This window comes from Stegodyphus dumicola, chromosome 6 (genome assembly GCF_044657685.1).
Source record: "Stegodyphus dumicola isolate Sdum_Otavi_A_Nest chromosome 6, ASM4465768v1".
NCBI classification, from domain to species: Eukaryota; Metazoa; Arthropoda; class Arachnida; order Araneae; family Eresidae; genus Stegodyphus; species Stegodyphus dumicola.
In genome coordinates, this window is record NC_140773.1 from 198,201,273 (window position 1) to 198,489,630 (window position 288,358).

The 288,358-nt window shown below is 32.6% G+C and overlaps 3 protein-coding genes across 4 annotated transcripts; 1 reads left to right on the plus strand and 2 right to left on the minus strand.

Annotated features, from left to right (window-relative positions):
• Positions 1-4,720: 4,720 nt before the first annotated feature.
• On the minus strand, positions 4,721-47,683 carry wkd (TBC1 domain family member whacked). Of its 2 annotated transcripts, none has more exons than XM_035356131.2 (10): positions 47,581-47,683; positions 40,163-40,356; positions 34,280-34,379; positions 33,269-33,376; positions 31,278-31,384; positions 25,603-25,783; positions 17,974-18,048; positions 10,435-10,549; positions 7,018-7,172; positions 4,721-5,297 (listed from the first exon to the last, which is right to left on the minus strand). In XM_035356131.2, exons 2-10 carry the CDS (start codon positions 40,303-40,305, stop codon positions 5,145-5,147), a joined length of 1,137 nt encoding a protein of 378 aa, XP_035212022.1. In that variant the 5' UTR covers positions 40,306-40,356; positions 47,581-47,683; the 3' UTR covers positions 4,721-5,144. The 2 variants fall into 2 exon arrangements, with proteins under 2 accessions (XP_035212022.1, XP_035212023.1); XM_035356132.2 differs by lacking the exon at positions 4,721-5,297 and adding an exon at positions 6,479-6,610.
• A 381-nt stretch (positions 47,684-48,064) lies between these two features.
• On the plus strand, positions 48,065-130,518 carry LOC118186105 (tetratricopeptide repeat protein 28-like). The gene is made up of 22 exons (XM_035356129.2): positions 48,065-48,537; positions 53,226-53,477; positions 63,907-64,054; positions 64,692-64,964; positions 69,999-70,157; positions 72,835-73,277; positions 73,377-73,925; positions 75,701-75,880; positions 78,658-78,861; positions 81,799-82,059; positions 82,182-82,394; positions 84,809-85,247; positions 93,228-93,505; positions 93,814-94,054; positions 95,759-95,997; positions 100,684-101,709; positions 108,554-108,763; positions 119,148-119,379; positions 124,010-124,086; positions 125,645-125,762; positions 125,866-125,973; positions 128,185-130,518. The coding sequence occupies exons 1-22, from the start codon at positions 48,505-48,507 to the stop codon at positions 130,209-130,211; spliced, it is 7,710 nt and encodes a 2,569-aa protein (XP_035212020.1). The 5' UTR covers positions 48,065-48,504; the 3' UTR covers positions 130,212-130,518.
• A 77,154-nt stretch (positions 130,519-207,672) lies between these two features.
• Usp30 (ubiquitin specific protease 30) lies at positions 207,673-259,635 on the minus strand. The gene is made up of 10 exons (XM_035373469.2): positions 259,451-259,635; positions 238,868-239,044; positions 233,685-233,773; positions 233,410-233,508; positions 224,053-224,190; positions 223,874-223,933; positions 223,608-223,754; positions 220,283-220,485; positions 218,403-218,507; positions 207,673-208,241 (listed from the first exon to the last, which is right to left on the minus strand). The coding sequence occupies exons 1-10, from the start codon at positions 259,596-259,598 to the stop codon at positions 208,025-208,027; spliced, it is 1,383 nt and encodes a 460-aa protein (XP_035229360.1). The 5' UTR covers positions 259,599-259,635; the 3' UTR covers positions 207,673-208,024.
• Between the last annotated feature and the right edge of the window lie 28,723 nt (positions 259,636-288,358).

Here is a 288,358-nt window from a genome sequence, read left to right on the forward strand (position 1 = left end):
ATAAAATCTGAATGACAATACAGAAAACAGTTCACACTATTATTAATTAGTTCCTTAAACAACTTCACCAGGATTACAGCAATGAAATTTTCTATCATAAAATATTCTTCACATTCTGACCAATATCAAACATCTACCCAATTTCGTATATGTAGCCTAATGCAGCTCTCACACATTATATTTAAAGGTTTTGCAAGCAAACCACTGAATAACTTAGTTTATAATTAAAAGTGAAAATTTCAACACATGGAACAAAAAATAATGTACAAAAGAGTAAAATATATATATATATGACAGCTCCTTAAAAAGTAAAGTAAAAAAAAAAAAAAAGTAATGAAATATCAACAAACACTTCCTGAGATGAATGGTCATCAGAAAAGTGGTCTGTGTTGTTGATTGACTAATCAATAAATAAAAATCCAGCCATAAATAACCTCTACAATTGACACAAAGACAATTTGTAAATATATTACAAATGCATTATCACATGGAAAAGGGATATACATACAACCTATAAGTTTAACTAAACTAAGAATCCTTCATAACAAAATTAAAGACTAACAATAATTTCAGTATAATCCACGGTATTTCTTTATCAAAATATACAAAACATAGTTTTATCTATTAATTTTTCATGAATGCAAATAACAGATAATATTTTTGTGTACACAGATCAAGGATTTTCATAAGTTTTAATTTACAAAATATTGTTAAAGCTTCTTAAGGTAATTTTTTTTTTTTTTTTTTTTTCAAATTGATTTCTTTACTAATAACAGATACACATAATTTGCTAAACTAATTTTGATCATCTTGTAAAAAATTAAGAGTTATATTAAATATTTTAAAAGGGATTAACCTTAAGAATCAATTAAAATTTAAAGATATTTTTTTACTAAATTCGTTAGCACATTAAATGCAAATCAGCTTCCTCGAAAATAGATTTCTCTTTTTATGGACATACAGAGAGAAAACTCATCTAGTACATTTCTTTAAGTAGATTTTGAATCTAAATTAAAGAAAGAAACATAATTGCTGAATATATTAAATTATGTGATTAAAGTTATTTAAGATTTAATGCTGAAAATGCATTAATACTGCAGGAATCATAAATTTAAACTGCTGAGTTTGTTACTTTTATTATATGATTGTCAGAGTCCAAATGTGTAAACCATACTGTTATCCAACGGTTACAGACAATAAAACATTTTATATTAGTAAAAGAAAACAGAATTTAATCTTACAGGTCACTGTAGTAAACATATTTTGATTAAGCAATTTTGCTGATAAGAAAAATTATAACAAAATATAAAATATATTCTTATTAATAAATAATTAAATTTATACTTGAAATATACTTTGCACACACACACACACACACACACAAAAAAAAAGGGGGGGGGTGAGACAGTTTTATTATCTCCCATTCTACTGGACTGACTGAAGAATTTAACTTGTGTTTTTTATGTCTCGAAAACACAACACGATATATATTACATTTATATATAGCACTGTTCAACAAAGGTATTTGGACAGAGAATTGGACTTTTTCTGAAATCACTTAACTATTTCTTTTCCATATTCTAGACCTCTCAAATTATGCCTAAATATTAAATTTTATAAAATATGAGAAACTTGCAGAGAAATTTTAAAATTTGGCTTGGCACATTTTTTCCCAGTTTGTGCCAAGAATAATTCACTTGCCAAAATTCTTTATTTATGGCAAACAATTTTCATTTCCCTTTCACTGTGTATGAATGGAATAAAAGGTGCATTGTTAATTCTTTCAATTAATTTTAATAAAGTGCATAACTCATATTTGGAATTATTATCGCTTACAAGAAATATGCGAAATTCCAAAACATGCCAATATATAAATTCACGCAATATCTTCAGAAATTTTAAATGAAAATTTCTAATTTTTTGCAGGTATGTCTAGAAATACATTTACTTTAAGATTATGGTAAAAATTTTTATAGTGTATAACTCAAAATTTTTTCGAAAAATTAATAAAAATTAATAAAAAATACAAATTTTAAAAACAAATCAGAAAATAGCTGCAGATTTCATTTCGACTAAACTTAGATTTCAAACTGTGAAAGAAACAATCTGAAAGAAAGAAGATATTAATAAATACATACCATATTCAACTAATATCGAGAAGCTAATTTTTTAAAAACTACTCATGCGATTTTTACAAAACTAAGCATTCTTCCATAATTTGAGTCATAAAATCAAAATATGGAAAAAAATAGGTCTCGTTTTTAAAAAACGTCCGATTTTGTGTCAAAATACGTATTTCAAGACATGAAAAATGCAAGTTAAATTTCATCCATCGGCCCAAAAGAATGGTAGAGACAAAACTTCTCCCCTTTTTTGTGCAAGGGGTACCTTCTTTAGATTTTTTTCTTCAAGTGGATATAAATCAAGAAACTGAATATAAGAAAATGAAAGCCCAATTTATATTCTGTCAGAGTTGGGTACAGTTTACTGGGTTGGTTGAGTTGTTATATTTTATATAATTCTGTTACAGCTGGGTAAATTGCATTACAAGGTTTAACTTTTAATAAGAAAAAATATATTTATAATGAAATGAAAAATCTTTTATTTGCATAGGAACAAGTATTTGATTTATATAATGAAGACTGGTACTTGTCTTGCATAACATCCTTAGTGAAAAAGTAGATTGGGTGTGTAATGCATTGCCAAGAAACAAACAGTTACTGATCTATGTGAAACAAATGGTTACTGATCTAAGGTGCATGTGCGAGAAAAAATAGTTAATTATGTAAATAGTTTTTGTACTGTGCCTTGTCTTTTCATTTTAAAACATTAATTATTTTTACTATTTTCAATCTTCCTTCAATAAAAAAAAAAAAAAAAGAAAATGATGTTTATGGCATTATTTAGCAGCAATTGCTCAACTGAGGCCACCAGAATGAGTCTGTAAAAAATGAATTTTCTGGTATGTTTGCATATGATTGAACTAATAATAAAATTGTATTAAATAAAATAATAAACAGAATTTTATGATATGTTTTAATTTGTATTAAGTATGATAACATATATATTAAATAAGTTCTGTTAATTTATGCTATTATTTTTAATAGATTGCTGACAAAATCGTATTAAAGCCTTCTGGACAAACCTTTATTAAAATTTTCAAGAAATTTGTGCAATATCAAACCTTATAAATGTAGCTAAGACAGCTTGGACAAGTGTTGTCGTTGTTGCCGTTTTAATTGTTACTCGACTGCAAGAATTACTTAACTGGGAGTTTACTCTGCAAGTGATTGTGGCAATTACCAATATTTTTCACATACTAAGAAGGAATTGTTGATATTTGTTTTCTACTTAAGGTGCTTGAAGTTATTTACTCTGCTGTTTGTAATTAATTTTTATATTAAACTATTAATTTCTTCCTTGTAATCCTTCACAGAAATATCAACAAACTGGTAGTCCACAACAATACAAATTAACCTTTCAATGGTCATCAATGAGCTCAGCTCACATTCTCATTATGCACCCGAAAGAGCAGAATGAACACACGGACTCGCATAACGAATTTATAACTGAAATGTATTATGCGTATTAGAAGAAAGAATTGCTTAATCTCACAATCATTCAAGGGTTAAATAACTCGGGTTGTAGAGATATTGAATGAACTGCCAATTTATCATTTATTGTAATCAGTTTTGCTTCCTTGATATTTACAATATCTGGCAATAAGTCACACTAAGCTGGAAAATTTGCATGAACACTGTTTTTTACCACCATGACCCCTACAGAAGACAAGTACCGAAAGAATAGCACATGAAAAAGCTACCATTGGAAGGAAACTTAATAATTAATACTACGCAGTTCAATTTAAACAACTTGCTGCTTTTCGAAGTTAGATAAATTGTGAAAATTGCAAGAAAACTCTGGCATGCTGCATTTTTATTGATATAATTGTGTATATATCATAAAAGTTGAATATCCGATATTCATTCAGACTTCTTAAATCCACTGCAATTTTGCATGCATTTGAGTGTGAAAAATACTGAAAAAATATTTTATCATATGAATATTAATTAGATTTTCCTCTAATCATACAACCAAAAATATATACTGTATTAAAACTTGAAAACCTGAATATAATAGATGTAACTCAAAAATACATAATTTTAGCACAGGATTCAAAACAATTTTTTTCCCTCTTTAAAATGAGACTAGATTCATAAGACAGTATATATGGAAAAGGTAATAGTCATTTGTCTCAATATTTGGTAATGATATAGTTAGTTATATATTTCTTAGATAGCGCTACTAAAACGTTGTTTTTAAATTTGGACATGCAATAAAATGGAAGAAAAAGAAATGATTAAAATAAAAACCAATTTTAGTGCTGTCATCTTAAAAATAAATAACTAGTTAAAAGTGGTAGCTTGCATACAAAATCATCACCCAATATTTAAAGATATTAATTTTCATTACTTTCAACACCTAGTTTGTTAAAAAAATGCCTATCATCATTAATACTAAGTAAATTAACTGAGCATGCATGAATATTGATTAACTATTTATCATTAATCTAATATCATATTGAAAAATAATTCATCAATATTACTTTTTTTTAAATTTAACTGGAAACACACACACACACACACACACACACACAAAAAAAAAAAAAAAAAAAAAAAAAAAAAATTAAAAACAACATTTTATATAAATTTTTGTTGAATATAAGGAAATAAAAATATAAATTTTAATAAGTTTGTATACTTTTACCATAGCAACCTGTAATATTGTGATATATAAAAGCATTTTTATATTTCTCAAAAGTTGTAAAGAAAAATGTTTTCTAGTTAACTCTGACAATATTATTTAGTGATGATAAAATGGAATATTTGACATTAACTTACGCAATCTGATTCCATATTTCTTATTAATTATATGAAACAATTAAGAAATTTCATAGTAACAAGTGTTAATCTATTTTTCTTAAACTTGTTAAGCTCTATTAAACTAAAAAAGGTTTAAATCAATTTCTTATACCATTTCTTCATGTCAAAGATAGTAAAAATAAATTTAAAATATCCAAAGTAGCAGCTTCTGATACTGCTAAATTGATCACTAAACATATCAACAGAAAGTGCCAAAGGATTTCATTCCTTGCGACGAGAGCTTTTAGATGCATTCTTTGAAGTCCCATTAATATTATCCTGCATTATCTGCTGCTCCCTAAGAGTGCGTCTTTTTGCTATTTGCCTTTGATGTTCTTTCTCCATATCATGCTCAGTTATGTTTAGCTTTAAAATCTATGAGATAAAATAAGCATTACAGTATAAAGACCCAATTTCCAATTTTTTAATTGAGAATTTTTCAATTACAGAAAAAACATAATAAAATGCATTTAAAAATACCATAGAGTAATAATGCCAGTTTTTACAAAATGTATTGGAACAGAATTTAAAAAATTTAATTACCTTACTTTTATTATAGTTTTCAAAGGAGGCTGCTCAAGGGAAGACAGGCTTTTTAATTTTTGAAATAAATGCTGCCAATTACAGAAACAGAAGCCATACACATTTATTAAAATTTTTACAAAGCATTTTACTCTAAGCTATGAGCTTATTTGATTACTAAATTGAACCTCTATAAAATGAAAAGCAATAATAATGCATTTTTAAATATTGTTATGCTACAAGCCCACTGAACACTGTAATTAACCTGATTCAGCCTTTCCTGATAACTAAAAATGTGAAATTGAAAGGACTAAAAATTAAACTGTATAGTAATGTATATAATAAAGCCAACTGAAGAGCTTCCACCTACATATGTATTCACAATATTTCATTCCAATTTTTAATTCATCTATCAAATGTAAATGATCGACATTTTTATTTAGTGACTCAAAAAAATTAGCTTTGAAGAATTATCAAATCCAAACTTGTTCCTCCTTCCTCTTTAGTAAACTAAATTTTTGCTACAATATGATTTTTTCTTAAATGATGATTTCTAGTTAACTATAATGCCTAATCTATAATATGTTTTAATATGTTGCCTAAATGTGAATAATACTTCAATAATACACAAAATTTTACTGAAGTGTATTCTTCCAACACAGCTACAGATTTCTATCTCACTAGTATAGCCAATGCTTTTGAAGCTTTTCATCAAGAAATGAGCCATTTTGGTAAAGAAAATACAATATAAACTTATAATAATACACTTAAGAAATTAGGTCTGCATATTTTCCCTGTAAAAATATTATAACTTCTTCCTTTCCCCTACTTAATAAGCAATGTGAATAATGTTACTTTTAAGTATATAAAATTCTAATTACACTCTGTGATTCTAATCAACTGATTTAAATTATTGATGGTTTTCCATTTAATAAGAAATCATATTTGACATTATTGATTCTAATTAATAGAAAGAGATAGTCCAAACATATCAATATGATTTCTGGAATGGAGGGATGCATTAAATAAGAAAAGCTGAATGTGACATTTTGAATAAAGAATATTATGAATTCAAAAAGACATCTTTTATGATATTGAAGTTTTAATTTGAATTACGTGATCAACATTGAGTTTGAAACAACTTAAACAGCATATTCATGTTGAAACTGAAATGTAAAGAAAAGAATGTAACTAGAAAAAATATTTCATTTACAATTTACAAATTCAATAACATTCAATAATAGATAATGTATTTCTAATAATATTTTAAGTTTGGAATAGAAATTAATTTTTCAAGAAAATGCTATAGAAAAAAGTAAAGGAGGAATAATATAAAACTGGTAAGTAGAAGGAATTAAGTAACCTAAGAACTCAAGAAGTTAAATAGGACAGCTCTTTTATGAAACAGTTTTATGTATAATTTTTACTAACTTTTAAAATTTTAAATTATCATCTTTATAATATTTCTGTCAATTATCTTTTTAATACTTTATTCATTTTGCAAAGAGGAATTAAACAAAAAAAAAAAAAAAAAAAAAAAAAAAGAAAAAAAAAAAAGAAAAAAAAGAAATACCTGAGAAATGAGAAAGTCATCTTGTAAATATTCAGAAGGAATATGGCGCAAACATTCTAAAGTTTCATACATTGTAGGACAGTTTCTTAATGTTTCAGGTTTTCCTAAGACATTTTTCAGAATAACAAGAGCAACTTTGAATAATACTTTGATACCTGAAAATAAAAAATGAAAAGAAAATGCAGAAGAATGTAATAAAATATTTGTTTAATTCACGCCTAATACATACTGTATTTACTCAAAAAAATGACATCCTTAAATATGAGACCCTTCTTACATTTTAGAATATATTTTCAGAAATAAAAATGTATGTGGATAGAATTCAGAAATGAATATATTTAGAAATAAAATGTATGATAAAAGCTACCCAATTAAATACAGCATTTTACTATGATATATGTATATAAAAAAAGATCAGGAATAGTTACTGGCATGTCTGAAAGCAAACGGGTATATTATTACACATTTGCTTTTAGGCAACCAAGTGATCAGATAATAGATTCAGGTCCAAACTGAAATCACTTAGTTAGACTGGCTATTACAATAAGCTATAATTATGCAGCTTATGCATGTGGTCATTACTTTTGTGGTTGACTTTTTAGAATTTAAACAGTGCAATTATTTTACATAGTAAGGTAATGAAACCACTTCCCTCTTATGCTGCAATCTTAGTTATCAAAATACCAGTTTATGAGAATCCTCTAAATATTTTAAACAAAATACAGCACAATAAGGGTTCTCATTCTTGAGTAAATATGGCATACACACACATAACGTAGATAAAAATTTCTGTACCAATAATCTCAATCATTCTCCAGTTTTTATTTTAATTTAAGCAATATTAGTCGATAGCACAAATTAGGAATAAATCTGTAGCTGAATTCAAAATGTTTTATGGAAACAAAATATTTTATTATATCATGAAGTTATACAATGGAATGATCACATGCAAATGATATAAAAATTCTCTAAATCTTTTTAATTCACAATCCAATAATCTTAAAATAGTCCAGTTATTTGCTTATTATCTTATATTTTTTTTAATCACAAGCTTTAAACATCACTATTCTGATTTACAATTAATATAAATCTGAAGATATATATCAGATATCAGAAGCTGTCGATGAATCAAAAAAGTTATAATTAAATAATTTAAATGCTTTATATTTTATAAATTTGCTTACTGTTTTTATTCAGACATTCGCCCCTCTTAAAAATATCTTTAGCACAGTCTTTACAAAACTTTTGGTTCACTGTGTAATATTACATTACCAAGTAAATTCATTATTCACACAACTTAGCAGGTGTGGCAATGAAAGAAATATGATATTTATCCCCCCCACAGCATTGTAATGGGTTGATTCTCAGATTCCCATTTGGCAAAGCATACTCAGTCACTTTATTTTGTGATTCAAAAGCATATTTATGACTTGAATGTAATCAGAATATAACTGCTAAACATAATGCAGGATTTAAAAGCATTAAGTATAATTTTCAATCATTGAAATCTTTTTTACAGTATATCTAACTGATATGATTCAAATTACATGTAATTTACGATATGTATTAAACAACAAGTTATATACATGTTTGTAATAGTACTGTAATAAAATAAAATCCTTCTAATGGCATACATCGTATTTATTCTTCAAATATTTCTTCCCAGTTTTTTCCAGCATAAGATTCAAGAACTTCTAGTTTTAGGGTAGCAGTATATAAAATATGGATTAATAAAAAAGATAATATGTAATTTAAAAAATAATATTTGAAGCAATAACTGCAACTGATGTTTTTCAAATAGAGAATGCAGCAGATTTGGATTGGACTTGATTATAATAAAACATTTGAGAGCAACATGTCTAATAAACAGCAATTTTAGCATATCTATTAATATGTCTTTGTAATCTTACATTTTTTCTTCCCTCATAAATAACATACAGCATTTAATTTTTTTCTTTCTTTCTTCCCCCTCTCCCAGATTTTGAAAGTATAATTGGTAAAATGTTGGATGCATAAATAAATACAGTATATGATACACACTAATTTAGAAAGAAGGTATTAACCATTTGAAGGGTAGGTTAATTTATTTGAATATAGAAAAGCACATAAGGACTATCTGCCTAAGGAAAACTGGCTCTTATTCACATTACACATAGAAAAAACCAACCATGCAGCTAGCCTATTTAGCTGGGTTTCTGGGTTTGATCTATCGGTATTCAGTGTTCTTAATCACTAAGTCACTGCTAAGGTTTATCCTTTTGTAGATGATAAAGTAAGTTTCACTTACAGAACTGTATGAATGGTCCATTAATTGTTTTCAAGAGTTAAAGAAAGAAAGAATTTCACAGATTAAAATGCACACATGAAGAGAATTTTCTAATACCAGTGTATTACATATTACATATTTCAAACGATTCAATTACAGTTACAGCCTTCAATACTATTTACTTTTTACTACAACTGTATGTTCAACATTATAAAAAGAAATGCACCAAAGGAACATAACAGGCTGTGCTGCTTGAAATAAAATTTAAGGAGTGGACATTTATTAATGTAATTATTGCAGTGCTTCAATTATATTAGGTTAAAAACATTATGCAACATTAATTCAGTTTACTACAATCAGCACAGGGGCACTGGCACCATTATGCAAAGAGGATATTTGCACAAGAGTTCTAGTACCATTATGCGATAATAGTCCTCCTAGTACCTAGATACTATTTTTATCCATTTTCTGCTTAACGAATTAACTAGGAAAAGATAATAAAACACTACTTTCATATACTTGCCTGCACTAGGTCATGGTACATATATCACCCCTCCCAATGTCTCTCTAAATTCTAAACATTTTGCAATCCCTAAATTCTACTACCCAGTATAGCTGCACTGGCCTTACTTGCATAACAGTATCTCAGCAGGTGATGGGCATGATGATGAAGATCATTAGATTAAGGTCAAATTATTAACTTTAAAGGAACTCACAACATTTTGCCATGGCTATTAATGGAAAAATTTTGACCTGACCAACCTTTACAAAGTTTTCAATATTATTATCAAGACTTCCTACAAATTATAAATTCAGAAAGGGAGTTGAGAGTCACACAACTAAATTTTAAATTTTTTATATTGTATGCTAAATAAGCAGGAAAGAAATATGCAAGGGAGAGAAATATGTCAACAAACAGGATACTTCTCATAATGCAAAGTCTGAAATCAAAAGATTTAATTAAATCAATTAAGTAACTGAATATGCTCCCATTAGTTGGATTACAATGACATTCTGATTCTAATTTTAACCCCAGTTCATCAAACAAATTTTTTAAATGCATCAAAATGGATCTTGCATTTAATCGCAAAAAATAATTACAAAAGAACAACTTTCATTAGATATTATCTAAAAATATTAAGAAAACTAACCTTCACACAGAAACATATCCCAAACTCTTAATACAGATGACCATGGCAAAGTTCTTGAAAAAGCACACATAAACCACTCAGTCATGTACAAAATAGGCTCCACCCTTTGCTTTTTCTACAAATGAATAACAATACAAATTTATCAGTTTTTAAAATAAATATTTGATGAAATGACTTTTCATGAAATTCCTCTTTAAAAATTAATCAAATTTTTATCAATATTCTCAGCTAGTAAGTATTGGATTTACAGATTACTTCTTTTTGAATTTAACCACATAATTTCTACTAAATATAACTGATAAGAACCATATAGCTTTTTCATGATTTAAGTGTGGCTTTCGCAACCGAGAAAATGATTCAAAACCTGAAATTTTTGCAAAGATTAATTCTTAAAAAAAACCCAGTTTATTACCTAAACCAGGGATTGTTCAATGTTTATCAAATGGCAACTTAAATGCATCCAATCTTACAACAGTAATTTAAATTTTAATTATTATTCTTATAATCTTAATAATCACATAATTATGAGACATTTAAGCTAAGTGTCTTTTTTTTAGAATTTATCAAGATATGATCTTATATTGAATAGCAGACAAACATAAGCATATTCAGAATGCATTAAACTGTTTTTTCAGTAACTGTGGGATACTGATGCACAGTCTATTGTTTTCATGGAAACATTTAACAAGTCTAATAACTAATTTTTGCCATTAATGATTAGCTTGTTGCATTTTTATAGTGTTATCACCAAATGTAACAAATACAGATAACAGCCATTCAACAAAATGAAAAAGGAAGGAATTGTGTATGTAGTTACACTATATGAGCACATTAAATTACACATTTAATTAATAGCTTATTAGTTTATATTTTACTTGAGTAACAGCAAACTTAGTGATGATTTAATGAGGTGTTTGAACTAATATAGTGGAATTTTCTGCTAGCATTAAAAAAAAAAAAAAAATACTTCTAGCACTCCTTTGTGTAATATGACAGCAAGTCAAGCGATTGAAAGCAATGTTGTTATCCATCTCCCAAACTCTCACTGTGATTGGGACCTGGAAGCCATGTAAGGATTGCAAATTCATTGGAATATTTTTGCAACCAAACCTGCACTAACTGTGAGTGATAGAGTCTGGTATAACTGTGTTTAAATGTAGCATAATTATGCAAGAAAAAAGTGGTGATAAAAAAGTATAAATAATCATATATGTTCACATTTAACTTTTGTTATAACCAACTGGAGAATAAATTTTATATTGTTACTAAGCCAGATATATTTGAAAGAATGAGAGAATACTATGATGGAATGTAGTATAATTATGCAAGAAAAGGGGAAATGCAATAAAAGAATGTAAATATTCATACAAGTTTATATTTTCAATTCTTTACAAAACTGGAGAACAAATTTTACATCATTACTAAAGCTAACTAACTAACATATTTGAACATCTTCCTACTTGAAGCAATGACAGAAATTTAAATAAATACTTGATTTAACTTACTTGCAAGAAAAATTAAAGGAATAGCTATACAAAAGTGCTGTACATGCAAAAATGAGTGCAAGAGGATGCTTCAAATTCTAGTTTCAAGGGAAATACAAGTAGTTGGATACAATTTTTATGTATGGAATGCGGGATATGTTGTTAAGGCTTTTGACAGATTATGAGAAATGGCATGCAACTGAGAAAATGTGAGCAAAACAGATACTAACAAGTTTATAAAGATTTAAAAGTAGTCAAAAGCATCATGTCAAGAATCTGAGAATGTTTAAAGACACTAGTGATGTACATAGACAATCAGGTCCAAACTGAAAAATGTGCTAAAACAGATTCTCAAGACCTCACCGAGCCAGACAGGAAAGTGCTCTGACTACTGCACTGAAGGATATGGCTTCAAATCCTGTAGTAGGCATGGATGTAAACTGGTTGTCCCCTCACAGAAGGCAATGACTACCCACCTATTAGATGCCTCCATAAAGTTATCACAGCTTCTATCCTCAGCAGAGGCTAGCGACTCTAAAGGCTCATGAAAGATTCTCAAGACCATTATTTGGAAAAAATTGCTAGAAATAGACAAATGATGACAGACGAAATTGTAAGGGAGTTCATTGCAGCTACAGAAACTCAACTATCCATATACACCATGAATGATAAGCTGCATGAAAAGAAACATGTGATTTGTGCCCCACTAACTCAGGTTATGAAATGTGCCCAATTGCAGCAGTGCAGAGATTATTGGGCCTGGAAAGCCATGAACTGCAGCCGAACTCTCATTACTGATAAGTTTAATTTTTGTTTGAGAGTAATTTCAGTTGTATTACAATCTGGAGGAAGTATAACTTATGCAATAAGCCCGAAAACATCCACAACATACATCGGTACAAATGTGGTGGAATCGTAGTAAGGGTAGATATCACTTTAAATGATTGCACTGACCTATATATCTTTACCACAGCAAATATGTATGCTGAAATATACAGAGGTTCTTTATTCTTATGTCAAGTTATTTGAAAGTGCAACTGGCACTAAGTTCCTCTAGTGGATGATAATTTTCCTCTCCATCATACTGCAATAGAAACCAACTATCTTGAGGGCAAAGGAATCCAACAGATGGAACTGCTCGCATATTCTCTTAATTTAAATTCAATAGAACAAGTGTGGAATATACTAAAATGTTGACTTGCATCACTGAAGTCTCTGTCACTGCAGCAAGGAAAATTGCCATAAAGTTTGCTTTTCAGTCGGTGGATCTTGATATTATTTTTTTTTTTTAATCTTTTACACAGTTTTAACTACAACTTTCTACCTCATTTTATATCACAATTCCCATGTTCTTATTCTAACTTATTTTTTGTAGAACAAAAATAAAGATCTTGTACATGTTCCATTCTCTTAGCTGAAAATCTTTCATTTATATGAGTTTTTTAGTAATTCCTTCAACTTTTTCCTACCAGTGTATGCAAAAATCACATGCCCATTACGAATATACCCAAACATATAATGGATCCTACAGACATCCAAACTGATTTATAGATTGTTACACTACTATCACTACTACCTACAGATAAAACAATAGTTTGGTATGAAAGATTCATTGTTTTGTGAATTCTGCCACAGACGCATTTTGCCATTAGTATAATGCAACTAACACCTCAAGTCATCTGAAGTGATATGTTTCCAATCTTTTAAAGTTTAATGGTCGCAAGATTGGGAAAAAAAAAAAAAAAAAAAAAACCATAGCCTAAAAATTCTGAGCTTTGCAATCAAGTGCAAGTATTATTATTAATGTTGGCCATTAAATCCAGCTTTTATCATGTTTTGATGAATAGTCTTTCTACATAAGTGAGCAAAAGCATGAGAAATTAGAGTGATATGCAGCAAAGATGCTGTTTTATTCTGAGATATTATGAGAATATATCTCTGTACACTGTTGTGTATCTATTGTGGACTTCCTGTCATATCCATAATACAGATTTTTGTGGACTTTTGTGGACTGTCCACGCCGAGGCTCGGACTTCTGTTGAAACCGATGATTTGGTACGGAAAGTTGATGAAGCAATTCATGAGAACAGACGCTTCACGACAACTTTTTCAGAGGCAATTCCACAAATTTCACGTACTGTTTTGTTCGAAATTGTGTCTGACCGCTTGAATTATCACAAACTGTGTTCCCGATGGGTTCCAAAAATGCTCACTGATGTTCACAAAACAAAGCGACTTGGTAGTGCTCTGACATTTCTCACGCGGTACAGTGATGAGGGAGAAAACGTTTTAAACCAAATTGTGACAGGTGATGAAACTTGGGTGTGTCATTTCACACCAGAATCAAAACAACAATCAATGGAGTGGAGACACACTCATTCTCCGAAAAAACAAAAGTTCAAAGTGACAATGTCATCACAAAAAATCATGTGCACTGTCTTCTGGGATAGAAAATGCGTTTTGCTTACTGAATTTCTTCCCAGAGGTGAAACCATTAATGCGGCACGATATTGTGAAACTTTAACAAAACTAAGGCGTGCCTCTCAAAACAAATGAAGAGGAATGCTCAGTAAAGGAATCGTGTTGCTCCATGACAATGCTCGGCCCCATACTGCTGGTGTCACTTAATCATTAATTCGACAGTTTCATTGGAAGCAGTTTGATCACCCGCCGTACAGCCCGGACTTGGCGCCGTCCGACTATCACTTGTTCCTGCACATGAAGCGGTTGCTTGGTGGCAAGCGCTTTGGATCTGACGATGACACGAAAAATGCTGTGGAGTCGTGGTTATCAAAACTGGTGGGAAGTTTCTTTGACGATGGTATACAAAAACTTTGGAAACTTTCGTTGGCGGAAACTATGTTGAAAAATAGTTTAAGACATGTATTTTCATGTAAAAATAAAATTGGATTAAAAAAAATTGTTTTACTATTTTTTTTTTCTTTTCAAAATGGTATTTAGTTTCCGAATACGCCTCGTAACTTTCAAAATAAATTCTTGAGGGGAAAATTAAGGGGGAAATAAGAGCATAAATAAAACATTATATTTAATGCACATAATAATAGAAATAAATTATAAAACACAAATACAGATCAAATTGGAACACGGAGCTAAGAAAGTTGCAAACAGGGTGGAAAAAGAGTATGAGATATGAACTCACGACCTGCCTACCCTCAGCTTTACAACTATGCTATTACCACACTGATGTGATTAGCAGTTTTGGCTTATATACATCATTAAGTAAACGATTTCTTAAAGCTAACGTTTTTGGTCCTATTTCAGTGTGCTATCATCTAAAAAATTCCCAAGAGTTTGTTGTTCAGCTTCTAGGACATTTCTTACAAAAATATTATTTTTTAAAGTGGTGTTCTGATTGAAGTTAAATAGACTGCTAAACATATATTCCATGTGCTTACAAATATATGTTAGCCAAAAAGGTATATTTATAAATAGAGAAATACAAATTTAACATACTTTTTAATGCAGTGGACTATTTAAAAGGCTATCAAATTTAATTTATAATTAACGTTATTAGTTTTTACCTGTTTCAAAAGAAAAAAATAACAAATCTTTTAATGCCTTATCTGATTTGATATAGCAGTTTGATATAGTCAGACATTCATTTTCATTAAAGGTAAATGTGTATGCAGAACTAGGAAATAATTGTAAGGACAAATTTTGCTATTTCATGGACTTGAAATTATATTTTTTTGCTCCTGATTTTCTTAACAGTAATCACTGCTCTCTTTGAACTAGCACTGTAGTTATCTTTTTTTTTTTTTTTTTTTTTTTTTGGTCCTTATTTTTTTTTAAACTAAATTCAGCTGATTGTTGCCTTTTTCAGTACACAGATTTCTTGCTATAATGTTAATTCAGAAATAAGTACTTTTTAGCAAAACATTCTTTCCCTGAGCCAGCATTCATCACTACTTTTGCCGCCATTCATTTTTGGTGACAATACATAGATTGCTCCTTTTTTACCACGTGAACCCAATGCATCCGCAAACATATGGATAGAAGTTGAACATAGTTGAACTTTATCTGTCCGTCATCCATCACCGCACATCGACTGGAGTGCAGATGTCAATCAAAGTGAATTCACTCGATTGGAGAAACGCATAATGCACCGCAATGCATGCGCAGTAGTGAAAACGGGCCTTTATACTCTTCTTATAGTATTATACAAAATGCCCAAAAATTTCACAGTCATCATAACCAAAAATACTGGCTTGTGAGAGCCTATTTTTTTATCTTCATCAAATTCACACCTGAAGTTAATCAATTTTTTCACAAAACACTTTGAGTCTGTAGTCAGCTGAAATATTATCTTCGCCTCTGTTGCATGCTTGCATTTAAAGTATACTAAAAAAATCTGATGTGGACACATGACTTCCTTGTATGGCCTATTAAATTATACACCTTTTTTGCTGCATTTCATTTAAACTTATTTCCTTAAATTTCATTAGAGATATATTTCTCATTCAATTAATTAAGTTTTCCCTTCGTGGCACAGCAAAAATACATAAAACCTCAAAGCATCTTTATTACAAATTGTAAAATACAGAAAAAATAAAACAGCAAATAAAGTTAAAAGAGTTACAAAATTTACAATTAAAATTAGAATTTCTGAGCAAAAACAAGTAATTCTGCCAGCAGGCAAGAAGACAGATTCTTTGATGCACAAAGCTTTACAAAGAAAGTTTACTTTTGGCCCCACTCGGCAAAAAGATACTGATGGTGCAGAAATTGACTTAATTCACTATTCTGCAAAGTTTCAAATATAAACAAATAAGACTGCTCATTAGGCTTAGATGCACTTAGACAACTTTCAAATTGTTGGCAATTCTACAACTACTGCATGCAGAGTAATTAAAGGCATAAAAACCTTAAACGGAACATACGAACAACATAATTCAACCACCTTTACTACAAAAAATTGACAATTTACCAACATATAAGAATAAAAAAAGGGAGTTCACCTAGCCGAGTAACAGAGTGGGTATATGTACATACATTTATATACTTTCAGTGTGGCTGATTGCAACCAAAAAGGGAGAAGCAGCATTACATATTATAGCAGTCCCATACACAAAATTCCAACATTCAGAGTCTACTTCTTTTTTGAATTATGCAAGATACATACATAAGTACGTACAAATGTCATGAAAAAATTTCATCTGAATACATCTTAAATCCATTTTTTAATGTTTTGTGAAAAAGAGATCTTTATTCTGTTGGTACATACAGATGTCATGCAAAAACATCGTTCAGATGTATTCGAGAGTGGTCAAAATGGATATTTTTTTAAAATATGATATCTGAAGTTTTTCATGATTACAATACTTCATTTACTCATACAAGGAAGTAAAAATACACATAAAAATTTTAAGCAAAGTATGTTTTAATAAAATAAAATGCATTAGTGAAATTGAAAAAAAAATTGGGTCACAACTTGTAAGCATTCAAGACATGCTATCATGCTAGTACATACTGATAGGAAAATACTGCTTTGGACAAATTTGCAACAAAATTTGCCAAATTAATTTGTATGTATCCGTTATTACCATTAAATAACTTTTTGTGTAAAAAAAATTATAGAGAACAAAATTTGTTTGATCTTTAATAAAGTAAGATAAAATTTGTAAATAATATAAAAAGCATCATTTTGAATAACTAAATTCCACTCTCAATTAAAAATTTATTGTTTAAATATTAACATTTGACTAAACTCTAAGAATCTTAAATGCATATTTATCCCAAGTCACTATTATATGATTTCAAAGTTTATTAACAACACAGAAAGGGCTTTGAGCTAAAGAGTTTGTTCTTTCAGTTAAAATTTACATTAGTATGTAAACAGAGGTACAATAACAATGCATATAATATTATTTTACACTAAGCAAACTATCTGAAGAAATAATTATTAAAAAAAAATAAGAATTCTGATTATTCTAGATTTTTACTTTTTAATAAAGCAGAAATATATTTTGCGTTGACTTATTCCTAATTTTTTATGGAATTTCAACATTAAAAACAATAAATAATACTTTCTTACCAAATGTTTATGTACAGAAGGACAAACTTTTTTCAAGAGCCCGAATAAAATTTCACCATCAATTTGAATAGCTTCCTGTAATTTAAAACAAATTACCTTTGGGAAAAGACTATCCACATAAATACTAAACATAGAAAGTAAAAAATAGAAAGCCATTTAATTTATAATAATATTTTTGCATCTGCAACCCATAGGTTTCAGAACATACTTTACAGTTAATGTGAAACTCGGTATGAAAATGAATACAGTACAAAATTCGAAATCTGGATTTGTTGGGGCTTCAGGGATTCTGGATTTGGGATTTTTCCAGATATTAGATCAACAGTTTGACATATAGAAATTATAAAATTAAAAATATGAAATCGTGATTTATGAAATAATGAAGTATTTATGATCTAAAGGATATCAAAATTTGCAAAAAAGAAGCTTAATATTTATTTGTTTTCCTTATTAAACATTTCTTTCAATGTAAAATTTTTAAGTTGCTTCGTCTTTTGTGCTAATACTTTCTCTTTAATTCTGCAGACAGACAATCTCTTGTTTAGTTACAATGTTAAAGTCCTGTAACTGTTGTTTGGAGAATTCCGACTAACTTGCCAATAGAAAATTTCTCATTTTCAGTAACTTCTCTGTCACTTTCTTCACTATCGGTAGAGGTATTTTCTGGATCTAGAACCATACTACAGATTTCGCCATTCATTCATTGATTGATGATTGAGAAGCATTGTCATCATAATGAAAAACTTCTTTTATATCATCTTCATTTATTACCACTTCTCCACATTTCTTTACAAAATCTGTTAATTGGTAAATTTCACCTTTGTTTTGCAATATCAGAAAACCTTTAAAATTAGCGGATATCATCATTAAAATTTAGCTATCCTTCACTATACATATTTGGCTATGCATCATGAGCTTGGCAACTAACGAAAAGTTGTTCCGTTAAATTTTATCTTGCATCACGCATTGAGACAATTAAGCCTGAATTGTATTAGTTTAGTTATTTATTATACTTATGTCTATTTCTTGCACATGCTTAAGGCTTATCGGAGTTCTGAATAAATAAATTTCCACATATACTTCAGCCTTATTGAGGGCTGGCGCTTGATATCTTACAGACTGATCCAGTCTCTGTGAGTTTTAAATTCTGCAACTCGGTGTGGCCATACGAGCCCTGGCGCTGGTTCTGCGTTTATGTGAATAACAAATCAGTTATTCTTAATTCAAATATCCCTAAATGTAACCTTTGGGCTTATGAGCATCATGAACAAAATCTATTTTTAGCTCCGCCATGGGAATTCGTACCTCGTGGCCTGTGGCCACCTATCAGAAGTAGGTTTGGTTTAAGTAATTACGGCAAAGCCAGAGGGCTATCTGCCTAACGAGAGGGTGGTGTATTTAATTATGGCAAAGCACACTAGGGCTATCTGCCTAAGAGGAGGGATGCCTTTCGTGGAGGACTTTCTAAGACCTAACGAGAGGGATACCTTTGTGGAGGACTTTCTAAGGAAAACCACGAAAACACCCATGCGTCCTGTCCGTTCATGGGATTTGAAATTCGGACCGAACTGCCAGTGTTCAGTTACTTTACCACTCAAATGCTGTTGGGCCTAACAGAAATAAAGTGACCGTTTTACTAAATATATAACCAGTCTCTTCCAATGAAAATCGATTTTTTAGGATAGAACTTTATAAATGCATTCAGGAAAATGGGCACCAAAAATTTCCCTATTGCATGTAGCTAAAACAAAAACGAGAAAGAGAAGGAAAGAAAGAGGAAAAAAAATTAAATTAATGAAAGTGAAATGAAAATTTATACATTTTTAACAGATATTGAGAAAGTTACATTTTACAAGAAAAACATGAAACAATATAACATCATATATTGAAAATTACACATTGTGATTAGTCGGAAAACTGAGCACATAATATTATCTAGTTATATGACTAATCTAATTAAATCTAGCATCGATAGATGGCACCACAATACGGTGGCATTTCAGAATATCTCGCTTTGCTCTGCCCTGCTTGGTGCCCCTTCTTCTGCAGATTCCTTCAATTTCTCTACGGAGATTTTCCAACGTCTGGAATTCCATATCAGCAACGTTTTCGATATACGAAGAGAGAAAAATGTAGTTTTTGCAGAAATGTATTTAGTTATGAATTAAATAAAACCTTAAAGAATATTTTACTTGTAAATTAAACATAATGCACCAATTTAGTGCTATAAACATTAACCTAAGTAAATATTTTCAGCGAGAGGCAAGCGAGAGTCAATAAAACAGAATTTTTATCTCAAGTATGGTGGCATCAACAGCCCATTATAGAGGTCAATAATTTATACCTTTGCTTGTCTTAAAAATTCCCTTTTTTTTTAATTGTTTCTAATAACAAAATAATATATATTTTGAAACTAACCCTCCATGACCATATGCTTCTATAAAAAGTATACTTCAAGAATAACAATAATTTTTATTCCATTATTCAGATTTTTCATGACAAAAAAAGGGAATTTCATTAGTAGGAAGAGCGAAATGATTTTGTAAGGGAAAGAATGTAACATGATGTATTGAGTAAAATAGTAATCAAACATAAAGGTATTGAAAATTTGAAAGCATTTGAAAGAGCGAGATTGGAAAATTAATATCATTAAGTAAACAAGAAAAATTATTAATGATGTGAAAGTGTTCAAAGGAACCCAGTTGATTAAACGAAGAAGCTTTACGGATAACTTTTGAAGATCCCAAATGTAATTAAATGACTGCCGTATTTAGCTAAAAAAATTATTTTTTCCTTTCAAAATTTAATTCATATTCCCTGACGAGAAATTGCAGCACTTTTTCAATTTGGCCAATATACACCAGACAGCACGATACATATCAAACAGTGCTAAATTATCCCAATGATTAAAAGCACATATGAGATCTTTAAGAATCGAAAAATGAACTTTACTGAAAGGTGGAAAAAATAACTTAAATATTGAACTTATGGATAAGTCGAGAAATTTTGTAATTCATAGTAAGTTAAATAATTATTGGGTACGTGTCAGCTAAACGTCACTGTCGGCTTAGTGTCCTGTTGACTAAATGTCTTGACAGTTAAGTGTTCCGTAGCTAAATATCCTGACTGCTCTGTGTCGGCTAAATGTCCTGACTGCTCTGTGTTGGCCAAATGTCCTCTCGGCTAAGCGTCCTTGTTGGCTAAATGTCCTGTCGACTAAATGTCCATGTCGGCTAAATGTCCTGTCGGCTAAGTGTCCTTGTTGGCTGAATGTCTTGTCTAAGTGTCCGCGCTGGCTAAGTATCCTGTTGGCTAAATGTCCTGTCAGCTAACTGGTGTTGGTTAAGTGTCCCATCGGCTAAGTGTCACGGACCCTAAAAGGTTGCTATACTCCTTTATTATTTAATTTCTAGCATAAAAAATTGTTTAGGCATCACTACAGGAGTCATTACTCAAGTTGTCATGTTTTGATAAACATGCGGTGATGAAAGGAAAGTATAATAATGATTCGCCAAGTTGGCTTCAGATTAACGAAGTATCTATGTGGAATGTTTCGGTTTGAGATATGTGCCAGCAGATATGCAGCAACGGTGCTAAATTACTGTCGTACAAATTTATGCTAAAATGATTGTTCCTTGAATAACAAGGTATTTTATTTAGTGTTGAAATGAAATTAAGAATCGGGACTCTCCAAATGTTTTATTATGCGAGGAGGGGGAATCAAATGCGCAAGTGTAAAGCCTACAAGAAAAACGTTGGTGGTTTTGAGGTCTGGATTTTAGATCATTCCAGATATTGGACGTTCGGATTTTGGACTTAGTACTGTATTACATACATGAGTAATAGACCATTTATTTATTGGTGGTATCAAGTTATACATGCACTATGAATCAAATTCCTAACATTCAGTATATAGCAATGTTTTATCACTATTAGACTCCATCAGAAGATCATTAGAATGGCTTAAGAATCACAAACTTCAACTAACAGTTAAAACCAACTTTATTTAACATTTTAAAAAAGGAAAGCAATATCTCACAAGGGGCTAAATATTTAAATATTAACACACACACAAGCTGACATCAGATATCAGCCATGAACAGGCAAAAAAAAGTAAGAAGTAAGTAGTAAGTCTCAACAAAAGCTCAAGTAATTATCCTTGCACTATGGCAAGCACATATGCATACTGCACAGCAAAGATGAATGCTGCCACTCACTGCAATGAAGATTTCCGCAACAGTACTCCTCCCTTCTTGTGCTGGAGAAAGAAGGGGCCAGAGATACTTTGGGTTAAACTTGACCCTTCTGCCAAAATGAGTAGTATACACTGCTGGTTTTTGGTTGGCCAGCACATATATTTCAACTGTAATGCCCGATGGATTTACTATAAGAGTTAGCTCAGCAATGGAAATTGATGCTGGAGTGTCTAAAACAATTTTTTTTTTTTTTTTTTTTTACTTTAAATGGGCCATCATACTGGGGAGTCAGTGGTAGTTTCAGGGCATCGTGCCTCATTAACATGTGAGTGCATGACTATAAAGCTGGGTAGACAAAATACTTATTTTTAACACAAGCTGATGTGGGTACTGGTGACATCTCTCTCACTGCCTCACATAATTTCTGTATAAATGAAATCAGGTCAACAGAATTAGAAACCTGGGTGGGTTGCAAAAACTCTTCAGGAAGGTGAATATAAATTCTGTAAACCATCTCCGAGCAGGTTCCACACAGATCTTCTTTGTATGTTGATCAAAGGCCAGGAAGTACAATTGGAAATCTCACTGTGCACTGGATATTATTATGTCAAATGTCTTTTATGGTCTGTTGTACCAAGTGGGGAGGAAATCTCTCAATTAATCCATTCGCTGCAAGGTGGTATGGTGTAGTCTGAGTTTAGTGAACACCAAGAAGTTTACTAACCCCTTAACTGCCGCAGGTGTATATATATGCCTTGCTCAGCTGATGTATTAATTGCCCGGGCGTATATATATATACGCCCTTCCAAACTACTATCATTTGCTTTGCGCTGCTACCTGTAAAATTATTCGCAAAACTTTGGAATGCAACACCACAATGACCTTGACAAAGTATGCGAAGAATGATGCTACTTCAGAGAAGTGTGGGGAGAAATTGGAGAGACGGGTGTGTCTAAAGCGGTGAAAGTAAAGACTGTGCGGTGTTGGCTGGTGTTGGTTGAGTAAAACGTATTTTTTTTTATTCTGTGTCCTCCGTTTTCATTTACTTTTTGTAGTAGGTTCCAGAAATAACACTGAAACCTGATATTACACTTTGCTGGTCTAAAAATGAATTGATCGAAACTCCATTTTAGGGATCTTTTATATTATAAAAACATCCTTTTTATTATATTAAAATCTTTTTATTATACTTTTACTCAAAACATTAAATTTTGTGCATTCATTTTTTCTTTTATTCTTTAATTTGTGAAAGTAAACAGTTTTTAAAAAGTAAAACTTGCACTTATTTTCCCCCAATACATTGCATAACTATGCGTGCCTGTGTGAGAAACCATGGCACTGGGAAATGAATCTTGCACGTTTTCCGCAGCAGTTAAGGGGTTAAGAACATGCATGACTCTAATCATCAGCACTGATCAGTAGTTATGGTGATAGGAACTCTTCTGAAGGTGGCAGGCTGCAACTATATCCAAATGCAATATGTGCAAAATGTTGACTGGTTGACACAAACGGCCAAACAAAACAAGAAAACTCTGTCCAGGTAACACAATTCTTTGGCACAAAAGGCCAAACAAACAAGAAAATTCTATTGCAAGGGCAATCGAATACAAATTTTTGATGCTTTACTTTCAGAACGTATTGCAATCAATCTTTGTTTCAGGATATCCTATTTTTAAGTGTTGGGAGGTTTTAAAATGATGCCGCTATTAGAACTAGTATATCAGAATCCACGGCAGCAACAACATGGTGAAATTTTGTTAAATCTGAAGTTATAACGGAAATTTAAATTTGCAATATTAATCTAACAAACCGCAATGCAGGGGTTTTCCAAAATGGAGGTAATTTCACTGAAACATGTGATACCATCACAGCTGCATTATTTCTGGTAGGAAAATCATCACTAGAATTTTCACTATACCACAATGACTATTAAATTCAGAAAAGATTTATGATTCTAATTTCAAATACTTCAAAACTGAAGCAAGGTATAAAAGGTTAGAAGACCTATTATACATCTATAACCATTAGGGATACACACGAGAATGGAAAATACATGAATATTAACAAAATATTCACCTTGTAAAAGTATACTAATATTCTTGAAAATCATTCATACTGACACAATACTGCTGTTAAATCACAAAATCAATCCAGGTTGCACAAAAACTTCCTCCAGCCACATATAAAACTGCAGCATACTTCATTTGTCATTCCTCCTTCAATAAAATTAGGACTATGTGGAATAAGATGTACGATAAGTTCTGGAACACAAGATTTTATAATTGGAGAAGCATCTTCATAAAAAATACATGTGTGAAATCACAACCAATTTTTAAAGCAGGTATAGCTACAACATATGGTGCACCAGTGCAATTCTTACTTTAAGTCACCAGATATGGTGATGTTTTATTGCCATTAGACTCCATCAGAAGGTGATTAGAAAGGTCTAAGAATCACAAACTTCAGGTAACAGTTAAAACCAAATTTATTTAATATTAAAAAAAAAAGAAAAGCATATCTTGCAAGAGACTAAATATTTAAACATTAACAAAACATGAGCCAATGTCAGACACTGTCCACAAACATACGAAGAAAGGTAAGTATTAAGTCTTGGAGAAAAAAGTTCAAGTTTTTATCCTTGTGCTATAGCAAGCACATACTGATATTGTGCAGCAAAGATGATTGTTGCCACTCACTACAATGAGGATTTCTGCCATAAACACCTTCTAGCACTCTGAGCTAATGACTAGGAATAAACAGAGGTGGAACTTTTTGTCATATTAATAATAAATTATACTGTTGTAATATATATAGTAACTGACATACATGCTGTTTCTCTAATATATAAAATTGCATTTTGTAATAAACATAAATAAAGTTTTTGATAAATTACTCAGAATTATTATGACCATTTCATAAATTAACAAAAAGGGCACTCTGCTACATTTGATTATTTATAGTGCACTTTCTCTTTTATTCTTGCAGACTTGTCAGTAAGTGAGCCATTAAATTTTCAAAATACTTCACTGGTTCAGCTTCGTTGCATACGGAATTAAAGGGATTAGCTGCAGGAGGTTTCGTGATATTTCTATATGTAATGTACACTGTGAAAAAAAAGGGGGGGCAGTTCTATTTGTATGACTATTTTTTATTTGTTATCTTCTTTTTGTAACTGCATTTTTTGCAAATCAAATTATTCACGTAATTTTCCCGTCAATTTTTAGATGATAAAATTAGTAAAAAAGATAGAAAATGCATGAGGAAATACAATACTTAATCATAAAAAATTATGAATTTGGGCAAATTATTAATATTAAATCAAAGGATATGGAAAAAAGACCATACTAGGTTTGCAATTTTGATACATAATTCAAAACACTCTCAGTTAAGAGAAAAAATTGAGAGATTTATATGCTAAAAAATACATACTTACCAAACCAGGACTATAATAACCGGGTAAATACTTTTCACAGATAGCCACAAGGCACCAGAAAGCTTGTTCTGCAGGCATGTGCATCAATAATGCAGCAGCTATTGGTGCTTGAGCTTGGCAGTACCCAACAGATGGATTGAAGAGTGAATACGCTTTTAATATCCTAAACAGATCAGCTTGCCTACAGTACATAAGAGAAAACACTCAACAATAATATTAGATATGTTTCAATATTAGAAGTACCAAAATTTTTTTACACATAACCAATTCTTTAAGTGCTTAAAATAACAGATATTACAATGGGAGATGGCACCAAACACAGTATATTGTAGTATCTGCATAAAATTCAACTCCATTAGTCTTTGTATTTTTAGTACAATTCAGTCTATATTTTAAACTGTTACATTACTACACTGTTTAAAAATTACTACACAGAATATTATTATGTCAACAAATATTACTTTTAGTGGTATGATAATGGACAGAAATTATAAATAAAACTAATACTGACCTAGAGAGCTAAATATTAGTTTTAGTTAGCTATAAAAACTAATACTGAGCTAGAGAGCTAAATATAGTTTTAGTTAGCTATAAAACTAAGCTTTTTTTTTTTTTTTTCCCATATATATAGCCGATGAAACATTAATCCTTAGCTAATAGCTGTAATTCACTGATAATATAGTAAACACATGATGTAGAATGCATTAAAATTTAATGAGAAACAAGTAATGTCTAAAGAACTTTCTGTGCAAAAATTATTATAAAAACAGATATTACAATGGGAGATGGCACCAAATACAGTATATTGTAGTATCTTCATAAAATTCAACCCCATTAGTCTTTGTATTTTTAGTACAATACAGTTTATATTTTAAACTGTTACATTACTACACTGTTTAAAAATTACTACACAGAATATTATTATGTCAACAAATATTACTTTTGGACAGAAATTAAAAATTACAAAATGGACAGAAATTATAAATAAAACTAATACTGAGCTAGAGAGCTAAATATTAGTTTTAGTTAGCTATAAAACTAATATTTAGCTTTTTTTTTTTTTTTTAATATATATAGCCAATGAAACATCAATCCTTAGCTAATAGCTGAAATTTGCTGATAATATAGTAAACACATGATGTAGAATGCATTAAAATTTAATGAGAAACAAGTAATGTCTAAAGAACTTTCTGTGCAAAAATGACTATAAAAAAATCTGATGTGGATACCATATGACTTCCTTGTACTGCATGTTAAATTATACACATTTTTTGCTGCACTTCATTTAAACTTATAGCCTTGAATTATTCTAACTTAATTAACCAATCCCACAAAGCAAGTTGAAAATGACATAAACTGCAAATTTAGAAATTAAATAGTCTGGTCATTTTTTGTTGTGTGGGAGTCAAACTTCCTGTAATTTTATTTTTTCATGACAAGTATCAAACTTTCCCAAACATAAGTATAGAAACTGGAGACCACATTAAAAGTTAGATTTCGTTATCAGCCAAAACATCTGACATTCCCAAAACATGAATATTTTCATCATTTATTATACTTCTGTAACTAAGAGTATATAATTACAGCTGAAAAATAAAGGCTAGGTAAGGGGGTGAGTGTGTTCCATCGACTGTAATAACAAAGGGAGGTGCACAACTAGATATTATAGCAGTCCCACATACAAAATGGCAACTTTCTACAGCAAATCCTTTTTGAATTTTGCCAGATATATACACACATATGTACAGGCAACACAAAAATATTCCTTTTGAATCAACTTAAGTCCATGTTACAATCCATTTTGGAAGAACAGACCTTTATTCTGTCTGTAAGTATAGTCATCATTCTTAAAAAAAAAAAAAAAAAAAAAAAAAAAAAAAAAAAAAAAAAATCAAATGGATTCAGGAACAATTAAAATGGATATTTCTGTTGAAATATGATATCTGGAATTTTTCATCATTACAATACCTCCATCACATTATACAATGAAGTAAAAATGAGGTAAAGTAAATATGCATTTGCTTTAATTCAGGGGTTCCCAACAGGGTTCGTATTTCTATCTTGGAATTATCGAAATTTTAAATGGGGTGAAAGATAGTCAAAGGCTCAATTACAGGTTGATAGCTGAATATGCAAAAGCAACTGATCAGCATAATACAGATCCCACTGATTACAACAGCATTATTAATACTTTAAAAATTGAGAATTGTTATTGATATAAAGCTATGCTATGTACTAAGGAAGAAATCATGTAAAATAAATATACAGGAAAAAAACACACAAAATGTATTCAATATATTTTTTTAAAAATATATAAATTCTTTTTGTGTACAAAGCACAATATAAGAAGCAAAAATGCAGGAACACAAAGAAACACAATGACAAAAATAAGAAGACAGTAAAACTTCCTCAGAAAATATATTGTTATACACAAGCCAGTTGCAAAATTTAAAAGATTTTAATATTCACTTCCAAGACATTGAAAATTTCAATGCGCCATCGTGCCTCAACTGCTGAACGATGATATATTTGATCTTGATATTTTCATGCAAAAAGAGTTGATTGCTTTGAAAAAGGAATAATATACTATAGAAAATGAGAAACAGATTATATAATTTTGAATGATGCAGTTCAAGAATTAACAGCAATTTTACGCCAAATGCTTAAAAAATTGTATCAATACGTCAAGCACAGCCACCACATAATTAAAATTGAACTTTTGTGCAATGATTATGATTATGACTATGATTTTGTTCTGAAAACTTCCTTACATTTGTAAAATTAAAAATAATAAGACAAATTTAATAAACCAAGTTTTTTTTCAAATTTTGTTCACTCTTACTCAAATTGTTATTTCAGAATTATTTATGTGTAATTATTTGTTTTATGATTGTGTTGTAAGGTGTAGAAAAATGTATGAGGGTCGATAAAGAAAACTTTCTTTTAAAACTGGTTGACCCAAGAAAAAAGTTAAGAGGCCTAGCTGTAATTTATCTGAAGTTGATATTCAATTTTTTTTTTTTTTTTTTAAATCATTCCTACTCTTCTTCAGTTTTCCTCCAAAACACAAAGAAAACAAACAAAAAATTACATTCTTCTAGAAGAATTCAGAACAGCTAGAGCTACTAAAATGCTAATAAGAAAACAGAGTTATGGGTGGTGTTATTTACAGTGATAGTACCCAACTACTGAAACAGTTAATCGCACAACTGCGCTGCTTTTAAAACATTGATCACCACAGACTTTTACATAAATTGGTTGAAAAATAGCTATTAGGTTTCAGAATTATTCTGTGAGCATAGATGGACATAGTTAGTATTTTATAGATGCATTTTTTAACAAAGTTTGGCATTTTTTGATGCACTGTCATCAGTGCCCATCACTATGTTAATGGAATAGTTTTACTGTATGTGCCGAATATATGAGTTTGCTAGCCATGAGTATAATCTTAATTTTGGTTTCTTGACACTTATTGTACATTATCAGTTACACGTAAATATGCACTGCACAACATAACCTTGTCTTGCGGTGCATAAACTACTTTCCACAACACAGGTAGAGCTCCCAAAATATAATTTGATAATTAAGTGTCTGATTAAAAGCTTTACTTCCCAATTAAAGAAAATCAAATCGGAATACATGAGAAAATAGAGATTATCTACTGGCAGCAATGACTCAGAGATACATACAGTTACCAGGAAACAAAGTATTTTTCTGAGACTGAAAATGATGAATTTTCACTCTGCTGATGAAATATGAAACTTTACAGTTTGCGACAATCTATGTGTGATTCAAGACCTGAAGACTTTTATGCATTTTTTTTATATAAAATCTTTTGAAAGTATTTCTTGTCAAATAAGTTTATATGCTGAAGAACTTCTTGAAAATAACACATTTAGAAGATATTCTTGGCTACAAGAGTAAAACCTACAAATTAAAAGCAGATAACACAACTTTTTTGGCCTAATTTTATATAAGGGTTATTTAAAATTACCTAAAGTGAGTGATTATCGGGTTAAGAGACCTGATGTTTGGTCAACAATTTGCTAAAAGTAAAATGAGTTAAAATAGATTTGAAGTTTTATGACAAATTTTTCATTTTGCAAATAATAAGGAGGACAATAAATGTGATCACCTAAATAAGACAAGAACAATAATGAATACACTAAATTCAAATTTTGAGAAGTATTATGCTTCCAATAAGTCTGTTTGTATAGATGAGAACAATACCCTTTCGAGAAAGAGTAATATTCAGGCAATTCAACAAACACAAGAGACATAAATATGGCATCAAAATTTTTAAATTATGTACTGTTTCTGGTTGTACTTATAAGTTGGACATACATGCTAGTGAACATTTTGACACCGTAAATACAACATCATACAGCATAGCGGTATTTTCTGAATCTAGAACCATACTACAGATTTCGCCATTTATTAACTGATTGATGATTGAGAAGCATTGTCATCATAATGAAAACCTTCTTTTATATCATCTTCATTTATTACCGCTTCTCCACATTTCTTTACAAAATCCGTGAATTGAAAATTTCATGATTGTTTTGCAATATCAGAAAACCTTTAAAATTAGCGGCTATCATGATTAAAATTTAGCTATCCTTCACTATACATATTTGGCTATGCATCATGAGCTTGGCGACTAATGAAAAGTTGTTTCGTTAAATTTTATCTTGCATCACGCATTGAGACAATTAAGCCTGAATTGTATTAGTTTAGTTATTTATTATACTTATGTCTATTTCTTGCACATGCTTAAGGCTTATCGGAGTTCTGAATAAATAAATTTCCACATATACTTGAGCCTTATTGAGGGCTGGCGCTTGATATCTTACAGACTGATCCAGTCTCTGTGAGTTTTAAATTCTGCGACTCGGTGTGGCCATATGAGCCCTGGCGCTGATTCTGGGTTTATGTGAATAACAAATCAGTTATTCTTAATTCAAATAGCCCTAAATGTAATCTTTGAATCTATGCACATCATCAACAAAAACTATTTTTAGCATATGGGAAAACATTTTTGGTAAATTTTTCCTCGTCAACAATTTTTAGCGCATTTAACTTAAATCTGTAATCTGCACCAAGCATAACGTCAACATAAAAGGTTACCATACTCCTTTATTATTCAATTACTAACATAAAAAAATTGTTTGGGCATTGCTACACGAGTCACTACTCAAGTTGTCATGTGTTGATAAACAAGCGGTAATGAAAAGAAAGTATAATAAATAAATAATGATTTGCCAGACCAAATATGTATCTATGTACAATGTTTCGGCTTGAGATGTTTGCCAAGCAGATATGCAGCAACAGAGCCAAATTACTTATCATGCAAATTTATGTTAAAATGATTATTTCTTCAATAATAAGGTATTTTATTTAGTTTCGAAGAGAAATTAAGAATCGGGACTCTCTAGATGTTTTATTATGCATGGAGGAGGGAATCAAATGTGCATGCATAAAGCCTACGACTAAAACATTGTTGCTGGCTTTGAGGTCTGGATTTTAGATCATTCCACATAATGGAAGTCCGGATTTCAGACTTTATACTGTATTAACTATTATAGAAGGGGGATAATAATTTTCATTATATACATATATTAATTTTGCTATTTAATTCAAAAAACATTAAAATACAGTTTGTAATAATTTCATACCCATGGCCTTGAGATTTCACAAAAATTTCATGAGAAGGAAACTGACGGTGAAGATCTTTCTTTATATCTTCAACACATCTTGGATCACCTGCTGCACCATCAAGTTCCTATCATTGGAAAATGCAAAGAAAAAGGATTTTTGAAAGGAAACACAACATATAAAGAACAAAATTTGCATGGTTTCTTTTTTATAACTCTTAATAACTTTCCAACTAGTTTCCAACTATATATTTCATCAAGTGTATTTCTTTGTGCCTGTTTTTTATTTTGTCAAATTATTGCACACATTTCTTTCACTCCAAAATATACTACAAATAATTTCAGTAATTACACATTAATCTATCAGAAGTTACTTTTCTTTCTGAGCATATTTTGCTTATAAAAGCTAATTAGCAAGAATAATATTTTAATGAGCAAACTTATCCATGAAACACCTATTAGAACATCAGGATATATCCATATGAATATTACCACTTGTACACTGTAGAATTCACACTGGCTTGAGTTTGAAAGTGTTTTCTTTTGTTGAAGCTGCTGAAACATATTTCCTTATGCTTGAAATCATTGCCAGACATCTGGGACAAACATATTAATTATTTTTCAAAGTACAGGAAAATACTTATCCAACTCCAAAAGCATTAAATTTTCTCTGGGAGAGATATTCTGCACTTAATATGGGATACTGGAGTTTCCTCATTGTGTCTATTTTTTTTTTTTTTTTTTTTTTTGAAGAGGGGGCTAATATTACATTAAACAAACAATAAACCTGTTAGAATATACATGCTTCAACTATAACAGTAGCATCACAGTGTGGTACACCAAACAGATTTCAAAATGTTTTCTTTTAAGCTCAACTATATGTCAGCAAAAAGGAAAGCAAGACAAAGAAGTTGAAAGGAAGAATGAATGCAAGATGATGATGAAAGTGAATAAATGATGATGATCCATGTTATGTAGTATTTTTGCACAGCTTATGAATAGTTGACCATAGAAAATTATTTTATATTCATACTTATATTATGTAAGTAATTAACGTTTAAAATAATTTATATTTAAAACAATCAACTTACATTTGAAATCAAAATAATCTCTTACATTCCTACCAACCCCCACTTTTTTCTTCTTTTTAGTTTTATTGTTAAGCATAATTTCCTTTGCACTTACACCATATGCAATTCAACAGCAAAAATTTTAAAAACAGCACAGCAGTACACAATTAGAATTCCTGATGCACCATTAAGTGTTGGCATATATTTTTCTGTTTTTTTGTCTTTTCTCATTTTATCATATCAATGTTCAGTTTTCGTACTAAGATGGCTTTACAAAACTTTATCTTTCTATTATTAACTTATTGCATGTTTTACAAAACTTTATCTTTCTATTATTAACTTATTGCATGTTTCTTTATTAAATATCATGTTCATGGTGCTTTCACCACGTTAACTTTGATTTAATAGCAAAATCACAAAATATTTAAAAGCAGAATATCTTTATAATATCTGATAGAGAGTCTCGCACATTAGAGATAATTTTTTTTTTTTTTTCCCCAATACACTCACTTTGAAATCGTTGAGTTTGTTAATAAAAAATTTGTTAAAGTTTTTTAAAATATCAAATAGATAATAAACAAATTTGAAATTCAAAATTCGGGCTTCCACGTGCTCATGTTCAAATGGAAGACTATGTTATTCAGAATTTGATAGCTCTAGGTACAGTTGCTCCTTCACAGTGTGAGAAACATGCATACATTCATGCAGATTTTTCATTATTGAATGTCTTTAAATATAATACACGGCGATAATATTTGGTGGTAACAATTTGAAAAGTGATACAATGCATTTAAGTCTTTTGATGCAAACTGCTGTTTCAAGACTAATATCCTATTCGGGACTAATGTCCCTTATGGGCTACTAACAATTTAGAAGCTTACAATGTAAGAAATGTTAATAATATATAGATATTAGCATAAAAGTAATATTATATAAACTAACTGTAAACTTGTGCCTGCAACTATCCATATAAAATTTTGCCCCACACAGATACTGCCAAGCTCTGGCTCGTAATGCTGGAGGTATACCTTTCCTACATCTCTCTCTAACCTAGAAAATAGAAGAAAAATGCCATTAGAAAAAAGCATACATTAACTGTTAATTATGCTGTTTGTTCCTTTTGCAAAAGAAGTAATTAACAAAATGGCATGACACATAATTATATTAAAAGGCAATAATCATATCAATTATAAGATGAAATGGAAAGGAAATAATGGCAATTAAAACAGAAATGCATCATGAGCTTATTCAGATAATGTGATTAGATTTTTAGTTAACAAAAGTAAGTAATGTTACCTGCTGTATATATTGCTTGTTTCCTTTTTTCTTTTCTTTTTTTCATTATTTTCTAATGAAACTGTTTCTCAAGTTCATTTTCTATGATTTACAGTAGATTTAGTGACATAATTTTTTATGCATATTGTATATTTCAATTCATGAAGTTTCATGGTATTCCTGTCATTGTGATATTTATTTTTAGTTCTTTTATGTGTAATAATTTCAGAAACTTGATTAGTCAATACAATGACTTGTATAAGTCATTTTGATTATATAATTTATAAGTAGTAAAATTTTTTTCCCAAATTATTCACATGCTTCAGAACTTCCAAAAACATATATACTGGGAATGTAAAATAATCTCAATTTTCCCTCATTTTTGAAAGTCTATGATATTTTGTTAGAAAGAGATATTTTTGATTCACCCATTTTAAAGTCATTTTGAACAAATTTGTTACATTTCAGAGAAGTTTTTCAGTTTATTGAATCATAGAAAGAAAGTAAAACTAATAAGCAAAAAAACTTACTTTTTAAATATATCTAAACAAAATAGAAGGCAAAAAATTTCTTAAGAATTCTTTAATTTAGTAAATTAAAAAAATGTTAGGGACTTTTAAAAGTTTACAAGAAATTTTGGAATTCAAGTATTTTACGGAAATTTAAAAATAAACTTACTTTTTTATACTTTTTGGTCATAAACAGATCCCAGTTTTCTAACATTTCGAGCCATTTTAATTCTCGTTGTCTCAAAACATCTACTGGTATGACAGTGGAACTAAAATAAATAAAAAATATTAAAAAAATATTAAGTTTTAAAAAATTTTCAATACAGAATGTTGAAAACTAACTGGTAAATTCAATAAACCATCCCAAGATAAAACAGATGTATTGTTTATATTAATAGTGAAATTATTAAGATACAATATAAATTTATTACATAATACCAGAACATTCTTTTGATGCATGCATAAGAAAGCTGTTACAAAGGAAAATTAATACTTTTACAAGAAAGCAGAGTCACTTGTCTTAAAAATTTGATTCCCTAATGTTTTAAAGTTTCAATTTCCTTTTTAACAGAATTACTACAAATGCTAAGATAGTATTAATAGACATTTCTTTATAAAATAATATTAAATATCATACTTCTTTGATTCTAAGATGCCATCAACTATAAGAAAATGATTGCAATGCTATCAACAGGAAGGAAGAAAAAAAAAAAAAAAAAAAAAAGACATACTATAAAGTACAATTAAATGAAATAAAATATTATAGCTAAAAAATATAATTTTAAAGGATTTTGATTCAGTAATAATACTAGTGATCATTTTAACAGCTAATTTGATATTCAGAATTTTAGAAGCCATCTCCATTTTCATTATTCTATTACGTACCCCCCTTGAACCACCGACATTACAAATTTTTTTACAGGAAAAAAAATGAGTAAAAACACATTGTTAGGTATCAAGCCAAAATGAGTGAAAATTTGAAAACAAGAGGCCAAAATGAGTGAAAATTTGAAAACTTACATTATTAAGTGAAACCCCTTTTTTGACCTGATATGAAAAAGCACATCTCAGATTCAAAGAAACAGTAAATGATTCTTAGGTTTAGCATTCTATTATTATTAATAAAGGTTCATAATTTGCTTATGAGGTTGCTTTAAAATATGAGGTAAGACTGTATCTAATAAGTAAAAGGCAACAGCAAGCAGCATGTTATGAATGCCTATTTGTATTACTGGGTTCTCTTCAGTTATCAGAACTGGATTTACAAATGTATGGATGAATGGATATACCAGCTGTACAAGTACGAAATGCAATTTTGTTGTGTCATCACCAAGTGTCAGACATGCACAAATGATAGACTAGAAAAGTGTGTGCACAGAGTTGTGTTCAATACATCGAAATTTATACTGAACAAAGAGTATTGGCGGACAGCATTAATTTTTTGTTTTCATTTGAAGAAAACTGCTGCTAAATCATACCAATTACTTCAAGAAACTTATGGTGAATAAGTTCCATTACAAGACACATGTGAACAATGGTTTTGGTTTTTCAAATGTGGTGACTTTGTTGTAGGAAAGGAATGCTGAAAATCGCCAAAAAATACAAAGATGTGGACCTGCAAGCATTATTGGATGAAGAATGATTCGCAAACTCACACAAACACACACACGCAAAAAAAAAAAAAAAAAAAAAAAAAAAAATCTCAACAAGCAATTGGGCATTAGTTAACAAGCTGTTTCCAATTGGTTGCAAGAGATGGGAAAGATTCCAAAGACCAGGAGATGGGTACCACATCAGTTGAATGACAGGCAAACGGAAAAGCACAAAACCATTTTGTGACATTTTGCTCACTCGGTACTAAGTCGTTTTTGCATTGTATATTTACAGGAGATGAAAAGTTAATTTATTTTGAGGATCCCATGTGCAAAAACTCATGAGTAACTCAAGTGCACTATTCCCATTGACCGCAAGATCACACTGCTTTGGCAGAAAGAAGATGCTCTGCATTTGGTGGAACCAGTGGGATATGGTCTACTATGAGCTGTTAAATGGAGAAATGGTTAATATTAAATGTTACCAACAACGATTGAGTGATTTTAACTGTTCACAGCTTGAAAAAAAGGCCATAATACCGAAAGAGGCAACACAATGTCATTTTTCTTCAATGCTCCATCACATACCGCAAAATCGGTTCATGACACATTGGAAGCACTCAGCTGGGAAGTTCTACACCACTGAGCTTACTCATCAGATTTGGCTCTTTTCAATTATCACTTGTTTACATCAATGGGTCATGCAGTTGCTGAGCAACGCTTTCATTCACACAAAAATGGCTTGATAAATGGTTTGTAGCAAAAGTGGGAGATTTTTATTGGCATGGTATTTGCAAATTGCCCGAAAGATGGAAAAAATGCATAACAAGCAATGAAGCATACTTTAAATAAAGCACGTTATCCTTCTTCCAAATCTAACAATTTTTTAGGAAAAATATCCACATTTCATACTTGTATACCTGGTATGTGTTCATGTATGCATATGCATATATGTATGAGTGTGCATGCACATGCATACACAAACGTGCATACATACATACATTTCTGAATCCGGTTCAGATAACAAAGAGTAATGATTATTCTTAGTGTAATAAATCTAGTACTAGACAATGACTATTACTGACTCTAGCTTCAGCAAGATAATTAGCTGAGCGTATGAGCAAGTTTAAACAAGAATTTACTTCATTGCCAGTGGTTCAAACAGTTAAAAGAAAAAAAAAAAAAAAAACTGTCAAGGAAGATGAAATCTGATTGCAACATTTTATGCCCAAAGGAAAAATGTATTGGTACAAAATGAAAATGTTCTTCCCTTAGTCCAGGCACTTTTCTTAGATAATCGTTATGCTACTACATTTTGAAATACACAATAGTATCTTTGACCTGAATCCAAGAAATCAAATAGCAGAGCAGATTAAGCTTCTTAAATTCATTTGGATGAATGAGGAAATTCTTTCAAAGACAATAGCATGCTCAATATGCAACAATCCAGAATATTGTTTACAAATGGTTACAGCCAAATTTGTATGAAAAAGGCATTTTCAAGTTTACGGTCTAATGCAATGGCATTCAAATTCATGGCAGGGCAACCCCATAAAAATATAAACCAAAACACAATTTTGCAGTCTCAATCATATCATCGACCCTTAGTTATGTATACTATGAATTCCAATTTTTTAGTCTTTATCCACCTTGCGACTCCAATATAAATTTTCATGACCCAACAGTTTGAATACCTCTTGTCTAATACATAAATGCTCCAGGTTTTGAAGAAAAGTAGATGCAGACTATAACTCAATGCTGTTTCATTATTTCTTGCAAAATTTATTAGTAAAATTTGCACAAGATGGGAATTATTGGTTCTTCAACTTTAGGAATTTCTCATAGAGTTATGATCACCTCATAATACCTGGAAAATCAATTTAACAAATTATCAAAATCTACTAACTGAAAACGATTGGATAATAATTAAAAAATTTATAAATTTTGTATCAATTTCAGTTAAATAAAATAATGCATAAATTACAACACATATATATACTCAATATGATTCAGTATTAGATCTTTAAAATAAATCTTTCAGAAATGCATATTTATTTTAGTGTCTCTCTATTCTAAAAAGTAAATAATTAATAATACTTTTACACACTAAATATATATTTGTATGCCCAATATATAAATAAGTATGCACATATGCAAGTTTCTCCTGCTTAATAAAATAGTAAAAAATCAGCATATCCATAAAACATTTTGAAAACTGCTATGGTATAAAGTGATATAATCATCATTATTAATTTTAAATGCAAATTGCCTGATTTGAATGTTTTAATGTCAAATAAATAAAGAAAAATAAAGAAAAAGTAAGTCATAACAAATAACACTTAAAACTTTAAATTTATCACAATTACATAATTGAAATAAATGGGAATAACATTGTGATATGGTGGCATAAAGGTTCTTTGTCTAGGATGAGTGATTTCAGAGTGTAAAAATTTTAATCAGTGGTGAAATCCTGTGCCTTTGTTAATGATTCCAGTTGCAGCCTAAAAGGTTACTCCAGGGGACAAAGAGATAAAAGAAGTCTTTTCATCAGGGTCAGAAGATGGACACTTTGTTATGTATGAGTGAAAGAATCTTTCTCCCTGGGAGTTCAGTGCAAGTAAACAGGAGATATATAAGGTGGTTTCCTGAGAAGAGGGGATAATCTTTCCTCTTTAGAGCTATGGGCATGTTGGCCAGCTAAGAACAATCATTGCTCGTGTATAATACATTAGAGCATTTTTCCTGTAACAAAATTCTGAAATTATGGGACAAAATATACTCAAGTCCCATATTGTCAAGATATGCAACTGTTAAGGTTTTCGTATTATTAAAATTCATGTTACTGTTAAAACTTGAGTTAGAAGTTCATTTCAACCCTGTGTCGTAACCCAGGGTTTGCATAGCGGTTTCGACCAATACATCACAAAGTTACCAAAATTCAGATGCCAATGAATATACATGAAGACTTGCAGATTATAGCATCTAGATGAATCAACTGAGATTAGACAGAGAACGATTGAAAGATTAGGATAGAAAAAATGAAAATTACCTTTTACTAGCCCATTATTATCTATATTTTTCAGATCATTGCATCATTAGTTCCTAGGTCTGCCTGACCTATATCAAAAGTTGAGATTTGTCACCGACTCTGACTAAGCTTGAAATACAACTGTATATTCACTTGGTATTTATATACTGATGCAACCATCTTGATGTAGTTTTTCATAGACAAAACTTATAAATTGCAAAAAAAAAAAAATTACATATTTTAATTAGATATTGATTCAAACTAATTTGACAGCAAGTTTTTGCTTCTTTTGTTCTGGTGGAAATTTTGCAAAATTATATTTAAATTTGAGTTTATGGCGATTGCTTTAAAAATAAACTGAAAATAAATATTGCCTTTAGTGATTCTGTGCCAAAATAATGAATTCAAATAGAAAATTTACCATGCTTTCTTCTATTGCAGGAAAATCCCATAAATACATATTTTAAGCCATATGAACTGGAATACAATACAAAGGATGTACTGAAAACGACACTGCTTATTAAAACTTAAGAACTGCTATGCATATGGTTATCAGAGTTTGGTACATTCTTAAAATTCTATAATTCTGCCTACGATGACTTCGCTAATACACTTGAGTAATATTTGTTGTTAGACTGAATGTTTTTTCACTTCCCACCGCCAATCATGCAGTTCTTCACAAGTAGCTGACATATTCTACAAAACTGCCCCCAAAACTTACATACTCTTTCACAATTAAAATATCGCTTCCCATTAATCGATGCATTAAAAAAAAGTTTTTCTTCATTTTTGACCTCATTTTTCATCATATTCTTAATTCAAAAACATGTAAAGGTAGTTTATCATACATATGATGATCTCGCATATATAAACCTTAATATGATAAAGATGCTCTACAAAATAATAATAATAATAATAATAATAATAATAATAATAATAATAAAAATAACCTAATGGTCTAAATAACAGAAAATGTGGTAGACCAAAGTAGATATTTTTTTAATATAAATGTTACAGAATACATAAAACATTTTAATATATTTTGCAAATGATAGTTCATACATAAGATAAGTACAGTTTGAAAACATATATTTTAAAGAGGAGTTATATTTTTATAAATATGATAGATAAAAACATAAAAATAGCCCTTTGATTATTTTCAAGAGAAAGTTGATATGAATTGCACTTTTCAAATAAACAAAAAATTGTTTGTCAAAATAAACATCTAGGCAAACAGAAAGTAATAATATCTTATAATTAAATTTCAGCTCAAAATTTCTATTACGCTGACTTATTACAACTTAATGTATGACACAATCAATACTGATGTCTAATTTTAACACAAAGAAAGAAGAAAAAAGTCATATAGAAAAACATTTTATTCTACATTTGATTATCATAAAAGGTGTTAATATATGAGTAGCAAACTTACTAATTTGCACCTTTGCTACCAATAAATCCATATCTGTCAACAGCAATTTCAGAATTGTTAAAACCATTCTGTTCTGGAACTATGCTACTGTTTGTAGTATCAGCATCACTTTCATCAATGGAAACGTTAGATGAGCTGGCCATACCACATTGTTTGTGTTTTTCATTAATTACAGAAGCATTTCTGTGCTAATTCTGGAAGAATGCCATATAAAATTATGATACTAAGATACAGAAAAGCACAGAACGATGCTAAGCAATTTCTTAATTTATATTCTGAATAATTCTAGTTTTAACTAGTCCATACAAACAATTTCCATACATACTTCAAAGACTGCTGGTCATAAGGCATGCAAGATTATACTATAATTATGCTATTAATCTTATGTCTTCATAAGGCATTAAGACTATATTATAATTATGCTATTAAAAATCTGATGTCTTAATTTCAGTAATTAGCAATCATTTATAAAGATGCAAATTGATTTTTGAGGCACTATGAAGACATTTTAATATGTATATGCAATAAAGTAAGAAAAATTATAAATAACTTAAATAAGTTAATCTTTCAGTCAATCTTTACATACATGTATGTTAAGACCAAGGTCTGAAGTGTGGCCACTCCCTGAACTTAAGAAAGTCCAAAATATACAATTTAAATGTTATTTTGGGCTTTAAAAGGTACTTGTATATCTCGCCAAAATATATTGATCAAAATTGGAAACTGCCCTTACATTTTTAATGATTTTTAGAAAAATTTGCATTCATGGTAAATAAACTTGTGAAGTACAAGATGGGTAAAAAACTTTTTGCACAAAAAAAACAAAAATTATATTAACTTTTTTTGGTTTCTTTTCAAGAAAACTCTTTTTGCTTATTGATTACCGGTCAACGCATGAACTTTTACATTATTTAAGATAAAAATTTGTCTTGCTTTTCACTAGCTAGAAAAAGTTTTGATCTTATGCGACTTTTAGAGCAAAATTTTAATTTTCTCTATTTCAGTTCTCAACTTTCCACGATTTCTTGAACGAATGAGAACTCTGAATTCAAAAATTTCTTATTCTAATTAAATTAAGTTTTTTTTTCACTATCATGATAGTTTTTTGCATATTACCATCAAAATAAAGGCCGAAGCAGATAGCTTTTAAAATCTGATTTTTGAATTAAATTTTAATTTTATGTAACAGTAAAGACTTAGCTTTATCAATTGGTAACTATAAATATTTTTATTGGTACAACTCTGATATACGCCCTATTTTCGCCAAATGTGGCGATATGTGTTCTGTGCTGGTTTTCGGTGCGATTGCGTGCTGTATGGCAACCCTGTTGACGCTGAAAAATCTTTTGCTTGAGTTCATTGGTTCGTGTCATGCTCTGTGTCTGAGAAGCTAGGGGGGAAAGATAAAATGGTGGAAGTTGTTGAATTGAAGTTCGGCAAAAGGAAATATCGTGGCCATCCTGTTGAGGGGCAGTGGGTATTTGGAGGTCTGGGAGATTATTTTTAGTGGCTGTGCATGATAGAAGTAGGAATTTGTGATTTTATTTATTTGCGAACCTTAGTATGAATTTTCTGGATAGTGTGCCTAGCTGTCATATAAATACGATAGTGATTACATGGCGGCATGTTAAAGGCTATGTGAAATTTGTATTTCTGCTGTTCGAAAAAGCATTAATTCATGGTAAGTGCATTTTATTTTATTCTTATTCTTATTTTGTAGAATGTTATGTTCATTGTATTTTGGTATGAATTTATGTTGTTATTGTTGTTTTTGAATTGTTTGAAATTTATTTTAGTTTATTTTGTTGATTAGTGCATAGCGCCTAGATTGCGCAATTCGTAGATGTTTTTTAAAGTTGAAACAGAACACTGTGTACATGGTATTCTTTGAAATTTATTGTTTTTATATTAATTTATTAAAGCGAGTTGTACATAGTTCGTAGATTCGTTTTTTCCCTAGACTGTGCAATTCGTAGATTTTTTTTTAAAGTTTAAACAGGATGCTGTGTACGTATTCTTTGAAATTTATTGTTGTTACATTAATTTATTAAAGCGAGATGTGTGTAGTTCGTAGATTCATTCATTTCCTAGAATGTGCCATTCGTAGATGTTTTTAAAGTTAAAACATATTGCTGTGTACATGGATTCTTGTCAAATATTTTTGATTAGAAACTTTACGTTTTTGCAGTCTACATTTTTTTTGGGGGGGGAGGGAGATTTTTAGCTTAAATTGTGTGTTCAAAACGTGGTTTTTGCACGTGCGAAAACCGCGTTTTTGTAGACATTTTAGGCTTAAAATTCGAAATGTAGACCAAAAATTTAGATAGTAATAGGGCAGCTTGCAAAAAATTGCCAAAAATGTTTGGTGAGAACTTTGGCGACTTGAGAGTACATATCAGAGTAGTTCCTTTTTATTTAATAAAGGATAAAATTTACTTTGAACCATGAACCTTTTAAGACTGTAACCCATAATTTCAAGTTTTATTTAAGGCAAGATTTGTATATTATTAAAATCTTTGTTTACCCAGCATCATTATAATATAAGATTATTAGGTAATCACGTAGTATGCTATTTACTGCTTTTAGCGAGTTATTTATTTTTCAAGTGGCAGTACTAAAATTGGTTGTTTTAAATATTTCTTTTTCTCACCATCCTACTTTTGAATAAAAAAATAGAGTTTTAGTGGCAACACCTACGAAATAACTAACTAAAAGTGGTAGATCACATACTACATGATTACATAGTCCTGTATAAACCCACATATTGCTAACAGTTTCACATATAAGTGTATAATACTGTGTGTCTTACATAATCCTGATAGGATACCTAAAATAATAATAAAGCAAAATAAAATTATACAGTCAAAAGTCTTTAATCCGGACTCATCAGGACTCGGCGATTCCGGATTATCGGTTTTTTCTGATTATAGATCATCAGTTTAAATCTGGTAAGATGACATGCAGAAATTATAAAATTAAAAATATGAAACCGTAATTTATGAAATAAAGAGCAATTATGATCTATTTACAAAAAAAAAGCTTAACCCATTAACCGCTGGTGTTGTGTTGACGCAACGGTCAAAATAAATGGGTATATAAATATTACCTAAGATATTTTATACCAGCATATGATTTTGTGTAGGGAATATTATGAAGATTATTTCTGTAAAAAATATTTGCCTTCAACAATGATTTTGTTTATAATAATTAATCTCATACTTTAAGCAAAATTTTCGACCGGGTATTTTTGCTGAAAATATTTAACGAAAGAATCGCCGTCTTTATGAGTGATCTATTTTTAGTCAAGGTCACCGTTTATCAGAACATTACATCAGTCAGATGTTTATATTTGTGCTGAGAAGGAAGGGAAAACAGGTGTTGCGCTAACGCAACGTCAGCAGGAAACGGGTAGTCAATCTCCTTCTTCACTCATTCCTGGTTATTTAAAAATGCCTAGAACGAGGTATCTTACATTAGAAGAAGCCTTCAAAGATTTTTTGATGAATAAACAGATGATGATAATGTTAATAATGACCGGAATGAAACTGATATTGTTGTTGTTCCACCAGAAATTGCAGAAGCTAGTGACAAAGCAGAAAGGGGTGTCAATGTTTTAAATAATGATGATATTTTACCAAATGATACTGCTGGGAAAGTTGAAATTCACGTAAGAAGTAAGTTTCAACCTTCTAAAAGCAGTTATAGTCATACTAAAAAGTTTAAAAAGCAGAAGACTAAAATCTTGAAGTGGATAAAAAAGGAACTGTTAGTTATGTCTCAGGAAGAACATGAAGAAAGAGATAGAAGAGAAATTGGTTAATCTTTGAATTATGGTAACTTGGAGATTTTTTTGGCGAAACTTTGGCGACCAACCTACTACAGCAACCTGCTAGTTTTGTTTTGGACGCTATAAAGCAGAAGACTGAAATCTTGAAGTGGATAAAAAAGGAACTGTTAGTTATGTCTCAGGAAGAACATGAAGAAAGAGATAGAAGAGAAATTGGTTAATCTTTGGATTATGGTAACTTGGAGATTTTTTTGACGAAACTTTGGCGACCAACCTACTACAGCAACCTGCTAGTTTTGTTTTGGATGCCATTTTGTTATCACGAAGTAAAGGTAATTTTTTTTTTTTTTTTTTTTTTTTTTACTCAACATTTTTTTCAACAATCTGCTATCCGAATTACGCTTATACTAGAACTTTTATGGAACAAAAATGCTTAATCATGACGAAGATTAGGTGCGAAATTGGGAGAAAGTGCAGAATCGCAAACTGCTTGCCGCGTTTTTAAGAATTGCACATATACGGTATCATCCATGTACACGTCGACCTATTTTCACTTAAAAAAAAATCCCAGAATTGCACAAAAATGGCATTGCGCGCACTCTTGAATTTATCCATGTACACTGCTTAAGTCCTAGCTAGTAATCATTATCTCCTTACCAAAATGTCGCCAAACTACCTGTTACCATATTCCAAAGATTAGCCGAGAAATTATAAAGGACAAAATACAAGGTAAAACTAGTGTGCAGATTTTCGATTTTCTTTTTGGTTTAGACATTTACTCTCTTCTTGATGAACAGACAAATATAAACGCTCAGCAAAAAAAAAAAAAAGCCCAGAATTTATTGCATCTGAAGCCTATATGAGAATATTTATTGGAATATTATTGCTTACAGGATATCATTCTTTACCTCAAGAAAAAATGTATTGGTCTTTTGATAAGGACAATTCTGTTCCTGTTGTACGAGAATCGATATCACATTTGCACTACAGGAATAGGAAGCAGAATTTGCATTTGACAATAGTCAAATTGACAATACTGATAAATTACATGAGGTGAGACCGTATCTAAACTTACTAAATATCACCAATTTTTACTATTGGAAATATAAAGTCTCTTTTAGATTTCAGACACGAGAATGCATTATTCCTTTTGCAAACTCCTATTGAGAGTGTAGAATTAGCCAGAAATAGATCAGCAACAGGAAGACCTAGTAAATTCAGCATTCAAAAACCATTGCAGGGAAATGGTAGACATTTTATCGTAAAGTCCGTTGATAACAAAAGACTTTGTTGTAAAGAGTATCATAGCCAGACTGTTTACAGATGCAAAGTATGTAATGTAGCTTTACATCATGATTATAATCAAGCTTATAATTCATGCTTGAATCTTTTAGTTGAAATAATCTGTATTTGTAAAAGAAATACAATGTATATTTGGCTGATCTTTACAATATGGTAACTGGTAGTTTAGCGACATTTTGGAGGCGATAAAGGTTACTACCTGGGACTTTGGTAATAATGCGAGTAGTACTCAGTTCCGATTACGCATTATTTTGTGTGAGGGAAATGAGAGATCATGTGATATGTCGTGATATTAATGGACGAATTACGGTTCTTTAATCGGAAAAAGGGGGAAATCGAGAAAAAATCCGGAAATTTTGTATTTGCCTTTATTCTGTGTTGTGTGAAACAGTGTTTGTTAATTTTTGGATCCCATGGCCCTAACTAAAGTGAATTCGAAATGGATATTTAGTGGGATTGAAAGGCGTAGCAATAAGTGTTTCTTTAAGGTTGTGCGAGATAAAAGTAAAGATGCTGTATTAAGTTATTTATTTTACCTGGTACCTTGGTGTGAACTATAAGTATGATTTTAAAGATCATGAAACAGAAATAAGAAAAGTTTATCGGACACGTAATCAAGATTCTGAAGAAGAATAGGTAAGTTAGTATTTTTAATTATTTGAGGATATTATTTTTATGCATTGTTCTAAATGTAAGGTGGAAGTAAAGTAATTTGCGTAAACGTGCATGGAAATAATTTAAATATTTGACACTAAGTATTTGTAACCATTTGTAATGAAGTAAAGGTATGAATTAGTTAGTGACGTTTGTAATATAATAGATAATGTAGAGGTAAAAGTTTTTGGATATTTTATTTATTTTATACGGGGAAATGTTCATATTTGGAAAGGGTATATACTTTTTCGCGATCAGGTAATTTCATATATGTTCTTTTTACCGGGTTTAAAGATTCAGAAAATTGTTATGCATTTTCGTGAAATTTTTCTAATTTATGAGAAAAAAGCAGTGTACATGGATATAGTGAAGAGTGTGCGCAATGCCATTTTTGTGCAATTCTGGGATGTTTTTTTAAGTAAAAATAAGTCGGCGTGTACATGGTTTATGTGTATGTGTTATTTTGAAAATCGCGTAAGGAGTATGGTATTGTGCACTTTTTCCCAATTTTGCAGTGAATATTTGTCATGATGAAGCAGTTTTGTTAGATAAAATTTCTAGCATAAGTGTAATTCGGCTAGTGGTTGTTGAAAGAAGTGTTCAGTAGATAAAAAGAAAAGAAACATGTGTTTACTTCGTGAAGACAAAATGGCGGCGGGAAAAAAAAAATAGAGGGTTGCTGTAGGAGAGTTGGTTGCCAAATTTTCGCCAAAAAATCGCCAAGTTACCATAATGTAAAGATCAACCGTATATTTTAATATTAAATTAATTACAAGTAAAGTGATTTGTAGATTTATAAAACATTACACAGCTAAAAAGTAATCCTGTGCTCCACTCAAAAGAAACATCACACGAGTACAATCCTACTCACTAAACATCCGTAGTCTTATTCCGCTGACGTTGCATGAACGCAACACTCACTTTTTCCACAAGTAAGAGCATTTTTTTTTATTTTCAATGTAAATTTATTTTATAAATTAAGCATTTATATAATTTAATATTGTTATTATATTCATGAGAAAAGAAACATTCCTTGTAGTTTTGGCGGTTAATGGGTTAATATTTATTTGTTTACTTTATAAACATTTCCTTCAACGCGCGCAAGCGTAAAGCATACATTACGCATAGTCGAAATTAGAAAATTGCAACCAGAAAATTATTTGATGTGTAATCATGATATTTATAATGACGAGGAATTTGATTTAAATTATATCGGAGTACATCGAAATGAAACACTACATTTAGTGAGGAATTATAAGCCGAATAAAATAAAAACATCTGCCCTGAAGATGCTGACAGATCAACTTCCAGTTCATTGCGCGCCACGAAGACTACATTTTTACGACTACAAATTACTACTAAACTATATTTTTATCATTATTCAGAGTTTCAAAGCTATTGAAAACATATATTCGAGTTTTAATTTATATAGCATTTCTCCGGCAAAATAATAATTTGATAAACAATGGAAGTTAAAAACTGTAAATTTTTTGTAGCAATTTTTAAAACATTTCAATGACAAACGGTTAAACAGCATATAAACAAACGGTTATTTTCAAGGCAGACCTTTCAATTACTCTCCAACAAGACACACCTTCTTTTCATACTCAGTTCAAATAATATATATATTTTATGTTTAAAGCAAAGGTTAAATTTTTTTAAATAAAATACTTACTTTCTTCTCATTCAAGCAAAAATACACACACGAAAATAATTAATTTCTTTCACAAACGAGACATCTGATCATTTTTAACACCGACATTACGGTCCGCGGATAAGTGGACAGACGATAGAATGAAAGTATCGTAAAATATATATATATATATTCTTAACGCAACTTTCATTGAAAATCAAGTAATTTTTGTCAGAAATCTTTTAGCATTTTGACTATTGGGAGAAAAAATTTGCTATTTTGTAAAAATACCTTTCTTATGCAACAAAAGGTAGCCGTCTTTGGAATATTTTAACAAAGTAAAACAGAATTAATTAAAAAAAAAAATAAGTATTTACTATATTTTGGTTTTCTTTCAATATTAAATTTGATTGAAAAAGTTAAAACTGAGATTTTATTTTGCATAGCTTCAGGCCCATTTTATTTATTTGTTTATTTATTAGAACAAGGAACGGCAAAAAATGTTAACTTTCACTAACCGTAGCTGACTGATATCAGTAATCATTAGTTAATGTTTTTATATAATAATGTAAATTAATTATGTGTGTATTATTTAACTGTAATATATAAATTTCTTAATATGCATTGTTATTTATTGTTTTTAATGGATCCAATCATGCGTCAGGAATTTAGTTGTTATATGTTTAATGTGTGGTGTCATTCCTCACATTCCTTTCCCGTCTGTGTCTGGTGCAGTTTCTCGTGATTTTTTCATTTGTTGTGTGAAGAATGGGTAAAAAATTGAGTGAAAGTTTACTGTCAGCTTGTGTTCTTTGTGTCGGTGATGCATGTACGTTGTCAAGAATTTCAGGATTCGCTGTTGTCATTATTTTTTTGCCATAAAGTGTGAATTTAAATTCGTAATTGCTGGTATTTATTAAAGTAAAGAAATGAAACGTAAGATAACAATTTTTAATATATCCAGAAATGGAAGCGTCAAATCAAAGAGATACAGAGGACGTAAGTGAATTTTTTATAAATTATGATAAAATATATGGGAATGATTATTGTGATTTATGATGCACAAAATTTTCTTGCCATTCCTTTATTTGGTTTCATTAAAAGAAACATTTTTAGTCCCGGTTTTTTATGTGTAACGATTTTTTGCTAAGGTATGTTGTACTTTTTTTTTTTTATTCCCTTTTTATCTGAGTTTCAAACATGCATGATATATATTTAGCAAAATTTAATTTTTTAAATAAAACTAAAATATGTTGATTTTTAATTACTTTGGTGCAGTAAAATAGGTAAATTAAAGAATGGGTTTTCATCGGCAGAGAACCCGTTGGCTGTTTAGAAGTTCAGGTTTATTTGTTTCAAAAATTCATTTTTATTATTAATATTGTTAAATGTTTGTCATGGGAATTTGCCCTTAAAAACATACCTCATTATTTTGATGCATCTTCAATTTTCAAATCTCATTTCCTTCAAAACGTTTCTTAAATGACAGATTTAAAAGTTCTGAGGGAGAAAACTTTGAGATAATTAACATTAATTGTTACTTAACTAGGCATATCACTTAGCATTATATCACATTTTAAATTATGTCACATGTATTGTGACTATAAGTAGCGCAATAAATATGACATAATTATTTCTATCTTATCTATTTTATATTCATAAAACCTACAGGTACATAAAAATTTTTCACTGTAATAGCGATTTTCTTTAAAAATGGAATATGGTTAGAAGTGAACTGATAATGTCGAACATTAACTCTTTCTGAATAATTTTGAAATTGAAAGGCTATGAACAATAGTTATGAGATTTAAAGCGTTTTGCTATTTTTTAAGAAACATTTCATAATAGGTTCATATGTATGATGGGTGATGTTATTGTGATATGGAATAGTTTTATTCAGAACTTTAAGATAAAAAGAGATGAAATTTCTTTTTGAAAAAGTTTTTAAGATACTGTTCGAATAATACAAAGAATTCATTCCTTTTAATTTCCTCTTCTAGGAGAAAATTATAATCGTAAATCTTTTGCAGAAAGTTCCTTTGGCAGTTTCAAACACAATTTGTAGGTCCTTGTCTTCCACTTTTATGATAGTAAATCAGTTTTTTAATACTCATCTAGGTAGATACATATTCATCAAAAGTTACAATATATATCAATTTGTATTCAGCTAGGTGATTTTGATAGAGTTCATGTCCGTTGTTGAGTTGCATGCCAAAGCAGATGAAATATGTTAGTTTATTTATTTACTCTAGGTATAAAATTATTTAATGCCATTGTTATTCTTTAACATAAGGTGATTTAAATACATTCCTTATTCTGATAAGTTTTGTTTTCAGATTACAGAATTTATATCTGAAATATTTGTAAAAATATGGCTTTGGATATATATATGTTTCTCATCCTCCCAAAGCAATATTTGCTTTATTACAAACAACCTTATATTATTTTAAAATGTTATTCTATTATTTTCATGATGTTTGTAATTACTGAGCGAGAATATTTCTCTCTGGGAAGTAAAAAAAGTGTACATAATTGTTAAAGCAAATGTTGTTTAATTATATTTGATAATCAAAATTCAAAATGTGTTGAGTTGTCAGCTAACCTATTTGGTGTGTTTTACTATGTTTTTCTCTTTTATCAAAATCATTGCAGAAGCATACAAAGAGCATTTGAACACTTGTTGGATACTGTGTCTGTGGCATTATATCCTTATGCCATTTAAATTTAAATTTAAACAAATTTAGAGATATTTTATTGTTAAAATAGTTAAATATTTTACATTGGAAGTTTCAGATGTACATATGCTGGCTGATGTTATTGCCATATTGCGAAGCTATTTGCCATCATGTAACTAGAATTTCAGATGAACACACTTTGATGCTGTACAAAATGTCATGCTACATCTAATGACCATTCTCATAAACGATGGCTGTGACATTAGATATTTGTAGTTATTTTTCAACGTTGCAAGCAGTAAAATCATGAGTGCATTTCTTATCTGTCATTGTATTAAAAAGAGCTGAAATTTAAAATATTCTTAATTTATCCACAAAATATCAGGATAAGAAAAAGGCTGCACTAAACAATCTCGTGAAGTAACAAAGCTCAGAAAATACTACAACGTGAATCGTGAACTTGAACGAAAAGTTGAGTGAATCGTCTGCTTTTTTACCTCGATGCAAAGATTAGAGGGAAAAAACTTTTATCTTATTTTTTAAACGTTTTTATGTCAATAATTTGGTATTTCCGTTATGACTCGTTATTATTCGGTAATTATGATGTCATTATTCGGTAAGTATTTTTTCTTTGATATTTCGTACTCAATATTGCGGTTTCCGGAACCTATAAACTGAATGTTTATATTTTGAGAGGCAAAACGGATTTCAGGAGTTGCCGAATTTCAGGTCGGCGGGTTTTCGGTATTTGACTGTACTACCAGTTGGTGAAAAACGTAATTATTCTGACAAAATGTTTTTATTAAAAAAAGTCCCATGTTATTCTGTGCATTTCTATTCCCACCCAGAGGTGCCTTACTGATGGATCCAGATTTAAGTCTCAGGGAATGCATGGGTATTTGTAAGCATATAGGGTTTGTGGCAAAGGGGGCACACAAAATACATGGTGAGTCGGAACCCTCTCAAGAGATTGGTTATAGGGAGAGCGGGAGACCCTCAGACTGCTTCCTGGGTTTCTCCCTGAAACTTAGGGTGTTAATGAAGTGAAACTATACATGCATGACCACTGGTGAAATTCTGCTGACCCGCCTATTTCTACCTGTACTTGTGTACTTTCTTTTATAGCACTTTACTAACTAGGCTAAAAAGGCATCTGTTTTTGATCAGATTAGCTGTAGCATCAAATTACAGAACCTAAAATCCCCAGGTTCCGAAATCAGCCACCTAGAGCAGCTAAGAAAGCAACCTGTTATTGGCAAACATTTGGGTTGATCTTTACATTATGGTAACTTGGCGATTTTTTGGCGAAAATTTGGCAACCAACTCTCCTACAGCAACCCTCTATTTTTTTTTCCCCGGCGCCATTTTGTCTTCACGAAGTAAAGACATGTTTCTTTTCTCTTTATTTACTGAACACTTCTTCCAACAATCTACTAGCCGAATTACACTTATGCTAGAAATTTTATCAAACAAAACTGCTTAATCATGACAAATATTCACTGCAAAATTGGGAAAAAGTGAAATATACCAACTCCTTACGCGTTTATCAATCATTCGTTTATCAATCTCCTATCACAATACCATACTCCTTACGCATTTTTCAAAATAACACATACACATAAACCATGTACACGTAGACTTATTTTTACTTAAAAAAACATCCCAGAATTGCACAAAAATGGCATTGCGCACACTCTTCACTATATCCATGTACACTGCTTTTTTCTCATAAATTAGAAAAATTTCACGAAAATACATGACAATTTTCTCAATCTTTAAACCCGGTAAAAAGAACATATATGAAATTAGCTGATCGCGAAAAAGTATTTACCTTTTCCAAATATGAACATTTCCACATATAAAATAAATAAAATATCCAAAAACTTTTACCTCTAAATCATCTATTATAAACGTCACCAACGAATTCATACCGCAACCATTACAAATACTTAGTGTCAGATATTTAAATTATTTCCATGCATGTTTACTTCAACTAAAACGTATACCAAATTCCTACAAACATAAAATTCACAAAATAACTATCATTTCATTAAAATATAATTAAATTCAAAAACACTACTTAAAATATGAATGAGCACATACATTAAATTAATAAAAATTACCTTACAATCCTAATTACTTTAAACTAAATCATTGCTAATAACAATTTTCCCAATAATACCAAAATCCTTTCCACCTTACATTTAGAACAATGCATAAAAATAATATCCTCAAATAATTAAAAATACTAACTTACCTAATCTTCTTCAGAATCTTGATTACGTGTCCGATAAACTTTTCTTCTTTCTGTTTCAGGATCTTTAAAATCATACTTATATTTCACAGCAAGGTACCAGGTAAAATAAATAACTTAATAAAACATCTTTATTTCTATCTCGCACAACCTTAAACAAACATTTATTACTACCCTTTTCAATACCACTAAATACCCATTTCGAATTCACTTTAGTTACGGCCATGGTATCAAAAAATTAACCAACACTGTTTCACACAACACAGAATAAAGCCAAATACAAAATTTCCAGATTTTTTCCCGATTTCCCCCCTTTTCCGATTAAAGAACCGTAATTCGTCCATTAATATCACGTGACATATCCCATGATCTCTCATTTCCCTCACACAAAATAATGCGTAATCGGAACTGAGTACTGCTCACATTATTACCAAAGTCCCAGGTAGTAACCTTTATCGCCTCCAAAATGTCGCCAAACTACCAGTTACCATATTGTAAAGATCAACCAACATTTGTCATTTAATTGACAACTCTAGCTGAAGCTATTGACAACTCTGTATTACATAGAATCTTAAACCAGCAGTGACAAGAACTGCCGCACTGTGAAGCTGCATCATGCTATTATACATACTTTTCAAAGTATTAAATCCTTCCTTTATTTTGGATCATCTTGTATTTGCATTCATAAATGTTTGTAGTTAAAAATAATTGTGATCATGATTCTGAATTGCTATTTATGGTGTATTCATGTCTTACAGTTGGAAGTAAATTTTGAATCAGAGCCATCAAATAAGTCACTGTTTCTGGAAAAGGTACGTCAGTCCAATGCTGCCTGTCAGAGTGGAGATTTTTCAGCTGCCATTAGGCTTTATACTGAAGCTATTGTTCTTGATCCTGGAAATCATGTGCTGTACAGTAATCGTTCTGCTGCATACATTAAAGTGGGAAAATTTGGTCGTGCATTGCAAGATGCTATTAAGGCACGAGAACTTCATTCAAAATGGCCTAAGGTACGTTTGTGCTTGTACTTTGTGTCCAAAATATATGTTTAATACAATTATTTTTTGTAAGAGTGAAGAATTTTTGTAAATTTCACGTTTTAAAAAAAATGTAATTTTCAGTAATTCATTTTTTCAGAGCAGAATTCCAGCATAACATAGTTTTTTTTTTTTTTTTTTTTTTTGTGACATAAAAGCATAAAATTGTAAAATAAGGCTTTTGAAAAAAAGAAAATCACCATTAAGAAATGTAACTGTTATATTTGCTTTACCTTAAATCATTTTTAAACCTGAGTAGCTTTGGTATTTTAAGTGCACAAACTTATAATTTGATAAAGATTTTAATCATACTATATAGTAACACTGCATTTTATGTTTGTGTGCGTCGGAGCACAAAAATTTATGGAACTACCCTTGTGTATGCCCTCGGTTGGCAACAAATTTCTTGCCAGATATTTTTTATGAGAAATTCCACACTGCCATATTACTATCTAAATATTTTGTCTACATTTCAAAGTTTAAGCCTAAAATGTCTCCAAAAATGCTGTTTTCGCAGGTGCAAAAACCACGCATTGAACTCACAATTTAAGCTAAAAATCCGAAACAAAAATTTAAAAAATAAAAAACAGAAAGTTTCTAACCAAAAATATTTGACAAGAATCCATGTACACAGAGATCTGTTTTAACTTTAAAAAACATCACAGATTTGCACAATCTATGCAGCTAAGGAATCTATAATCTACGCACGCCTCGCTTAAATAAATTAACAGAACAATACCATGTATACAGCGTTCTGTTTAAACTTTAAAAAACATTTACAAATTGCACAATCTAAGCACTGTGCACTAATAAAAAAATAAATAAATTACAAACAATACAAAAAATAACAATGACTACAGAAATCTGTACTAAAAAAACAATGAACATAACATTCTACAAAATAAGAACAACAATAAAATAAAATGCCCTTACTATGCTTCTTCAAACAGCAGAAATATCAATTTCAAACATCACCAAAACAATTTCACCACAAATTTCTGAAAAGGATCTTCTCCCGTGTCAGAACAGGACGCCTATTCTATGATCACTGGATCTGTGTACAACTTGAGCGAACAATATTGACTCAAAAAAAAAAAAAAAAAAAAACAGTATGGACAACACTTATTGATCACAACTTATCGGAGAAAGCCTTTTGTGGTCCTCAATTGGTGGGCGGGTGAGTCCATTTGACTTTTCTGAAAGGGGACAAGGCTTCAAAGAGACCAATCACAGTAAAGACGAGTAACGAAATTTATAGCGTGTGCTGGTTGAAGTTCTAGGAATATTCTTTCATTATTTTACTAACTCACACGCTGCATTTGTAGTTCGAAAAAATCGCACAAAACAGTATTATGACCAACACGCAGCAGAATATGCTGCTGTGTTATGTGAAGGAAAATCCCGTTTTTTAAGGGCAAAGTTAACTCAGGAATTTAGAGCTAAGAAATAAAGGGTACTATTCGGTTTCGAGGGCTGTAAAAAATTGCCAAACTAGTGTTGATGCCAATGCTGCCAAAAATAATTGCGGCAAGAAAGGAAGTATAATAGTAAATAACTATCTAAGATTGATGTTTTAAATTAGATGAAAGGTTAATATCATATAATACTTTTTTATTATTATAATTTATATGAAAAAGGCTAAACATGAAAACATGACTGAATGGAAGCAAAAGAGTAAATAGCTATTTCAGATCATTATAGTTTATATAAAAATTGCTAAACGTAACTGAATAGATGCCTGCATCGCTATTTCGCTACCGACTTATCGCTAAAGCATAATTTCATCTCATTGGTTGTTCAGACGTAATTTTCTATAATGAATGATGCCTTTTCTTTGAAAATAGGTCGATGTGCACATTGATACCGAGTATATGCAGTTCTTAAAAACGCATCAAGCAGTGGAGGATTCTGCACTCTACCCAAAATTCTATTGCCGATTTTTTGTCATGGGCAGTTCCCAAATTGTTAAATCCATAGGATATCAAAAAAAAATTAAATCAAAAAAGGATTTAAAAATTAAACTAGTATTTCAGTGGCATCTTAAGAAATATAGAATTATATAAACTTACGCAGTCTGAAATCAGCGCGTCCGCTAGATTTGGCGCGCTGTTAAATGGGCGCTTTTGTGCATAAATTTTCGCTGCAATTTTTTTACTGCCCTCAAAACAGAATAGTACCAAATAAAGAGAGATATGGGATACCACGAAAGCAACGGTAAATAGATAAGAGTAAATGAATTAAACTTGCTTCAAATCCTTTTAGAAAGAAACAATTTTAATCATTTAAATTTATAATGTGATCAATTTGCATTACAATCTAATTAGCAAACTAAGTTTTTTTTTTTTTTTTCATGCTTACATTAAAACTTTTTTCACACAATTTATTTTACAGTTAATATTAGAAAAATATTTCTTTAAGTAAGAAATTAGAAAGAAAATATTTCTTTCTTAATATTTCTTCATTTTTTTATTTACTTTTTCTATGAAAATTTTTTCTTTCAGGAAAAGAAATAAAATTCATTCGCTATTAAGTATGGCCGATTGCTGTTGCATTCAGCTATCACACGTGCATCAAAATGCTTTATTTTAAATACTTTGTTCTATAATTAACATGAAAGAAAATATCTTTTCAATATAAAATACATAACCAAATTAAACTAATCTATCCTGTATGTGTGATTAATTTGTTTTGCAATTTTTGTCACCCAATTACTAATACCTTTTTTTTTTTAATATTACATTGCTGTTATTTTAATTTTATATATATATATATATAAGAACTGCTTGTTTTAAATATTCTTCCTTCTCAAAAGATTTTATTCTGTGAAAATAATTAAAAGATAGTAATACTATTTTCACAAAGCAAGTACTAAAGTAAAAATAATCAGTATAGGTCTCCTGCTGTTGAAATCCTTGTCAAACCAGCTTTTCGACCCATTTTAAATAGGGTTGAATTATTTAATTATGGCAAAGCACACTAGGGCTATCTGCCTATTTTTATAGGGCATTTTAAATAGAAAACTAATAATAATCAATATCTCTTTTACAATATAAAAATAAAAACTCTGCTATGAACAGTTTTTTTTTTTTTTTTTTTCAAAGAAGCAATGATTTTTTAATACTAATAGATTACAAAAGTACTATTCCATGAACAACCCCTCAGTCTTATAGCATTGTTACTTTATAGCATAATACAATAATAATGCAGTATAATTCTGCTAATAAGCCCATCAGCGGCCGAGCGGTAGAGTAGCTGAACGCAGGTAGTTTGGTCTGAGGTTCGAATCCCGCGAGCGAGCTGGTCGCATCGCCGTTTTCGTGGCTTTCCCCATGTGTAATGTGTATACAAGCCAGTTTCCCTCAGAAAGTCCTCCCTTAGAAACCAGTTTTAAAACGTTATAAAATTACACACACAAAATAAAAAAATAATAATAATAAAAAAAAAGGGCTATTTTTTGTAAAACGTCATGCGTGTTACCTTTATTTATTAAACATCATGTTCTTCGCACTTAAACCATAAAATTCATTTCAACAGCAATATCATATAATTTTAAAAAAGCATATCTAGAGAATTTCCGATACATAGTCTTGCATGCTAGGGATGGAAATGTTTTTTCTTTCTTCCCCCCCCCTCCCCGTACAATGTTGCCATTGCTTGCTTTGAAATCGTTGTGTTTCTTTATCAAAAACTCATAAATGCTTTACAAAATATGGAATAGATAATAAAACAAATTCTCAGTTCCAAATTTGGGCCTCCGGATGCCAATATTAGGATAGAAGATCATGTTATTCAGAATTTCATGGCTCTACATACCGTTGTTTTATCACAGGGCGAGAAACATTCATACATTTATACAGATTCCTCATTATTTAAATTCATTAAATATAATACAGAGTGATAATACTTGGTGGCAACGATTTAAAAAGCGAAACGCCATTTATCGTGAAACGCCACAAAATGGCAAAACGAAATTAATAGCCCCTCTGGCTAAAACTTATTTTTTAAAAATATCACACTAGTAGTAGTACTGCTACTGAAAAAATATTATAAAGCTATTTTATAGTTTTATTATTATTATTATTATTATTATTATTATTATTATTATTCTTTTACAGTAGTGTACATTTCACGTAATAATGAACGACATTCCTTTTTGTGTTCACAATATTGTTCGTAAGGTATTCAACTGTTAGATTTAAAGTAAATAATTTTAATTCTTGGTGTACATAAATCGAGTAGAAGCTTATCAGATATCTATATTTGTATTAAATGAAGAAGGTTTATGTGCTTGATAAACTTATTATCTTCTACATTTTTGATGCATACAATTTATATCTATCATTTCAAGAATAGTATAAATAACCTTTCATTAGAAATTGCATTTTTGTTTTCTGGATGTGCCTCCAAATACTCTCTCAGTTCATCACAAATTAAAGTAACTAAATTTTGGCAATCTGAAATACGCTGTGGAAACATCTTTTGACAGAGCAAAAGCATCAACATATTTTCTATAAATTCGCCTTCTATTCAGAGATCTACGACCGTATTCTTCGTTTAAATATGAAGAAATCAGCGGCGAAAACACATACAAAGCCATTGTCTACTTAGTACGTCAACTGCACAACCCTGATTAACGACGCGACAACACTTTTTCGCGCGCTTTCAACAACTTCCGTACTCAGAGAATATAGGATGTCGGGCAGACCTGTTTTTCACTAGCAGCGACATCTGGCAGCCCATAACTTGCTGTCGACTCTTGTAGCGTAAAATAACCATCCAGCAATGGAAAAACATAAAAACAACCCAATAGAACTCAAAATCGTTTTTTCCAATTATAAGTAGGACACATAGTTTTAACATACCGCCTCGTAATCTCTATCGTATTTATATGACAGCCAGACTCGTTATCCACAAAATTTATACTATCTTTCACAAATAAATATTCAAAACCTTCTTCTCCTAACTCCTTCTAGAATTTTCAGCCATCCGAAAAAATATTTGTACCAGACACGCGACTAAAATTTTGCCAACACATCTTTCATTGCATCATAAACCATTCCAAACCACCCACCACATGAACCAACCAGCAACTAAAATCACTACAGTAAAATCCAAGTTTCCACGTAAAAAGGGTTGCTATAGAAACCACCATCACAGAACACGCAATCATGCCAAAAACCAGCACAGAACACATATCACCACATTTTGCGACCTGAGGGCATATATAAGAGTAGTACCAAAGTTATATAAAAATGATTTCAAATAGGGAAACTCTTATAAGATGCGTACATCATTTATTTATTTTAGAACAAATTTAGACCAAGAAGGAAACAAATTAAAATTGATATAAAGATACGATTTGATTACAATTCACCACTTTTTAAATATGCATAACTTGAAAAGTTGCTTGTAAAATGCTTCAAAATAATTTTACAGTGAAGTTTTATTTTAACTTATTGATTCAAGCACTGTTTTCAGAAAATCAGCGATTTTTTTTTTATGATATTAAAAGTTTAAAACAAATCTAAGCACAGCTTCCTTTGGATACCGTATTTGTTTCCTCCCCTAATTTTATTGTGTAAAAAGTGGAAGGGGGGAATTACTCAAAGCAGATGAAAATATGAAATTACAGAAAGATGAATGCTTTGTTTAATATTGTTCTGTTAAATTTCATTTCAAAGCAGGGATTTACATACTGTCCTGTCTTGCAATCCTTGCATTCGCAATAACACTTTTCCCTTTTTTGGAATTTTTGCAGGAGTGTGAACAAACAAAGTTTTGCCATCACACTTCCTTAGAACTTTCATTTGAACAAAGCACATCTCTTGTATCTTAGAAAGCAGTAAGATTAGGTTCTTTTTCTGCAAAACCAACATCTCGCCAATTTTCCTTTTGGGCAGCAGAAAATTTTCAGTCATGCCTTTTCTTCTCATTATAGTTCTACAAGTATTTGTCCCAAGTCTAAAGAGTTTATCAGGAATGGAGAAATGGAAAAATAAAGTCAATATATATGTAGTACCCTTGACCAGAAAGTGCTTCAATTAAAGATTTAACATTTCTTTCACCATATAATCCTGAAGTTACTTTTAACTGTGTTTCCTTGATCATATTAATGATAAAATTACAGATATACCTTGATTTAGATTTATATATTTTTTTAAAAAATTTACAACACTGATACTGTAATGCTTAAAACAGAAACATTTCACGTACACAAGGTATGATTCTTGATTAGAAACTGTTCTGCACATGCTAACAACCAATGCTTTAGGGGTGGGGAAGACCTGTAACATTCATGAATAAATAACATGTGCATTTGATCTTATGTTTGTATGATCAAAATCCAACTGCGTACGAGTCAATTTGATTTCATTTTGAGTAGGAGATCAAATCTACATGCATCTCAAATCCTGTGGACTTATAATACTGTCTTGTGCTACAAGTATAGTAATTTTAATTTTGTGCTACTATACTTGTGCTACAAGTATAGTAAAATTAAAATAATTAAACAAGAATATGTTTAATTATTTTAATTTTTCACACCATTTTTTTTAGTATTTACTTACCTGTTAGTGACTTTTACATTTATACATTTGATTACTAAACATTTTACTTAAATTTCATTTCAGAGCAGGGATCTGCATATTGTCCTGTCTTACAATCCTTGCATTCGCAATAACTCATTTGCCTTTTTGGGAATTTTTGCAGGAATGTGAACAAACGAAGCTTTGCCATCACACTTCCTTAGAACTTTCATTTGAAATGAGCACATCTCTTGTATCTTAGAAAGCAGTTAAGATTAGGTTCTTTTTCTGCAAAACCAACATCTCGCCAATTTTCATACTACAAAGTCTCTAATCCGGACGTCCATTATCCGGAATGATCTATAATCCGAAACTCAAAACCACAAACTTATGCGTGCGCGTCCGCTACGCATGCGCGTAAAGCCAGTAAAGCGTTTACCCATGCGTGTTTCCGATAGTGAAGAAAGTAACAGAGAACGTTATTGAAAATGAAAAAATTTCGATTTACATTGATAGAAATGTTTACTAAAGTAATATAATTTTGATACCCGTTAGATCATAATTGCTCTTTATTTCATAAATTATGGTTTCATATTTTTAATTGTATAATTTCTGCATGACATCTTACCAGATTTAAAGTGATGATCTGTAATCCGGAATCGCCGAAGTCCCGATGAGTCCGGATTATGGACTTTGTACTGTAGTAGCTATTGCAGTATAAACTACTAGTAGCTATTGCAGTATTATTTCTTTAAAAGAAACCTACATTCCAGCAAGGTTAGGCTATTTGAACATCACAAAGCCATGAAGGCTATCTGCATAAGAGGAGGGATACCTTTGTAGAGGACTTTCTAAGGGAAACTGGCTCATATTCACACTACATATGGGGAAAACCAACCAAACATCCAGCACATTTGCCAGGGATCGAATTCAAGCCAGGGCGAACTACCAGTATTTTGCGGTCTTAACTACTTAGTCACTGGTCATTCCAATAAGAATGCATAGTAATATTCATTTCACAATATCTAATGATATCTTCATTTCTACTTTTGTATATCTTGAATATGGCCTTTCGTATTGCTTACAACCTCAAGTTTTTTTATCAGTAGTTCCGAAGTTATACAAAAAAGTCAGTTTGTCATTTCTTTGATATGTGATTTGAAACAGATACATTAGTTTATTCTTAATTGATATGTGAGTTATACTCTTTTCATTTACAAAAGCTACGTATGCTGAAGGAGTCATGAAACTCAGAGGTGGAGGTCCAAACTGCTCAATGTCTAAATAGTCTTGTCCCTAACTTTTCTGAACTTAAAACTGCTATTAAATCATTTCATTAAAAAAAAAAAAAAAAAAAGAGGTGGATCACGAGGAAGTCATTATTGTGAAAGTAAAAGGGGTAAATGCGTTGGGCCATTAAAAGAGGATGAATATACAAAAAGTGCTTGAATTTGCCTATATCTTACACAGTATAGTAAAGCATGTTTTTAGGCAATACAATTAAATATGAACTAATGTAAAAAGCATTTTTGAAAGAAAAATAATAAAAAGGAAACGAAAAATCTAATTGATCAGACTGCCAAATATGTTAAATGTCAAAGACCAAATTGAACATTATTTATAGAAACCATAAAATGAACATCTGGGGAGAGTACCATAGAAAACACCAGTGTTAATTGCCTGAACAAAGTAAGAGTAGAATTGCAGACTGTAAGAGATTAAAGTAAGTAACCTTGTCCGGTGAGTCCAGGATGCCTGTTCTATGATCACTGGGTCCGTCTACTACTTGAACAAAAAATATTGACTAAAAAAAAAAATTTAAAAAAAAGTTATGGACAGCTGTCTTCAACTTATCAGAGAAATCCATTCTGTGGTCCTCAGTTTGATGGGTGGGTGGGTTCATTTGACTTTATTGAAATTGGACAAGGCGTCACAGAGCTTTAGGTCAATCAGAGCGCCAACGAGTGACGAAATGTATAGCACGCGCTGGCTAAAGTTCTAGGAATATTCTTCCATTATTTCACTATGCATTTGTAATTCGAAAAAATGGCACAAAACAGTATTATGGCCAAAACAAAGCAAAATATGCTGCTGTATTATGTGGAGGAAAATCCCGTTTTTAAAGAGGAAAGTTAAGGCAGGAATTTAGGGCTAAGAAATAAAGAGAGATGTCGGATACCATGAAGGCAACAGATAAAAGTAAATGAATTAAGTTTATATAAAATCTTTTTATAATTTAATGATTAAGAAATTAATCAAGTTAATCAATTTTAATCATTTAAATTTATAATATGATTAATTTGCATTTCAATCTAATTGTAAACCAAGTTTTTTTTTTTTTTTTTCATTCTTACATTAAAACTGCGTTTTCATGCAATTTATTTTACAGTTAACATTAGAAAAATATTTCTTTAAGAAATTAGAAAGAAAATATTTCTTTCTTGATGTTTCTTCGTTCATTACAATATGGCCGATTACTGCTGCATTCAGGAATCACAAATGCATCAAAATGTTTTATTTTAAATAATTTATCCCATAATTAACATGATAGAAAGTAATTTTTCAGTATAAAATATGTAACCAAAATTATAATAATCTATTCTGTATGTGTGATTAATTCACATTGTAATTTTTGTCATACATTTATTAGTAATACTTTTTTTTAACATTACATTGCTGTTATTTTAATTTCTTACAATATGTATAAAAACTGCTTATTTTAAGTATTCTTCCTTCTCAAAAGATTTTATTCTGTGAAAATAATTAAAAGATAGTAATATTATTTTCACAATAAGTAAAAATAATCAACATAAGTCTCCTGCAGGTGAAGAAGTCCTTGTCAAACCAACGTTTTAACACTTTAATCGACATCTCTTTTACAATAGAAAAATAAGAACTCTGCTATAAACAGTTAATCCTTACTTTTTTTTTTTTAACATTCGCAAAGAAACAATTATTTTTTAATACTAATCGATTACGAAAGTACTATTTCATGAAGATCGCAAATTAATAACTATAAATTTTGGCAATCTGAAATATGCAACGAAAACACCTTCTGGCAGAGCAAAAGCATCAACATATTTTCTATAAATTCACCACCAATTCAGAGATCTGCGACCGTATTCGTTGTTTAAATATGAAAAAATCAGTAGTGAAAACACATATAAAGCCATTGTCTAATTAGAACGTCATCTGTACAAGCCTGATTTAAAAGCCATTGTCTAATTAGAACGTCAACTGTACAAGCCTGATTTACTATGGGGCAACAATTTTCTCCGCACTTCCGACTAGTTCCATACTCCTGGAATATGGGATGTTGAGCAGACCTCTTTTTCACTAGCAGTGACATCTAGCGGCCTACAAACTGCTGCCGACTCTCTGAGTATAGAATAGGCATCTGTTTTTTTTTTTTTTTTTTTTAAATAGAGATTCTAGACTTTGAGTGCATAGCAAATGATATTATGCTTTCACTGAAGTTGTGTGTGTATTTATACCAAGCAGAGCATGAATTATTTATTCATGGAAAGGCTGGGTACATCAAATACTAGTTATCATTCTATATTCTTATTTATCATTTACTTTATTTATTTAATTATTTTATTCATGAATATATTTATTTAATAATACATCCAGTTAATAATTATGAACATACTATATTAGTCTTATTGTAACTAATAAGTAATGCTCTAATGCAGTAGATTATGTGCCTTTACAGAATCATTTGATTTTTATTATTAACATGGTTTGCTTTAAGAATATGCTGAGATTATTATTGATTAACAATTTAGTTTTATGTATGTAAAGGAAGCTTTATATTTTCTGAATAAATGTAGCTTTTTCTTAAAAATTTCAATAAGATATTAATTTTTATAATTTAGGCATATTATCGACAAGGAGTTGCTCTACAATGCCTGGGGCGTCATGCAGATTCCTTGGCAGCTTTTGCCTCCGGGTTAGCCCAGGATTCTAAAAATCTCCACCTACTTGCTGGACTTGTTGAAGCTGCAATGAAATCACCTCTAAGAGGTAAATAATAATCATAATCATAAAATCAGTGTTTAAAAATGATTAATGTGTTCAAACTCCTAGTTGGAGGAAAGGTGAATTTATGGCGAAATTTATGTCATGATTTTTGGTACATATTAAAGGAGACCACCAGATTTTTAGAATATGCCAAATTCTTGCAACCATATACATAATAATTCTTAAATTTCAAAAGCCTTTTTGCATTCATTCATTTTATGAGATTTTATAGACAGATTCATTACCTTTCTTGGGGTATATATTTTGTCTTAAACGTAGTTTTAAAGTATTAGGATTTTAACTGCAGCGGAAGAAACTGTGATAAAATTTTTGCAAGAATACAGTATTTTGTGCAAAATTGCTAAAGATAACTGTTTTGAATCTTAAGTAATTGCTATGAAATTTTTACTAGAATAAAAGAAATAAAACCCTTAACATTTTAAATTATCAATTCCATTTTTTTTTCTGTAAAATCTGGCTGTGCTTAAATACTTACATTATAATGTAAATGTGAGTTTATAAAATTTTTGTTATGAAAAAAGCTGTTGTATATATTATTGTATTTTTAAAAGATTAATAATTATTTATTTATAGTTTGTACTAGCTAGTAATTTTTAAAAAAAATTTTTTTCCCTTTCAGCTACACTTGAACCTACGTACAGACAGCTTCAAGCTATGCGTCTTGATAAATCTCCTTTTGTTATAACATCTGTTGTAGGCCAGGAACTTCTAGCTACAGGCCACCATGCAGCTGCAGTAGTTGTTTTGGAATCTGCACTTCGTATTGGCACTTGCAGCCTTAAGTTGAGAGGATCGGTTTTTTCTGCTTTAAGTTCAGCATACTGGGCATTGAATACTCTTGATCGGGCTATAGCTTATATGCAGCAAGATCTTGCAGTAGCAAAATCTTTAGGTAACTATCTTCTCTAGTATTCTTAAAGTAATTTAATTTTTTTTTCTTTTGTAAATGCACTTATCAATATATATTGAGCATCTGTTCAAACTGCGTATTATTAAACATCAAGAAATTTATAAAAAAATTTTAATTTATTTGTCTGACAGTTTTTGTCTGTTAACATTTTTAAAGTTGAATATTTGAAAAAGATATCAGAATTTTTTTTAAATTTAATTTATAAAATTTTAGAAATATCTTAAGGTGTATTTTAATACTGAAAACACATATCAGTCAAAGGTTATTTAAATGCTTATAAATCTTAGAAAATATATTTTTCTTAAATCAATATGTTTTAAAATTTATATCAGAACTTTGATATTTTTCATATTTATGCACTTTCAAATTAATCAAGCAGATTTAACCTTTTTAAATCTATTATAAAACGTACATACAAAATAATAAAATTTTACATACGGTGCTAAATTCCTGATATATCTATAGAGTATATATATATTGGTGATTATTATTTTTTAAGTTGCTAATTTTTAAGATTAAAAATTTCACGAAGAACTCTTAAATAAATATTATGATCATTAAAAATATTAAAGATTAGTTATTTTGATATTACTAAAATTTACTTTTTCTGGGGGGGGGTGGATGGATTAAAGACCTGTGAGCTTTTGCAGTATTATTACTTGGGTTTAAATATTTGAACAAACACTGTGCAGTACTAAATTATTTTTCTACCACTGTAGTTAATGTAAGTTGATTTGAAAGTTTGAGGAAATTTGATATAATAAATTTATTTTATAATTAACTCACTTTGAGAAATCTGTTTTGAGTGTAGCATTAAAATTATAAGGGGTGATTAAATGAAAAGGTACAAATGTAGACTTCAAAATATACACCATAGGCCTGAGCACAACAATCCCACTGATGAACAAGGCGCAGGATTCCTTGTTCCCAGAATTCCTGTGGCCATGACGATACCCAGTCCTTCACAGCGTCCTTGAGTATGTCGTCCGAGTTGAAGCGCTTCCCTTTCAGGTATTTCTTCAGTGGACCAAACACATGGAAATCGCAGGGCGACATGTCCGGACTGTAGGGCGGATGGTCCAACGTCTTCCACTTGAACTTTGCCATTTCCATGTGTGTGACTCTGGAGACGTGTGAACGCTCGTTATCAGAACCACACCCTATCAGAACCGTTATCAGAACGTGAGCAGCCCCAGTCTTTTGTTCTTGATGGACCTGCGTAGGCGTCAGAGTGTCTCACAGTACACATCGGAGTTAATGGTTTTTCTTTGCTCGAGGAATTCCACAAGTAGCAGACCTTAAACGTCGAAAAAGATGGTGAGCAACACCTTGCCTGCTGACTGCACGGCTTTGAACTTTTTAGGGGAAGGTGACAACGCATGCTTCCACTGCATACTGTCCCGCTTTGTCTCTGGCTTGTAGTGATGGCACCAGGTCTCATCACCTGTGACATTCCGCTCCATGAAAGCGGGTCTTCCTGATACCGAAACAGAAGGTGCAGTGCTAGCCCCATACTCAGTTCCTTTTGCTTGTCGATGAGTTGCTTCGGAACACAAACGGCACATAACTTCTGATATCGCAACCTGTCGTGAACAATTGTCCACATGTCGTGAACAATTGTCTATAGCTGACATCCACCTGCACCGCCAACATTCACAATGTGACGTGCCGATCACTTCTCAGTAGGTCATCCACCTTGTCGATGAGATCGCTCGTGATGACAGTGTTTGCCTGTCCTGGTCTCAGGTCATCCCCCAAACTCTCACGGCCTGCACGAAAACGGACACTCCATTTTCTGACAAACTTGTCAGAGACACATTTCTCCCCATAAACTCTCACCATCCGGCAATGAATAGCTACTGGTTTATCACCTTCTGCTGTCAGAAATCGGATTACACCTCGCTGCTCTGTCGTCGAGAATTTTGCAACGCGAACTCCATCCTGTCCTCGTATGGACTGCCGCTTTTGATAAGAGCTTCTGCTCTCTCCAGCGCATGCAGGCACCAGAGCGTGCTCCGATCCCAATCAGAGACTCCAATCGCACCCCGAGATGTCTCACTACGTTCTCCCATGGCAGAATATGCAAATATTTAACTGTTACGTTTTTATGTCGTTTCGTACCTTTTCATTTGATCACCCCTTGTATTTCATTATATTTTATGTTAAGTTGGTCTTTATCTTTCTTCTTTCTATACATATTGTTGCTTGCATACCAGTTCATAATAGACTGAATGCTCATAGAATCGATGATAGTTTGATAAAATGTATTTTACCAAAAGGAACACTTTACAGTTCTGGAACCATCCGCAAAAATAGTTGTACAGCTCTTCTCAGTATCACAGAGCACAATCAGTAGTGATACTTCAAACTACTAAAAACATTAAGCACAGCTCAAAGCAAAACGCATCTAAAATTATGCTGAACCGAGAAACTGATGCTCTCGCTGGTCTTACATAGTTTTTCTCCTGCTGCTGAGAAATCTCTAGTACCTTCCACTTTTTGAAATTACTGGGAGACATATGAAGGGCAGATAGGGTGAGAGTTACATATAGGAATCAATTACAGTATTAGTTAGTTTATACCAAAATATCGCCAAATGCTTGCCAAGTTTGGCAACTTTTGGCAATTTCTCATTAAATTTAGTGACCAAAAATTAGTCGTCAAAACCATCGCCAGCTTGGAGATATCTGATCAACTAAGCGAGATAACCATTTACTCAGTGTTAAATAGAATTGCCTCTGTATTCTTATGTTAATTTTTCCTGCAGAGCTTCATCTTTTACAAGCATTTTATGTAGCATTTTGCAAAAAATATTACAATTTCTCGGTGGCACGCGACAAAAGCCCATAGAAAAGACCCCACTGTGATAATTGCCCACACGACTAATACCCACACCGATGAAAGCGCACATTGATAAAAGCCCACATAGATATAAGCGCACGCTGATAAAAGCCCACACTGACAAAAACCCACACCGATATATAATGCTACATTAAAATTAATATTTTTACCCCTTTTTCCTCAGCTTCACAAAGCAGATTCATGAATAAATAAAATAAAAAATACATTAAATTAATAACAAATAATTGAACAATAAATTTAAGTAGTGGAACACATTTCATTTTGGGCTCCGGCTGAATTAAAATCCTATATGTATATAGAACAGAGAGCCAGTCAAAATAATTAAATAATTAAAAACATGTACATGTATGTGTAACTTTGTTTTTATATTTACGTGACAAATGGAAGTGCCCTCGTATAAGTCCGACAAAGGGAGGTGAAAGGGAATACTGGCCACACTGCTTCTTTTAATTCTAAAAAGTTATAAGAAGTATAAAATATATGTAAATTTTCATCATATACAGTGAATAATTTAACACAGCAAAATATTTTGCATATAATGAATATAATATGGAGAATTAAAGCCGAACTTTCATTTCAACCAAAAAAATAAAAGTACCGTATTCTGTTATGAATAAGAAAACATTTGTGTGCGCTATCACAAATACTGTTTTCGTAGTGAATTAAAAGCACGGTTTCAAATATTCTAGTTAAATTTTGACAACTAGGATTTTACATAAATTCATTCCCACTTGAAATTTCATTTTTAATCATAATAATTATTAATCGTAAAATTTTTTAGGAAGTCATTTTGGATTTCCTGAAAATGTGTGCTGTTTTTAAGTGGGCTTTTGTCAAGCAGTTTTCTAATTGGCCGCTGGCTATTCAGGTGGGAAACCATTGAGTTCCTTTTCCCCCATAACTATGCATATACTAGTAATGAATGACGAATTTATATAATATGTATACCTAGAATCTAAAAACGATGAACTTTGAATCTGATGACTCTAAATATATATTTATATAGTTACAAAATTTTTATATGAATAGTTTTTTTTTTTTTTTTTTTTTTTGTAGTAATCTTTACAATCTCTAATAAAATGCTACATATTTATTACTATAGTTTGAGGTAATTGTACTTAAATTTGTAGATATGTTGACTTCTAAGAGTTGTTCCATCCCCCTCAAATAAATAAATAAATAAAATGAAAATTAAAAACACTGTTCCAAATTGCTCTAGTTGAAAGATTAAGAGGTTACATTTGGAATCGTCAAATTATAATTGTTACATTCAAAAAAGCTTTCAATGAGAAATATGTTTAAACTTAGTAATAAGCTTAGTGTAAAGTAAAGAATAAAATATATCTTAGTCAAGTTTTCATTGTGCTTAACTGTTTTAATATTCCTAAACTAAAAAGGAACTAAAGGAAAAACTAAAAAGATATAAAATAAAATTCAAGTGTTTTTAATTAAAAAGTAATAGTTTTAATAATGAAACATAGTTATATTTAATCTCAGCCATATTAACTTAAAAATAGCATCTGAGAAACTCCACAATGATATTTTTTCATTTTCACATACACATACCAAAGTTAAATAAGTAAATAAATAATAAAATGCAAATTTATCATCGAAACATTATAGCGAATCACTTAATCAGAGAGTAGAAAGTTTTCTTTCAACCTAATAAATTAAACAAATAAAGTAGTGATAAAATTTACAAACAGACATATATTTGTGATATTAAAATTCAATCTGTGTGGGCTTTTATCAATGTGCGCTTTCATCGCTGTGGGTATTTGTCGTGTGGGCAATTATCATAGTGGGCTTTTGTAGCGTGCATTTTCGTCCAGTGGGCTTTTGTCTGGGAACCCAGTTTCTCATATAGTTTCAATAAAATTATTTACATACATACGAAATTCGTATCAGTATTATAAATGACGCCTATAAGGCCATTGAATCTATTTTTATGATAATAATGTAAAGACATTATAATCTCATAAGAAAGTTGAACTAGTTTCTGTAATATCCTTTTTGATATTTTTTTTTTTTTTTTTTAAATTATGCTGAAAGCAGTTGTTACAGAAAAGGTATAAATAAATTTCTTTTAAAAAATGTTTGATGAATTATGGTCAAGATGTTACTAATTTTATTGAATATTTCTGAAATAATTAGGTGATCAAGCTGGTGAATGTCGTGCTCATGGAAATTTAGGATCAGCTTACTTTTCAAAAGGAAATTATAAAGAAGCACTTACCAGTCACAGATATCAATTAGTACTTGCCATGAAGTGTAAAGATACGTATGCTGCAGCATCTGCTCTTACTAGTCTTGGTAGAGTATTTGAACTGTATTATAAATTGAAAAATTAGATAGTTTTTTCCCTCATTTCTTAAATATATTTTTCTCAGTACCCTAGGAAAATTTTAGGATTTTACTTATATAAAAAGACCTGTTCTGTTTTTTTAAAGGCCTTTTTATGTAATTAAAATAAACTAAAAAACTTATTATAAAATAAAAATGTATGCTATTTCAAGTTAATGACCAAAAAAATTCTATAATTAAGTACATCTGACATTTTTGTGAATTGCTAATCTTTCTGAGTACCTTACTGAAACACATAGTTTAGTTTTAAATACTCTGCAAGAAATGCACTTTGCTTTAGTACGTGGCATTTAAAATGAAATTTGGTTTGCTTAAAAGCAAGAGTTATTCACCAGGCTTTCATTTAGTAATATTCATAAACATATGTATATTCAAATATTTAAATTTGCAAATGAGGATATGTATAAGGATTAAAATTAAGTATAACCACTCTGAAATAACATGGCCTTGAGAAATTGTCAAAATCAGTTCTGGTTTACATGTCATTGTAATCTTTAATTACCTGTGCCCACTAGCGGCCGAGCGGTAAAGTCGCTGAACACTGGTAGTTCGGTCCGAGGTTCAAATCCCGCGAACGGGCTGGCTGCATGGGTGTTTTCGTGGTTTTCCCCATGTGTAACGTGTATACGAGCCAGTTTCCCTTAGAAAGTCCTCCACGAAAGGCATCCCTCCTCTTAGGCAGATAGCCCTAGTGTGCTTTGCCATAATTAAATACACACACACACACACATACACACACTTTAATTACCTGCAAAAATTAACCCCAGTTTCAGAAAATATTAAACTGTTACATGGACCAAAAAAGTGGTAATTGTAATAAAGATGTCAATATTAAATTGTATAATTTAAAAATTGTCATAAAACAAATGCAGTGTTTTTTTTTTTTTTTTAAGGAAAAATGTTTGTTATTCTGAATGTGTTTCACCATTTCCTCTATCACATTTTATGCATAGAAGGTGAAGTGTTATAAAAATAAGGAGTATCAGTAGTACCTACACTAGTGTGCAAAAATTAAGGATGAGTTAAAGAAATTAACATAAAAGCAGAAAGAGCAACAGAATGGATCAAAATACCAGTCGGAGATGGACACTGTAGTGCATGCATATACATGGTAGATAATGTAAAGGGAAGAATGCTGAAAGGGTTGTTGCACACAAGTGGTGTATGCTTTACAATTAGATAAAAGCTATTGCATGGTGTGCAGTGATTTCAACGAATTTGGTTTGCCTATGATATGGCCAACAGGCAATACTAGCGACTTCCTCGTCATGGATAACAATGCTACACCACATCATACATTAGCTGTCACAGAGCTATTGGAGAGGGAAGATATTCTGTGTAGAGATTGATCTGCAAAGTCTGCAGACCTAAACCCCATAGGAGAGATGTGGGACCTTTTCAGGAGAAGTTTGGCGGCACGTGACCAGCTGTAGGCATTGATTCTGCAGCTGAACTTGGCATTACAAGAGCAGTGGTCCACTGTACTTCAACAGCTCCTTGACAACCTGGTCCTAAGAGCAGACATAATTTCTGTAACACAGTCAGGGGTTTGAAGACTTGTTTGCTGGGTGCCTGTCACATGGACATTTCTGTCTTCTGTCTATTTGTGCTCAAAGCTATCTTCACAATAAAGTGCCTTTTTATCTTTTTTATTCCTTGTTTGCATGGATGATTATGTGCATCAGCTGTTTATTTAATAGTGCTTATTGAAGTTAAATGTGAATCTTATAATTAGTAAATACTTTTCTGATTGAAAATTTTCAATCGCAAATCACTCTCATATTGTACTCATAAAAATGTAAGCATAAGTTTTGTCGGTACTGTTCTGTTAATTGAGAGACCAGATTCAGAAATGTATGCATGTGTGTATGTATGTATGTGCATATATGTGTATATGTATATATACATGCATACATTTATACACATACATACATATATTTCTTTATCTGGTCCTGATAGCAGAACAGGGCCGTTTTCTCTGTTAAATATTGAATTTTTATTGTGTAATTTTTCACAGATGTTGTCTTGAATTAGAACTGAATAATTATTTTGAATGATATCATATAGAGGGAATCTGTGATTTTCAAGTTGCATAATATTAGAAATTAAACTTTTAAATGGTGTCTTAATATCTGTTTTCTAAATAATATACTGAGTGCACAAGAAATCTTTTAGCATACCTTGCCAGTTTTAGTGTCTTGCTCAGCATATGATGAAATGGAAAGGTTTGAAGAAAAATTGCTATTCTAAATATTAAAAAAAAATTTGTTGTCAAGTTTAAGGGAAAATGCAAAGGTTTAGTTTTAAAATTGAGCTTCATTCATAATCAAAATATGGCCTTAAAAAACCTTTTTTCTTTTTTATTTATTTTTCAAGTGGGTGTTTAGTTGATAGTATTCAGTAACCAGGAAATTACTTGCATTTATATTTACATTGTTGTATCATACCATAGCTTATGTATTTTAAAAAGGAAGACCTGTATTTGTGTCATGTGATTTCTACAATTCTGAAATTAAAAAAAATACTTCAGATGTTCAGAATTCATCCTTTAGCTAATTCATCATTGTATTTAATTATGTGTTTATTTGAAATATGTGGTTAAATTTATTATTGCATGTTTCTGTAGGTCATGTCTACACAGCAGTAGGTGACTATCCAAATGCTTTAGCCAGCCACAAGCAGTGTGTGCAGTTGGTTCGACAGGTAGGTGACAGACTTCAAGAAGCTCGTGAAATTGGCAATGTTGGGGCTGTGTATTTGGCTATGGGAGATTTTGATCAAGCTGTTGAATGTCATTTAGAACATTTGCGATTAGCAAAGCAATTAGGAAATAAAGTTGAAGAAGCCAGAGCTTACAGTAATTTAGGTTCATCTCATCATTATAGAAGAAATTTTGAACAAGCTATAACATTTCACAATCATGTTTTAAGAATAGCCCAAGAATTAGATGATAAAACAATAGAAGCTCGTGCTTATGCTGGATTAGGTCATGCTGCTAGGTGCATGGGTGACTATCCACAAGCTAAAAAGTGGCATGAGAAACAACTAGATATGGCTTTGAGTACCAAAGTGAGTTTTTATTAAGTTCTCTCTTGCTTAAAATTTTATTAATGTCATTAATATCATTAATTTTTATTCAAATGCTCATACAAATAAATTTTTTAATAGGATAAGGTATCAGAAGGACGAGCATGTTCAAACTTGGGTATTGTATACCAGCTTTTGGGAGATTTTGATGCTGCTCATAAACTTCACCAAGCTCATTTGAATATTGCTCGTGCTTTGGGTGATAAAGCTGGCATGGGCCGAGCATACGGAAACATAGGAAATGCATACAGTGCAATGGGACGGTATGAGCAAGCTATAAAGTTTCACAAGCAAGAACTTACTATATCTAAAGAAGTGAATGATAGGAGTGCTGAAGCATCCACACATGGTAATTTGGCTGTAGCATACCAAGCATTGGGCATGCACGAAATGGCACTTTTGCATTATCATAGCCATTTGAACATAGCTCAAGAATTAAAGGATACTGCAGGAGAAGCTTGTGCTTTATGTAATTTGGGAAACTGCCATAGTTCTAGAGGCGAATTTTCACAAGCTGTGCCATATTATGAAAGCTTTTTACGTTTATGTCAAGAAATAAGTGATGTAGAAGGTGAAGCAAAGGCATGCCATTTTTTAGGATATGCCCATTATTGCCTGGGTAATTACAAGGTAAGTAATCTGTGGTATTTGATATTGCCTTAAATAAATACTGTAAATTGTTCCTTTTTAAAATAATGTGTAAAATTCTATTATGTGAGGCTATTGGTTAAAATCACATTTTATATATCTTACAGTTTACCATGTAGGTTGCAGTATTTTTTCTAGCTTTATCTCACATTCAAAATTGGGTGAAAAATTTAATTCAGATTTAAAATTTAAATTTAATAAATGAAGTAGTTCTTCAGAACCTTATGCTGTATTAAAATAACAAGATTTCTTTGTAATGAGTGCATTTTAAAGTGTAGTATAATCTGATTGCCAAAGGAAAACTATTATTTTTAAATGGTACCATTAACATGTTTATATTCACTCTTATGCAACATTAATATGAAAACATTCATTTGGTAGTCATACTGAGCATGCTATCGTGGCTTCTATTCTGTTGAGGCAGGATTTAAGTGGTGGTTATAATGTGGATACTTGTAGGTTTTAGAATGTATGCAAAGATAACTGTAGTCCTGACATAGCCGGCGTTCTTCAATTTTTACTTTCTTAAGTCGTGAATTTTTGAATTTCTGAAAACTAGTTTCATTATCTTTCTCAACTTTTGTTTTTAATAAATGTTTAATTATAAAATGTTTAATTTTATAACAAATGTTAAGACTATATAAATCAAAATTTTAGAAAATATAATGTGAGATATCAAATTTCTGAATAAATTCATGAAAATCTGGTAATTTTGTGCTGTGACAGCTCCTATGTCACATTTTTGGCTAGTTCATTACGCTTCAGCAGATGTGATCATTTGCTTGGTTGTGAAATGGTAGCACAGACACATAGTAGTAACACAGTGGTGTAAACACAATAGAAACTGTCCTAAAAATTGTAATCAACATTGGGCTGTGAACAGTTTGAGTTCATCTGAGCCAGTCTAGGTTAGCAACTTTCACAGTTCTCGCAGAGCTTACTCACTTAAGAATTTTAATAAATTAATTTAGAAAGATTAAATTATTATTGATTCTAAGACAAGCTAAGCATTCAAATCTATGCTAAGCATTCACTGAAAGACAAAAGCATTGTATGGGTGCATGGCTGCAGCATTCTATTTGGAGATCTCTTAAGATTTTAACTTACTTCAACACAGTCACTATTGAAAGTGCATTTGATTATATGGATGATATTATGACACATTGTAAAACATCCTTAAACACCAGTAACTTGGACCGATGTGCTAACTGTAAAATATTTATTCTTATAAAACAAAAATGCATGGCGAATTTTAGGGTAAGAAAATCCTCCTCAAGATCCTATTAATAAAAACTTTTGAATAACCTATCAAATAACTGGACAGCTAAAAATATTTTTACAGTTTCATTCAACCATACTTATCCAGCTAGCAGTTCTCCATCACCTATTCACATGCATACATCAGGTTCTAATCTAGTATTTTTAAACGCTTAAATGGAAAACTGTTGTCTGCAACATATTGTTAGCAAAATAATAATAAAGTAAGTTCTATAACTTATTTCTTCTCTCAAAATGCAAGCTAAATTTGTTATTTTTTTAATGTTGTTATTATTAATTTTTTAAGCAAAAAATGTGGTGAAAAAATAGAATAAGAGTTTTATATTCCAAAGCAATGACAAAATTAATCAATATATTTATCATTTAATTTTATGTTCCAAAATTAGCAGATATTTAATAATTAATAGTTAATTCAATTTTTTTTTAAATGAGACAGAGAGATTTTGAAATGCTGAATTATAACGTTTAGTTTTTTGCAGGAAGCAATTCATTATTATGAACAAGACCTTGAACTGGCAAAAGATTTACAAGATCGACTGAGTATGGGTAGAGCATATTGTAATCTTGGTTTATCACATCTTGCTCTTGGAAATTTCCAAGCTGCATTGGAATGTCAAAGATATTTTCTGGCTGTTGCTCAGATGATGAAACATCTGCAGGTAAGTATTTTTATTAGTAAATCTGTGTTGGTATTTATATATTATTTCAGAGCTGGAAATACTCGTGCGTTCCCTGTTAAAGGAGCCACTGTGCTTTTTCCAAATTGGCAAACTTAATCAGATTTGTAATGGACCAGTTCATACATTGTTACAGTCAGTCAGTCACTTTTCTGAGTCATTTTAATGAGAAGCATCTATTTTCAGTTATTTATACCAGGTGATGCAAAAATAAAGTACAGTAATTCAAAAAATATAAACTTTTGTGATGCAGTTTACATAGAAATGCACAAAAAGACGTGCAAATATTTTGTAATAATGGAACATTTCATTGCCAGAATAATTACATTTTTATCTAGGTACTGTAGCAGTTCCAGATAATTTGCATTTCATGCAAATCATGTGACAAGCCTAACGAGGCTGTCATTTGTTTATGTTTGAAATTCTTAGCAGAATAGTGAATGAAGTCAGTTGGTGCGCCAACTTCAAAGTCTTTTGCCCAGTGGGACCAAAAGATTACTTACAATTTTGTGCACCAAAAGTTTTGTCCTCCTGTCCGTTGGCCAAGTTGCTTGTTTTTATGGACAAATTCTTAACTTTAATTGTAAAAAAAATTTTTTTTTTTTTTTTTTTTTTTAAATAGTGTGTAGTGGTTTAGGTTTCTCTGTATTTTACAATTTTTAATAAAAATGTTTTGAGTTTTTAAGTGTTTTTGCATTGTCGCAAAGTGAGAACTGAATTCATTGAATGAGGAATACAACCCGAATGAAATTTGAGGAAATAAGTTTAAATGAAGTACAGCAAAAAGTACATATAATTTATTAGGCCATACAAGTCAGTAGTGTCCGCATCATCTTTTTAGAACATCTTTTCAGTTTAAAACATTTACCATTTAAGGGTCAAATTGAAGTGTAAATGCACTTAACTGTTGCATTCTAGGTGAGAAAGGACTTGTATGCAAATGTGGAAACCCATCTGTATTAGCATGGTGTGTGTTCATTGTATTATTTAGAACAGACCCCTTTTTTCTTTGAGAAAGTGAGCAACAGTACTTTTCAAACCATTTCTATCACAGTCAAGTATTATACAGAGTTTTTAAGAGAAAGCATCCTTCCTTCCTTGCAGGAGAGGCAAGTACTCCATGATGTAACATTCATGTAAATTGGAGTGCCTTTGCAGGTTCTGCCCAGCATCTGTTGCCATGTAGATTTGATGATGACCATGTCTTCCCATACAAATAAGCACCAGGCTCTCCAGACTTTACATTTTATTTATTACTTTTGGTCATAGGGCTGCTTGAAGTGATAAGTGTACAGATTATGTAGCATTATTTCCCGTACTGAAAAAAGTTATTTATTATCAAATGACAGGAATTACAGGTCATATCTGATGACCAGTCTCATAAATGAAGGTTATCACATTGAATGTTTGTAACAGTTGTGAATAATACAGATTTCTGGTATGCTGAAATATCCCCTATCAATGAAAAATATTACTTTTCTTGCACAAAAATATTATTTATTGTTAAAATAAAAATACTATGTCTTTCTGAGTCGTGTTATGAAAATTGTGTTGCACGTCTTGCATATTCATTTTGTGTCAATAAATTTTAACTTTTTTTTATTACTTTTGTATCGCCCAATGTATACATAATCATAGCTTTCTGTTTTCCTTTTTATATTTCCATCAAATGGTCATCAAACTTCACTTACAAGTTAATAATTTGCTATGAAGCTATAATTTTTGAAATGGTGGAAATAATTGTGATATTATCTTTCCTGATGCATATGTTTTGAAAATTGAAATGCTTAATCTGGATTATGTAAGCAGTATGCATATTTTTGCCTTCTCGTGCTGTAGCATTTTTCTTCCTTTATAATGTGGCAGTTTACTTGACCAAGAAGCTGTTAGCAGTATATGTTTATGGTATTATATTTTCTAAGTGATGAATGTGTCTACTGCCAGGATGTGTATATTTTTATAAGCCTTATGCTTACAGTTTACATTAAGTAGATAAAGGAAATCTAAATCCGAAACATAACAGAAAAATCCGAAATTAAACATTGTTTAATCATTGATTTTTTTTTTTTTTTTTTTTTTTTTTTAAATTAGAAATGGCCAGTTTCATTTATTCTTCATACTTTGAAGCCCAGTGTACAAAGTATGAAGCAATTGTAGACTAAACAATGATTTGCTTTACTTAAGAATGAAACTCGGGTAGTAAAAATTTTTTCATGCCAAATTAATAGTAAACTTTAACTACATTGCAGTTAAACAGGGCTAAATGTATAAGGAATATATCATTTTAAATATAATTTCCTTAAAATGTGCGTTTTTTAAATTTTAACCCTTATACATAACAAAAATGAATGTTAGTTTTAGAAGTACTCGTAGAGAAACAAATTTCTCAAAATTATTTCTCAGTATGGTTTTTATTTTCAAAAAGTCATGAAAAATGGTTATAAAGTGATTAAAAGTATGAAAATATATACACGCTATGAAGATTACATAAATAATAATAATAATTTTTATGAATTTCAGTCTATAGAAAAGGTCATTAAAAATTGCCATATGGCTTCTTTGTCCTAAATTGTTATATTGTATAAAAAGATATACTTGTTATATATTGTATTTAAAAAAGTGAACTTTTTTTAATGTGTTAACATTACCAAGTGAATAATTTATAATGCTTATTTTTTTTCATTCATGAAAATGACAAACAACTTTATATAACTTATTATATGCATTATTAACAGAAATATTTATCTGTCTTTTCAAAGGGAAAGTTTCGTGCTCTTGGCAACTTGGGTGATGTTTTAATGAAAATGAAAGATCCCAACCAGGCAGTTAAGGTATATCAGAAACAACTTATTCTTGCAAAACAAAGTGGAGATCGAACTTTAGAAGCTGTTGCATATGGTGCGCTTGGACTTTGCCATAGACAGATGCAGTGTTTTGATAAAGCACTGGGATACCATACCCAAGTAAGCCAATCAACTATTTGTATTTTCGTTATTATAGTATAATTCAAAATTTCAGATTCAAGTATCTTTAAGAAAATTATCTAAGAAAATGTTATTAGTTGTTTCACTTCTTTAAAAAATGTGCTAAGTAATGTAGCCGAAAAATATAAAAAATTAATAATAAATAAATAAATGAATAGAAATCTTAGTATTAAAAAATAAAACTTATGAATAAAAACAAATAATGAAATGAATCTCTGAATGATATGTAAATGAGTATGAAATATTTATTTTATTTAAGCTGTACTTTTTTAATATAAAAAATACCTACTTAAAAAAATGTTTTTTTGCTGCTTTATTGGTATCGGATTACAAGAAGGAATGGGGAATTCTTATCAAGTTTTAGGTAATGAGAATGTTCTTCTGCCTTTTATTATAATTGATATTATTGCAATAAATAGCTATTACAGATTTTTATAACTGAAATGTACATTTGAAACAGTATTTCTCTTCCTTTAGCTTAAAAACTTTATTTTAAAAGTACATTTTTTGCCATAAAATAAAAATTTTCACACTTAAAAAGAGTTGTCATAATCAAACAAAATTTTGCATATGTAAGTGCAATACTGTTAAGCTAAAGGATAATTTATTTCAGGAAAAACTGAATAAATTGTGGTTCTGGTATCCTGTTGGGCCACCTTTAGCATATATATGTATAATGCAACACAAATGGACATTGAATTATAAAAGTTCTGTATGGCATCCTGCATTGTCTTATTCCACAATTGCTGTTAACACAGCTTTTTTTCGAACAAAATTGTAGGCTGTGCAACTTATTATACCGAGTGAACCGAGATATGCATGGTTAGAGATAAATCTCAGGCAGGCCAGGAAAGAGTGGTAATAAGGCAAAGGCAATCCTGTGACACCCTTACTATGTATGGCCAAACATTAACCTGTTTAAAAATGCCTCTTGGGAGTCTTGCCATGAGTGGACAACACATTGGCTGAAGGATGTCATAAATGAACTGCTGTGTAGCACCTGATATCATCTTGTACTATCACAATAGCTGTGGGAGCAGTGTGCCACTGTAAAATGAAGGTAGAATTGAGCCATTCACTATTGGTCCTCCACATCCATGCATTGTTATTCTCTGCTGAAACTGAATCATGGTTCATCACTAAAGATGACCGAGTTCCGTTTGATTTTGGTTCAGTCCCATCAAGTACTGCACCACTGTGAACAGAAGTCATGGTGAGTGGATGTTATAAGCTGCACACATAATAGACCCTGCAATACCAAATAATCTTCAGCCAGGTGACTCGCAATGATGCAGACAAACCTCGGGGACGATGATGCAGTTGACACCGTGTGTGCAGAGAGCCTGGCCACTGTGTATGTGACCTTTCTCTCATCCACTGATGGCAGTAAAATCAGAAAAACCCAAGTAGCCAGCTACTTAGCTGAGCTGTGAGCTGACCCTTTCCCCAGTTTCCATCATCCCAAGGATTTTTCTCCGCTTGAACTCTTGAGAACTAATCATATTGTCTTTGATGCAGTGTAATGGCATTCATATAAAAATAAATCCCTCTGCAACAGATTAAACAAAAATACTTCTGCATACCTTTTTTATATGCCAAGGAGAAAGAAGTTCAGCACTGTCTGGTGGCATTACATAATATTCAATTATGCTTATTTCTGATCATTTCCATTTTTTGCCTGTTACACACTTTCATACCAAGTTTCATTAGGATCCAATAGTTACTTCTTGTTAACAAAATTTTGGGTAATGAATATATTGTCCTTATTCTGTTGTTTTAGTACGTTTCTTCTGTTGAACAGTACAGTAATTTTAAAAGCTCATTATTTTAATTTGCTATTTATAGCTCTCTCTTTATAATTCTGTATTCAGAGACCTTAACTTGCCAATTTGTTTCAAATCAAAACATCTTCAGACAACTCTTTGAGCAACAGGCATTTTTTTATCTCCTTATGAACTGTATTTGTTTCTTATTTATTAGCTAGATTTATAAAATTATTTGCTTTGGTCTCATGAATTACCTTTCATTAGTATGAGATTTTAAGTCATTCTCAAGGATATAAATCAAAATATTTTAAAGAACAAGGTAATATATACAAAGTGGCAGCAAATATCACGATCAGGTATGAACAGTTAAGTGGCTCAGAATTCAAAAGGATTAGCACAGTGTGAAAATCTCTTGTGGTCTGTAATATTTTACAGAAGTTAAGATTATTATTCTTGTATTTTTCCCAAAATGAGGATGGATGGATAGGTATTTTATTATGGCAGAATATTCAATACCTATCTGCCCAAGAGCTAAAATCCTTATGAAAGACTTTTCAGGGAAAACTGGCTTTTATTTCCATTTATTTTGAATTTATTTCACACTTATTTAACTAGCTATGATGACTGAAGGAATTACATCAATCACTATATGTATCAAGTAATGATCATCATTTTAAGTCGTAATCACTAAAGATATATTGCATAATAATGAGAACTTTTCCACTTTTTTGCATTTTCAGAGTACTTCATCCAGAACTGAAAAGCAGTTACAGTGAAGTCTTCTAAGATGTCCATATTTCTATAATTTTGGCCTTTGTTGAAGTTTTCCCATTGTCTTGATGTTGCACTATGTTTAAGATTTTCAGATGCTTCAGATAAGAGAAATTATGCCCTGAATCTTTTTTTTTTTTTTTTTTTCCCTAGGTGTGAAATATAATTTCAAAACACACATGTGCTAGAGTTTCAGAATTCGTCATTAAAGCCTTAAAATTCGCTCTGAAGCATATTTTAAATTTCAGTATTCATTTTATGTGTATTGATATCCATTGTTGGTCTGTATTTCTGTATAATCTACTTTCATAAACATTTTATTTCTCATTTACATATAATCAATGCTATTTATTTATTAATTTAAAATTTCATTTTATAGGAATTAACCCTTCGGCAAGAATTGAGCGATGTCCGAGGAGAGTGTAAAGCTCATGGGCATTTAGGAGCTGTACATATTTCTTTAGGAAATTATACAAATGCCATGAAGTGCTATGAAGAGCAATTAGAACGTGCCAAAGAATTGCGTGATTGTGCCTTAGAAACACAGGCTCTTGGGAATTTAGGTATATCCAGATTGAATATGGGACATTTTGAAGATGCAATAGGTTACTTTGAACAACAGCTGGCCCTTTTAGAGCAGGTACATTTAATCATATTAGTTTATATTGAAAAATGTTTTTAAATAACAGATTTTCAGAAATTTTTAAAACCCATATATATTTAGTCTGATGATTTAACAAGTTGAATTCTGTTACTTTTCAGCTTGGAAATAATAATGCCCTTATTGACAAAGGAAGAGCCTATGGAAACCTTGGTGATTGTTATGATGCTCTTGGAGATTTTGAAGAGTCCGTTAAATGTCATGAACAGTATCTAGCAATTGCTTTGAAAGGTCAATCATTGAGAGATCAGGAAAGAGCATATAGAGGCCTTGGTAATTCTCATCGATGTATAGGCAACTTACAGCAAGCTTTGGTATGTGTATTTTGATACATTTATTACTTTCTTGCAATCAATATCATCTATATTTCTTCTTTTAATATAGTTTGTGCTTAATAACTTAGTAAGAATTAAGATCAGTTGATAAGGTAAAATATTTTTTGGAAATTGATGCTTATACTAATTTTTGGTACTTACGTATTATCCCGTCGACTGTGAAACTGTTGCCAATCAGCATGACTTAATGCCAGTTTATGGATAAACTTGATGCAAACCCGATCGATTCTTGATAATCCATATTTTGTTTTTATGAACAAGAATATAAATTAACTGCTTTTACTGCATTTTTTCTTGCATTCTGAAAAAAATTATTAATATTAGGGACCTGCTTTCTACAGAACAGTGAGCATTTTCAAAGTTATGGTATTTTACCACGAAAAAAGTGTGCATTATTGGGCATGTTGCTCAGCTGAATAGGCTGACTAAAAAGATACAGGTAGAAGCTAGGCCGGCACCTCTGTTGTACAACAGATAACTGAGGTATTGCTGAACCTAGCTAACTGTTAGTAATATATACAGTAAGAGATTGGAATTTGGCATGTTTCTAATCATAGCATTCTAAACAAGAGATTCTGGTAAAATTGGAGGGCCTAGCAAAAGAATAGAAATTGGCAAATGTCTTTTTTTGAAGTGCAGAAATGAAGTGCTTTGAATGCTGATTGTTTATTCAGTAAAATGTGCCTCAGTTCCTTCAGAGTTTTTCAGGAACAAGTGTCACAATCATGGCAGGATCTCTGCCAGCTTGACTGCTATGAACTATGAAAGCATGGTTTGATAATAGCCAACTTTCACAGTCCACACTTTCTTCTGAGTAGCAAATTGATTTTAATCATTTAGTTATTTTGTTTCAATAAATTAAAATATTTATGTGGAGGTGTTTTTTAAAGTACCATGTTACATGAAATGTATGAAACTACAACTAATCTATTTTACTTAGTATTGATCTTTCTTTTTGTGTATTATTTTTATACAAATTGTGTACAAGAAATAATACCCAACATTGAAAATGCAACACCAAGAAAAGGAACTGCTATAAAGTGATGAAGCTTGGCAAGCAAAGAAATCTCTTTTTGTTTATAATGAACAATAAGTGATCTTTATTTTGAAATAATATACATAATACAGAGCGAGAACAGCATCGGTTCAGTAGGTTATAGGACCATCTTGGACGGCGATACACGAAACAATACTTCTAGGTGTCGATGAGACTATGGATGGTGTCTTGAGGAATGGCCCTTGATTCCCTGTCAGTCATTAACCACAGTTTGTCTTCTGAATGCAGCAATGGCAGGGTCTGCAAGTGGTACCCAATCACATACCAAATGTGTTCGATTGGTGAGAGATCAGGAGAGAAGGTGGCTTGGGAAGCATCTGTGCACTTTGCAGAATGAGGTAGCTGATGCAAGCGGTGTTATCCTGCCAATAAAGGGCATTGGACACTTCCTGAAGGTAGGGGCTGTGGCATATCATCTACATATCATTGGACCATCATAGTGTTCACTCAATATGAACAATTTGTATTCAGTATGAACTAGAGGTAACCTGGAATCATACACAATTGTGCCCCAAACCATGATGCCGCCACATTGCTTGAGCCTGGTGCCATTGCAGATATTGGTGTCTATGATGTGGGATCAGTGGCAGGCTTCTTAATGTATGACGCAAGTGCAGGCCACTAGCCACAAATCGGTGACAAATGGTTCTAGTCAATATGTGAACATCCAAAAGGGTGTCTTGAATATGCTGCAGAATGGAGCATAAGTGGCTTGCGGATGCGTCACCGCTTGTTGGCAAATGCATCGATTCACACATGCTGTCACTCTAGCTGCACCGACACCCCTCGAACTTGCTATATTTTCGTGCTCTAACCATCATCGCCACTGTACACCCGTCCAGGTGTGTGTCAGCTGTGATTTGCCGTATGAACCAACCTGCCCTTCTAAGTCGAATCACCATGCCTCTCGTAAAAATTGTCTGTCTGCTGGAACTGCCTCTGTTGAAGATGTCCTGACATTCTCTGCTGTTACATGCGGCCTTTGAGACAAGAACAAATTTTCTACAAAGATTTCCCTAGCAGAAATAACAGCACCAAAATTGAACATTCTTTAATTTCCCTCCCTTATATCTTCTTCAACGTGCATTGAAGAGCTGCATATTTCACATAATTCACATAACTCAGTGATGTGTGTCTACCCTGAAATTTGCATAATTTTCGGGCCATTCCTTCTTGGTGTTGCATTTACAATGTCGGGTAGTGTAATAATCCAGAAATTATAATTGCTTATTCTATATTGTTTTCATTCATTTAGTTTTTCAGATTTTTATGCATAGTAGGCTTTTTAAGACACATGGTTGTAAAGCTTTGATTTTTCAAAAATTGAATTTTTCAGGTATGCTTTGAGAAAAGACTTGTTGTATCACATGAACTGGGAAATACAAGTGCAAAAGCAGCTGCATATGGAGAATTAGGTGGTATTCATAGTCAGCTAGGTAATTTTGAACAAGCCATTGCATGTCTTGAGCATCAGCTCAATTTAGCAAGAGAAATGTCTGACAGAAGTGCTGAAGCTGATGCTGCATGTGGTCTTGGTTCTGTTTATCAGCAGATGGGAGATCACCAGAGAGCTCTGAAATACCATCAAATGGATCTTGACATAGCAGAGGAGACTAACAATATGGCTGCCCAAGGACGAGCATATGGAAATTTAGGAGTTGCTCATGAATCTCTTGGAAACTTTGAGCAAGCTATTGTATATCAAGAACAGCATCTGAGTATAGCTGCTCAAATAAATGACAAAGTGGCTAAAACTCTTGCATATAGCAGTTTAGGTAAATATAAAATGAATTAATTCATTATCATCTTTAATGTTCAATTATAACAAAGTTTAATTAACATATTGATGTAGAACATTTTTCATATATTGGTAGTCCGTTTTTAAGTGGTAAATTTTATGAACTTTTAATGGGATGGTAATGATTAAATTTTCACTGCCAGATTGCATAGCAGTGATTTACCTCTTTTAACTGTTATAATAGTTCAAGTATTAGCCATGAGTATGAATGAAGCAAAATGTATTAAAATGTCATTTGCATTAATGGTACCCAGTTCTTGAAATATCAGAAATTTAAGTTTCCCAGGACTAAATAATGCTTATTATTATAAAATAAAGCATCTGTGAGTGAGTGTGAGTTCATCTTACCCTGATTAATGCTACCCAGTTCTTGAAATATATTATATTTATTGATCTGAAATTTAAGTTTCTCAGGACTAAATAATGCTTGTTATTATAAAATAAAGCATCTGTGAGTGAGTTCATCTTACCCTGAAAAGATGGACACACGTATAGCCATCAAATTTTGGAGACGTGTAGTCTAGCACCTAAACACCTAATGAATTTTTCATATTTTTACACTTCCAAAGGTAGTATTTTATCGTAAAGTATCAAATTTTATATCATCATAAACTATAGCATTTCTTTCAAATCAAGTGTATTCTGCCTTAATTTAAAAAAAGGAATTTTAGCAATTTTTTGGAAATAATTTTTAAAATGAGTTTTAAGCTGTCAATTATAAAAAAAAATAATGATTTTCGAATATATTTATTTACGCATGTGGGTGGGTGTCATCTAATACCTAAGACATTTCTACCTGTAGTAAAATTTATTTTGCTTCCCTGTTTTAAAAAAAAAATTTCTTTGGGGGGGGGGGTAACCTCCTGCTTGAAATCTTCTTTTTTTTTTTTTTTTTTTTTTTTTTTTTTAAATTCTTTGTTTTGTAAGAATGCCAATATTGCTTGCTTCTTCATTGGGAGAAATATCTGAATATGACATCATTCAAACTAAGAGGTTAAAATGGTTTCAGATTTGGTAATATTATGCTGCAATTATGTGCAAAATTGCTTCTGAACATTCTACTATATGCTGTGTTCTCTCTCTTTTTTTCTTTTTTGGTCCAATGATTTGTTCTAGCTTAAATTATATTAATTATTAATAATAATTCTGTGTTGCATCTGCCAGACTGAATGCTGGTCTTGAAAGCGGCTAATTTAAAAAAGGTTTTGGTGCAGTTTGTTTATCGAATTTCTCTGGAAGTAGGCTGTTGTATTTTCTAATTTATGTAATTCATTGTATTCTTCAACATGTGAGAAAGGCAAAGGAGACAGTATTTTAAAGAAAATCTGTTTCTAGCCATTGTTTACAAAATTATTGGGGTTTTGTTGAACAATATGGGGAAAATAATTGTGTCGTTTCTTGTATAGCTCCTTGTTACAAATTCAGGGTTCGTACGGTCCTTAAATGTCCTTAGGTTTTCTGGAAATGATTTTGATCGTTAAAAGTCCTTCATTTAGACTGAAACTGGCAAAAGGTCCTTAATTTTACTCATCTAACACATCTGTCCTTTTTTTTTTTTTTTTTTTTTTTTTTTTTTTTTTTGACTGCCATTTTGAATGTGAATTAAGATTTTGAAGGAATGTTGACAAATATGTATTTGATGGGTGAATATTTGATTTCTTGCGTGTTTCTTAATATGAATGGTGGATACTAAAGTTTTAGAAGTGCAATATCTGCTTTGATTGAAACATGAATATTTCAAAGTAATTCTTTTTATGTAAATGAAAAATTCATAAACTATTACATCAAAAACAACTTTTCTCTTTTATTATGCAATGCTAGATTTGGCGACTAATCAACATTTTGTTGATTTTAAAATCAGTTTGCATACAAAATTTTTATTCGGAGATTTATAAAATTTTGATGACTTTTATAACAAACATAATAACAATAAGAAATATCATAAAAATAATAATAAATTACATATTCTAAAAAGTAAACAAGGTAATAAATGAAGCACACTTTCAGAAACACTTGTTAGAAAAAACAAAAATGTTACTTATTTATTTATTTATTTATTTATTTTAAATAATTTTCCCGTGTTTTCCTGGGTAATTCTTTAAGAATTTTTAAATGTGTATTAACTTTCTCTTGAAAATTCACTTTGCCCTTCTCTTTTTTTGCCCCCAAAAAGTCTTTTGACTTTTTGCTCTTACAGAGTTGATAGGGATAGTTTTTCTTTTGGATTTTAGACCTTGCACCTCGGAAGGTTTGAAGGGAAAGATTTATAGATTATTATGTTGAAGGTATAATTTATAGACCTACAATTTCCAGAAAAATGTGATGAAATGGAAAGTATCTTTGTGGTGTTAACACATAATGGATGTATTTTATAGGAAATTTGAAATGAATTGCTTATCTTTTGGGAAATTTTTGGAAGAAAAGTGAAAAGAAAATTATATGAATTTTCTCCCTTTGATCCCAGAAGTCTTGCCCTTTTTATCTTTATCTTTATCTTTTCTTTATTTTCTTATCTTTCTACTTGACACAAGCATCAGAACAGTCAAAAAAAAAAGCAAAGAAATTAAAAAGTGACAGTTAATTAAAAGCTTCATCATATGTGTCTCAGTGCACCATACATACCTCTGTGCTTGCCCTGAATTTTGTTGCTCGGTGCTTCACTAAATTCTAGAAGTTCTGCCACACTGGCTCTGGTGCATGTCTTGACATTACATCATTTCATATTTAATTTAGCACTCATATTACTATTAAAGAAATAAAATTAGCAGTTATTCTAAAGAACTGCTTGTACTTTCTAAGTACTGCTTGTACAAAAATCTTTAATTAAATTTGACAATTCTAAAATCAAAAGGAACTTCATTGAAAAAGATCTTAGTTTTATAAAAAGAGAGAAAATTATTCTTCAAAGAGACTTGTTGAAATATTAACAAATTATGAGATGAAGCAGAGATTAGTGGGAACATTAATTTGTTTATTGAAACAAACTTAGAAAAGATTCGAAAAATAAGAAAATCAATGTGAATTAGCTCAAATATCTGGAATATTTTCAAGAAGATGCATAAACATTTTGTTGTTTGCTACAAAACATAAATTTTTTGTAGCTTTTAATGTTATATCATTTTTTAATCATAATCATTATTTTAGGATCATTATCACGCAGAAAAATGTTTTTAGTACTTTTCTAATGGTTATTTTTTTAAGAAATTAGAAAAAAATTTAACCATGTAAGTCTATTATGACTAAGAATGTCTAACTACATAATTTAATTATCTGTTATAACTAACTGCTCACTCTTAGAACATATCTCTACATGCTAAAGGGAGTTATCTCTTTCTTTAATCATTATTGTGCATGCAAGATACAATACTAAAATGTCGAAAAATATTCCCTAACGGTTAATGAGACTTCATACATATAACCTCTCATGCAGTGGCTTATTGGAACTTTATATTAAATTGGTTACAACTTCAGCAAAGCTACACAAAGCTTTAATACTAACTATGTCAAAGTGCAACTAACTTTTCAACACTTACCAATGTCAAGCTTTAACATCTGTTATGATTAGTGCCTTTGTGGTCTATGTGTGTCTGTTAAGGTGCATTCAGACGTGGGTGTAAAGCGCATAGAGGCATAGTCATAAGGGCATAAAATACGGGAGACCCGTTCACACCTGCGAGAATGAGGTGTATGTCATGGCCAATGAGAGAAGCTAAATTTGCGCATGCGTGGAATGTCTACAACTTTCCCACACTGTTCTCCCACTCGATTGATTTCCCGCGTTCGCTCTGCTTGTTTTTTTCGTTGTGTCATGGCTTTTTCAGCTCGCCACAAAGTTTTACTGGCTCAAAAGAATGATCTTTTATCTGCCCTTCTCATTAGCCAAGAGGCAACGGAAGAAGGTAAAAAAAGAAAAATAACGAAATGGTCTAGAAATATTTTTTTGAAAGACCAATACTTGGTTGGCACATATCTTTCTGTACAAAGCAGTATGGAATATTTCTGCATTGTACTGTAGTATTCTTTATGCTGTAAACATGCACATGCATATTTATATACTATATTAAACCTTCTTCAATTTTTATATGTAATTTCTCTTAGGAGAAATATGATATTCTAAATATGCCTAATTAAAAAAAAATCTTGAGGATAACTAACAGATAGCCTGTATATAATATTTTTCCATTTTGCAGGTGTGGAAGCAGTTAAGCTAAAAACAGTACTTACCATGCATTATTATTATTGTTTTTTTTTTTTTTTTTTTTTTTTTTTTTTTAAATTTTCAATCAAAAGGAACATGTTTCTGTGACAGTGAAACGTGTGCTTAGCACTCTTTATTCACTGTCCCTGTCAATCACTATAGTAGTTTGCTGCACTACCAGTATCAATTATCACTAGTACTAGTATCCCACAACTGTTCACAATGATCAGCAAACACAACTAGTACAATACTAGGATACGTTCACCCAACAATGTATTTTATGCTCAATCATTAAATACATTTTGCTGTTTTGCCAGCTGCTTGTATACATCTATTTTTAATAATTAGCATGTATAAGCCGCACCCCTGAATTTAATTTCAAGATATGCTGTCATTTCTATTTACGACCAAATCTCAAAAGTAATTTCACATTGACAAATTTTAGGTACCCAAGTCTTCAAATACATCAAAATTATAAACATTCATACCTTATCCAGGAATTTCTACCAGAGAAATAGCATGAATTTAATGATCAAAACTCCATTCAAATGATAGTAATAAAGAGTGGATAATAATAACAAATACTATTCATTAAATTATAGTCCATGTTATGAATTATGTGTGCTATTTAGTTTCATTAAAAGTAAATTCCTTTCATGGAGAATAAAATCAGAACAGACAAAACTGGACTTCAACAGGAGACAAAACTGTCTAGACTGTTGTTTTAAGGATATTTCACTACATTTTTTCTTTCTTGGAATTCATAAGAGCATTTTTCTCAAAAGATTAATCTTTTATTACTTATACAAAGCTTACACCATTGAATTGACTATTGTGACTATTCTTAAATAAGTGAAAATAATGTTTTCTTTTTTTTTAAAAGTAATATTATTACTGTTAAAAAAAAACAGCAGATTCTTGATATCGATTTGATGTTTTAGTAAAATTAATTCATGAAGTTTGTTTGGAAAGAAAATCAGCATTTGAAGTAAATACCAATACAATATTTCCAGCTTTTTTAATAAATTTATTCTTAAATACAAAAATAATTAAACAGAAAAAAAATTACAGTAATAATTTTTAAAAAAATATAGACAGAAAGAAAGTAATAATAATAATTTACACAGAAAAAATATAATTTTTGCAAGCATGCATTTTTTAAAGAATTTTCATAATAAAATGAAAAATATTGGATCAGATCAATCATCTACAGGATCATACACAGCGTGCATAATCCTGAGCTTAACTTTCGCTTTATGAGTTTCTTCCATATTTTTCAATATAAATTGAAAAACTCATTAAAAAGTGCATGTCATCTTTGTAGATTTCTCTCTCTTTATTTCATTCGGATACGATTACAACTCATTATTTTGTTCGGATACGATGTGTTCCATATATAAAAAAAAGTCGCCTTCGATGTGACAGCAAAATCGTCTAAAGAAAGCCGCTTCGTTTTAGCTTCGCTCTGATTGGTCGACGCTTATCCCAAACTCGGCGTAAAGTTGAAAATTTGGAACCCTATGCCACGAGCCCCAAACCAGATTCTGTGACGTAGCAGTGACTGGTTGCCTTGGCAACGGACCTCGGCTTTAACCACTTATGCCCTTTGTTTACGCCCTCGTCTGAATGGGGCCTTATGAGTCGTTCTGATTATTATTTTACTTCAGGGTTTAACTTATTCCACTGACATACAATTCGGTTATACCTTTGGACTGGGCGAGTACTTGATGAAATGATTCATAAAAGAAAGAACCAGTATAAGCTAACTGTTAATACAATTTCAATAAAAAGCCACTAATCTTCTCTAAAATATGTGGTACTATTATTTGTCTAAAATATAAATGTTTCACGAAATTTTATAATTGAGTGCTGAAAAAACTTATGAAGGTCTTATTATTCTTGAATTTGTTTTATGATTAAGTTAAATATTAGACTATGTTTAATAATAATGTTAGGTGTAGATAATTGCTTTAGTTTATTCAGTTCCTATTTGCTTAACAAGTATTTTTTTTTTTTTTTTTTTCATTCCTGCTTTTTAAAGTACTTAATTTCCTTGTACAGAAGTGTGTACAAACCTTGAAATTGCGAATTGCGTGAAAAGTCTTTAATTTTTTGTAACAAAATACAGATGTAATGAAAGAACATAAATTACTGAGTGACACATATTTATGTCTTTTATTATTTTTTATTTGCATGTTTTTAGTAATCTTGATTAAAATATATATTAGTTTCCTTTGAAATAATTCAAAATATATCATCATGTATAAATAATGAAGGTAACTGCTGTCTGTGCTAGGATAATTTTCAGAGAAATGTTTCACACAAGATCTTATGCAAAAGTAGCATTAGTTCTTGGAACATTATTTTCTCATCAGTGCGTATTAATATTCCAAGCAACAAGGCTGGCTGCATGGTTTTTCCTTATGTGCAGCATAGGTACGAACCATTTTCCCCGAGAAAGTAATTCATAAAGGCATCCCTCCCATTAAGTATCATACCTAGTGTGCTTTGTCATAATCAAGTAAACCAAACCAGTGCTTATTAATGCTGTGCCTACATCTGAATCTCTATATGATGAAATTTGCCACTTATGCAGCGTTCTTGGTAGACCAAAATCTCTCTCTTCTATGGATATGCCTTCGTGTTTACAACAATATCTTTGTGGCAAATGTGATTCTTTTCATTTATTCTTTCATCTTCAGTCTTTCTGAATATGTGTTTGTTTGAGAGGATAAAATATCATCCTATTAAGTCACTTCATATATTTATTATAAGTATTATAATCTTAATGTTTAAAGTAATATTTTTGTGTTAATTTCCCCCTTTCTTTCTTTCTTTTTTTTCCCCCTTAATTTAAGAAGAATAACACTTTAATGTGTTCTATGTCTATATGTTGTTTGAAAGATTAAATGAAATCTACCCACAAAAAAAAGTAAGAATCTGTATGAAATTAACTAATTCTTATCACTAAATTTCATCCTTTTTTTAAATTAATCTTATTAAATGTTGCATTCTGCGACTTTAAAATTACCTTTCACTTTACAGGAAAAAACATATACTGTCTTGAGATCAGGTGTTAAGCCCCTTAAAAGAAAACAAATTAACTTGAGATTTAGTGTTAAGTGTTAAATGTATTCATAATCGCAACTCTTCATTTATTTTAAGAACTAATTTCCACACTGTGAAAATGGATTTTTGAGCATCAAATTTAATGTTGCATTATTTTAAAAATTAAAAAATTCAGATATCTGTAAAATCCTTCAAAATATTAATATTTTCTAAATATGTCCTATTAATTGAAATTAAAGTAAAATAACTAAACATGTTTATTTATCTGTCTAATAAAAATGGAACGTAATGTAAATTGTCTGTATTGAACAGATTATCTATTAAAATAATCAAAATATGAAGCAGATTAACTGCCTCAAATGGCAAACATAGGAAAGTATTTTTTAAAATGCATTAAGGTTTTTCACCAGAAATTCATGGCAAATTAAGACTAAACTTTGTCAATTTTTAAAATAAAAATGTGGAGGAAAATGAGGCCAGTATGAATTTTTATGTATTAACAAAAGTTTTGCTTCAAGTTAATAGTTTCATAATATCCCAAATTAATCATGTTGAATGTTATTTTTATATATTTTGTGTATTATCTATTATTAAAGAAATAACATTATTGATATTCAAGCAATCTATAAAAATTTGTTTTATTGTAATACTTTCAGTTTTAAATTTGTTCCTTTTTGTTTTAAATTTCAGGAAGAGTTCATCATGCTTTAGGTAATACTCCTCAAGCAGTTGCATACTTGCAACAAGGTTTGTTGATAGCAGAACAACTTGGTAGGAGAGAAGATGAAGCAAGAATTCGTCATAGACTTGGACTGGCTCTGTGGGGCAATGATGATCTGGAAGGTGCTCAGCAGCAGCTTTACAGGGCAACAGACTTATTTGAAAGTATTAGGCGAGAAGCACGAGGAACGAGTGATTACAAATTATCACTCTTTGATCTTCAGACTGCTTCATACCAAGCCTTACAGGTTTGTTTTTAACATTTTTTAAACATTTGATGTCAGAATACCACAGGAAATATTTGTAAATGTGAAAACTCTGAGAATGTTATTCTTAGAGTGAGTGTCAAGGATATTTATTATTTAAATGCTTAAATAATGAATAAATGTATGATACTCTTAGTCATTTTAAACATCATTATAGTATATTTTGGTTGTTAAAGAAACTATTAATAACAATAATTTTAAGGAATTTGTAGTATTTTATTATAATGAATGTAAAACTATGTGAATATCAATAATGCATAAATTATTTTCATAGAAATATTCTTTTATAGAGAGTACTTGTTGGCTTGGGACGCTATCAGGAAGCTTTAGTTGTGGCAGAAAGAGGTAGAACACGAGCATTTGTTGATTTACTTTTAGAAAGGCAAACAAGTACAGCTCAAAGTGTGCTTAATTTTAACCCAGCAAATGTTGAACAAATCTATGATATAGTCAGTCGACAGAAAGCTACTGTGTTGTACTACAGCATAGCGGCTGGATACTTATATACATGGTTGGTTGTGCCAAATAAAGGTATGATATTTTTTAATAATTTGAATATGTATGCAATTCGTTTCACAGACCATTTCCTTATTTTTATATATTTATAGAAAAAGTTATTTAAAATATCATTTTAAAAATTATTTAATTTTCCCTGATCCCTATTTTAAAGTAGGTTGTCCTATGTGATTACATCAAAGGTGTCACATTTGTACTATCAGGTGAATGTAGCAATACTGTACATAAATGAGTATTGTATAGTTTTATTAATGCTCGTAAAATGCAGTTTTGTAATCATTTAAAATTACTACATAGGTGATATGCATGGAATCTTAAGTACATCTGTTTCCATAAAGAAATTTTAGCTCATCTGTGAAACACGACATAGTTAACAGCATCCAGTTTTGGGTTTAGCAAAAATATTTAGCTATATAGATATTTTTATGATTTTAGCTGTAAGCATTTATCTTTCAACCTTCATAAAGGTACTCAAATTCTTTACTATAATGATATCTGTATTTAAAAAATCTTGAAAGTATAATGAATACAGTACAAAGTCCGTAATCCAGACTCGTCGGGACTTCGGCGATTCCGGATTAGGGGTTTTTCCGGATTATAGATCATCAGTTTAAATCTGGTAAGATGGCATGTGGAAACTATACAATTAAGAATATGAAACCGTAATTTCTGAAATAAAGAGCAATTATGATCTAAAGGGTATCAAAATTTACAAAAAAAAAAAAAAAAAAATGCTTAATATTTATTTTTTTACTTTATTAAATATTTCTTTCAATGTAAGTTGTTTAAGTTGCTTCGTTTTTTGTGCTAATACTTTCTCTTTAATTCTCTCTTCTATAAACAAACATGATTTCTTGTTCAGTTACAAAGTTCCACTGTTCAAATCCTGTAATTGCTGTGTCAAGAATACCGACTAACTTGTCAATCAAAATTGTTTCATTTTCAATAACTTCTGTGTCACTTTCTTCACTATCGGAAGTGCTCATGTGTAAACGCTTTACTGGCTTTACGCACATGCGCAAGTTTGTCCGGATAATGGACGTCCAGATTACGGACATTGTACTGTATATGTAATTTACCTGTCACACATATGTACCTCTCCAAATAACATTTTTATCAAAATCGTGGCACATCAAATGTGATTCTAAGAAAAGACTGAAACTAAAAAAAAAACAAACATATATGTAATAAATTGTCAAATGCAGTAAAGAGAAGTAGAAAAGAATATTAAAGGCAAAAGAATTAATGAGTAATTTGAAATAAATGTTGCCTTAACAAATGGGGAGCCTAAGGAAAACTATACTTCTAACATTTATTTAAATTTTTAATATTATTGTTACACTTTTTGCTGTAGTGTCATTATATTGTTTGCTTAGAGTCACTGTTATACATCATAGTTATTTGTTTATTATGTACATTTCCCATTCTTGATCATTTCTTCTGTTAGATTTTATTTAATATCTTTCCATCTTTAGTTTGCATAGTAATTCATTCTTCAATTTAGAATGTATATTTATTTTTTCATATTTGAAACTGTTCTTAAACATATCTGATTATAATGAAATCTATTGCACTTTATGAAAGAGTGTGCACTGCATTATTTAGTATACCGTGTAACTGATTCTGCATTTGCTGCAATTTTTTAACTATCTATTAATTTGGGGGAAAAAAATAGGATTTCCAAGTATTTATTGTTATTTTTAATTTTTTTGCTTGAAGGTATAGTGAAATTTCATGAAAGCAACATCAGTGATGTTGAAAATGATAATGTTGACGAAACCAATGGAGCAGTACCCTCTGCCAGCTCTTTATTAGAACAGTATATTGCCCATGTCAGAGAAGCATTGGGTGTGGATATACCATCAACACAGAATAATGGAACCCTTAGTGAAACCGAAAGTGAAGCTGGTGACTTATGGAATCAGCAGCTAGAAGAATTAGGTGATCGTTTAAATCAAGTAAGTATACCACATTTCCTTCTTTTATGAGACAAAGTTTTAAATTGTATTTTTATATTATTCGATAAAAAGGGGAAAAAATTGGATATTCATAAAATATTCATTCAGATTTTACACAATTAATTAAAAACCTTTTTAAATAAATGCAATAAAATACTTCATGAAAAATAAAATAGTGAATTATTATGAATTCAAAAATTTAATAGAAAATGGTTCCATAATATTTTTTGGTATTGAATAGTGTTGCTAGTCTCTATAAGAATTTTAATTTACAAGAGTCCATGTTATGTTGCTCACATAGTAGGTATTAACTGATCTACTCACCAGTAACTGAATAAGATCATGAAATATTAGTATTTTATTCCAGTTCCATTTCTGGCAATTAGGATTTTGAATATTTGATTATGGCTATTTTTCTATGTGGAGTGAGTGCAGTTGTCAAAGCCTTTTTGTGGTATATTGTTTTGAACTTAAGGTAACTTACAGGTTTAAAAAAATGCCTGTTCAATCAGTCTTTTTACAGTTTTTGAGCTAAGTGCCAGTATACAACAGTCTTATCCATTCAAGCACTGGATGTCACTGGCAATGGATTTTATCTTGTATGTCATGAATATGATCCAATTTCCTTCAAATGCCATTCATGGATATATCATTGTTTACACAGACAGCTCTCAAGCTCAACAAATTATCTATATGTTAACAAAGATCTACATCTCAATTTATTTTGGACACAAATCATGTTAAAACCATCATTGATGTTTTGACTGGTACCTCCAACTGATCATTTTGATGTTAATTGCTCTGTTAATTCATCTCTTCCCAGTCATTATTCAGCCATCTTAAAGTAATCAAAAATATGTTTATCTGTAATATACCAAATATAAGAGTATTTTTTACTCATGAAATCCTTTTTTTGGAAATCATGGTCATCTTAAATGCACAGCTTAACATTAAAAATACTATAAATTTTATAAAAATGCTTTATTGGAAATCATGGTCATCTTAAATGCACAGCTTAACATTAAAAATATTATAAATTTTCAATTTCTCTTCAATTTTATGTTGAAAAAAACACTTACTTATACCTGAACGTATAATATACAGTCAACTCCTGATTAAACTGAAGGTGGATAATAAAACAGTATACAAATATAATGCAAAATTTCTGTAGGTAATATAAGATGGAGAAGAAAGTGTATTGAATAGCCATGGTAGCAGATAAAGGTTCCCGTCTCCCACAACAGTAAATGATTTAACTGTGCATTAACATTATTGGAATTCATTAACATTGTTAAATCATCATTTAAAAATAAATTCTTAAATCATGAAAGTTGATCAAACCCTTAATTAATTCTTTCCATAAAAATGCAAGATTAATATAACTTTTCATTTTGTTTTGAAGTGTGTTTTTTCTTGTTTTGATTGCTGATTAAATGTATGTACGAGGGCAATCCCAAAAAAAGGTCTCCTATATTTTTAGATATACAAAGAACCGTTTATTTTCTATAATTGCTACATCACTTTAAAGATTGAAGAATGCTTTATTTTTCAACATAATCGCCATTTCGGTCGGTGCATTTTTGTAGACGCTGTGGCAATTTTACTATGCCCATGTCATACCAGCTTTCTGCCATGCCCTTCAGGAAGCATTGAATCAGCAGTTCAATCTTCAGAAGAATCAACCCGTTGCTGTTTGTGGTCTTCTGTCAGCATACGTGGCACCCATCTTGCACACACCTTCCGATATTGCAACTTTCCCGTTAAAATCCTGTGGATGGTGCTTCTGGAAACCTGAGGAACCAAAATGCAGAGAGCATCCAGAGTGATCCTCCAATCTTTACGCATGAGTTCCTCAACTTTCGCAATTGTCTCGTCGGCAATTGATGGCCTCCCGCTCCTTTCTTCATCATGAATTTCAGTACGACCGGCTGTAAACTCTTTACACCACTTGCGAACGTTTTTGACATCCATGCACGACTGTCCATACACTTCCGTCAATAGGCGGTGAATTTCAACCGGTTTAACGCCTGTTGCGTTCAAAAATCGAATAATTCGCACTTGGCGGTAACGTTTATCGGGAGCTCCATTTCGAATGGCTGCCAAGCCAAGACTGAGCATCCGAGCGAAGCGCCTGCGTGCTTATGTGGTAGCGAAGAAGGCACTACTCACAACAGTGTTGCCAACAACCGTATTCTACATCCCCAAAAAATTGGAGACCTTTTTTTTTTTGGGATTGCCCTCGTACTAAATGAACTTATTCTTCAAGTTGCTTTAAAATGCAAGTAAATTATTACCCCAAAGGGGCAATTTGTCCAGAAGGGCTATGAATTTTGTTTAGGCATTTTGCATTGGTTTTCTATAAACAGCATTTCTCTTTTCAAATTGTTGCCACCAAATATTAGAGCCCTGTATAATATTTAAAGAAATCAAATAATGAAGAATCTGCATAGACCTGCATAATGAAGACCTAGAGACATCAAATTGTGAATAACATAGTCCTCCAGTCGAATATGGGTCTTTGGAAACCCAAATTTGGAATTTGTTTTATTATCTATTTCATATTTTTTCAGACATTAAAAAAATTTTGATTAAGGAACTGAACTATTTTAAAGTGATGAATGGCAACACTGTACAGGGGAGGGGACACTTTTATCTTCAGCATGCGAGACTTTGTATCATGCTGTTTTTTAAATATTTTGTGATATTGCTGTTGAATTGAATTTATGGTTTAAGTGGGAAGAACATGATATTTCATAAATAAATGCAGCAAAAAAAAAAAAAAAAAAAAAAATGTTAAAAAACACCCCTTTGTGCATTATATAAAATCTAGGTTTTTAAAAGTGTTTATTTGGAATTCTGAAAATAAGTGCACACGTACTAGTTTTGACATTTTAGCAAACCCTTGTTATAAAACTCCTTAATAAAACTTGTTTTATTTAATTTCCTTTATTTGTTTAAAATAATCCTTATAAGATTTTATTTCATGATAAAAAATAGTCATTACAGAAACTGAAATAAATAAACTCTATCAATATTTATACAAATCGTGAGATTTTTTTCAGATTTCATACGTATGTTTTTATGAGCCATTGTTAGTATTATTATTTGGGAAGAAAAAAAAAATGTTGCTTTCTTTTGTGATAATCTTGTAACTCTACCATGTGCTGCAGAATTATGCTAGTTTTTGCCAACCAAAATCCCATATAAGTATCAGGACTTGGTTTTTTATAAACAGGAAGAACTTTACTTAAGACTTCAGTGTAGCTAATTTTCACATCATCTATTTCCTTTTCATCATAATTTTCATCACTGTAATATTCATTCTTTTTCAGAACCACAGTGGGTATGATTTGTTTTGTGACTTTAAGCTTAAAAGTTTAACTTAAAAGTTAACACTACTGTGTTTACATCCAACACATGTAAAACATATCTTTTATCATGATGCGATATAAAAAGGTCATTCATTAAATAGCCCAACACTGATATGAAAGATCAAGAGATATTCTTTTTGAGAAGATAATTTATGAATGTTGCTGTTTTCGTTGTACTCTTTCTAATATTACTACATTTTTTAAATGATTTTGTTTCCGAATGTAGATAATCCATGAATGTTGCTGGTTTTTTTTTTTTTTTTTTTTTTCATACTCTTTCTAATGTTATTACATTTTCCAAATGATTTGTTTAAATTGAATGTTGACTTGTTTAGTAGACGTTCTACTCTAATTAATATTTACATTCAGAAACCTCAATCATACTAAGCTGACATGTGGTAAAGGCATTTTACATGCAAGCTTTTTCTTTCTTGTAAAAAACTTTAAAAATGATATTTAGTTTCCTTAAATAAGTGTTTTTCTTAATTGGGAATTTTTCTAAAAATCTGCCTTTGCAAAAATGACTTAAAATATCAATTTAAAATGTTCAATATAAAAATATATATGTTTATTGATTTAAAAGAATTCAGTTTAAACAAATCAGTAAAAATTAAGTCCATATTATTATTTCAAATATAATTTTTACTGATTATTAAATTGATTCTGCATTCATGAGTGTTACAGAATTCCCTTCAGAACTTTCGGTAAGTAAAATGTTTGATAGTCTTCACGAAGACTAGAAAATTTAGTTTCATGTTGCAATATATTCATAAACAGAATATTCACATAAGAACCACATACATATTATTGTTTTATAATCATGTAGTTAATTAAAAGCAAAAAAAAAAAATGTTTTATTAAAAGGTCTCATTTTTACACTATCTAATAGAACTGTGCTATTGAACATGAATGTGTATTAATATGTATGCATGAATGGATGTTATTTACTATGATTACTATTGGCATTTGAATTGTTTGAAATTCCAGTCTGTAGTAAGATGGCAATTTGCCTTGCTGCTCTGCTATTTTTTTTTTTTTTTTTTTTTGTTTGTTTGGAAGAGGGGATAAAGCTTTTATTTAAAGAGAATACAAATATGTACATGAAATTAATGAAGAGTGGTTGTTATCTTATTTCCTCCCCCCCCCAAATATATATTCTATATGTTTTACAGTTATTCTTAGTAATAGGTGAATATATTCGTGAAACTTTTTTTTCTGTTAAAGTTAAGCTAATACAAAATCAGAATTTTGGAAGTATATTTTAATGATTATGCTTATATAGCTTAATAAACATTTTTTTTCTTTTTCTATACAGGAAAATGATCGTACTGGATTTTTAAGAATGGTGAACAGGAATCACCTCTTCAATAGTAGTAACTATAGCTTGAGCAGCCTTTTCAGTGTTGGAAGTCTTGGTGGAAGCATTGCAAGCGGCCTTACAAGCAGACCAGGAAGTATTAGGTCACGTAGATCTCAGTGGCAGGGCCCTGCTCCCCTTCATGCTTTATATGATCTCCTGATAGCTCCCGTTGAAGAGCATTTACCTCGGGATCCAGATTTACAAGAATTGTTGCTCGTTCTTGATGGTGATCTTTATTTAGTTCCTTTTGCAATTTTGAAAAATAGCAACTGTGATGAATATCTTTGTGAAAGGTTTAGCTTGACTGTTCTACCTTCAATAAGTGCCTTAAAAGCGAGCCAGCGATCAAAAATTATAAGACAAAATAACAGCAAAGATATATCTTCTGCTTTGGTTGTAGGAAATCCCAAAATTCCAGCCATTGTATCTGAACAGTGGGGTTGGAATGATATACCTCAGGCTGAACAGGAAGCATCTTTAGTTGCTGAGATCTTATCAACTAAAGCTATCACAGGTAGTTGTGCCACAAAAGAAAACATTTTAAACCAGTTATCTCAAGCTGAATGCATTCATTTTGCAACACACATTTCATGGAAACTATCAGCTGTTGTTTTGTCACCAGGAGAATTTATGGAATCATCTCGCCATTTTTCACATGGTTCTCAGTCAGAAACTAGCCATGAAAATAATGACTACTCTGAAGAACCCACTTCTGAACTTTCATCCACAGATTTACCACCACTTTCTGAATTTTTACTCACAGCTGCAGACATTTTAAACCTCCGATTATCAGCTCGTTTAGTAGTAATAAGTTCGTGCCATACAAGGAACCACCATGGTCGTGCTCACTCTGATGGTGTGGTTGGCTTTACAAGGGCACTTTTGGCAGCTGGTGCACAATGCGTATTAGTGTCATTGTGGCCTGTTCCTGATGCAGCTGTAAAAATTCTTTTGCGAACTTTTTACTCAGCTTTACTGCAGGTATTTGCAAATTTTCTGTCATAAATTATTATGTAAAATATTTTTCATGTCTTTCATTTCTTATGAACCTTATCTTCTCAAATATTTTTAGTCCCAAAAAACATCTTTGCTATTCTTTCCCCCCCTTTTTAAGTGATAGAAAATTAAAATGCTTTTTTTTTTTTAATCCTTGGGGAAAAAAATGTTTAAATGACTTTTTTAAAAAAAAATTAAGAGAAAGTTATAAACATATATTAGTGTTGTTATTATTTTGTAAAAACCATTTATTATAAACTAAAAAAATTTTAATAACATATTGTTATTATAATTAATACTAGCCGTTACGCGGCCAGCCTTTGTCTGGCTTTTAAATGTACCGGAAAAATGTTAAAGGGAACACCAAACATTAAATTTTAAAACTGAACAGAATTTTACTGTGCAGAACAACTTTATCAAAAAAAAAAAAAAAAAAAGAAAAGAAAAAAAAGAAGATACAAATTTCAATAAAAAATGTATTACATATAAAAAAATTCCAATGAAATAAACATTATCCCTTAATACTTTGCCAAAAACGCATTCTAAAAGAATGAAACTATTCAAAATGATGCAATTTCATCAAAAAAGATAAAATTAAAAAAAAAAAAATCTGATTCAAATTTTGAAAAAAATTGCTTTGAGGTGCACTGGCTCTTGTCTAGATGCAACTATATACCAAATTTCGTAGCCCTGGGTCTATTAGCTTACGTGCAGCATGAACGAAAGACACACACACCGACACTCTTTTATTATATGTAGAGATTATGGGCTTCGTATTTATCCCTTTTAAATCTGTATAATTATTTTATCATAATTCCTTCATTTGATGCAAAAATCTGTGTTTTAAACTCGTTGTATAAAGCTAAGCACAGTTGAATCCATCTTTTTCATCAGATGGTGGATATGATGCATATCCAAAGTATGCATCATACATTTTGAATCCACCATATGCAAACTCATATCATATATGTGAATTTTAAGTACTCTTTTGTTAATTTTTTTTTTTTTTTTTTTTTTTTTCTGAATGAGTATTTAAAACGTTCTGCTTTTGCTTTTGTTGTGATGAATGTCACATAGTGTGCATTATTGTTTGTTTATAAATTGTGTTCATGTATTTGCAGTTAACTATGCTTGTCTGTGTCTAGTGCTTAGGAAGAATTTTTGTTTTTCATTTGTAATTAGTTTTATATATGTATAATAAATTTTATCTTCACATTTAAGAAAATTCATGCATTAATTGAAATTTTCTTTGTAATTAAACAAAGATGAATAGAATTTATACCTAAGTAAATTAGTGTAGAAATGCATTTTGGTAGAATTTAATTTCAGCTTTTATTTAATTTGTTTGTTTATTATTAAAAAAAAAACAGCTAAACCCTCAAAATCATTTTTACAAAGTATTTCGTATTTATCAGTCCATTACTCGCAGATTATCATACTATTATTTTTAGTTCTGCTTATACCTCAGGAAAATTTCATTTCACATTCTTGATATATAGTATCTGTAATGTCTGAAATAAGGATTGAAAGTTAAATAAAATAGATGATAAAAAATCCATCAACAACTGAAATCCAAGCAATAGATGTTGACAATGAAATAGTGGATAGTTTAGTGAATTTTGGTAACATTTAGAAATTATTGGTGACAGATTTTTCTCATACAGTGTTAAAACAAGCTACCTTATTATACTGATTATTGCTTTTGTAATTGTAGGTAAATAGATATTTTGTCAAAAGCTATTAAACTTACATGTGTAATTGAATACTGACACAGTATTGTTTTTTAATAAACTTTTTGAGACCGGGGCTTTGGTAGGAGTAAAAGCTACCAAAGGACGGGGAATCTTGAACCGAATGCTTTCCCCTCTTTAAGAAATCACCTCCTATTTGCAACAAAGATTCTTGTATGTAGTTTAATGGATTCAGAGAGGGGTGCATATGTGTCGCAAAAGGAAGACCTTTGAAAGAGATAAGTGGTTAAAACCCTAGGGACGTCAAATTTGACATTTCACCCCACTTTTCAGCCTGGAAAATGGGGGAAAAAGACATGGCCACTAAAGTGGACAACCCCGTCTTTTCAAAGAGAGGACTCTATGGCCACTATAATGGCCATCCTGTCTTCAAAAGGTTAAATTAATTCATTGGAAATATAATAAACTTTCTGTAATAGGCTGCAGCCAAAATGTGTGCAACTGTAATTATATACTGGTCATCAAAATTAAAGGATAATGAGAAAAAGTATGCACATAATGTTGCAACTAGTGCCCATTGCTGTAATTTTTTATGTTATTTAAGTACAATTGAACACAAAATTGCTGTTCTGTGCATATGTTAGCACTGGAAATATGCTAATTCAGTGAATGACAATGTGATGTGCAATACACAGATGTTTACTTTCGGTCTGTAGTGTTGTTTGTGAATGTGGTATCTCACAGTGATCAGTATTCAGTAGTTATGGTTCAAAAGCATCATTTAAGTGAAGGTCAAAAGTAGCGAATAATTGTTAGAATCAAGGGAGGTCAAACACAAATGGAGGTTGCCCATGATATGAATCGCTCAAAGTGTCATATCAAGAATTTGAAGCCACTTCTTAAGCACTTGATCATCAACTGCATCAGAAAAATGTTTTGTGTCATTATCGGCTCAAAGAAACCACAAAGCGACTACAGAAGATTTGGTTTTAGACCTTCAGGCTGCCACAAGAACTTAAATAAGCCATTCCACTGCTGCATGAAGACTTCAGAGGTTGGACTGTATGCAAGAAAACCATTGGTTTATGTCCCACTCAATTCAGCTTTCAGATGGGCCCATTTAAACTGGTGTCATCTTCATGTTCAATGGCGCCAAGACAACTGGGCCCGACTATTGTTTACTGATGAGTTTAGGTGTAGTATGAACAATAATTCTAGATGTATTTTGATCTGGAGAGAGGAATTAACACGCAACTTGCCTTGTCCATGAAATACTCTGTTTCTGCGACTATGGTTGAATGGTTTGGGGAGGAATCATGACAGATGGCCACACTGAGCTGCATATCTTTCAAGAAGGTTCTGTAACCACTAGGAGTTATATGGACTGTATGTGCCAGAATGCTTGAAAACAGAAGATATGACTTAAATGCATTGCCTACCTTACTCAGCCGACTTGAACTCTATTGAGCATGTATGGGATGCCTTAGGATACCGAATTTCAGGGCACCAAATTCCTCCCCAGACCCTCCTGGAGTTGAAAAATGCAGTTTTAGATGAGTGGCATGAATTTCCACAAGACTTGATCAACACTTTGGTAAAATCTGTGAAATCACTATGTGTAGTCTGCATATCTGGCCAAGGTGATGATACACCATATTAAGAAAATTTTTTTCCACAAAAGGTGACTTATTTTCCAATCCCCATAAATTTGGTTTTAATTTCAATATTTTTCAAATAATCAACTGCCAAACATAACAATTTATGTTAACTAATGCTAATGGGAGAGACGTGTATTTTAAGAACATGATAGCATAATATCAAAGGAACCTGATACACTCCTTCAACCTGTAACCCTTGGTTCTCAGTACATGTGTAAAGTCTTTGCACCATACAGGCCATAACTCTTTCGCACATTTCCATAGATATAGAGTGCACAGTTGTCGTTATGTGTTCCTGAAGGTCATTAATGTCAGTTGATCTTGTAGCTTACATGCATTCTTTCACCTATCCCCGTAGCCAAAAAAATCACTAGAGAGATCTAGTGACTGTGCTGGCTGCACTAAGGGTCTGCATCATCGAATCCAGTGCCTATGAAATGTTTCATATAGGTATTCTCTAACAGGTAAGGAATAATTTGGTGGTGCACCATCGTGAGGAAAGTAACCGGATTTTCTGGTATGGAGAGAAAGGTTGTCTACAACAAAATTCTGCAATATGTTGACGTATGAATCTCTTCGTCCAGTTTGCCCATGAAACAAATATGAACTCAGTACCTCAAACCGCAAAATGCCATACCATATATTAACTGTTGGAGAGGATCGAATGTGCTGTCTTAGTTCATGGGGATTTTCTGTATTCGACAGAATTGTGCCTGTTCACGGTGCTGCTGATATGAAATACATCTTCATCTGACATAAAGAACACAACATTAGGGTCTGTGTGCATCATTCATAATAACACTTCTGCAGCTTGTACACGAGCAAGTTTATCTGCATCAGAAAGGGACTGTATCATTAGGCTGCATTCCCATATCAATGTGGAGAATTCTTAAAACACAGTCTACAGAATTCCCGTTTCCAATGATAATCTCATGCTTGACTTTCCTGGACTCCTGATCATTGTGCCTTGAACATTTAGGATGTTTTCGTCCGTTGGAATGCTTTTGCAGTGTGCGCAGAAATTTCTCATATACTCAAAACCATACCTGAAACTTCCTTACTATTGTGGTGACCCTAACACTTCCGTCCAAGCTGTTACCTTTCTTCTCTCTGCAACGATAAAAAATAAAAGATTATGTACTACCATGTAAGTGGTAGCAGCGTTTTGGATAGTACTGTATTTCAGTCAGCATTTTATGCCAATATTAACATTTGGTGGTTGACTGCTGCTCCTTTATGTGAAAAGTTTTTGTTATGACTAAAGCTGAAAAATATTACCATTTTGCTATGTCAGAATGACAAATTCTAAATAAACTCATTTTCTTGTAAATAATACAAAAAAAAAAAAAAAAAAAAAAACTTTGACCAATAGAATCAGGTGAATGATCTGTGTAACGTAAGGAAACTTGTACTAGTATATGTTTAAGTTTTAAAACAATCAGCTGTCAACTTTTCTTTTGAAAATTTAAAATAAAAATCGTACATGTAATGAAAATGAGCAGCATAGTTAGTGGTGGTGGAATGAACCTTTTGACATTTCTGCAGTCGTTGAGATAAAATTTAGAAAAGCACATATTTGGCTAATGACTGGGTAGCGATAGCATAACTGCAAAGTAGAAGGATGTATGATTTGCAGACACTACATAGCACATAATTTATTTTTGAACATTTTTAAAAGATTTTTTTCACAACACTACTTTATGGTGGCGAATAAGCATCCCAGGATTTATCTGTGATGTATTGCATTTCTGAAACAATAGAGGAATCCAAGCAGCAACCAGATGATGGTAGTTTTACAAGCGAGAAGGCGCTAGAATTGAGGAAGAAGGAACGAAAAAGTGAGCAAGATTGCACACTGAAGACCTTGCCAAGGTATCATTACATTAAACAGATTACATTTCAGGTCACGTTACAAGAATGTTTACATTAAGCAAATTAAATTTCAGATATATAACAGATTAATATTCATATGCAGGATTAAGATTTCATTCCATTGAGCATAATTGCACAATGGAAATCAAATGATGGATCACTTTTCAGAATTGCAGGAAATAAAGATTATATTTGCGAAATAATTGCTTTGCTGTTTTTAGAATGGAGAGGGGAGTATGCTCAAATTTAAGAGGAGTTAAAGGGCTATTGTTGATTATCATTAGAAAGGTAGATATTTTATATTTTACACACACATATATATAAAAGTATAATATATTTAACACATTCCTGTTTTTATTCCTCTATGAAAAAGTATTATATTTAAGTTATTAAAAGTACTAGATATTTCATATTTTATATATATACAGTACAAAGTCCTGAATCCGGACTCATCGGCACTTCCGCGATTCCGTATTGGGGGTTTTTCCGTATTATAGATCATCAATTTAAATCTGGTAAGATGGCATTCAGAAATTATAAAATTAAAAATATGAAACCATAATTTATGAAATAAAGAGCAATCATGATATAAAAAGTATCAAAATTTAAAAAAAAAAAAAAAAAAAAAAAAAACTTAATATTTATTTGTTTATTTTATTAAACATTTCTTTCAATGTAAGTTGTTTAAGTTGCTTCGTTTTTTGTGCTAATACTTTCTCTTTAATTCTATAAACAGACATAATTTCTTGTTCAGTTCCACTGTTTAAGTCCTGTAATTGCTGTGTCGAGAATACTGACTAATTTGTCAATCGAAATTTTTTCATTTTCAATAACCTCTCTGTCACTTTCTTCACTATCAGAAGTGGTGCATCGAAACATGCTTTCGCTTTGTAGATCCTTTGGCAGCTCCAGAATTGGAAATAAAATTGTTCTAACAGTCTGCAAAAAATAATAAGCCGAATCTAATTAGAAGATTAAGGAACAACGTATTCTGCAACATTAACTGAAATAGATAATTAGGTAATTTTACCTTAGCTTATATCGTCCGTTAAACATTAAACATGCATGGGTAAACATATTATGCGCATGTGTAAGCGCATATGCACATGCGTAAAGGTATTATGCGCATGCGTAAATGCATAGCTTTGAGGTCCGGATTAAATACTTATATTAAGTTATTATGATAAAGATTATATGTACTCTATATACATATAATCTTTTAATCTTTAGTTTTCGTTTTGTGTAAGAGTATAATATATTTAACACATTCCTGCTTTTATTCCTGTATTAAAAAGTTAAAAGGAGTTAATAAAGAGCTTTTATGTGCTTTTTTTAATATATATCGGGTTTTAACAAACGTTTCCCGCCACAACAAATATCGTCTGTGCAAGCAGTTCACGTTCCCGTGTTTAATCATATTTTGTCAAATAGTTTTTGTTATTTGAAAGAAAAAGACTAACATTATATGTGCATAAAAATGTGGTAAATGCAGATTTTTAAGTTATTTGTTTGGAAGTAATAATGTATAACATGTAAGTAACATTAATATGTAATAATAGATGCATAATGAAGTAATAATGTAAGTAACATTTTAAATTTTCTTTATAGGGTAGTAAAGTAAGTTTAGCTTTGGCTGAAGCTATGAGAACTATACAAACAACAAAACACTTTGCTCATCCTGCTAATTGGGCCAGCTTTGTTCTTGTTGGGAGTGATGTACATCTCAGTAATCAAGTTGCTTTAATGGGACAGGCTTTGTCGGATCTGTTAAAGACACCTGATAAATGTAGTGCTGCTTTGCGTGTTGTTTTACATTTGGTATGTATACGATTAATGCATTAGTATAAATTTATATATTATTCTTATAAATTTCATATGATACTGAATTTGAGAGATTGATGTGATTTAGAATTTAAGCATTTTTTATTACACCAATACACTTCAAAATTAAAATCTAAACATTTTATGTCAGACATCATAAGCAAGAGTCTGGGTACATGTGTAAAAGTAGAAGGGAGAATGTTTTAAAGTTATTTATATTGTTATGAATTTGGTATATAAAAAGCTAATGTTAGTTCAATTATAAATTAAATGGTTTTATTTCTTGCGCGGTGCAGCGCGTGACGAATATTAAAAGAAAGCTAAGCCGGAAAATTGAAAATACAAGAGTGCGTGCATTATATAAATAAATATCTCTTTTTGATTTCGAGAAAGTACTGGAAAATTCTAGCGCATGATTTTAAAATCTTATAAAAGGAGGAAAACATCAGTTTGTAGTAGTTGCTTAGTTTGTTGTTGTTTAGAAAACTGCTCTTGTTGATTGTAGCGAATTCGCGGATTAGTGTTCTTTAGCTGTTTTGAATTACGTTCTATTAGACATTTGAGTAGTTAAAAGAAAACTACTGTGAGATATTGTAATACTGTGTGATAATTTGAGAAAATTTAAGCATTTTTGTTGTGATAATAATAAATTTTTGTTCATTTTTCATCGGACTTGTGCATTCATTTCATAATGAACCGTACGCACGCAACAATATTTGGTGTCAGAAGTGGGATTTGAATGCCAATAACAAGAGCGATGGAAGAGCAGTTAAGGCAGTTGATATCAGCCTTTGCCTCGTTTAAAGAAGAAATGAAAGAAGAGATGAAATCTAGCCAAGGAAAGATGGAAGGGGCCGTCAACTCCGTTAAGGAAGAAATGAAATTGGGCCAGGAATCCGTTAAGGACGAAATGAAAGCTGTTCAAGCTGGTCAAGAAGAAATGAAAAGAGAAATTACTTGCATAATGGAAAATAAATTTGAAGCTATGGAAGGCAGAATTGACACAGTTGAAAACAAAGTTGGACAAATTGAAGAAAAAGTTTCTTCCGTAAAAGATCAAATTGAAGAAAGAGTTTCTTCTGTAAAAGAACATATAGAAGGGAGAGTTTCTGCTGTGGAGGAACGAATTGAAAGAAGAGTTTGTGCCGTCCAACACCAAATCGAACAACAAATTGATGAGACAGTTTCTGCAGTTGCCAAAGAAATGGATACTTTAAAGAAATTCGTAGCATCGGCAGGGAGCAGGAGTGATGATTTTAAATTCTTACCAATGCCTGCTCGTCCACCTCTGTAGCTGACATATGATGGGAAGACCTCCTGGCAGGTGTATAAGACACAATTATCTATCGTGGCGAATGCGAATGGATGGGATTCCCAAGCTAAGGCCTGTCATCTTGCCGCTTCTTTAAGAGCCGACGCAGCGGATATCCTTCAGACTCTTCCCAAAAACAAAAGGTTAGATTTCGAAGCTCTGTCCGGCGCCTTGGAGTTGCGCTTTGGGGAGAAGTGTTTAAAAGACTACAGCAGGCTCCAATTAAAATCTCGTCAACAGAAGCCTACCGAAACACTTCAGGAGCTCGCCACAGATGTTGAAAGGCTGTCCCATCTCGCCTTTTCGGAATGCCCGATAGAAACAAGGAAAATCCTGTCCTTGCAATACTTTATCGACGGCATCCGAGATACTGAAATACAGAAAGCTCTACAAATGGCGGATGTAAAAGATTTAAAAAGTGCTCTAGTGTACGCCATGAAATTTGAGCAGCCCAGCAAGCCACTTGTCGAGACCGCCACCCAGTCAGAGCTGTTCAAGTCCAGGAGCCAGGGGATCAAGTCACCGCTCATCTAGACGATTTAACTGGAAAACTGAACGCCTTGAGACGGAATATTTGTGAGAAGAAACCGACCGTTAAGTGCTGGAACTGCGGTGCTGAAGGGCACATACGACGAAACTGCAAAACACCCCAGGGTACGGATGTTAAGACCGCTTCTAACAAGCAGCAGGGAAACTAATTAGTGGCCATCTCGCGGGAAGGAGGTTGCCAGATAATGAAAAGCCCCCATTTAAAGCGCTTCAGATTTCTGCAGTGAGAGGCGGCAGTAATGGACTTTTCATAATAGGACATATTAATGGAGTTTCGTGCAATATGACTATAGATACAGGAGCCAACGTCACCATCATCTGAAAAGATTTGGCTCAACAACTAGGAAACAAACTTATCTGGACGCCACCCTGCGTTACCCTCCAGACTGTGTCCGGTGAGAAGATCGACATCGACGGAAAAGTAAATGTTAACATCACGTTTGGAAGTGCCGCTTACCATCACATGGCATATATAGCAGAGATCACTGATTCTTGCATACTCGGATTGGACTTTCTAAGGAAATACAATTTTTCCTTGGATTTTAAAAATAACGAATTGCATTCTACATCTGAGGACATAGCGTTATTTCTAGTTAATGATGAAGAAGTTAAATGTGTCCATAAAATCATAGCACAAGACAATATCACAATACCGGCAAGAACAGAAATTTTACTTCCTGGATCCATAGCCGAAAACAGAAATTTCCGCTACGGCATCATAGAATATCCCAATAACTGTAATAGCCCAAAAGGAGTACTAGTAGCCTCAACACTCGTCGACCTATCCAGAACGGTTATCCCGGTGAGAGTCGCCAATATAACTGAAAAGTTGAGAGTTATTAAGAAAGGTGAAGTGGTTGCAACATGTACTCCAGTAACCAGCGTTGAAAGAAAGAGTAACATCTCAGAATCCGTGTCCTCAGAGAGCATTACATTGGAGTTATTGCAGAATGCACAATTAAATGATAAAGAGAAAAGTGGTGCCGATCTTGCGATGCCTGTGCAGGTCGGAAAGGACCGAGGAAACGCAGCCAAGGCAAGCTGCAACGTTACAATGTAGGTGCGCCGTTTGAATGTATCGCCTTTGATATCCTGGGACCTCTGCCACAAACTGCTGATGGCAACAAATACATACTCGTTGTCATTGATTACTTCACCAAGTGGCCTGAAGCTTATCCTATTCCTGATCAAGAGGCTGTCACAGTAGCTGAGGTAATGATACAGCACTGGATTTCCAGGTTTGGAGTGCCTCTTCAGTTACATTCCGATCAGGGAAGGAATTTTGCCTCGGCAGTAATCAAAGAACTATGCAAAGTACTCGGCATTGACAAAACTCAAACGACGCTATTGCATCCCCAGTCGAACGGCATGGTAGAGAGGTTCAATCGAACCATCCTTAATAACCTCTCATTAGTGGTTTCCAGAAACCAACAGGACTGGGACAAGAAATTACCACTCTTTTTACTGGCTTACCGCAGTGCTGTCCACGAGACTACCGGCTATTCTCCATCACAGATGCTCTTCGGTCGTGATCTTCGTCTGCCTTGTGATCTACTGTTTGGCCGCCCTCTGGATGCTCCTTCTTCATCTGAGGAATATATTCAAGATCTCCAGGCCCAGTTTGAAGTGATGCACAACTTTGCACGAGAGCGAGTCAACTTGGCGACGGAGAAGATGAAGATCCGATACGACACAAGAGCTACTGAACATCAGTTCCACAAAGGAGACAAGGTGTGGTTGTGGAATCCGACTCGACGGAAGGGACTCTGTCCGAAATTACAGTCACCTTGGGATGGCCCATACACAGTCCTAAACAGGCTGAATGACATCGTGGTTTGGATCCATAAGTCTTCGAACTCTAAACCTAAAGTCGTTCATTACGACAGGTTAGCTCATTACTATGGCCATAGTACATAATGTAAATAATTGTAAATAGTATAAGACCATGTTCCATTTTGTTTTTAAATGTGTATTTGATTTGATTTGTATTTTGCATTTGATTTTTATTTTGTATTTGATAGCATTTGTTTTGTTTTATTTATTGCATTTATTGTTCATGTTGTTTATTATTGTAATGTTACGCTTATTAATGCATTTTTGCCTCAGTTGTAAGTTTGGCTTCCTGTCCAGGGATTGTACTGCCCAGGACGTGCAGTCCTTGGGAAGGGGGCAGTGTTACGAATTTGGTATTTAAAAAGCTAATGTTAGTTCAATTATAAATTAAATGGTTTTATTTCTCGCACAGTGCAGCGCTTGACGAATATTAAAAGAAAGCTAAGCCAGAAAATTGAAAATACAAGAGTGCGTGCATTAAATAAATAAATATCTCTTTTTGATTTCGAGAAAGTACTGGAAAATTCTAGCGCGTGATTTTAAAATCTTATAAAAGGAGGAAAACATCTCAGTTTGTAGTAGTTGCTTAGTTTGTTGTTGTTTAGAAAACTGCTCTTTTTGATTGTAGCGAATTCGCGGATTAGCGTTCTTTAGCTGTTTTGAATTATGTTCTATTGGACATTTGAGTAGTTAAAAGAAAACTACTGTGAGATATTGTAATACTGCATGATAATTTGAGAAAATTTAAGCATTTTTGTTGTGATAATAATAAATTTTTGTTCATTTTTCATCGGACTTGTGCATTCATTTCATAACGAACCCGTACGCACGCAACAATAGTCTTTCAGTGGTCTATAATCTTTTTTTTGTACTTTTTTAGTATCTGTACCTCCAACAAAAATCATGAAAAAGTATTCAGGAGGCAAAGCCATTAAGTCACCAAAATAGTTATGTGGTAGCTTATGATGTCACCCAAAAATATATATATGGCAGTATATGTATATTTGTAGCACAGGTTCATTTAATTATGCATGAATTTGTACTTTCGAAACTGAACTCTTATTTTCCAATTAGTGTTTCTTTTTCCATTAAATATATGTTTTTTCCTTAATACATCGTAATGAGACTGTGGAGTTTGGTAGTTGCTGAAAAAGAAATTGCTGGATTTCTATAGAAATATGGTGTTTTACCTAGAGTGACTATTTTTTCTACAAGGCAATCTGAGGCATTGTCCTCCCCCAACAACCCAAATTTTTTTAAAATAAATAAATGAAAACAAAACTATAAATATGGTAAAAAATTATTTAAAACATTAATAATTCCTACAAATGATCAATTGCATTTTGAACCTTTTTAAGTAGTTTAACACAGTTTTGAATTTGTTCTTTGAACTTTTTGCTAATGTTCCACTCGAAATTGTGCACACTGCCTTCACACACAGTTATACACACTGCCTTCACAGTATCATTGTTACAACTATGATTTTTATGCTGTCCACAAATTATTTACAACAGAAAACAGCCTTTCAGTAGTTACAGTGATATCATGTAAACAAAGTTTTGTGAGATGCACATAAAGAATATGATTTTCATCGAAGTAATTTAAAATTTGAATCCAATGTTTATTGGTGGGTATTTCTTCATTATTCCATTGTTGAAGTTTTTTGAAGTTTACATATCTTTTCAAATATATTTCATTTTCTAGTGCTAAATATTTGTCTTTAAGCAAAAATTTTTTGATGAAAACTATTGTTTTAATTGCTTTGACATTTTAAATGTCATTCCTTTGACATTCCTCAAGCATTTTGTAAAACTGGGGTGGACAAATCCATCTAGTTTTTCCTTTTAATTTTTTTAGCAAAGAAAAATTGGTGTTTAGATGGGAAGAATAATAGTATAAAAAATATTATTAAAAGGTTTCTCAAAAATGGTAATCGATTGGATTCTTCAAAGTCGGAATGAGTTTGCGACATTTCGGTGGGTGTGCAGTCAGAAAGTGTCCCTTTTTCTGTAAATGGTGTCTTCTGATTCATAATTGATTTCAGTGACTAGTAATAGCAATTAGAAAGGGATTTATTTTACTTTTTTTATCGAGATTGGTCAATATTAGTGGCTATGAGACTTGTGGTAAAACCCAAGATGCAAAAATATTTGACTCTCAAGTGTTTACCATTGCTATTTTGCATGCATATAATTAGCAATTTTCAGAAATGTAATGCGCATTTTATTTGTCGAATACAGCTAATTAAATGCATGTAAATTATTTGTATGTAATCTATTTGGCTGATATGGTATACAATTTTCATTATCAGCTTCTCATTAACAGAGGAAGATTATATCTCATTTACAAGCTTTAATTTATAATAAGACATAATAGTTAAAGCTAGACTCTATAAAATAAATCGCCTAATTTTCGAAGAGCAGGGTAAAAAGAATTAGATATCTAAATAAGCGTGTATGCCTACTGATTATGATACTGAATCCAAATACTCTTACAATTCTGACAGTGTAATTTGAGAATTACCCTGTAAATTACAGCATTCTAACCATTAGAAGCATGTTAAAATACGTCTGCAATCCCCCGATGTATTTTGTGCATGGTGCCTTCAGCAGTTATGTGTTGTTCGCAACTGAGAACCTTTATCGTAGTTGAATACACTGTATTATGTTATTAATCTTTAATAATGTCATTTTGAAATTTCAAGTTTCTTACGACTTCCTGGTACTTTTTACCTTTAATTATGGCATTCAATAAATTTATTATTTCATGTCTTGTTACAGAAAATGATGCATATTTTAACCTTGCATGATATTTTTATGAATTTTCCAAATTTTAATATATTATATATATAACTTTTTTAAGATACTCATTTATAAAAATACGTCATATTTAAACCTTCATCTATCTTGTCAATTTTGTTTTAAAACTATATTATTAATATATTTTATTTGTAATATTTGTGTCTTAAATTTGCAAACACAAGTTTTTCAAATGTCATTAAACAGTAATGAGAATTATTAGCGATGTTTATGTATATATACATATATATATATATATTGATTTCAAATGCGTAGATGAAAGCAGTGGACCTCCCAACAGCTTACGACCACTGCGTAGATGACCGAGAAGACCGTAATGGCTTGATTGGGAATTCAGATGTATAGTTACCTTTTTTTATTTTATCCATTCGTTAAACGATGTGAGATTAGTTGAAATAAACTGCACTGAAATTCCACGCCTGTAGGGTCGAAAATCATCTGCGCCATATTATTGAAATGAAACCATGGTTTGAAGGTGGCAGAGTGGAAAGCATGATGACGCAATTTAGCACAACATATCTTGAAAAATCACAATCTTTATTTTTTTCCATGCATATCAAATAATCCTTTTCAGACAAGATATTTCTTAATAATATTTGAATAGAATAACTCCCATTTTGAAGTACGACGTCATCTTAAGCAAGTAAGCGGCAGCAGCATGGATTAAAAGCATCTTACCAGCGGGAGAGCTAACGCAGGAAAAGGGAAAGGTTATAGCACTTTCATAGCAAGAAGGCTGAACTTTCAGTTCACAGTTTTGGTTTAGAATTAATTTGATTAGACGAGAGGCATCTGCATTAAAACGTTACATAAGATAGGAAAGTCTGGAACCTGTGAGAAGGGATGAATTTAGGGGCAGATTACCAAATTTAGAATGTTAATTTTGAGGTCGTCAATTATTTTTTTGAAACAGCTATCATATTTTGTTGTATCTTACATATCCCCCACTTCAAAAGAAATGTTGGGTGAGCAGGGTGGAAGAACAAGCATTAGAGCAGCAAAATGTGAAAAGTTATAACTGTGAAAATACAAAACATATTTACTGTTTTTTAAAAAAACAAAAAATTATTGCCATAAAACTTTGAACGATATTTTGACATTTCATTGAAAGTCATAAAATTTTGAATTGAATTATGAATCTTAGCACTGTATTATTTTTAAACAATAGCATATTTTAGAGTTCTGAGATAAGAATATCTAATGAAATTTTGTAAAGTTCTTGATAGTTCCACATGGTAAAAGTTCAAATTTTTTCACAAACTAAATGTTCAAATAAAATTCTTTCAAATTTTTGTTGATGAAAATATTTCTATTATATTACAAATTAAGATGCTTTTATGTTATTTATTCATGTTTTTTAGGCAAGGTATTTTAAAATATAAAAAGTTTGTAACACATCATTCATAAACACAATTTCAAATTTTTCACTATTATTAAGACATTTAAAATTTACTTATTCTTTAGAAAACTTGAAGACTCCACAACTTTATCTAAATACTAGCATTTCCATCATATTGGTTTATCAGTTGAGCAAACTGGTGTTTAATATTCTTCACCAGTGGCCAAAACATTTGCCAAATTAGCAGTTACTGTAGAAAAGGCCTCCATTCCTTCTGTAGAGGCAACTGGCCTTTTTCGAACTGCTGTGATTCCATATGAATATTAAAAAAACACTCCGTTTTATGAAAAAATAAAAATACTTAGATTAAAAAAAGTATTTTTTCATAAGGTGAGAGTCTTCAACGTTTATCATAAAAACATCAAAGAAATTCCTACAACTCAAAAATTTCAAACAATAATTTCATTCTTAACATACAGTAAAAATTAAAAAATATAAATTCAAAGAAATTTAAACAATAGTGCAAAAATCTTATTCACATTAGGAACCGTCCTTTAGTCAAACCCTCAAATTCTTTACCTAATTTTTATCAAATTCAATAATTTCTTTTTCCCAATTCAGAAATACAAAACTACATTTTAAATAAATCATAATATTTTTGGAGCCCACCAGCGGCCGAGCGGTAAAGACGCTGAACACTGGTAGTTCGGTCCGAGGTTCGAATCCCGCGAACGGGCTGGCTGCATGGGCGTTTTCGTGGTTTTCCCCATGTGTGACGTGTATACGAGCCAGTTTCCCTTAGAAAGTCCTCCACGAAAGGCATCCCTCCTCTTAGGCAGATAGCCCTAGTGTGCTTTGCCATAATTAAATACACCAACACCAACATAATATTTTTGAATTATTAACATTGATTTTAAAATGACTTAAGCTAAACTTTATCATTAATAAATCTTAAAACAATTACTTAAAAATGCAAATTTTTTTTTTTCTTTTCCGAAACGAAATAAACTCAATTTGGAATTTAATATCACTTCACAATCACATTTCATGACTTTTGATAATATTGCATTTTTTGAATATGAAGAATTAGCAGAATAAAGCACTGAACATGCAAGAGAGCACAAAATACTATTTGGCATTTCATATTTCACTGATGAGGTTGATGACCTTCAAAGGACTTTGGATGTTTAATTTTCTTTCTACGCGATGATCGGAGATGCATAAACATTGTGAATATTCGAAGCGAGCAAAAACGATTAACCATATTTCACTACATTGGCGACACTGACCTTGATTCGAAACAGTTTTGATTTTGAACTTGCAGATATTCGATGATTTCAAAGCACTTTTAAAATATGCCGTTAATTCACACACCGGAAATGAATTTGATGATTCACTGGTAGTTTGAGGCAGCAGAGTTTAAAAACCATTCGGGAAAACTTGCACCAGGTTAATCCTGTCCTGACTTTTTATAAATATGTAATGATTTCAAATGCGTAGATGGAAGCAGTGGACCTCCCGACAGCTTACGCTACTGCGTAGATGACTGAGAAGACTGTAATGGCTTGATTGGGAATTCAGATGTATAGTTTACCTTTCATTTTTTATCCATTCGTTAAACGATGTGAGATTAGTTGAAATAAACTGCACTGAAGTTCCACGTCTGTAGGGTTGAAAATCGTCTGCGCCATATTATTGTAATGGAACTGTGGTTTGAAGGTGGCAGAGTGGAAAGCATGATGACGCAATTTAGCACAACATATCTTGAAAAATCACAATCTTTATTTTTTTCCATGCATATCAAATAATCCTTTTCGGACAAGATATTTCTTAATAATATTTGAATAGAATAACTCCCATTTTGAAGTACGACGTCATCTTAAGCAAGTAAGCGGCAGCAGCATGGATTAAAAGCGTCTTACCAGCGGGAGAGCTAACGCAGGAAAAGGGAAAGGTTATAGCACTTTCATAGCAAGAAGGCTGAACTTTCAGTTCACAGTTTTGGTTTAGAATTAATTTGATTGGACGAGAGGCATCTGCATTAAAACGTTACATAAGATAGAAAAGTCTGGAACCTGTGAGCAGGGATGAATTTAGGGGCAGATTACCAAATTTAGAATGTTAATTTTGAGGTCGTCAATTATTTTTTTCAAACAGCTATCATATTTTGTTATATCTTACATTGTATTCTATTGTATTCTTCATATGTATTCCAGTTTAATATATATATTCCAGATATATTTTCTAAAATACTTCTCAAAATTTCCTTTTCTGTCTTATCATATAAAAAAAGATAATAAATGAAACATGGGAAAGCCTGCTTGATATGAGAGGTTCTGATAAATGTAATTAACTAAAAACTAATTTCTCCTAGAATATAGAATAATGAATATGTGTATTCTGATTGAAAACAATGCTTAGATATTCTTTACATTAAGTTCTTGACAAAATTGATAACGCCTTTTTTTTAATATATATATATTGTATTAACTGTGGCAGCAGTATGTAAGAATTTGTTTAATTTTTCAGGTTGAGAAATCACTGCAAAGGATTCACAGAGGGCATAAGAATGCTATGTATACTACTCAAAAAAGTATTGAAAACAAAGTGGGACCTGTAAATGGTTGGAAAGAATTGCTAATATCTGTTGGCTTTCGCTTTGAACCTGCATCAAATGGTTTGCCTGCATCAGTCTTTTTTCCTCAGTCAGATCCTGGTGAAAGACTGACTCAGTGTAGTGCTAGTTTACAAGCTCTGTTAGGTAAAAGAATTTTAAACAGTTTTTAAATATTTTAGTTTTAAGTAAATCATTTTATGGATGTCATTGAGATGTTATTCACATAGAAAGATAATTAAATGCTATATAACTTTTATTTTTTAAATTATTTTAGTATGATAAATGATAAGTTATAGATTGTTAAAAAATGTTACACATAAGTTACTATATTCAGATTTTTCATATTTTAGTTATTCTCTCACTGACATTTTCCATTTAATGACATGCTAGAGCTCTAAAATTTAAAAATTAAATTTTGATAATTTCATTTACATTTGTATATATTTTATAAAGCATAATTTCCTAAACATTCTATACTTGTTCAAGAGTTCAAAAGTATATTTACTTCTTAATTTAGAATTCTGAATGCTGCAATCGTTGTTTTTCATATTTTAATTCAAGATTAACTCACCATATAGTGAAGAAGTCATTGCCCTGTATTTTAGCACTATTATATACCTGAATTTTTACCATTATAGTATATTTAGTTTCACTTATCTTGAGAGTAAGGCCACTGAACTTCCAAATACATGCCAAACGCCAGCAGTTGTAATTTTATGCTGCAGTTCACAAACACACGATGTTATAATCTTCTTTTAGTAACTTATATACTTGTCTCGGTGATCATCATCAAGTGTCGGGAATGAAAATGATTATTGTAAAACCGTATGTGTATTCCCAGCTTACTTATCACCCTCACACTTTTCTTTGTTCACAACTTGTTTCGTGACTGTAAATATCTAGACTGGAGATCACAGTTATCCAGTGGTCAGAAAGTATTTAATTTGTCTTCGCTTGTTTCTATATATCCTCACATCTACATTAAATTCACATCTGTTTTACTTTTATCATGCTTCCTATTCTCATCAGTGCCTGCATATTTCATATTACACTACTAACCGTCCAAAATACAACATTGTGAAGAAAAGTGCTATCCAAGTTATATTTACTGCATAAATAATATAAGGTGCAAGTATGATTGATTCGAATTCCAGCCTCATTCTACTTTGTAGAATACCCAGAATTCAGTATTTTGTATAGCATATGCCTAGTGCATAGAGTCAACAATACTTGCAATAATGAACATTTTACAAAGATCCCCTTCTGTAGACAGCAGCAGTTGGTATCAGCTGAGATAGACTGCTGTGTACCTTAATTCTTGCATTAGACTTTTGTTATTGCTGTGAGATTTGTCATTTCTATTCACACAACCTATGTGTCTTCTCATTCAGTGTTGTGATGAAGCTGGTGTAACCATTCCTATTGTTTGTTCCATTTTTCTTGAAGTTACCAATTTCATATAATTTCATATTCACATCATTATAATTTGATTTTGTCCATCCTGAAAACTCATTTTTTGAAAGAAAAATTCGGAGTCTCCCAAATCCACAGTTCTTTCTCTATTATTCTCCAAGGAAACTGCTCAAATTACTGCCCCCCTTTCTCCGCCTCCAAAAGGAATGCTGAAGCATCCCACACAAAGGAACAACAGGAAAACACAGTTCAGTACTTAAAACAGGCTATTACATGATTGCTTTAAGGGGGGGAAAACAGGGTATTTATTATGCTTCCTCTTTTATAGTGTTTCTGGTGTGGCATTACTGGTGCACTTGCTTTGCATTATTCACTACAGTGATAATTATTTCCATGGCTTGTGTGTAAGTGCAAATTTCAAGCTTATTGAATGCTTCATTTTGCATTTTGAGTGGCCAACAGTGTAATGTTTTTCAGTACTTTGTTGTGAAAAACGTAATTTTTATCATTTTATTGCAGTATTTTATATAATGATGTGGTGTGGATTTTTTTAATTATATTTCACTGTTATTTAATGTTGATAACATCTTATAATACATAATTTACCATTGGACAAATTCTAAAAAATTCTACAGCACCAGTGTATCATATCTTTTAGAATTGTCACTAATATTAAGTTATGACTCAAAACATTCTAAATTATGCATTTCACGCGTTCACATTACTTATTTTCTGTACTTGTTTCATGTTCAGGCAAGTAGCACATGTATATGAAAGCTAAATGATTGTGTTCATTGATGTATGGACTGTTGCAAGTTCAAATGCTGTGTCATTTTGTGCAAAGATCTCCATTCTTATATTCATCAGTTATACTCCAGATAATGTCAATATGAGAGACTGACAGCATGAATATTGTTTTTTAATTGAAATGCAGTGATTGTATAATTTATTCCTTTGTTCATAATTTATGTGTTCAATCAAGAGTGTACTACCTCAAGTATAGTTTAATACTTAACCGAGATTTACTTATGCTAATTTTTTTAATTAATTAGATTTTTAATTTTGTTAGTAAAGACAATACTTTGATTTCAAATCTTTTCTTTCATTCATTATTAAAGGTAAAATTTCTTTATACTCAATTTTTTAATTGCTTAAAAGTATGAAGAATAAAATCTATTTTTGTTAATTTATTTATTTTTTACAATTTTCTTTGATTATAATGTCATGATAAATAGATCAAAGTAATTGTATGAAGAGTTATGGAAACAAAAGAAAAAGACATTCCATCTTCTATATTGAAAAAAACATTCTCACGTAGCTTCATCATAGTATAGCCAATCTACTAATGTATTTTCATGGTTATCCAGTTTTAGCAACTTTCATATGCTCTCATATGCAGCAAATTTTGCTGAAGGGCAAACTCCAAAACATAAGTATGGATTGATGCTCTCTGTCCTCATATTTTCAGAACTTTTTTAACTGTGGTTGCACATAAGGAAATTATCATGATTTAAGGCTGGTAACAAGAATTAGGTGTTTTGAAACATACTGTATTACCTTATTACAGTAACTTTATTACTGTATTTAAACAGTAACTTTATTACTGTTACTTAATGAATAATTTCTGAAGAAATTGTAGCATAGCTTACACACACACTAATGCCTTGAATAAGTGCTAAAAGTCCTTTCAGTTTCTTGAAAAGTGAAAATTTGAATTCAGTTCCCTTTTCTCAGTAAATAAATAATAGTTTTAAACTGTTTTAGATAAGAACCTTTTAGAAAACTTGTTACCATTTCACTTGTGTATAAGATAGTACTATATATATAGCTATGCATTGAACATTAAGACTTATACCTGTATTCAGCCTTTTCAGTGAAGCAGGTTGTCTGCATGGTAGTGCTTAAATTACACCGGAGCCTGGCTCTGGTGCTTCTGAATTTTTAAGATAAATTACAATTTTAGTCGAAGCGCACCGGAGACCTAAATAAGATGAGCTCCGGTATTTCTTTTTATAAAACTCAATCACAATTTAAATGGAAAATATTTAGAATTCCTAACGTTTTAATTTAACTATAAGCAGACTTTGCAATACTCTATTTTCCTAGAAATACGAACTCATGAGAACATGAGACGTTCAAGTAAAGTCCGCTCGCTGACATGCGGAAACCTTTCCCTTTAAGAAGGGCAGTAAATTTGGGGAGTTTGTTTAGGAAAGCATACATTTCTCGCCATGCCATCATATCTAGTGTACTGTTATCAATGCTTACAGTTAGTTATCCTTGCAGGAAGGAAAATTTGTGTTCTTAAATATGCGTTAAGTGACAGCGAGTACAATAACAGTGAAAATACTGAGATAAACTGCTCAAGCACGTCCTATACATCGTCTTCCCACAGCACCCACTAATGGAGGGGAAGCGTGACCAGCAACTTTACATTCATCCTTAGGAGTCAAATTCAGGACTCATTTTATCCCTGACATACATCTGCTTATTGGCTATAATTATATCAGCAGAGAGCCGCGGTGAAAGAAAACATTCTCTCTCACCAAGATTCCCCTCATTTTTTGTTTCCACCCACCCATAGCCTCATTCTGTTTTGCCCCGGAATTTTCATCAGCTATATTTTAAGTATATTTAACTTTTGTGATGATAAAACAACTCTCCCTTCCCCCCCCCCTGCGATCAGAGCTTAAATTGGGCTGGAACGCACCGGAGCCCTGAATAAGAAGGCTACGGTACTTCTTTTATGTAATTGAATAACAATTTCAGTAGAAATTTTATCTCAAAAATTTTATTTTAACAATAAAATTATATTAAAAATCGCACATTAAATTTCAATTTATCTCTTTACTTTTTATTTAATTTTAATTATTTAATTACTTCAATCTTTAATTATTTCAATAAATAATAATTAATTATCTAATAATTATTAATTAAATAATAATTAACTATTTAATTTAAAAATTATTGATGAGTTTAATAGTCATTTTATTTATTTATTTACTCTTGTTCCTCTTTGCTGACGGTCTTCCATAGGGCTCAGGCACATCTCATTTTAGAAATGAAGCCCTGCTGCATGGTTATATTTGGACTTTTTTTTCTTTTGTATAATAGAAATATGAACTTATTTCCCTAGAAATTCGTTCTCGTATATGAAGAGTTTCAGATTGCTTTATCATAATTAACTTCTGTGGCCAAACATTGAATGTACTGTTTGTTATAGTATTACATGTATTCATAAATTTGAGAATAACTTTCAAATCTGTAGCAGAGCTTTTGTAGTATATATGAAAATTAGAAGCTCAATTTTATTAATAAAATTAAAATATTCATATTTCACAAATTTTTTCCCTTCATAAAGGTCTATCTTCAGTATCTCTGAATGCAATTACAAAACTTCTTTCTAGTCCTGAATATGCAGATGATATTATTCAACTGGTAAGTGATGAAGGTTTATTGTTTTTATTTAAGCCTATTGAAATTTCCCTTAATCTTTTCTTGGAAAACATTTAGCTTTTATATAATAACAAGCAACTAATATTTATATATCAAGTAAAGAAATTTATTTACCAATTTTAAAAAAATATATTCCAGTATAATTGTATGAAGTACTTTTTTAATATATTTATTCAGTATATGGTGGAACCTGTGTGTCTGACCATATATTTTTGTGAAAGAAGATACATTTACTTACATTGATTTATACTAATACTAAACTAACTTTCTTTAAATTAAAAAGTATGTTATTATTCATTATTAATTTTCCTATTAGTTCAGTTAACATTAATGTCACTTGCAGCAAATTTTCTGATTTATTTTCTGATTGATCTGATAGTTTCTTTTCCTCTCATGACAAAAGTACTTTCAAAACTAATTCAGACTTTCCCTTATTCTACTATTCAAATTTCAGAAAATTAGCAAGAGTTAGTATAAAACTTGAGCAAGTATAAAAGATGCTTCACCAAGAAGCAAAATTCTAAGAGCTCTTAAAGTTTAGAAGCATGTGTTATTTTGTGCAAAGAAGAATGAACTGCAGCTATACGTTTTCATTAATTCACTTATATTTGGAATTCTGAAAAGGCTTATAGTATACCTAAGTCTTCTTGATGGTATCCATCTTCATAGACTTTAAATGTGTTATTGCACTGAAGGAAAAAATTACCACAATTTTGCAATGGATAAATTTTACTCTAAGCAATATTTACTTGTTAGAAGTAATGTATCATCCCTCAACTATTGTTTACTAAAATAAATAATATTCAAGGATATGTATATATAATACTGTAGCTTAATATCTTTCTCTCTTTATATATATATGTTTATTGAAGAGATTAAAATGGAGCATTTTAAGTGCTATCTGTTGTTAAAAAGTAATAAATAAATAAAACAAATTTTGTGAAAGTATGAAAATATTAAAGGTGTGTGTATTAAATAAAATATATAAACCATAGGTAAATGGGATTCTTGTTCATCTTTAAAAATGAATATATAGTTGCTAATTTTCTTTTCTTTAAATAAAGAAGTAAAAGTTTTAACTAATAATACTTAAATTAAAATATAGTCATAAGAATTAGTCACCGAAGTAACGTTTCAGGCAGTAATTTGTGCAGTGTTCTGTACTTGTATGTGTATTTATTAGTCTTTAGAACTATCAAATACATTTATAAATATCCAAATCTGAAAATAAAAAGGTTACATTTAATAAGTAAAACATCAATAGAATCTTTAGGACTTTTAAATATTTGTGCATTTTAAGAATACTATTTTGTAAAATGTATTTAGCTCATACAAATGAAAATTCTTCACACCATTTAATACGTTATTTTCTCTTTAAAAAAAGGTGTAAGATATAATTAAATACATATTATATTTAATTTTATATTATGCAGTGAAATAATATATATAAAATATTGAGCAAAAATATCTTTTCTTTTCACCATGCATTTTCACTGTTAAAATGCAATAACTAAGAAAGAAATATAAATGTATTATCTAGATCCGTCAAGTTATGTCTCAGTTTCTCCACAAGGATCAGGATGCCGACAACATTGAGTGTTCAGTTAGCGTTAGATTATGGAGTATACCTGGTTGTCATGAATTGTTAGCTTCTTTAGGTATTAAATCTTACTTTACTTTAAAATAACATAATATATATGAAAAGTAATGAACTTTTTTAAAAATGCATCTTAAAAATATGACATTGCATATTATTTCTAGGATTTGATTTAATGGAAGTTGGGCGTGATGAGGTCATGCTTCGTATGGGAAAACAAGCCAACAGGAGGACTATTCAGTTTGCCTTGCAAGCATTACTTGCAGTTTTTGGTAAAGTTTATATTATAATATTGTAGTAATAATATATCCTGTGTTTTATGTTTTGCGAATGGTAGTATTTATTATTAGATTAATATTCTTTATTTATACAAGAATTAAAATCTTAAAATAGGACAATGGCATATCAAAAATACTTTTCCTTCATGAGAAACATCTCTGTCAATTTATACTTTTAACAACGAAATATTTATTACATATAAGAGTAGAAATATCCACTGTTATAGATCTTGCATAATTGTCATTGATTTACCCTCTGTAGCTGAATTATGGGCATGGAAAATGCTAAGTTTGAAACATAAGTATTCTCCACGAATGAGCAAAGTGTATGATTGTGCTGATTTTAAGACTGATGTATCACATGAGCTTCAGAAGTTATGCTGATACTACAATCAATTAATTGAGGCAATTGAAACTATGCTGATGTCACATGTTATGTGAGCTATGTCAGCCTTTATGTACTACTTGCTGAAGCTGTAAACACATGTACGGTTTTCTGTTTATTTTTATTAAAAACTGATGTAATAAATACATTTATATAGCTTTCAAAGAAGCATTTTTTAATAAAAAGTTATAATGGAGATTGGCCATATTTACTTATTTGAGAATTTTCATAAAATCATGTTCTCTGTGCAACTGTAATTTTTCAGTCACTCATGGCAGTCATGACATTTGCAGGTGGCATATACAATCTAATAAATGCCAGACTGCATGGAAATAAAATCTGTTTCATAAAAAAATATTTATAATTCTGTTATATATGCAGAGCTTTTATTCTATAATTTCTGGTGAAGCACAATGGAATATAATGTCCAAAATTCAGACATCTAATATGCAGAATGACATAAAACATGTGAAGAGTTCAAATTTTCAATTTTGCTTTAATACTTAATAAAACACCTTCATTTTGAAGAAACAGTCATCTATTAGCATAAATCTGCATGATTAATAATTTATGTATGAATACTAAAATGCATGGTAATCTTTTGTATTGACATTAAGCTTGGCGATGATTACAGACTTTGCTGATTGCACGCCAAAGTGTGAGTGTGTTGACATGAAGAAATTTAACAGATTTTTTTTTTCCCTCATAGGCAAAAAATAGATTTTTTAAATGATACTCCTAAGCCAAAGCCAAAAGATTACTTTTAGTGCTGTTTGAAATGAGAATAACTGATTTGCTATTCAGATAAGCCAAGGACCAGCGCTAGAGCTTTTGTTGCTGCACTGAGCATCAGAATTTAGCAGATACAAAATTTTTAAAGTTATTCACTAACATGCTAAATGCATTTCTTGTGCATAAAGTGAAATCATTTACTTACAACATTCTTTACCACCAGAAGTTCAGCTGTAAAGAGCGAGTTGTTGCATGATTTTCTGCGGATCTTGTTAGGGACAGTAATATGAGAAAAGTAATTCCTGTAATCGTACTATGAGAAGAATTGAAATCTATTAAATAATATGCATTGAAATTGGTTGTATCACATATACTAAATTCTCTTGTTACAAATTTAAAGCCCTTCTCCCTGCTCACTTTAGCACTCGGATTCCCCATACCTACATTTTCATCATATCTTGGGCAACTATGGTATTAATTTGCTAAATTATCATAAAAAGTTTCCTTTTCTTCATCTATCTTAACTTATGTTGGAGATAAGCAAATTTAATGCTAAAATTAAAGAACTCTCTCTGAATTCTAATTTTATATGCTCTTGAAGAGACTGCTTCAAAATCCAAACCCAGATGTCATATTCTTTTGCTTACAATAAAACCTATACCCTCAATATGTTTTTTAGGATGAAAAGGTCCAACTGTTTCAGCAGTAAATGCAAAGCCTTGTTTATATAAAGACAGCACTGTAACATACTAGAATTCTTAAGAACCACTGAATAACCATTAATTTGTCATGATACTTATAATCTAATAATAGTTTAAGTTAAATGGTTTAATATAGCTGAGTTATTTAACAGCATTCATAATTTGGGTAATATTTTGAAAGTTTGAAAAAAATGCTGAAAGTTAAAAAGTGGGAAGGAAAATTTCTATTAAACTTATATTTATTAACTAATAGTTAGTAAAAAAACTAAATTTCTCTAACATAAATCTTGGAGAAAAGGAGTCTGGCTTTGTTTATTACAATTTTTTTTAATGGAATTAATTATAATTAATGTAATGATATTAAATAAATATTTAAATTTTATTTAGATACTCAAGAAGCTGCAAAAAGCTTGACTTTAGAAGATTCAAGTTCCCTTGAAAGCTTGGATAGTGTGCCTAGTGATACCAGAACTGTTTCTCCCCCACCTGCAGCCACAACAACTTTGGCATACCCTACATGGCGTCCTGTCATTGGTAACCAAGTCCTTGGCAGGAGTAGTACAGGGGCATTTAGTACATATGCTCGTACTCGTGGAGAACCAGATGGCCGTACTGCAACTATTGGAAGTGATCAAAAAGGCAGAGAAAGTGACACATTTACTCCAAGTCCTGTAGACACTATGAAACCTTATGGAAATAATCAAACACAGAAACAGTCTCCACAACCAAGTCCTCATTTAGCTATTAATCTTTCTCACCAAAGCAAAATTCGATGTATGTATAATGATAGTCCAGCCAGTGATAATAATGGCACTCGTCCTGACAGTTCTTCATCTGCAAGTTCTGCCACTGATTGGGATTCAGGACAGTCCACTGTCAGAAGGCAAATCACAGCACGAGAGGTAGAACCTGTTCCAGTTAAAGATCACTCAAGTTTACATTCGTATTCTGGTCTTAAGAAAAGTGTATGTAATAATCCATTAAGTGTAAATCATTCAAAGCATTCCTCTGTTAACTCTTTAAATGGTGATAATGAGATATCAGAATCTCATGACAATTCAGAGTTTGACTTTTCAAGCAATAATTCTGATGTGGGAAATTTCTCGACACAAGTGCCTAACTTCAATCTTGCAGCATCGAGTGTTAAGAGTGAAATGAAGAGAAAATCTTGTATGTTTTCTACTGTTGTAAATAAAACTATAAGTAAAGACTTCTGCAGGAAGGGTGGATCTAAAGCTGATCAGGAAAGACATTATTATAAAAGAGCTAATACACTTAGCCATATGGTAGAAACAAAGGCCCAAATCCATCAGTCAGATACAACAAATGAAACTTTTCAAGCTAGTAGTGAAACTGGAATTTATGCTCCTTGTCTTGAGGGAAAAACACAAGAAAATATTGACATTCTTGAAATATGTGTGCCATCTACTGTAGGTTGTAATGCTCGTGAAAAATCTATATATATGCCACAAGCCTTTCATAATAGTTTAATTGGTAAAAAGGATCATAGTGGTAAACACATTTTGAACACTCAGCTTAGACATTTAAGCCAGGAATTGCCAATTTCTGATGTGTATCATGATCGAAATGTAGGCTTAGGTTTAGCACCATCACTTTCAAAGATTCTGGCTACTGATAATATTAATGTTTTAAATGAAGATAACTCTTCTGAAACTGGTCATAGTATAGCCATGAATCTAAATAGCAATCTGAAACATATCCCACCATGTCAGAAACCTCCCTTGCCTCCTAAACATCCACCAATACCATATAGTCATTCCCATACGAACCATAGGAATTCAGCAAATGAAAATTGTCCGAAAGATGAAAGTTTTAAGAAAACGGTTTCAGGTATAAATTCTATAAATTGTGGTGTTCGTGATCAGGGAGATGGAGGTTCATTTACCGATCTGAGTTGCCCCAGTCAAAACCAGGATTTATTTCCTCCATCTTTAAAGGTGTTTTCTTCCTTTTTGAACAGCATTGAAAATAATCAGTTACCAAAATGTCATAATAGAGATAATGGTAAAAAGTCAAAGTCTGAGATTCTGCAAACTGAAAATTTACCTGCATTTAAAAACAAAGTTGTCAGCTCTGTAGATTCATCTCCTACTATGGATGAGAGTGTTCATAAACTAGACTGTAGCAAAAACTTTTCTCATTTTAATAGTGGTTTTGAGTCTAAAGACCCTTCTCTTGTTTCTTCTAATGATTCGCTAAGCTTGCAGAAGGACGGCTGGACTTTAGACACTAATAGAAACCTATTTACAAACTCCACCACATCAGATACAGAAGGAAGTGATGTAGATAGTTCTCCAAAAAATATATCCACTGTTAAAAGGAATCCTAAGCATGTATTATCGCCTCGTTGCAAAGTTCCTGAAAGCCCTGCATGCAAACCATCTACTTGTTAACCGTGCACCATTTTGTTACATAACATTAAAATATAAGGTTGTTTCCTCATTTATCTATAAATCATGATTGTACATAATGTGAATCTCTTTTAAAATTATTGTTTTACAATTTTTTTACAATGTAATAGTTTAAACATGTTTATATTTTTGATAAACATATGTTTTCTACAAATTTTCAATGTTATATATATTTTTATAACTTTTTTTATAAATTGTTGAAAAATTGATAACTTTCATGATTGAAAATGTTAAAAGATAAAAATTTTGCAAGATCATCCTTTATATTTATTAAACTTGTTCATAAGTTTGTTTCGTGTATTCATCTCAATTTATGACATTATTTCCTTCATTTTGCAACACTTTCAAAATATTTTTTACTACACAAATTTCACAAAAAAAAAAATAAAAAATCATCTATATAATTTTAACAGAAAAGCATTTATTAATTTTTCCCCCAGTTAAGAGTTGTAAGAGTTTAATAGATATCGTAAAAATCTTTTTATGCATTATTTAAAATTAATGTAAAATAGTAATTAAATTTTAGAACATTTCATAAATTGTTTTAATGTAAAAAATATCCATACCCATTTCTGATTGTTAGTTGTAAATTCTTTATATTTACCCTAAAAGTTGCATCTTTTTAGCTTTAGCCAAATTTTAAAATTTCTCGCTTTCTTTTCATGATTTGATAGTGTTAACACAAATTAGCTGAAATATTAAGACCTCATTCTTAGTATACTATGTGAAAGCAGCTTCTAAGTACCAAGGGTAAGATTTCAAAAGCTTTTGAGGAGCCAGTTACCAGAACACAAGCAGATTTTTTAACTCATTTAAGTTGTGAGGATTGTACTTTTGCATATGTCTACTGTTTTGAGACCTAAAAGATAATGCTCCAATATGCTATCCAAAATATTCTGAAACAATCTGTGTTGTACAATGGGGTGCATTGTAGTGTTGAAAAAGATCAGCTACGTGATGAGACTAGAGCTTTGAAAATGAACTTAACAATGCTTAAAGTATAAGAATGTAATTATGACCTGTTTAAATAACCAGAAAGGATTTTCTAGCAAAATACTGTCTAAACGACTGCATTCTTTCTACAAGCTTGTTTTAATTTCCATATTCTGACCTAAAGAAATAACACTCACTTATTCAGCTATTTAAATAATGTAGCAAACGAATTAAATGGACAACTGACTTTCTACTACTTCATCCATATACCAGTGCCAATAATTTGAATTTAGCACATTAATTATCAATATGTGTGTCACCATACCACTTGTAATGCCTTTGTTATACACACCTTGTTAAAGACTTCATTTGTTTTGACTTCATTTGTTTCATATGGAAATAGTCATACTGATCGCCAGTGTGTGACATAATTATAAATTTTTTTAGAATACTTGATTTCCTAATATGTATTAAGTACCACATTAATTGCTTTTGAAAACCCTTATAACTTAACGTTTCCACATACAGAAGTTACAAAAGTTTAAAGTATCCTTCAGAATTTCTAATTGTAAGTGCAAAATACTTAAAATACAGCAAGTAAGAAAACATATAATAAAAGTTTTATATAGTCCCCCCCCCAAAAAAAAAAGATTGTGGAGCAGTGAAAATAATCTTTAGAAAACATATTCAATATTTTTATCATTATAAGAAATAGGTAGCTGTTTAATAATTTATGGATCTATGATTAAAGATTTAAATTATAAAGCAACAGTTATCCGATTTGAAAGTGTTTAAATGTTTCAACTATAATATAGAATAAAGAATTATAAAAGTATTTTAACCTTTCTAAGTTGATTTACTCCTGGAAACTTTAAACCAAAGTAAAAGTCTCAATATATTTAATTTTGTTCATTCAAATTACAAAATAACTTTAAAATTACATATAATAGTTATTAATATCAATAAAAGTAACTGAAAATCTGGAAAAGTCGGGGAATCTCATATGGTGCTTCCACCAAAAACTGATTTTTACCCCAATGTTTGAAGTGATCACTTTTCTTGATGAATTATGTATCGCATGAGTGTCATTCAGGCAGCTGGCATATAGCCAGTTTTCGCAGCTCAAACCAGAGTGTCTTTTAGAAGGGCAAAGCAAGTTTCCTACAACTTTGGTTTCCAGTAACCTTAAGAATCGCATGCGCATATGCGGTGCATGTTGAACAAAAGAAAATACATTTCTCATTCGTGTATAAAACAAAATTGGTTCAGTCTTAGTATACAGTACACACATGATTTGTTGACATTTTCATGAGCAGTAAACGAGTCATTTTGGTGTTGGCAACGATTTGAAAATTGTGGCCAAGGCTGTACCATGTACTAGAATTTTGCCACAAAATCTAAGTCTTTTTTTTAATAAATGCCTTATCTGTCATTTCACAGTAAAATAAAAAAAAAAAAAAAAAAACCAGTAACGCGGATAGACTGGAATTCTTCACTACATGAATAGACCGGAGTTTTCTTTATTTCGCAGATAGACTGAAATTTTCTTCTTCCCCCCCCCCCCAACCTACGCAGGTGTGGATAGACTAGAATTTTCTATTTTCTTCACCTGAAAAAGTCAGGGAATTTCATTCTTCTCTTAGAGTGGCAACCCTGTCCCAGGTTTGGTAGTCAGTGAAATTATGTGCTTTTCCGTAATTTTAGCTGCTTTATTTAAATGAATATTTATAACTGGTAATTGCATCTGTTATCAGCCGATAGATAGCATTGTAGAAAAGCTGCCGATACGGGGCACATGATATCAATCGAAAAGCGAGAGAATGTGATTAAGGTTAAGAATGTTCTGTAATGATATGTATATATTTACTGTAATAATAAAGCATCTATAAAATGCAAGAGTTATCCCGATTGAATGAAAAGTGAAAGCCCAACTTAAACCCTAGCTGTCTTAAGATTAGTAACGGAGATTAAAGATAACATTTCAGAAGCGGAATGATTGATTCAAGCACGCATTGAATGACTCGCGTACCAAGAAGGGGTAAGTTTCGTTTTTAAAGATTTGAATGCATGTGAACTGTAGAATAATTCTAACAGAATTTAGAAGTATAGAATTATGTATTATGGAATTATTAATTTTATGGATGAGAATACAAAGAAAGCTTTAGATAAAGCAAAAACGAAACGTAAAACTTTAAGAAGGTTAACAACACAGATACTTAACAGAATATCTGAATTATTGGAACAGGATATGTAGATACAAAATCATTAGAAGAATTTTGACATGAATCTACAAGAAAAAAGCAGATCAGATATTTATGTTAGATCTAGAAATTGAGAATTTAATTCCTGAAGTATCTGATCTGGAAACAGAAGTCGAGAATACAGAGAACGTATTATCTACGCAAAATCGAAAGTCAAGAATTATCTCCAGAATTCAGATAGAAATAAGGCAGATTTGTCGTTGAAGAATAATTCTTCACTTATTTCAAATAGTGAACCAGACAAACCAAGAATAAATTTGCCGAAACTTCATGTACAACCGTTTGAGTGTAATTTAGAGAAATTTCAAGAATTTTGGTCACAGTTTGATAATGCTATTCACAGTAACGAACGCTTATCTAAAGTAGATAAATATAATTATCTTAAAGCTTTCTTGAAAGGACCAGCCTTAATTAGTATTCAAGGACTATTGGTATCGGAAAATAATTATGATTTAGCAGTTGAATTGCTTAAAGAAAGATACAGGAAAAAAGAAATTATTGTAAGATCTCATATTAACCATTTGTTAAATTTAAGTGCAGTAAAATCAGCTTCGTATTTGAAACAGTTAAGGGAGTTATATGATACAATAAAAACTCAAGTGCGGGGTTTACAAACTCTTGCTGTCGAACTGAATTCATATGGAAGTTTGTTGTTTCCACTACTAACCAAACTTATTCCAGATACAGCATAGAGACGATTCTTGGAATGTAACAGAATTATTAAAATTTCTTAGAAGAGAAATAGAAACGTGAGAACGAGTATTTTTGTTTCGACAAACAAGGGAAAATAATGAATCAGTTAAAAGCATAGACTATAAACTGTCAGTTAATAAATTTTCGGAAAAGGGGAATAGGTTTTAGAAGTTTAAAGGTAAGCAGCAAGATTCGGTTCCTAACGCAATCGCAGTGAGTAGATTTCAGAAAATTTTCATTTTTTGCAATAATTCTGAGCACAGTTCGAAAATTGTGATAAGGAACGCGAACAGAGACTAGAAAATTTGAAACGGAACGGGAGATGTTTTTTATGTATGCAAAAAAATCATATGGTCCGTTTATGTAAATTAAAAGAGCGCTGCTTGACATGTAAGCGTAAACATTCTAGCTTGATTTGTGATGCCAAATGCCTCCCGTGTCAGAGAGTTGCAAAGAAATGATGAATGACAAAATGAAAGATCAAAATAGTGTTGCGATGAATCATGATGGATTATCTGAAGTTTCAACGTATTTGAAGAAAGCAATAATTAACGACAGTGAACCGATCGAATGTTTGATAGGTACTGGAAGCGCTGTCAGTCTATTAAGATTTTCGGTCTTTTCGAAATTACGATTACCAGTGCAACCGGAAACAAAAAAAATTGTTTGGAATCGGGAGCGTAAATCACGCATCTACAACGACCTTGGGAAAAGTTCATGTCTCACTTCGAATCGACAAAATCCAAACAACCGCAAATTTGTTTATTGTAAATGATGAGGTACAGCCGTATGGGAGAGATATTTTAAACGATCAAATGTTGGCTTATGGGAAAATAGGGGATTCGTCTAACATATGGTATGCTACTAAAATTTAATTCGCGCAATTGATTGCTCGAAGCTCAAATGACGGATGTGTCGGTAGAAGAGACAGCCGCGCCATCATAATTAATACGCATGCGCATAAGAAAAAACGTTCGCTCGCCTCTACCCTACACACCCCTCCTGCGAGCAACATTTTTTCAATACAAAAATGAAATACAGTCAAAAGTCGTTAATCCGGACTCGTCGGGACTTCGGCGAATCCGAATTATCGATTTTTTCCGGATTATAGATCATCAGTTTAAATCTCGTAAGATGGCATGCAGAAATTCTAAAATTAAAAATATGAAACCGTAATTTATGAAATAAAGAACAATTATGATCTAAAGGGTATCAAAATTTACAAAAAAAAAAAAAAAAAAAAAAAAAAAGCTTAATATTTATTTGTTTACTTTATTAAACATTTCTCTCGATGTAAGTTGTTTAAGTTGCTTCATTTTATGTGATAATACTTTCTCTTTAATTCTATAAAAAGACATAATTTCTTGTTCAGTTACAAAGTTCCGCTGTTCAAGTCCCGTTAATTGCTGTGCCGAGAATACCGACTAACATGTCAATCAAAATTTTTTCGTCTTCACTAACCTCTCTGTCATATTCTTCATGACTTTATCCATTTTTTGCAGCAATTCCACTTTTTGTTTGTTGGACATCGAAACATATTTTCGTTTTGTAGATCTTTTGGAAGTTCCAGCATCGGAAATTCTATTTGACATAATCGAAAGTTCAAGTTTACTTTTATAAAATTGCTTTTACAGTCTGCAAAAAATAATAAGCGGGATCCAATTCAAAGATTAAGGAACAACGCAATCATTAACATTAACTGAAATAGATAATTAGATAATTTTAGCTTACACCGTCCGTTATACATTAAACGCGCAGGCGAAAAGGTATTCTGCACTTGCGGACACGCATATGCGCAGTAGTCAAGGTCTTACGCGCACGCATAAAAAGGCTGTGCGCATGTGCTAACGCGGCGCATGCGCAGAAAGTTTTTAGCTTTGAGATTATGGGTATCCGAATTAACGACTTTTGACTGTACAAACAATATAATACATTACATTAAGAAATTAAGGGAATTATTTTCAATGTATACATTAATTTTTCTTCACTGACACTCTTAGTAAGAAAATCTGCAATCATATTATCAGTTTGTGAATATTCCAACTTAATGACATTGTCCTTTGTTAAGTCCTTCATAAAATGGAAACGTAAGTTCATTATGTCTGGATTTCGTAGAAGATCTTGCACAGTTGATCCACTGGATGGCAGCTTGACTGTCTGTATTCAAGACCACTGCACCATTAAAAAATTGTTTACATTTTAATTCTGATAATAAATTTAAAGTTCAAATAATATCCTTACAAATTTCAGAAATAGAAAATAATTCTGCTTCACAAATAGACAGACTAAGACTTCTCTGCTTACGACATTTCCAAGAAATCAATGAATCACCTAGTAAAATAGTACCACCAGAAAATGACTTACCATTTTTTGCATTTCCCCAGCTAGCATCAGCATATGCATTTAAAACTCCAAAATCATTGCTATAGAAAAGTTTTTATTTTTTGTACCTTTTAAATACCTTAATACCCTTTTAGCCAAAACATAATGCCTTTTTTCTGGTACATGATTAAATTGTGACAAATAAGTTGTTACAAATGATATATGAGGACGCGTTCTATTCGCTAAATATAAAAGTTCCCCAATTAATTCCTGATACAAAGTTGTATCAATCTTTTCATGTGTACATGAAAAACCTTTATCTGCCCCTTTAACGATTAGAGTTTTTACTGCTTTACAGTTTTCTAGATTGTGTTTAGTCAATAAGGATTCAATATATTCAGTTTGAGACAAACATATACAATTTTCAAGTTTTTCTATTTGCATTCCCAAAAATTTTGAATTAGTATTTTCATGTAACACAAATACCAACAGACAAACGCAATATAAAAATGTCTTTACATCTGTCTTTAAAAATGTCTTTATATACATCATCGTATCATTATAAATGAATATACAATTGTTAAGAATGGCATCCGAATCACAGGCCAGATAGAGACTGACATCAGGTGACGCCAGAAAAAAACGAAGAGTTGCGGTTTAATTTAGCTAAGAACGATGTTTGCACATGTAAGCTAGATAGATATTTCTTATTCATTTAACTTGTACAAATGTGTAAATAAACTTTTTCCTTAAGTTTAAAAGATTTGAAGAGCTCCATTTATGATAAGCTAGCTGTTAATTCAACGCGTAGATGACATGTATCCCTTCTGAGCTAGCCATTGTTTGAAACGTAACATAACAACTGTTACGTAAGGCGTTACGTTCGAACAATGGCTAGCTCAGAAGGGAATCGTAAGTCATCTACCCGATGAACTAACAGCAATCTTGTCATAAATGGAGCACTTCATTTAAACTTAAGCAAAAAGCTTTATTTATAGATAAAGACAATTTAAAAGAATAAAAAATATTTATTTAGCTACAATATCTATCTAATCACATCATGCAAACATCATCCTTAGCTAACTAAACCGGAACTGTTCGTTTTTCTCTGGCGTTCCATGACGTCAGTCTCTATCTGGCTTTTTATTCGCTGGCGTAGTGATGCCATTCCCAACAACAATTATCAGATGCTAATTGTACCAGTCCAAGTTTTTCTAATTCAGTTTTTATTTTCATAAACCAATTTCTATCCGATTGAGGCAACCCATAAATACTTTTCTTTAATTTACATACTTTTCCTTCTCCAATCCATTTTTCATAACCAGGGAAAGGAGTCATATATACTACATCATCGTTTAAGTCACTGTACTAGTACGAGTATGCTGTTTTTACATCATAAAATTTAACAGTCAAATTTAATTTAGCTGAAAGTTCAAGCAATAATCTAAATCATTCAACGTTAACTATTGGTGAATATGATTCGGTATCATCCTTATATTTTATTTGATTAAACACAGCCGCTACTAATCGCGCTTTATATTTTACTTCCCCAGAGTCTCCTTCCTTCAAAGTATACACCCACTTACTTTTTACTAATTTTGTTTTTTCAGGCCTCTCTACTTTTTCCCACACTTCATGTTTATGTAATGAATCTAATTCATTTTCCATCGCCGATTTCCAGTCATACCAATTAGCACTTTGTTTCGCTTTTGAAATATCATTCGGAACATTATTGATTATATTTGACGATAGTTGTTATGATTTGAGCCTCTGGGATCGTCTTAATGGTAATTCATTTCCATATTTATTGCATTTTTCATAGCTATCAGATGTTTGGATTTTATTCCCCCTGTCATCACCCCCGCTACAGCGGCTCATGTGGCGATTTCGAAATTCGATGAGTCATCATATTCGCTTGCTTGAGTATTTCCCCTAACAACCAATTCGAGGTGTGGTTTTGTGGTGATGGCGATAAGGAGCGCGCCTTGCGCCCTCCGATAAGTGTGGCAACCCTAGAGGAGAAGTTTCTTACGAGTAGCGAGCAGAGCAAAAACAGGCAGGCTGTCGGGCAGTGTGCGCGATGTTCCTAAATAAAGCTTAATTTTTATTGTGCACTATGTCTTGTTGATATTTATATTAATGCAGTAAGAAGATAATCTGTGATATGGAACTCGAGGATTGGTGGTAAAAACATAACAGGAAATCACCATAATGGTAACCCGGACTGTGTTAAATCAAGTCGTATGAACAGTTCTCAAGCACTTTCGGTTTTGATTACAAGCCATCATTGTTAACAGATACTTTCCTAAAAACATTGTGGCTACAACGTTTACCCGTTAATAAGCGTAGCATTATATCTGTTAGCAGTGAAGATTTGTCAAAAGTGGCTACAATGGCCGATAAGATTTGGGAATTAAACCCTGTTACTCCCCAAATAGCTGCTGCATCATCCATAACGGTAAAAACGGAAGTGATTAAAAGTTTACAAAAACAGGTTAGTGAATTTAGCTTACAAGTTTCTGATTTAAACAAGCAACGCCACAATCGTCCCTATTGTCGTAACCGATCCAAATCAAGAGATAGGAGTTACAGTGGTAACAGATCTAGTGATATTTGTTACTATCATAAAAAATTCGGTGATAAGTCATTTAAGTGTAAACAACCCTGCAACTACTCATCAACATCACAGACAAATAGTCCGGAAAACCAGCTCCCCGTCTCTCATTGACGACGGAGGGACAAGGGGTGCAGCTGAGTCATCTTTTCATCAGCGACAAAGAATCGGCTACCCAATTTTTAATAGATACTGGGGCAGAAATTTCTGTCATTCCTCCCTTACCTGCAGATAAAAAAAACATCTCAAAATTAGAACTCTTTGCTGCAAATGGTACGAAAATTAAAACATATGGCCAAAAATTACTCAAGCTTGATCTTGGACTCAGACGATCATTCACATGGCCTTTTGTAATTGCGGGCGTAAACAAACCGATAATAGGCATGGATTTTCTTGCAAATTTTAACCTTTTGGTAGATTCTAAAAATCGCAAGTTGATTGATGGTACTACATTCTTAACAACCAATGGAACTCCTTGTTTTCAAAATAACAATAATAATATTCCGATTTTAAATGCCGTAAATGATCCATATAAACGTATAATTAACGATTTTCCGAATTTGTTAAAACTCAATGTAGTTAATAATAAAGTTAAAAATCATAACATCGAACATTATATCCAAACCAGAGGTCCACCAGTTTTCGCTAAAGCCAGGAGACTGTCAGCTGAGAAACTTAAAGCGGCTAAAAAGGAGTTTGAATTTATGCTCCAAATGAGTTTATGCAGACCATCCAAAAGTAACTGGTCGAGCCCACTACATCTCGCTATGAAGAAATCAGGTGATTGGAGACCTTGTGGAGACTATCGAGCGTTAAACAACGTCACGATTCCGGATAGATACCCTCTCCCATTTTTAACAGATTGCAGTTCCATTTTAGCTGGAAAAAAAGTTTTCTCATCCATAGACCTCATTAGCGCGTACCAACAAATTCCAGTTCGCGAAGAAGATATACCGAAAACGGCCATTCTCACTCCCTTTGGCTTATTCGAGTTCCCATTCATGACGTTCGGCCTACGAAATGAGGCCCAAACGTTCCAACGTTTCATGAACAGTGTGTTGAATGGACTAGAATTCGTGTTTTGCTATTTGGATGACATTCTAATAGCCTCTCCAGATGAAGAAACTCATCGAAAACATATATGAGCAGTCCTCGAGAGACTAAACGAATATGGCCTGTGTATTAATGCGGCAAAGTGTAAATTTGGTCAAACAAAACTTGCATTCCTGGGATACGAAGTGTCAGCTGAAGGACTTACACCTCTTTCAACGAAAGTTGATGCCAACAAAAATTTCCCAGAACCAAAGTCATTTACTAGTTTAAGACGATTTTTAGGTATGGTGAATTTTTATCACAGATTCATACCAAATTGTGCAAAACTGCAACCACCTTTAACAACATTGCTCAGTGGTATTAAAAAGAACTGCAGAAAAGAAATAACCTGGACGGCAGAAACAAGAAACGCCTTCCAGATCTTAAAAGATGCACTTATTCATGCCACAAACTTAACTCACCCATCCGAAAAGGCTGAAATATCGCTAACAACTGATGCTTCCGATATTGTCATTGGAGCCGTTTTACATCAGATTGTGAATAATGAAAAACAACCTTTAAGTTTCTTTTCCCGAAATTTGACATCAGCACAACAAAAATATAGTGCCTACGATAGAGAACTCTTAGCCATCTATACAGCAGTAAAACATTTCAAATACATCTTAGAAGGGCGAACTTTTGCAATATACACGGATCACAAACCACTAACATTTGCCTTCCAACAAAATTTGGAAAAAGCTTCGCCACGACAAGCTAGACAACTGTCATATATTGGCCAGTTCTCAACCGATATCCGATTCATACAAGGGCATGAAAATACCGTCGCTGACGCTCTCTCTCGCGAATCTATAACTTCGTAAGGAATAAAATATTGGTTCCACTGGAGTCACAGAAGTGTTATTTTCCTGCATTTGCACACCAGACACTTCAACGTCAAAAATTCTTTTGCTTCGCCGTTGAATTTCTTTAGTTCGATCTTCGGCAGTTTAAATTTGCGCTTCTCTGGTAATTCAGTAGGTAAAGGATTCTTCGACAGCTTTTCGATTTGAGAACACAGTTCAAAATATTTATCTCTATAAGGCTCAGACGAAATAAAATCTTCTTCATATAGCTTTTCAGCTTCTTTAGATTGTAGAATTAGCGACGTTACTTCCTTTTGGCAAATTTCAAGTCGATTAAACTTGTCTCTAAGCTGTTGTTCCAGAATCGAAAGTAGCTTCAAATCAGGAATATCTGATTTCAGTTCTGCATCAATTTTGTTTGCACATGTGGTAAAGGAAGTTCTTAGACATTTTCTTTCGGTTTTCAGCTGTGTAAGCTCCATTTTCAATTTATTTTAGCTGTTATCGCGCCCCACGTCTTGGCGCCACAATGTTATGTTACGTAAGGCGTTACGTTCGAACAATGGCTAGCTCAGAAGGGATTCGTAAGTCATCTACCCGATGAATTAACAGCAATCTTGTCATAAATGGAGCACTTCATTTAAACTTAAGCAAAAAGCTTTATTTATAGATAAAGACAATTTAAAAGAATAAAAAATATTTATTTAGCTACAATATCTATCTAATCACATCATGCAAACATCATCCTTAGCTAACTAAACCGGAACTGTTCGTTTTTCTCTGGCGTTCCATGACGTCAGTCTCTATCTGGCTTTTTATTCGCTGGCGTAGTGATGCCATTCCCAACAACAATTATCAGATGCTAATTGTACCAGTCCAAGTTTTTCTAATTCAGTTTTTATTTTCATAAACCAATTTCTATCCGATTGAGGCAACCCATAAATACTTTTCTTTAATTTACATACTTTTCCTTCTCCAATCCATTTTTCATAACCAGGGAAAGGAGTCATATATACTACATCATCGTTTAAGTCACTGTACTAGTACGAGTATGCTGTTTTTACATCATAAAATTTAACAGTCAAATTTAATTTAGCTGAAAGTTCAAGCAATAATCTAAATCATTCAACGTTAACTATTGGTGAATATGATTCGGTATCATCCTTATATTTTATTTGATTAAACACAGCCGCTACTAATCGCGCTTTATATTTTACTTCCCCAGAGTCTCCTTCCTTCAAAGTATACACCCACTTACTTTTTACTAATTTTGTTTTTTCAGGCCTCTCTACTTTTTCCCACACTTCATGTTTATGTAATGAATCTAATTCATTTTCCATCGCCGATTTCCAGTCATACCAATTAGCACTTTGTTTCGCTTTTGAAATATCATTCGGAACATTATTGATTATATTTGACGATAGTTGTTATGATTTGAGCCTCTGGGATCGTCTTAATGGTAATTCATTTCCATATTTATTGCATTTTTCATAGCTATCAGATGTTTGGATTTTATTCCCCCTGTCATCACCCCCGCTACAGCGGCTCATGTGGCGATTTCGAAATTCGATGAGTCATCATATTCGCTTGCTTGAGTATTTCCCCTAACAACCAATTCGAGGTGTGGTTTTGTGGTGATGGCGATAAGGAGCGCGCCTTGCGCCCTCCGATAAGTGTGGCAACCCTAGAGGAGAAGTTTCTTACGAGTAGCGAGCAGAGCAAAAACAGGCAGGCTGTCGGGCAGTGTGCGCGATGTTCCTAAATAAAGCTTAATTTTTATTGTGCACTATGTCTTGTTGATATTTATATTAATGCAGTAAGAAGATAATCTGTGATATGGAACTCGAGGATTGGTGGTAAAAACATAACAGGAAATCACCATAATGGTAACCCGGACTGTGTTAAATCAAGTCGTATGAACAGTTCTCAAGCACTTTCGGTTTTGATTACAAGCCATCATTGTTAACAGATACTTTCCTAAAAACATTGTGGCTACAACGTTTACCCGTTAATAAGCGTAGCATTATATCTGTTAGCAGTGAAGATTTGTCAAAAGTAGCTACAATGGCCGATAAGATTTGGGAATTAAACCCTGTTACTCCCCAAATAGCTGCTGCATCATCCATAACGGTAAAAACGGAAGTGATTAAAAGTTTACAAAAACAGGTTAGTGAATTTAGCTTACAAGTTTCTGATTTAAACAAGCAACGCCACAATCGTCCCTATTGTCGTAACCGATCCAAATCAAGAGATAGGAGTTACAGTGGTAACAGATCTAGTGATATTTGTTACTATCATAAAAAATTCGGTGATAAGTCATTTAAGTGTAAACAACCCTGCAACTACTCATGAACATCACAGACAAATAGTCCGGAAAACCAGCTCCCCGTCTCTCATTGACGACGGAGGGACAAGGGGTGCAGCTGAGTCATCTTTTCATCAGCGACAAAGAATCGGCTACCCAATTTTTAATAGATACTGGGGCAGAAATTTCTGTCATTCCTCCCTTACCTGCAGATAAAAAAAACATCTCAAAATTAGAACTCTTTGCTGCAAATGGTACGAAAATTAAAACATATGGCCAAAAATTACTCAAGCTTGATCTTGGACTCAGACGATCATTCACATGGCCTTTTGTAATTGCGGGCGTAAACAAACCGATAATAGGCATGGATTTTCTTGCAAATTTTAACCTTTTGGTAGATTCTAAAAATCGCAAGTTGATTGATGGTACTACATTCTTAACAACCAATGGAACTCCTTGTTTTCAAAATAACAATAATAATATTCCGATTTTAAATGCCGTAAATGATCCATATAAACGTATAATTAACGATTTTCCGAATTTGTTAAAACTCAATGTAGTTAATAATAAAGTTAAAAATCATAACATCGAACATTATATCCAAACCAGAGGTCCACCAGTTTTCGCTAAAGCCAGGAGACTGTCAGCTGAGAAACTTAAAGCGGCTAAAAAGGAGTTTGAATTTATGCTCCAAATGAGTTTATGCAGACCATCCAAAAGTAACTGGTCGAGCCCACTACATCTCGCTATGAAGAAATCAGGTGATTGGAGACCTTGTGGAGACTATCGAGCGTTAAACAACGTCACGATTCCGGATAGATACCCTCTCCCATTTTTAACAGATTGCAGTTCCATTTTAGCTGGAAAAAAAGTTTTCTCATCCATAGACCTCATTAGCGCGTACCAACAAATTCCAGTTCGCGAAGAAGATATACCGAAAACGGCCATTCTCACTCCCTTTGGCTTATTCGAGTTCCCATTCATGACGTTCGGCCTACGAAATGAGGCCCAAACGTTCCAACGTTTCATGAACAGTGTGTTGAATGGACTAGAATTCGTGTTTTGCTATTTGGATGACATTCTAATAGCCTCTCCAGATGAAGAAACTCATCGAAAACATATATGAGCAGTCCTCGAGAGACTAAACGAATATGGCCTGTGTATTAATGCGGCAAAGTGTAAATTTGGTCAAACAAAACTTGCATTCCTGGGATACGAAGTGTCAGCTGAAGGACTTACACCTCTTTCAACGAAAGTTGATGCCAACAAAAATTTCCCAGAACCAAAGTCATTTACTAGTTTAAGACGATTTTTAGGTATGGTGAATTTTTATCACAGATTCATACCAAATTGTGCAAAACTGCAACCACCTTTAACAACATTGCTCAGTGGTATTAAAAAGAACTGCAGAAAAGAAATAACCTGGACGGCAGAAACAAGAAACGCCTTCCAGATCTTAAAAGATGCACTTATTCATGCCACAAACTTAACTCACCCATCCGAAAAGGCTGAAATATCGCTAACAACTGATGCTTCCGATATTGTCATTGGAGCCGTTTTACATCAGATTGTGAATAATGAAAAACAACCTTTAAGTTTCTTTTCCCGAAATTTGACATCAGCACAACAAAAATATAGTGCCTACGATAGAGAACTCTTAGCCATCTATACAGCAGTAAAACATTTCAAATACATCTTAGAAGGGCGAACTTTTGCAATATACACGGATCACAAACCACTAACATTTGCCTTCCAACAAAATTTGGAAAAAGCTTCGCCACGACAAGCTAGACAACTGTCATATATTGGCCAGTTCTCAACCGATATCCGATTCATACAAGGGCATGAAAATACCGTCGCTGACGCTCTCTCTCGCGAATCTATAACTTCGTAAGGAATAAAATATTGGTTCCACTGGAGTCACAGAAGTGTTATTTTCCTGCATTTGCACACCAGACACTTCAACGTCAAAAATTCTTTTGCTTCGCCGTTGAATTTCTTTAGTTCGATCTTCGGCAGTTTAAATTTGCGCTTCTCTGGTAATTCAGTAGGTAAAGGATTCTTCGACAGCTTTTCGATTTGAGAACACAGTTCAAAATATTTATCTCTATAAGGCTCAGACGAAATAAAATCTTCTTCATATAGCTTTTCAGCTTCTTTAGATTGTAGAATTAGCGACGTTACTTCCTTTTGGCAAATTTCAAGTCGATTAAACTTGTCTCTAAGCTGTTGTTCCAGAATCGAAAGTAGCTTCAAATCAGGAATATCTGATTTCAGTTCTGCATCAATTTTGTTTGCACATGTGGTAAAGGAAGTTCTTAGACATTTTCTTTCGGTTTTCAGCTGTGTAAGCTCCATTTTCAATTTATTTTAGCTGTTATCGCGCCCCACGTCTTGGCGCCACAATGTTATGTTACGTAAGGCGTTACGTTCGAACAATGGCTAGCTCAGAAGGGATTCGTAAGTCATCTACCCGATGAATTAACAGCAATCTTGTCATAAATGGAGCACTTCATTTAAACTTAAGCAAAAAGCTTTATTTATAGATAAAGACAATTTAAAAGAATAAAAAATATTTATTTAGCTACAATATCTATCTAATCACATCATGCAAACATCATCCTTAGCTAACTAAACCGGAACTGTTCGTTTTTCTCTGGCGTTCCATGACGTCAGTCTCTATCTGGCTTTTTATTCGCTGGCGTAGTGATGCCATTCCCAACAACAATTATCAGATGCTAATTGTACCAGTCCAAGTTTTTCTAATTCAGTTTTTATTTTCATAAACCAATTTCTATCCGATTGAGGCAACCCATAAATACTTTTCTTTAATTTACATACTTTTCCTTCTCCAATCCATTTTTCATAACCAGGGAAAGGAGTCATATATACTACATCATCGTTTAAGTCACTGTACTAGTACGAGTATGCTGTTTTTACATCATAAAATTTAACAGTCAAATTTAATTTAGCTGAAAGTTCAAGCAATAATCTAAATCATTCAACGTTAACTATTGGTGAATATGATTCGGTATCATCCTTATATTTTATTTGATTAAACACAGCCGCTACTAATCGCGCTTTATATTTTACTTCCCCAGAGTCTCCTTCCTTCAAAGTATACACCCACTTACTTTTTACTAATTTTGTTTTTTCAGGCCTCTCTACTTTTTCCCACACTTCATGTTTATGTAATGAATCTAATTCATTTTCCATCGCCGATTTCCAGTCATACCAATTAGCACTTTGTTTCGCTTTTGAAATATCATTCGGAACATTATTGATTATATTTGACGATAGTTGTTATGATTTGAGCCTCTGGGATCGTCTTAATGGTAATTCATTTCCATATTTATTGCATTTTTCATAGCTATCAGATGTTTGGATTTTATTCCCCCTGTCATCACCCCCGCTACAGCGGCTCATGTGGCGATTTCGAAATTCGATGAGTCATCATATTCGCTTGCTTGAGTATTTCCCCTAACAACCAATTCGAGGTGTGGTTTTGTGGTGATGGCGATAAGGAGCGCGCCTTGCGCCCTCCGATAAGTGTGGCAACCCTAGAGGAGAAGTTTCTTACGAGTAGCGAGCAGAGCAAAAACAGGCAGGCTGTCGGGCAGTGTGCGCGATGTTCCTAAATAAAGCTTAATTTTTATTGTGCACTATGTCTTGTTGATATTTATATTAATGCAGTAAGAAGATAATCTGTGATATGGAACTCGAGGATTGGTGGTAAAAACATAACAGGAAATCACCATAATGGTAACCCGGACTGTGTTAAATCAAGTCGTATGAACAGTTCTCAAGCACTTTCGGTTTTGATTACAAGCCATCATTGTTAACAGATACTTTCCTAAAAACATTGTGGCTACAACGTTTACCCGTTAATAAGCGTAGCATTATATCTGTTAGCAGTGAAGATTTGTCAAAAGTAGCTACAATGGCCGATAAGATTTGGGAATTAAACCCTGTTACTCCCCAAATAGCTGCTGCATCATCCATAACGGTAAAAACGGAAGTGATTAAAAGTTTACAAAAACAGGTTAGTGAATTTAGCTTACAAGTTTCTGATTTAAACAAGCAACGCCACAATCGTCCCTATTGTCGTAACCGATCCAAATCAAGAGATAGGAGTTACAGTGGTAACAGATCTAGTGATATTTGTTACTATCATAAAAAATTCGGTGATAAGTCATTTAAGTGTAAACAACCCTGCAACTACTCATGAACATCACAGACAAATAGTCCGGAAAACCAGCTCCCCGTCTCTCATTGACGACGGAGGGACAAGGGGTGCAGCTGAGTCATCTTTTCATCAGCGACAAAGAATCGGCTACCCAATTTTTAATAGATACTGGGGCAGAAATTTCTGTCATTCCTCCCTTACCTGCAGATAAAAAAAACATCTCAAAATTAGAACTCTTTGCTGCAAATGGTACGAAAATTAAAACATATGGCCAAAAATTACTCAAGCTTGATCTTGGACTCAGACGATCATTCACATGGCCTTTTGTAATTGCGGGCGTAAACAAACCGATAATAGGCATGGATTTTCTTGCAAATTTTAACCTTTTGGTAGATTCTAAAAATCGCAAGTTGATTGATGGTACTACATTCTTAACAACCAATGGAACTCCTTGTTTTCAAAATAACAATAATAATATTCCGATTTTAAATGCCGTAAATGATCCATATAAACGTATAATTAACGATTTTCCGAATTTGTTAAAACTCAATGTAGTTAATAATAAAGTTAAAAATCATAACATCGAACATTATATCCAAACCAGAGGTCCACCAGTTTTCGCTAAAGCCAGGAGACTGTCAGCTGAGAAACTTAAAGCGGCTAAAAAGGAGTTTGAATTTATGCTCCAAATGAGTTTATGCAGACCATCCAAAAGTAACTGGTCGAGCCCACTACATCTCGCTATGAAGAAATCAGGTGATTGGAGACCTTGTGGAGACTATCGAGCGTTAAACAACGTCACGATTCCGGATAGATACCCTCTCCCATTTTTAACAGATTGCAGTTCCATTTTAGCTGGAAAAAAAGTTTTCTCATCCATAGACCTCATTAGCGCGTACCAACAAATTCCAGTTCGCGAAGAAGATATACCGAAAACGGCCATTCTCACTCCCTTTGGCTTATTCGAGTTCCCATTCATGACGTTCGGCCTACGAAATGAGGCCCAAACGTTCCAACGTTTCATGAACAGTGTGTTGAATGGACTAGAATTCGTGTTTTGCTATTTGGATGACATTCTAATAGCCTCTCCAGATGAAGAAACTCATCGAAAACATATATGAGCAGTCCTCGAGAGACTAAACGAATATGGCCTGTGTATTAATGCGGCAAAGTGTAAATTTGGTCAAACAAAACTTGCATTCCTGGGATACGAAGTGTCAGCTGAAGGACTTACACCTCTTTCAACGAAAGTTGATGCCAACAAAAATTTCCCAGAACCAAAGTCATTTACTAGTTTAAGACGATTTTTAGGTATGGTGAATTTTTATCACAGATTCATACCAAATTGTGCAAAACTGCAACCACCTTTAACAACATTGCTCAGTGGTATTAAAAAGAACTGCAGAAAAGAAATAACCTGGACGGCAGAAACAAGAAACGCCTTCCAGATCTTAAAAGATGCACTTATTCATGCCACAAACTTAACTCACCCATCCGAAAAGGCTGAAATATCGCTAACAACTGATGCTTCCGATATTGTCATTGGAGCCGTTTTACATCAGATTGTGAATAATGAAAAACAACCTTTAAGTTTCTTTTCCCGAAATTTGACATCAGCACAACAAAAATATAGTGCCTACGATAGAGAACTCTTAGCCATCTATACAGCAGTAAAACATTTCAAATACATCTTAGAAGGGCGAACTTTTGCAATATACACGGATCACAAACCACTAACATTTGCCTTCCAACAAAATTTGGAAAAAGCTTCGCCACGACAAGCTAGACAACTGTCATATATTGGCCAGTTCTCAACCGATATCCGATTCATACAAGGGCATGAAAATACCGTCGCTGACGCTCTCTCTCGCGAATCTATAACTTCGTAAGGAATAAAATATTGGTTCCACTGGAGTCACAGAAGTGTTATTTTCCTGCATTTGCACACCAGACACTTCAACGTCAAAAATTCTTTTGCTTCGCCGTTGAATTTCTTTAGTTCGATCTTCGGCAGTTTAAATTTGCGCTTCTCTGGTAATTCAGTAGGTAAAGGATTCTTCGACAGCTTTTCGATTTGAGAACACAGTTCAAAATATTTATCTCTATAAGGCTCAGACGAAATAAAATCTTCTTCATATAGCTTTTCAGCTTCTTTAGATTGTAGAATTAGCGACGTTACTTCCTTTTGGCAAATTTCAAGTCGATTAAACTTGTCTCTAAGCTGTTGTTCCAGAATCGAAAGTAGCTTCAAATCAGGAATATCTGATTTCAGTTCTGCATCAATTTTGTTTGCACATGTGGTAAAGGAAGTTCTTAGACATTTTCTTTCGGTTTTCAGCTGTGTAAGCTCCATTTTCAATTTATTTTAGCTGTTATCGCGCCCCACGTCTTGGCGCCACAATGTTATGTTACGTAAGGCGTTACGTTCGAACAATGGCTAGCTCAGAAGGGATTCGTAAGTCATCTACCCGATGAATTAACAGCAATCTTGTCATAAATGGAGCACTTCATTTAAACTTAAGCAAAAAGCTTTATTTATAGATAAAGACAATTTAAAAGAATAAAAAATATTTATTTAGCTACAATATCTATCTAATCACATCATGCAAACATCATCCTTAGCTAACTAAACCGGAACTGTTCGTTTTTCTCTGGCGTTCCATGACGTCAGTCTCTATCTGGCTTTTTATTCGCTGGCGTAGTGATGCCATTCCCAACAACAATTATCAGATGCTAATTGTACCAGTCCAAGTTTTTCTAATTCAGTTTTTATTTTCATAAACCAATTTCTATCCGATTGAGGCAACCCATAAATACTTTTCTTTAATTTACATACTTTTCCTTCTCCAATCCATTTTTCATAACCAGGGAAAGGAGTCATATATACTACATCATCGTTTAAGTCACTGTACTAGTACGAGTATGCTGTTTTTACATCATAAAATTTAACAGTCAAATTTAATTTAGCTGAAAGTTCAAGCAATAATCTAAATCATTCAACGTTAACTATTGGTGAATATGATTCGGTATCATCCTTATATTTTATTTGATTAAACACAGCCGCTACTAATCGCGCTTTATATTTTACTTCCCCAGAGTCTCCTTCCTTCAAAGTATACACCCACTTACTTTTTACTAATTTTGTTTTTTCAGGCCTCTCTACTTTTTCCCACACTTCATGTTTATGTAATGAATCTAATTCATTTTCCATCGCCGATTTCCAGTCATACCAATTAGCACTTTGTTTCGCTTTTGAAATATCATTCGGAACATTATTGATTATATTTGACGATAGTTGTTATGATTTGAGCCTCTGGGATCGTCTTAATGGTAATTCATTTCCATATTTATTGCATTTTTCATAGCTATCAGATGTTTGGATTTTATTCCCCCTGTCATCACCCCCGCTACAGCGGCTCATGTGGCGATTTCGAAATTCGATGAGTCATCATATTCGCTTGCTTGAGTATTTCCCCTAACAACCAATTCGAGGTGTGGTTTTGTGGTGATGGCGATAAGGAGCGCGCCTTGCGCCCTCCGATAAGTGTGGCAACCCTAGAGGAGAAGTTTCTTACGAGTAGCGAGCAGAGCAAAAACAGGCAGGCTGTCGGGCAGTGTGCGCGATGTTCCTAAATAAAGCTTAATTTTTATTGTGCACTATGTCTTGTTGATATTTATATTAATGCAGTAAGAAGATAATCTGTGATATGGAACTCGAGGATTGGTGGTAAAAACATAACAGGAAATCACCATAATGGTAACCCGGACTGTGTTAAATCAAGTCGTATGAACAGTTCTCAAGCACTTTCGGTTTTGATTACAAGCCATCATTGTTAACAGATACTTTCCTAAAAACATTGTGGCTACAACGTTTACCCGTTAATAAGCGTAGCATTATATCTGTTAGCAGTGAAGATTTGTCAAAAGTGGCTACAATGGCCGATAAGATTTGGGAATTAAACCCTGTTACTCCCCAAATAGCTGCTGCATCATCCATAACGGTAAAAACGGAAGTGATTAAAAGTTTACAAAAACAGGTTAGTGAATTTAGCTTACAAGTTTCTGATTTAAACAAGCAACGCCACAATCGTCCCTATTGTCGTAACCGATCCAAATCAAGAGATAGGAGTTACAGTGGTAACAGATCTAGTGATATTTGTTACTATCATAAAAAATTCGGTGATAAGTCATTTAAGTGTAAACAACCCTGCAACTACTCATCAACATCACAGACAAATAGTCCGGAAAACCAGCTCCCCGTCTCTCATTGACGACGGAGGGACAAGGGGTGCAGCTGAGTCATCTTTTCATCAGCGACAAAGAATCGGCTACCCAATTTTTAATAGATACTGGGGCAGAAATTTCTGTCATTCCTCCCTTACCTGCAGATAAAAAAAACATCTCAAAATTAGAACTCTTTGCTGCAAATGGTACGAAAATTAAAACATATGGCCAAAAATTACTCAAGCTTGATCTTGGACTCAGACGATCATTCACATGGCCTTTTGTAATTGCGGGCGTAAACAAACCGATAATAGGCATGGATTTTCTTGCAAATTTTAACCTTTTGGTAGATTCTAAAAATCGCAAGTTGATTGATGGTACTACATTCTTAACAACCAATGGAACTCCTTGTTTTCAAAATAACAATAATAATATTCCGATTTTAAATGCCGTAAATGATCCATATAAACGTATAATTAACGATTTTCCGAATTTGTTAAAACTCAATGTAGTTAATAATAAAGTTAAAAATCATAACATCGAACATTATATCCAAACCAGAGGTCCACCAGTTTTCGCTAAAGCCAGGAGACTGTCAGCTGAGAAACTTAAAGCGGCTAAAAAGGAGTTTGAATTTATGCTCCAAATGAGTTTATGCAGACCATCCAAAAGTAACTGGTCGAGCCCACTACATCTCGCTATGAAGAAATCAGGTGATTGGAGACCTTGTGGAGACTATCGAGCGTTAAACAACGTCACGATTCCGGATAGATACCCTCTCCCATTTTTAACAGATTGCAGTTCCATTTTAGCTGGAAAAAAAGTTTTCTCATCCATAGACCTCATTAGCGCGTACCAACAAATTCCAGTTCGCGAAGAAGATATACCGAAAACGGCCATTCTCACTCCCTTTGGCTTATTCGAGTTCCCATTCATGACGTTCGGCCTACGAAATGAGGCCCAAACGTTCCAACGTTTCATGAACAGTGTGTTGAATGGACTAGAATTCGTGTTTTGCTATTTGGATGACATTCTAATAGCCTCTCCAGATGAAGAAACTCATCGAAAACATATATGAGCAGTCCTCGAGAGACTAAACGAATATGGCCTGTGTATTAATGCGGCAAAGTGTAAATTTGGTCAAACAAAACTTGCATTCCTGGGATACGAAGTGTCAGCTGAAGGACTTACACCTCTTTCAACGAAAGTTGATGCCAACAAAAATTTCCCAGAACCAAAGTCATTTACTAGTTTAAGACGATTTTTAGGTATGGTGAATTTTTATCACAGATTCATACCAAATTGTGCAAAACTGCAACCACCTTTAACAACATTGCTCAGTGGTATTAAAAAGAACTGCAGAAAAGAAATAACCTGGACGGCAGAAACAAGAAACGCCTTCCAGATCTTAAAAGATGCACTTATTCATGCCACAAACTTAACTCACCCATCCGAAAAGGCTGAAATATCGCTAACAACTGATGCTTCCGATATTGTCATTGGAGCCGTTTTACATCAGATTGTGAATAATGAAAAACAACCTTTAAGTTTCTTTTCCCGAAATTTGACATCAGCACAACAAAAATATAGTGCCTACGATAGAGAACTCTTAGCCATCTATACAGCAGTAAAACATTTCAAATACATCTTAGAAGGGCGAACTTTTGCAATATACACGGATCACAAACCACTAACATTTGCCTTCCAACAAAATTTGGAAAAAGCTTCGCCACGACAAGCTAGACAACTGTCATATATTGGCCAGTTCTCAACCGATATCCGATTCATACAAGGGCATGAAAATACCGTCGCTGACGCTCTCTCTCGCGAATCTATAACTTCGTAAGGAATAAAATATTGGTTCCACTGGAGTCACAGAAGTGTTATTTTCCTGCATTTGCACACCAGACACTTCAACGTCAAAAATTCTTTTGCTTCGCCGTTGAATTTCTTTAGTTCGATCTTCGGCAGTTTAAATTTGCGCTTCTCTGGTAATTCAGTAGGTAAAGGATTCTTCGACAGCTTTTCGATTTGAGAACACAGTTCAAAATATTTATCTCTATAAGGCTCAGACGAAATAAAATCTTCTTCATATAGCTTTTCAGCTTCTTTAGATTGTAGAATTAGCGACGTTACTTCCTTTTGGCAAATTTCAAGTCGATTAAACTTGTCTCTAAGCTGTTGTTCCAGAATCGAAAGTAGCTTCAAATCAGGAATATCTGATTTCAGTTCTGCATCAATTTTGTTTGCACATGTGGTAAAGGAAGTTCTTAGACATTTTCTTTCGGTTTTCAGCTGTGTAAGCTCCATTTTCAATTTATTTTAGCTGTTATCGCGCCCCACGTCTTGGCGCCACAATGTTATGTTACGTAAGGCGTTACGTTCGAACAATGGCTAGCTCAGAAGGGATTCGTAAGTCATCTACCCGATGAATTAACAGCAATCTTGTCATAAATGGAGCACTTCATTTAAACTTAAGCAAAAAGCTTTATTTATAGATAAAGACAATTTAAAAGAATAAAAAATATTTATTTAGCTACAATATCTATCTAATCACATCATGCAAACATCATCCTTAGCTAACTAAACCGGAACTGTTCGTTTTTCTCTGGCGTTCCATGACGTCAGTCTCTATCTGGCTTTTTATTCGCTGGCGTAGTGATGCCATTCCCAACAACAATTATCAGATGCTAATTGTACCAGTCCAAGTTTTTCTAATTCAGTTTTTATTTTCATAAACCAATTTCTATCCGATTGAGGCAACCCATAAATACTTTTCTTTAATTTACATACTTTTCCTTCTCCAATCCATTTTTCATAACCAGGGAAAGGAGTCATATATACTACATCATCGTTTAAGTCACTGTACTAGTACGAGTATGCTGTTTTTACATCATAAAATTTAACAGTCAAATTTAATTTAGCTGAAAGTTCAAGCAATAATCTAAATCATTCAACGTTAACTATTGGTGAATATGATTCGGTATCATCCTTATATTTTATTTGATTAAACACAGCCGCTACTAATCGCGCTTTATATTTTACTTCCCCAGAGTCTCCTTCCTTCAAAGTATACACCCACTTACTTTTTACTAATTTTGTTTTTTCAGGCCTCTCTACTTTTTCCCACACTTCATGTTTATGTAATGAATCTAATTCATTTTCCATCGCCGATTTCCAGTCATACCAATTAGCACTTTGTTTCGCTTTTGAAATATCATTCGGAACATTATTGATTATATTTGACGATAGTTGTTATGATTTGAGCCTCTGGGATCGTCTTAATGGTAATTCATTTCCATATTTATTGCATTTTTCATAGCTATCAGATGTTTGGATTTTATTCCCCCTGTCATCACCCCCGCTACAGCGGCTCATGTGGCGATTTCGAAATTCGATGAGTCATCATATTCGCTTGCTTGAGTATTTCCCCTAACAACCAATTCGAGGTGTGGTTTTGTGGTGATGGCGATAAGGAGCGCGCCTTGCGCCCTCCGATAAGTGTGGCAACCCTAGAGGAGAAGTTTCTTACGAGTAGCGAGCAGAGCAAAAACAGGCAGGCTGTCGGGCAGTGTGCGCGATGTTCCTAAATAAAGCTTAATTTTTATTGTGCACTATGTCTTGTTGATATTTATATCAATGCAGTAAGAAGATAATCTGTGATATGGAACTCGAGGATTGGTGGTAAAAACATAACAGGAAATCACCATAATGGTAACCCGGACTGTGTTAAATCAAGTCGTATGAACAGTTCTCAAGCACTTTCGGTTTTGATTACAAGCCATCATTGTTAACAGATACTTTCCTAAAAACATTGTGGCTACAACGTTTACCCGTTAATAAGCGTAGCATTATATCTGTTAGCAGTGAAGATTTGTCAAAAGTGGCTACAATGGCCGATAAGATTTGGGAATTAAACCCTGTTACTCCCCAAATAGCTGCTGCATCATCCATAACGGTAAAAACGGAAGTGATTAAAAGTTTACAAAAACAGGTTAGTGAATTTAGCTTACAAGTTTCTGATTTAAACAAGCAACGCCACAATCGTCCCTATTGTCGTAACCGATCCAAATCAAGAGATAGGAGTTACAGTGGTAACAGATCTAGTGATATTTGTTACTATCATAAAAAATTCGGTGATAAGTCATTTAAGTGTAAACAACCCTGCAACTACTCATGAACATCACAGACAAATAGTCCGGAAAACCAGCTCCTCGTCTCTCATTGACGACGGAGGGACAAGGGGTGCAGCTGAGTCATCTTTTCATCAGCGACAAAGAATCGGCTACCCAATTTTTAATAGATACTGGGGCAGAAATTTCTGTCATTCCTCCCTTACCTGCAGATAAAAAAAACATCTCAAAATTAGAACTCTTTGCTGCAAATGGTACGAAAATTAAAACATATGGCCAAAAATTACTCAAGCTTGATCTTGGACTCAGACGATCATTCACATGGCCTTTTGTAATTGCGGGCGTAAACAAACCGATAATAGGCATGGATTTTCTTGCAAATTTTAACCTTTTGGTAGATTCTAAAAATCGCAAGTTGATTGATGGTACTACATTCTTAACAACCAATGGAACTCCTTGTTTTCAAAATAACAATAATAATATTCCGATTTTAAATGCCGTAAATGATCCATATAAACGTATAATTAACGATTTTCCGAATTTGTTAAAACTCAATGTAGTTAATAATAAAGTTAAAAATCATAACATCGAACATTATATCCAAACCAGAGGTCCACCAGTTTTCGCTAAAGCCAGGAGACTGTCAGCTGAGAAACTTAAAGCGGCTAAAAAGGAGTTTGAATTTATGCTCCAAATGAGTTTATGCAGACCATCCAAAAGTAACTGGTCGAGCCCACTACATCTCGCTATGAAGAAATCAGGTGATTGGAGACCTTGTGGAGACTATCGAGCGTTAAACAACGTCACGATTCCGGATAGATACCCTCTCCCATTTTTAACAGATTGCAGTTCCATTTTAGCTGGAAAAAAAGTTTTCTCATCCATAGACCTCATTAGCGCGTACCAACAAATTCCAGTTCGCGAAGAAGATATACCGAAAACGGCCATTCTCACTCCCTTTGGCTTATTCGAGTTCCCATTCATGACGTTCGGCCTACGAAATGAGGCCCAAACGTTCCAACGTTTCATGAACAGTGTGTTGAATGGACTAGAATTCGTGTTTTGCTATTTGGATGACATTCTAATAGCCTCTCCAGATGAAGAAACTCATCGAAAACATATATGAGCAGTCCTCGAGAGACTAAACGAATATGGCCTGTGTATTAATGCGGCAAAGTGTAAATTTGGTCAAACAAAACTTGCATTCCTGGGATACGAAGTGTCAGCTGAAGGACTTACACCTCTTTCAACGAAAGTTGATGCCAACAAAAATTTCCCAGAACCAAAGTCATTTACTAGTTTAAGACGATTTTTAGGTATGGTGAATTTTTATCACAGATTCATACCAAATTGTGCAAAACTGCAACCACCTTTAACAACATTGCTCAGTGGTATTAAAAAGAACTGCAGAAAAGAAATAACCTGGACGGCAGAAACAAGAAACGCCTTCCAGATCTTAAAAGATGCACTTATTCATGCCACAAACTTAACTCACCCATCCGAAAAGGCTGAAATATCGCTAACAACTGATGCTTCCGATATTGTCATTGGAGCCGTTTTACATCAGATTGTGAATAATGAAAAACAACCTTTAAGTTTCTTTCCCGAAATTTGACATCAGCACAACAAAAATATAGTGCCTACGATAGAGAACTCTTAGCCATCTATACAGCAGTAAAACATTTCAAATACATCTTAGAAGGGCGAACTTTTGCAATATACACGGATCACAAACCACTAACATTTGCCTTCCAACAAAATTTTGGAAAAAGCTTCGCCACGACAAGCTAGACAACTGTCATATATTGGCCAGTTCTCAACCGATATCCGATTCATACAAGGGCATGAAAATACCGTCGCTGACGCTCTCTCTCGCGAATCTATAACTTCGTAAGGAATAAAATATTGGTTCCACTGGAGTCACAGAAGTGTTATTTTCCTGCATTTGCACACCAGACACTTCAACGTCAAAAATTCTTTTGCTTCGCCGTTGAATTTCTTTAGTTCGATCTTCGGCAGTTTAAATTTGCGCTTCTCTGGTAATTCAGTAGGTAAAGGATTCTTCGACAGCTTTTCGATTTGAGAACACAGTTCAAAATATTTATCTCTATAAGGCTCAGACGAAATAAAATCTTCTTCATATAGCTTTTCAGCTTCTTTAGATTGTAGAATTAGCGACGTTACTTCCTTTTGGCAAATTTCAAGTCGATTAAACTTGTCTCTAAGCTGTTGTTCCAGAATCGAAAGTAGCTTCAAATCAGGAATATCTGATTTCAGTTCTGCATCAATTTTGTTTGCACATGTGGTAAAGGAAGTTCTTAGACATTTTCTTTCGGTTTTCAGCTGTGTAAGCTCCATTTTCAATTTATTTTAGCTGTTATCGCGCCCCACGTCTTGGCGCCACAATGTTATGTTACGTAAGGCGTTACGTTCGAACAATGGCTAGCTCAGAAGGGATTCGTAAGTCATCTACCCGATGAATTAACAGCAATCTTGTCATAAATGGAGCACTTCATTTAAACTTAAGCAAAAAGCTTTATTTATAGATAAAGACAATTTAAAAGAATAAAAAATATTTATTTAGCTACAATATCTATCTAATCACATCATGCAAACATCATCCTTAGCTAACTAAACCGGAACTGTTCGTTTTTCTCTGGCGTTCCATGACGTCAGTCTCTATCTGGCTTTTTATTCGCTGGCGTAGTGATGCCATTCCCAACAACAATTATCAGATGCTAATTGTACCAGTCCAAGTTTTTCTAATTCAGTTTTTATTTTCATAAACCAATTTCTATCCGATTGAGGCAACCCATAAATACTTTTCTTTAATTTACATACTTTTCCTTCTCCAATCCATTTTTCATAACCAGGGAAAGGAGTCATATATACTACATCATCGTTTAAGTCACTGTACTAGTACGAGTATGCTGTTTTTACATCATAAAATTTAACAGTCAAATTTAATTTAGCTGAAAGTTCAAGCAATAATCTAAATCATTCAACGTTAACTATTGGTGAATATGATTCGGTATCATCCTTATATTTTATTTGATTAAACACAGCCGCTACTAATCGCGCTTTATATTTTACTTCCCCAGAGTCTCCTTCCTTCAAAGTATACACCCACTTACTTTTTACTAATTTTGTTTTTTCAGGCCTCTCTACTTTTTCCCACACTTCATGTTTATGTAATGAATCTAATTCATTTTCCATCGCCGATTTCCAGTCATACCAATTAGCACTTTGTTTCGCTTTTGAAATATCATTCGGAACATTATTGATTATATTTGACGATAGTTGTTATGATTTGAGCCTCTGGGATCGTCTTAATGGTAATTCATTTCCATATTTATTGCATTTTTCATAGCTATCAGATGTTTGGATTTTATTCCCCCTGTCATCACCCCCGCTACAGCGGCTCATGTGGCGATTTCGAAATTCGATGAGTCATCATATTCGCTTGCTTGAGTATTTCCCCTAACAACCAATTCGAGGTGTGGTTTTGTGGTGATGGCGATAAGGAGCGCGCCTTGCGCCCTCCGATAAGTGTGGCAACCCTAGAGGAGAAGTTTCTTACGAGTAGCGAGCAGAGCAAAAACAGGCAGGCTGTCGGGCAGTGTGCGCGATGTTCCTAAATAAAGCTTAATTTTTATTGTGCACTATGTCTTGTTGATATTTATATTAATGCAGTAAGAAGATAATCTGTGATATGGAACTCGAGGATTGGTGGTAAAAACATAACAGGAAATCACCATAATGGTAACCCGGACTGTGTTAAATCAAGTCGTATGAACAGTTCTCAAGCACTTTCGGTTTTGATTACAAGCCATCATTGTTAACAGATACTTTCCTAAAAACATTGTGGCTACAACGTTTACCCGTTAATAAGCGTAGCATTATATCTGTTAGCAGTGAAGATTTGTCAAAAGTGGCTACAATGGCCGATAAGATTTGGGAATTAAACCCTGTTACTCCCCAAATAGCTGCTGCATCATCCATAACGGTAAAAACGGAAGTGATTAAAAGTTTACAAAAACAGGTTAGTGAATTTAGCTTACAAGTTTCTGATTTAAACAAGCAACGCCACAATCGTCCCTATTGTCGTAACCGATCCAAATCAAGAGATAGGAGTTACAGTGGTAACAGATCTAGTGATATTTGTTACTATCATAAAAAATTCGGTGATAAGTCATTTAAGTGTAAACAACCCTGCAACTACTCATCAACATCACAGACAAATAGTCCGGAAAACCAGCTCCCCGTCTCTCATTGACGACGGAGGGACAAGGGGTGCAGCTGAGTCATCTTTTCATCAGCGACAAAGAATCGGCTACCCAATTTTTAATAGATACTGGGGCAGAAATTTCTGTCATTCCTCCCTTACCTGCAGATAAAAAAAACATCTCAAAATTAGAACTCTTTGCTGCAAATGGTACGAAAATTAAAACATATGGCCAAAAATTACTCAAGCTTGATCTTGGACTCAGACGATCATTCACATGGCCTTTTGTAATTGCGGGCGTAAACAAACCGATAATAGGCATGGATTTTCTTGCAAATTTTAACCTTTTGGTAGATTCTAAAAATCGCAAGTTGATTGATGGTACTACATTCTTAACAACCAATGGAACTCCTTGTTTTCAAAATAACAATAATAATATTCCGATTTTAAATGCCGTAAATGATCCATATAAACGTATAATTAACGATTTTCCGAATTTGTTAAAACTCAATGTAGTTAATAATAAAGTTAAAAATCATAACATCGAACATTATATCCAAACCAGAGGTCCACCAGTTTTCGCTAAAGCCAGGAGACTGTCAGCTGAGAAACTTAAAGCGGCTAAAAAGGAGTTTGAATTTATGCTCCAAATGAGTTTATGCAGACCATCCAAAAGTAACTGGTCGAGCCCACTACATCTCGCTATGAAGAAATCAGGTGATTGGAGACCTTGTGGAGACTATCGAGCGTTAAACAACGTCACGATTCCGGATAGATACCCTCTCCCATTTTTAACAGATTGCAGTTCCATTTTAGCTGGAAAAAAAGTTTTCTCATCCATAGACCTCATTAGCGCGTACCAACAAATTCCAGTTCGCGAAGAAGATATACCGAAAACGGCCATTCTCACTCCCTTTGGCTTATTCGAGTTCCCATTCATGACGTTCGGCCTACGAAATGAGGCCCAAACGTTCCAACGTTTCATGAACAGTGTGTTGAATGGACTAGAATTCGTGTTTTGCTATTTGGATGACATTCTAATAGCCTCTCCAGATGAAGAAACTCATCGAAAACATATATGAGCAGTCCTCGAGAGACTAAACGAATATGGCCTGTGTATTAATGCGGCAAAGTGTAAATTTGGTCAAACAAAACTTGCATTCCTGGGATACGAAGTGTCAGCTGAAGGACTTACACCTCTTTCAACGAAAGTTGATGCCAACAAAAATTTCCCAGAACCAAAGTCATTTACTAGTTTAAGACGATTTTTAGGTATGGTGAATTTTTATCACAGATTCATACCAAATTGTGCAAAACTGCAACCACCTTTAACAACATTGCTCAGTGGTATTAAAAAGAACTGCAGAAAAGAAATAACCTGGACGGCAGAAACAAGAAACGCCTTCCAGATCTTAAAAGATGCACTTATTCATGCCACAAACTTAACTCACCCATCCGAAAAGGCTGAAATATCGCTAACAACTGATGCTTCCGATATTGTCATTGGAGCCGTTTTACATCAGATTGTGAATAATGAAAAACAACCTTTAAGTTTCTTTTCCCGAAATTTGACATCAGCACAACAAAAATATAGTGCCTACGATAGAGAACTCTTAGCCATCTATACAGCAGTAAAACATTTCAAATACATCTTAGAAGGGCGAACTTTTGCAATATACACGGATCACAAACCACTAACATTTGCCTTCCAACAAAATTTGGAAAAAGCTTCGCCACGACAAGCTAGACAACTGTCATATATTGGCCAGTTCTCAACCGATATCCGATTCATACAAGGGCATGAAAATACCGTCGCTGACGCTCTCTCTCGCGAATCTATAACTTCGTAAGGAATAAAATATTGGTTCCACTGGAGTCACAGAAGTGTTATTTTCCTGCATTTGCACACCAGACACTTCAACGTCAAAAATTCTTTTGCTTCGCCGTTGAATTTCTTTAGTTCGATCTTCGGCAGTTTAAATTTGCGCTTCTCTGGTAATTCAGTAGGTAAAGGATTCTTCGACAGCTTTTCGATTTGAGAACACAGTTCAAAATATTTATCTCTATAAGGCTCAGACGAAATAAAATCTTCTTCATATAGCTTTTCAGCTTCTTTAGATTGTAGAATTAGCGACGTTACTTCCTTTTGGCAAATTTCAAGTCGATTAAACTTGTCTCTAAGCTGTTGTTCCAGAATCGAAAGTAGCTTCAAATCAGGAATATCTGATTTCAGTTCTGCATCAATTTTGTTTGCACATGTGGTAAAGGAAGTTCTTAGACATTTTCTTTCGGTTTTCAGCTGTGTAAGCTCCATTTTCAATTTATTTTAGCTGTTATCGCGCCCCACGTCTTGGCGCCACAATGTTATGTTACGTAAGGCGTTACGTTCGAACAATGGCTAGCTCAGAAGGGATTCGTAAGTCATCTACCCGATGAATTAACAGCAATCTTGTCATAAATGGAGCACTTCATTTAAACTTAAGCAAAAAGCTTTATTTATAGATAAAGACAATTTAAAAGAATAAAAAATATTTATTTAGCTACAATATCTATCTAATCACATCATGCAAACATCATCCTTAGCTAACTAAACCGGAACTGTTCGTTTTTCTCTGGCGTTCCATGACGTCAGTCTCTATCTGGCTTTTTATTCGCTGGCGTAGTGATGCCATTCCCAACAACAATTATCAGATGCTAATTGTACCAGTCCAAGTTTTTCTAATTCAGTTTTTATTTTCATAAACCAATTTCTATCCGATTGAGGCAACCCATAAATACTTTTCTTTAATTTACATACTTTTCCTTCTCCAATCCATTTTTCATAACCAGGGAAAGGAGTCATATATACTACATCATCGTTTAAGTCACTGTACTAGTACGAGTATGCTGTTTTTACATCATAAAATTTAACAGTCAAATTTAATTTAGCTGAAAGTTCAAGCAATAATCTAAATCATTCAACGTTAACTATTGGTGAATATGATTCGGTATCATCCTTATATTTTATTTGATTAAACACAGCCGCTACTAATCGCGCTTTATATTTTACTTCCCCAGAGTCTCCTTCCTTCAAAGTATACACCCACTTACTTTTTACTAATTTTGTTTTTTCAGGCCTCTCTACTTTTTCCCACACTTCATGTTTATGTAATGAATCTAATTCATTTTCCATCGCCGATTTCCAGTCATACCAATTAGCACTTTGTTTCGCTTTTGAAATATCATTCGGAACATTATTGATTATATTTGACGATAGTTGTTATGATTTGAGCCTCTGGGATCGTCTTAATGGTAATTCATTTCCATATTTATTGCATTTTTCATAGCTATCAGATGTTTGGATTTTATTCCCCCTGTCATCACCCCCGCTACAGCGGCTCATGTGGCGATTTCGAAATTCGATGAGTCATCATATTCGCTTGCTTGAGTATTTCCCCTAACAACCAATTCGAGGTGTGGTTTTGTGGTGATGGCGATAAGGAGCGCGCCTTGCGCCCTCCGATAAGTGTGGCAACCCTAGAGGAGAAGTTTCTTACGAGTAGCGAGCAGAGCAAAAACAGGCAGGCTGTCGGGCAGTGTGCGCGATGTTCCTAAATAAAGCTTAATTTTTATTGTGCACTATGTCTTGTTGATATTTATATCAATGCAGTAAGAAGATAATCTGTGATATGGAACTCGAGGATTGGTGGTAAAAACATAACAGGAAATCACCATAATGGTAACCCGGACTGTGTTAAATCAAGTCGTATGAACAGTTCTCAAGCACTTTCGGTTTTGATTACAAGCCATCATTGTTAACAGATACTTTCCTAAAAACATTGTGGCTACAACGTTTACCCGTTAATAAGCGTAGCATTATATCTGTTAGCAGTGAAGATTTGTCAAAAGTGGCTACAATGGCCGATAAGATTTGGGAATTAAACCCTGTTACTCCCCAAATAGCTGCTGCATCATCCATAACGGTAAAAACGGAAGTGATTAAAAGTTTACAAAAACAGGTTAGTGAATTTAGCTTACAAGTTTCTGATTTAAACAAGCAACGCCACAATCGTCCCTATTGTCGTAACCGATCCAAATCAAGAGATAGGAGTTACAGTGGTAACAGATCTAGTGATATTTGTTACTATCATAAAAAATTCGGTGATAAGTCATTTAAGTGTAAACAACCCTGCAACTACTCATGAACATCACAGACAAATAGTCCGGAAAACCAGCTCCTCGTCTCTCATTGACGACGGAGGGACAAGGGGTGCAGCTGAGTCATCTTTTCATCAGCGACAAAGAATCGGCTACCCAATTTTTAATAGATACTGGGGCAGAAATTTCTGTCATTCCTCCCTTACCTGCAGATAAAAAAAACATCTCAAAATTAGAACTCTTTGCTGCAAATGGTACGAAAATTAAAACATATGGCCAAAAATTACTCAAGCTTGATCTTGGACTCAGACGATCATTCACATGGCCTTTTGTAATTGCGGGCGTAAACAAACCGATAATAGGCATGGATTTTCTTGCAAATTTTAACCTTTTGGTAGATTCTAAAAATCGCAAGTTGATTGATGGTACTACATTCTTAACAACCAATGGAACTCCTTGTTTTCAAAATAACAATAATAATATTCCGATTTTAAATGCCGTAAATGATCCATATAAACGTATAATTAACGATTTTCCGAATTTGTTAAAACTCAATGTAGTTAATAATAAAGTTAAAAATCATAACATCGAACATTATATCCAAACCAGAGGTCCACCAGTTTTCGCTAAAGCCAGGAGACTGTCAGCTGAGAAACTTAAAGCGGCTAAAAAGGAGTTTGAATTTATGCTCCAAATGAGTTTATGCAGACCATCCAAAAGTAACTGGTCGAGCCCACTACATCTCGCTATGAAGAAATCAGGTGATTGGAGACCTTGTGGAGACTATCGAGCGTTAAACAACGTCACGATTCCGGATAGATACCCTCTCCCATTTTTAACAGATTGCAGTTCCATTTTAGCTGGAAAAAAAGTTTTCTCATCCATAGACCTCATTAGCGCGTACCAACAAATTCCAGTTCGCGAAGAAGATATACCGAAAACGGCCATTCTCACTCCCTTTGGCTTATTCGAGTTCCCATTCATGACGTTCGGCCTACGAAATGAGGCCCAAACGTTCCAACGTTTCATGAACAGTGTGTTGAATGGACTAGAATTCGTGTTTTGCTATTTGGATGACATTCTAATAGCCTCTCCAGATGAAGAAACTCATCGAAAACATATACGAGCAGTCCTCGAGAGACTAAACGAATATGGCCTGTGTATTAATGCGGCAAAGTGTAAATTTGGTCAAACAAAACTTGCATTCCTGGGATACGAAGTGTCAGCTGAAGGACTTACACCTCTTTCAACGAAAGTTGATGCCAACAAAAATTTCCCAGAACCAAAGTCATTTACTAGTTTAAGACGATTTTTAGGTATGGTGAATTTTTATCACAGATTCATACCAAATTGTGCAAAACTGCAACCACCTTTAACAACATTGCTCAGTGGTATTAAAAAGAACTGCAGAAAAGAAATAACCTGGACGGCAGAAACAAGAAACGCCTTCCAGATCTTAAAAGATGCACTTATTCATGCCACAAACTTAACTCACCCATCCGAAAAGGCTGAAATATCGCTAACAACTGATGCTTCCGATATTGTCATTGGAGCCGTTTTACATCAGATTGTGAATAATGAAAAACAACCTTTAAGTTTCTTTTCCCGAAATTTGACATCAGCACAACAAAAATATAGTGCCTACGATAGAGAACTCTTAGCCATCTATACAGCAGTAAAACATTTCAAATACATCTTAGAAGGGCGAACTTTTGCAATATACACGGATCACAAACCACTAACATTTGCCTTCCAACAAAATTTGGAAAAAGCTTCGCCACGACAAGCTAGACAACTGTCATATATTGGCCAGTTCTCAACCGATATCCGATTCATACAAGGGCATGAAAATACCGTCGCTGACGCTCTCTCTCGCGAATCTATAACTTCGTAAGGAATAAAATATTGGTTCCACTGGAGTCACAGAAGTGTTATTTTCCTGCATTTGCACACCAGACACTTCAACGTCAAAAATTCTTTTGCTTCGCCGTTGAATTTCTTTAGTTCGATCTTCGGCAGTTTAAATTTGCGCTTCTCTGGTAATTCAGTAGGTAAAGGATTCTTCGACAGCTTTTCGATTTGAGAACACAGTTCAAAATATTTATCTCTATAAGGCTCAGACGAAATAAAATCTTCTTCATATAGCTTTTCAGCTTCTTTAGATTGTAGAATTAGCGACGTTACTTCCTTTTGGCAAATTTCAAGTCGATTAAACTTGTCTCTAAGCTGTTGTTCCAGAATCGAAAGTAGCTTCAAATCAGGAATATCTGATTTCAGTTCTGCATCAATTTTGTTTGCACATGTGGTAAAGGAAGTTCTTAGACATTTTCTTTCGGTTTTCAGCTGTGTAAGCTCCATTTTCAATTTATTTTAGCTGTTATCGCGCCCCACGTCTTGGCGCCACAATGTTATGTTACGTAAGGCGTTACGTTCGAACAATGGCTAGCTCAGAAGGGATTCGTAAGTCATCTACCCGATGAATTAACAGCAATCTTGTCATAAATGGAGCACTTCATTTAAACTTAAGCAAAAAGCTTTATTTATAGATAAAGACAATTTAAAAGAATAAAAAATATTTATTTAGCTACAATATCTATCTAATCACATCATGCAAACATCATCCTTAGCTAACTAAACCGGAACTGTTCGTTTTTCTCTGGCGTTCCATGACGTCAGTCTCTATCTGGCTTTTTATTCGCTGGCGTAGTGATGCCATTCCCAACAACAATTATCAGATGCTAATTGTACCAGTCCAAGTTTTTCTAATTCAGTTTTTATTTTCATAAACCAATTTCTATCCGATTGAGGCAACCCATAAATACTTTTCTTTAATTTACATACTTTTCCTTCTCCAATCCATTTTTCATAACCAGGGAAAGGAGTCATATATACTACATCATCGTTTAAGTCACTGTACTAGTACGAGTATGCTGTTTTTACATCATAAAATTTAACAGTCAAATTTAATTTAGCTGAAAGTTCAAGCAATAATCTAAATCATTCAACGTTAACTATTGGTGAATATGATTCGGTATCATCCTTATATTTTATTTGATTAAACACAGCCGCTACTAATCGCGCTTTATATTTTACTTCCCCAGAGTCTCCTTCCTTCAAAGTATACACCCACTTACTTTTTACTAATTTTGTTTTTTCAGGCCTCTCTACTTTTTCCCACACTTCATGTTTATGTAATGAATCTAATTCATTTTCCATCGCCGATTTCCAGTCATACCAATTAGCACTTTGTTTCGCTTTTGAAATATCATTCGGAACATTATTGATTATATTTGACGATAGTTGTTATGATTTGAGCCTCTGGGATCGTCTTAATGGTAATTCATTTCCATATTTATTGCATTTTTCATAGCTATCAGATGTTTGGATTTTATTCCCCTGTCATCACCCCCGCTACAGCGGCTCATGTGGCGATTTCGAAATTCGATGAGTCATCATATTCGCTTGCTTGAGTATTTCCCCTAACAACCAATTCGAGGTGTGGTTTTGTGGTGATGGCGATAAGGAGCGCGCCTTGCGCCCTCCGATAAGTGTGGCAACCCTAGAGGAGAAGTTTCTTACGAGTAGCGAGCAGAGCAAAAACAGGCAGGCTGTCGGGCAGTGTGCGCGATGTTCCTAAATAAAGCTTAATTTTTATTGTGCACTATGTCTTGTTGATATTTATATTAATGCAGTAAGAAGATAATCTGTGATATGGAACTCGAGGATTGGTGGTAAAAACATAACAGGAAATCACCATAATGGTAACCCGGACTGTGTTAAATCAAGTCGTATGAACAGTTCTCAAGCACTTTCGGTTTTGATTACAAGCCATCATTGTTAACAGATACTTTCCTAAAAACATTGTGGCTACAACGTTTACCCGTTAATAAGCGTAGCATTATATCTGTTAGCAGTGAAGATTTGTCAAAAGTGGCTACAATGGCCGATAAGATTTGGGAATTAAACCCTGTTACTCCCCAAATAGCTGCTGCATCATCCATAACGGTAAAAACGGAAGTGATTAAAAGTTTACAAAAACAGGTTAGTGAATTTAGCTTACAAGTTTCTGATTTAAACAAGCAACGCCACAATCGTCCCTATTGTCGTAACCGATCCAAATCAAGAGATAGGAGTTACAGTGGTAACAGATCTAGTGATATTTGTTACTATCATAAAAAATTCGGTGATAAGTCATTTAAGTGTAAACAACCCTGCAACTACTCATGAACATCACAGACAAATAGTCCGGAAAACCAGCTCCCCGTCTCTCATTGACGACGGAGGGACAAGGGGTGCAGCTGAGTCATCTTTTCATCAGCGACAAAGAATCGGCTACCCAATTTTTAATAGATACTGGGGCAGAAATTTCTGTCATTCCTCCCTTACCTGCAGATAAAAAAAACATCTCAAAATTAGAACTCTTTGCTGCAAATGGTACGAAAATTAAAACATATGGCCAAAAATTACTCAAGCTTGATCTTGGACTCAGACGATCATTCACATGGCCTTTTGTAATTGCGGGCGTAAACAAACCGATAATAGGCATGGATTTTCTTGCAAATTTTAACCTTTTGGTAGATTCTAAAAATCGCAAGTTGATTGATGGTACTACATTCTTAACAACCAATGGAACTCCTTGTTTTCAAAATAACAATAATAATATTCCGATTTTAAATGCCGTAAATGATCCATATAAACGTATAATTAACGATTTTCCGAATTTGTTAAAACTCAATGTAGTTAATAATAAAGTTAAAAATCATAACATCGAACATTATATCCAAACCAGAGGTCCACCAGTTTTCGCTAAAGCCAGGAGACTGTCAGCTGAGAAACTTAAAGCGGCTAAAAAGGAGTTTGAATTTATGCTCCAAATGAGTTTATGCAGACCATCCAAAAGTAACTGGTCGAGCCCACTACATCTCGCTATGAAGAAATCAGGTGATTGGAGACCTTGTGGAGACTATCGAGCGTTAAACAACGTCACGATTCCGGATAGATACCAGATTGCAGTTCCATTTTAGCTGGAAAAAAAGTTTTCTCATCCATAGACCTCATTAGCGCGTACCAACAAATTCCAGTTCGCGAAGAAGATATACCGAAAACGGCCATTCTCACTCCCTTTGGCTTATTCGAGTTCCCATTCATGACGTTCGGCCTACGAAATGAGGCCCAAACGTTCCAACGTTTCATGAACAGTGTGTTGAATGGACTAGAATTCGTGTTTTGCTATTTGGATGACATTCTAATAGCCTCTCCAGATGAAGAAACTCATCGAAAACATATATGAGCAGTCCTCGAGAGACTAAACGAATATGGCCTGTGTATTAATGCGGCAAAGTGTAAATTTGGTCAAACAAAACTTGCATTCCTGGGATACGAAGTGTCAGCTGAAGGACTTACACCTCTTTCAACGAAAGTTGATGCCAACAAAAATTTCCCAGAACCAAAGTCATTTACTAGTTTAAGACGATTTTTAGGTATGGTGAATTTTTATCACAGATTCATACCAAATTGTGCAAAACTGCAACCACCTTTAACAACATTGCTCAGTGGTATTAAAAAGAACTGCAGAAAAGAAATAACCTGGACGGCAGAAACAAGAAACGCCTTCCAGATCTTAAAAGATGCACTTATTCATGCCACAAACTTAACTCACCCATCCGAAAAGGCTGAAATATCGCTAACAACTGATGCTTCCGATATTGTCATTGGAGCCGTTTTACATCAGATTGTGAATAATGAAAAACAACCTTTAAGTTTCTTTTCCCGAAATTTGACATCAGCACAACAAAAATATAGTGCCTACGATAGAGAACTCTTAGCCATCTATACAGCAGTAAAACATTTCAAATACATCTTAGAAGGGCGAACTTTTGCAATATACACGGATCACAAACCACTAACATTTGCCTTCCAACAAAATTTGGAAAAAGCTTCGCCACGACAAGCTAGACAACTGTCATATATTGGCCAGTTCTCAACCGATATCCGATTCATACAAGGGCATGAAAATACCGTCGCTGACGCTCTCTCTCGCGAATCTATAACTTCGTAAGGAATAAAATATTGGTTCCACTGGAGTCACAGAAGTGTTATTTTCCTGCATTTGCACACCAGACACTTCAACGTCAAAAATTCTTTTGCTTCGCCGTTGAATTTCTTTAGTTCGATCTTCGGCAGTTTAAATTTGCGCTTCTCTGGTAATTCAGTAGGTAAAGGATTCTTCGACAGCTTTTCGATTTGAGAACACAGTTCAAAATATTTATCTCTATAAGGCTCAGACGAAATAAAATCTTCTTCATATAGCTTTTCAGCTTCTTTAGATTGTAGAATTAGCGACGTTACTTCCTTTTGGCAAATTTCAAGTCGATTAAACTTGTCTCTAAGCTGTTGTTCCAGAATCGAAAGTAGCTTCAAATCAGGAATATCTGATTTCAGTTCTGCATCAATTTTGTTTGCACATGTGGTAAAGGAAGTTCTTAGACATTTTCTTTCGGTTTTCAGCTGTGTAAGCTCCATTTTCAATTTATTTTAGCTGTTATCGCGCCCCACGTCTTGGCGCCACAATGTTATGTTACGTAAGGCGTTACGTTCGAACAATGGCTAGCTCAGAAGGGATTCGTAAGTCATCTACCCGATGAATTAACAGCAATCTTGTCATAAATGGAGCACTTCATTTAAACTTAAGCAAAAAGCTTTATTTATAGATAAAGACAATTTAAAAGAATAAAAAATATTTATTTAGCTACAATATCTATCTAATCACATCATGCAAACATCATCCTTAGCTAACTAAACCGGAACTGTTCGTTTTTCTCTGGCGTTCCATGACGTCAGTCTCTATCTGGCTTTTTATTCGCTGGCGTAGTGATGCCATTCCAACAACAATTATCAGATGCTAATTGTACCAGTCCAAGTTTTTCTAATTCAGTTTTTATTTTCATAAACCAATTTCTATCCGATTGAGGCAACCCATAAATACTTTTCTTTAATTTACATACTTTTCCTTCTCCAATCCATTTTTCATAACCAGGGAAAGGAGTCATATATACTACATCATCGTTTAAGTCACTGTACTAGTACGAGTATGCTGTTTTTACATCATAAAATTTAACAGTCAAATTTAATTTAGCTGAAAGTTCAAGCAATAATCTAAATCATTCAACGTTAACTATTGGTGAATATGATTCGGTATCATCCTTATATTTTATTTGATTAAACACAGCCGCTACTAATCGCGCTTTATATTTTACTTCCCCAGAGTCTCCTTCCTTCAAAGTATACACCCACTTACTTTTTACTAATTTTGTTTTTTCAGGCCTCTCTACTTTTTCCCACACTTCATGTTTATGTAATGAATCTAATTCATTTTCCATCGCCGATTTCCAGTCATACCAATTAGCACTTTGTTTCGCTTTTGAAATATCATTCGGAACATTATTGATTATATTTGACGATAGTTGTTATGATTTGAGCCTCTGGGATCGTCTTAATGGTAATTCATTTCCATATTTATTGCATTTTTCATAGCTATCAGATGTTTGGATTTTATTCCCCCTGTCATCACCCCCGCTACAGCGGCTCATGTGGCGATTTCGAAATTCGATGAGTCATCATATTCGCTTGCTTGAGTATTTCCCCTAACAACCAATTCGAGGTGTGGTTTTGTGGTGATGGCGATAAGGAGCGCGCCTTGCGCCCTCTGATAAGTGTGGCAACCCTAGAGGTGGTGTGGTGGTGTATTTAATTATGGGAAAGCACACTAGGGCTATCTGCCTAAGGGGAGGGATGCCTTTCGTGGAGGACTTTCTAAGGGAAACTGGCTCGTATACACGTTACACATGGGGAAAACCACGAAAACGCCCATGCAGCCAGCCCGTTCGCGGGATTCGAACCTCGGACCGAACTACCAGTGTTCAGCGACTTTACCGCTCGGCCGCTGGTGGGCCTCAACCCTAGAGGAGAAGTTTCTTACGAGTAGCGAACAGAGCAAAAACAGGCAGGCTGTCGGGCAGTGTGCGCGATGTTCCTAAATAAAGCTTAATTTTTATTGTGCACTATGTCTTGTTGATATTTATATTAATGCAGTAAGAAGATAATCTGTGATATGGAACTCGAGGATTGGTGATAAAAACATAACAGGAAATCACCATAATGGTAACCCGGACTGTGTTAAATCAAGTCGTATGAACAGTTCTCAAGCACTTTCGGTTTTGATTACAAGCCATCACTCAAGATCTCCAAACCAGAAGTAATGGATTACATCGGTTTTCATCCTCCGGATCACAGATGAGTAGTAATTATAGATCATTTTATAATTCTGTTTTCTACTTATCATTTAATTTCATTTTCTTTAGTTAAATTTTTGCTTTTATTTTGGCTTAAAAACCTTGCACAATGTCTGATGTTTATGCCGTCCAAATTCCGGTTTATAACCGATGAGACCCATCCTTATGTGTGAAAGTACCTTTGCTCTTGCCACCCCCAAACCTATCACAGAATCCATTACTAAATATAATTATGTAGTTGCTCATCTTCCTCCAGATATTGCATCACTAGTACGGGATTGACTTATGAAACCAGATCCTATTGATCCATATACAAAGCTCAAAACTGAGTTAATAAATCGTTCAGGAGAATCTTCTCAGTAAGAAATTCGCCAATTATTATCTGGAGAAGAATTAGGTTCTCGAAAACCTTCCGATTTGCTTAGAAATATGAAGCGTCGAGCAGAATCTTTAAATGTTCCTAATAACTTAATGTTAGAATTATTCCTTCAACGTTTGCTTTCGACTGTTCAGTCTATTTTGGCAGCGGTTTCCAATTTAACTGTAGATAAAGCTGCAGAAATTGCCGACAGAATTTTAGAAGTAAATCCAACCCCAAGGACTTGTGCCGTTTCTCGCACAGTCGATCAGTCTCTTGAGGATAAATTATTTAAACAAATAGAAAAATTAAACAAACGTATTGATCGCATTTCTCTTTCTCGTGGTCGCTCACCAAATCGCGGAGGTCGCAATAAGGAAAGAAGCAATTCCAAAAGGAGAGATTATTCTGTTTGCTGGTATCATAAACGTTTTACGAAAAAGTGTAGAGATGACAAATGTACAAAACCTTTTTCATGGCAGGGAAACGAAACCAGCAAAGAATAGAGGCGACTTATTCTTTGCCTCAAGTTTCACGTCGCCTGTTCGTTCGTGACCGTAGAACAAACCTTTCATTCTTGGTCGATACCGGCTCTGACGTGTCCTTACTTCCAGCAAATAATTTTCAAAAACGCAATTCGTCCCAACAAATACTTTTCGCTGCTAATTCTTCTACTATTCATGTTTATGGTCAAAAAACACTTTCTTTGGATTTCAAATTAAGACGACAGTTTACATGGACTTTTCTTATAGCAAATGTTAGTACACCCATTCTTGGAGCAGATTTTCTCCATTTCTTTGAATTGGTGCCTGATCTCAGAAACAAATGTCTCAAAGATTTAAAAACGCATTTTAAAACCGTCGGTTGCGTGAAAAATGCAAGCATTTATTCAGTAAAAACTGTATTTAGTGATACACCATATCACAAAATTTTAAAAGAATTTCCTTCAGTTACTAGATTACCAGATCCTAACCAACCTGTTAAACATAACACCGTTCATTATATCATAACTAAAGGTCCACCTGTGGTTGCAAAACCTCGTCTGTTAGCTCCAGATCGCTTAAAAATAGCAAAACAAGAATTTCAAACTATGATGCAATTGGGGCATTTGAGACCTTCGAGCAGCAATTATGCATCCCCACTTCACATGGTTCCAAAAAAGGGAAGTCTGGAATGGAGACTTGTAGGAGATTATCGAGCATTGAACGCTCAAACAATAAAAGACAAATACCCTATTCCATGCTTAGCCGATTTTACTGCTGCATTGCACGGTACTAAAATTTTTAGTCATGTCGACCTGATTAAGGCATACCATCAAATACCAATTAACCCAGCCGACATCCACAAAACCGCCATATGCACACCATTCGGTTTATTCGAAAGTACACGTATGCAATTCGGCTTATGCAATGCATCCGCGACTTTTCAAAGTTTTATAGATGAAGTCACGCGGGATTTAGAAGGTGTTTACGCTTTTGTCGATGACTTGCTCATAGCCTCTAAAGATTCTGAGGAACATTGCAGGCATTTGAAAGCTTTATTTTCCAAACTTCAGGAATATGGACTTTGCATAAATGTTTCAAAATGCACTTTTGGTCAAACGTCTATTGATTTCTTAGGTTTTCACCTTAGTGAAAACGGAATTGAACCTCTTCCTGACAAAGTCAAATGTATTTTAGATTTTCCTCAACCTACCACTCTCACTCAGCTTCGCCGATTTTTAGGCATGTTTAACTTTTATAGATGTTTCATACCTAAAGCAGCACATATTCTTTCTCCTTTAATAAAATTGTTAGAAGGCTATATTAATAAAAAGAAACCTCGTTTTCGTGTTCAGGATTCATCCCCACAATTAAATTGGAACGAGAATGCTGAACAAGCCTTTATTGCTGCCAAAAATGCAATTGCTCAGGCTACCCTTTTGAGACACCCTATTCCCGGAGCCCAGCTAAGCATCTGGGTAGATGCCTCAGACGTCGCAATAGGCGGCACACTTATGCAGTTGTCTCAACAAACATGGGAACCTATAGCATTTTTCTCTATGAAACTCAATAAAAGTCAACAGAAATGGTCCGCGTACGATAGGGAATTATTTTCAATTTATTTTGCAATTAAGAAATTCCGACACATGTTAGAGGGCAGAAATTTTATAATTTATACGGATCAAAAACCGTTAATATACGCTTTTAAACAGAACCCTGATAAATGTTCACCTCGACAATTGCGCCATTTAGATTTTATTTCTCAGTACTCTACTGATATTAGGCATGTGCAAGGTTCAAAAAACGTCGTTGCTGACGCTCTTTCAAGAATCGAAATTGATTCCATAACAAAATCTCCATTTTTGGATTTTAAAAAAATTTCGAAAGCTCAACGGCATGATCCGGAGGTACAAGACCTTCTCAAAAACAACACATCATCTTTGAAACTGGAATTTAATCCGTACCAGTATTCTGATGGTAATATTCTTTGTGACATGTCAACAGACATTCCTCGTCCATTTGTTCCGAATTCCTTTCGCAGACTCATCTTTAATCATCTGCATAATCTGTCACATCCAGGAATTGCAGCTACTACGAAGCTTATTTGTTCTCGTTATGTATGGCCCGATATGAAACGTCATATCAAAAATTGGGTGAAACCCTGTGAATCTTGCCAAAAATCGAAAATTACTAGGCATACTAAAGCAGCACTGGGCACATTCTCTCTTCCTGATGCACGTTTTTCAGAAATCCATATGGATATCGTCGGACCGTTACCTCCATCAGAAGGCAATGTGTACCTTTTAACTCTCATAGATAGATTCTCCAGATGGCCTGAAGCCATTCCCATCCCGGATATGAAAACGGAAACCATTTGCAGAGCCATCTTCAACTGTCGGATATCTCGTTTTGGCTCCCCATCGATCATAACAATAGACCAAGGTTCTCAAATGAGATCCGCACTTTTTGCAGAATTTACGCGCATTTTGGGTACGAACAGAATCACAACAACAGCCTATCATCCAATGTCCAACGGCATTGTTGAACGATTTCATCGACATTTAAAATCTTCTCTCAAGGCTCACGAGACCAATAACTGGACTGAAACACTACCAGTTGTTATGCTTGGTATTCGGACAGTCGTAAAGAAAGATCTACAGTCATCTTGTGCTGAACTGGTGTACGGCACAACTCTCAAGCTGCCTAGTGATATGATAACGTCATCTAAGATATCTCCGTATGACACACAATTTATCACGAATCTTCGGCATAGAATGCAACAATTGAATCCAATAGCAACATCTGCACATTGCCAAGAAAAATGTTACGTAAGTGCTACCTTAAAGTCGTGTACGCATGTATACTTACGTGTCGGTCGAGTAAAGCCACCTCTGTGCCAACCATATACAGGTCCGCATAAAGTCCTTTCAAGAACGGACAAAACTTTCACAATTGATATTAACGGTCTGAAATCTACTGTGTCTATAGACCGTGTGAAACCAGCCTATTTGCTTTCGGACTCTAATTTCCCTGAACTGAAAACAAATAAAGACTTAAAGACAGTTCAGCAGAATAAATCTGCAAACGAACTCTCTAATACACAAACTGTCACCAGATCGGGAAGACATGTTCACTTCCCTAAGAAACTTGCTTCTTACATAACAATTTAAAACACTTTTTTAAAATTCATATCTTAACATATTTCTTGTTATTTCATGTTTATTATATGTGTCAATACCTTGTAATATATTGAATTGCATTTTGATCTTTTCTAATTTTATATTCTAATTTTGTAATCATGTAAAAAATACCCGACAGTACGGATCCTCTGAGATAATTTCATAACCTATGTCGTTCCTTTGAATAGCCATTAAAGGAACTGGGGGAAACTCTGTGGTGCTGGCGATAAGGAGCGCGCCTTGCGCCCTCCGATAAGTGTGGCAATCCTAGAGGAGAAGTTTCTTACGAGTAGCGAGCAGAGCAAAAACAGGCAGGCTGTCGGGCAGTGTGAGCGATGTTCCTAAATAAAGCTTAATTTTTATTGTGCACTATGTCTTGTTGATATTTATATTAATGCAGTAAGAAGATAATCTGTGATATGGAACTCGAGGATTGGTGGTAAAAACATAACAGGAAATCACCATAGTTTTTCACTTTTTGTTTTTTGATGTACTTCGTTTTCCTTCCACGAAATTCCTTTTAATTCTTCAATATCCCAAGTTTCTATGGTTTTATTTTTCCCCATATAATTACTACCTTTTAAAGATTCGTTAAATTTAACTGACCGTTCTTCAATTATTTTATTACTTGCTATATCATAAATACGTCATCCTTTTCTTTCTCTAGCATATCCTAACATTATCCCTCTTTTTCCTGGTATATCAAATTTGTTTCGCATTACTTTCGGAATGTGAAAGTATGTCACACATGCAAACGTTTTTAGATAGTTCAATTTGGGTTTCTTAACAGTCCAAATTTCTAAAGGAATTTTTTATCTTCCTCTCCAGGGTGTTAAATTTGATACTTGAATACTAAAATTAATTGCTTCTGCCCAGAATTTTATCGCTCTCTCTCATGTAGTAATGCCCTAGCTCTTTCCAAAAGAACTCTGTTTGCCCGTTCAGCTCTTCCATTACTGTCACTGTTATATGGCATATTTTTCATGAAAAATACCTGAATTAGCAAAATAATTATGTATTTGTTCATTTACAAATTCTAAACCATTGTCTGTTCTCAAACTTTTAATTCTTTTACCAGTTAAAATTTCATACTTATGTTTAAATTTAGAAAATGCATCAAATACTTCGTTTTTACTTTTAAGAAAATAAGTACAATACATTCCAGAAAAATCATCCACTAAGATCATAAAATATTTAGACACATCAATTGATTTAATTTGAACAGGACCACGCAGATCCGAATGAATTAATTCTAAAATTTCTGAACTCTGATTAATGTCAATATTTGAATGACTTTTCTAGTTATGTTACTTATGTCACAAGTTTCACTCTTAAAATCACTTACAACATTAATATCAATGTATTCTTTCATTTAATATTTTCATTTTCATTACATTTTGAATTTAAATGGCACAATCTACTATGACAAAGTTCATAATTATCACCAGTACTATCATTAGCAATGCAACATTCAGAATTATAATATGGTTCTAAATTAACTTTAAGCCTACCGTTATTCTTAAATGCTTTAAAAAGTAATTGACTACATCTACTAAAAACTAATACAGAATTATTCCTTAATTCAATTTTACATCCTTTATCCATTATTGCAAGGAGTGACAATAAGTTATTTCTTAAATCAGGAATATAACTAACATTACTAATAGTTAAATTAACAGAACTAGAATTCTTTGTATTTATAGTGTTTGCTCTAACAGTACCAATACCCTCTGAAAATATTTTTGAATCTTTACCTGCCTGGTAAATTTCCCTCACCTCTGGTGTAATATTCCGAAACCAAAAAGAGTCTTTTGCTATGTGTCCAGTTGCACCAATATCCAGCAACCAAATTTTGTTACATTCATCATTTTTTCCAAGTTTGAAGAGCGAAATCACTTTCTCTTTCATCAGAACAAGATGAAACGTTCATACTTGTAGGTTGCGACTTCTTTCTTTTTTGTTACCTTTAAATAACTCACTTTTTGAATTCTTGTTTCTGTAGTAGCAATCTTTTGCGATGTGACCAGGCCGTTGGTGTCGGCAAATGTAACCAATTTTTGGATTATAGTTTTTATTTTTCCTTGATATGAACGCCTCAGCATTGGTTCCATCAGGTCGTTTCCCGTTCGTTGAACTGTGTGTAGATTCTTCCTTACGAAGCATTTCGAGTACTTCATCAATTGTTTTTCCACGTTACAATTTCCCTAATTCGAGAGAATTTTCCACGAAGCCCTCAGACTGTGTAAAACACCAATTACCGAGGAAATACTTCTAGTCCTAGCGATTGGCACTTAGTTGCTATTCCTCTCGCTCTTGCGATATAATCATTAGCGGACTTATGCAACTTCAATTCTAAATTTTTTAACTCATTACCGGCATCTATTTTTCTATCTTCGGCTTGTCCCGTAAATGTTGATTTTATTTTCTTCCAAAGAAATTTCGTATTCTCTTCTGTGGAGAAATGAAGCGCCTGTTGATCCGATAGTTGAAAGTTTTATATACGCTACGGCGTGAGCGTTTTTCTCATTCCACAATATTTCATCTTTCTTGTCTAAGTTTTTCTGGTTTTATAGTCGAAATTAATGAGTCAAGTCTTTTCAATGATAAGGCAGCTTTAATTTTCAATGGCCAGATAAAATAGTTCTCACCAGTTAATTCGGGAACGTTCCACTTCTCCATATCTGTCTTTCACTAACACAGTTTCAATTTCTAAAATCCAATCCCCTTGATATAACCACGCTCTGCTACCATTTGTTGTTCAGAGGCCCATATTCAGAGTAAAGAAGCCGTTGATTTAGGACAACACACTTTATTTACACGAATAATGAATAAAAAGAGCACACAGCATATAGCATCTCACCACCTCCGTACGCTCGAATGACGGATGTGACGAAAGAAGAGACAGCTGCGCCAGCATAATTAATACACAGGCGCCTAAGAAAAAAGTTCGTTCGCCGCTACCCAACAATATCTAATCTACCTCGGCTTGATACTTTCATACGAAGGTGATTATGCAGTGTTTCTACTGCGACAGCAGTACTTCTCTGCAACTTGAGATGTTTCCACGATGAGCATGATGATGAGGTTTACATGAGTAGATCCCAAGTTGGAATATCAGCATTCAAAAGAAAGAAAATGACCCATAAACATGGCTTGGGGAAGTGAAGAATCTGCGGAAGATCTTCGAGAGATCTTCGTCCAAAAGTCATTACCTACTGAATATCGAACTGACGATATGCGGATCTGTAAGTCTATGATCTATCCGTTCGGTACTATATTGATGTTCGATGCTTGTGAAAATATGAAGTGACTAAGAAACAGATCAGGAACTTCTGTGGAGAAAGCGTCCAAAGTCCGACGTGGGATGAGATAGTTTTAGCTGTTTTGACTTAACATATTAAAAACATGAGTTGTGAAGGGCCGAGCAAAGTAGTCGTCATTGATTATTACATAGTTTAGCACGTCAGAAAAATCAGCAAAGTGGTTATGGACGGCTTTTTGATAGAAACTTTCGTTCAATTTGTTGAGGTGCGTCTTAACGTAGCCGATGTTTAGATCTCTATGAAGATTTTTGTTCCTGATGAAGTAAGGTGCTCCAGTAATTAGTCGTAAAAATTTATTTTGGATGGTTTGCAGTTTTTTAATTTCGTTACGTTTTGCATTTGCCCAGACAGGCGAGGCATGTGAAAAGATGGAACGGATGATTGGTGGTATAAATACGCTTTTTCCTGGTCATGCTGAGTCCTGAGTTTTCTGAGAGTAGAAAATAAAGTTTCCGCATGATAGCGTATATTTTTACCCTGGTAGTATTGATGTGCGCTGATCAAGTGAAGGAAGGTCACTCCCAGATATTTGGCAGTATTTACGAAAGGAACTTGTTTTTCGAAGAAATAAACATAGTTATTAATAGTATCCCTGAGCTTGTATCTTCTGATGAGGAGGATCTGGAACTTATCAGGATTTATGCGTGTTCTCCACGTCCGACGCCAATTTTCTACTTCTGTCATTTTTCGTTGTAACTGAAGGATTGCGTTGTCCGGTTTTCTTGATTTTTGGATGAGCGCAGTGTCATCTGCGTAGCATGCGAGCAGGAAATTGTGGTCTCTGGAGAACTTAGGGAAATCGTGCACATAAATTAAGTAGTATATCGGACCTAAAATGCTTCCTTGAGGAATTCCAGCAAGCATGGGATGAGGATCAGAGCTGATATCACCTTGCTTCACTGAAAACGTTCGATGTTTCAGGAAAGACTTAGTAATGAGTATCAGTTCACGAGGAATTCGAAGTTTGATGAGCTTGTAAAGCAAACCCTCATGCCAGCTCCGTCAAAAGCTTTTGCCACGTCCAACACGAGGAGTTTGTTTCGCAAGGCAGAGCCAATAAACTCAGAAATCCTGATTAACTGATGCATCGTAGAAAGACCCTTTCTGAAGACGTATTGCTCATTTGGGAGAAATTCTAGATGTGTCTGCCTCGGCTGCCAAGTTGCTGTTCATTATAAATCTCAATAATGCAATCAGTATTTCTACATGATTACATCTAAATCTACACCAAAATTACAGATATATGATCACCTTTTTCTTCAATTTGTGTCACGTTTTATTTACTAAAGTTTTGACATTTAACGCATTCAAACTTGTGTACCAATAATTGATGCTGAGTGAAGGTGTAAAAGTAGCCACAGAAAAACTACATATTAATCAGAATTTGGTATGCTTCCAAATGAATCATCAGTACAGAGATCTGTAAGCATGTGTGTTTGTAAATTTTAAATATGAAAAAAGTTGATTCAAATAAAAACAAGGGTACATTTTGTGAATACTGAGGTACTTTCTAAATTGACGGAATTTCTAAAAACCTGCCTCAAGTTCTCTGGCTTGTAGGGTTAGATCACTTTGTAACATTTTAATTTCATTTTCTAATGTTTTTCTTTTTTTACCCCCACTGTTTAATGTGTTGAAAATTTTTGCAGCAATATGTTTTATATCTGGTTATAACGAAAGTTTTCCACCAAAAAGCTTTCTTAATAAAGTTAAAAGAAAAAAAAGCATGAAAGCAGTATCTTTAGTGCAGTAGTAATCACCACCCAAATCTATGGTTTTGGTAGCTTTTCAAAGCCTTCGGCCTAGAAAGATGGTGGCCGCGAGACCAAAAACAGATCAACCTCATTTTGGACGTCCTGTGCAGAATGAAAGATAGCACCAGCAAGATGTAGCTGCAGGTGTAAAAAAAGATAAAAGTATGAAGGAGCAATATTGGTGGGGGTGGCAAAAGATCCCATTCCAGTCCGAGTCCCGCCGATGAATGCAGATACATGTGGTCTTGCATTACCTTTTTGCGCCTGAATTCAGTTCGATGTTTTTCCTTGAAAGCAGTGTCAACTAGCATCTCGCTGTACACCTTGTTGATGAGGGTTTTACCTTTTTCCAGATACTCTTTGTTGGTAATAAATCCCACTAGATACAAATCATGATCTTTCTGTTAGTCAAATTGTGCTTTGCAACATTGCCGACAGGCTCACCGTGAGCAAACCAAATCCCCTTTTCGGCCTATGTTGTTCAAGTAAATCCACTTTTCATAACAAGTAACGATCCGGTCAAGAATTTTGCCCTTGCGTTGATATTCGAGCAAATTAGTGCAGGCCCGAACACGTCTGTCCTAATCTGCTTGAGTCAGCTCATGCGGCGCCCAGCGATTGAGCTTATACGCCAATTTTATGCAATGAATAGCACAACTAATAGACATGGCACTGGTATCTAACTCCTTAGCAAGCTTTAAGGGTTCCATACAGATCTTGTTCCACAAATTCTCGCAGGCGGGCCTAATCAACGTCAGTAGACCGGCCAGAGCGCACTGCTTCTTGAATGTGGCTCAGTACCAAACCTTCACAGTGTCATATGATACATTAGTATCTAAAGATACATACGATACATTAGTATATATACATATGATACATTAGTATACCTGTGATTTGGTGGCGTTCTTGTAGCTGACTTTTTGAAAAAGATCTGGAAATAAATAATGGTTCTGATTTGCTAGTGTGATAGTTGCATTTCGGACACCTTGTACTTAATGACAAGGGTACTTTTTTTTACAAATTTCACAACATAAGTGTTCTAAAGCAAGTCTCTTTCTTTCAAATGCCAAAAATCGTTCGACAAAATATCATTAAACACGACAACATGAACTGTTTGCACAGATGATATTTGCAGTGACGGGAAACGTCCGCTAAACCCGATATTTATGTTTTTTTTAAATGGAAAAAAAAAAAAAAAAAAAAAGAGGAAAGAAAGAAAAAAGAGAATATTACTTCCAAAGGAGCATTTTTATAACGTTTTGTGTGTTAATTTTATATATTAAATATCATGTTCTTCACTTAAACCATAATATTTAATTCAACAGCATTATCGCAAAATAATCTTAAAATGAGCATATCTTTAGAATTTCTGATAAACAATCTTGCACGCTAGAGATAAAATTGTTTTTTTTTTTTTTTTTTTTTTTTTTTTTTCCATACAATTTTACCATTGCTCACTTTGAAATCACCGAGTTTGTTAATCAAAAATTCGTTAACGTTTTACAAAATGTGAAATCGATAATAAAACAAATTCCAGATTCAGGCTTCTAGATGCCCATATTTGTGTTTAGACGTACGTTATTCAAAATTTGATGGCTCTAGGTACCGTTGTTTTATCACAATGCGAGAAACGTACATACATTTATGCAGACTTTTCATTATTTAATTTCTTTAAATAAATATAGTACAGGGCTCTAATATTTGGTGGTAACAATTTGAAAACTAAATAAACATTTATAGTGAACCAACGCAAAATGCCAAAACGAAATTAATAGCCCTTCTGAGCTAATGCCTTTTGGGCTAATAGTAATTTTTTCAAAATTATGAAATTGACCTTAGAGTCTTCAATTACTTTAATTTTAATTTACACAGCATATTTTTCAATGCTGCAATTGCAATTTTGATGCTTCTGTAATGATCGAACATATTTGGAAAGCGATTCAGACTGACTTGTTAAAGATCTATTAGGATGATAAATTTTGTTTTACATGCATTAATGCTATTGAACTTTTCAAACACTGTCTTGATTTTTTCCTTGCAATTCTAAAATTAAATCACTTAATTTTTAATTTAAAATCTATAAGAAACAATAGATTGCTAAGCTATGTTTCATCATTTAAATTAGCACATTCTTATTCTATATTATTATTAACTTTTATCTTAATTTATAAATCTCGAAATAGTTGCAGAAATTTACTCTTACTTGCCACTTTACATTGGTATATATAATAATAATTCTTGCTATCCTTCAGTCATTTTGCAAATAGATGAGACACCATTTGAGGGGACTAGAGTGGAATAAACAATTTTGAACAATATTTCTTTTGTACTTAATCTTTACTGCTAATATTTAGAAAGACAAAATATACTATGGTAGATTTTTTTAAAAAAGGATACTTTTCTGTTATCGGGATTGGATTCAGGAATGTATGTAGGTATATACTTATGCATGTGTATGTATACCTAAAAACATTTCTGAATCTGATACCGATACCAAAAATTACCTGATAATTCGAAATCATTTTGTAATACAGTTACAAGTCCACTTATAAAGCCTACCATTGCTCCTGCTCTATCTGTTGTCATCAAAAATAATTGAAAAATTCGTAGTTTCAGATTAGTAAACTTTCAAAACAAATGAATGTATCTGCTCTTCTGATCCTTTCTTTCAAAGAAATTGTACCCAAATATTCTACTTTGGATATATAAGCTTTAAAAATCATACGAATAAAAATAAGCAATTTGTGCTGTTTCACTGCAATTGTTTCAATTCAATTATACTGCAATTGTGCTGTCGATACATCAAACTAGAGAGAAAAACAAGTGTATTTATTTATACAGTACAAAGTCCGAAATCCTGACGTCCATTACCCGGAATGATCTAAAATCCGGACCTCAAAGCCACAAAAAAATTTTTTTTATAAATGCTTTACGCATGCGCATTTGATTTTTCCTTCCATAATAAAACATCTGAATATTTTCTCTTAAAAATTCCGATTCTTAATTTCACTTAGGCACTAAATGTAATACCTCGTTATGGAAAACAGTCATGTAAGCATAAATTTTTCAGATTAATAATTTGGCTCCGTTGCTGAGAGTCTATTTGGCATATATCTCAAACCGAAACATTCACCTATTTTATATCCCTGACGCCGACCTGAGTAGTCATTATCTTATATCTATGCGGCTTAAGTGTTTGTCGCCGATAATTTATTGGTTGCTTGCGTACCCGCAAATTATTTTATTCCCGGTGCAGTGCAGCGCATGAAGAATATTATGAGAAAGCTAAGCCGGAAAAATTAAAAATACTACAGCACGTGCATTTAACATTTAATAAATAAATTTAACGTCTATATACAATAGAATTCGGAAATATGCAACCGGCAAAAACCGGCGACAATGAAAAAACAAACAAAATGAAATAAATAAATATCTTTATTATATGCGTCTTAAGTGTCTGTTTATCGCCGATAGTTTATTGGTTGCTTGCGTAACTCTAAATTGTTTTATTCCCCGTGCAGTGCAGCGCGTGACGAATATTATGAGAAAGCTAAGGCGGTAAAATTAAAAATACAAGAGCACGTGCATTTAATAAATAAATTTAACATCTTTTATATATGTAAGCGGCTTAAGTGTTTGTCGGCGATAGTTTATTGTTGCCACTCGAAAAAATGAGCGCAGAAATTAACTTTTCCGCAATTTTTAATTAACCCTTAGTCTGTCGAGTGATTTTCTAGAAATATCTTTAAAACTGTCACTAATTTTGGACCGAGCTTCCCTTAAAATGTCGGGAAAATAACCCTAAACCTCTGAAAAATGCCAGCTACTGCTATTGTTCTTTCCCCTCCCTGAATACTAGATCAAGGGCTCCGACTGTAAGTAAGATGGATTACTACCATAAATATTAGTACCTGTAGATGTGAGTTGTCAAGAAAGCTGCAAATGACTATAATAGCTTCTCCGGGTGATGACCGTCCAAATGCCGCAGGCTACAGGTGCGAATACTATCTTAAAGGTTTTTCTTTCCTAAGACTCTTATTTTGAAATAACTTGATTTTAAAATTTACCCGCTCTTCTTTTATAATTATTTTTCATGCTTAATCTAAGTTACCTAAATCTCTGGGTCATTGATTATCATCAGAATTTCAATGAAGATTGGTTAAACTGCTATTAATAAAATCCATATTAAGAAATATCTGGTGCAATATTCATTCCTTCTGTGAGATTTCTGAAATATTTGAAAAGCAATGTTTATAGTTCGATTGCATTTGATATTATTTCTGATTTTCCATGTTTTTGTCATAAATTAGAAATGCATTTACATGCAGATAAAAAAAAATCTGAAATGTTTCAGATTTTAAATTACGTCCAAAGGGGCGTTTTTTAACATTTTGTGTGTTACCTTTCTTTATTAAATATCATGTTCCTCGCACTTAAACCATAAGATCCAGTGCAACAGCAATATCGCAAAATAGTTTTAAAACGAGCATATCTTTAGAATTTCCGATACAGAGACTCACGCGCTGGAGATAAAAATGTTTTTTCTGCACAACGTTGCCATTGCTCGCTTTGAAATCCTTGAGTTTGTTAATCAAAAATTCGTCAAAGTTTTAAAAAATAGGAAATCGATCATAAAACAAATTTCAAATTTCAAATTTGGTCTTCCACATGCTCATATTCGTTGGATGATTACGTTATTCAAAATTCGATGACTCTATGTACCGTTATTTTATGACAATGTGAGAAATATACATACATTTACGCAGATTTTCATTATTTAATTTCTTCAAATATAATGCAGGACTCTAACATTGTATGGCAACAGTTTGAAAAGTGAACCGACATTTATCCGTCCGACGCAAAATGCCAAAACGAAACTAATAGTCCTTCGGGATTCAAATCCCTTTGGACTAATAATTATTTTAAATTTCTTTTTACTTAAATATTACCTATAATTTAAGATATTTAGCATAATATTTGAATAATTACTATGAAAAATATCTCTTTTATTATTTCTGGCAAATTTAATCAACTTAACTTGATGTGACTTTTAAACTTGCTTTTAGAGAAACTATAGTTAAATATTAAGAAGATTTCAAAATTTAAACTTTTAAAGCATATTTAATCCTGAAATTTACTTAATTTTTAAAACGGATGTTATTTTCTGAAAAGATTTCGTTTTTTGAGTGAACAATATATACTTAATGTATACCAAATATGTTAAGTAAAAGTTAATTATTCAGCGAGCTAAGATTTGGTAACTGAATATCTTAATTTCAAGAGCGGAACAAGATTTTCATGATTATACCTGGATAGCTAGCTGATTTGAAAAGGGGATGGGTTTCAAATGTGATTTTTTCATCTGATTTATGAAAACAAAAAATTAGGTGATTTCAGGATAGCATAAACATTTGCTTTAAATATCTTCTCGATCTCAAAGAAATTAAATTTGCCCTAGGTATAAATAAATAATAATGCCTTTGTTTCTGCTTTTTCTTTAGCAATGATTTCGAGATTTTTTTTAATACAAAAATTATGGTATTAACTTTTAAACACCTGATCTGTTTTTAAGAGCAATAAACAAAACATTTAGGAGTTATTTAAGGGCTGAAACAGTGATAATATCAGTGTCAAATTTGCATTTCACTTTTTTATATACGTTCAAGATATTCTGAAATTGAATTTTAACCTCAAATAGTTTTTCTTTATGAATTTTCAGTTGATCATAAATTTATTGACTAAATTTAAAAATTCTTGCCTTCCCGTCCTTGAAACACCAGTACACTTTGTCTGAAATAGGATTAAAAACATTATCCTATAAGAGAAAGCTGAAAAGGAAAGATGACACATAGTTAATAAGAAACAATACAATTTTATTTTTAAATGTTATTTTATTAGCTTATAATATAATTGTTCAGTATGGTATTTTTGTAAATAAAGGGTATTATTGTACATTTTGTAAAAAATAAGTAAGCTTTATATTTAATAATTATAACAATTATTAACTATTTAATAAGTCATTATAAGATTATAATTCAATATTTTTTGTGGAATATACTTTTTGAGGATATTTTCTTCCCTAGGAATCCCAGCATTCAATTGTTTGAAGCATTAAGTTCTAAGAAATTGACTTGCTTCAACGTAGAATTAATTATTCACATGAAGTCCCTTAACCAAAGAAAATGCCTTACAAGGGTGTATTTTTGAACAACAGCTTTTATTAGAATAAATATTTTTATTTTAATACTATTACTAATATACAAACAAATATTTACGTTCACTAGAGTGAATAAGAGTAATGGATGATGATGTTTGTTCTGGATTTGTCGCTAGCAACCAAATAAGTTAGCGGCTTGGTGTCTTTATAATTTTCCCCATGCGTTATGCGAGTTCAAGCCAATTTCAATTTGAAAATTTTCCAAGAAGGTATTCTCTTAAAACAGATAGTCCAGGACTATTTTAACAACTGTAAAAAATAATCTATGGATATTTTTGTTATACGACAGCACGAGCAAAATGATTTTCTCTGCAAAAACATATGCACTGATTATCGGCCTCCGTTAAGTTAACTATATCTCTTATTCTTTCCAGTACTTTTATTTATTTTTTTTTCAAAGAAAGTTTTGTCAGTAAAATACACTATTTATAATCTGTCATTTTATTTTGTTCTTCTGTTATGTAAATAACCAACTTAAAATACATATTTCGTAAGCTGAGAAAGCCCAATAGCGCGCGAGCGGTTTCTTTCTATTCAAAACGGTTTAGCGCATGTTACCTTATTATAAAAATCTCATGTATACACCACATGACTTCCTTATACGGAATGTTAAATTATACGCATTTTTTCTTGCATTTCGTTTAAACTTGAATTAAATCTACTTTGCCGACAGCGCATAAATCACAATAGAATAAATGCATTCTTTAAAATTCACTCTATTTGTTTACCATAGCGACACTCTGGCGCTAGATTCACTTAACAGTATTATATTTCGTTCCTATTATAACACAGAATGCACAAAATTTATATCATGTAAAGAATTATCTAATCGTTGCCTCATGTTCTATTCATATCCTATAATAAAGCTAGAAAATGTATAAAAGCAATTAAGCAAACAAAACAAAAAAGAAACAGTTTTTCACAGACGATTGAGTATTTCTCATTCGATTAATTCAGTTCTGACTTCGCGACAATGCAAAAATACATAAAAACTCAAAATATCTGTATTTTCTTCTTAATTACTTATTTCTTCGAAAAATTCCAGAAAAGATTAAGCATGATTTAATTCGCAATAATAAATGAAGGCGTTATCTTTGTTGTTGCGAAGCTACGTTTCTCTAGATTGGCAACAAATCCACTACTCTGCTGTTTCAAATGTAAACAAGCAATGGCAGCCATCAAAAAAATTATTAGGCTTAGCGGCACTTAAAAGAACTTTAAATTTGTTGATAATTCTAAAAACATTGCATAGAGATTTACTAAAGGCATAAAAACCTTAACCGGAAGATAAGAACAACATAAGTCAATCATTTTTAAAGCAAAAAAGGTACAATTTACAAACATATAAGTGTAAAGAAACTGAGATCACTGAGCCGGGTAACAGAGTGGATATATATATAAATATATAAAATATGTTACGGTGAAACACCGAAATCTGGAGAATGTCGACTTTCACCGGTGAATGTCAACATTCACATAGTGTCTTGGTGTATGTCCGAAATATTTTCCAAATACTCTTATTTCTGACTTACACCGGTCAATGTCGACATTCACCATGTACTAATGGTGAATGTTGAACATATAACAATATTATATTTTCTTCTCCGTAATTCAGTCGCGAATGAACGCACTTGAAACTTGAAATAAGAACTTAAGAACATGAGAACTTAAAACACACAATACATTCAAAATGAGAAAGGAAAATAATAGAAGTTAAAAACTTACTTAATTATACAGTACGTTCTAAATGAGAAAATAAAATAACAGTAATAAAAAACTTACTAAATTATGTGATTCAAATCTTATTTATTGCAACAACTTAAACTATTATGGCTCTTTATGACCTCTCTTTTCGACTTTCACCAGAGCATATCTGTGATTGTCGACATACACCGGTGAGGGTCCGAATATACAAGAATGTAGTGAAATATTCGGTCTTTCACCGACGTATTTGGTGAATGTTGATATTCTCCGGTGAAAGTCGGCATTCACCAATTTCGGTCTTTCACGATAACATATATACGTTTGGTGCGGCCGATTGCAGCCACAATACGAGGTGCACATCTACATGTTATAGTAGTCATATATACAAAATTTCAACGTTCTGAGGTTACTCGTTTTTGAGTTATGGAGATACGTACGTACATACGTTCGTACAGACGCCACGAAAAATTCTCTTCAGAATTCATTTTAAAGCAGTTTTATAATTTTTTTCGGAAGAAAAGAGTCTTTTATTCTGGCCTTACGTACAGATATCACGCAAAAACATTGTTAAGTTGCATTCGAAAGCGGTCAAAATGGATATTTTCGTTGAAATATGCTGCCTGAAACTTTTCGCGATTACAATACTTCCTTTTACTTCGTACAATGAAGTAAAAGAGGGTTCAAATCGGTTTTTAGCTTAAACATTATTTTCAGTATTAAACATAACATCAATTATGTCAATAGTATTCAATATTAATCGTAGGTTTGTATTCATAAATATAATGTACACAAAAGTGGCAGTAGAATAAATTTATATGAAATTTTATATCATAAAAATTTAGATTAGAATTGTTCACAGCACTTGAAGATTATATTCCTAAAAGGAGTTGCGTCTCGTAAAGGACGTTTAAAGGGAAAGAATTCGTATTCATGCACATGAGGAAAAACGAAGAAACCTCCCCTGCAATAAACCCATTTGCCGAGATTTGAATTCCTTCAAATTACCAGTCTTTAACGAGCTTACCGATCTTAGCGCTCAGGGGTCACGCATATTTAAAAAATTGCTTATGTATTATAAGAAAAGGGGACTAGAAAAATTTAGAAAAATGTAATAAGAGCACAATAAGAATTTAATTCTCTTAAAAGAGCATCCTTTTTGTTGGGGGGGGGGATTTACAGAAAATAGTAACGTGTTTTCAGCTGAGTTCATTCATCAGAGAAAAACTTTGCATGTAAAGCTGTTTTTTGAAATGTTTCACTATACAAGTAATACAAAATGAAGCATAGAAAATTTTTTTTTCTCACATGCACCCAAATGCACGCATTACCCTTTCCTGGATTTGAAGAACTCACAGAGAGAGAGAGTAGAAATACGGACAACATATTTTTATTGGTGTCTGACTAATACTTTGGGAATAAGTAGTCTTTCAGTCACTCATGCTCCGACGCATTCAAATGCGAACGGTTCTCAGAAGCTATTCGAACAAACAGGGCCAACGGGTTTAGTTATACTACATTACAACGAAGATAAAAGTGGCGTCCACTATGTTAGAGGAAAGGCCTTTTAATGGTGAAATCTGTCAATGCGTACATCAAGGGTTGGCCTCTTATCTGTTGACCTACGTCTGTAAAGAAATACCGCAGAAACATGTGTTCAAAAAGATCACTTTTATACTTCTAAATACTTTTCTGACAGTAAGATTTTTTTTAAAAAATCAAGTTGTTTTCAATATAGAAAAAAGAAAAGTAATAAGCTAATTTAAATTGTTTTTCACAGAATCAAGTAGGAAGATAAAATATTATTATATTTTCGTAGAGATTATTTTGCGAGTAATGTTTTTCAAGTTACGAAAATCTCACCTAAGTGCATGTATTTTCAAATGAGATTTATTTAATGCCTAATTTACTAAGTTGTCTTAATTTACTAAACAATCGCACTTTCGAACATATAAAATATACATTAATACTGTAATGTATTTTGCAGTAATTTACAAAACAGACAATCTTCTTAGTAGAACATAAATTTTATTTCTAGTTCTCGGTGATAGACAAATTTTATACAATTCTTAAGTGGCAAAATTTTAATACTACTCCTAGCTGTTAAAATCTTCAGAATACAAAATCTTTTTAAAACAATATCTCTCGTTGCTGAGTAATGGTTTGATACAAATATGGCGTTGCCACTTCAACAATAATTATATTTATTTATTAAATAACAAGATATTACAACCTCTCCACAAGCACAACACAGAATTAAAATACAAGCATTTAAAGGAGAATTAAACAAGAAATAACATAATAACATGCACTGAAGAAGAGAGGAAGGAACAAAATATTTTTTTTTATCTATAATGCGTCTACATTTTTATGGTTTTTACCACTTCGATGAACGATCGTGTAATTGTAGGGTTGTAGTACCAGTGCCCATCTCATAAGTCGTGGATTTAGACTCACATTATTTTTGAGCCAAACTAAGGGATTATGATCGGTCATGATGAGGAATTTAGTATGACCGTCTAAATAACATTGAAGTTTCTTTACAGCAAATATTATGGCGGCGCATTCCTTTTCTGTGGTACAGTACTTTTTTTCAGTTTCTGTAAACTTCTTACTGAGGTATAATACTGGATGTTCATTGTCTCGTTCATCTTTTTGAGCTAAAATGACACCCATACCAGAGTCTGAAACATCAATTTGCAAAATAAACTCCTTATTGAAATCAGGCGAGTGTGACAAAGGCTTTTGTGGCAGTTTTGCTTCTTCAACAACTCGCTCTTGTCTGTTTAGTTTCTCTAAAAACTTCTCTTTGACTTGCATCTCAACTCCAGAACTTGGCAATTCATCTGGAACTTTTAACTGAGAATCGTTTAATTTTGTCAGTTCTTTCTTGTAAGATAGTTTTTGCTCTTTGCGAGATGAATCTCTGTTGTTATCTGCTACTTGCACTCTCATTGAATGTGGCAACTTTGAGTATCCTTTATCATGTTTGTGCCTCTTTGCTAAGTTTTCTGACGTGTGCGTAGATTCTGAACATATTTTTAATTTCTTAGCTTTAGAAGCACCTTCATGAGTTCTTTTATCAGAAGTTCTTTGATCTGCTGTTAACAAACTGTCAAACACATTTGGTGGTCGTGTGCTTAATGCATGATATAATTAAAGAAAATAAAAGTAGACAATCTCCTATAACAAAAGAATATATTAAGTACTAAATTACAATTTAAATTACATTGCAGAGATCAACGCAAAGCTCGGAACACAGTTCATGTTACCGTCGCGTACAGTTGTCTCACGAGAAGTCTGAGTGAGTAATGACGTCGCTTTGCTGCTCCGATTAAGAACTGGATTTTACACGTGGCGCCATCTCATGAATAGAAGTTGAAGTATCTGTCGGAACGCCACATACATCTTTGCTTTTTGGAGAAGAAGGAACTGGGGAACTTGTAGAGGAATAATCACACACATTATCCATAGAAGATGAATCACCAGGTAAATAAGGTGAGTCAACTTCCATATAAATAACTTCAGCTTTCTCATCAAGAGATGAGCGCTTAGATTGTTTGTCAGATTTCCGTGAAGCATTGACAGAAGCCTGACTTTTAGGAGGGTGAGTACTGACCAAATTACCATGAGTTTTAGCACTATTATTTGTTTGGTTCTGAATCAAAGTAGTGTAGTTCTGCATTTGATCCCTATATTTTTCAGGAATAACAATTACTTCATTTTCATTTCCATTTTTATCTAGTTTCTTTTTCATCAACAGCCCGTTCTCCTTTACTTTGAAATCATTTCCGAAAATTTCACTTTTAGCTTCGCTAAGCAATGAAGCTAGATCTCTGCTTTGATGCTGAGATTCAATTAATTCCTTTGAATTAGCATTAATTATTTTCTTGATTTCCTTGTCTTTCTCATCAGCTTGCGGTAAAATATCTTCGTCAGACTCAATAACAGACAGTTCTTCTTTTTTCCCCATTTCGGTGTCTCTACTTCGATCTTCTTCACGAGATCTTTTTACTTGAGATCGTGTCAAAACCGCATTTATTTTTTCTAAATTTAAGAATGATTTATTTTTGAACAATTGGGCAGTTTTGTTACCCAATACATATCTGCCAGGATCATTTGTAACAACAGCTGCCTTTGTTTTTATGTGACCAAGTTTACAATTAATTTCAACTTCAGCTAACGATAGACACACTAAATGGTCATTTAAGAGATATTGTACCCAGACATGTTCTCCAATCATTTTTGCTTTATCTACATATTTTCGAGATATAACATCTACTGTGGCTCCTGTGTCTCGAAGAATAGGCATTTCATACCCATTAACTAAACCGTTAATTGTATACGTCTTTAATAAATCATCATTCGAAAATACGCAATTTATCTTTTCATTTGGTTTAACATCAAAATTAAACTCATTTTTAACATTGGAGGATAAACATACTTTTGCCCAATAAAAAGGGAATGGAATTTTCTTGATGCGCTTCCAGAACAGTTCTCGGTGGGTGTAGTCTAAAAGAGCTACTGCTCTTCTTTAAAGAATGAACGCTGAATTGTGAATCATTTCGGAAACGAATAGTACATCTCTACTCGATAGACATTAAGAGGGTATTCAGCTTCAGTCCATGCCTTTTGATGCATCTCGAGCGTTGATTTTAGATGGCTGATTTTGAGTGATGTTTACTGTCTTTAACGTTTCTCCACAGGAAGAGTTCCAGGTGTGTAAGGATCCAGGTGTTCTCCACAGGAAGAGTTCCAGGTTCGCGGAAGCCACGAGACTAAGCCACCCCGTCTAAACCATGAGTAGGAGAACTCATTGATTGGATGGATGGGAGAACTAGTGAACGGAAGTAAAACATGCACTTTTTTAATTCAATTCGAACCAAAAACTATTTCCGTAAGATTTCATTATGTAATACGGTTGCAAAATTCTGGCATTTTTATCGATAATTTTCTATTTCACTTCAAATGGTAATCAGATTTCTGCTTTGAACCAATAAAAATATTTTTAATCTCATGTATTACTGACGTTATGCCAATATTAGGAACAGGTACAGCATTCGGATATTTTGAAGCTACACAAATAGCTGTAATTAAATATCTATTGCCATTCGGTGTTATTGGTAAAGGACCGCATGCGTCAAAGTTAATTTTTGAAAATACTTCTGCAATAATTGGTACTAAAGTCAAAGGTGCTTTGGCTTTATCATTAGATTTTTCTCACTCTTTGACATGGATCGCAAGTTTTAACATACTCTTCTATTTCTTTATAGCAATTAGGCCAGTAAATGTATCTTGTTAATCTATCTTTAGTTTTGACGACGCCTAAATGTCCAGATGTGCTATCATGACATAATGACTTTATTTGATCTCTATATTTTTCAGGAATAACAATTAATTCCCTTTCATTTCCATTTTTATCTATTTTCCTTTTCACCAACAATCTGTTTTCTTTTACTTTGAAATCATTTGTCTTGCTGGAATTTTCATTTTTAGCTTCGTTAAGCAATGACGCTAGATCTCTGCTTTCATGCTGAGAATCAAATAATTCCTTTGAATTAACATTAATCACTTTCTTAAGTTCCTTGTCTTCCTCATCAGCTTGTGGTAAAATATCTTCGTCAGTTTCAATAAACTTCACTTCTTCTAGTTTCTCCATTTCAATTTCTCTGCTTCGATCATCTTCATGAGATCTTTTTACTTGAGATCGTGTCAAAACCGCATTTATTTTTTCTAAATTTAAGAATGATTTATTTTTGAACAATTGTGCAGTTTTGTTACCCAATACATATCTTCCAGGATCATTTGTAACAACAGCTGCCTTTGTCTTTATATGACCAAGTTCGCAATTAATTTCAACTTCCGCTAACGGTAGACATACTAAATGGTCATTTAAAAGATATTGTACCCAGACATGTTCTCCAGTCATTTTTGCGTCATAAATGTATTTTCGAGAAATAACATCAACAGTGGCTCCTGTGTCTCGAAGAATAGGCATTTCATACCCATTCACTAAACCGTTAATTAAAAACCGTTAACCAAAACCGTTAACCAAAAACTATTTCCGTAAGATTTCATTATGTAATACGGTTGCAAAATTCTGGCATTTTTATCGATAATTTTCTATTTCACTTCAAATGGTAATCAGATTTCTGCTTTGAACCAATAAAAATATTTTTAATCTCATGTATTACTGACGTTATGCCAATATTAGGAACAGGTACAGCATTCGGATATTTTGAAGCTACACGTTAATTGTATGTGTCTCTAACAAATCATCACTCGAAGATACGCAATTTACCTTTTCATTTGATTTTAAGCGAGAACACTGAGGCTTAAAATGTTCGTATGATCCACACTCGAAACAACGTGGTCGATATCTTTTGTCATATAAATTTTTTTGGTTTTTATTTTGTAACTGATTCCTTTGCTGATGATCTTTCTTGTATTTTGAATCATTCCATCTATCAGAATGCTTAAAATGAGGCGGATGCTCTATTTTTTTCACAAAATTATCATAACGCGGTTTAAATGATCCTTTGTTAATTTTCTCAGTCTGATTTTCAGAAAATTTCGGTTTTATTGTTTTCCTCACATCTTCAAAATCTTCAATTTTCTTAACCATTTCAGTAGGTGAAATGATGGTTCTCCATTGATCCATAAAATGTTCTTTGAAATCAGGAGAAGTAGGCTTTTTAATTTGATCAGCCAGCATGAGATCTTTTAGCTGTTCAAAAGTTTTCATATCTAATCCGTTAAGCCATCCTTCTAAATAATTCCGTAATTTATAGTAGAAATCATACCAAGTACTTTCAGTAGATTTTTGGTGTTTATTAAATAGTTGTCGAAATTTTTCCGCACTCAATTTAAATCGTTGTAACAGTAAAGTTTTTACATATTCATACTTTTTCGCGTCCTCTTCTGGTTCTCTAGCAATAAGCTGAACAATGTCGGGAGGCAGCAATGAAATAAGTTGAGTCACTTGATTTTCAGCAGGTATATTCATTATTTTAGCTTGACGCTCAAATAACACCAGAAATAAACTTATTTCATCTTCTTTACGGTTGAAACGTGGCATGACATCGTGAATTCTGATTTTTAAAGGCTGCTCAGGTAACTGCGTAGTTTCTACCGGCTGCACTGTTGCAGCTATTGCTTCCAACTGGTTTCTGTAGCTCAAAGGCTCTAATTCGCTCTTCTCTTTCACGCTCTTCTTTTCTTTCTTGTTCCTTTTCTCTTTCTTTTCTTTCACGTTCCCTTTCTCTTTCTTCTCTTTCGCGTTCCCTTTCTCTTTCTTCCCTTTCACGTTCTTTTTCTCTTCCTTCTCTTTCGCATTCTTCCTTTCTTTCCCTTTCTTCTCTAATTGCAGCCAGTAGTTCTCGAGTAAACTCCTCATCATAACCGGGACTTTCAGTAATCAGTTTATGCAACTGAGCAATCTTAAGAAAAAAGCAAGAGAGAAGAAAAAGGAATGATAACTGTTATTTTGTCTGTGTGATTCTATATCTAAAAAATGTATTAATCTTAGGACTGTAGTGGTGATCACGTACGATGGAGGCAGGATTTTGGAAGAGCTCCTGAATTTTCAAAGGTGTTTTCCAGAAAATCTTCATTTATTTAAGAAAATTTTCGCGAATATCCTCTGCATTGTCTCGTTCTCAAGGCCGGGAGTTCTCCTGTACCTGGGGGGTCTTGATTTCCTTGCAATCTTTTGCAGCACTAAGACGGAGCGTTCAGATAAGAACTTCTTTTCTCTAAGCTAAATCAAATATCTGTCACTAAAGTACCTTTAAATTCATTTATTTATTATGATCATTATTATTATTATGCTCATTGTATTATGTTCTGGCATTAAATACTTAGTAATTGCTTTAAATCATGTGTTTCTTTTTTGGTTACCATCTCGTAGGGACGCTATCCTTATCAGTAGTGTTAGCACTACCCATTGGGGCCCCTTTGAGGAATTTCTCGAGAGGGAAAAACACGATCTCGGGCCTCAATGAATGTATAGAGTTGTAGTTTTTGCTCCTTTAATCTATATTTCCTATCTATTTAAATTAAAAGCATATATTAATACAGTGTGCCTCCAATTGATAAAATAGTACACATATAATAAATTATGACCATTAATTTAATAAATAAATAAAATGCTTATTTTTTTAAAAAATTAATTAATATTAAAATAAAAAATAATAAATAAAAACTCCGTAATTTATTTACTTATTTATTTTTGCTGATATGTTCTCGCCTTGTTTTGGATTTATGATTTTATCTGATGGTGTTTTCTGAGTATATAAATATGTTGGAAACCGCAATAGATGATGTTACTTAGTTTTAATGTTTTTTTTTAAACAAAATTCTCTTACTTCCTTTCCTTTCTATAGGCCTTTTTAGTCCAAAGGGATTTGAATCCCGAAGGACTATTAGTTTCGTTTTGGCATTTTGCGTCGGACGGATAAATGTCGGTTCACTTTTCAAACTGTTGCCACAAAATGTTAGAGTCCTGCATTATATTTGAAGATATTAAATAATGAAAAATCTGCATAAATGTATGTATATTTCTCGTATTGTGATAAAACAACGGTACATAGAGTCATCGAATTTTGAATAACGTAATCCTCCAACGAATATGAGCATGTGGAAGACCAAATTTGAAATTTGAAATTTGTTTTATGATCGATTTCCTATTTTTTAAAACTTTGACGAATTTTTGATTAACAAACTCAAGGATTTCAAAGCGAGCAATGGCAACGTTGTGCAGAAAAAACATTTTTATCACCAGCGCGTGAGTCTCTGTATCGGAAATTCTAAAGATATGCTCGTTTTAAAACTATTTTGCGATATTGCTGTTGCACTGGATCTTATGGTTTAAGTGCGTGGAACATGATATTTAATAAAGAAAGGTAACACACAAAATGTTAAAAAACGCCCCTTTAGACGTAATTTAAAATCTGAAACATTTCAGATTTTTTTTTTTTTTTTAATTATAAATGAAAATTTTTTTTTCCCCTCTCCATTACTTTTGGGCCATTTATTTTTTTACTTTATTTTGTCCCATCTTTTCTTCCTGGCCTTTCGAACTCGTATAAAATATACGAAGTTCCTTTTTACTTTCCTCTGAAATACGAAATTGCCCCCCTTTCTATATACCTTTCCTTCAGACCTATGCTTGATTTTTCGCCCATCGGTGCAGAAAGACTTAGCGGGTGCAACAAAACACATCTGTCTGAGCAAGTTACCTTTAATAGGCTTCCTTTTGAAATACAATCTAAAAGCTCGTACTTGTATTAAAAATATATAATTTTTGGAGAGACTTAATTTCTCAAATACGAAATTCACACCAACCAATTGGAGAGATTTATTTAAACAACTTTGCCAGGTTGGCACAAAATACTATAATTCTACGTCGGGTTGACTCAATATTCACAATAACTATATAAACACCTTCGCCAGTTAGGCAATTACCCACGTCAGTTTGACGATTTTACTATCTATCTCCACGCCTCGTTGTCGATAACAAAACAATTTTTGCCAGTTTGGCAATTCAACTTTTAGAATATACAATCTGTAATACGTCGGGATGACGTTACTATCTACCACACGCTTGGATGGCGAGAACTAAGAAAAAACCTTTTTCCAAATCTGCAGTATAATCAAATCACACTACGTCAGTTTGACGTTATTACTTATTTTCACGCGCCTGCTTGGCAACAAATTCAAAAACTCAGCTAGCAGTTCTTTTTTTTATAAATGCCGGGATGGCTTACACATATCATTTTTCAACATAAAAATTCAATACAAATAAAAGTAAAGCATAAATAATAATTTCAAAATACAACTTTACCACAAATATCAATTATAAATTTAAGCTGAATAATTTTGGGGTCAGTTATTTTAAGCAAAATCTTACACGATAAACTATAATTCTGAAATAAAGTATTAAAATTTAATAAAAGCTTTTTTAAGAAAACCAAAAGTTAATCTTATCTTCAGAGATCAGCAGTATCCTGTTTTGACAGATTTTTGCTCGGACGTAAGTTATAGAAGCACAAAAGATAACCTTTGAATGATCTGCTTCAAATCTGGCTTTAAAACGGCAGATTTCTTACATCCATTTCTCCTTGAAATAAACAAACTCAGCAATTGGTATTAGCAAATTTGTTCTAAAAAATTCAGGAAATTTCTGGGATTAGGAGACCAGCACTATCGAGTTGATAATTGCACTCCTAATTTCCAGTATCTCGGTGGAACCTCCAATTAATTAAGACTGTAATGTATTTTGCAGTAATTTACAAAACAGACAATCTTAGTAGAACATAAATTTTATTTCTAGTTCACGGTGATAGACAAATTTATACAATTCTTAAGTGGCAAGATTTTCATAATACTCCTGTAAGGATCTTAAGTTTTACTAACGTTTATTTTATTTTAAATCTTTACTATCACTTCTTATTTTCTACTTCCGGCCAGAATTAAAAGCGTTAACTTATTCATGCAAAATCTGTCTGGCGAACGCCAAGTTCTTAAGTTGTGGCTTTTTGCCAAGCGAGAGGGAGGAAGGAGTTAGTCGAAGCAGGCCGCTTGCCTTAGAAGTTTTACTCAGTTGCTGGTTGCCTTCCAGGCCAGAGGTTTAATCCTCTTGATAATTTTAAACGTATTGTAGTGTTAACAGTTCTCTGTACTACATACGGCTTCCTGTTAATATAAGGCCAATCCTCCACGTTTATTATTTCAAAGTCAAGTTAGAGTTTAGTTATATTTTTATATTCTTACGTTTAGACCACAAGTAGTGGATCTTTGTATTCTGAAGTACGGAAATTATTGTAAATAGAGAAAAATAAAGGGTTTTGTATACCCTTCTTGTGTATCCTGTCTACTTCCCACAGTTATTGAACATAGCTTTAGTAAGCTCTCTGTTCCGAGTCAGGTCCTTGCATGTTCCCGAATAAAGTAAGACGGAACATTGAACCTGATATGATGAATGTAGTCTTTTAGTGTCAAATAACTGAAGTCTTTGATAATCGTAATTCTTGACAGTATTGGAGCTATGCACTGCTTGATGAAGAAGACGATGTAGAAGAAGGACTGAGAAGAGGAAAGGGAGTGATGTTGTAGACCAACAATAAAGGTAGATGGCAGTTGATGATGATATACTATATATATGATATAGGAAATCCATGATGATGTAGATGATGGTTGAAAAAAAAGACATGATTAATTAGGATGGGTGACATACAAGTGATATGCAGGAAGATGGTAAGATAAGATATGAAGTGCTATGCAGGACGATGATAGATGATGAATGTGTTGATAAGTAACGATGACAGAAGACTGATGAAGATGGATGATGATGATAGATGATGACAGAAGACAAAGATGGATGATGATAGTTTCTTGACATTATTGCATTGCATGATGATCAAGACGATGAAGAAGAAGGACTGAAAAGATGGTGAAGGGTAGCTGGATGAAGATAGATGGTAATCGTTGACAAATAATGTTGATAGGTGATGATCGTTGAGAGAAGACAAACGTTGACAGATGATGTTGAAGGAGTATGACGAAAAGTACGTCTTACGTTACAATTGTTACTTTTTCCTGTTTCTTCTAAATTTCGGTAATGTATTATAACAACGAGCGATTCTGTTTAACTTTCATTTGTATAAATAACCACAAGGCAAACTGTTGTAAAACGATTTATCTTCATTCACAAGCTTGCAGTCGTTGGAAAGATAATGCACACCTGCTCTCTGACAATGATTCTTCATTCTCGGGACCCATCCGTAAAGTGTTCTTTTCAAACAGACTTCACACCCTATTAAGACTTTTGTGAAAACTGACAGCCGCTTGCAGAAAGGTAGGGGAAGGAAGACCAGATCGCGTCGTCTAAACACGTCTTAAGCAATCTTCGCGAAATTCGGGCTTCGTGTATACACGTCTTAAGCATTTTTCGTGCGATTTGAAATTCGTGTAAAGACGTCTTAAGCATTTTTAAAGAAACTCCAAAAATGTTTAAACATGTCTTAAGCAGTTAAAGAGTTAATATCTCGGCCAATTAAAGTCGCACGAAGATGAGGATGGCATCGATGGATTTGGAGAATTTTTGGAATCCAAGGATACGCATCTCGAATTTCAACTCGGCGCCGTTCCGTAGATATTCGAGAAAAAAGAATTTGCCACGTAGCCAAATCCCTCTAATAGGGAAAACCCAAGAAAGAAAGTCAAAAATTGGTTTTTAATTAATATCTCGTCTAATTAAAGTCCCACGAAGACATGAAAGGTCAAAATGGCGTGCCACAGACCTGCGAAATCCAACGGTGTGCTTCGCGAAGCCCAGGAGCCGGTCGTTTCGGAGAAGATGATGTTACTTCACCACATATATATATGCAGCTTAAATGTCTGTTTGTCACCGATAGTTTATTGGTTGCTTGCGTAACTGTACTAGCCAATAGGGTGAAGTTGCCACGGCACAGGGATGCCGTTTCAATTGGGACATACACAATTTCCTGTAAAACTTGCCTTTGCTATGACCATCAATAAGTCTCAGGGCCAAACGCTTAAGCGTGCTGGCATTTTTTTACCTGAGCCTGCATTTGGACACTGTCAACTTTATGTTGCCTGTTCAAGAGTTCGTGAAAGAATGGGCGTAAAATTAAAAATAATTGATGGCCCTCTGCAAGGCGAGCTTAAAAATGATGGAAAGATCTACACAAGAAATGCTGTGTGCAAAGAGATCTTTGACATGTGAATTAACGTTTTATGACCAGCGTGTGTAAATGTACGGCCAGTTGTTTCCTTCATTGCACTCTACTTTAAGCAAGTAGAAGGAAAAAACCCCGTAGGGCAGTAAGCAAAGGGGCGTCCTCGCCGCCTGCCCTGGGTAATTCAGTTTGAATAAGCAGACACCTTTGCACAAATCATATTAATTACAATTTATAATACCTAGAATAGCAGTCATTTCGTATGACCGCTGGGATTTCTAGTTTATTATATTTTGCTTTCATCACCGCATGTTTATCAATACATGACAGCTTCAGTAATAACTCGTGCTATGATGTCTAAACGTTTTTTATATTAGTAATTGAATAACAAGCACATGGCAACCTTTTATGCTTGGTAATGATTCTAGACTTTATAAATGCTCTAAGAAATTTTGACGAGGAAAAATTCAAAAAAAATTTCTTTTCATATGCTAAAAATAGATTTTGTTAATGAAACTCATAGGCCAAAAGATTACATTGAGTGCTATTTTAATTAAGAATAACTGATATGTTATTCACCATAAACCCAGAAGCGGCTGCAGAATTTAGTGAAGACAAAATTTTTGAAATTTTGTGAAGCACCGAGTGGCAAAATTAAGGGATGAGAAGTTTTTATGATTTAGGGAAAGCAGTGGGATCCAAAGTTTAGGAACAGTGAAAATTTAGAACTTAGGAAAGCGCTTTGTAGCAGAATTTAGGACCCGTAGAAACGGCGGTATCGAGCGCCGGCCAATAGATAAAGCGTTAAGTATATGTGGGAGTTTCTTTATTCAGGATTCGGATTAGTTTAAAGTATGTGCAAGAAATAAACGTAGGTATAGTAGACAACTAATACAATTCAGGATTAATTCAGTACGCAATAGGAGGTAGACAAAATTTAGCAAAACAACTTGGCTTCCGTTGCCAATCTTGTGATAGAAAACCAATAATGTATACCGGACGCTATTAAGCTACGCTAAAATTATCTTTACTGATTCTAAGGCATTTCAATTAATGTAGCAGACTGCGCTGCTCCCTGATCTTCTAATTTGATCCAACTTATTATTTTTTGCAGACTGTTATTATTACGCCAATTTTATAAAAACTAAGCTTGAACTTTCGATTATGTCTAAAAGTTTCCAATTCTGTTGTTGCCAAAGGATCTACAAAGCGAAACCATGTTTCGATGTCCATTAAACAAAAAGTGGAATTGCTGCAAAAAATGGATAAAGGCATATCCGTCTCAAAATTATGCAAGGAGTATGGCATTGGAAAGTCCACTGTTTATGACAAAAAAGGGGGGGGACTTTTTGTAGAAGCATCTTAAACATCTTACATTGAAAGAAATGTTTAATAAAGTAAAAATAAATATTAAGCTTTTTTTTTTGTAAATTTTGATACCCTTTAAATCATAATTGTTCTTTATTTCATAAATTACAATTACATATTTATAATTGTATAACTTTTGCATGCCATCTTACCAGATTTAAATTGATGATCTATTATCCGGAAAAATCCCAAACCCTAAATCGCCAAAGTCTCGACCAGTCCGGATTTCAGACTTTGTACTGTATTATTATATATTGCTCGTATATAGCAGTTCTCAGGAAATATTAAAAAAAAAAAAAAAAAAAATTCCCCATCCAAAAATGTTTCACCTTTTTTTTTTTTTTTTAAAAAAAAATAAACGTATGGTTTTTTTCAATGATGCAAGTCACTGCATGTACTTTAACATGGGATTTAAAAAACATTTCCTTGAGCTCTAGAATTAGTTTCACATGTATGCCATAGAAAATTGGATGAAATTTGAAAGTATCATTAACTAGCAATAAATAAACTTAGAAGGAAGAAGCCACATCAAATGATATGAATAACATTAAAATAAAGTTATTAGACTTGTTATTAGACATTAGGTTAATTGGAAAAGCTGGAGAAATGAAAAATTAGCAACGTCTTCACCGGGAATCGGACCGCGGACCTCTCAATTACATACTGAGTGTGCAGGCAACTACACCACAAAGGCGGAAGAAATATGTTATATATTCCCCCTTTTAAAGGGTGACTGGAGTTTTAGGGGACTCAATCGCCAAATTCTGGCTCTCTAAACCAAGGGGCAGAATTTCTTTTATTCAACATGCACAGATTTCTTCTTCATGTATGGTCTCTGGAGGTTACAGAAAACCAAAGATGCTGGAAGCTTGTTTTGCCCTTCGAAAGACAATCTGATTGGCGCTGTGAAAACTAGCTCTATGCCAGTTGCTGGAATGATGCTCACGCAATACATAATTTGCCAAGAACGCAATATGCTTCCAACATTGTGATAAAAATCACTTGGAGGGGGGATCACCGCAAGAAATTCCTTGACTTTTCCAGATAGCGTGGCAACCCTGATGTTACATCATAAAATAGTCGCATGTATTCCCGTGTCTACAACTATTACAGGATCTATTATCGAATCTCCTTCAACACATAAACTGTGGCTTCCACTGTGAACGGATGTTATCTATAAAGGACAGACAGCTGACTTTTTCTGCTTCTCTATATAGTTTTACTTACTCCTTTAAACATAGAAGAGTCTCTGTAATGTTCTTCACTGCTGCAGCTTTAGCACTTATATTTATTATTTACGGTTTCTTTAAATGTGCTATTTTCTTCATCAGCTCAATCACCACTCTCAGCATCGTATCTTCTGCTGGCTCTGTCTGCTATCTCCACTTTCATGACCCAGATAAAAGCATTCTTCAGATTTTCTTTGTCTGCTATTTGAATTCCTATTGCATTACATGATTTCTGAGAGCACAAAATACTAGAGACTTTGTGTTTTTAATTTCTTCGCTGCAATCTACAAATGTCAGCTATGCTAATTTTTTTTATGTTTATCACCAGTTCTTGAAAAACCTCTCTCGCCTTTCATTACCGTGTCTTAAACTGCAGCATCCTTGAAAAATGTTTCTCCACACCACGAACTAAGGCATTAGCATCTAGATGTTTTTCAGCTGGAATTATCTGCATGATGTTTGCAGCCTTATCTCATAAACAGGCAACCAGGTTTAATGCTTTGATGATGAAGTCCCACTAATTTTACCAAAATCATTTCTAACTATATTTTGCACATTTCACAACTTCCTGTCATATACCAAGAGCTCAACTGCAAGATGAAGTAACTTAACTGGAACGTTGCTCAAAGCAGGATCAGCCAGAATGTTCAATCATTCAGCCTGAATTTTTTTATAGTCAAGTTGGAACATTGTTTACGAGTGAAGCCAATTCTAGAAAATTCTTTTTTAGTCTTATAATTTCCATCTCGAGTCTCAATTCACAGCAGAATTTCTTTTGCAACGCTTGCTATTTTTCCATCGAGAGGATTTTACATTTTAAACTTTTTTGCTTACAATCTCTAACATTTCCGATTTTACCATCTCTTTTTCAAGTTTTTCTTTTGCGGGGGCTAATTTTTCATTCATAATTTTGCCATTCACTATGGCAACACCTTCCTGCATTTTTGCATTTCTTTCTTCACTTTGGCAGCAGTTGCTTCCTTTCTTCATTTCAGTGGCTTCTTCCCTAGTGGCAGCAATGATTTTCATAATACCTGTCAGCTTTCTACCATCCTCCTAGTTATTGGCATTTAGAAAAATCTCACTTCGGACCCCAACTGTTATGAATTCCTGAGTTATGGATTCATTAATATGTCTTTAAATAATAAGTTCACTTAAGCAAGAGGATGTCATAAATTTATTTTGAAAACTGCTGACACAGGTCACAGAAATAAATCAAGGTAAGCATGGATGTTAAACAATTCATCCTTAGTGCAGGAGAAATATTCTCAACTATCGAAATCACTTACAGAGTAGACTCAAACTTTCAATTCAGCTAACCGCTAAATCTCAAAGTTAGTTAAGAACTGACTGTTAAGCTCTTGAACTCCCATTTAGCATGGCTCTGGAAGAATCAGTCACAAAGCTTCAAAAATGTGTTTTCCTAAATCTTCCAGAAAATCATCAGATATCACCAACAATTTCTGCCAAGGCCCTTCATTAATGAATTTGTTCATATCTCATATTCTACTTGAGTTATTTTTACAATTCAAAAGTTATTGCACTTGAGTTATTTTATTGCACTCAGAATTGAAAGATCTACAATTCTATATAAGAAATATACATTAAGTTTAAGACATATAGCCACAAATTTGATTATATACAAAATAAATTCTAAAATTGTCATCGTTAAAGCAACAAATAAATAACAAAGCAAAATAATACACAACACCTACTATGATACAGAAAAAAAAAGACACAATCAAAAAAGCATTCAAATATTTACAATATTTTTTATATCTGAATGAAATAGTCTTTGGAAAATATTTGTTTACTATTTCCGCAAATCTTCGTTCAAAATTTCAGCAATTTTCAGTATCTCTTAAATTTTACAGACAAAAATTTTCTAAAATTGGTTGGCAGAATTTTGAGAATATTTTTTGCTGACTGTACTTTGGTTGAAAAACAAAAAATCCCATTGTACCAACTGACTTAACTATATATTTAATTACATTAATCAAGATCTGTATTTAAACTACAAATTAATAATGCCACAATTACGTCAATCTGGAAGTATAAGAAGTGAAGTGTTTATTTAATTAGTTTAACATATTAAGGATTCTCTGTACATCAGGAAATCATTCTATACAAACTATTGGCTGATATTACACATGTAGTTTGACCCATTCTTCTAGAAACCATCGCCCAGACGAAATCTCTTCTATTAGACAATTCTAACTACTCACATTAGTGTACTTGTTCAAGGTGGTGTTGGTGTATTTAATTATGGCAAAGCACACGAGGGCTATCTGCCTAAAGGGAGGGGTGCCTTTCGTGGAGGACTTTCTAAGGGAAACTGGCTCGTATACACGTTACACATGGGGAAAACCACGAAAACGCCCATGCAGCCAGCCCGTTCGCGGGATTCGAACCTCAGACCGAACTACCAGTGTTCAGCGTCTTTACCGCTCGGCCGCTGGTGGGCCTCTACTTGTTCAAGGAAAAAGGATATCTGCAGATTGCAGGAATGATATCACTTTCATGTATTCTTAATTTAAACATGTTTCATAAATCACTCAACAAGAAATTAATACAAGTAATGGAGGGGGAAAAGGAATATCCCCCCTAAAGGTGGGGTTTGTAACAGTTTAAAATTTTAAGTTATATTTCTAACATGCATATTTTAGTGATAATTTTTATCAGGAGATATACATGAAATTCATGTAAATGAAACATACTTTTTCTATTACATACAAAAACCATGAATAATATGAAAGAAATAAAAACTGACAGAATTTAATGTATAATGTTTATTAATGTACAATGCAATACAAAATGCCTACACAATACAAACTGACTAAGTACAAAATTCAAATATTGCACAAATGTCATTAAATAAAAACATTTACAAAATATAGTTTATCTGCAGTTTCAAAAGTATAAACCAATACTAAATATCTATTTTCCTGTCTATTTCTACATATATATTACAGAATAAATAAGATCTAACAAATATTTCATCATAAATATTATACATAAGTTACTTTTTTCAACAAAACAAAATGATCATAACTGGGTTACTCGATCAAATGAAGATTAACCAATAAATTTTTATTTATATAACTTGTTCACTTCATGAGAATTCAATTCATTTAACAAATCTGATTTAATCCAAACGATTGAAATGCTGAATTATTTTATTCAATGAGAAATTGACTTTTCAGTAATTTAATTTTCTACTTCCAAATTCAAGTTCCTACGTTTAAACTTTAATATAATTTTCAATCATTGGATCTTTTCATAGAAAAGCATATAAGCACAAGATTGAGATACTTCTGAAAATGAAACCTCTTTGACATCTGTATCTGATACACGAAACCATCTGCTCAGATTTTGGTTATCAGAAGAACAACGCCTGAAGGTGATAAAATGGCCAGATGATGTATCACCAAGATGAACAATCACAGCTTGTAATAAATAGACATAGTTGTATGAACAAAAACTGGAAAGGGAAAAAAAAACTATTTTTATTACATTCTTAAAATTTAAATATAATATATATTTTTAACACTTTAAATTTACCCTGCATCAAAAGAAAGCACTCTTTCTCTTTATATATACAGTACAAAGTCTGAGACCTCGACCAGTCCAATATCCAGACCTCGAAGACACAAACTTTTTTTCCTTTGGAAATTCTTTTTGTATGCTTTACACATGTGCATATGGCGAATCATTATTTATTATATTTTGCTTTCATCACCACATGCATTTATTATATTTTGCTTTCATTACCACATGCATGTCATGCAACACATGACAACTTAAATAATGACTCATGCACAGATGCCTAATTTTTTTTTATATTAGTAACTGAATAATAAAGAGTATGATAACCTTTTCTGTTGACACTATGCTTGGTGATAATTACAGATTTTAGTTAAATACGCTAATAAATGTTAATGAGGAAAAATTTAATTAAAATTTCTTTTGATATGTTAAAAATAGATTTTGTTAATGATACTCATTGGCCAAAAGATTACATTTAGGGCTATTTGAATTAAGAATGACTGATTTGTTATTCATATAAACCCAGAACTGGAGCCAGAGGTCGTATAGCTGCAACGGGTGGCAGAATTTAGAGAAGACAACATTTTGGGAAGTTAGAGAAGCACCGAGCTACAAAATTAAGGAATGACAAAATGTTTAGAATTTAGGGAGGCACTTGGTAGCAGAATTAAGGACCCACAAAGACTGCATCAGGTGGTAAGATTTCTGCATGCCATCTTACCAGATTTAAACTGATGATCTATAATCCGGAATCGCCGAAGTCCTGACAAGTCCGGATTAACGACTTTTGACTGTATATATGGGAATTTATTTATTCAGGACTCAGATAGGCTTTAAGAATGTGCAAGAAATAGGCATAAGTATAAGAAATAACTAATATAATTCAGGCTTAATTGTCTCAGTGCACAATAGTCGCAAGACAAAATTCAGTGAAACAACTTGTCTTTCATCGCCAATCTCGTGAATAATGTATAGCGAATGCTATTAAGCTAGGCTAAAGTTAGTTTTTACCGATTCCAAGATATTTCAGTTAATATAGCAGATTGTGCTGTTCTTTAACTTTCTGACTTGATCCAGCTCTTTTTTTTTGGCATGTTTTTATTATTGCAGCAATTTTATGAAAATTAAAGTTTGAAATCTCGATTATGTCAAAAAAGAGTTTCTGATTCTGGAGTTGCCAACAGGATCTACAAATCGAAAGCATGTTTCAATGTTCATTAAACAAAGAGTGGGATTATCACAAAAAATGGATAAAGATATATCCATCTCAAAATTATGTGAGGAGTATGGCACTGGTCATACTCCTCAGCTGCATATGATATAAGAAAACAGAAAACATATATACACAAGAATATAAGAAAACAGAAAATACATATACATAAGAAATCAGAAAATATGTAAGCCAATTAATTCTGTATAATATAAGAAAACAGAAAAAAGAAATTCTTGGATTTATTTATTTATTATTTATTTATTTTTTTGGAATTCCAACAATCCACTCACAATGAATAGCAGAAAAATTATTCATTATGCTATAAGTGACACAATCATGAAAAAGTGATGTTTGAATGGGTCAGACAGCGTCACAGTGAGGCTGTGCTATTGGCAGATCCAATGCTAATGGCTCAAGCCAAAATATTTTGAAGAAATGAACTTAAAAATTAAGTGCACATAATTGACAGATTGGTTAACCAAATTAAAAAATCACCATGGTAAAAGGCAATTAAAAATTTCAGGTGAAAAAGCGTCAGCTGATACTCAAGCTGCTGAACTATTTGCAGATGAATTCATTGAACTCATTAAGAGTGAAAAGTTATCTCCAGAACAAATTTACAATGCTAATGAAACTTGTCATTCCTGCCAGTATGTACCATGAAATACCTCTGCAACTTCTACAGAAAAGGATCCAACTGGTGTCAAAGATTCCAAAGTGAGGCTAATAATTTTAGCATGTGCAAACGTTACAGGAAGGCACAAGTGTAAACTTTTTGTAATCGGAAAAATTATATGACCTCGAGCAGTTAGGGGGAGGAGTAAAGATTTTGAAGTATGAAGCAAACACTTTTCTACAATCAGGACAATTTTTGCATCATCAGGTAAACCAACCGAATTCAAATGTTGCCAAGCCTCGAGTATGAAATGATTTTCAAATTAATCATTCATTAATGCTTATGTCATTCATGCAATTTAATTTGCATGATATATAATTGGGAAAATCTTTACTCCTTTAAATGCTAGAGATCGTGTATTTTTTCTGATTACAAAAAAGATGACACTTGTGCATGCTAAAATTATTATTCTCACTTTAGAATCTTTGACACCAGTTGGACACTTTTCTGTAGAGGTTGTCAAGGTATTTCACAGCATGTAGCCAGAAAAGACCAGTTTCATCAATGTTTTAAATTTATGGCAGAGATAACTTTTCATTACTATGAGTTCAATGAATTCATCTTCAAATAGTTCAGCAGCTTCAGCATTAGCTGAAGCTTTTTCACCTGAAATTTTTTATTTCCTTATACCATGGCGATTTTTAAATTTGTTAACCAATTTGTCAAATATGTGCACTCAGTTTTTAAGTTCATTTTTGCATAAAATATTTTGGCTTGAACCATTAACATTGGACCTGTCAATGGCACGCCCTTGCTGGGATGTTGTCTGACCCATTCAATCACCTCTTTTAGCATAACGAATAATTTTTGTTGTTCATTGTGAGTGGGGTGTCAGAATCCACAAAAAATTTTAAAAAGTTCCTTTTTCTGTTTTTTATGTTGTGTACTGTTGTCTTTCCAATGTCATACTCCTTGCAGAATTTTGAGATAGATATACTTTATCCATTTTTTTTCCAGCTTCCACTTTTTGTTTAATGGGCATCAAAACATGCTTTCACTTTGTAGATCCTGTTGCAGTTCGAAAATTAGAAACTCTTTTCAAAGGTTCTAATCGAAAGTTCAAACTTGAAAAATAAGAATACTTTTGAAAAATAATTTTTATAAAATTGCTGTAAAAGGGTTCGTACACATTTCTGCACATGGAAATTAAGTACTTTTAAGAATCATTAATGAAAAAAATTAAGGACCTTTGAACAAATGAGAACTGAATAAATTCAATTAAAAATATTATTCTATGCCTGAATTTTACTTTTGTAATACTATTTTAAAAATAAAATAGATCCCTAAGTAATATACATTATTACTAAACATGAATTAATTAACATAATTATTAATAAGCTTGAGAATAAAATAAACTTTATGCAATTTATCAAGTAGCATTAAATATTTTACACTTATAATATTTGAAAGAAGATAAGTGAAATTTACATTTTACTAATAGTTAGCTTTATGTTGAATTTTTTATGTTTCATTCTGTCACATACTTGGTCAGTCTAAAGGTTTAGTACATAGCAGGTAGATTTTATGTCAAATGGCATAGGTTAAAATGAGAAGTATGATCATAATTAGCATGATTCATAACAAAAGACTGAATGCTGTCACCGCTACTGCTTGTCTAAACAGAGACCTGCTGATTAGAACAAACTTGAAAAGCCTGATAGGCATGGTTGGCAAGTATTGAAAGTTACTCAGGATCTGTTTAATGCAGTTAGTGTCATAGCTTTGTGCAGAGTTCCAGGGGTTGTAACCCAGTTAATATACTTTAAGGTTCCAATAAGAAATTAAAGCACCAGAGGTGATAAGTTGTTTTGCATCATTTTAAGTCTCACTAGATTCAAAGAAAAGGTTTTACTTGAATTTTTACATTTTTATGTTTTATCTTGTGACTATTAATGAAAGGCAATAACTCACTTTAATATGTAGAGATAATTTTTAAGGGTAATCAGTTAGCTATAAATTATTAAATTAGGTAACCTTAGTCACTATGGATTTATGTGGCCACTATTAAATTTTATTTTTTAACAATATTTGTTAAAAAGCTCTATTAGAACCAAAATCTAATAAAATTTTACAGTTTAAAATACATGTAATTTATGACATTGATTCTTAAACGATATTAGGACAATTACACATTAAAAGCTACAAAACATTTATGTTTTGTAACAAGAACACAACAAAATATGTATCCGTGATTTTAATTTAAAGCCTTCCCAAACATTTTGGCTAGTTTATATCGATTTCTTTCTCTTTAAGCATCTTTTCTAACAATTAGACATTTGTCTCAATATGCAAACCAATGCTTTTGCTAATTCCTGCGTGCTTTATTCCCTAACTTGTCAAGCTTTCCACAATGCACCTATGAGGATTTACTTGATCTGGTAAAAGTTAAATAGTCCCAAACCCCTGACTGACATGGAGCAAATTATTGCTATGTCTGAAAGTAACTACAATATCAGACAAAGTTTTAAATAAGCCTCTTATTTAAAAAGAACTTAGAACATAAAGGCATGTTCTGATGTTAACAAAATCAATTACAGCTCATGGTGACGTAATTAAACAAGAATAGTCAAATTCAAATTAAAAATGTGGACTAGTGGTAAAAGATAAAATTTAATTTTAATTTAATTTGGCTCAGTAACTATCATATGAGGAAATAGAAAATCATAGTAAAGGCTAAAATGGGTAATTTACATAATAATAACTACACATATCTTTGAAAAATAATTTTCTTCATTCTTTCTTCAACATGTTTCCTTTTCATTTTAGAATTTTGGGATTTAATTAAGGATTTCTGTTATTCTAAAAAACACTAAATGCATTTAGAATGTATAAAAATGTCATCTTATTTCTTTAATAATATGAACATTCAGAAGAAATATGAAATATATATGATAAAGGATGGTTCCAGACCTGGTGTGGCAGAATTTTTAGAATTTAGAGCAGGCATTGGAAGCAGAATTTAGAATCCATAGAGACTGCATTAAAAGGGAAAATGCCTAGTGCCAGCTCTATGTATGATGCATTACGACATATTAGATGAATATTTTAAATTGTAAGTTTTCAATTTCTTTATTAATAAAAAAATTACTTTCTATAATTGCCTGCCCAAGTAATAAGATTAGAAGCATTTTTTATATTTCCCATGCTTGTGTCTAGTGAAAAGTAGAGAAAATAAAGGGAAGATAAACATGTTAACAAAATGACTCTAGTACCAGGAGTAAAACATTCAAATATTATGTTTTCATTGTTCTTCCATGCATTCTCCAAAAAGTAAGAAATTCATCACAAACTTTCTGTAAAACATCCATTACGTGTTGATACCATGGAGGCATTTTTCATTTTGTCACATATTTCTCAAATGACAGTGAAAAAATAAAAATGCTTTATTTTAATATTTTTTAAATATAACTTCAATATATTACCATTATTTTAATGAAATTTATCAATGTTATGATGTTTTAAAAAGAATCTCAGATCTCAGAATTAAAAATTTTCTATAGAAACTAACTTTAAAATCCCCAAAATGCTGACAAGTCACGAAATTTAGAACCGTTTAATAAAAGAATTCACATCCCCAAAAGAGAAAAGTTGTTTAAGAGCTCTTTATTAGAAAAAATGAATTTCGAAATGCTTATGTTTCACTTCTTGCTTAGAAACTCGAGTATACCGTTATTTACACTCATGTCCATAAATTAAGGATAATTCGGAGTCACGTGGAAATTGAACTCTAAAATAAATATATCACCTGTAAAATCACTACACACATCATCAAGAATCACATGCAAATTTCAGGAAGTAACTAAATTACACCGATGGTACGTCACAATGACGAGAGTGATATATAAGGAATACAGGCAAAGAAGTAAAATTGTTCGCAGCCGCTTTATAAGCATTTCAGTGCACTAACCGAATAGTTATGACACAAATGACGCATTTGGATGATTTTTTACGTGGTAGAATTATCGGCCGTCTGGAATGTGGGCGTACCCAACTGGAAGTATCAGACGAACTTGTAATTGCCCAGAGTGTCATCTCCAGGCTTTGGCAATGATTCCAAGATGATGGAAATGTGAGTAGACGTTACTGCACAGGTTGCCCCAGAGTTACAACGCCGAATGTGGACCTGTATTTGGCAGTTACTGCCAAAAGAAACAGGCGGAGCACAGCCTCAGACCTGTCTCTTCAGCCACTGGTACGACAATTTCGTGTACAGACGCTTAGGGCAGATTGGTTTATATGCTCGTAGACCTGTCTGATGCGTTCCACTTACTGCAACTCACTGTCGCCTGTGGTTATCCTGGAGTAGAGAGCATGCATTGTGGACACCTCAACAGTAGGCTTGTGTGATGTTTTCTGACGAGTCAAGGTTTAGCTTGCAGTCTGATTCTCGCCGGACTTTCATATGGAGAACATCAGGTACCCGTTACTCCCAAGAAAACATCATTGAATGACACCGTTATGGTGGTGCAGGAGTGCTCGTTTGGGGTGGAATTATTCTGGGTTCCAGAACTGACCTGCATGTTCAAATTGGAACCATGACAAGCCAAATCTATTGGAACGTCATTCTGGAACAACATGTACGTTTGTTTCGGGGCGCCATGGGTGCACAATTTGTGTTTATGGATGACAACACCCATCCTCACCATGCAAACATCGTAAGCGAATGCCTTCAATCGAAGGATATCACCCGTATGGACTGGCCAGCATTCTCACCGGATTTGAATCCAGTAGAGCACGTGTGGGACATACTTGGCCGATGAGTTGCAGCCCGTCAACCTCCTCCTACATGTCTAACGGAACTTCGGAGAGCATTTCTTTTTCAGTGGTGTAATATCCTCCAAGATCAGATCGATAATTTGATACTCAGCATGCCTAGGCATTGTACGGACTGTATTGCATTGTTCTGGGAGACATACAATGTATTAACAATCATACCAACCATGTAATATTGGTTTTTTGTAAATAGTTTTTTTTTTTTTTTTTTTTTAATTTGCTCCAGGGAGAAAAAATTGCTATTTTGTTTAATAATATCAAACATATAGCATCTTTTTTTGCTCTTTACCTTTTGTTTAATAAATAAGCTTTACAAATAAGTCAAATTTGTTTTGCTTCTAACTCTTCCTTTGCCTGATTTTGTATTATCCTTAATTTATGGACATGAGTGTATATTAGAAATAGAAACAAATTATAAGCCATTCAAAAAATAACCATACATGTCAGTGAATCGCCAAAAATATTCCTCCAAAATGCTAATTAACACTCAAAATGGCAGTCGTAAAAACAGACAGAAATTTCAGATGATTAAAATTAAGGACTTTTAAGGACCAAAAATCAATTCCAAAAAATTTAAGGACTCTTAAGGATCGTACAAACCTTGCGTAAAAATAACAGCTTACAAAATATAAGGTGGGTCAAATCAGAAAGTGTGACTTGATCTGACTGTGAAACAAATTTGAAAATGAAACCACTCTCTAAAAGTTATCAAGTTAAACAAAAACTCTGAAGTAATATCTAAAGTTACCTTTAAAGTAGTAAATTAGGGATGAAAGTTTCTGAAATATGTATACTTAACACTTATAACAGTTACATACATTTTAAGGAGACTATCACTTTGGCCATCCCTATAGTCATTTACATAATCATTAATTTATCACAGTGGGTTAAAAATGTTAGAACGATTATACATTAAAAGCTACAAAATATCCATAATTTTGCATTTTTTTTTAATTTGAAATTTTCATGAGTACTTTAGCTAATTTATATTCTTCTCCTCCTTTCTAACACCTTATCTAAATTCATCTGCTTTAATAAATAGTACTAGTCTCCTCTTCATCTGCTGATCTGTCACTTCCAACAATATCAATTTGAAAAATTTTCTTTTGCTTTAAGCAATTAATTTCTTAATAAAATTTTTCTCTTCTTTGAATTTTCAGATTTAGTTAAACATATATATATATAATGTGCAGAAGAAATTATACATCTTATTTCTCTAATTCTATAAATATTGAGAATGCTTTCAGAAAAATTTACGAAGCGATATATGGTGCACTTAAATATATAATTTACATTTCATTACATAATAAATAAATAATAAATCTTTTAAATCTTTAATTCACAAATAAATTCAGTTATTCACAGATAAATTCTTTTCTACAGATACCTCTGTAAGTGAAGATTAGAATCTTTTTCGTAATTTTCCTTGCTTATGCACAATAAAAGCATAAAAAAGGAGGAAGAGAAAAGAAATGTGTCAGGAAATGGAGAAAAACTCCTCAGACCAAATGTAAAAAATTTAAATAATTTTCTAAAAAAATTTCCAAATAATAATATAAATTCACCACAATCTTCCCATAAAATACACCTATTATGTGTTAAACCATGAACACATTTTTCATCTTGTTGCAAACTTTTCATGGGTTTCATTGGATCTTTTTTGTATACGTTGCTAGAAACTTCCAAGGTCCTTGGCCCAAAAGAAAATTTTCTTAGCAAGGAACAGTTGGTTTCAAAAACCAATTCATTGTCATAATTGCCAACTTTATAAGAGTAAAACATCAGAAGATTTTGAGGGCGAGGAAAGGGGAAAAAATGTGAAAAAAGTTTAAAGTGAATTTTACAGAGAAAACTGAAATATAACTAAATATTTTAAAATATGTACACAGAGGGAAAACTCTAATTAAAAAAGTAATATACAGATAAAAGTATATAAATGAAATTAATTTTTAATAATTACAGTAGAATTTTTGCTTTTCTAAAAAGTGATTCAAAAATTGTACTTTTTATTATTTTACATAATCAAAGCATTCGTAGGTCACCAATATGAAAGAAAATACGACAGAAAATAAAAGCAAGTTTTATTTTAAAACTATTTTTCTAAAACAACAATTTTTTACATTAATGAAATTCTAACAATGCTATTATGTATGTAAAAAGAAAGAAAAATTTGCAAAAGTAAAAATTATACATACAAACTGATCTGAAATTGCCAAAATGTTGGCAAGTCATAAGGACATAAGAAGCCTTGCAGCAAAGGCAGTTAAAATTGATTTAAGCATGTGGCTTTCAAATTTAAATTGTTTTGATATCAGCAAATTGTTCACAGTATATCCCATCTCCTTTTTTAAGTGCCTTATTCATTCTTTTCTCAATACTTTTCATTCTTTATTTAATTCCTTTCTCAATACTAAATTTCTGCATCTACATATATAATATAGAGGATTGATAACAGTAGGAATTTTAATGAAAAGTGACTTCCATGAAAGGTCACATCTTTGTCATAGTACAAAGAAGCACAATCAAAAGGCCAAGGCTTAAGTCCAAGAAACTCTGTTTTCCCAACGCAAACTGATAGTATTATTGTCGATTTCGAAACTGTTAATTTACAATCGAAATGGCACTCATAAAAGAGGCACAGAAACATTATACGAGCAAAACTAAGGAATTTTAAGGACTTTATGATCCTTTCATATTTGTTGGAATCATGCAAATTTATGTATAGTTTTTTGGATTATTTCTTCTGGGTAATAAGATAATGAATATATTTAGAATACTGCAATTTCTAATGTTTTTGCTTTCATTATATGTTTGTTTTCCAAACTATATAACAATGTCGATGTGATAGATATATTCAAAACTTTTAAATAGCTCTTCACATTATAAGGTATTTCTCTCGTACTCTTAGCATGCCTTTGTGGTGTAATGACTAGCACGCTCGGCGCATATTGAGAAGTCAGTGGTTCGAGTTCCAGCGAGGGCACTGCTAATTTTTTAGGTCTTTCAGCATCAAAAATCCTAATGTCTCTACAATGGCACCCGAACTAAAAAAAAAGGTGGTGGATAATGGTTATCCACCACCAGGATTTGGCGATTGGGTCCCCTAATCCCCAGTGGCCGTTTAAAAGGGGGGAGTATATAAGGTATTTCTCCTGCCTTCTTAGCATGCCTTCGTGGTGTAATGGCCAGCATGTCCGTGGTTTGAATCCCGGTGAGGACATTGCTCATTTTCATGTCTCCTGCTTTAAAAAACCTAATGTCTTTACAACATAACAGACTAAAGACTATTTACTTAACAGTTTTAAGAAAAGTGACTTCCAAAGATTTTCTATATATTAGCAAGTAATAATAATTAGCACGATTTTTAAAATTAATTGCTATAATCTGATTGTAGCAAGATAAAAAATTTCCACATTAATGAATTTAATACTTACGAATCATCTTTCATTGACACACAACTTTTGTTCGTTACTGTACGAGTCCCGGGTGGAGAAGCAGAATTCAAAATGGTTGAAGAATTCTGGGTTAAATTATTTTGCCTGTAATGAACATGAAATTTTTGAATAATTTTACTATTATTCAATTTTAAATTTTGTTTTCAGAATTTACTATCATACATTTTAAAAAAAGAGGGAAAACCACCGACACTAGAAAAATACCTAATTAATAAACTAGCATTTGCAATGCAGAATTGTAAACATTTTTTTCAGTAGTCCACAGTGGATAAACAATAAAATTATTTTCTTTTCATTAAATTAGCTTCTGATTTAATGAAGAAATTTTTACAAGAAAACTTAATTTTACAGAAATATTCTTATCCATGTGCTATTTTCTGGACTTTCCATGGCCTCTAATTGTCAACTGTTACCAAGGCTTTTCAAGAGGAAACATCAATCATGAAAACTGCAAACACTAAGGGAAAATCCAGAAACCAAGAGCCTTGAAAATGGTCTAAGACGGATGTAAAAATGAGCTTCCACACACACTGATTTTATGATATCTACATTATACTGAATTTTCATACTGTTATGTGCATGTGGGTTCATAATGGACAGAGCCGATGATAGCTAGATAAAATTAATTTTTGCATAAGAAACATTCTACTGGTCTGGAACTTTTCACAAATGTACTCGTTACAGCTCTTCTCAGTGTGACAGAGCACAATCAGTAGTTACTACTGCAAACTACCAAGAACAATAAAAATTAAACACAAGACAATGCAAAAAGCCTAAAATACATAACCTTGACACCCACCATTCACAAGCCTTTTTGTATGTTGGGGTCCTGGAAGCCATCAATGAAAAATTGCAAGGACAGCATTCTCTTGTTTCTGTTGGGCAGTCTGAAAAGTCGATATGTGACAAGCTTTTAACATATATGGTGAGCTACTGGAGTATTTCCATGGGCTTCTACTGGCGAGATTTTTTAAGTGAAGCCAACTGCAGTCTTTTAAACACATCATGTCTTCAGACCTAACACACCAAATAAAGCTTTGCCTCTGGTTCTATATCTAGTCTCTGGTTTTTGAGTAGATTTTGAAAGATATTCACTGTGTCTGCTCTCAGAGAAGCATCAGGATGCAATCCCTTAGCTTTGGAATCCCATTCATTTTCATCTACTACTATACAGAACTGAGTTTTGTACACTTACCAAGAGGTCTTTCCATCACATAGGAATAGTTTTAGAGAGAATCGGGAAGACACAGGTATGAATTTAAAGGCATCAGAATTCTGTCCAGCTGTCACTATAGATTTCTTCAAGGTGTCAACTTCCTTTGCAGCAGCAACAGAAACTTCGTCATCAATTTGTTGTTCAAGAGCAGAAATTCTTCTTCAGTTTCTCTAACTTTATATTCAACCTCGTCTAGTCTGCTTTCTATAGTCCCAGCTTTGTTTTTGATTAAGGCAGTAGCTTTCTCCAGTCTTATAGCGTTGACCCATCTGCCAAGAAATTTGCAGAATCTTCGATTTCTCAAAATTGCTGAAAGGCATACATAGGGCTTGGACCAGTTAGTTACACAGGGTTTAGAGAAAAATGTTGCCAAGCTTGGTGACTTCTGCGGATTTCTTGCTAAACATGGGGACAAAACTAGTCGCCAAAGCCATTACCAGCTTGGTTGGCGAGATAGCCATTTACCACAATGATAGACGGAATTATCCATATAACCATATTTTTCCGGTGATTCTGCACATTCTGGGCCTTTAATGTTACATTATGTAAGAGATACTACAATTTATATATAATTTTTTAAAAATTATTTACATAGATACAAAGTTCACATGACACATGCTAATTATTAAAATATTTTTCTTACTGATCACATTTTGAAGAATTCCCACCAGTAAGCCGCAGCCTTGTATAAGTAGCTCCCAACTGCTTATTTTTATTCATGTGAGAATGAACAAAATGATCCATAACCAAGATGGCAGGGAATGCAACATAATCATAGCATTTAACAGCAATGCCATTTTTGAGCCACATTGTTCTTTGTATATGAATGGACAAGATCTTTGGAAGCTAAGAAAAAGACATTGTAAATAATTCATATTCATGATTCATTATAAATTATATTAACACTCTAAAAATTTATCATGTTAAATTTGCATTTTTGCAATTGTGAACAAATGTTCATATAAACTTCCTTATATCCTAACTGAAAAATATTTAATTTCATAGCAAGTCATATTTATAAACACTTACAAATGCTAAATTTTATTTACAGTTTTTACTAAAATTCGATATTTTTGCATAATGAACTCAATGCAATGTTCGTCAAAACAATTTATAAAAACAATCAGTTCAGACAAAACCATGAGCCATTCCGAACTGTTCCTCTAGCATGCAACCATGGCCTAAAAGGCTAAAAAAGAATTACGTTTAGATTGAGAAGACTGTTTTATGTAAATGCTTTAAACATTTACTAATTAATTGCTTTTACAACTTTTGAAATTATCAACTTAATTTTTTTCACACTCAAGCTGAGCAGTTTTCTTAATGTTAAATGCAGAGTTACTATTTATTACAACTTGTGATTCTTTATTACCTGCGCTAGAGAAATGATTCTGTGTCTTTTTTAGCAGCATGGTTAAATGCCTACAAATCAACAAGTGTTAGCTTTCATGCATTCTAAATAAAAAAGTGACAAGATGTTAAAATCTTTAATTACATTTAAAATGGGGTTTTGGGGAAAATGTCATCTCTGCTTAAAAATCTTATAATTTATGGAACTGTATATTATATTTTCTATAGCTAATTATATATATAATATATATATATATAACTGCAAAACAATACTTATAAAACTCTCCAGTACCATTTCTTTCGCTCATCGTGAATGGTAATTTTTTTTAAAAACGGTGTGAAAATGTGGGAGTTTACGAAGCAATGCACTTAATGCAAGTGAGCAATGTACCTCAATACTAATAATAAAATGCAGATGATATAGCAAATGGCAATTGTTTATCGCCATGGCTACCAATTGATAGGCTATTTTCAGGTAGCCCCGAGAAAAAAGGGATTAATAGGCTATCGGTCGGCAGGCGTTGCCTAAAAAAGCCGGTTAATAGGCAATCAGTCGGTAGACGTTGGTGATGGAAAGACGATTAACAGGCTATTGGTCGGCAGACGTTGCCTAAAAAAGTTGGTTAATAGGCAATCGGTCAGTAGATGTTGGTGATGAAAAGACAATAATAGGCTATCGATCGGTAGGCATTTTCGATAAAAAGCCGATTAATAGACGATCGGTCGGTAAAGTGTTAATAAATTTCAATGCAACTAAGAATTTAAAAAATGTTAAAACCAAAACTTTTCAAACAAGCAAAACCCCATTAAAAATTAATAAAATTTAAAGAAAAATGAACGAAAATAGAAGAGGAATTCAATTAATTGCAATGTGATTCTTTCAAACCTCACTCAAAATGTCTCAGCTGGAGTGTGTCCCGGGTAAAGATCAACCAATCAGACGAAAGTTCTGCTTCTGAAAGATCACATGATCCCAATCTGAGCAATAATCGATTACTGTTTGGTGTTCATATCTCTGTAGCAGGTGAAAATGGTAAGCTAGCTATATGGGTTTCCTGGAATTGTCCCTTTCGACGTCAAGTCCCCTGTAGCTGAATCATAATGTGATTGGGACCTAATATGCGGCAGAATGATGCAAAGTAAATAAAGTAAATCTTTGAAGCGAGGATGCATTTAATTAAAATTTATGAATCTATTGACAAATGATTCAGTTTTAGTTTTCCAGTTTAATAATTTTGTTTCATATTTTACACACACACATACACACATATATAAAGATGGCCATTGGCATTTGGGTATAATTTGAATTATTAAAATCATTCAAAGCTACTGATGACACTTTTCAAATCGCCGAATCTGTCTTCGAGAAAATAATGAAGTGGTTAAGTAAGGTATGTTTGCAATACAGGTTGAAAATTTCATGCAAACACAACTGTATGTACAGGAGTGCACATACAGGCATTTCTTGCACAAAATCCAAAACCATCCACATTCATGGCACCAGCCAGTAAGTTTTGTAATATGAAGTTGAAAATCACGTGCTACTCTGAGTCTTGAAGACTGTTGGGAAAGAGTGGGAGATGCTCGAAGCTAATTTTCCTCAGGGTGTGCTCTATTCAAATCGAGACAGAACTTTACAGTTAGTATGATGAAACTATACCTACGAGACCATTTGGTTAAGTTCTCGTGTCACACCCACCTCTTCCTGTCCTGTCCTCTGAATTGCTGTCGGGCATTCAGTTCTTAACTTAAGGTGCAGACATTCATGACCAGATACATGAAGTATAAGGTGACAATAAAATATGAAAATGGGATAAATTGTTCAAGAATACTGATGGAGAAGTGAAAAGAAATGTAAAACTGGGTGTCATCATAGGCAGCGCAATTGTATGAGCAGGATTAAAAGCTTAAACCGACAAGGAAATTCGGTAAAAAAACAAAGACTTGTATATAAATTCTGGGTCGGTGGGAAAGTGATTTTACTTTAAAAAATAACTTGTAATAAAGCACTCAATAGTTATCAAATATAGGAAATATTAAATTCAGAAAATCATGAAAGGAGGACTTTATAAATTTGTATCTATATTACACACAGGAACAAAGCAAGAAAATTTTCCAAAGCCAATCTGCTCGGCTACCTAAAACCAAATGTTGGACAAACTGTTGGCATTCTTGATAACTGATTTCATGAATCAAAAACATAAAACAAGAGTTGTTTCTTGAAGCAAAATTTTTTGCTTTGCTCTTACAGCCCAGCATTAAAAGAGTTGTGAAATGTAATAAAGTATAATTCCAACATCAAATATATAATATTTCCTCACTTTTGTGAAATTAAATGCTGGAATACCATTTAAGTGAATTTTGATTAAATGGCAGAAAATTTTGCATAATATTCTAATAATACAATTATAACATACAATCAAAACTAATACTGGAATAAAAAAATAAGAATGACATAACTATAGAAATAAGATAACTACTTTCAAATACAATGTTTAGCATGAAGAAATACATATAAAAAAAGTCTGGAATAGCTTAGAGAATACTTCCAAAGTTAGATATGCTCAAAAAGCAGTTTTAGCCAATTAGTATATGAAATTATTTTAAGGTAACTTTACCTTCCCAAAACTAAGCTGTTTACAAAATACTGTTTTTGGTTTAGAACTACCTTCATCCATCAGCTTAGGACAAACTTCACATGTTACATCTTGTACAAATTCACAAGATATGAACTTCAATAGCAAATCTTGAAGTGTAAGTTGTCCCTATAATGCAACAAAATTCTTCTGTCACATTTCTAGACACAAAAATATGTCAGAAACAATTTAAATGATCTACAGAACAGCGCATAATTTAAAAATAAGCTTAATTTTTTAAAACTTACCCACTGCGATGTCGGAATAGTTAGAGATATACTGTCAAATGTATCATAGCTTGCTGGAAACTAAGAGGAAATACAAAAATGTTTTTACATATTTTTGCCCATTTCAAATGCTCATGTTTTTTTAAGAATAAATATAAACAACCAAGTGTAATTTTTTATGTTCTTTATATATTACTCACCTTTGACTTACAAGAAGTACATTTTAACTCACTGACCAATAAACCACGAAGTGGAGAAGCAATCTTCACTGGCGATACTTTTTTGGATGAAATAAAAGACTTTTTTACTTCTGTTGCAGTATTTTCACTAGACAAATCCTATTCAGAAACATACATTATTAAACCGCAAGACATGCAATTAAATATACCTCTAAAATAAAAATACATCAAACTGATGTTATTATGTTTTCCATTAATTACTTTTTGATGCTTTATTTTAATTAAAATGCAAAATTAACATTCAACACAAGTCAATAACATGGAAAAAAATTAATTTGGAAAAAACTATCACATTGATAATTTCTAAATACTGTATTTGCCGGAGTATAAGACATACTTTTTTTCTTTGAAAATCGGTCTGAAAAACGGGGTGGGTCTTGTACGTCGATACTCAGTTTATTCGGAGTTAGCATTTTGCAAGTTTGTGAATGGGTCAAAGCTTCATGGGATGCTGTGAAAACAGAGACAGTGGTTAAATCATTTAAGAAGTGTGGCATCAGTAATACACTGGATGGTACAGAGGACAATTTGTTGTATGAGAACTCAGATTTAGAAGAGGTTTCAAGTGACTCTTCAGTTAGTTTTGGAGATGAGTGAGTGGGTTTTGACGAAGAAGATTAAAGGATGTTCTTTCTCAGATAGATTGGGTATTGCAGAAAGTATTACAGTCAAAAGTCTTTAATCTGGACGTCCATAATCCAGAATGATCTATAATCCGGACCTCAAAGCTACAAACTTTCTGCGCATAATACGTTTACGTATGCGCATTTAATGTATAACGGACAGTATAAGCTAAGCTAAAATTATCTAATTATCTATTTCAGTTAATGTTGCAGACTGTTAGAGCAATTTTATAAAAGTAAGCTTGAACTTTAGATTATGTCAAAAAGAATTTCCGATTTTGGAGCTGCCAAAGGATCTACGTAGCGTATTCGGAAACTAAGTAGCGTTTCATTCTAGCGCCGTTACAGCGCTGTGGTAGGCGTCCCGCGCATGCGCACTAGTCTTTCTTGTTCACTGACTTTCAATTGTCACCATTTTGGTTGCTCTATGTTGTGTTTTCAGTTTGCTGTGCACATTCAAAATGTTTAAGACAATTAGTTCTCCCGCTGACTGTGAGATTCGTGCCGTGATTAAATTTTTGAACGCGAGGAATGTTAAACCGGCCGAAATTTATCGTCAAGTGACAGAAGTTTACGGTGAATACGCAATAAGTGATGGAATGGTGAGCACGATAAGTGGGTCAGAATGTTTAATGCAGGTCGAGGTCGGCCATCTGTTGTCACCGATGATTTGATAAGGAAAGTTGATGAAGCAATTCATGACAACTGACACTTCACAATGACAACACTTTCAGAGGCATTTCCACAAATTTCACGTACTGTTTTGTTCGAAATTGTGCCTGACCGCTTGAATTATCGCAAACTGTGTTACCGATGGGTTCCAAAAATGCTAACTGATTTTCACAAAACAAAGCGACTTGGTAGTGCCCTGACATTTCTCACGCGGTACAGTGATGAGGGAGAAAACATTTTAAATCAAATTGTGACAGGTGATAAAACATGGGTGTGTCATTTCACACCAGAATCGAAACAACAATCGATGGAGTGGAGACACACTCCTTCTTCCAAAATACAAAAGTTCAAAGTGACAATGTCATCACAAAAAATCATGTGCACTGTCTTCTGAGATAGGCAAGGCGTTTTGCTTACTGAATTTCTTCCCAGAGGTGAAACCATTAATGCGGCAGGTTATTGTGAGACTTTACAAAACTAAGGCCTGCCATTCAAAACAAACGAAGAAGAATGCTCAGTAAAGGAATTGTGTTGCTCCATGACAATGCTCGGCCCCATACTGCTGGTGTCACTCAATCGTTAATTCGACAGTTTCATTGGGAGCAGTTCGATCACCTGCCGTACAGCTTGGACTTGGCGCTGTCCGACTATCACTTGTTCCTGCACATGAAGCGCGAGCTTGGTGGCAAGCTCTTTGGATCTGACAATGACACAAAAAATGCTGTGGAGTCGTGGTTATCGAAACTGGCGGGAAGTTTCTTTGACGATGATATACAAAAACTGGTCACCCGCTATGACAAGTGTTTGATCATTGGCAGAAACTATGTTGAAAAATAGTTTAAGACATGTATTTTCATGTAAAAATAAAATTGGATTCGAAAAAATTGTTTTATTATTTTTTTTTAAAACGGTACTTAGTTTCCGAATATGCCTCGTACAAAGCGAAAGCATGTTTCGATGTCCATCAAACAAAAAGTGGAATTGTTGCAAAAAATAGATAAAGGCATATCCTTTGATTCTGTAATCATTCCGAAATATGTTTATCAATTTGACGCTGCTCTGCCGGGGGGGGGGGACATTGCGGCGTGCAATGAACTGGAAGTTGATCTGTCAGCACTATCCTCATCTTCATGGTAGATGTTTTTATTTTATTCGGCTTCTAATTCCTTACTAAATGTAGTATTTCATCTCGATGTACTCAGTCTTTGATATGATTTAAATCAAATTCCTTGTCATTATAAATAACACGAATACACATCCAATAGTTTTCTGGTTGCAATTTTCTAATTTCGACTATGCGTAATATATGCTTTACGCATGCGCGCGTTGAAAGAAATGTTTAATAAAGTAAACAAATAAATATTAAGCTTTTTTTTTTTTTTTTTTTTTTGTAAATTTTAGTACCCTTTAGATCCTAATTGTTCTTTATTTCATAAATTACCATTTCATAGTTTTAATTTTATAATTTCTGCATGCCATCTTACCAGATTTTAAATTGATGATCTATAATCCAGAATCGCCAAAGTCCCAACGAGTCCAGATTAAAGGCTTTTGACTGTACTTTGTATTACTTTATATTTAAAACACTGTAAATTCAGTAATAAAGTTTTATCCTTCAGAAACGTGTAAAAAAGAGGGTACGTCTTACATGCCAACATATACAATATTTAATTTCAGCTCTAGTGAGAGTTGATAATTTAATATTATAACAATAACATATGTACTTATGCATCAACATAATAGAATAAGAGAAAATAAGTAAATATCGCCTATTTTCTATTTACAAGCATTATTTACATGAATTACAATTCATGCTATTCATACTACAGTCAAAAGTCGTTAATCCGGACTCGTCGGGACTTCGGCGATTCCGGATTATAGATCATCAGTTTAAATCTCGTAAGATGGCATGCAGAAATTCTAAAATTAAAAATATGAAACCATAATTTATGAAATAAAGAACAATTATGATCTAAAGAATATCAAAATTAAAAAAAAAAAAAAAAAAAAAAAAAAAAAAAAAAAAAAAAAAAAGCTTAATATTTATTTGTTTACTTTATTAAACATTTCTCTCAATGTAAGTTGTTTAAGTTGCTTCATTTTATGTGATAATACTTTCTCTTTAATTCTATAAAAAGACATAATTTCTTGTTCAGTTACAAAGTTCCGCTGTTCAAGTCCCGTTAATTGCTGTGCCGAGAATACCGACTAACTTGTCAATCGAAATTTTTTTGTTTTCACTAACCTCTCTGTCACATTCTTCATGTCTTTATCCATTTTTTGCAGCAATTCCACTTTTTGTTTGTTGGACATCGAAACATACTTTCGTTTTGTAGATCCTTTGGAAGTTCCAGCATCGGAAATTCTATTTGACATAATCAAAAGTTCAAGTTTACTTTTATAAAATTGCTCTTACAGTCTGCAAAAAATAATAAGCGGGATCCAATTCGAAGATTAAGGAACAACGCAATCATTAACATTAACTGAAATAGATAATTAGATAATTTTAGCTTACACCGTCCGTTATACATTAAACGCGCAGGCGAAAACGTATTTTGCACTTGCGCACACGCATATGCGCAGTAGTCAAGGTTATACGCACACGCGTAAAACGCCTGTGCGCATGTGCCAACGCGGCGCATGCGCAGAAAGGTCTTAGCTTTGAGGTCCGGATTATGGGTGTCCGAATTAACGACTTTTGACTGTATAACTTATGGATCTGATCTGATTCAAATGAGAAGGGTTAGTAAGAAGAAGATAATTCATACAAAAATTATCTCGCATATAACTGATCAACTATTTCTTATATTTGCTTCAGTCTAAGTGAAAGAATAAAAAAACAGGCACACACAAGATTTATATATGTACATACACTAAAAAAATTCTAAATAAAAATGAAAAGCAAATATTAGTTCTTTTCACTTAGCACAGCTTTAAACTGCCTTAATAGTTATCAATGAATACACATGAGGATCTGCTCATCTGCAAATATTTTCTTTGAATTCTTATTTATTTATTTCCTCTCTTAAAATTATATATGTGTTTCTCTTTCCTAAAAATAAACCTGGCTAATGAAATTATATTGTTTCTGAGATACTAAAATGTATTTTTTAGTAGATATTTTGCCAGATACTTTAAGTCTTTTTTAGTTTGTAGAAAGCAGATTAATAACTGATACATGATATGTTTTAAAAATTATATACATATACCACTTAATTCATACTTATGGACGAAAATTATTAATTTAACACTTAAATATGAAATAACAATTAATGAAAAGGCTAATATTTGGAATATGGTAACAGGTAGTTTGGCGACATTTTGGTAAGGCAATAAAGGTTACTAGCTAGGACTTTAGCAGTGTACATGGATAAAGTCAAGAGTGTGCGCAATGCCATTTTTGTGCAATTCTGGGATTTTTTTTAAGTGAAAATAGGTCAACTTGTACATGGATGATACCGTGTATGTGCAATTCTTAAAAACGCGGCAAGCAGTTTGCGATTCTGCACTTTCTCCCAATTTCGCACCTAATCTTCGTCATGATTAAGCACTTTTGTTCCATAAAAGTTCTAGCATGAGCGTAATTCGGCTAGCAGATTGTTGGAAAAAATGTTAAGTAAAAAAAAAAAAAAAAAAAAAAAAAAAAAAAAAAAAAAAAAACATGCCTTTACTTTGTGAAAACAAAACTAGCAGGTTGCTGTAGCAGGGTTGGTCGCCAAATTTTTGCCAAAAAATCGCAAAGTTACCATAATCCAAAGATTAACCAATGGAAATACCATATTAACAATTTATAAGATGCTTTATTAAAAGTACGGGTTTGATTTCAAACAGCAAAAATAAGTAACTCAATTTTGAGAAATCATTTTTATCTTAATGCCTGAAATAAACTGCATTAAAACATGTTTGAAAATGGGTTTTTGAATTGATATGCAAATTCTTCAATATAATAATTATTCAAGATAGGTACAGTGCATTGGTAAACTTGCAATTCCCTTTGCCTCAGCACAGTGTTGAAAAATCCAGTGCTGTGTGTAATTCCGCGGTAGAAGCTAAGAAATGAGTGAAGATTGTGTGTCATCCGATGTACCTTGTGTCATTCTCGTTGTTTTTAAAGGCAGTAGCTGTGATTCTCTCCAGCACAGTGCAGCGATTTGATGCATGGAACCTTGGAATAGACTATAGCTATTGAAGATTAGATTAGGAATAGGAATCTAGCAAAGTATTCCAGAGAGCATATATGTATGAAGTATCATATGGAATTGTAGCCAAGTACTGGCCGACCTAAATGAATTGCCAAGTGGACGCTACTGACATAACACAGTAGTTTATACCACTCAAGTTAATAACCATTATTAACTTTAAGTTTTTTTGCATGTCATAAGCTGACATGCCCTATTCATCTATTTTGTAAACCTCATGGAAAGCACCCATTAAAACTAGGCAACTGAATTTTCTACTACATATTGCTTTCAACATCACCAAAAATAAAACAACGGCTTATGGGCCCGGATAGTCCATTGGAGATACACATCTAAGCAGTAAGTCAAATATCTGCGCTTTTTTGGTGTAAAAAAATGGAAACATAATTACTTTTCTCCTTGACTTTACTGAAACAGTATGTTACTAATGGAAATGAAGAACACAAATACAGTCAAAAGTCTTTAATCTGGAGTCGTCGGGACTTCGGCGATTCCGGATTATAGATCATCAGTTTAAATCTGGTAAGATGGCATACAGAAATTACAAAATTAAAAATATGAAACCGTAATTTATGAAATAAAGAACAATTATGATCTAAAGGGTATCAAAATTTACAAAAAGAAAAAGCTTAATATTTATTTGTTTACTTTATTAAACATTTCTTTCAATGTAAGTTGCTTCGTTTCATGTGATAATACTTTCTCTTTAATTCTATTAAACAGACATAATTTCTTTTTTAGTTACAAAGTTCCGCTGTTCAAGTCCTATAATTGCTGTGTTGAGAATACCTACTAATTTGTCAATCGAAATGTTTTTGTTTTCAATAACCTCTGAGTCACTATCGGAAGCGAATTATAATGACGAGGAACTTGATTTAAATCATATCAAAGACTGAGTACATCGAGATGAAATACTACACTTAGTAAGGAACTATAAGCCAAATAAAATAAAAACATCTGCCTTGAAGATAAGTATAGTGCTGACAAATCAACTTCCAATCCGCTGCATGAAATGATAAACAGATTTCGGATTTCGAAACACACTTTCGCTTTGTAGATATAAATTACATATTAGTAAATATACATCGGAAATTCTATTTGACATAATCGAAAGTTCAAGCTTACTTTTATGAAATTGCTCTAACAGTCTGCAAAAAATAATAAGCCGGATACAATTCGAAGATTAATGAACAACGCAATCTGCAACATTAACTGAATTAGATAATTTTAGCTTAGTTTATACCGTCCGTTACACATTAAACGCGCATGCGCACAAACATATTCGCAGCCGTAAAGGTCTTACGTGCACTCGTAAACGCCTGTGCGCATGCGTGAACGCGACGCATGCGCAGAAAGTTTGTAGCTTTGAGGTCCAGATTATAGATCATTCTGGATTATGAGTGTCCGAATTAACGACTTTTGACTGTACTCAAATTGAGAAAATGGATAACACTAACTTTCCAAAATGGTGTTTCCAAGTGAAAATGTTTAATCCAGTCAGAACTTTGGGAAGTTGTAGGTAGTTAATGGAGCCAGAAACTTCCGAAATTTGCCGAACTAGACAAATGGGTAGTAAAAGACCAAACAGTTTTAGCAATTATTGCTGACTGTGAAATCTCCTCTGATAGATCACATTAAAAAACTTAAAACTTCCTATGAAGCATGGATGAAACTGTTAGAAATAAACTTTATTTTATTTTTATGATGTTGTATCTGGCACAGTAATGCTATAATTATAGACTCTATGTTCCTTAATATTAATGTGTAGCTCTTTGTTGTTTTGCTGAATGGCAACAGTTTATTTAGTCAAGTAAATAAACATACATTTGTGGTTTGCTTATTTCTTTCTACTATATTTCAAAAATATATCTGCCATTTAAGTGATTTCTATCAGAAACTGCACGAAATCCATCAGCCTAAAGATCCTATTGCTAAAGTAAGCCTTATGAAGCAACTCATTTTTAAAAAATGAACACAAACAAAAAAATGCAGAATTATTTATCTTCTGTCTTTGAAACGGCAGATAAACTTACAGAAATAGGATCCCAAATTTCTAGAAGAATAATCACTTTGCTACTATGTAGCTTAACCAAGGAATTTGAAAGCTTTAAACATAACAGAATCTCGTGACAAACTGCCTGCCTTAAACACACTAAAATTTAAGTTACTAAGAGAATCTAAGAGTCAGCAATTTAAACTAGAGGAAAACTACCAAATGTAGGTGTTAATTACTAAATATCACAGCAACACAAAAGTAACTAAAATACCACCGTAATGCGAAAAAGAAGTCTAAGAATGCAAAAGCCTTTAGGTGCTACAACTGCAAGAGAATAGGGCATAAAGTATCAGAATGCAGAAAAAATAAAAACCAGAATCCTAATCAGGTACTTTTCTGTTACATATCTGTCACACAATTGTGTACTTTTCTGTTATGTGTTTGCCACACACGGAAGTACATAAGATATTTTCTCTCTCCTTTTTTTCTACATGTATGTGGAAGCACACAGCACACACAACATGCATTTGGGAAGTCTCAAATTCAAATCCCAGGGAAAGCACCGCAGATTTCTTCAGTTTCCTGACATCAAAAAAATTGTAACTGACTCTACATACTTAAAGTTGCAATAATGCTTACAAATTATTACTTATGAAGGAGAAAAACAATTTCAATAACTAAGAAACATTAACAGAGATAAAAAAAAATTAGGTTAAATTTAACCTTAGACTGATCCTTATTTTACTGAATAGCTCTATGCATCGGAAGGAGCAAAGAAAGTTCTTATTTTATAGGGAGTTAATAAACTTATAATATTTTATGCTCTAATTTAAAAAAAAAATTGCAAACTCTTTATAAGGAATTATCACATTTCTCCATGCAGGCTCTTATAATTTAAGTAGTTAGCATGTCCTCGATCATTTCTTTGCTTAAAAATATTCTGAAAGGTTTTCAGAATTTTAAATTACGTTCAAAGGGACACTTTTTTTTAACATTTTGTCTGTTGCCTTTATTTATTTAATGCCACGTTCTTTGCACTTAAACCATAAAATTAAGTTCAAGAGCAATATCACAAAATAGTTTTAAACTGAGCATACCTTTAGAATTTCTGATACAGAGTCTTGCACGCTGGAGATAAAAAAATTTTTTTTTTTTTTTTTCTGTACAACATTGGCATTGCTTGCTTTGAAATTGTTGAGTGTGTTAATTGAAAATTCGTTAAAGTTTTACAAAATACGAAATCGATAAATAAAAAAATTTCAAATTTGGGCTCCCACATGTCCATATTCGCAGTAGGATTACGTCATTCAAAATTCTATGGCCGTATGTACCGTTGTTTTAACACAATGCGAGAAATATGCATACATTTATGGAGATTTTTCATTATTTAATTTCTTCAAATATAATGCAGGACTTTAACATTTGATGGTAACAGTTTGAAAAGTGACATTTAGAGTGAACCAACGCAAAATCACAAAACGAAAACAATAGTTCTTCAGGGGCAAAGCCCCTTTGGACTTTGGAAAAAAAAAAAAAAACTAACATTATTTGTACAAGCACCTAAACTAAAACATGGTGTCAATGAAATCCTGATACATATAACACAAAAAAGTGTTATATATCAGGCCCTATTGCTAAAGTAAGACTTATGAAGCAACTCTTTAAATAACATCAAAGTACCTACTGAAAAATACTAATAAAATAAATACTGACTTAAAATAGGAGAGGAAAAACTGGAGTTCAGCTTGATGTTTCACATGATCACATAACCTGAATAGCAATGAATATCAAAATTTAGAAATACTTTTAAACTGACAGAAAGAAATACCTCTAATTTACCAGCATCCAAAAGAGACATTACCGGAGATGGAGATGTGAGTTCTTCTTCAATAGTTGTTGTAAGAACATGAAAAAGTTCATGGGCATCCTAAAATTTTTTAAATAATTAATAAAAAAAACAAATAATATCCTATTGTAAAGACAATAATAATAATTAATAATTAAATAAAAACAAAAAATAAAGACCTTTCATATTTTTAGTTAAAAATCTTCATGGAACTCAAACATGTGAAACAGTTTATTTATTTATTTAGAACATATTACCTGTTCATCATTTGAGATGCACCATCTGTGAGATCTTAATACATTAATCACACTTTCTCCACTACACATGTCATCTGTACCATTTAGAGCTGAAAATATATTATGGGAATCAAGAAACTGAAATAATAAAAATATATAAATATGAAATATATAAAAATTACTTAAGTTTCTTTTTTTTAGTTTAAAAAATTGCACAAAATTTTTAAAATTAAAAAAATTCTTATTATAGTTATAAGCAAATAAAAATTCTTGGCTTTACAATTGTTTTAAAAATTCTCTTTTAAATGTCATGTGAATATTTTTTTCCCCTTCCCAAATGTAAATAACATCAAAGAATCTTGGTTATGGAACATGTTTTACATCATTTAAAAAGGTTAAGGGTTTCTAGAAAGAAACTGCATGCATGAGATGAATAAAAAAGTCTACATGTATCACACTGTTTTAAATCATTTAATACTAAAAATGTAAATAACTGACTATATTCTATCATAAAATATATAAATAATACAAAACATAAAATATTAAGCATATGCAACATATAACATCGTTGAAAAATATAAAAGTGAAATCCATACTTGGATATGAATTTCGATATCACAGCATCTATTTATAATGAAATATATTTACTAAAATAATCACATTTTTAAGAGAAAAGTTAACATTCGAACTTATTAAAAATTAAATGTTACCATCCAAGTTAATTAAAAATTAAATAGCCAGCAAATAATAAATAAAATCTTCAAAATCTATCTTTTTAAACCTGCATCATTCATTTACATTTTAAAAACTATTTATTAATAGTTAACTGAATCCATAATATCAAAATTAATGGGTATTAGTTTCATTTAAACAGTTCTTTTTAACTGTTAAGCCTTTTCAAATATGATACAAGAGAAGTAGCCCTGCATTTAGTTTAAAAACATTAAGTTGAATTTTTAACCAATTATTAATAAACTAATGAAGATAATTTAAAATGAGTAACAAAAAAATTTTCAAATGATTTTCTGCGAATGCATTGTATTTCATTAGTCTATTCAATATTTATCATAATTGAGAATTCACTTAATTCTAGTATTATTTATAACAGCCTACTGAAAGTCTTGTATTATAAAATATTAAAATACTCATGAAAGAAGGCTATTCTTAAAACTTTTCATCAGACTGATTTTATTAATTACAAACAAATAAAGTATTAATTATAGGGCTCAAATACGGTTTAGCCCACTGCTTGGTGATTTTTTTTAACGGGCAATAAACACGCCAAAATGGCTAACGCGATATTTTGAAGCCATGTTGTTATTCAAATTGTTGCCACTAAATATTATTGTCCTGTGTTATATTTAAAGAAATTAAATAATAAAGAATCTACATAAATGTATGAATGTTTCTTGCATTGTGATAAAACAATGGTATTTGAATTTTGTTTAAATTTCATCATATATTTTAATTTCACCAAATTTTGAATAATGTACGTTTCCTCCCGAATATGGGCATCTGGAAGCCCATGTTTGGAATTTGGAGTTTGCTTTATTATCTATTTCATACTTTATAAAACTTTAATGAATTTTTAATTAACAAACTCAATGATTTCAAAGCAAGCAATGGCAACACTGTACAGAAAAAACATTTTTATCTCCAGCATACAAGACTGTGTATTGCAAATTCTAAAGATATGCTCATTTTAAAATTATTTTGCAATATTGCTCTTAAACTAAATTTTATGGTTTCAATGCAAAGAACATGATATTTAATAATAAATAGAGATAACACATAAAGCATTAAAAAAAAAAAACCTTTGGGATGTAATATAAAATTTGAATTTTTTAAAAATTTTTACTTGTTGGTTTGAGCAGTTAATTTAGTTGCTGTTTGAATGGTCTTACGTGTTTTTTTTTTTTTTTCCCCTTCCTCTTTCCTGTGTGTTTTTCCATTTTTCTGCATATATTCCGGAAACAGCGGATAAAAACGGAGTAAATTTTCATAAAGATGGGGGGGGGGTTCAGGGAGTTTCCCCCTTGACATAAATTCAAAATACATATATAAAACCCCTCAAATACTTTTAATTTTTCCTGAAAAGAATAAGTGAACAATTTTTCCCTTTATTTTTTCTTTTTAAAGTTGCTTATTTGTAACATTTTATCTTTTGGGCTTAATCCTAGAAGATGGGCAAAGCCAAGGCAGTGCGTGATGCCGAGTTTGTGCAATTCTCTGATATTTTATATGTGAAAATAGATCCATGTGTACATGGGCAAAGCCAATGTATGTAGTGCACACTGCCAAGGTTGTTTGCGATGCAAGTTTGTGCAAGTCTCCAATTTTTTTTTGAGTGAAATTTGATTGATGTGTACATGGAGAAAGCCAAGGCAGTGCGCAATGCCGAGGTTGTGCGCGATGCCAAGTTTGTGCAATTCTCTGATTTTTTTGAGTGAAAATAAGATTGTGGACACTGAGTTTATGCAATTCTTTGATGTTTTTTGAGCGAATACAGATCGTTGTGCACATGCAAGGCTGTATATGATGCTGAGCAGTGATGTAACATATTTTATGTGCAATGTTTAATGTATCATTTGCGTATTTAAAATTTGTATTGCTCTTTTAATTGTAAATTATACTTTAGACATTTTTTTATTTATTTAAATAGAATTTTTAATTTTTTGGTTTTGATATGTTGATCATGCTTTTTGACATACAATAAATATCGATAGTCCGACGATCTACTCAGCAGTAGCAAAACTGTAAACTTTTACCTTATTATTTTAATACATAGTGTTCATATGTAGCTATCGTAATTGCACTTGCTAATATTTGTTCATTGATAATATATGTGTGTGTGAGGCATTGCTTAGTGTTCCAAATTTGTAGTACTTATTTTCTCTCATTGTGAGAAATTAAGATTTTTTTATTTATTAATGTGTAGAATTCTAGTATGGCCACAGAGAATATGATTTGATTTAAGAATTTATGAAACAGTGATACGAAAGCTGTGTATGATGATGATATGCAATATTTTTTTTATTAATGTAAAGTTGAAAGAACAAAAATAATGAAGAAAGAAAATAATGAAGGTTGTCAACTTACTGGTATGTAAGAGATTGTGCCATTACTTAGCAATAAGGTAATTTGTAAAAATGATCAAATTAAAATGTTCTGTAATATGAATTTAAATTTTAAAAAAATCTTTTTTTATCTGTATAAATTCTAAAGCTTAAAAATCTTTGAAAATACTGCAGTTGTATGAAATAGCAGTATGACAGACTGCAACATTGTTTACCGTTTTAATAACTGGTAGAATTCACTTACTGTATCCTGTTAATTTGAAATATAAACATTTTATTATACTTATTTCTATACCTATAGAAAAAACATTGTGATGTCAAAAGCTTAGTCCCACCCATTTATGGACATCACATAGCTCCACCTTCGAAACTTTGTTTATGCAGCGTATCCTGAACTTCTACTATCGTTTCTTAAAAAAATTGTGCCACTTTTTTTAATATTTGTTCTTTGTTTGATGCTGTTTTGTTCACTTTACTTTTGGTCTCACTTAGCAAAAAGACACTGAAGAAACTGATTTAGTTTGTTGTGGATGCTATGCTGAGTAAAATAACTTAAATGATAATTCCAGAATGGATTAAGTACGATTTAATTTCTAATAGTGAAAGAAGACATTACTTTGTTGTTGCGAAGCTTAATTTCTGTAGACTGGCAACAAATACACTATTCTGCTAAGTTTCAAATGTAAACAAATATGGTTGTTACGATCAATAATTTTTAAAGCAAAAAACTGTTCCATACTCAGAAGTGCAAATTGGCAATTTCACCAATAATAGTTTTGAAAGTTAGCAGGAAACATAGCAACTTCTGGTACCATTCCGTTTTGAGGACCGTAAAAAAATTGCAGCGAAAATGAATGCGCAAAAGCGCCAAATCTAGCAAACGCGTCCAATTAACAGCGCGCCAAATCTAGCATACACGCTGATTTCAGATTGCGTAAGTTTATATAGTTCTATATTTCTTAAGACGCCATTGAAATACTAGTTTCATTTTTAAATCCTTTTCTGATTTAAAATCCTTTTTTGATATCCTACGGATTTAACAATTTGGGAATTGCCCATGACGAAACGTCTGCAATAGAATTTTGGGTAAAGTGCAGAATCATCCACTGCTTGACGCGTTTTTAAGAATTGCACATACTCGGTATCCATGTGCACATCGACCTATTTTCACTTTAAAAAAATCCCAGAATTGCACAAAAATGGTACTGCGCACACCCTTGACTTTATCTATGTACACATCAACTTATTTTCACTTAAAAAGTAAAAGAAAATTGACAAAAATCCAATTGTTTTTACCCTTGTAAAAAGAGGACAAAGCAGTGGGCGATTCTGCACTTTACCGAGAATTTTTTCAAAGAAAAGGCATCATTCATTATAGAAAATTAGCGAAATAGCGATGCAGGCATCCATTCAGTTATGTTTAACAATTTTTATATAAATTATAATAATGATCTAAAAAGTATTATATGAAATTAACCTTTCATCTAAATTAAAACATCAATCTTAGATAGTTATTTACTATTACATATTCTTTCTTTCATTAGGGTTGCCGCAATTATTTTTGGCAGCACTGGCATCAACAATAGTTTGGCGATTTTTTACGGCCCTCAAAACCGAATAGTACCGTTTTTTAATATTTTCAATCCTAATACCTAATATTCATGAGCACTTTTTTAATAAAACATTTTATAATCACATAAGTATACACTCATTATGCAACAATTATTTTATTAATATGTTATTTTCTAGCCAATAATGTTTAAACTGAACTTGAAATTCTATGCTTAATGTAAGTTGAAAACACTATGCTTAGTGAAGGGAAAAAAGTTACAAAATGAAAACTTTCATTTGAATCTTTAAAAATTGTGCAATTTTTTTCCTTTTTTCAGAAGCTAACACTAGTTTTCCACTCTAATTCCGGTTTACCCCCCCCCCCCGCAAAAAAAAAGGAAAAGGAAAAGAAAAAAGAAATATAAATCCCAAAAATCATTATACATGAATTATTATTCCCAAAATACAGATCCCCCAAAATTGAAGAAATGCATATGTATTCATCCATTAAGAAATTTCTGGAAAAAGATAAATATTTAATACATATAAATAATTTTTGAAAAAATAAGTCGTTACCTGTCAAAACTGATAAAAGTGTTTTTATTAATGCATAATTTTCATTTAGCACAGACTCATCTGCAGATGTAACAATATCTTGAAGCCAGCTGATACAGGATGGGCATGAAGCCAGAGCTTGTAGAACAGCATTTAGAAAGCAAGAATTGCCTAAATTCTGTAATCCAGGTATAAAACCTAACAAAAAATGGAACTTTTTTAATTACATTTTATATTTACTAAATTTTATTGGAATATTCAATAAACTGTAAAAAGTTGAATATAACATATGAAAAGTATACATGGATTATCGTACATATCAAAAGACACATATCAATTAAATATTAAGTATTAGATATAGATTTCTATTTATTTTGGAAGCACTTCCGCAGAGAACCCGGTAAATGTAAACATCGCCAACTTTGGCGATAATAGTTCAAACATGGTAACCTAGCTAATTCATCCCATTCGCTTGTGCGAAGGTTGTCGTTGTTCGCATTTGGAGATTTATATTATTCTTCTCTTATTTATTGTTATTTTTTCTGAATTTTTTAACAACGAATAGATAGAAATATTTTCGCATAATTAAAGAAGTTTTCGTCGAAAGATGCCGGTTCTCGGCTCGTCAGTTCGGAATCAAAGGAAGAAAATATGGCGGGAGGGGTGAATGCTAATTTGTAACATGCTGTTTACGTTATGTTCTTAATTATTAACAGCTGTAAGCACGCGGAACCATGAGGTTTCCAAATCCTAAAATAATTTTTAAATGTATAAAGTTCTAGTTATATTAACTTAACAATGCTAGTAAAGAAAATTTCATTACTGTTGAAGGTTATTTGTATTGTGAAATATATTATGAAAAAGGACAGGTATTTGTTGCAACGTAAAATGCTTTAAGCTGTATGCAAGTAACTTAGAAAAAAAAAAAAAAAAATACTGAAAACTATGTAAAATGGATATATTAAAGGTCATGCTTTCATTAATTTATTACATGGGCATGGCTCTTACCGAAATACATCAATCAACATGCCAAGTACTTAATAATGAAAAATGACACTTGTAATAGAAATATTAGTATTCTATATGAATTAGAGAAAATACATATAAGTATAATGTAAACGTAAGTATAACAATACTAATTTTTATTTTTTAAATGAATTTCTACTTCCCGTTATGCTTAATACATTGTTTTCTGTGCTAACTTGAATTTAATACAAATTTATTTTCGTATACCACGTTTAACCTGTTAGTTTTACATGTACATACTTATTATCTGTGAATTTTTACTACCATTGTCTGCTAACTTGAATTTACATACACTAAAAACCACGTTTACGGCTCGGCTCAGCTTGGCGAGTAAAAATGCAACGGCGCCAACGGGTTCTTTCCCGAAGCGCCAACGGGTTCTCTGCGGATGAAAACCCCCTATTTTTCTAGATAATATATTTTTTTTAAATAAATATTTCTACGAAGTAAATGAACTAACCTAGTGAAATCTGGAAGAAACAAAACAAGCCTCTTTCAAAACACTCAGTTTAAAGCTGATACAATAAGGTGATATAAACATGCATGCAAAAATATAACTACATCAACATTATGTCACAAAAGTTTCACTAATTCATTTTATTCTCTAAAGACTAATTATTAAAAAAAACTCTTATTTTGAAGTCTTCAGTTTTGAGATACATAAACACGTCTCTTCTAAAATAATATATTAAAAAACTATGCTTGAAAATTAAACAGCAATTTTAAGAAAATTTTACCATGATTTAGCAATATTTTAAATGAAAATAATGGCTATCTAACTAAATATCAACATCAAGCAGGTTAAATTTAACACTTATTAATATGCAGGCTGTGTTTCACTTCAGTCTGCATATTATGGTATTCACATCTTTTCACTATTTAATCAAATATCTCAGTTGTGCAAGCCTGTTAGGTGTAAATCATTCTGTATTTCTTATAAATAAAATTTTTAACCCCTCTTTTTAATGATATTTGATATTTATTGAACAGTTAAGATTCTAGTTCCCCTCTTGTTTTATTCCATAAATTATCTAGTATTGCTGAAAATAATTAATCGATGTAAATGCAAATTTCCTAAATATTTACCATAAAACTGAGTTTTCAACTCAAATTACCTTAAAAATATATAAGTAAAATATACCTATTTTCAATGCCTAGTAAGGGAAGGGAGGGAAAACAAAACTTTTTAATTGAATGACACTCAGACCAATCTCAATAAATGGTTTCCTACTTAGACTTTATTTACTTAAAGCTTGAATTAACTTGCCTCCGTCAAACATAGTATCTAAAGCATCACACTTTTTTATTAACTTTCACTAAAATAAATTTGAATATCGTAAAGGAATCGAAAATCAGGCCTTATGAATCAAAAAGAAAATTTTTAAAATTAAACGATCAATAATTTCTTACAGTTTTCAAACATAATGCCATTCTCAAATTCGTATTCATTAATGTAAAGCAAAAATTAACGGAAAAACGAGCGCAAGCGTTTGGGAAAAAGAAAAAAAAAAAAAAAAAAAAAAAAAAAAAAATTCCACTATTACATCTGGCAACACCACAGCTCAAAACTATACACACAAATGGCGTTCGTAGAGAGATTGTGAAATTTCTCTTACTTCAAAATGTCAGTGAAAAATACGTCTAAAGGTGTTGCGTGGCTTTACAGTGAAGTATGTGCATTACTGGATGTTTGGGCAGATCAAGAAATACAGCAACAGTTATCCGGTAGACTTCATAACATGTGCATTTATGATAAAATATCAAAACGGCTGATGGACTTGGGTATCGATCGTACCGGTGAACAGTGTCGGGAAAAAATTAAAAAATTACGGCGTGATTATAAGACGGTTGTTGATAATAATTATTCTCCAGCATTCGCTAGAAAACTGTTGGGTTGCTATGACAAAGTACACGAAATTTTCGGAAAATGCACTGTTATGAAACCATCATCGGTAATAGAGAGTATTGTATACAATGATGAGGCTGGAGCACCGGAACGAAAAGATGATCAAGATGAAACTAAAACAGAAACCAAACGTGAAAATAAATATGATAAAAGCACGACTTTGAAATCACATGTTGATTTTTCAACAGAAAAACGAAAAAAACTAAACGTAAATAAAGACATTTCGTTCAAAAACAATAAAAGAAGGGAATTTCAAAAACAAAATAAACAAACTTTTCTACAACAAAGGCAGAAAAAAGTTCATGACAGATACGTAGCACTCGAGAGAAAACGATTCAGTGATGAATTATCGAAAGAACGACAACGATTACTTACTGAAGAAAACCACTGGCGTCAAGAGAAACAGAAGGAAATGGAAGTTTTTAAATCACTATTACAGATGCTTGGCCAAAAGCATGGAATTACAATAACTTTCAACAACATAGATACAGTTAATTGCTTAAACCATAATAAATGACAATACATACTTTTAACAAAAACATTCTGTAGTTTAGCTCTTTAAATATTAATGTGTATATATATATATATATATATATGTAAATGTGTATGCAACAATTTAAGAAAATTATTATAATACAGAATGACATTTACATAGTTAAACTGGTTTTAAATCAGTATCATAGAAAATTTCTTATGCTGGACAACAGATAATCATGCATTTTAATTAGACAATAACATACCCATTATTTTAATGCTCAGAATTTATTATTTGTTTGATTCATATAATTATTTCCTATTTTGTGTATACTAACAACTCTGAAAGTTATTAATACCTTTAATTATATTTACAACATGAATAAGTGAAAAGTTCAACTTTTTTTATAAGAATTAATGACAAACAATGTGTGAAATTTTAGCAAAACTAATACGAAAGATAGAATGTGTATGCAATGCAAGCAAATGGTAACAACTGCCTGGAAATGACATTATTAATAACAGTTAATAGAAATAACAGCAAAGTTTTAGGTGTTAATAAAAAACCCATAAAACAGATATATTTGTCATATATTTTACCCTCTCTTTATGAGATATAAATATGAGAAAATCTGTAGAATAGGGTTATTTAATGTACAGCCTGCAGGACACAATTCAGCTTACTGGAGGCTTCAATCTACCTTGTATTTAGAATTTTAAAAACAAAAGAAAATCTGAAAGGTTTCAGATTTTAAATTACGTTCAAAGGGGCGTTTATTTAACATTTTGTGTGTTACCTTTATTTATTGAATATCATGTCCTTCGCACTTAAACCATAAAATTCAGTTCAAGAGCAATGTCACAAAATAATTTTAAATTGAGCACATCTTTAAAATTTCTGATAAACAGTCTCACATGCTGGAGATAAAAATATTTTTTCTGTATAACTGGCACTGCTTGCTTTGAAATCGTTGAGTTTGTTAACAAAAAATTTGTCAAGTTTTACAAAATATGAAATTGATAATTAAACAAATTTTAAATTTGGGATTCCAGATGCCCATATTCGCAATAGGATTACATCATTCAAAATTTGATGGCTCTAGGTACTGTTGTTTTATCACAAAGCGAGAAACATAAATACATTAATGCAGATTCTTCATTACTTATTTTCTTCAAATATAATACAGGGTGATAATATTTGGTGGCAACAGTTTGAAAGGTGAAACAGACATTCAGAGTGATTTGATGCAAAATCACAAAATGAAAACAATAGTCCCTGAGGGACAGTGTCCCCTTGGACTAAAAACCAAATGATTATTCTTTACCAAGATACATGCCACATGGCTTTAAAAACATCTTTTATTTATTACAATAACAGTGCCAATGTTCATGAAAAATCAGATATAATATAAATTATATCAATTGTGTTATCAATATTAATTTTAGATCATTCACTGAGAACAAAGGTAGAAAATAAGATTAAAAAAAAAAAGTCTGAAAGATTTCAGATTTTAAATTATGTCCAAAGGGGCGTTTTTTTTAACATTCTGTCTGTTACCTTTATTTATTATCTTGTTCTTCGTACTTAAACCATAAAATTTAGTTCAAGAGCAATATCACAAAGTAGTTTTAAATTGAGTATATCTTTAGAATTTCCGATACAGAGTCTCGCACGCTGGAGATAAAAACATTTTTCTGTACAACGTTGCCAGTGCTCGCTTTTAAATTCATTAAAGTTTTACAAAATATGAAATTGATAATAAAACCGCAAAATGAAAACAATAAAGGGAAAGTGCAGAATTGCCCACCGCTTTGCACGTTTCTTAAAATCACCAATTTGAAAATAACAAGTCAAAGAAATGCACAAACTCAGTATCCATGTACACATCGACTTATTTTCACTAAAAAAAAAAAAAAAAACAGAGAATTGCACACTCCCTTGACTTTGTCCATGAACACATCGGTACATGCCATATAAATGGGCGATTCTGCACTTTACCTAACAATAGTCCTTCAGGGACAAAGCCCCTTTGGACTGTTAAAAAAAAAAAAGTCAAGATGCTTCATTCTTTTTATTTGAAATCTGACTTTTTAAAACTATTTTATCCTGCAAATATTTAATATTTTAAGTATGTTAAAAACTATTTTCTATTTAAATTATATTGCTAAATTTTAAAATAGAAGAATATTTAATATTTATTTTTGCTGTTTCATTAATGTTTATAATAAATACTCTCTAAATCTTGTGTCTGGTTGGTTGAATAAGTTTTTGACATTTATGTAGATATGAAATTTATTTTCTTTTAGAAAGCAAAATTATGAGCTTTTCTAAAATTACCAGTTTAAAGGAAAAGTGGCTTGTCTTTAACCAAATATTTACCTTTAGTGAGAATATCTGAAGTCTTTCATTTACTTTTGTTCTTCCTCAAGATGCATTATTAAAAATAACAGATACAAATGATGAAGAAGTGCATTTATTTTTTGTTTATTTCTTCAAAGCATCTTTTACTTACCATAGTAATGGTGCATATGTTGTGGAAATTATTTTGATTAATTGATAGATGGCGCTAGCATCGCGTGTTAAACACAACGTGCCTTCTGAATTTCCAGAAACTCTCCACCAGCAGCTCGATAGATGGATGTTTAGGTGCTTCGCACACTTTAATAATAGTCGGTTCCTTTTTAAAAGATTCTGAATTTTGATTAAGAAATCATATAGATTTGTTTGATAACTGAACTACCATGTTTTAATTAATGATCTGTATATAATGTGTACATATTAAAAGTTATATTTTTAAAAGCTATTTGATATCGAGTCCTCTCAACATTAAGATATTTTTAAACAGCTGGTGCATCGGCCGGGAAAATTGGATTTAGCACACTGCAAGTGTGCGAAGACAGCAAAGGTAAGGCTAAATTTTCTATTTTGTAAAGTAACAATGGTGGAAGAGTCTTTTGTTAAATTAAAATCAAAACGAAAAGTTATCAGGACCACCATGTCCAATATTCTAAAAAAATCGAAACAGAATTGAATAAAGAAGAAATTAATACAAGTAAATTGGAAGAAAGTTTAGATTAATTAATTATGAAATCGAAAACTCTGAGAACTGGATGCTCAGATAGAGCATGACTTGAAATCAGAAGTGGAAGAATTTGAAACAAAAATTCTATCGAACACGAAGAGAAAATTCAGTTATGGCAATTCACAGCAAATAACAAATTGAAAGAATTAAATAAAATAACAAATTCAGATAATAAAAACTCTTTTAACAAAACTAATTCTAAAATCAAAAGCAATAAATGTATGCGTCTCCCAAAATTAACCATCGCTAAATTCTATGGAGATGGACCAGTGGACAGGTTTTTGGAACTCTTTCAAAGTAGCAATCCATGATAATGAATCTTTAACAAAGATCAAAAAATTTAATTATTTAAAATCGTACTTATGCGGCAACGTTGCAAACTTGATAGAAGATTTTTGTATTTCGGAACCAAATTATGATGAACTTATTGAAATACTTAAAAATAGGTTTGGCAAAAAAGATATCATTATCAATTTTGATTTGAACTCACATGTGCAAAAACTCCTGAATCTTACCCCAGTAACAAAATCCAGTGACACTTTAAAACTTCACAAACTTTGTGACACTATAGAAACTCAAACACAATATATAAGATATATATACTCAAACACAATATATATACTCAAACACAATATATACACTATAGAAACTCAAACAGCTTGAAATCATTAGAAGTCACACTGGATAAATAGAGTGTTATATGTTGTTTGCGGCTATAATGAAAACTCCACCATCTAATATAACTTTAGAATTCGATCATAAAACGGATTCTCATCTTTTTTTTTTTTTTTTAATTTTTTTAATTTTGATGAATTATTGAGGTTGTTCACTCAGAACTGGAAAGTCGTGAGAGAAGCCATCTTTTGCTCTCCACTCATAAATCAGAAAACACTTCCTGTGTTTATAAAGAAAGGGTGGAAAAGGGAGTATCACCCATTCCACGTACCAGCTCTTGGCGCCAGTTAATGAAAACAAAACTAATTGATGTCTGTTTTGTAATACATCCAAACACGTCATTGAAGACTGTGAATCATTGACAGTTGATGAGAAGAGAAATTTATTGCGTAAGCAAGCAAGATGTTTTCTATGTCTTAAATCAATAAAAGTGTACAAGATTCGCATGTTCTTTCAGCATTCTCTTGGAGCAAAATTAAAACTATTTCGTTTCAAACGTGTTGGGTAACACTTCGAACAAATACACAGTCGGTTTTAATTAGAGCTCTACTGGATTCAGGTAGTATGCGTTCCTTCCTGAGGAAAGAAATCGAGAATAAATTGAAGCTTCCTATTATTCGAACAGAGACGCTTTCAGTATTTACGTTTGGAAACAAAACACCCATTAGAAAAACATTTGACGTTGTTAAGATAAAATTACAGAACAAGGAAACAACGAAATTGAAATTGAAGCTCTCGTTACTGAACAAATTTCAAGTTCTGATTTACCACCTCCTAATCTGGATAGACACATTTTAGGCAAACAGGTAGAAGGTATACAATTTGCAAACTCTTGGGATTGCAAAGAAAAAATTACTGTTTTGATAGGAGCTGATTATTATTATGATATAGTGACTGGGAAACTTAAGCGTTTAAACAAATATTTAGTAGCTGCTGAAACGTTATTTGGTTGGTCTCTGCTAGGTTACACTAAAGGTACAACATATACTTCCACAGCCTTTAATATCGTAGTTGAGGGAGATATAATACTTGATCAGATAAAGAAACTTTGGGAGCTTGAAAGTTTAGGTATAAAACTTGAAAATGAATCAGCCGACCCATTAGATAATACTATAATGGAAATATTCAAATCAGAAATTTTATACAAAAATTCTTGTTACAAGGTTAGGTTGCTATGGAAGTCCTACAGAAAATATGAGTTACATGATAATAAAGCGATTGCGCTGAAACGATTTGAGAAACTTATAAAGCGATTTCAGAATAACCCCGAACTTTTTTATTCGTACCAAACAGTTCTACAAGATTATTTACTACAAAACATCATTGAACTAGTTCCAAACACTGTTGATAGTGAAACTCAAACTACATTTTATTTGCCACAGAAAGAAATTGATCGCAGTGATCGAACTACCAGTAAACTACGTATCATGTTCGATGTGTCTTCACATGGACCTGGTGAAATTTCGTTGAACGACTGCTTACATATTGGTCCAAATTTGTATCCTGACATTTTTTAACTTCTATTGGCCTTCAGGCATCATCCTGTAGCATTTACAAGTGACATAAAACAGGCCTTTCTGCAGATAGAAGTAGATGAGAAAGACAGAAATGTAACACGTTTTCTGTTTACTAAAAACCCATTCGATGATCCACAAGATTTCATAACTTACCGATTCACTTGTGTGTTATTTGGCATAAATAGCAGTCCATTTTTACTGGCTGCAACCATTAAACAGTATTTGAAACAATATGAGAATATCTAACCTGCCACTTGTGAATTTCTAAATGATCACAATTATGTAGATGATATCATTGGAAGTCACCAAAATGTTGAACTTGCTTTCAATATCAGTTTAGAATGTGTTAGCATTTTTAGAGATGCTAGTATGATTCTACATAAATGGCACACCAATTCTCAAGAACTGTGCAAATCATATTGCAACAAATTTGGACACTTGCTTTAGACTGGGATGATGAACTACCAGAAAATTTATGGGTTGATCTTTACAATATGGTAACTGGTAGTTTGGTGACATTTTGGAGGCGATAAAGGCTACTACCTGGCACTTTGATAATAATGTGAGCAGTACTCAGTTCCGATTACGCATTATTTTGTGTGAGGGAAATGAGAGATCACGGGATATGTCATGTGATATTAATGGACGAATTACGGTTCTTTAATCGGAAAAGGGGGGAAATCGGGAAAAAATCTGGAAATTTTGTATGTGGCTTTATTCTGTGTTGCGTGAAACAGTGTTCGTGAATTTTTGGATCCCATGCCCGTAACTAAAGTGAATTCGGAATGGGTATTTATGTATGTATTAATTTAATCTATGTGCTCATTTATATTTTAAGTAGTGTTTTTGAATTTAATTATATTTTAATTAAATGATAGCTATTTTGTGAATTTTATGTTTGTAGGAATTTGGTATACGTTTTAGTTGAAGTAAACGTGCATCAAAATATGCACGAAATTTAAATATCTGACAATAAGTATCTGTAATGGTTCCGGTATGAATTCGTTGGTGACGTGTATAATGTAATAGATGATTTAGAGGTAAAAGTTTTTGGATATTTTATTTATTTTATATGTGGAAATGTTCATTACTTTTTCGCGATCAGGTAATTTCATATATGTTCTTTTTACCGGGTTTAAAGATTGAGAAAATTGTCATGTATTTTCGTGAAATTTTTCTAATTTATGAGAAAAAAGCAGTGTACATGGATATAGTGAAGAGTGTGCGCAATGCCATTTTTGTGCAATTCTGGGATGTTTTTTAAGTAAAAATAAATCGGCGTGTACATGGTTTAGTGATATTTTAATTAAATGATAGTTATTTTGTGAATTTTATGTTTGTAGGAATTTGGTATACGTTTAAGTTGAAGTAAACGTGCATGGAAATAATTTAAATATTTGACACTAAGTATTTGTAAAGTTTGCGGTATGAATTCGTTGGTGACGTTTATAATGTAATAGATGATTTAGAGGTAAAATTTTTTGGATATTTTATTTATTTTATATGTGGAAATGTTAATATTTGGAAAGGGTAAATACTTTTTCGCGATCAGGTAATTTCATATATGTTCTTTTTACCGGGTTTAAAGATTGAGAAAATTGTCATGTATTTTCGTAAAAATTTTTCTAATTAATGAGAAAAAAGCAGTGTACATGGATATAGTGAAGAGTGTGCGCAATGCCATTTTTGTGCAATTCTGGGATGTTTTTTTAAGTAAAAATAAGTCGGCGTGTACATGGTTTATGTGTATGTGTTATTTTGAAAAACGCGTAAGGAGTATGGTATTGTGCACTTTTTCCCAATTTTGCAGTGAATATTTGTCATGATTAAGCAGTTTTGTTAGATAAAATTTCTAGCATAAGTGTAATTCGGCTAGTAGATTGTTGGAAGAAGTGTTGAGTAGATAAAAAGAAAAGAAACATGTCTTTACTTTGTGAAGACAAAATGGCGGCGGGAAAAAAAAATAGAGGGTTGCTGTATTAGAGTTGGTCGCCAAATTTTCGCCAAAAAATCGCCAAGTTATCATAATGTAAAGATCAACCAATTTATGTTCTGTATGAAAAAAATGGTGCAAAGAAGTTTCAAATTTGGACGAAATCGGTAATAGTGATGTGGAAAGAATTGAGCTGCACTGTTTTTCTGATGCTAGCAAAAAGGTATATGGTACAGTAGCGTATCTGCATACAATTTCTAGCAATGAACAAATATTTACGGTTTTCGTTGCTTCAAAGACTAGAGTAGTGCCTTTAAAACCACTCACCTTACCTAGGTTGGAATTAATGGGAGCTCTTTTGTCAGCCAAACTAAGCACTAGCTTTGTTAAAGTTTTGAAGTTACAACTTTCTTGTTTTTTCTGGACAGAAAATCACACTTTTCTGGATAAAAGACTGCACAAAGAAATTTGGGTTGATCTTTACATTATGGTAACTTGGCGATTTTTTGGCGACCAACTCTCCTACAGCAACCCTCTATTTTTTTCCCCCCGCCGCCATTTTGTCTTCACGAAGTAAAGACGTTTCTTTTCTTTTTATCTACTGAACACTTCTTCCAACAATCTACTAGCCGAATTACACTTATGCTAGAAATTTTATCTAACAAAACTGCTTCATCATGACAAATATTCACTGCAAAATTAGGAAAAAGTGCACAATACCATACTCCTTACGCGTTTTTCAAAATAACACATACACATAAACCATGTACACGCCGACTTATTTTTACTTAAAAAAACATCCCAGAATTGCACGAAAATGGCATTGCGCACACTCTTCACTATATCCATGTACACTGCTTTTTTCTCATAAATTAGAAAAATTTCACGAAAATACATGACAATTTTTTGAATCTTTAAACCCGGTAAAAAGAACATATATGAAATTACCTGATCGCGAAAAAGTATATACATTCTAGTATATACTTTTCTAGTACATTCTAGTTTGTCACATAATGAAAAACATCCGGCAATTCTTTCAAGAGACTCCTGTCTAACGAATTTGATAGTAGAAAGTGCACATGTTAAAATGATGCATGGAGGAGTAGCAACAACCTTAGTTGAAATTCGAAGTCGCTTTTGGATCCCAAAAGGAAATCAGTTTGTCAAGAAAGTAATAAATAAGTGTCTTATTTGTAAAAGATATTTATTGAAGTCTGCTGACCAGACCACTTCTCAACTTCCAGAAGATGTAATCAATGAGACACCACCATTCTACATGTCTGGTATCGATTTCGCTGGACCAATTTACGTAAAAAACATCGAAAGAAGTCAAAAACCCTATGTAACATTATTTACTTGCACTATCACTAGAGCCAAACATCTGGAACTTGTATCAAATCTCTCTACGGATTCTTTTCTGATGGCATTCAAAAGATTCACATCTAGAAGGGGCAATTGTTGAGTAAATTATTTGAACAACACAAAAACTTTTAAAAAGGGGGAAAAAAAAAACTTGAAAATTTCTCTAAACTATTGTTGAAAGAGAAATTCCAAGATTTTCTGTCGAATGAAAGAATCAGTTGGAAGTTTATAATAGAATGAGGAGCTTGGTGGGGAGGCTTCTATGAGAGATTACTGAAATCAGTGAAAGAGTGCTTAAAAAAAATTCTCAGTAAAGCTAAACTAATGTTTGAAGAACTGTCAACAGTTTTAGCACAAGTGGAAGCTATTTTGAATTCTCGCCCTTTGACCTATGTATACAATGACCACAAGGAACCATTGCCACTGAAGCCAGTCAATTTCTTGATTTTTGGAAACAAAGATTTTACATTACCTATTAACTTTAACTACACTGTTAAAGATGGCTCTACCAAGTCCTCTTTGACCAAAAGAAATATTCATCATTAGACAATTGTGGACTAAATGTAAAAAACAATATTTGATGGATCTTCGGACGGCTCATCAAATAAAAAATCCTAACATTTATGATGATCTTGTATTAATTGAACGCAACAACAAGTGCAAATGTCTGTGGAACTGTGGTAGAGTGATAAACTTTTTCATGGTCGTAATAACAAAGTTCATTCTTGTGAACTAAAAACTGCTGATGGAACAATAATAAAACAACCAGTTGAATTATTATAGCCTTTAGAACTTAAAAAACATTTTTGGTACAACTCTGATATACGCCCTAATTTCACCAAATGTGGCGATATGTGTTCTGTGCTGGTTTTGGGCGCGATTGCGTGTTGTATGGCAGCCCTGTTGACGTTGAAAAATCTTTCGCTGGAGTTCGCTGGTTTGCGCCATGCTCTGTGTCTGAGAAGCTAGGGCAGAAAGACAAAATGGTGGAAGTTGTTGAATTGAAGTTCGGCAAAAGGAAATATCGTCGTGGCCATCCTGTTGAAGGGCAGTGGGTATTTGGAGGTGTGGAAAGAGGGTCTGAGAGATTATTTTTAGTGGCTGTGCATGATAGAAGTAGGGATTTGTGATTATTTGTTATTTTATTTATTTGTGAACCACAGTATAAATTTTCTGGATAGTGTGTCTGGCAGTCATACAAATACAATAGTGATTACGTAGCGGCATGAAACTGATATTTCTGCTGTTCGAAAAAGTGCTGTATTTCTGCTGTTCAGTAAGTGCATTTTATTTTATTCTTGTTCTTATTTTGTAGAATGTTACGTTCATTGTTTTTTTAGTATAAATTTCTGTCGTTATTCTTATTTTTTGAATTATTTGAAATTTATTAAAGTTATTTTGTCGATTAGTGCGTACCGTCTAAATTGTGCAATTCGTAAATGTTTTTTTAAGTTTAAACAGGATGCTGTGTACATGGTACTCTTTGAAATTTATTGTTGCTATGTTAATTTATTAAAGCGAGGTGTGCGTAGTTCATAGATTCGTTCATTGCCTAGAATGTGCCATTCTTAGATGTTTTTTTAAGTTAAAGCATATCGCTGTGTACATGGACTCTTGTCAAATAATTTTGGTTAGAAAATTTACGATTTTGCTATCTAAATTTTTTGTTTCTGTTTCGGATTTTTTGCTTAAATTGTGTGTTCAAAACGTGGTTTTTGCATTCGCGAAAACAGTGTTTTTGGAGACATTTTAGGCTTAAAGTTCGAAATGTAGACAAAAAATTTAGATAGCAACATGGCAGCTTGGAGTTTCTCGCCAAAAATGTTTGGCGAGAAATTTGGGGACTTGAGGGCGCATATCAGAGTAGTTCCCATTTTTTATTGTTTAATAATATGAATAAGGTTGAACATGTTTTATGCAATTGTTTATTTTGCTAATTTAGTTTCATATGATTAGATTAAGAATAGTTTAGATTTACTGAAGTAGTGTCCAATTGTATTTGATATTAACATACATACTATACTTTGAATATATTTTCTATTCATTTAATATACTTATTAATTGTTTTATAATTATATGTTAAAATACTTATTGTTATAAATTTGATTGTTGTTAGATTAATGTGAACTCTTGACACAGTTCATGTAGGGAGTGTGTGGAAATTATTTTGATTAATTGATAGATGGCGCTAGTATTGCATGTTAAACGCAACGTGCCTTCTGAATTTCCAGAGAATCTGGAATGCTTAATAGATGGATGTCTAAGTGCTTTAGGAATACTTCGGTTCCTATTTAAAAGATTTCGATTTTCGATTGTGAAATCATATAGATTTGTTTGATAACTGAACCACCATGTTTTAATTAATGATCTGTATATAACGTGTATATATTAAAAGTTATATTTTTAAAAGCTATTTGATATCAAGTCCTCTCAACCTTAGAATATTCTGAAATGTATGTTGTCAGTATATTAATTAACTACAGCTATAATTTGAAAGACAAATTGGAGATCTCATTGGTTAATCTTCGGATTATGGTAACTTGGCAATTTTTTGGCGACCAACCCTGCTAGTTTTTTTTTTTTTTTTTTTTTTTTTTACGCCATATTGTTTTTACGAAGTAAAGGCATTTTTTTTTTTCCACTCAACATTTTTTCCCAACAATCTGCTAGCTGAATTACGCTTATGCTTGAACTTTTATGGAACAAAAGAGCGTAATGATGACGAAGATTAGGTGCGAAATTGGGAGAAAGTGCAAAATCGCCAACTGCTTGCCACGTTTTTAAGAATTGCACATACACGGTATCCATGTACACGTCGACCTATTTTCACTTAAAAAAAAAACACGCCAAAATTGCCCAAAATTGGCATTGTGCACAGTCTTGACATTATCCATGTACACTGTTAAAGTCCTAGCTAGTAACCTTTATTGCCTTACCAAAATGTCGCCAAACTACCTGTTACCATATTCTAAAGATTAGCCATCTCATCTTACATCAAATATACAACATGCCATAATCCTGATGTACACACATTGTTTCACTCTGCTTAATCCTCTTGCTGCACATCCCATGATTTCCACAGGCAATGTAGAAGTAGCAAAATTTGTGCACAGCATCCAAAAACTTGCTAAAATTATCTGAACTAGAATCTGTATACTGGTATCGCACATAAATTCACAAAATAAGAGTAAAAAAAAAACTCTGTAGTGTCGTATCGTCCAACCATATGCATTTCCTTCCTAAAAACAGGACGCTTAATAATGGATACTAAGTAAACCTTCATTTACACATCAGTCAAGCAATGCTTTTTCCTCCTTTCTTTCCAAATCGTACTGAAACTTCAAATTAATCTTACCACATTCAGCCATTTACTGTCTAAACCAAAAAACAAGCAATGTGCTTTCTAACCAACACGCACGACAAGCCCTTACAAATTCACCGCAATAATGCAACTGATTACATCATAATAGGGTTTCCATAACATTCAACTATTCAGGCTACCACCATAAGTAAACCACAGCGCGGCGATAAATGAAACAACTTCGCGATAACATAAGAGGTACTCTTCTTTTTACTCTAACCAACAGAACTAGAAAAAGAAAGGGCTGATCTTTGGAATATGGTAACAGGTAGTTTGGCGACATTTTGGAGGCGATAAAGGTTACTACCTAGGACTTTAGTAATAATGTGAGAAGTACTCAGTTCCGATTACGAATTATTTTGTGTGAGGGAAATGAGAGATTATGAGATATGTCATGTGACATTAATGGACAAATTACAGTTCTTTAATCGGAAAAGGGGGGAATATTTTGAAAAATATCTGTAGTACTATATTATTTTGTATAAAGCTTCATTGTGTGTTGTGTGAAATAATGTTGATTAATTTTCGGATTGCATGGCGTTATGTAAAGTGAATTCTAAATTTTTAATGCATTTATCTGATAATAATAATAAGTTGAGATTGTGTGAAAGGAAGGATATTACAGATAAGTTTGAATGGCGGTGCAAGAAATCTGGTGAAAATGGACATTTTGTGAAACGGAGTGTACGGAAGGGTACGTGGTTTGCTGAAAGTAGTTTGAATATGGGTGAAATTTTATTAATTTCTTATTACTGGGTGAATAGACTGCCAGTTGACTACTGGATTTGGGATTTAGAAATTATCAGTAGTACTGCAGCCGATTGGAACTCTTTCTGTAGGGAAGTGTGCGTGCCATGTAATGAAGATTCTGAAGATTAGGTAAGTTAGTATTTTTAATCATTTGAGGATATTATTTTTATGCATTGTTCTAAATGTAAGGAGTAAATAAATTAATATGGTATTATTGGAAAATTGTTATTAGCAATGATTTAGTTTAAAATAATTAGGATTGTAATCTAATTTTTATTAATTTAATGTATGTGCTTATTTATATTTTAAGTAGCATTTTTTAATTCAATTATATTTTAATTTAATGATCGTGATTTTGTGAGTTATATGTTTGTAGTATTTTGGTGTGTATTTAATTATGGCAAAGCACACTAGGGCTATCTGCCTAAGGGGAGGGATGCCTTTCGTGGAGGACTTTCTAAGGGAAACTGGCTCGTATACACGTTACACATGGGGAAAACCACGAAAACACCCATGCAGCCAGCCTGTTCGCGGGATTCGAACCTCGGACCGAACTACCAGTGTTCAGCGACTTTACCGCTCGGCCGCTGGTGGGCTGTAGTATTTTGGAATACGTTTGAGTATTTTCATGAAATTTTTCTAATTTATGAGAAAAAAGCAGTGTACATGGGTATAGTGAAGAGTGTGCGCAATGCCATTTTTGTGCAATTCTGGAATGTTTTTTTAAGTAAAAATAAGTCGACGTGTACATGGTTTAGTTATATTTTAATTAAATGATAGTTATTTTGTGAATTTTATGTTTGTAGGAATTTGGTATACGTTTCAGTTGAAGTAAACATGCATGGAAATAATTTAAATATTTGACACTAAGTATTTGTAACCATTTTTAATGTTCGCGGTAGAAATTCGTTGGTGACGTTTATAATATAATAGATGATTTAGAGGTAAAAGTTTTTGAATATTTTATTTATTTTATACGTGGAAATGTTCATCCTTGGAAAGGGTATATGCTTTTTCGCGATCAGGTAATTTCATATATGTGCTTTTTACTTAGTTTAAAGATTCAGAAAATTTTCCTGCATTTTCGTGCAAATTTTTGTAATTTATGAGAAAATAGCAGTGTAGATGGATAAAGTTAAGAGTGTGTGCAATGCCATTTTTGTGCAATTCTGGGATGTTTTTTTAAGTAAAAATAAGTCGATGTGTAAATGGTTTATGTGTATGTGCTATTCTGAAAAACGCGCAAGGAGTTTGCGATTATGCACTTTTTCCCAATTTTGCAGTTAATATTTGTCATGATTAAGCAGTTTTGTTACATAAAATTTCTAGCATAAGTGTAATTCGGCTATTAGATTGTTGGAAAAAGTGTTCAGTAAGTAAAAAGAAAAGAAACATGTCTTTACTTCATGAAGACAAAATGGCGAAAAAAAAAATAGAGGGTTGCTGTAGCAGAGTTAGTCGCCAAATTTTCACCAAGTTACCATAATCCAAAGATCAACCAAAGAAAGTTACAGATATTCTACTATGAAACATAAATTTCATTTCCTCAGTCCAACAATAGCAGTTCACAAACAAAACGTTGAAAAGACTTTGACAGAGCAGTAATAGTTGGCGAAGTGGTGAAATGAAAATCAATAATGCATAGTTGCTCATCATGAAGAGTCTTAACTCTACGAATTAATGACCTGTCATTCTACTGTGCAAAAACTGGCTTTTTACATTTTTAATGACTTTGCGTTCAAGGTTTATAAATCCTTATCTCTTCTGATAATAAACTCCAACTACTTAAGAACTGATTGAGGCTCTTCATTTGACATCATTGCTGAAATTATTAAAAATTCTAATTTTGTCTTAAAAAATATATTCTTCCATTTCATACAGTTAAAGAATTTAAAAACTTTGACATTCTTTCCTTCAATCACACTGTTCTGTAGCGAAATCCCCTCTATATAACAAATGTAGGATAGAGTAGACTTTAAGGTACCCCTTGTATTATGGCAAAGTTGTTGTTTGATTTATCGCCAATTTGTTTCATTTATGGTAGCCAGAGTAGTTGAATGTTATGGAAACCCTATTGTGATGTAATCGGGTGCATGATTCTGGGAAATTTTGTATCATGGGATGTTTTGTAAGCGTTTTTGTGGTGTGTGTGTTGGTTTGATTCTTTAGACGGTAGAATGGCCAAATGTAGTAAGATTAATTTGAAGTTTCTGTACGATTTGGAGCGAAAGGGAAAAGAGCTTTAATTGACTGGTGTGTAAATGACGGTTTACTTAGTAGCCATTATAAGTGTCCTGTATGTAGGAAGGATATGCATCTAGTCGAATGTAAAAACCGTTTAGATGGATTTGAATGGGTTTGTAGGAAGAAAGGTTCAGATGGTCACAATGTGAAGCGTTCGATCAGAAAGAGTACCTGGTTTGAAAAAAGTCATTTGAGTATGAATAATATTTTGATTTTTACGTAGCTCTGGGTGTACGAAGCGAACTCGAAAATCATGGTAAGTGAATATTTGCTTTTAGTAGATTTTATTGTTTGGTTTAAAATGTATTTTATTGAGATTATGTGTTTTTTGTTTGCCTATATTGTAGAATTTGGTGCTTCTATGACTTTTTAAGTGAAAATATATTGATGTGTACATGGACAAAGTAAGGGGAGTGCGCAATGCAAGTTTGTGCAATTCTGGGATTTTTTTTAAGTGAAAATAGGTCGACGTGTACATGGATAAAGTTAAAAGAGTGTGCAATGCCATTTTTGTGCAATTCGGAGATTTTTTTTAAGTGAAAATAGGTTGACGTGTACATGGATAAAGTCTAATGAGTGTGCAATGCCATTTTTGTGCAATACGGGTATTTTTTTTAAGTAAAAATAAGTCAATGTCTACATGGATACTGAGTTTACGCAATTCTTTGACTTGTTATTTTGGCTTGCAAAGCGGCGATTTTTCTTCGCAAGCCAAAATAATGAGTCAAAGAATTGCGCAAACTCAGTATCCATGTACCGCCAAAATTCGCCAAGGGGTACCCTATTATACTTTTACCCAAATGTACATTCTGTAAAATTTCGAAACCCTTTATACTCCAGATCTCTTTAAAAATGCTGTATCATACATACAAACATAACTTCAAAATTTGCAGTATGAAGAATATCACTGGAATCTGTATTAATCTAGAATATGTATATTGGTTACATTAGTAATGTGACAACCTATAGTGCACAGTAAATTTTAATAAAGATATTTTATGCAAATGAAATACGAAAAAAAATTTAGGGAATTCTAAAAAATACATGAAAAAATTATTAAAAATTACAAGCAGATGTGACTTATGGTAAACTTGTTAAAAAACAAAAAATGAATTTCACTTCAGTTCAAAAAATGAAAACAGTCATTTCCTACAACTATGATACCTTAGAAAATGACATCTTATAACCATATGTAATCCCAATAATTATTTTAATATTTATAAATCATTAGAATAAGTTTTAGTATTCATCAAATTATAATATATAGAGAATTTTGATATAATACTACCTAGAAAAAATTTAACATGCATAAAAATTCATTAAGTGAGCTCCATTTTATTACAGCAAACAATGTGAATAAAAGTTAACTCAAATGGAAGATCTGCCATGGCTTGAGAAATAAATTTAGCATTTAAGAAATAAAAATAGTTAACTGAAACAACTAATAATCTTCAAAATTTAATAAAAATCACCACATAAACAAATGCCTCTATATAAGAAACTTGGTATTCACAATAAGTGTGAGTTCACAAAAAATTTACAGCGGGGAAGTCAAAAATTAATAATTCTTCACAAAGACTGATTAAATTGCTTATTTAATAAAACAGCAAAATTTACCAATTACTGTGAATTTTAGATAATTCACCAACATAATTTTTTCAATCTCAAATAATCAGCTTTCAAGCTATGATCCAGCTTTACTAATTTTAATCTTATGTAACCTATCTGAGAATAGTTCCAACTTCAAAATATGGTACTGAATATATTAGTACTATAATCTGAATTTATGATCATTGACTGCTTTTTTTGGAAATTTTGGATGATGACACCCATTTTTTTCTTTCAGAAATATATGGATTTCTAAATGAACAAACACAGTTTCCATGCGTGAACTTAGTTTCAAGCTTAAGAGCAAGATTTTTTAAACACCAAATAAAAATTAGAGTTTTCTGTACAGTCCTTAAAAATTAAAATATTTATACGGCATCTGTGATATGAACAAAATTTATGCAGGTTAAATAACCAAAAATTTTCAGTCTAGATTATAAACCTTTTAAAACAAGTAACACATTCCCATAGCGTGTTTCATTATACCGATTCCGTGAACGGAAACCGTAATTACTGCGAAAAATTCTCAACATACATAATTACCATGACTTAACTGTTCTGTTTAAAACATTCCTAAACATAAAAATTTTCAAGAAACATCATTTAACGCGAAGACATTATGGCATAGATACAACTGTAAACATTACAGAATATATGAAACATACCTTTTTTTTTTCGTTTAGGTCGTGTAGAGGGACCCCACAGTATGTATGTTCCAGCTATAGCTATTGCAGCTACACCTACATATACCCAAAAATTTATACCATTCATTGAAAGGGTTGAATTATAATTTTTAAAAAATTTTCCCCACATAACCCATGCTTCGACTAATAATAACAATAATAACAAAGACGTACGGTTGCAGTTAGAAGAATGCTAAGAAATATAATGCACAGTGCATTCAGATGCTTCCTTTTCCCAGTAGGAAGTAATGCATATGGCAATCTGCATTACTTTTATTTATTGGAATAAAGTCTAACTATTACTTATAGACTACAAGAAAAACGTAAAATTTAAATAAAATTCAACTTAAGATTAGCGAAAACTTCGCAGAATATCTCAAATCTGAGTGTGATTAACCTCGATATATTTCTGCAATGAGGAAGCAAAGTCTTCCAAATAAAATTATTTCGTCAACCAAGGATCCGCATTAATCTGTAAATTAGTTTTGATTCTGGAATAGAAGATCTTGGCACAGTCAGTTTAAATTAATGAAATGCGCAAAATTTTCTACGCAACCAAATCAGTCAGATTTTACATTTAGGAAGAAGCTTTCATCTGCTATTATTATTATTATTGTACCATTTCTCTAAAAAGATACTTCCCGCATGCAGTTCAGATTTCTCACATACAGTTATTTCGGGTTTCCAGTCTATTAAGGTGCAATTTGACATATCAAACTCTTTTTCGTATAATGTTCTCTCCCCACAGATGTGGCAGCATAAATCATTTGCTCCAAACTACTATTTTAGTACCACTCCTCAGAAGACCGATATTACCGTAATACCAGGACGTAGTTCTTGGGAACGGGGAAATGTTGCGAATTTTATATATATGTAAGTAATCTTGTTTTGTAAATTGTAGTATCTCTTGATAAAGTAACATGAATTGCTCGAGAAACGAAGCTCTGCCTGGAATATAACAATTGCAGGATTATCTGACGTTGAAATAAATGTCAAGGTGGGAATGGTTTTGGCGACAAATTCGACCAAATTTGGGAAGAAATCGCCAAAAAACGGAAAACTTGTCAACCGTCTGAGAAATCGCCAAAAAAGCGAAACTTGTCGAACCTTTGACGACATTTTGGTCCGATCTCGAACTCTAATTGGTCTGATCCCATATGTAACTGCAACTGTATATGCCTTCCAGCAATTTCAAGAAATGAAGGTACTGTAGATTTCTCGGTGGACGGGTTAAAACTGTATAAGACCGTAGAGAGCATTAGCTCTCGGTTTAGTTCAGAGTAGAGTTCAGAGTTTTGAAAGATCTTCGCGCAAGCTTCGCTCTTTAGATACGCTTTGCCATGTGTTGTGTCTGACATTGTTAGTAGCTAACGTCTATTGATTGTGCTTTTTCCTACTAAGGAGAGCTGCATGAGTACTTTTGATAAAAATTCCAGAACTGTAAAGTCAGTGGCGTAGCTAGGGTGGGGCAAGAGGGCACATCTGTCCCCGGGCGCACCATCCAGGGGGCTCCAAATTGATGCTACGAATTTTTTTAATGGTATGTTTCCCATTCTTCGCACACACAAAAGGACGCAAATTCTTCAGTTGTCCCCGGGCGCTGAAAACCCTAGCTACGCCACTGTGTAAAGTGTTTCTTTTAAAAAAATAAGTTTTATTAACTTATCATTGAGTTCTGTGAGCATTCAATCCATCACGAACCCACACGCAAGTAACAATATTTACACTATTTACACATTGCTTTTGCTTGATTTTTCATTTTTATATCTGAAAATGGAGTTTTTATTATCATATCGGTTTGCTAAGAGCTTTCCTCCAGTGAAAATGAGAATTAGTTCAGATTCTTTAGAGTTTTAATTTTCATATATTATTGGGAAGCTCCATTAAATAATTTTATTATGTACAGCAGAAACTGAGAAATAGTAACTGGTAATGAAAGACACACAAAATGTAAGAATTAGCAGTTTGATGTGATTGGCTTTTATTACATTTTAATAATTTAAAATTAGGACCTTTTTTTCATCCTGATACAAAGTTATGGTATTCAGCATTTAATACAGATAATTTAATTTTTCTTGTGGGAAGCATGATAAATCAAAGGAAGATTTCAAGTTTACAAATTATTAAGATAATTTTATGTTTTGTATTCATAAGTTTGAAAAATAAAAATTACTCCATTTTCACCATGGTGCGCAGCAAATGGTATTAGAAACTGAATCACAGACGTTAAATTTCCTGTCATATCTAAATTAATCATACTCATTAAAAAGACAGCTCTCAAGTAAATTTTAGTTTAGTGAAAAAGCTGCGTTGGATAATGATCAGCATAGCATAATGATTTTCTAAAAAGCTCTAAGAGAGACATTGAAATTTGATGCTTTAAAGTGAAAATGATTGATATTACCGTTAAAAACTGATAGGTCTATGTTTATGCAATCATTTTCCAGTTCAGAAAATGTTAAAAGAATTAATAAAAATAATGTCATAAAAGAAATCTGACAAGTAAACCTTCTCCCCTTTGATACCGGTTTCCCGGAAACCCATATATTTTCTGAAAGCTTAAGCAGAAAAATTGTGAAGTCTTAGGGGCAGATGGACAAGGGTTTAGGAGCTATAGGACCCACAAAGTATCATTGAAGTGTGTACAGACGGACATATTCCTGTAATGACATCTGTTTCTTGTATGTTCATGCATTGTCTGCTTCCGAAGTACCTGAAGGTAAAGTCCTACAAAAAGAACTGGTATCTGAAGGATGTACCGAAATGATCCAGATCTAGATATTAATTTCTTCAGACACTACAAATCTTTTGTTCGTTACATAATGGACACAATCATTATCGAGATGGAACGCATTTGGGCGATAGTTTTTTCTGCGGGATAGTTTTCTGGGGGCGATAGTTTTTTCTGGGGGACGATAGGTTTTTGGGGGGTTCTTTTCTGGGGGGGAGAGATAGTTTTTTCTGGCTCTGCAGATTTTTCATTATATCAGATCAGCGCTCATCGTTTCAGGAACTTGATTAAGTATGCTTTTTATAAGGGCGGATATTTGGACGACGAACCTGACATGTGGATTGGGCCGATGGATTACTGCTTCGATTCACTGACAAATGATGAGAGTGCAAAGTGTGAGGCTATCGCTTTTGAGAAGCGTGCCCAACGTTAACTTTTCTTCTGTCCGTCTCAATGTTTATTTTATGAATTGCACATTGATTGTCTCTTGTAACAGATTTTGTCTGACGTCGGTAACAAGTCTCATTTTCATCATCCCAACGTATATCGTTTCTTTTCAACGAGTTGTTTTTTCCTTTATGTTGAGATCTTCACCTTCTTACCATATTATTAGTTCATATAAATACATGAAAGGAGCATTTTAGTGACGTTTGGTATCATGTTTCCAGCATTTTATTGATACTTTGTGGGTCCTATAGCTCCTAAACGCTTGTTCCTCCGCCCCTAAGATTTCACAGTTTTTCTACTTGTGACATAAGCTTTCAGAAAATATATGGGTTTTCGGAAAACCGATATCAAAGGACAGAAGATTTACTTGTGAGAGATTTCAGATTTTAAATAGTCACCGAAAGAGTTTGTTAAGAATTTTTTTTTCGCTCTCGCTGCACTCTTTGCTTAGCAGTCTGCTGTTACATTCACTCCTAACTAACTCCTTCTTTTCGCTCTCACTAATCTGCTAACCCCCTTTTTTTTTCCTTTTTAGGTTTATTATTGAGCATAGTTTTCTTCGCACTTGCTCCATATACAATTCAGCTGAAAAGTTATAAGAATTTTAAAAGCAGCATATGTTTAGAATACTCGATGGAGTGTTAAGTTGTCAGCAGACATTTTTCATTTTCTCGCTTTTCTCAGTTATGATATCAATGCCCAGCTTCTGAGAATGATGGTTTACGAAACTTTTTTTGTCTGTTTATTAATAACATTTTGTGTTTTAACTTTATTCATTAAATTTCATCTTCTTCGCACTTAAGTTCATGACGTTCACCTAAAGTTAAGTTTCAAAACAGCATATGTTTAGAATTTCCTATACACAATCTTGCGCCGTTGAGATATAAATGTTTTATTCCGTACACCTGTGCTCCTGCTCGCTTTCAAATCGTTAAGTTTGTTCGTTGTATCGTTGAGTTTTAAAAACTATGAAATAGATAATCAAACAAATTCAAAATTCAAAATGCGAACTCCCAGAAACATACGTATATTCATGTAGATTCTTCATTATTTAATTTCTTATATATAACACAAAGTGATCAAATTTTGTGGCAATAATCTGAAAAGTGATACGCTGTTTATAACGCAACGCAAAAATTCAACGCAAAGTTCAACGCAACGCAAAAAAGTTAAGGCTAATGTTATAAGGTATTTCTCCCGCCTTCCTAGCATGCCTTCAGGATGTGGTGGTCAGCATGCAGACAAACGCTTTTTCATTCACATAAGAACTCCGCAACAACCTCCCTCACACATACCACATCCCTCCCAAGTACCAAAAATAGCTTCTCAAAGGTTCACAGCCTGTAATAATTCAAAGTATTCGCACTGTTGATAACGGAATTTCGGATAGTATGGCCTACAACACCCCTTCTGAGTCAGAAACAGACGACAACACATTGCCGACGTCGCACTAGAAAGAACGTAAGTTAATTAATTCATATTCTGGCCTTTTGTATTTTCATGTACATTTCCCATTGTACATTTCATTATATCTTATTATATATTTTTCAATTTTTCAACTTTTATTTCATTTTGCAAAGATAGCAAAGTTTCTTGTGTTTCTTATGTTTCTCGTGTTTATTTCAATTACTTTGAGTTCTATTTCATAAATACAGTTAAGATTACTACTGTTTATTATTTTTATAAAAATAGTTCTGAATTAACATGCATGAAAGCGAGGGTGTCGGGGGACGCTTTACTTAAGTATCAAGTAATTTTTACTACATAATTTCTCTATTCACTCAAAATTTCTAAAGAATCTTTTGTCTTAGCGAAAATACTACATTCAGAATGAGTTGTTTGGTACTCTAATTTGGCTTTAATGTCCCAAGTTTTCTAAAAATCCAGTAACTTAACGGAACTACAATTGTGGCCTTAACTATATTTGCCAGTTTGGCATCTTCATTCTTACTTGAGTAAAAGACGAAACACCTTCGTATTTATTAATTATTGTTCATTGAACGGAAGTTGGTTTGTTCCCCTTGAAAAGTCAACTAATTTACGATCAATGACGATAATTACTTGGTTTATTAATTTTCTTTTTCAAAGTTTGAATTTTTGTTATTCATGATTTAAATCCAAATACCTTTCAAATCTTTTTCATGATTTAAATTCAAGTCCCCTTAAAAACTTTTGTTCATGATTTACATTCAAGTTCCTTTTAAAAACAATTTTTGGAATTAAATTTCATACCTCATTTTGATACATTCTACTAAATTTATATCAGGAGATAATATAATCAATATTTCTTTAATAAATAAATTAATATTATCTTATTTTGCAGCTATTGCGCAAGTATTAGAAAAACTTGTTTTCGATTTTAATGAATTTCAGTTCATTCTACATATATATATATATCAGTAAAGACATAAAGTAAGAAATTTAGACCTTATTTTTCACGATGACCAAAAATTGAAATTTTTAAGTAACAAATTGCAACTAATCCTATAAATGCAATAAAGAATTTAAAAAAAAAAAAATGGTGCCGCCGATTGAAACCAAAATAAGAGGTGCACAACTACATATTATAGCAATTCTATATACAAAATTTCGACGTTTTGAGGCTACTCGTTTTTGAGTTAAACGAGATACATACATACGTACGTACGTAGAGACGCCACGGAAAAAATCTCATCTGAATCCATTTTAAATCAGTTTTATAATTTAGTTTGGGAAAAAAGAATCTTTTATTCTGTCCTTACGTACAGGTGTCACGCCAAAACATCGTTAAATTGCATTCGATAGTGGTCAAAAGGGATATTTTCATTGAAATATGATATCCGGAAGCATATTTCACAAGTGCACATCTGTGTAGCCACCGAGGGAGTGGCTTCTAGGGTGGACCAATGAGCATCCAGTAATATTTCTGTCATGTCACATGACCTTTCGTGTGCTTTAAGATTTAAGCAAGATGGCTGAAAATATTCTGCTACGCAATTTTTTTTACAAAATAATTAAAGCATCGTCGATTGCTTCTAAAACTTTTCATTGCGAAGTTAAGTGAAATATAGGAATTTATGAAGATTTCACTATCTGGTTGAAATAAATACAAACACATGTTGGAAACTTCGCAAAAATATCGATGTGAAATATTATTTAATAAGAAGTAAATAAGATGAAGAAAGAAATATGTGATAAACATCTGAGCCCAAATGCAATCTTTACATAAAACTTTACTAATTTGCATTCGTATACATTTAGAGCATTAAATTTTCCATTTAATAAATGCTAACTCTTAAATGTACTGTCTACACAAGAAATACTCATCAAACAGAGGGAATTTATCATCGAGTATATTCAATTTATTCACATATAATTTTTAATGTTAAACAATGGATATAATCAGATCATATGTATTCTGAATCTTACATTTTAAAAATCAAAAGAATGCAAGCACTGAAATAAGAAAACACTAGATTCAACACTTTCAGTCATTCCTTGCTCAATTAAATAATATATATACTTGAATTCTCTTAATCTACAAAATATGCCGTGAACATCAATCCTAATATTAATGCGTGATAAAAATCGCGAAAGCGAAATGTCAGCGATTAATCAAATTCAGAAAACGAAAGCACCACGAGATTTTCTACTATTACGTCATATATTTATAACTGCGAAACAAATGCAAATTAAAACGTAAACAACATACGCCCACATGCACGAAGATTTAGTATCACAAGAGCAATAGCAGCTCATTGGTCCATTTTCGAAACCCCTCCCTCAGTGGCTACGCTGATGTGCACTTGTGAAATATGCTATCCGGAACTTTTCGTGATTACAGTACTTTCTTTACTTCCTACAAGGAAGTGAAAGCATGTGTACTCCATATAACGTCCTTGTACGGAATATTAAATTATGCGAATTTTTTCCCTGAATTTCATTTAATCTTATTTCCTCGAATTTCATTAGAGGTATATTTCTCATTCAATTAATTCTGTTGTCACTTCGCGGCAAGGCACAAATACATAAAAACTAAATATATTTCCATTAAAAATTGGAAGCTATAGAAAACATAAAACACCAAATACAGTTAAAACGTAAAAAAATTTCGTAAAAAAATTTAGAATTAAAATTGCAGTTTCGACACAAAAACAATCAATTCGGCTAACCCGCAAGGAGATAGATTTTTCGGTGCACAAAACTAAAAGTTTGCTTTTAGTCCCATTCGGTAAAAAGGCACTGAAGGTGTAGAAAGACATAATTCACTATTCTGCTAAGTGTCAAATCTAAACAAATATGGCAGCTGCCATGATGAAAAAAAAAAAAAAAAAAAATCTGATGTGTACACCACATGACTTCCTTGTACGGAATATTAAATTATATGCATTCTTTCCTGCATTTCATTTAAACTTATTGGATTGAATTAAATCTACCTCGCCGACAGCGCATAAACAACAATAGAATAAATGCATTCTTTAAAATTCACTCTAGTATTTGTTTACCATAGCAACAATCTTGCGCAAGATTCACTTAACAGTATTATATTTCGTTCATATTATAACTCATAATGCACAAAATTTATATCATTTAAAGAATAGAATTATCTAATCGTTGCCACATGTTCTATTCAAATCCTATAATAAAGCTAGAATGATGTATAAAAAGAATTTAAGCAAAAAAACAAAAAAGAAATCACAGACGATTGAGTATTTCTCATTCAATTAATTCAGTTTTCACTTCGCGAGAAGGCAAAAATACATAAAAACTCAAAATATCTATATTAAAAATTACGAAGTAAATCTTAAACACTTATTTCCTCAAAAAAAATTCCAGAAAGTATTAAGCATGATTTAATTGGCTATAATAAATGAAGGCGTTATCTTTGTTGTTGGGAAGCTAAGTTTCTTTAGATTGGCAAGAAATCCACTAGTCTGCTGTTTCAAAGGTAAACAATCAATGGCCACCATAAAAAAAAGCTTAGCGGCACTTAAACAACTTTAAAATTGTTGATAATTCTAAAAATATTGCATACAGATTTACTAAAGGCATAAAAACCTTAACCGGAAGATAAAAACAACATAATTCAATCATTTTTAAAGCAAAAAATGTACAATTTACAAACATATACGAGTAAAGAAACTGAGATCACTGAGCCGGGTAACAGAGTGTATACATATATAAATATATTTATATACGTTTGGTGCGGTCGATTGCAACCAAAATACGAGGTGCACATCTACATGTTATAGCAGTCCTATATACAAAATTTCAACTTTCTGAGGCTACTCGTTTTTGAGTTATGCGAGATACGTACGTACGTACGTACATACGTTCGTACAGACGCCACAAAAAATTCTCTTCAGAATTAATTTTAAAGCAGTTTTATAATTTTTTGGAGGAAACGAGGCTTTTATTCTGTCCTTACGTACGGATATCACGCAAAAACATCGTTAAATTGCATTCGATAGCGGTCAAAATGGATATTTTCGTTGAAATATGCTGCCTGAAATTTTCGCTATTACAATACTTACTTTTTACTTCGTACAAGGAACTAAAAAGGCTTAGCGGCACTTAAACAACTTTTAAATCGTCGATAATTCTAGAACTATTTCATGTAGATTAACTAAACGCGTAAAAAACTTAATCTGAAGATAAGAATAATATAAATTAATCCTTTTTAAAGCAAAAAATGCCCAATTTACCAATATATAAGAATTAAAAAAATGAGCTGAGTCGAGTAACAGAATTGGTATGTATATTTATATACTTTTGGTGAAGGCCGATAGCAACCTATATAGGAGGCGCACAACTACATGTTATATCAATCCTACATACAAAATTTCAACGTTCTGAGGCTACTCGTTTTTGAGTTATGCTAGATGCATACATACGTACGTACGTACGGACGCCACCAAAAAAAATCTCTTCTGAATACATTTTAAATCAGTTTTGTAATTCGTTTGGGGAAAAAGAGTCCTTTATTGTAATTGTACAGATATCGCTCAAAAAGATCATTAAACTGCACTCGATAATTGTCAAAATAGATATTTTCGTTGAAGCATGGTACCCGGAATTGTTCGTGATTACAATACTTCTCCTATTTCGCACAGGGAAGTAAAATTCACATTAGGAGAAAAACGCACTTTTATGTAAAAATCCTCATTTATCAAAGCATTTTGTGGTAAATTAAAACTAGAGTTTTTACAATTCTTATTTTCACAAAGATTAAAGTATGGTATTTTTATAAAGCTAAAAGTGTAGAGAATTTGAAAATTCAAAAGTCCCAAATCACCATTTTTTGAAGATTTTTTGGCTTCCAACACCCCTTAACCCTTTGCGGCACAGTGCTTCCGGTCTGGACACACCTAAAAATTTCCTTCTGTACGCACAGAAAAATTGAATGAAAAAGAATTTATAGGTTACTATAGGTTACTCTGTACCTTCTTTATAGTAGATGGCAGCTCAACACAAACCAGTCCATATATTTTATCCATGTTTAGTTTTTTAAGACCCTCATTTTTCAAAGAAATCTTCCAGACTTTTTTGAAAAAGGAATTGTTTGAAAAGAAATTTCTGTGTTATTTTTTTTGGCTATATGCTAATCTCCTTATTCTATTGTTACGAAATGTACAGGCGCCGTAAGATGGCTTCCCCCGAAAAGCAGTTTTATGGTTGAAATAAAATGGCAAGATAAGCCAGGAAAGCCACATTTGGCGAGAAATCGCCCATTTGGTGATATTTGGCGACAAAATTGGCGACGTGCCATGGCCGGATGGAGAACCTTCTGGAACGAATTCTTACCGGTTTAGCCCAGAAATTACTCGAACACCAGCCGAAAGCTATATAAACCCTGCTGGTACGCGGAGAGTTAGTATCGAGTTGGTGTCTCGTCTAGCAGGTCAATCCCTGCGGAGTCGATCGAGTTGACAGCCGGGCAGCGAGTGCCGAATGGGTCACGAACCACGTACGAACGTGAAGAAGAGAAAATAACGTAACAACTGGTTACGTTATTTTCTCTTCTTTTCTCAACACTATATTAGTTTCTCAACACTATATTAGTTTCTCAACACTATATTAGTTTTAAATTTTTACCTTGAAATCTTGCCTAAAATCAAACGGCGAACCCTAGGTGTGCGAAGACCGAGCTCACCGATAACCTACGACACCTGAGAGTCTGTATTCTTTGTTTCTCCGCATCTCATCGGTCATTTCATTGACAACAATGCTCGTTTCAGCACTCTTTTCGAAGCTCTATTCAATCAGTGAGCCCACTTTGGGCACACTGATTGAAAAGTACAATACAAAGGTCTTTAATCCGGACGTCCATAATCCGGACCTAAAAGCTACAAACTTTCTGCGCATACATAGCGTTTACGCATGCATATAATACCTTCACGCATGCGCATAGTACGTTTACGCATGCGCGTTTAATGTATAATGAATGGTATAAGCTAGGCTAAAATTATCTAATTATCTATTTCAGTTAGTATTGCAAATTGTGTTGTTCCTTAATCTTCTAATTGGATCCGGCTTGTTATTTTTTGCAGACTGTTAGAGCAATTTTATAAAAAGTAAGCTTGAACTTTCGATTATGTCAACAAGAGTTTCCGATTCCGGCCTTTGTAACTGAACAAGAAATTATGTCTGTTTATAGAATTAAAGAGAAAGTATTAGCACATAAAACGATTTCTTCTTTCAGTGTATTAATTATCATATCCATTTTAAATAAAAGCTTGTTGCATAAACTACGTTTTTAATGGCATTTTCTTTTCTTTCTTTCTTTCTTTTTTTTTTTTTTTTAGTTTCAATTACATGTTATCAATTAAGAAATATTTAGTCATTATTAAAACACCAATAAATTGTAAGAAAATTATGCAATAAAAATGTCTGATTTCATTCAGAGAATGAAGAAATCACTTTGAATATTAAGCTCTGGAAATTGGATGTATTACTAATAATATTATAGCGAACATTTTACTTGAAGCTAAAAAGAAAAAATCTGATGTGTACACCACATGACTTCCTTGTACGGAATATTAAATTATACGCATTCTTTCTTGCATTTTATTTGAACTTATTAGATTGCATTAAACCTACTTCGCCGAAAGCGCATAAACCACAATAGAATAAATGCATTCTTTAAAATTCATTTTGTTTACCATAGCGACACTCTGGCGCTAGGTTTACTTAACAGTATTATATTTTGTTCATATTATAACTCGAAATCGAAATCGAGTGAATGGTTAGGCGGCATTTAGTAGCCTCTGCTACTTTAACCGTCTCTGTTGGAGATATGCCCTAAGGCGTTGGGAAGAATTAAAAATTAAGGTGATTTACACCGCACCGACAAATGTGAAGCAGGAACATGTGCTAATGCACGTGAGTTGGTCAAGTAGACTTTGGAGAAGGAGGGTTCAAGTAACTGGCCGCCGTACAAGCTGTGATGTATCTTCACTAGTTGAAGAAAGATGATACGTCGAGGCCAGTCACGTGTGTGGTCACCCACCCAAGTACTGACCCCGAGCTCTGCTGCTGTAAACAGGGGAACCTGTGTGTTGAAAAAGTGAAAAGAAATCGTAAACATAGTGAAATTCCCTCAAATGCTTCTAAGCTGGTGATTACTCTTCACTTTCAGCAAATCTCATCAGTGTCATGGCTGCTTTGAACCCGGCAGTAAACTTCTCAGCCGTGGTTTTTGCAGCGCGGATCTTCTCAACGTGCTCAACCATACTGTTCAGAAATTTTTTGATTTTAGGATCTTGGATCCAGTTTATGATATCCTTGTACTCTGTGGGTGGGTTTTCCAATTTTTTCTTTACTCTATCACTGTAGAGAGGTTTCATCTGGGTTTTACTGCTGTCTTCCTCTGTTTCGATGAATTTCGGAAAATCTGCCGGCGTAGGGATCTTAGCTGCTGGCTTCGCCTGCTGCTTCTTTGCTTCATATCGCTTCTTGTACACGGGGCAACCCCTATATGAACTTACATGCGGTAGTGAGCAGAAGATGCACTTAGGATTTTCTTCTGGCTTTAGAGGGCATTCTTTACTTCTATGGTGCTGTCCACACTTGCAGCATCGCTCAGGATTTGAGCAAAGATGTTGCGAATGTCCATATTCTTGACATCTATAGCATTGAATTACGAGTTTTTTCGGGGCAAACTTCTCGATCTTGACATTAACACTTAACATATTGTTGAGTCCATGAATTGCACGTCCTTCCTTCGTTTTCTTCAGCTCCAACAGGAAAATCGGAAGTTTCTCGATAGCGTCTCCTCTTCGTCTGGAAATACTTATCGGGAATTTCCTTCTCTCCAGATCTGCCTGGATTATTTCTTCCTTCATCTTCGATGGGAGGCCCTTAAGAACAACCTTAATAGGTTTTTCGCTGAGTAACTGGAAAGTATGAAATGGTATATTTCTTTTCTGCAAAACCAGAGTTGCTTTTCTGTAATCGTCTACTGACTTTAAATTAACATATAGTAGTTTCATTTTCATATTGGCTTCGAATTCTTCACTGCAGGTATTGATAAGGATTTCATGAATTTTAGGCCAATCCACTTCGCTTTGCTGGAAAACTATTGGTGGTGGAGTTTCCTATTTTTAGGCTCCTCCTTCTTCTTCCATACCTTCTACTTCACTTAGCTGCTCAAATCGATTTTCCGTCGTAACTTCCATTGGAGCTTCGTTTTCTGATACTTTCGCGGTTTTCTTAGGAGAAATCCATTCTTGTTCCCTGCTGTCTGTTCTTCTTTCAGTATCTGCCCTGGATAAAATTTTTTCGTGAATGTCTCTACATCCATCTCACCCTTAGTTCTTTTATGAAAGTAATTGCAAATTACGTCAAATCCAAATTTCGCAATCTGGTCCCGGATTTCTTCTACAGAACATGACTTGAATTTTGGGATGTCCTCATCATTTCCCATTGATAAATCTTTTGGTGTCTGTTCATCAGTAGCTTCTCCATTCGGTGTTTGAATGTCTCTTTTTTCCTTACCAGGTTTAACATCTTTCTTCTTACTTGGTTGTTCGCTTTCCGTATCTGACATAGTTTTCGCCTTTTTCGCTTTACTTTTCTTTTCTTTGGCCATAAGGATGAAATCCTCTTTCTTCAATGGATAGGTCTTGTTCGTTTTGGACGAACGCTCGCTTCGGTAGTCCTCTTCATCAGAACTATCGAGTAATGTCCTATAAAAGGACATTTTTGTTTTTCGGTTTCGCAAATCAATGACTTATTTATAGACACAAAAATTTTTGACAACAGCGTACGTGGACAACGAACACCGAACTGCTACGAACTTTCATATTATGACTGTTATTATAACTCAGAATGCACAAAATTTATATCATTTAAAGAATTATCTAATCGTTGCCACATGTTCTATTCAAATACTATAATAAAGCCAGAACTATGTATAAAAGAAATTAAGCAAACAAAACAAAAAAGAAACAGTTTTTCACAGACGATTGAGTATTTCTCATTCAATTAATTCAGTTTTCACTTCGCGACAAGGCAAGAATACATAAAAACTCAAGATATCTGTATTAAAAATTACGAAGTAAATCTTAAACGCTTATTTTTTCGAAAAAATTCCAGAAAGGATTAAGCATGATTTAAATAATAAATGAAGGCGTTATCTTTCTTGTTGCGAAGCTAAGTTTCTCTAGATTGGCAACAAATCCGCTACTCCGCTGTTTCAAAGTAAACAAGAGCAATGGCCGCCATCAAATTAGGCTTAGCGGCACTTAAACAATTTTCTAAAAATATTGCATACAGATTTACTAAAGGCATAAAACCCTTAACCGGAAGATAAAAACAACATAATTCAATCATTTTTAAAGCAAGAAATGTACAATTTACAAACATATAAGAGCAAAGAAATTGAGATCACTGAGCCGGGTAACAGAGTGGATATGTTTATAAATATATTTATATACGTTTGGCGCGGACTATTAAAACCAAAATACGAGGTGCACATCTACATGTTATTGTAGTCTTATATACAAAATTTCAACGTTCTGAGGCTACTCGTTTTTGAGTTATGCGAGATACGTACGTAAGCACGTACGTACATACGTTCGTACAGACGCCACGAAAAATTATCTTGAGAATTCATTTTAAAGCAGTTTTTTAATTTTTTTGGAGGAAAAGAGTCTTTTATTCTGTCCTTATGTACAGATATCACGCAAAAACATCGTTAAATTGCATTCGAAAGCGGTCAAAGTGGATATTTTCGTTGAAATATGCTGCCTGAAGCTTTTCGCGATTACAATACTTCCTTTTTACTTCGTACAAGGAAGTAAAAAACGAATATCGCCAATTCATAAGCCCAAAATGGAAAACTCAAAAGCAATTTTCCCGCGAAAAACGATATTCTTCCATCTGCTTGAGACTTCATCACAAGTCATTTTGGGTTGAAGATTTTATTAGTCTTGATTATTAGGAAGGGGTTTATTGGATATTTGATAGCGAGGAGTGCTTGGCTGTCGGTCAAAACTTTTCTTCAACTGTATTATTGTGCTTAATTCTACTTAGCTGTTTTAGCTTAGCGCTGCTGTTGTCCGAAAGGTGATCATACAATGTAGTGCAATTTACTGGAGATATTTCGATCAGAGCCGCTGCCGCCACCTTGTTGCCAATTTTTGAACCATCTGCGTATGCTGCTGGGTCCGACGTGCTTCCAAATTACACCACAAAGAAACGCGGTAGAAGAAGAAAATACTTTACTATAAGAGAACAATTACTAATTAGTGATATTAATTTCGAAAAGAATCACCAAATCAACTGATATATTATCTCTAGCAGATATCTGAACCAAACATACAATTTCTTTTAAATGCTTAGCATGTACAGCAAGATAAGCAAGTTTTTAAATGTTGAATCTATAGATATATGCATTTAAACCGTCATTAATTATCTAACTGAACTTAATTAATTATTTACCGAGCATATACATTCATAGCGTTGAGTGCATTTAAGCAGTTTCGAACTATAAAACAGTATGTAAACATACAATCGTATATTAATTTGAAATCAATGCTACCTGAACTAGGATTACTCGCATCATGATAATATCTGAATTAAACTTGTTATGGCCAGTTACAAATAAAATATTTCTATGGCTTTTTATAGTATTTACGTGATGTCCATGGCGCCCTAAGAAAATGTGTACAATCCCCAGTTGAAACAAATGGAAGGAAATATACAGTTCTTGAGTCAATCTTTTATTTTCACAGCCAGTGATTCTAATAAATATATTCTACAATTCTTAAAAATATTATTAAAACTTAGAAAGAATGATATTTAATAACGTACAGTATTAATTTCAAATATAAATCATCCATTTATAACTTTAATTCTGAAAGATAGATAGAACGTTTTTTCTTGAAATTCAGTTCAATCCAGATTTTATAAGCTTCAAATATAGTAAAGAAATCAAATCCTTCTCATGAACAGAATTAAGATCCAATTGCTAGTAATTTCAAAGCAACTCAACAATTATACTCCTCAACAAACAATTTTTGCTCAACTCGCAGAGTATGATGAACAAAATGCAGAAATATGCTTAATGCAGAACAATTTGCATTCCCAATTGTCATTCAATGATTCAAAGTTATTGAGATAATTGCGTGCAACGCACAAGGCCTCATCTGTATGCTTTATCAGACGTCGGAAAAGCCCTTGCCCAGAAATGGCATAATGGTCTATTTCTGAAACGAATCAATATTCCTATCACAGCTTTCATTCGCAAAACTGCAAATTAAACAACTCATCCTTTCTCTCAAGAAAGAATTGGAAATGCTTTACCTACAATGATAAGTATGTGGATAAACGTGAAAATTCTACAAGAATCCTTAGTAGACCTTTTTATTCTTTTAATAAATGCATTTTGCATTCTGAGGAATATCTCAGACTTATCTGTAGCACGATAAGTTAATGATGAAGCAATTATTTCCGAAAATTGAGGATGAAATTAAACCTGAAAAATGTATTTCAGGAAAGAGTTGATTTCAAAATGTTATGGTTTCTGCTTTGGTATGGGAATGTATAGTCATTTCGAATGAAAAATGCAATGTTAAGTATTATTATTACTACCTGTTATTCTTAATACCAAACTGACAAATGATTGATAACTAGATATTTTAATATGATGAAAAATCGCATGTTTTCTTAAAATCAGATACGATAAACTACACTATGTGTAGACTATGATAAACTGCTCCAACAGCGACAAAGCTGCCACGTATATTAAGACTGAAATGAGGATCCAAATGCATGATGACCAGCTGCTTATACCAGACGCTTATGTTTTCATGTTCCCCGGAAAATACCTTGTAGAGACATTAGGTTATTTCGAAGCAGGAGAGATGAAAAACGAGCAACGTCTTCGCCGGGAATCGAACCGTGGACCTCTAGAATACGCGCCCAGCGTGCAGACCACCAGACCACGAAGGCATGCCAAGAAGGCGAGAGAAATACCTTATATACTCCCTCTTTTAAAGGGTGACTGGGGTTTTTAGGGGACCCAATTGCCACATCCTGTGTGTGGTGAATCATCATCCAAAACCCTTTTATTTCGGGTGCCACTTGTAGAGACATTACGATTTTTTGGAAGCAGGCAAGATGAAAAATATATAAAAAAATATACAACGCCTTCGCCAGGAATCGAACCGCAAACCTCTGGAATACCGGCCCAGCGTGCAGATCACCATACCACGAAGGCATGGCAAGAGAACGGGAGAAATATCTTATGTACTTAGACTACCATCAGCCTCTAGAAAAGATAATCCGTTCGACTGTATTTTAAGTGCCTCTATACCGCCAAGAAATTATTCATTTATAAATTTATATGCCTTCTTCGAGTCCGAGTCCAGTGATATAGTAGCCTGCATCGCTGACCGTCTCGCCAATCAGGGCGGCTTATGGTTTCTAACTGAAATTTTTACATACTCTTAATTTCCATCTCATTATAGCAATAGGATAATAAGTAAAATGGCAATTTTAAATAATGGCTTAAAATGAAGGGGAAGGAAATGAACTAATTATGTGTTGCTAAGATAATACCTATATAAAATTGTATGGTGCACAATTTCATTTGTTTATATGAATATACCGTGAAATAATATCAAGCTTTCATTTGTAGAAATGGAGTTTGGCGAATTATAATCAAATCATTGCAAAATGCAATTTTAGACTGATATTTATTTTCGTTTTTAAATGCAAAGTTTTTCTTTAAAATCAGTTTCAGTCCATAATTACACTTTGCCTTCTTATAATAACCATACATATGTACATTCTGATTTTATTTACTATATTTATTTCATATCTTCATTAATACAATAAAAATAAATAAAAACTATAAAGTAGGTTTAATTTCAAATTGGAAATTTGCATTCGAATTTACGAATCTGTTTCTGGGCAAATGATAAAACTAAATATTCGCCTCATTGTTATTGTATTTAAAGATGCTAATGCATTTATATTCTTTCGTACATAAAATACTTAAATTTTTAATACAAACGACAAGCTTGCAAAAAGATTAATTGGTAATGGGTAAATGCTTCTATCTACAAAATTTCATTTAGTAGCTAGTGTTTGCTATTAACCAGTTACAGTGAATTGCGCATTAAGTTTTGATCGACGTTTGTGTAAATATTGTGCAATAGAAAACATAAAAATTATAACCAACATTTTTATGCAAGTTTGGAGTCAATGATATTGTTCAAGTTCTCTTACAAAAAGCATTATTCTATATTATTACAGTCAATTCTCGATGTACCGGGATAATACAGGGGACGACGGCCACGGTAAACGTAAAATCATGAATAACTCAAGGGTAATTAATACATAAGAAAGGGGAAATATCTCATATTATAATGCAATTAACGGAAAAATAATGTTAACAATTTATCTGTATTTAAGTTTACTTAATCGGAAGAATAAGCTTATTTGATTGCATCAATTGCATCAAACCAAAAAGAATGCGCTGTGCATAAAGAGGAAGCAAACATCATTTATGATGGAGAACTTAAATAAATGGCATCATAGAATAATGCTTTTTGTAAGAGAATTTGAACAATGTCATTGACTCCAAACTCGCATAAAAATGTTGATTATAATTTTTATGTTTTCTATTGCACAATGTTTACACAAACATCGATCAAAACTTAATGCACAATTCACTGTAACTGGTTAATAGCAAACACTAGCTACTAAATGAAATTTTGTAGATAGAAGCATTTACCCATTACCAATTAATCTATATACCTAATTTTTATTTTCTGTTTTTGACAGGAATGAATTCATCGGGAATGATCAGTTTAGCACCTTACGACTCCAACGTGAAGCGATCAAATTCCTCCACCCAAATCCGTGGATAACTCAGCAACATCGATGCACAGTAAGCTGTTGCCAGACTGCTCGGGTAAGGTTTGCAACATCCAGGACCAGTCATCAACTGTCAAAATCGGTGAAAACGTGTCAGTAATTGAGGAACTCTTCCAAAGTGACAAAAGGCTTCTCAAGACAGATTATGGAGCAAACTGGTATTGTAAAAGGATATGCATCAAGCCAATTCAGGGACTAGGATATATGAAACCGGGTAGTTTGATTTCGATCTTCAGAGCAAAAGGCAGTAGAGCAAAAGGCACTGACGTCTTTCGCATCATTGAAGCAAATGCGGCCGCATTACAGTAAAGCTATTGGATCATATAATTGAGCGACTTTCTTACCAATGCTTCTACTAACAAAATTTAATTTATCTTCTGTTTACTATTACCATGCTACAGTGGACTGTGCGTTACTTTTTGACCGATCTTTGTATATTTAGGATTAAGTGCAAGTAAATTAACTACCGTCGTTAATGAAAACAACTCTGAAGTAGTATAACATAATGTGCTATCACTACTAATACTCCACTTTTCTCTGATGATTTATGAGAGCTCCGAAGAGAGTAAACTCGGGGTAATAAATAGCCCGTTTAATACACCTCTGGTTAAACGGGAATTCACTGTAGGAAAAAAGTGTAATATTTACAACGCATTCTCATATTCGTGTATGAATATTTTTAACCAGGGGAGGGGAACCCCTCAAAATTAAAGAATTTGCTATTTTACAAACGAAGCAATTAACAAATGTGCATAAAACTACAAATTTTCGAAAATTCAAATTTGTATTAGAGTATAATGTATTTTGAGAAAATCTGATAGAGTTCACTCTTCTTCAATACGTTTTTTTAAGCTATCTAAATAAATTATGATACTGCATATTAGGAATATATGTATCTAATATATATATGAAATAATAACAGCACAAGGAAAAGCCGGAGCAGTGTCGATGCGTGTTTAGATCCATATTGAAGAAGAATTTTGAATGCGTAGTACGCGTTGGAGAGGACATGCTAAAGTTTTTATTTAAGGTGTTATTGTTTTATGAAATACTGTATCATATTATTGCAGATTTATATTGAATTATTTTTTAAGGTATTATATCATAATGTTTTGTATTGAATTTTAAAATTACTTTAAAATATGTCAATGTATTGTTAATTACCTACGATGAGAAGAATGAATGCACATAATACAATATTTATAAATTGTATATCTTCTGAGTTTTATATGTAAAGAAAATTTTAAATATTTTTTATTCAAAAATTATTATGGAATCATATTTATTGGAAAAAATGCATAATATTTGTGAACTTATTAGTCCACAAGATAAAAATAAGCTGACTTACTGGCATCGAGAAACTTCCACTAGTATCTTCATTTGAGGAAAAGGACTGTTTAATGGACATTTTGAGAAAAATTCAGGACTTTTATGCTTGTAATTTATTTATTATTATTCTTCCATATAAAATTTAGTTATATGTTTATTTATAAATCATTGCAAAATTGTATAATTTAAAAACTTTATAATTATATGAGAAAAGATCATGACATAGTTAAAGCCTGTAAGCTATGTCCTGGATGTTTTTCATGTCTTTCTTCATACTGGCTTAACTAATGTACTAATGCTTTGCTCGCCTGTCCTCTCGTTTTGAGGGGGGGCGGAGATGTAATATATAAATAATACGATGGCTTTGCTCTACGCGAACAGGCAACCTCTAAATAACTTTCTGCAATTTAGGATCTCCCCCCCTAGACTAGTACCTTCGAGCTTTTTAACTTAACCGCTACTATATATAAATAACGAATGCGCACCATTTTGCAGATAGAAGCTTCCCTCTCCCTTGTGCTGTTAAAACCTACGCTACTGCTCACATCTTCCTTTCCTCTATGACGCAATAAATTTAAAGTAATCTTATTTAGTAACAAATATTGATTTGCTTCTGAAGTTGAAATAAAGATATGGAATAGTAAAAAGTGAAATCCTGTGTCTTCTTTGGATACCGCCTTAACACTCTGCTACAGAAATGCCTGAACTTTGATGCCAAGCCTCATGTCCCACGACTGCCGTATATATAGTATACAGTTATGTTTACACTTGAAACAATTCATTATTTTGCTTTGTTCTGTATAAGGAGGACCTGTTTCTTATACACTGCAATTACAAGTAGGAATTTTTAAAAAATTTTTGATATTTAGTCAGGAAGCAGTGACATCAAATAAAAGAGTAGATTGGACACCTAGAAAGAGATGTAATATTATTGTGTTACGAGAAAGTGGTCTTTCCTATGCTGAAATTGCAAGACAGGTGGGTGGTTCAGTGACTGCATCTGGAGTCCGAAAGTTTTGTTTACGATATCAGGAGACAAATTAAATAAAAAACAAAGAAGGAAAAGGCCGAAAAAGGTGCACCCCATCTATTGATGACAGAAGAATAAAAAGACTATGTCTCCAAGATAGAAAAATGTCATCAGCGGCCATCAGAAGTAATCTGAATGATGCTGGTGTTTCTGTCAGTTCAAGAACAATCAGGAGAAGATTAACAGATGTTGGACTGAGAGGTAGAATTTCACGAAAAAAGCCTTATCTTAATTTTCAGCAACGAAAAAAAAAAAAAAGATTACAGTGGGCAAAGGAACACATTAATTGGACAGATGATCGATCAGTGGTCACAAGTTATATGGAGTGATGAAACTAAGATATCGTTATTCGGTAGTGATGAGCGAAAATATGTAAGACGTAGAATAGTAGAAGAGCTACATCCTGACTGCATTCAAGCAACTGTGAAGAACCCAGTTAGTATTATGATTTGGTCATGCATGTCAGCAGATGGTATTGGTCGCCTTCATGTCATCGATGGGACACTGAATGCCAGAAAATACATTGACACTATTCTAGAACCAAAACTTCTATCTTCCATCAGAGATCTCTTTCCCAACTATGCTTCGCTTATTTTTCGGCAGGATTCTGCTCCTTCCCACACGGCCAAAATATCGAAAGAGTGGTTTCGCACAAAGAGCATTAAATTGCTGTCATGGCCAGGAAACAGTCCTGACCTCAATCCTATCGAAAATTTGTGGCACCGTTTGAAAACTCTTATCCGAATGAAGCGCCCATCAAATAAAAGGGAACTAATTGAGGCTATAATTGTTTCCTGGCATCACGTAATAACGAAAGAAGAGCTTAAAACTCTTGTCAGCTCAATGAAACGTCGATGTGAAGCTGTAATAAAAAATAAAGGGTACCCTACTAAGTACTAAGAACTCACTGCAATCATCACTATCTAATGTATATCGATAAGTATTATCGTTTAACTATTTTTGTATTGCAAATAATTGAATTTTGTGTTTTGTATTGAATTCAGTAATAAATTCTCTTTTAAAATGATATATTGCATTTTGTGAAACGTAACGTTTCTATAAGCATACAAAGTTCAAAAACATAAAAATTTCCAAAAGTGTCCACAATTTTGGCCACCACTGTATATAGATATATATGAACTTTTTCACATTGGTAGAAACTCCAGCTTATTTCTTGGAAAAAAAATTATAAACAAAGCTAATGCAACTTCAAAAATGAATAAGAATATATTTCTTTATTTTCAGATTGAGGGAATTATTTCAAATTAAAATTTACGAGTACTTTTATTTAATGATTTAGTTTAAATTTTTTAAACTTTTCATTCTCACCCGAATCAGAATATATTTCTCAACTTCGAAAGAGAGTTTTCGCAATTGCTTTAAATTTAGAGGCTTCTTCAACGAATATTGATTATTCGCTTCTGAAAATAACCTTTTGTCAGAAAAACTCAGCAGTGCTGCTACTGACAATATTTTCTCAGTAGGAAAAAAACTTATCTTTTAAGAGTCACTTGTATGTATCAAATCAATAATAACAATAATTATAAAAAAGTCCAAGAAATGCGAATATATTTTTAAAAATAACACCAAACTGCTCAGTAGGAAGTATGCAATACGTATATATAGCTTTAGAAATATCATTTATTAAATATAATAATGCTGGAAATATTGTATATACTACTTATATTTAAAAATAAAATAGATTTAAATAATTCGAAACATTTATATTTTTAATAATTGAATTATTAATTATTATTGGCTTAACATTACTTTATTACTACATTGTTTTCTACTCTAGGTCATCTCTTTTATTTATTTATTTATTTTTTTCAGAGGAACTGTACGCTATAGTTCGCAATCAGTTGCAACTGAAAATGCGCGTCACAGTTAATGGCAATTTATATATATGGGTAGCAGTATTAAAAAGCTTGGCAGTTAACTGAGTTAACAATGATAATTAATTACAGTAAACTACCTCTAAGGCGACTACCAAATAATTTTGGTTTTCTGTGATGATGGATTCTTTAGAGCTGTGAATTCGATACTCGAGGAAAATATTTGATATTTGTAAATTTTGTAAAAATACTTAAAAATTTACTCTGTAGTAAAATTAATTAACTTAATCATAGAGTAATTACAACTTTCCTTCATACTTTTTCAAGCTTAGGACTAACAGTAAAAATTTTTTGGCATGTTTGGAAGTTATGTGACAGTGATCAGAGATTTTTTTTAAATTATTTTGTTAAGATTTTTACAAAAGCGTTAAATCTTAACTCTTACAAGAGCCTTAACTCTTTTGGGGTAAACAAAATTCCTGCAATAACGTTGGATTCTTTCACTTTGCGCAAGCACCCTTTCTTCATCCTGATCAAATTTAAATAATGACGATCCGTAAAATTTCGTTTTGAATAGATTCGTTTTCTAAAACTTTATTCTAAAGTAGCATGTTTCAGCTGATCATAGACTTCTCTTCCGTCATTTGCACTTTCTCAGGTGAAGAAGGAGGTTCTACGTTGAAACCATCTAAACTAGTCCTGCAGATTTAGGAATACTACGCTGATTATTATTGATTTGTAAAGTAATTTTATTAAACAGTTCTTTTATGTTCCGAATCAATACTGCCAAATTTTCCACACAAATTTTAGCCCAGGCATTATTAAATGAGGTAGAAAGCGATAGTATTTAAAAAGTGGTTTGAGTTCGCTTGAGTCAGAGCGTGTTCCGTCTGCTGAAGGCTTCGTTCCTAATTGTTTCTCTTGATAGCAGTTTATATCCGACGTTGCTATATTCTCGCCATATGGCTTGTCAAGCCGATATTAGGTTCGAGCCAACTTGTGCGTTTTCAGTCTGCGTAACCAGTGGTTAACTGCAAATTACTTAGTTAAGCTCAATCAATTACCTTTCTGAGAATAAATACTGGCTGGTTCTGTAAGTATAAGACGTGCCTTCTGTTAACCTTTATTTGAGTTAAATAAAAGGGTCCTTTGCATTCTTCATAGACGGTTGTAATTTCCAAGACATAGGGACGCTTATATCTTAGGTTGAGTTCTCGTGGTTTATGTTACCAAAAAAGCTGAGACTATAAGACTTAATTCTTCAATTTGGCAATAATAATTGCATTAGGAGACGAAGTAAGCCAAACTTAGTGAATATTTATGAATAGAGTTCAGATTTATGAAAAGAAATTAACAGTTCCTCTTATATACATTGTTATACTCTTGAACATAATACTAAATGGCTGATACAAAGTTCTGCAATGGATGTTTCCAAAACTCCAGGAATTTAGGTATAATTTTTCCAAAGGGGCTTTGTCCTTGAAGGATTTTGTTTTCGTTTTGCGATTTTGCGTTGAATCACTACAAATGTCGGTTTCACTTTTCAAACTGTTGCCACCAAATGTTAGACTCTTGCATTATATTTGAAGAAATTAAATAATGAAAAATCTGCATAAATGCATGCATATTTCTCGCATTGTAATAAAACACCGGTACATAGAGCCATCGAATTTTGAATGACGTAATCCTCCTACGAATATGGGCACGTGGAAGACCGAATTTGAAATTTGGAATTTATTTTATTATCGATTTTATATTTTGTACATGGGTAAAATTTTGAATGACGTAATCCGACTGCGAATATGGGCATCTGAAAGACCAAATTTGAAATTTGGAATTTGTTTTATTATCGATTTCATATTTTGTAGCACCTCAATGAATTTTTGATTAAAAAAACTAAACATTTTCAAAGCGAGCAATGGTAACACTACCAAAAAAAAAAAAAAAAATCTCCAGCGTGCGAGACTGTATATCGGAAATTCTAGATATGCTCATTTTAAAATTATTTTGCGACATTGCTGTTGAACTGAGTTTTATGGTTTAAGTGCAAAGAACATGATATTTAATAAATAAAGGTAACGCAAAAAACGTTAAAAAATGCGCCTTTGGATGTAATTTAAAATCTGAAACCTTTCAGATTTTTTTTTTATTTCGTCAATTTTCATCAATATTGCGATGTAGTTCTTCAACATAATTCTCATTTAATTTAATACACTTACACTAGCAAAAACTAATTTTTTTTAAGTCGACCTCAAAGAACTTTTTTGGTATTTAAGATAAAAGATTTTTTTTTTCTTTTTTCTCAAATGTGGGATCACATATGGAAACAGAATACTCTTCGAAGACGCTGAACAGTTCTGAAGTTTTCACACCATTTTTCCACTAAAAGAAAATTACTCCTCTTTGCCTCTTCCATGGTTGCCAAAACAGTGCTACAAAAATACGTCTGTATCAGTCAAACAATAGAATCGGACGAAAGAATATTACACAGGATAGCTGCATAAAAGTGTCAAGACTTGTCTGTGGTTGATAACTTTATATATAAATTCTAGGAATTGAACAACAGCTCAATTGGAACGTAAAATTTTGCAAAATCTGCGTTTCTGCAGCTGAGGATGATGGTTCGGTAAAACCATCGAAAGTAGTCCTGTGAAAATTTGAAAATATAACGCTGATTTTTGTTGTTTGACTTCTACGTTGAAACCATCTAAACTAAATCCTCATATTTATTTAAAAAGTTTTCACAATTCAGGTTTCGGGAATACGTATTAGCCAGATTGTCACATTTCTTATTTAGGGAATCAGAGGTACTACTTTTCAATTCGGTGAAGAAAGAAAACAAATTTCTAATCTGTGAATAAGCCTTTAAACGTTTTGTCAATTAAAAAATTACTTTTAGTTTTGAGCACGAAAAAAAGGTTCCATATTGAATTTTCAGTTTTATTAAGAAGTACCTCTTATACTGCTCCATCATATTTACTAAGACGCACATTTCCTTTTTTGCCTTATCACTGTAATCTGTATCTCGAATACAGTGTGTGTTAGCTTTGGGAACGTATTGCCTGTGCCAGAAATATACAATTCAGAGCTAGATGTTTCTAATCAAAATTATCCAATAATGCCATAAGTTATAAAACTGCAATTACCGAGACCTTTATTGAATTTTTAAAGAATAGTTCACAGTCTGAATAAAAGGGAAACCTAATTTCGGTTTTATAATACATAGCATTTTTTATTAATGAAAAAGCAATTTTCATATAATAGCATGGGGCTTGTATGCTCATGGAGCTTCCGAACAAGTACCCAGAAGGCCCATGAGTTAAGATGGTCCCGGATTTAATGCTTCGTTGCAATGCAATTAATGTTTATGCATATACTATTTAACATTTAACTAGTGCCAAATTTTTAATTTCCAATAGTCGCGAAATCATTGCATTATTTTATCATCCACTTCTTACGACAAGCTACTGTAATAAAAAAATCTGATGTGGGCACAACATGACTTCCTTGCCTATTAAATTATACTTGACCTATTAAATTATACACCTTTTTTGCATGTATTTAAATTATACATATTTCACTGAAACTTATTTCCTCGAATTTTCATTAGAGATATATTTCTCATTCAACTAATTCAGTTTTCTCTTTGCGGCAAGGCAAAAAAAAAAAAAAAAAAAAAAAAAAAAAAAAAAAAAAAACACCATGTAGGATTCCCCACTGCGTAATTCTAAGTTGCGGTTGAATGTGAAGAATCTTAAGAACTAGTAAGCGAATAATCGCTTGAGTTCGTGAGGTAGAAAACAACAAGTGAGAAGGGGGAAATAACCCTTTATTATTCCAACTAAAGTTTAACAGAACTTCGTCTTTGGAGTTTTACAATAAAGCCGACATTCGGGCTTGAACATGAAAAACTGAGAACTAAACTAAACTAATCTTAACTAAAAAGATATAGCCGAAGCTATCAAGATTCTGAAGGAGTTGGCCCCTTAAGCACTGACTGTGAAGCTAAGGGCCTAAAGTACGGCCGGAGCGTAACAATAGCTTAAGAGAGAGTAACCTAAAAAGGCGGACGCGTGCTAGCCAGAATATCTGGTATCTCTCTCACTAAGAACGGGCGGCGGGAACTGAAGAAATTCAACCAATCAGAATAAGCCATCGCCGGAGACTGTTTTTGGAGACCAACTTTTATGCCAGCAATTGAAGGTTTTGTTTTGGATTTATTTTCCGCTCATATTCCTCTTTTCGTATCTTTTGCTGACGTTTTTCTCGCATCGATTTATAATAATTTTCTAACTTTTATTTCTATAAAAGACAACGGAGTGAACACGGAAAATTCGGTAAATTTTCACGTGAAATGTGTAATAAAATTTCTAGCCTGTCCCCGCAAATAAAGGTGTACTGTGTTTTATCACAAAAATTATATGCTAAATTTTCACTTTATTTGTACATTTCATTTTATTTTGTAGCACCGAAAATTACAGAGAGAACTTGTTTTTTGATCACCAAGTAAAAAATGCACATGAGAAAGGCTTTCTCAAGTTTTCCTGTGCAGAAGATGTGTTGCTTTTTCCTTTATTATTATTTTTTTTATATATATGTATGTATTTATTAGGTATCCAAATTTAGCCAACAAAGCCACATGCTTTTATATATATATTTTAGAAGATTGCTAAATATTAACAAACTATAATTTGATTGAACTTTTTCTAAAATGCATTGCATTTTTTTTGTGATATTTATTGTTTAAGAAATGTAACACGTTGAATAAATTGATACTAAAAATCTCAAATATACTGCTACGTTATTTTCTTCTTTCACGTTCGTACGGGGTTCGTACATTTGGAGTGAATAACGACGACACTTGATGAAGTATCGAAACACAGTTTATTTACCAATATTAATGAGATAGCTCCAAAATCACTTTTACAGTCGTCGACGAACTACTATAAACACGCTGACACATTCAGCGACACTGACAGGCAATAACGGTGGAGACAGCTTCACTGCAAAGGACCCGAGTACAGCTCCCAGCTCTGCTTGGTCGTTCTCGGAACTCCAACTCTCGAGACTCTCCATGCGATGCACTCGACGATACACAAGAGTATAGCTCTCGACTCAGCAGTCTAAGACAAAACTGGACGATACACTAATTCGCGATGCACTAAAAGACTCTCTCGATGCACTCGACGACCAACTCGGAGTTCGACTTCCAGACACTCCCTCAATGACTGACTATCCGCTCACTAGACGAGGCACACACACTAACACTAACTGACTGCGGACCAGCAGGGTTTATATAGCTTTGGGCTTGTGTTCGAGAACATTCTGGGCTAAACCGGTAAGAATTCGTTCCAGAAGGTTCTCCATCCGTCCATGGTATATCGCCAAATATCGTCAAATGGGCGATTTCTCGCCAAATGTGTCAACCATGCCTTCCGTTGCCATTTTATGGCAACAAATTTTTTCCAAATAATATTCTTTATATTATATTTTTAATTATAACTTATTATTTTAAGTAACTTTTTCTTTTTCGAATTTCATTTTAATTGTTTTAAGTTGCATCTGTTTTAAAAGTTTCTATTTACCTATTCGAACTGCGTAAATAAAGGTGCAGCGTTTATTTTTTTTCAAATAGTTTTCTTTAAATATATATATTTTTGTCATAGTTATTATTTTAGGTAATTTTTAAATTTTTATACTTTTATTTTAATTGTTTGTGTTGCATTGGCTCTTCAGACAATTGTTTTAAAATTTTCTATTTATTCCTTCGAACTGAGCATTTTAAATATATTTATTAATATAAATTTTCCAGAATTTGATTTTATTTATTTGAATTGCGTTTCTTTCGGAAGAATGCTTTGTAACCCAGACTACGATGCGTTTGAAAACTGCATATATTAAAAGAGAAAATACAGTAAAGCACAGTTAACACGCCTTTCAATGTTCCGTTCAGAAAAGATATATATAAATAAGAGAGATGTATAACCGACATTTTAACTTAGGATGACTTGCATACACTGCTTTAAACAGTTTTATCATTGTGCCCATTGCTTTACACAATTTTATCCTACATTTGGTTTCTTAAAATGTTATTCATATTTTAGTCAAATATCTTATTTTTGAAATTGCAAGAATCAAATATCATAAGATTA

Coding starts and splice junctions, on each gene's coding strand:
- LOC118186105 (XM_035356129.2), top strand. CDS start 48,505: ATGGAAGCGTCAAATCAAAGAGATACAGAGGAC. Junction 73,278..73,376: donor ATATGGCTTTGAGTACCAAA/GTGAGTTTTTAT, acceptor ATTTTTTAATAG/GATAAGGTATCAGAAGGACG. Junction 78,862..81,798: donor CACTGGGATACCATACCCAA/GTAAGCCAATCA, acceptor TTCATTTTATAG/GAATTAACCCTTCGGCAAGA.
- Usp30 (XM_035373469.2), bottom strand. CDS start 259,598: ATGTGGGGAAAATTTTTTAAAAATTATAATTCAACCCTTTCAATGAAT. Junction 218,508..220,282: donor AATTCTTCAAAATGTGATCA/GTAAGAAAAATA, acceptor TGTTCATTACAG/GCAAAATAATTTAACCCAGA. Junction 208,242..218,402: donor GTGTCAATGAAAGATGATTC/GTAAGTATTAAA, acceptor TTCCCTTTCCAG/TTTTTGTTCATACAACTATG.
- wkd (XM_035356131.2), bottom strand. CDS start 40,305: ATGGCCAGCTCATCTAACGTTTCCATTGATGAAAGTGATGCTGATACT. Junction 10,550..17,973: donor CTTCTGTACATAAACATTTG/GTAAGAAAGTAT, acceptor ATTCATTTGTAG/AAAAAGCAAAGGGTGGAGCC. Junction 7,173..10,434: donor GGATATGTTTCTGTGTGAAG/GTTAGTTTTCTT, acceptor TTTTATTTTCAG/GTATCAAAGTATTATTCAAA.